Source organism: Sturnira hondurensis, unplaced genomic scaffold (genome assembly GCF_014824575.4).
Source record: "Sturnira hondurensis isolate 20B ecotype Veracruz unplaced genomic scaffold, ASM1482457v3 Scaffold0001509, whole genome shotgun sequence".
Lineage (NCBI taxonomy): Eukaryota > Metazoa > Chordata > Mammalia > Chiroptera > Phyllostomidae > Sturnira > Sturnira hondurensis.
Genome location: NW_028074140.1, coordinates 2,006,030 through 2,294,387, shown reverse-complemented (window position 1 = coordinate 2,294,387; position 288,358 = coordinate 2,006,030). Strand labels below are relative to the sequence as shown.

Below are 288,358 nucleotides of genomic sequence, written 5' to 3'. Positions count from 1 at the left end.
GTCAGTCAGCCTGGTAGACCCACCCAGCAGTCAGTCCTCTCTGCCAACTCACTGTTGGAGAACGCTGATTTTGTGCGGCCGGCAATGGACTCAGCTCTGGAGGATGAGACGGGATTGGCCCAAGCCAACCACAGTGAACTACACCTGCACCTGTGAGGGGTTCGGGGCTGACCAGGTGACCTGATTCTGGCCCATGAATCATAAGAGTAGTGGGGGTGGATGGGATTAGAGGGAAAGAAATAGTGCTTTCTAGAAAAGAAAGAACAGGAGATCTTTGTGCCACAGTTAGTCCTCGTGTCTCTGCCACTTTCCTTCCTGATTTTGAAGGGATGGGTGAGAAAACTGGTGTCTGGAGCTCAGCCGCTGGGGCAGGATCACCAGTAGAGAGCAGAGCCTGCGCTGTGCGTGGCAGAACAGAAGGATGGAGAGAGCGGGGTTTTTCCTGATGGTATGAGCCACCAAACACTCTGCTACCCCTGGATGTCTTTTTAAACAAGTAACAAATGTCATGGTTTAAGCCACTGTTAGCCAACTTTTCTGTATGTTACTGCTAGAAGTATTCCTAACAAGCATAGTCACTTAAGTTTACAGGCCTGGGAATTGTTCTCAGAGTTTTTTTTTTTTTTAATTCATAAAGTCTTACGTGCGTGTAGTAAAAAGGTGTTGAACAATATATAAAGGCATTAAATAAAAATTGAAAGTCTATTATTCCAGTTCCTGGTACCCTCCTCAGAGAAAACCACTTTTAATTGCTTCTGTTTTTAGTCCTTGGGTTATGACTATAATTTAAAATAATTTGCCTCTTCTTCCACTTCAAATATATTATTTAGACATTATATATTGCCTCTCCACTCTGGAAGATGAGAAATATATCTTCAACTTTTATTCTCTCCTTATATTCATTATATTTCCTCTATCACTATATTTATAGTTTTAAATCAATAAATGCCACTTTTTGTAGTTTCACTATATAAATATTAAGTGCAGAATCAAGTGAATTGGTTTAACCCCTAGAGGGAATGCAAATATTCCCTATATGATAGGGAAATATTCCCTTATAATAGGGAATCCTATATCACCAAACTATTCAAGGGAGCATGTTCTAGGCATTGGATTCTCTTTCTTCACACTCAAATTTTTCAAAATCATGCCATAATTTAGTTGTTCATATTTGCACACTGGTTTCTTGAACAGCTTTTTTTTTCATTGTAAGTTGCTAATTACCATACTTTTTTCTTGTGGATACTGAAAGCACAAATGTTTCCATCCTACCGCTAAGATAACTTTTTAATCGTACTCTTTGTTGAATGGAAAGTACTTTCTTAGAATGTTCTCTCTCAGGTGTGTCTGGCTTCCTATTCTAATTTGCCAATAAAATGCTCCTGAAGAACTATGAAAAAACATTGCTCATTGTCATCTGGCAGTATTGCAAACGAGAAGTTTGATGCCAATTTTATTTCAGTTTTTCCTATAAATATTTTTTTCTTGATGCTTTTTTTAGCCCCTCTCCTTTTCCTCTGGCATTCAATTCCCAAAGAGAGGATTTGAGAATGTGCACCTATACATATACTCTGTTCAATATTCAATCTTAAATCTTCTGAGTGTGTTTTTTTGAGTTCTGGAAATTTTTATTTTATTATTATTATTTTAAAATTAACATCCCATTCACCTATCTTAAAGTTCACTCTTTTAAAACAGTTTTTTGTATATGTACAAAGTTGTACGACTATAACCACTGTCTAGTTTTAGAACATTTACATCATCCTCAAAAGAAACCCTGTAACCATTATTAGTCGTGCCCTCTTTTCCTCTTTGCCAGCCCCTGGAAACCACTAATGTACTTGCTGTCTCTTTGGCTTTGTCTGTTCTGGATATTTTATATAAGTGGAACCATCCAATGTATGGCCTTTCGTCTGTGGCTTCTCTCACTGGGCATGATGTTTTCAAGGTTCGGCTATGTCGTAGCATACCTCATCAGCACTTCATCTTTTCTTATGGCTGGATAACATTTCATTTATGTATCAGGCACATTTCGTTCATCCACTCATCAACTACTATTTCTTTAATTATTTTCTCCTGTGCAGTTTTTCAGTCCTCTCTTCCTGGCAGTTTTGTTAGCTGGATGAAGGGCTTTTTCTATGATCCTCTATGGTTTTAATTTTTCTTTTATATCTTTGATTTATTTCTTTTTGTTCAACACTTTAGTAGATCTTTAATTTTATCTTTCAGCCCTTACGTGTTAAACTTCTTTAGTAACCATATTAATTTCTAGAAACCCTTTCTCGATTTCTGGTCATTCCTTTTTTTGTTTTTTAAATAAGAAGCCTCTTTTATATCTCTCCAGGTATTTATATACGCTGTGTGAATTAAATAAAATAAGGTCCCTCAGAATGTCTGGTACTTGGTGTGTACTCGGTTTACGTAGGACCTTCTTTGCCTTCCGTCTCTAAACTCCTCAGGCCATCTTAGTGCCTTTGCTACAACAGGGCCAGCCTTTTTCAGTGTTACTCCTCTGTGCTCTCAGGCAAGTGGACAGCTCTCGAGTTCCTGCGGAGTAAGTCACATGTCAACAACTTTAGCCTTCTTTCCTTTCATGATTTGTGCCTCCTTTTTTTTAAAGTTCAGGTTCATTGGGGCATAATTTACACTCAGTATAACTAACTCTTTAAAAATGTTGAGTTTGATGAGTTTTGATAAGTGGGTACAGCCATGTTCTCACCACCACAATCCGGGTAGAGAACGGTTTCGTCAGTCCTCAGAGTTCCCATGAGTCCCTTTTCAAATCTCTCATCTTGGCTGTGTTTTAAGTGTTACTGACCAATCCTATTCTATTATGGGTTTCCCCTCTTGCTGTGTGGGTCTTGTTCTCTTACAATCATCCTACTGACCATCAGAGCCCGTGGGTCCGACTGTGAACTCTGGGTGCCCCAGGCTGACAGGCAGGTTTCCCTCCCGGCATGTGGGCGTGGAGTAGGAAGGCAGCAGTTCTCAGCTCACATGCTGTCATCTCTAACTGCCTTGATTCAAGAGGATAGGAATGGTGTGGGAGGAACTACCTGCACCAGATGTTTCATAAATAGTCTTTTATTTAATTACGCTAATTACCACGTTGCATGCTTTTTCTGCTCTTGCTTCTTGTCATCTGCACATTTAGGGTCTCCTAGGGCTCTGTCAGACAGCGTGGCTCCACCTCTGCCGTAGCCATCTTCCAAACGTGTTCTGGGTCTCAGTGATTTTTACTCTGACTTATTCAGTAATACGGTCCCGTCCTCTTTCTTGTTGCCACTAAATCCAGCGAAATATATCTCTCGTTGTATTCTCTCTCTTAGTCACAATGGTGTCATGACCTTATCCATGCTATATTTCTTATTTCTTTGCTGTAAACGCCATGTGGTTGTTTTCTGAGTGCATGGAAGTAAACTCATGCTCCCTGTGCCATCTTTTCTTTTTTAAATTAAGGAATTTATTTTTTTTAAGATTTTATTTATTTATCTTTAGAGGGGAAAGCAAGGAGAGAGGGAAATAGCAATGTATGGTTGCCTCTCGTACGCCCCCTGCGTGGAACTGCATCCCCTGCTGGGAACTGGCCCACGACCCAGGCATGTGCCCTGACTGGGAATCAAACCGTGATCCTCTGGTTCGCAGGCCTGCGCTCAATCCGCTGAGCTACACCAGCCAGGGCAGGAATTTAGTTTTTATTTTTAACTAGTTTACATTCGATATTCTGTATTAGTTTCAAATGGACAGCATAGTGGTTAGACAATCATGTATTTTATTGAGTGGTCCTGATATTTCAAATACCCCCTCACCCCATATGTAGTTATTATGTTATTATTATCTATGTTCCCTCTGCTGTAATTTTCGGTGTGCCATCTGGAAGTGTAACTCTTCAAGGGGCCAATTCATAAGACTGTATGCTAAATCTGAGAGATCAGCCAGTAGTAGAATTGCTTGGTTGTATTCTAAAGGAAATTTCTTCAGGGGAAAGAAGGAATGTGGTCTCCACCTACGAACTCACTTCGTGACTCACATCACCATTCGCATGTACCTTGGCTCTCTGCATTGGTGTTACTCAGACTGTAAACTAATGGACTCTCATAAGCAGTTTTGGGGAGTGTCCCAAAGACATAGGCATTGACAGCTTAGAAAAGTAGGGTTTAGTTTGTAGCCAGGCTGTAAATATGGACTTGGAGTCAGTCATTTTATCAACACATATCTTTATGATGTAGAAGCTATAAATTAACTTTGACTAATGCAGAACTTGAAACAGTGCAGCTTGATCTGGGTCATAAAAAAGTTCAGAAGGGAGTCAGAACATTGTACTAAAAACACTAGAGTGGATATAAAATGCAGAATGTGCAATGCCTCACCTTGCCGCTCACTGATTTTTTTTCAAAGAAATGCTTCAGAAGAGGAAAATCAATTTAAAACCAAACACCCTTTTTTTCATTCTAAACCATAGACTACCACTAAGATATCTTTCATTTTTGGTTTTTTATTTCTCTTCCTTAAAATTGTCTGGAGGAATGGAAGGAGGCTACTAAAATGTTCTCTCTTTGTGTTACAAAGAAAAATGCTTCCTGTAGGCAAAAATCTCTGGTGAATGGGCGCCAGCCTCCTCACCGTGAACTCTACCAGTCACATTCTGGGGATAAGGATTGTCCCCTCCATGGGGAGGGAGAGGAAGAGAGTGAGCCCATGCCAACTCTCTAAGCTCATATCTTGCAGTGGAGAAGGTGTTGAAGTCCCCACATTGGATCCCCTTTTCTTCCCCTGGGCCTTAAGTGTGATCTCTCTCCTTATCCCTCCTGGGGAGCCCCTGGACATACTCAAGGGGCAAAGTGGGAGTCTAATGTATTTGGGATGGTAAGCAACTGTTGCCTTGCTAAGCTGCATCAAAGATGCTGTCCTACATACTAAGTTTGCTCCTGATACATGATTTTATATAGGTCTGTGACGTTTTGAGGAAAGCTCTCTCCCTGGTGGTGGAGTCCATCCCAACTCCATCACAAACGTCCATCTGATTGGAACAGAAGACTTCACTTTCTTATGGGCTCAGTTGTCTTGCCTGTAATGAGGGGATCTTAATACATACCAAGTAACACATATACCAGGCTCTTTATGCCTGAGTTTTGGAAATCACAAGCCTCTCTGCGAATACAAGACTGTGTTACTATAGCTTCTCTTACCCCTGTTCTAGTTCCTTCCCAGCCCTGCCCACAAAACCCAGCTGTTCTTGTTTCTTCTGTGGCTTGTGGTGCACCTTGGCCACCCATGCATTTGGGTCTGCCAGTTTGTGTCAGTAGTAATGGGGTCACTCACCAGTTATACCACCATCTGTGGGACTGGGCTGCCCTCTGGCCACTCTCCCTGGAATTAGGCTCTGCCCCATGGTCTGCCTTACTGCCCTACCAAGACATTGTAAGAGTCAGGGTCATGGGGCCTCGGGGGCCAGCACTGAGCTGGAGAGGAAGAAAGGCTTGTGAGTATGTTCGGGGAGGTGCTGGGTGAGTTTGTAGGTGAGATACAAGGGTGGGGCTGAGATGAGCTCACATTTAAAGAATTAGATGTAGGGAGAGAATGTAGAACAGGCTAAAGAAAGGTGAAGCAAGTGTTAGATGGGTGTGAAAGCAAGCTAAGGCTGCCCGAGGGAGGAGGAAGCAAGTAGACCAGGATAAGCTATCTGTGATCTTCATGTGGCTTGTTTATTTTCAAGTCACTCCCACCTCTGCTCCTTTGGTATGCGAGCATACTTCCCTCCATTGTGTTTCTTCCCTTCTGACCTTAGCTGGGAGGGGCATGGGAAGCCCTATGCGAGGCTACTGGAGGGTAGCGAGAGAATTGTACCGCCCTCTAGCTTCCATAGGAGAAACTACAGAGGTAACCTGGGTTACCGTCCTCATAGCAAGAAAGAAACCTTTAAAAAATATAGAGGTTTTTTTTGTTGTTGTTTTTTTGTTTTGGCCTGACACTTGGGGGATTCTGTTATTTGGGTTTTTTTCCCAAAAGGAAAAATGAGCAAATGAGGTAAGTAAAAAAAGAGGCATAAATATGTTAAAATAACAAGGGATCATTCATCAGGGAATTTTTATAATGGTGAAAATTTGAGTCTTTGGTAACTAAAAACTTGTGGGCAGCAGACAAGACCACCTTTCCCTTCTTGTAGTGTGCCCATCTCATTCACCAAGTGTCAGTATATGGTCGTCAGCAGCAAAAAGGCATATTGGTGGAGTTTTAGGGCGTGAGCTCTCTTTTAGCAGCCTGAAGCATTCCATCACATTTTCTTCTGACTCAGTTCTTGAAGCCTCATTTGTTGGGGAGAAGGTTGGAGATAGAAGGTAGGGAAAGAGAAATAAGTCAACATTAAGCTTGAGTGTTGAACCTCTTAAGTGTCGATAACTTGTGGTCCACGAACTTGGACCTGACAGCATTGCCCTCCCCCTTCAGTACTCAGTTTCCATATGCAAAGGCAGGCAAGTCCAGAGCTGAGTGACTGCCACAGGGAGAGACAGAGATAAAATTCTGTCCTGGGAATTCCTGATCTTGGAGTTAGTTCATTCTCAGAGGAAGAGAGAGAGAGAGAGAGAAACCCCTGAGTCAAGAGATTGACAAAATGAAGTGAATGAAAGAAGTGTTGAGTCTGTGAGGAAAGAAGAATGTGCAATTGACTGAGTGCTGTCATGTCCATGTTCCAGGTGTCTTATGTGATTATATCACTTATCCCTCCCAGAAACCCAATGAAGCAAGTCAGTTTCATGATACCATTTTCCAGACAAGAAGACTGAGGCATAGAGAGTCCATTTGCCAAAGGGACCTGGCTTTGTGGGGCTTCCAGGATGTTGTTCAAAAGCTTGTGTTAGTCTCCTAAAGGGAAGCAAGAAAAAAATATGCCCTAATTACCCAATAGAACTATGATATTTTAATGCTAAAGAAGTATCTGAAGCTATAATATCTCTTTCAATAGATTCATTTCCAAGGTAAAGAGACCCAACTGCCCAGGGCCAGGCAAGGCGGACTTGGAATGCTTTCCCATTTCAGGAAAGGGTACCACCGTCCATTCAAGTCTTCCAGCCCAAAACCCCGGTACCATCACCTTACACATGGGATCCAGTTCTAAGTTGCTCAGGGTCCAACTCTAAAGTATTGAATCCTTTCTCTTCTCTCTCTGAGATTCATACAGCAGACTCCTAATGAGTATTTCTAATTCCACTTTGCACTCTTTAGCCATAGTGATCTTTGAAAGATGGAGTCTGTCTCTCCTCTGCTTGAAGTGCGTCAATGAATGCCATACCCTTAGACTGACATCTAAACTCCTCATTGTGGCTACTAGACTCTCCATGAGCTAAGTCTTGTCTACCAACCTCACATAGGGCGCTGCTCCATCCTGCTGGCTCTCTCTTACCATAATGGCCTTCAGTCTATGCTTTGGACACGTTAAACTTTCTCATTTCAGAATGAGATGCTGGAAATGCTCTTCATTGGAATCTGGGCTAGCACCCTTCCATTTGTTACCTTTCTGCTTAAATATCAGAAAAACTTTCCCTGACGGCCTCAATCCAAGTATTCCCTATGGTTACTGTCTATCCCATTAACCCCATTTCTTTCTTTCAGACATTTATCACCAACTGTAATCTTCTTGATTATCTGTGTCCTTGTTTATTGTTTTTCTCCGTTAGAATGTAAGGTTTTGAGGGCAGAGACTTGACTATCTTGTTCATCATTGTTTTCCAAGACCAATTCTTTTGATCAATTTGCTTACACCAATTCCTGACACTTAGAAGACATTTAAAAATATTAGATGAATAAATGACCAAATAAGTTTAGGCTTTTGATTCCAAGCCAGTGTTCCTTCCTTTACTAGCTCACTATGACACAAGATTTGGGACGTACTTGGGAGACTGAAAGCAGAAAGTTTGCCCCCAGTGGCTAGTGGAGTGGGGAGAATGGAAATTGAAAGGAAGAGAGAGCCCAGGACACAGGAGGAGTGTGGGGAGGGGGGTTGGAGAGTGAGTTCTGGCTATCGTCTGCGTGAAGATCCCCAGTGACCACTTCTTGACTTACCCACAAACGTTTGTGATGGAGTCTTATTACACAGAACAACACGTTCCAAAGTGACAGCAGAAAGAAATGAAAGGCCGAGGAAGCAAGCCCTGAGTAAAGAAAGTAGTTTTGGACAATAGTTCTTTTATCTCAGCATTTTCCATGGATTTCAAATAAGGGATAATGTTTGTCTTTGCATAATTGACTTGAAAATAAAAGGGATCTTATGCATTTTTAAAATGGAAATGATTAAAGTACACTTTTAAGTTTTTCTTGCTATTTTATATTTTTAGTGGGTAAAATGTGCCCCCTGCCCTCAAATCTAGGTGGGATATTCTGAAATATGAGGAAGCTTGCTCCCAACAAAATTGTCTTTTCCATTTTTCTTAGATTTCCTATAAGTAGCTGAATGCAATTTTAAGATGCTAAAGATTAACATTAACAAATATAGAGACTTTATTATGTTCAAACCTGTGAGCCTTGACTATATACAATACACAGACCTCAAGGGCCTCCAGGATAGGCCCTGTGTATCCCAGGGGCCAGGACATAGTAGGACCTTATAAAATATTTGCTGGTAAATGAATATGTATATTCACTGTTCTCAGAGTGCATAGTAGGCGTCCAATAAAATTTTTGAAGGTTTATGTAGTAAAGGAGCAGATAGAAGCCTATAGCACAAGCCTATAGCCTGTAGTGTTGAGGCTCAGACTCCAGTAGAAGGAAGTGGTATTGGCAGTGAGAATAATTCTTGAATCACAAATGGAATGTGAAAAATATTCCTCTGAGCCTTTATCACACCTTCTGAAAGTAAATTCAGTCTATCACCTGGGAGTTCTCTTTCTCTATCTCAGAACCTCAGGGACTTGGTGGTTCCTTGACAAACAGAGAAATTTGCCCTTCATTTTTGACTCGGCATTGTATTCCTATCGTCAAAGCTGTCATAGGGCCTTCAGTGGCAGTGGCTCTGCTTCTGTGCCCTTTTTAGACTGTGTGAATCTTTCTTCCCATGGAAGCCCTATTGCCCAGCACAGCCTCCTTAGGTTCATTACACTGTCCTACCCCCTGGAGGTTCCATCTTTTCCCCCAGGTCCTATCAGGGGTGAGACATAGGCCCCTGCTGTTTGTGGGAACCACCACGCCTTCCCAGTATAGGGCAACCTTTCTCTCCTTTGCTACATCAGCTTCTGCCTCCCTCCTCCAGCACAATCTGCTTCAGGATAGTAGGGAGTTTGCCTTCAAGCTTCCACCACAAAGATCCCTGAAGTGAGGCAGCAATTAACCCGGCTACTTGCTTGGAATGGGAAGGAAACTGGCAAATAAAAAGTACAGGTTGATAGTTCAGTAAGTTATCCTACATATACTTGATTGGATGGGCAATGAGAAACCACTGGAGGTCAGTAATTAATGGTACTCATATTTATTGTTCACTTTTCTCCTACTAGGTTAAAAATGGAGGGGAAAATGCAAAGCAAAAAGGAAACCATGGTGGAGGATGCTAGAATTTGGGGGTTTGGCAGACACAGTCTAATAGGGAACCCATTTCACACAGCCAGATGATTTCCTGGCTATCCACCTCCATTTTTCCCAGTTTGTTCAGTCAAGGGCTGAGGCAGGTGGCCCTAGTCACAGGGTGGAGAAACTTCCTATTGTATCAAGGTGGGAAGAAACTCTTAATTTTTTCCTGGGCATTTTATTAATTTTGAAGGCTATCTATGGGGAAATTTTACCTAAGATGTTTTTCAAATCAGGCTTCTTATTTGATAGAAATTTCACTAGGCCTTAAAAAACAGAAGCCCCAAAACCAGTAGCTTAAAACATTAGAGGTTTTATTATTATTATTATTATTTCATATGGAAGTAGAAGGTCTAGAGCCAATACTGGGACCCCATGAAGCCTCCAAGACTCTCCTACATTTCACTATGTCCTCACTATGTCCTGGGGGCCTCACAGTCACAGGACAGTTGTTCCACCTCTAACATGTTTCCAGGCAGGAAGAAGGGTGAGGACAAAGGATCCACTCAGCTCCATGTTATGTTTTTGTTTTTTTTTCATCTTCATGCAAGGACACACCACTGATTTTTAGAGAGAGGAGAAGGAAGGGAGAGGGAAGGAGAGAAACATTAATCAGTAGCCTCCCGCATATGCCCCAACCAGGGACCAAATCCACAACCCAGGCATGCACCCTGATCAGGAATCAAACCCTTGACCCTTTGGTTTGCAGGATGATGCTCCAACCAACTGAGCCACGCCAGCCAGGGCTCAGCTCAGTCTTTTAAACAGCCTTCCCGGAAGTTCTTCTGACTTTCACCTATATTTCATTGGCTTGAACTGTGTCATGTGGCTATTACAGGTGCAAAGGAGTCTGGAAAATGCAGTTTTCTGCTGGACACATGACTCCCCTGAGAAAAATTAAGGTTTGTTAATAAAGACGGGGGAATGGATATTGAGTAGGCAACTAGCAATGGTTGCCACATTTCATATCATTTTCACCTTTTATTCAAGTTACTATGCTTTCTGGGAGAGCAAACCAAGTTTTAGCAAGCATAAGTAAATCTTCTGTAAACTCTTCCCTCCTCTGTGCATATAAGCAATTTTTGTATTCATATTTCTTATTATGCATAGTACCATTTACCTCCACTAGTGTAGATCATCCTGAATTGCGTGCGTTTGTGGATGCATATGTATAGTTACTTATATAGCTGCCCCTATAATGGCCGGTTCAAGGTGGCTTTTCTAAGCATCTTGTAGTGCTTTCCTCTTCTCGCACTTTCTATTTCTCTACATGGATCATCTCATCTACATAAATGCTTCAACGACCACTTACTTCCAGCTCCCAGATCTTTGTATCTGAGGGAGTCCTCACTCAGAACTGTTTAGTCTGATATACTCAACTTCATTAGGGATAAAGACTGTGTCTCCAGGGTGCCATCATTTGAAAATGTCGGAGGGCACTTACTGTCTTTCCCTGTCAGACTTTTACCTCTTCTGTGTTCATCACCCCAGTGAGGGCACATGCTCAGGCCAGAAACCTGGAAGTTGTTCACAAACCCACCCTCACATCCCTTCCTTCCTGCAAGCATTTGATGTCAGTGTTGCATCCAGATAGTGTAATGAGTGTCCTCTTATTGGTCCTCTCCTCTCTCATTCATTGCCACCTCTTGGGTTCACCTAGTTTGGATCAACTGCTTTTAACAAAGTATAGAAATGATGCCTGAAAGCATAGTCTTTGGATCAACTGCTTTAAATATCTGTGAGATTTCTTCAATAGCTATTTTATATAATCCAGGATATGTGGTTCTCTGTGATATTTTTCAAATCACTGTGGTTTCAGTTAGATGACATCTAAAAATATGAGCAATTGTGGATCACCTGAGTGGCTGCCTCAGAACTGAGTGCTGACAATTGATTTCAGCGCTTACATATCCATTTGTGTTTTTATTGTACCAAAGGGTATTACTATGTATAATTAACAAGAGCTTACACACAAAAAAGGGCAGAGAAACTTTGTACCCCAAATTGAGGCATTTGGGGCAAATAAAGTTAATTGAAGTCACTGTCTTTTATTATATTAACAAGAATCTTACCTTAGTTCAAATAAGTAAAACCATGGCCCCAGTGGTATAAATTGCTAAATTTGAAAGTACTGAATTCACCAGTACTGAAATAGTCTGATATTAGGAGCAGAAATCTGTTTCCAAACAAATGATAGCTCTCACACATTGAATGAATACCATTCACTGAATTTTATTATTTTCTGTTAGGTTATATTTAATATGCCAATTTTTATAGTTGCCTGAGAGCTCTAATCATAAGATGTTTATATCTAGTTTTAGGTTTGTACAAATCTAGGTAGCAATGGACTAAAAGTATCCATGTGGGACTTCAGGTCTGCGAGGACTTTTCCTTCTAAAGGGGGTGAGTATATTGCTTAAGTGGGATAGGGCAGGCTGAGCAAACATTTTATGGAAAGGACTGGGTAGTAAACATTCAGGCTTTGGCGGCCACACAGTCTCCGTCGAAGCGCCTGAACTTTGATGTTGTGTGTGAAAGCAGCCATAGGTAATGTGCAAACAGACGAACGCGGCTGTGCCAAATAAAACTCTGTCTACAAAACCAGGCGGCAGGCCGATCTGGACTTGCACACGTAGTTTGCGGACTCCTGACCTGGAGATTACAGTCCCCGTCCCTTGCCTTGACACGCAGTCTGTGCCCCTCTTTAGACTCACGTCCTGCCCACTTTTCCGAGCATTCCTGTGCTCTAGCCATGCAGACCTGCTTGCATTTTTCAAGCATGTCACATTGTCTTGTGCATTCCATGCCATTGAAAATGCCTCCTGAGACTTCCTTCTCCATTTTCTTAAACAGACTAACTCCTACTTACCCTTGAAGATAAAACTTAACAATCCCTGTCTCTCTGAAGCTTTCTCTGGCCCCTTGTGGCCGAGTTTATGTTTCCGTCTGCTCCCTTTGCACTCCTTTATTATTTCCTGTGCTACTATAACACTTTCAGGAAACTTGTCTGACTTGTGGACCAGGCATTACACGCCTATTTCACTATCTTCTCCTAAAGATGGAGTTTCCCCCTTCTTTGCAGCCTGTACTGTTCTCTGCTTGCCATTACCTACCTCCTACTCTCACATGTAGAGAATGTGATGCAAAGAGCAGGAGGAAATAAGAAAAAGTGTGAGTTTCATGTTCACTTTGTATTTACCCAAAGAAATGTTTAAAACATTCTAGAAATGGCTGAATTCTCCTTAAATTGGCAAACTTAAGTATTCTTTCATTATGGAAATGGAGGCTTGTGAGCAAAGTCAATTTTGAAGAAATAAAGGGAGTTTTCTATTTGTATATCTGGGATTTGTGACTGTAAAATTTATGTCTGTGATAGAAGTTATTTAACTTTAACAAATAGAAAAAATCAGTTGAGAAATAAAAGAAAAAGAAGAAAACATATAGTATATGTTTGGAATATGGGTGGGTACACTAAGTTGGATATGTAATAATTGAAGCTTGGATTTGGGGGCAAGAGAAAGTCCAGGGCGGGCTGTTTAGGAAAGCAGGCCCAAGAGCGGTGGAGAGAGTGAGGGTGGGGCAGTGACCTTGAGCCCTGTGCAGGGTTAGGTTTAGGGACTCAGGCCATCAGTGTTGGCCTCCCTCTCTCTCTGCCTCTCTGCCCTGCTCTGCTATTTCCATCTTCTCTAGGTGTTTCTGCTCTGCCTTGGCTTCTGAACCAACTGTAATGTGGTGCCCAAGTCAATATGCTGTTACTTATTTAAATTTTAGCTTCTTTACCCTAAAATTTTGATTACATCATTTGATCCTCTCTTCTTAAGCAGAATAATAACAATTCAAGTTGCTGTTAACTTTTAGAAATTAAAATGTTTTTCTATATTACTCATAAAAAGCCGATTTTTACTATGGCTACACATTTTAGGAAAAACTGAAATCATAAAAGTACAAAATTAAGAATTACTCTGTGTTCTATTTGATAGCATAATTATTTCACTCAAGGGAAAAATAGGAGTATATTAAAAATTGGGTAAAGCCATGAAGTTAAACAGTTAAACAGTTAAACAGTTAAACAGTTAAAACAGTTAACAGTTAAACAGTTAAACAGTTAAACAGTTAAACAGTTAAACTGAAGTTAAACAGTTAAAATCCTGTAGGGAAAAGAAAGTTCTGGATCCACAAAAGGGTAGTGGGATAGGATCAGAGAGAACTCCCAGGGCCAACATGTGACCACCTCACACACACACACACACACACAAGACAGTGGGGGAAGATACTATGGTGGGATTTCCTAATCACAAAAATACCTTTAAAATTTAAAACCAAGTTACAATTGTAAGGTTTAAACAGTGAGCCTATGATGACTAGATTCTTGACTAGATTTATGAGCAGGACTTTTGCTATCTGTGATTTAGATCTTTCTGTGGGAGTGTCAGTATTACACAGGCTAAAGCAAAAGTGGGTTTATGGTTGTGAACACATAAAACACAGAGTCTAATTTTGTATTATTACTTGTTAATTATTATACTGTTTTCCATATAAACAAGTGTAAACCTACTTTTGCCCCACTCTGTCTATCATTTCTATAACAGACACAGGTCATACATTTATTACTAATGAATAGGAGGTAATAAAATCCTCAATGGGAAATGACATTGGACGCATTTCATTGTTGAGATTATGATTTATTACTTGAGAAATGTCAACATTTGTCATCTGATTGTTAAAATCAAACTCCTCTGCCTGAAGTAGTTTTCATTAGATGATGTTGTTAGTGCTTTTATGCAAACATGTTGACATCTTGCCATATAATATTTCTAACAGGGTCTGAATTTCAGACAATATTTTTTTATAAAGGTCTAAGGTCTTCCTTTAACCAATGATGCAGACACTGGCCCACCCATAGTATCCACGGCGTTATGGATGAGACAAGATAAATTCATATGGACTACCGAGTCCTGTGGAGGAAAAGTGACGGTATGGCCACTCTCTCAAGAGGAGAGGCCCCAACCCTTGCCTCGATAGGCTTTTATTGGCTTTCTAGTAGTATACATCAAAGAAAGTTTTCATTCATTTTGCTTAGGTTTGCTTTAGGTAATTACTTTTTACAAATAGCAACAGAAGGGATGTTACTGATTACTTCTTGCAGACTAACATAGAAAAATATTGGAAATGCAAGGGAATGATAAGAGTAATTGGTCTGGTTATACTTCAGTCCTTGGGAAAATTAGCACAGACTTTAGGGAGTTATTTTAAAGATATGCAGCAAGCACTTTCTGCCTCAACTCAGGGTGAGGGAGTTTTAGCAAGAATAAGTCACAAAGCAGCCTAGGTATAATACAGGCCTGACTTCCCACAAGAGAACCAATCTGTGGGTTTGGCTCTTGTGTGCTACAATGCACCTATTGGGCTTTTCAGTAGGGCTGAGCTACAACTGCCATTGCCAGGCAGATCAGTTCCCTACAAACCAACACATGGAGCATGGTTGTCTTTCACTAGAAACACCACCATCATCACACCATTGAGAGCTGTGTGCCAGGCATTGTATGTGTAGCAACTCAGTGCTTATACTGACCATGTAAGACGAGCTCTATGATCTCCCATTTTACAGATGCAGAAGCAGATATGGCAAGGGTAAGTAACTTGCCCAATGTCACACAAGTGGCGAACAGCAAGGCCATGATGACACCCTGGACAGTCTGGCTTCTGAGGCCTTGTGCTTCACCTCCAGGCTTTACTCTTCTCAGGATTGAAATTCCCAGTCCGCCAATCTTCTCCAAACACGTCAGGATATTCCTCTCCCATCTGTGTCTATTTATTATCTGTATCTACCATTCCTGAATAAAACTAATAAAACTTTGTCTGTATAAATGGCCTGTATTAATGTTTCTTGGCATTAAGATGGCTCATGGGGAAATAGAAATTATATTTGCAGTCTTTGTCTGATTTCCTTTGTAATGGATTATGTCTACAGGATATGAATTCAACCAGTTGAAAAAAGTGAAAGAGTCATTATTAATAATGGTACAACTGACATCATATGACTCCTGATGTGACACACTGAGAAGAACACATCACCTATGTGAGAGCACTGCCAAAATGTTTCACCTGAATGTAATCATGAGGAAACAGACACACACTCATTGAAGGACATTCTGCAAAGTAGCTAGTTTGGGTTCTTCAAAGGCATCAGTGTCATGAAGGAAGAAAAGGCCAGGGAGCTCTGTAATACTGATGGAGGCAAATGAGAGAGGACAATGAAATGCAGTGTATGTTCTGGTTTGGATTGTATGTCAGGTGGAAAAACCAGCTATAGAGGACCTTGTGGGGACAAAGGAAATTTTGAATATGGGCTGTATATTACATAATGTTAAATATCCTGAGTGTGATAATTGTATGACGGCTGTAAAAAGCAGAGAAAAATGCCTTAGCTCTTAGGAGGTAGGTGATATCTGAGATGTGACTATAAGTATGTATGTATATATACATACACATACATATAGAGCAAGTTACAATGTTAACAATTAGTGAACCTAGATGAATGATAAATCAGTGTTATGATACTATTTTCACAACTTTTCTGAAGGTTTGAAATGTTCATAATTTTATAAAATATATATGGCAGTGGGGAAATGAATGCAGATACAGATTAAACAAGATTAGCCCACACTTGGACAGGGTTAAACCTGGGTGTTGAATGAATATTATTCTGTCTCCTTTTTTGATATGTTTAAAATTCTCTCTTACACAAAGTTTTTAAAAACAAAGATTCAGTCAGATTTCATGGTGCTGATTCTCAATAAACGATGAGCACAAACTGCCGTAAACATATGTTCCCCCTCTGTATCTCACCCTCATTCCAACTCCTTCTCAGACCCAGCCACCTCTGTATCTCACCCTCATTCCAACTCCTTCTCAGACCCAGCCACCGTTTTCCTTGCCTGGGTCCTGATTCCACCCCCCATTTTTATCTAGCCTGAAGCCAAAAATATTTTTTTCATGAAAAACTGATCTTACCAAGCTTCACTTAAAGCCNAAAACAAAGATTCAGTCAGATTTCATGGTGCTGATTCTCAATAAACGATGAGCACAAACTGCTGCCGTAAACATATGTTCCCCCTCTGTATCTCACCCTCATTCCAACTCCTTCTCAGACCCAGCCACCGTTTTCCTTGCCTGGGTCCTGATTCCACCCCCCATTTTTATCTAGCCTGAAGCCAAAAATATTTTTTTCATGAAAAACTGATCTTACCAAGCTTCACTTAAAGCCCTTCACGTTCTGATGAGCATTTTAGGAGAAAACTCACCACCCTGCACAGCCTGTCCCTCCTCACTCCCCACCTCCTCTCCCTGGGTTCTGGGCTCGCAGCCAGTGTAGGTCTCTGTGTCTCATCACACCCTTCTCTACATCCATGAAGAGGTTTGCCTCTCTCACTAGAATGCTCTTTTCCCTCTTGGCTTACTTGGTGCTTATTCAGTCTTCTTAGTGTTTATTAGTCATTTATTACATCCGTTCCTGGTCTATCTGCTTAGGGTAAAGCCCTAGTATGGGCTTCTATGGTAATGAACACATTTGTCTAGTGCCATTTAACCCAACCGGAATTATAATATCCTGTGATTAGACTAATACTTTCATCTCTCAGTAGGTTGTAAACTCACTATTTTGCTTACCATGTATACAAAGTAGGTGTTTGATAGTGATACATATTTTAAAAAATATTTTTCTTAAAAATATTTAGAATTTTTATCTTTTTGTAAAAGATTTTATTTATTTTCTTTTTATTTTTTTCTTTTTAATTTTTTAAAATATATTTTATTGATTATATCATTACAGTTGTTCTATTCCCCCCTTCATTCCCCTCCACCCGCACACTCCCTCCCCCACCATTCTCCCCCCCTTAGTTTATAACCATGTGTCTCAAGTTCTTTAGATTCTATATTTCCCCCACTATTCTTGCCCTCCCCCCTATCTATTTTCTACCTACTCTCTATGCTATTTTCTGTACCTTCTCCCCCTTTCTCCTCCTCCCACTCCCCTGTTTCTAACCCTCCATGTGTTCTTCATTTCTATGGTTCCACTCCTGATCTAGCTGTCCTCTTGGTTTGCTTTTGTTTTAGGTGTGGTTGTTAATAACTGTGAGTTTGCTGTCCTTTCACTGTTCATATTTTTCATCTTCTTTTTCTTATATAAGTCCCTTTAGCATTTCATATAATAAGGGCTTGGTGATGATGAACTCCTTGAACTTGACCTTATCTGAGAAGCACTTTATCTGTCCTTCCATTCTAAATGAAAGTTTTGCTGGATAAAGCAATCTTGGCTGTAGGTCTTTGGATTTCATGACTTGGAATACTTCTTTCCAGCCCCTTCTTGCCTGTAAGGTCTCTTTTGAGAAATCCGCTGACAGTCTGATGGGTACTCCTTTGTAGGTGACTGTCCCCTTATCCCTTGCTGCTTCTAGGATTCTCTCCTTCATTTTAGTCTTGGCTAATGTAATTATGATGTGCCTTGGTGTGTTCCTTCTTGGGTCCAACTTCTTTGGGACTCCCTGAGCTTCCTAGATTTCCTCGAAGTCTATGTTCTTTGCCAGACTGGGGAAGTTCTCCTTTATTATTTGTTCAAATAAGTTTTCCACTCGTGGCTGTTTCTTTCCCCCTCCTGGTACCCCTATAATCCAGATGTTGGAACGTTTAAAGATGTCCTGGAGGTTCCTAAGACTCTCCTCATTTTTTTGAATTCTCATTTCTTCATTCCTTTCTGGTTGGATGTTTGGTTCTTCCTTCTGGTCCATTCCATTGATTTGAGTCCCAGTTTCCTTTCCATCGCTATTGGTTTCCTGGACATCTCCCTTCATTTCAATTAGTTTAGCCTTCATATGTTCCTCTAATTTGTGACTATAATCAACCAGTTCTGTGAGCATCCTGATAAACCGTGTCTTAAATTGTGCTTCTGAGAGACTGGCAATTTCTCGGTCACTGAGAGTTATCAGCTCTGGGACTTTGAGTTCTTCTTGCACCATCTTTCGGGCTGTTCGTTCCTGTTCGGTAGCAGGATCGGAGCCCTAAGGTGTGCACTAGAGCAGGGCAACTCAGTTGCTGGGTTGTGACGTTGTATGTGGGGGCGGGGTCAACGAGGAACTATGGTGTCCTGTCTGCCGCCTCCCACCGGGGCCCCCACAGGTGCTGCAGCTGCCACTGTCACCGGGCCCACGAGTTTCGTCCCACTGCATGCGAGTGTGCCACCGACGTCAGCCCTCGCTGCCTGGGGCCTGCACGGTCCGTCTCACTGTGCGCGAATGTGTGACCGCGGTCAGTCTGCCCCACACCCCGACTGGTTCCGGGCTGCCTGCGCGCCTAGGTCTGGGGATCTTTCCTGCCCGACCCTGCTCGGCTGCTGGCTCTGCCCCTCTTACCGTCCCCATTGAATGGTTAGTGGTTGTCGGACTTCTGTATAATTCAATTTTCTGTTTTTTGGCTGTCTTTGTTCTCCAAACCTTTGTTGTATTCAAACTTGGTTGTGGGAGAAGGCACAATGTTTCCACCTATGCCTCCATCTTGGCAGAAGTCCCTTTATTTTCTTTTTAGAGAGAGGGGAAAGGAGGGAGAAAAAGAAGAGAAACATCATTGTGTGTTTGCCTCTCACATGCCACCTACTGGGGGCCTGGCCTGAAACCCAGGCATGTGCCCTGACTCAGAATCAAACCGATGACCCTTGGTTGGTAGGTCAGCAATCAATATGCTGAGCCACATCATCCAGGGCTAGAATTTTGATCTTTATAGAGTTTCACTGTAGTTATCTTTAAAAGGATAGGAGAATGTCTTCTGAAATTTAAGTTCTTTTTCTTTTTCTTTCCTTAACTGAGGCTAATTTCAGTTCTTAAGTTGATGTGATCTCCTTGGACAATATAAAAACAATACTGTCATAATGCTCCTTGAAAAATTGATGAAGTCACTTGGCTTGTGTGGTTTAAAATTTTTTTTCTATTACCATTTAGTCCCCTTATACCCGTCTCCTCCCAGCAATCACCCCACTGTTGTCCATGTTTATGAGTCATTTTTTCTTTTTCCTCAATCCCTCCTTCCCACACCATTCCCTGCCCCGCCCCCCCTCCACTTAGCTGTCATCCTGCTTTCTATCTATGAGTCTGTTTCTATTCTGTTACTTCAGTTTGTTCATTAGATTCCACATATGAGTTCAATCATATGCTATTTGTCTTTCTCTGACTGGCTTATTTCACTTAGCATAATATTCTCCAGGTCCATCCATCCATACTGTTGAAAGGATAAAATTTTCTTCTTCTTCTTCTTCTTCTTCTTCTTGTTTTACCACGAAGTAGTATTCCATTGTGTAAATATTCTATAGTTGCTTTATCCACTCATCTACTGATGGACACTTGGGCCACTTCTATATCTTCTTGATTATAAATAACTGCAATGAACATAGGGGTGTTTATATTCTTTTGAATAAGTGTCTTGGGTTCCTTTGGATATATTTCCAGAAGTGGGATCTCTGGGTCAAAAGGCAGATCCATTTTTAACTTTTTGAGGAAACTCCATACTGTTTCCCACAATGGTTGTACCAATCTGCATCCCCACCAACAGGGCAAAAGGGTTCCCCATTCTCCACATCCTCGCCAGCACTTGTTGTTTGTTGATTTAGTGGTGATGGCCATTCTGACAGGTGTGAGATGGTATCTCACGTGGTTTTAATTTTCATTTCTCTGATGATTAGTGACATTGGGCATCTCTTCATATGCCTATTGGCCATCTGTATGTCCTCTTTGGAGAAGTGTCTATTCAGGTCCTTTGCCCATTTTTAAATTGAGTCGTTTGGGGTTTTTTGGTGTTAAGCTTTGTAAGGTCTCTGTAAATTTTGATTATTAACCCCTTATCAGATGTATTGGTGAACATGGTCTCCCATTCTGTGGATTGTCTTAATTTTGTTGATGTTTTACTTGACTGTGAAAAAACTCTTTAGTTTGATATACTTCTGTTTGTTTATTTGTCTTTTGTTTCTTTTGCTTGGGGAGATATACCTGATAAAATATTGCTATGAGCAATGTCAGAGATTTTGCTGCCTATATTTTCTCCTAGAATTTTTATGGTTTCAGGTCTACATTTAAGTCATGAATCCATTTTGAATTTACTCTTGTGTGTGGTATAAGAAGGTGGTCTAGTGTCATTTTTCTGCACATGTCTGTCCAATTTTCCCAACACCATTTATTGAATAAACTGTCTCTAGCCCATTGTATGTACTTGCTTCCTCTGTTGAATATTAATTGACTAAAAAGTCATGAGTTTGTTTCTGGGATCTGTACTCTGTTCCATTCATCTATGTGTCTGTTTTTGCATCAGTACTATGCTGTTTTGATTACTATGGCCTTAGAGTATAGTTTGATATTAGGTAGTGTTGTTCCTCCAACTTTGTTCTTCTTTCTCAGGATCACTGTTCCTACGTGGATCCTTTTGTGGTTCCATACACATTTTNAACTGTCTCTAGCCCATTGTATGTGCTTGCTTCCTCTGTTGAATATTAATTGACTAAAAAGTCATGAGTTTGTTTCTGGGATCTGTACTCTGTTCCATTAATCTATGTGTCTGTTTTTGCATCAGTACTATGCTGTTTTGATTACTATGGCCTTAGAGTATAGTTTGATATTAGGTAGTGTTGTTCCTCCAACTTTGTTCTTCTTTCTCAGGATCACTGTTCCTACGTGGATCCTTTTGTGGTTCCATACACATTTTTGAAAAATTTGTTTTAGTTCTGTTAAATATGTTATTGGAATATTGATAAGAATTGCATTTAATTTATAGATTGTCTTGGGTAATATGGACATTTTAATGATGTTAATTTTTCCTATTGATGAACATGGTGTATGCTTCTACTCATTTGTATCTTCTTCATTTTCTTTCTTCAGTGTCTTATAATTTTCCATGTACAGGTCTTTTACATCCTTGGTTAGGTTAATTTCTAGATATTTTATTCCTTTTTGCAGCAATTGTGAATGGGATTATTTTCCTAATTTCCCTTTCTGTTAGTTTGTTTTTGGCATATAAAAATGCAACTGATTTTTAGATATTGATTTTGTATCCTGATACTTTGCTAAATTCACTTATCAGTTCTAGTAGTTTCTTGATGAAATCTTTGGGATTTTCTATGTACAGTATCATGTCATCTGCAAACAAAGACAATTTTACTTCTCCTTTCCAATTTGGATGCCTTTTAGTTCTTCTCTTCTCTGATTGCTATGGCTAGGTCTTCCAGTATGTTGAATAAGAGAGGTGAAAGTGGGCATCCCTGTCTTGTTCCTGATCTTCAGGGGTAAGTTTGTAGTTTTTGCCCATTGAGGATGATGATGGCAGTGGGATTGTCATATACGGTCTTTATCATATTTAGGTATGTTCCCTCCATTCCCATTTTGCTAAGAGTTTTTATCCTAAATGGGTATTGGATTTTATCAAATGCTTTTCCTGCATCTATTGATGAGATCATGTGGTTTTTATACTTCATTTTGTTTATGTTGTGAATCACATTTGTTGATTTGTGAATGTTGTACCAACCTTGCATTCCCAGAATAAATCCCACTTGTTCATGGTGTATGATCTCTTTGATGCATTGCTGTATTCAGTTTCCTAGTATTTTGTTCAGGATTTTAAAGTCTATCTATGTTCATCAGGCATATTGGCCTGTAATTTTCTTTCCTTGTAGTGTCTTTATCTGCTTTTGAAATTAAAATAATGCTGGCCTCATAAAATGAGTTTGGGAGTCTTCCCTCTTCTTGAATTTTGTAATACAGTTTGAGAAGGAGAGGTGTTATTTATTATCAGAATATCTGGTAAAATTCACTTGTGAAGCCATCTAGTCTGTGGCTTTTGTTTGTTGGGATTTTTAAATTACTGCTTCAGTTTCAGTGGGTGTAATCTCCCTATTCATATTCTCTGAGTCTTCTTGATTTAGTTTAAGAAGATCGTATGTTTCTAGGAATTTACCTATTTCTTCCAGGTTGTCCAGTTTTTTGGCGTATAGTTGCTCATAATATTTTCTTATAATTCTTTGTATTTCTTTGGTGTCAGTTGTTTTTTCCCCTCTTTTGTTTCTGATTTTATTTATCTGGGTACTCTCTCTTTTTTTCTTGATGAGTCTGGTTAAAGATTTTTCAATCTTATTTATCTTTTCAAAGAATCAGCTCTTGGATTCATTGATCTTTTGTATCCTTTTTTTAGACTGCATTTCATTCATTTTTGGTTTGATCTTTATTATTTCCTTCTTTCTACTCATTTTGGGCTTTGTTTGTTGTTCTCTTTCAAATTCCTTTAAGTGTAAAGTTGGAGTTTATTTGAGCTTTTTTCTGTTTTTTTTTTGAAATAGGCCTGTAATCCTATGAATTTCTCTCTTAGAATTGCTTTCCTAGTGTCCCACAGATTTTGGATTGTTGTGTCCTCATTTCATGTGTTTCAAGATATCATTTAATTTCTTCCTTGACCTCTTTGTCGGCCCACTCACTGTTTAATAACATGCTATTTAGCTCCATGTCTTTTTGTATTTTTCAGTGTTCTTCTTGTGGTCGATTTATAGTTTTATAGCATTATAACCAGAGAAGATACTTGATATGATTTCAATCTTCATAAATTTATTTAAATTTGTTTCGTGTCCTGACATGTGATCTACCGAAGAAGATGTTCCTTGTACATTTGGAAAGTATGTATATTCTGCTGCTTTGAGGTGACATGCTCTGAAGATTATCAATTAAATTCATTTGATCTAGCAAGTTGTTTAAGGCCACTGTCTCCTTGTTGATTTTCTTTCTGGAAGATATATCCATTAAAGTCAAAGGGTTTTAAAACCCCAACTATGACTGTATTTCTGTCAATCTCTTCCTTTATATACATCAAGAGAAGCTTCATATTTAGGTGCTCCTATGTTGGGTATGTAAATATTTACTACTTTTATACCCTCTTGCTGGATTCACCCCTTTATTGTTATATAGTGTCCTTCTTTGTTTCTTACTATAGCTTTGAATTTAAAGTCTATTTTGTCAGATGTAATTACTGCTACCCAGCTTTTTCCCCTTTCTTTCTGCAGGAGATAACCTTTTCCAACCTTTTACTTTTAGTCTCTGTGTATCGTTCAACCTGAGGTGGGTTGCTTGGAGGCAGCATACATATGGCTCTTGTTTTCTTATTCATTCAGCTACCCTGTGTCTTTTGATTGGAGCATTTAAGCTATTTACATGTAAAGCGATTGTTGACAGATATGTATTTAGTGCCATTTTATTGTTAAACTATTTTCATCTGTTGTCCTCTTCTTATTGTTCTTGCTGTTCTTGTTCTTCTTCAGGCAAGCCCTTTAATGTTTGTTGCAGTACTGCAACAAACTCTTTTCACTTTGTCTCGTCTAGGAAGCTCCTTATTTTTCCTTGTGTTTTAAATGCTTTGACTGTTGGTGGGATTGCAGACTGGTACAATCACTATGGAAAACAGTATGGAACTTTCTAAGAAAACTAAAAATGAATGTGCCTTTTGACCCAGCAATTCCACTATTGGGAGTATATCCTAAGAACCCTGAAACACCAATCCAAAAGAACCTATGCACCCCGATGTTCATAGCAGCACAATTCACGATAGCCAAAAGTTGGAAGCAACCTAGATGCCCATCAGTAAATGACTGGATCAAAAAGCTATGGTACATTTACACAATGGAATTCTATGCTGTAGAAAGGAAGAAGGAGCTCCTACCTTTTGCAACATCATGGATGGAACTGGAGAACATTATGTTGAGCGAAATAAGCCAGGCAGTGAAAGACAAATACCATATGATCTCACCTTTAACAGGAATCTAAACAGCAAAACAAACAAGTAAGCAAAATATGACCAATGACACTCAAATATGAAACAGGCTGACAGGGTCCAGAGAGGAGAGGGGAGAGAATCATAGGTGAAAAGGGGAGGGACTCACATGAATAAGTATAAAGGACACATGGACAATAATTAAGGTGGGGGGCGGAAATGGGAGGGAGGTGGGGAGCATGGGGGGGTGGGCAGGGCAGGGAATATAAAACAGAAAACTGTACTTGAATAATAAATAAATAAATAAATAAATAAATAAATAAATACTTTGTTGGGTAGCCTTGATTGTAGGTCCAGAGATCTGCCTCTGCCTGCAGGCTTCCTATAGGGTTAATTAATGAGAGTCCTCCTGCTGCACTCCTCAGCAGCAGGGCTCAAGCATCACAGGGTGGGGCAGAGTAATTCCTGTGGGTGGGGCTACTCCTTCCCCTCAGGCTAATGCCACTTAGAGAGGAGTCTGCCTGAGAATGATGGCTTCTGCAGTATGGGAAATGATTCAAGGGATCCTGGTGACTATTTCTTCTCCTCTCTCGCCAGAGCCCTGGATGCCAGATTCTTTTAACATGTCTCTAGTTCACTTCGCCTTTCTTTTGCCAGAGCCCAAGGTAAGTGGGTGCAAACAAAATTTTGTGTGTTAGCCATTTAAAAGTCTCTCTGTGTCTCTAGCTGTATCTCCCTGATAAACAGAAACCCTGTTGCTTTTCCAGTTGTATGTTATTTGAGTTCCTTCCCCAGTTCTGGTGCTATAGGCTGGGGAGTCTAGGCTGGGGAGTCTAGCCTGGGGTTTAGATCCCACATTTCTCAGGGGGAACCCCCCAGTAGCTGAAGTACCCCTCTGGCACTACAGCTGCCACCCGTGGGAGCCCAGCCAGCCCTCTCGTACCTCCTTCACACTCCACACCAGTCTTGTGGTGATCTGGCCTCTTTCATCTGTGGTTGATTATAAGGCTTCTCTACAGCTAGTGTCTAGTTGTTTATTTAGGTTGATTTTTCTATAATTTAGTTGAAATTCCAATTTGCTCCTGGGAATTAGGTTAGTGTAGCCTCCACTTGCTTTTCTGCCATCTTGTTCCTCCCCCGGACTGGTTTGTGTTTTCTTTCACAATCAACATTCTTCATGCAAAATGCTCTAGCAATTCACATCATTCTGCCAGTCCCCATCAAGGAAATACTATCTTCCAAAATTAAAATTATGAATCAACTCACAGGAGGATGTCATCAAGTAAACAAAGCATCATCACTTATATTACACTGCCAAGTTTTTGATACACTTAATTCCTCTAAATGCATTTAACTTTAATGAAGAGTAATACAATTTAATAACAACATAAAATGGAATCATTTATCTTCTAAGTCCTACATTGGCCAGATGAGATGTCTTCTCCTTAATACATTGTTTCCAATGCAAAAGACTTTTTCCCTTTTCCCTTATTCAGATTTGCTTCTCCTCATTTCTATGTGTATGGTTTGGGAAGTCATCTAGATATAGTGTTTAATTGACTCACTCATTGGGTTGTAGTTTTCACAGCTGGAAATCTCTGAGATTTGTTGTTTCACGTTCCCAAGGCAATGATATTTATTTGACCCAATAAAATTTGGTAATTGTTAGTACATTAGTCAAGGTTATTCCAGTTTCAAGTGACATAAAACCAAACTCAAACCGATTGAAGCAGAAAGGGGAATTTATGGACACACACAACTAAGAGATCAAAGGTAGATCCTGCTGTCAGGGGTTCAGGTGATGTGCACAGGGGCCTTTCCTCATCTCCTGGCTTGTTTTCCTCTGTTCCAGCTTTATCTCCAGGTAAGCATTCTCCATATGCATGGCAAAGGAATGTCTGTGAAGCAACATAGTAGGCTACTTGTTGACATAGGTTGACCTTTGGATATGTACAAATGGGGCAAGGGGCTCCAACTGAGCCCGAACTGGGATTTGGAGTCTGCCTGGGTATCTGTTTGTACGATTGGCATCATTGTGGGGTCAGGGTGCTCAAGGAGAGGTTTCATTATAAGGCCCAACTTCTCCTTGCAGTGGGGAAGTATCACTTGGGGCTATGTGTCCCACATAACCCAAGGAGTAGTTTTTGAGCTTCTCTGACCAGCAGAATTTTGATAGATGGTGAAATCAGTGCAGCACCAATATCAGAACACAGCACAGCATCTCACGGGGAAGGAATGATGAGCCCACAGGCTGCAGTTTCATTCCCAAACACCCTTAGAGACTTCCAGAGCTACTTGGGCTCTGGGGCACAGAGGCAGAGTAATATGGATTACAGTAACCATAGACTTGGCTCCTTGTTTTATGTGGGTGTTTCTAATTAGTTTCAAATGGATAGGTTACATGAATCCAAAAGGTTTCTTACAGAGAGGGGAATAATGCATTAGACACTGTCAGAGTTAAATCAGAATAAGTGAATGGAAAGAGAGTAAGAAATAAGGTATTGTGTGTTGAATATTTCAAGTTGATAACTCAGTAAAACATGCAACTTATGTAGAAAGCCAGTGGCATTATGTGTTTCATTTATTGCCTGTAAGAAAGTCAATCATGTTATTGTTCATATGGGCTTTTAAGGATAGAACCAGTATTAGAAGAACCACTTCAGACATGTTACAAATAACCATGCAACATTAAGATTCTTCATATTGAGAACACTCTTCTCATATAACTTCTTCTCTGGGTAAAAGCATTAAAAATTTTTAAGAAGCATATATAATGGAATTACAGGGATTTATACATTGAAATTAGTCACATGGTCTGCCAAAGTTAACTGTAAATTGTTACCTGGGTAAAAGCCTCTATTACTTTTATTGGTATAAGCTTGGACTGTAAACAAAACTGCTGTCAGCAGAATGTTCATTAAAGTGAATTTAAAATTCCAAATGAAAAGTTATTGATTTCACAGAGGATAAACACTACTAACGCACTAGAATCATGTGAAGTTATCAAATTACCAATTTAGTTGCTGTTATTATCTTTTTACTCTCTTGGTTGTTTATTAAGAGACCTATGTATAAAGTATGTTTGAAATGAAACTAAGAGACACCAGCCAATAGTTATTTTCCACGGACATTTAGAAATTAATGATCTGCTGAAAAATGGTGATGAGTTTTAGTCTCCCTTGCCCCAAATTCCTGGCCCTCATAACATATAGCCTACTTTGTGTCTATGGGAAGGAAAGATTAGAATGGGGGTCAGATGATAAATTTTTAGCCAGCAGCATCTAGCCAAAAGAGCCTGACTTAGCCCTATCACATTTCTAATGTATATTTATGTACTGTACCATTCGGGTATTATAATAAAAATTTTTATCTGTCCCTGGAGGCAAATTGAGTTATATATTAAATGGCTATTTTCTTTGTTTTCTGCTTAGGTATGCATGTAATGTAGTAGCATGATATATATTCCACACTTGTTTCATTCCTGCAGAGAGATAATATTTTTGCAGCTGACAGAGTAAAGACATCCTGTGCTTCCAGAATAAGAGAGAACATATTGACAGCATAAAATACAGATGTTCCCCATGTTTTTTTCTGCCTCATGGTTGTATTCAGCAGAGGTTAACTTTCATGGGCATATTTCTCTGTCCTTGTTTGGACAGTTGGACACAGAAGGCCACAGTAAATTCAAGATTGTAAGAGGTGGTTTCAAGTAAAGTATTAAAAAATGTTTTTAGTGATGGGAAAGTAACTTAAAAATTCACTCCCTCCCCCTACAAAAGGCTCTTTTCATTAAACTGTGGGAATCAAAATAACTTTTCTACTTGTCTATAGGGAAGAAGCTTGAAGTATAACAAATCTTTATCTTAAAGAATTTTATTTTTCTCAAGTAAGAAACAAATATAAAACCTCTCAAAATGGACTTCCAGCCAAGTTGGAGGCATAGGTAGATATACTTTTCCTCCTCACACAACCAAAAGAAGGACAACAACACATTTAAAAACAAAAAACAACCAGAACTGCCAGAAAATCAAACTGCATGGAAGCCCAACAACCAAAGAGTTAAAGAAGAAACATTCATTCAGACCAGTAGGAGCAGTGAAGATGGGCAGCTGGGTGGAGAGGACTTGCAGCAAGGTGGTGGCAGCTGGTGGAGCAGGCAGTTCCACACTGGCATGCAGATAAACCAGGAGGAACAACTGGGAAGCGAGACAGACTGCACAACCCAGGGTTCCACTGACTGACTGACTGAAAAAACCTGTGGGGGCTAAGGCAGCAGGAGAAACTGCCAACCTCATAGAACAGTTTGTTGGAGAGACCCATGGGGTCCTAGAATGTGCACAAACCCACCCATCCACCCAGGAATCAGCACCAAAAGAGTCCAATTTCCTTGTGGGTACTAGGGAAAGTGACTGAAAGCCAGTAGACAGCCAAGCAAGCAGCATCATTCCCTCTTGGACCCCTCTCCCATACACAGTGCCATAATGCAGTAATGTGAGTTGCCCTACTCTGGTGAATATCTAAGGCTCTGCTCCCTAAAACATAACAGCTATGCCAAAACAAAGAAATATGGCCCAAATGAAAGAACAGATCAAAACTCCAGAAAAAGAAGTAAGCAATGAAGAGATATCCAACTTATTAGATGCAGAGTTCAAAACACTGGTAGTCAGGATGCTCACAGAAATGACTGAGTCGTTATGGTCACAAAACAGAGGAAAAAGTGAAGGCTACGAAAAATGATATAAAGTAAAAGGTACAGGGGACCAACAGAGAAGGGAGAGAAACCAGGACTCAAATCAACAGTATGGACCAGAAGAAAGAAATAAACATTCACCCAGAACAGAATGAAGAAACAAGATCTCAAAAAAATGAAGAGAGGCTTAGGAACCTTCAAGACAACTTTAAACATTCCAACATCCAAATCACAGGGGTGCCGGAGGGAGAAGAAGAAGACCAAGAAATTGAAAACTTATTTGAAAACATAATGAAGGAGAATTTTTCTAATCTGGCAAAGGAAATAGACTTCCAGGAAGTCCAGGAAGCTCAGAGAGTTCCAAAGAATTGGACCTAAGGAAGGACACACCAAGACACATCATGATTACATTAGCCAAGATTAAAGACAAGGAGAGAATATTAAAAGACAAGGCAAGAGAAAACAAACAAACAAAGCAAGAGAAAAGGAGACAGCTACCTACAAAGGAGTTCCCATTAGACCATCAGCTGACTTCTCAAAAGAAACCTTGTGGGCAATAAGGGGCTGGAAAGAAGTATTCCAAGTCATGAAATCCAAAGACCTACAGCCAAGATTGCTTTATCCAGCAAAACTTTCATTTAGAATGGAAGGGCAGATAAAGTGCTTCTCAGATAAGGTCAAGTTCAAGGAGTTCATCATCACCAAGCCCTTATTATATGAAATGTTAAAGGGATTTATCTAAGAAAAAGAAGATCAAAACTATGAACAGTAAAATGACAACAAACTCACAACTATCAACAACCGAACCTAAAACAAAACCAAAAACAAATGAAGCAAACACTAAAACAGGAACAGAATCACAGAAATGAAGATCACATGCAGGTTATCAGTGGAGAGAGGAAGAGGTGAGAATGGGGGAAAACAGAGAGGAAATAAGAAGCATAAATGGTAGGTACAAAATAGAGAGGGGGAGGTAAACAATAGTATAGGAAGTAACGAAGCCAAGGAACTTATATGTATTATCTATGGGCATGAACTAAGGTGGGGGGGATGCTGGCGTGAGGGATGGGGCAGGGTAGAGGAGAATAAAGGGGAGAGAAAATGGGACAACTGGAACAGCATATTCAATAACATATACTTCAATAAAATAAAAAATAAAATTTGTCACAATCCAAAAAATATAAATAAAACATTCTGTGACAAAGATGATACCCTAATCATGCTTGATACCTTTCTTTCTCCCGTTTCAGAAAGAAACAATCCCAGCAGTGTAAAAGTAACATACCGTTTATCATCATCAGAAACTTGTCTCCTGTATCTAAGAAGCTGGGCTCTTTAACTGGTACAGGTGGCAGTGAATGAAGGGAACACTGATGAACCAGTACTTACATTTTGGCTGTTCCCCATGGAACAGCTAATTCCTCCCCTTTAAATACCAGAGACAAATTGCCAGATAAATTAGGAAAGTCAATAGTTCAATTGAGGAGGATCAAAAGTGAACATTTGGGTTAAAATTATCTAGTAAAACAGATGTACTGTAGAATAAAGGAAGAAATTGGTAGGGGGGGTAATTTTTTTAGATTCAAAAAGTCCTATATTAATTTTTTTAAGCACAGATGTCCACAAAAAAAGTAAAAATTGAGAAACAAAAAATAGGTCTTGGGAATAAAAAAAAGAGTAGTAACTATGGGATATTTTACCAAAATGCAGAGCATAAGCTTTCTAAGTTTTGGGAATTTGAGAGAAAAATTGAGAGGCAGAAAATATTGAAGCAGGAGAGGCAATATTGTTTTAGAAGTTCCGGAAGGAAAAAGTGGGATGGCTGAGTGAAAAGCAATAATCAAAGAAACAAAAGAAGACAGGTTTCAGTCTTCACATGGAGAAGACTCACCAAAAGACTGGGCAGGTGTAACAAAAAGTAACCACACTCAGGTGGTTTCCACGTCCTGGGTAAAGAACAGATGCTGGAAGCAGCCAACTAGGAAAAAAGTGTCACCATAGGAAAGATTTTGAATGGCATTAGACTTCTTATTTGCAACATTAATATGAGAAAACCTGAGAGAAAATGTAGAAACTTCAGGGAAAAATGTTATGTTACAAAAATTACATACCAAACCAAGCTATTATCTGAATGCAAGGGTAAATGAAAGCCTGGTTCAGATTCATAACAATTCAGAAATTATATGACTCATGCATGCTTTTTGAAAAACATAGCCTAAAGTAAACCTTCAAGCAAAAACTAATTAAAACAAAGAATTTAATAAAGATAAAGACACATTTTAAGAAAGAGCAGTGAGCAGTAAAAACTTATGTGTAAGTCTAAAGAATTGTTTGTAATGTTATGAAACTAAGTAAAATTTATAACAAAGGGTTTTTTTAAAAAGATTTTATTTATTTATCTTTAGAGGGGAAGGGAAGGAGAGAAGGAGAGAAATATCAATGTATGGTTGCCTCGTGTGAGTCCCCTGCTGGGAACTGGCCTGCAACCCAGGCATGTGCCCTGACTGGGAATTGAACCGCGATCCTGTGGTCCGCAGGCCCGCGCTCAATCCACTGAGCTACACCACAAAGGGTTTTAAAATAAAAATGTTTATTATTTAAAAATGTTCTGTAGAGACGTGGAGAGAGATGTAGAGAAAGATAGATTGCTTTTTACTGATGGGGAATAAATTAAAACTTATTTACATTTTTTAAAACAAAATCGGTTTGAAACTAGACCATTAGAGAAGAAAGAAAAGCATATTCAGTGTTATTACAGAGGATGACAAAGTGTGTGTGTGTGTGTGTGTGTGTGTGTGTGTGAGAGAGAGAGAGAGAGAGAGAGCAAGAGAAAGAGAGAGACAGAGAGAGAAAGAGATGGAGTGAGAAGAGGGAAAGTGACCAAAAAATATAATTAAAAGAATCCAGCCCTGTCCACGTGGCTCAGTTTGTTGGGCATCATCCCACAGAGAGAAAGGCTTCTGGTTTGATTCCCAGTCGGCGCACAGGCCTGTGTTGTGGGTTTGGTCGCTGCTCCAGTGGCATACAAGAAGCAAGCAATCAATGTTTCTCTCTTTCTTTTACTCCCTCCCTTCCTCTCTCTCTAAAAATAAATAAAAAAATATTTTTTAAAAATGGAATCCATGAAATAAGATGCAAAGAATCAAAAAAATATATTAGGTTTTTCTAGTAACTTCCAGGCCAGGCCAGCATAACTGCTGTGGAATTTATGCCCCCACCATAACCTGAGCAAAATGTGCGAGGTGACTAGTTTTAGGTGTTGGAAGATAAGCAGTGTAGGACTAGAGTCCTAGCGAGACAGGGAATAACGGAGTGAGCAGCACATTCCACCTGAGTTTATGTCAGGCCACTTCCCTGGATGTAGCACAGAGCAACGGAGCCCATTTGAAGAATGTAAGTCTGACTGAGCTGAGGAGGCTGGAATTGAAATAAAGGGGGTGAAATGGCAGCTGGAATCTGCAGGTTAGAATTCCAGAATGGAATGAGTTATACAGACGGGAGGTCCCAAAAGTCTGTGTGAAGATTTGCCTCAACTCTTTGGATAAGAGCTGCCCTGGGCTTTGCATGTGTAGGTTAAGATTTTGTAAAATCTCAAGATTTTGCAAGACAGCAGCTGCTGCAGAGTTTATAAATGAATGGAAATGCCAGAGGTCACATAGTGCTAAAATACATTGGATTTTGGGTCCGACCACGTGGAAAGACTTCACTGAGCATAACAGGCATTCAACCGAGACCCTAGAAAGGCCACTCTTTAGGAGTTAGATCATATCCTAGAATTAAGGTCAAAATCAATATTGACTTGTCCAAACAAAGCAAAAATGAAGCTTGAAGGATCTAGAGAATGAGCTGGTTATGCAGTTGCTGGTCAGAACCAAACACAACACCTTTAAAAGGGAGATAGCATAAACCAGATGTTCTACAATATATCATTCATAACATGCAGCATATAATAAATAAATTACTACATATGCAAAGAAGCAGAAAAATAGGATCTGTAATCAAGATTTTTAAAGGAGCAGGCAATAGAACAGATTCTGATAATGACTCAGATTTTGGAGTTAGGGTACAGTTTTAAAAATGATGATTATAAACATGTTCAAGAATTGAAAGAAAAACATGGACAGTGAAAGAATAGATGGAAAATCTTAAAAGAGAAATATAAGCGATAAAGCATCAGTTAAAAATACTAGAAATGACAGTTTCTATCAATAACTTCAGAGGAGATTGAACCCTGAAGAATAAAACATATGAGAACTTGAAAATAGATCAAATAGAAAAGTTAAAAACTGAAAAATAGAAAATAGATTTAAAAAAATGAACAGAGCCTCAGTATCTTGTGGACTAATTTCAATTGTTCCATGTATAATTAAAATCTCAGAAGGAAAGAAAAAAGAGAATGAGTCAGAGTTATTTGAGGAAATAACCCCAAATATTCAAAACTTGGTGGAAAAATATCAACCTGTAAATCTAAGCCCACAAAAGCCAAAGGCTTCTATCTTTCAAAATATTCTTTCAGAATGGGAGAGTAGCCACAGAACTAAAAGACATGCCAAAGAAAGTTCAATGGGCTGAGGGTAAATCTGTGAACTATAGGAAGGGATGAAGATTGCTAGAAATGGTAAATATGTGGGAAAATATAAATAAATCTTATTTTCTTTACATTTCCCCAAAAGATAATTGACTTGTTCAAGCCAGCAAAAATAATAACAATGTATTGTGGCATTTCTAATATATGATGGTAAAATGTGACAGCATTAAGAATTGGAAAGGATAAATGGAATTCTTTTATTGCAAAATTTTATATTGTACCTGAATGTTATAATATTAATTAGAAGTAGGCTGCCAAATTAAAGAGAGAGAGAAAATGTCAAAGAGGCCCTAAAATGGAGTACTGAAAAAATTTTATTCTCTGAAGGAGGCAGGAAAAAAAAAACCCAAAGAAACAAATAAAAAACAAATTGCACAAGATGGGATGAGATCCAACCATATTAATAATTATGTTCAATGTAAATGCACTAATTGTTACAATTAATATTGAATTTCATAATAAAAAGGGCCAGTTCATCAAAAGCATGCCATAATCTTTGGTGTGTGTTCATCTAATTACTACGTTTAAGGTAGTTCTGGCACATGCAACCATTATTAGTGCCAGGATCACTCAACACAAGGAAAGCCATTAATGTGACCCACTATAAAAATAGATGAAAGAAAGAAAAACTATGGGCAAAATGCATTTGTTTAAGTTTAATAATCACTGTTGATTAAAATTAACAAACAGTAAATCTTGGCAAGCTAACAATAGAAGGAAACTTCCTTAAGTGGATAAAGGTTAGCATAAACCAAGAGTAAATATCATATTTGATGGAAAGCATTACAAACGTTTCTACTTATGTCAGAGATAAGACAAATTTGGTCCCAGCATTGTTGCTATTTAATGTTATAGTGGAGTCTAACTCTAACTAATGCAATAAAACATAAAAATAATAAAATTCTTTATAAATATTATAAAGAAAAGACACAATATAGTTATTTTCAAACATAAGATTATCTTGAATATTTAAGAAAAATTATTAGAATCAATAAAAGGTTCAGTATAATGGTTGGTACAAAATTACCATAGAAAAATCAATGTTTTTCTATGTATTTTCAACAATGTAACAGAGAAAAGGGAACCCCTTCTCAACAACAATAAAAACTATAAAACAAATAACAAAAATATAGGATTCATATATTGAAAATTTCAAAACTATAGGAACAAGTTTCAAGAAGATCCGTTAAATATATATAGCCCCTTCCTAAATAGAAGACATTTTTGAGACATCAATCCTTCCCAAATGAATTTAGAAATGTTAGGCAATTCTAATCATTATTTATAAAACTCACAAGCTGATGCTATAGATCAACTGGTAGAGAAAATAACAAATGACTGCCTGGGAAATTCTGAAAAGAAAAAAAATAAGAGAAATTTCTCTTTCAGAAATATAAACAAATTTGAAAATACAGTTGTAAAAGTGTAGGGTTGATGCAGAGATATCAATTAATTTGCAGTGTATTTAAAAAGTATTAATATCACTGTGAATCAAAAGGAAAGAAAACAAACACTCCAGTAGAAAAAGGAGCAGTGGATAACAAAAGCAATCTATGAAAGAGAAATGCAAATGTTTAATAAACTCTACCAAAATGTACAACTTCATCGGTGATCAGAGTAATGTAAGTTAATATGATACCTTTTTAAATCAATTTTACTCATCAGATTAGCAAAAATATAAAGTCTTGGTAATCCTCTGGGTTGGTAGGGGTGTGGCAACTGGGCACAGTGATAGTCTTGGGTGGGAAGGTAAGATGACCAAGCATTTTTGGAGGTAATTTTTACCAAGATAAAAACTTTCCATTTTTGTTGAGTTAGCAATTCCATGTTTAGGAGTTTATTCCAAAGACTATTTCACACGCACATGGACCTACAGGTCTACGTGTTGTACAGGAACCATCACGGCAGGAATGTTAATTATAATGAAATATGAGAAACAGCCAAACACTCATTGCTAGAAGCTCAGTTAAATAAGTTATGGTAAAGGCATGATGTTGAATACCACACGTTATTAAAAGGGCTGAAGCACGTGTAGTTCAACTTTTTACAATATATATGGAGACTTTCCAAGGAAAGCAGGGAAAAGTAAGTTTCAGGAGAATTCCTTCATTCGTTATTTTACACATGCACATGCACACGTGTGTACAGATAAATGTGAGAGGGTGTAAGGAAAAGAGTGAAACGGAAATGCTAACCTGGGAACCCTGCTTAATGTGGGGGTGGGGAAGTAAAGCCTCACAGTTTTAGTCTTTACTCTTAAGTCTGATTTCAACGTTTTATCATGAAAGCTGCTCACACACAGCTTATGAAGCAAAGAACAGCCAAACACAATGGAAGAATGACGACGGAAGAAGTTAAAGAAGTACCAAAAGGAAGATTATTTGCTTGGCAAGTGCTCTTAACTTAGTAGCTAATTCATATAACTTTAAAACTGTTATGAAGAAAACACACAGAATGTTTTATTCATTTATTATGGTTAGTACACTCATAAGCAGAGAAGCAAACATTTAAAACAAAATACTGGGAAATTCAGTTAACAGGCTACAGTACAGTGATGCTTATTCTATAAATGCAGAAGTGGTTTGCACTATGATAAATATTAATGATTTTCATAGGTTAAAAGAGCTGAAGAACTTGTATAGAGGTGACCTGCCCGTCACTGATCCATCCATTCATTATTTCAACGAGTTTTTATTGAGCTGGGCATTATTTTCGATTCTGGCATGAAACCAAACACTGATTCACTCCACCAGGAATGGACAGTGAGGGGAGGAGAACAATGAAACGACTGCTTACTGAGGAACAACTGCCAGTGAGAAAGTGTGAAGGAGTGTTAGGTAAGGAAAATCCTAGCCATAGAAGAACTGGGTGATCCCATTGTTCTGAAATCAATAGACAATAGTGTTCACACGCAGGAAAACTATCAATATTTCCATTCAATCTGAGAGCAACACAACGCTCATTTCCACTACCGAAGTTGTATTCAGCAAGTTTGAACTAGTGCAATAGGGTGGGTTAAAGAAACGAGTCACATATATTAGAAAGGAAAATTATAACACATGACTGTAATTGTATATTTATGGGATTGTTTACCTAGAAAATTGAAGTCAGTTGAAAAATATTAGAAGGTAAGTGTTTAGTAGGGTGACACGTTACAAGAAATATCTAGGGCTTTCTTACACACTCACAACTGTCCGTTGTGATACTACAGAAAGGAAAGCGATGTCGTGGAAATAGCGAAGAATAGCGTGTTGTGCCGCAGCACAAACAGCAGTAGATGCACAGGACTGGTAACCGGAAACCGATGAGGCTCTATCTGAGGGAAAAAAGGCTGTCTCGTCCCTGTTTCTAGAGAGAAATACTCAGGATTACAAAGATATCAATTCTCCCTAAATTTTTTGTCTATAAACTCAATTCAAATATAATGGAAATAGTAATGTAACTTTTGGGAGGAGTTAAAAAGCCTTTCCCATTTAAATGTTTAGCCTTTATTTTTGTTGAAGTTATACATATTCACTTTTTTATTGCTTTAATTTTAAAATTAGAGTTAATATTATTTTACATTAGTTCAGGTGTACAGCATAGTTGTTTGACATTTATATAGTGTATGAAGTGATCCTCCTGGTAAGTCTAGTATCTACCTGGCACACTATATAATTATTACAATATTTTTTACTGTATTCCCTGTGCTGCACTTTACATCCCCATGACTATTTTGTAACTACCAGTTTGTACTTCTTAACCCCTCCACCCTTTTCACCCAACCCCTAAACACTCTTCTATCTGGCAATAATCAGTGAGCTTATTTTTGGTTTGTTTGTTTATTTATTCATTTTGTTTTTTAGGTTCCACATATAAGTGAAATCATATGGTGTAATATTTATCTTTCTCTGGATGATTTCACTTAGCATAATTTCTTCTTGGCCCACCCATACTGTCACAAATATTAAGATTTCATTTTTTATAGCCAAGGCATATCCCAGTGTATATACAAGATCTGTGTGAAAATATCCCAAAGTATATACAAAGTCTTATTGATATGACAAGAACAGTTTACTAGACATCGATGTAACCTGGCAGCCAAGGAGAATGGACATGCACATCTGTGAACAATGATGATTTCACTGTACTAGTCAGTGGGGGCAGTGGATGCCATTGAATGAGTGTGTGTACTGTGTGGCCATCACATTCAAAATGATTGAGTAGAGCAACAAATCTACATCAGATTTTGTGTGAAGCTTTAGTATTCCTCCACAGAGACTATTTGGATGATTCAGAAGGCTGCAGCTGTGGGAAACTGGTGATTGGCAGCCTCATCACAACTACATGCCCACTCATACATCATGTCTTGTGTAGAGGTTTTTGGCAAAACACCAAATCACCCAGGTGACTCAGTTCCCCTACAGCCCAGGTTTGACTTCTGGCTTTGCCCCAAACTAAAATTACCTTTGAAAGAAAAGGGATTTCAGACCGTTGATCAGACTCAGGAACATATGACAGGGCACCTGATGGCGACTGGGAGAACTGTGTGAGGCCCCAAGGTGCCTACTATGAAGGGGACTGAGGCATCACTGTCCTATGTACAATGTTTCTTGTGTTTTGTATCTTCTTCAATAAATGTCTTTATCTTTCATAGCATGTGGCTGGATACTTTCTGGACAGACCTTGTATATGGATCGCATCTTTATCCAACTGCCCTGAAATAAGACAAGTTCTGATGACTTGTCACAATAATCCTCAGCCTTACCATTTCTAGCTTCAGATTCCTACTCCCAGTCAACAGTCCAACACTGTGAACAATTTTTACTGGTACTTACATCCGTATTTTCAGATGTGAGAATTGTTCTGATACTTAAGTTTTACTCTATTGATCTCTTTGGAGATTATCAATTCACCTCCTATTGTGAAAAGTAAGATGCAGTTTTTTTACCTGCTCTGCCATCCCCAACCAGACCTCTCCCCCAAATACACAAAGGCACACACATTTCAGTCTTCTGCACTCTGCCACTGTTTTTGGTTTCGTCAATATCCAATGTTAAAAGTAGTATGTCTACATAAATATTATACACAGGTGAGTCTCACAGTGTCCTAAAATTGTCTTTCATATACAACTCATTTTTTCAGGAGTTAATAATTATCCACTTTTAAATTTGCTTTGTTATCAACATAACAGAGAGAAAGCTTGAGAGAGGAAAGGAGGGGAAAGTTCGGGGGAGAGGAGGGAAATTCAAAAGAAAAAAATTCAGTCAAACACCTAAAAAAAAATCTAAGAATTCCATTTTTTTTTCTTGAAAATAGGCATCCTGGACCATCTTTCCACTTCACTGTGGACTGGTTCCTCTCTGCCTTGCTGCCTTGCTTTTTCAGGGCCCGGCCTTCATTGTCGTCCTGGAAACATTCATCTTCCTCTTCCTGAGGCTGCAGCTCCCGCTTGCTGAGTTCTGTGTCTCTATCACAGTTTCTACTCTTGTTTGGGGGGAGCACTTCAGTCTAGTGGATTTCGGGGAACTGTGCCTTGGAACTGGCCCAGGGAGGAAATGCCATTGTCACTGCCCCATCAGACACTAGAGGGCACTCTACTGCTCTGCCCCAAACTAACCGCTGGCACTCTCGGGAAGTCTACACTGACTGCCCTCACAGATGACCAAGAACCTCTGCGGTCACTTGTGCCTGCCAGTTCAAAACTCTCCCTGGCATGTTTTTTTTTAAAATTCATGTTAGACCCTTTCCTGTAAATCCATCTTTACAAGCCATGTTTCTATATGTTAATGTTAATTGTATGTTTCCATATGTTAATGACAATGTTAAAAAACCTCCTTCATTCCTTTTACACAGGTCGAGCTTGAGGAGGTGGTGCCTGAATGAGTTCATTCTAACCAAGTTGGTGCTACCAACCTGTTTTGACAAATGTAGTCTATGATTTTAAGTAAACATATGTGGTTTTTTACAGGAAAAATTTCAGCAAACATAGTAACCCCATAAAGCATGATCTAACTACAAGGTTGTAAGTCAGCATTATGTAGAAATATGAAAAGTAACCTTTCAAGTATGATAAAAAATCTTTGTCCTTAGCAAAAAGACATGTGTAGAAACTCAACTTTTTGGTGATGAGATACAGAATAAGTTTAGTTTTCACTTAAATTTTTTGGGTAATAGGTATATACATATTTGGTAAATATTACTTATCTATACAGATGTAAGAGCTAGCACAAGGAGTAAAAAGACTTTTATTTTTTAAAAAATAAGGTCTGTTTCTACTACTACTCTAGCAGCATTTTTAAATCAAATGATTATAAAGAATATCTTCAGCATAGCAGTGGAGTATAAAGGTAAAATTACTTTCTGCAAGTCCACAAGTTTATTTTTTTAATAGAAAGATGATAACAGGAATCAGATAGAGATCCATCAATCTGATGTTTAACTTTACTTCTGCAATGGTGCTCAGTCTGGCTTTGCACAGTGCATTCTCTTCCCTCTGGAATGAAAATGGAAATTTTTCCTTAATTTGCGAATAGAGGTAAAATAACACCCACGTGAGCACCAGTGGTCCCTCCTTGGGGAGAGAAATGAGATGGTTTTATGGGATTGGAACAGAAGTGAGGAAGAAGAAATTTAAGAAATAAGAAATTAAGTGATGACAAAAGTTGTTTTTAAGCACTGTGCCACTTAATCAGAGAAAATTAATCAGAGAAAAGAGTTGTAAGTACTCTCACATTTCAAGTTAGATGAACTTTGAGTTACACATTACCTACCAGTAACTTAAAAACTTTTTTTGCTTATTGATTTTTGAGAGAGAGAGAGAGACAGACAGACATTGATTTGTTCTCCCACTTATTGATGCACTCGTTTGTTGATTCTTGCATGTGCTCTGACTAGGAATTGAACTCACGGCCTTGATATATTGAGATGATGCTCTAATCAACTGGACTACCCAGCCGCGGCCCCTACCAGTATGTATGTATATATGTATGTATGTATGTATGTATGTATTTATTTATTTATGCCTCAGATTTGGAATAACATGACTTTGGAAGACATGCAAGTGAAAAGGCATGGGGTTGCAGAACAGAATTTATAGGCATTTTGCTGAGTTTTCCTTACCTAATTCTATGTCTCTCTTTTTGTGTGTGTGAAGGAGACCGGGGTGCTAAGAGTCAGTGCAGAGTGGCTGATGGGCCACAGTTCTGTCCTAACCTCTCTGATCGGATCGTACCCAAGGGCCCACTGCAATATAGATTCCACTTGTGAGCTGACTGGAGCCTGAACAATTCCAGGTGAAGAAAGGTAGCAGAGGAGGCTGACGGTGACCTTCCCTGATGGCAAAATTGGTAAATATGGGTGGAGGTGAGAATCAAGATAATCATGTCACCCTGTCACCTGCTAGCCAGAGAATGAGTTCTGTTTAATTAGGATGTATACTCCTAGGGTTATGATTTCCTCCATCCATTACTTACTTCATTTTTTAATGAGCCAACCATCTTTATTTTGATATCTTATTCTTTTTGGTGGTAGAAAATAAACCCAGTAAGTTGATCATTCTCTTGATTTGAGGGATGAGGGAGAGGCCACAATTACATTGAAATGTCAAGTGGTTGTCCGTCCTGAGGGGCGTTTGCTGTGATGTAGAAACCCATCTGGGTCCTGGTTGTCCTTACTCTTCTGTTGTGATGTCCACCTGCCTACATCATCCCTGGTTTTGTGTGGGTCTCTCTCCATGTCTGCATCATGGCTACAAGGCCCCTCCAGGTCTACCACCTCACTCTAGGCTGAATTTCCCAGGCTTCAGTGGGAACTTTTGGACCACATCTCATGGCACTCTGGGACTGCATGAAACTGGAGAATTATCTCAAGCGCTCTCTGCATAGATAGGCTGCCACGTCAAGCTGGCTCAGGGTGTAAATTAAGATGTTTCCACCTGTAACAGGAAACTTATCTCAAACGGCCTTAAGGCAAGTTACTAGCCCATATAAGAAGCTCACCTGAACTGAGGTGAGCTTCAGGATGTGTTGATCCAACAGCTTAAAAATGCAGTTAAAGACTTAGACTTTCTCTGTCTCTCAGCCCTGCCTTTTGCCTGTTGTCTTCATTCCCAAGGGTGCTCCTGTCTTGGTTGTATGATAGCAGCCTACAGAAATTTGGGCTTTCTCTCTTATATTTAACTGGCTTCTCATGCTTCTTTGTTAAGAATGACGAAAAACATTCTGCGAAGTCTCTGGCAAACACTTTTTATCTCTAGTTGGCATAACTTGGTCACACACCAGTTCTTAGCAAGAGGAATAGGACTACCCTAGACCAAAATCAGGCTGAACCCTGAAGCTGAGGATGGAGTCACTGTCTCCTCAAGTGTTTAGTTGTGTGGTGGAGGGCTGAGTTCCCAGACAAAATATCAAATTTGTTAGCAAGAGAACAAGGAGGCAATACTACTATTAGTCAGGATTTAGTTAGGGAAACAAATTACTGTGGGAATTTCAAGCACAGCGAGATTGAACCACGGGAATTAAGCGTACCAAATCGTTGGAAGGGGTGAAAGAGGAAAAAGGCAGGGGAGTAAGGTGAGGTTAGTCCGTGTTTGGGACTCCAGGGAGCTGCTGCCCCCTAGTGGAGACCACACCCGTCCAAGCCTGGGCTGCTCTAGCCTGTGCTCTAGTGCCCTGCACATGCCCTCGCCACAGGGGCACCTGGCTGCCACAGCCAGAGCCAAAAGTCGGGGCTCTGCCTTCCTTCTTCCCTTCATTCTTATTTTTTAAAAACAGATTTACTGAGATATAATACATGCCATGTAATTCATTCATTGAAAGTATATCATTCACTGGCTTCACTATGTTCATAGAGCTGTGTGTCCATCACCACAATCAATTTCAGAACGTTTTCCTTACTCTGCGAAGAAACGACTCTCTCTTTAGCTCACACCCTTAATCCCAAGCTCCCTATTCACTTCTCCAGTCTAGGAAAACACTCATCTACTTTTTGTCTCTGTATGTTTGCCTATTCTGGATGTTCCATATAAATGGAATCTGATAAGACGTGGCCTTTTGTGATTGGATTCTTTCACTCAGCGTATTTTCTAGGTCCGTTCACGTTGTACCATGTGCTAGTACTTTGTTTCATTGCCGAATAATGCCCCATTGTATGACTATGCCACATTTTATTTATCCATTCATCAGTTTGTGAACATTTGGGTTGTGTCCACTTTTTCACTATTGTTAATAATGCTGTTATGAACTTACATATGCATTACATATGTGGGATATACACTGAGGAGTAGAATTTCTGGGTCATGTGGTAACTCTAAATATAAACTTTTAAAGAACCAATAAACTGTTTTCTGAAGTGGCTATGCCATTTTGCATGCCCACCAGCAGTGTATAAGGGCCCCAATTTCTATTTCTCCACATCTCTACTAACACTTGTTATTATTTATGTCTTTTTGTTTATAAATTTTCTAGTGGGTATGAGGTGGTATCTTATTATGGTTTTGATTTGCATTTCCCTGCTGGCTAATCATGTTGAGCATCTTCTGTTCTGCCTAATGGCCATTCGTATAGAGAGAAATATCTCTTCAGATCCTTTGCCCATTTTTTAAATTCGATAACTTGTGGTTTTAATTATTACTGACTTATACCACTTCTCTCTCTTTTAAGATTTTATTTATCCATTTCTAGATTGAGAAGAAGGGAGGGAGAAAGAGAGGGAGAGAAGCATCAATGTGTGGTTGCCTCTCAAGTGTCCTCACTGAGGACATGACCTGCAACCCAGGCATGTGCCCTGAGTGGGAATTGAAACTTTGGTTCACAGGCCGGCACTCAATCCACTGAGCCACACCAGCCCAGACAATTTATAATACTTATTAATATAATCTAGATACAAGTCCCTTATCAAATATATGATTTTCAAATATTCTCTTCCATATTGTGGTTTGTCTTTTTACTTTTTGATAATGTCTTTTGGTGCATAAGAGTTGTTGATTTCTTGATAAGTCCAGTTTATCTGTTTTTTTCTTTTGCTACCTGTGCTTTTGGTCTCATATCTAAGGATATATTGCAAAATATGAGATCATAGAAATGTACCCCTATTTTACTAAGACTTTTATAGTTTTAGTTCAAAGATTTAGGTCTCAGGTTCACTTTGAGCTGATTTTTGTACATAGTGTGTTAGGGGTGAAACTTTTTTTTGTCACAAGGCTTCTAATTGCTGTGGCATTTCATTTCAATCTTGTTCGAGTCCTTTTCACTAGGAGGTCCGGAACTGAAACCTGCCTAGCAATAGAGATTGGCATATACAGTTTCCAGGCTTCTAGCCCTGGTGAGTCAAGGGAGAGCTTAGAAGGGGGGAAGCCAGCCAGCAGCACCAGCAGCACCAGCAGCACCAGCAGCACCAGCAGCACCAGCAGCACCCAGCAAAGTAAACACTGTTCATCTGCAGGGGGGTTGCTGTGTTTTCCTTGGTGTCTAGATGGCAAGCCAGCTACAAATCCTCCTCTACTCGAAGATCCTAAACCTGTCTTGAGTAATTTTATCACCTTAAACCTTTCAAGGGGTTCAGGATATAGGGCCCAAACTCATTTTATTCTCTTTTTCTCCTTTCTGTACTTCTCTCCCTCCTGTCCAAAGAATTCTAACATTGATCTAAGAAAAACTCTGTCTTCTCTCTTTACAGATATTTTTGTTTTACATGCTTTTGCTCTCTAGCTCAATCTCTTTCCTCTTCTAGGTTGGGTCTTCGAGACCTAGAAAGGAGAGCCTTGGCAGAGATGGGGGGAATTTTGGATGAATTGAAGTTTGTCCTGCCACATGTGGTTGTGCTACTGATGGAGTGGAAATAGAAATGACCTGAGTGTGGGATGGAGCGGATTCTCACAGTATTTACTGAGACAAACAATATAAACCATGCTAAGACAAAGAGCAGCGAGAAGAAATCCTACTGCTTTAAGAAATAAATGTGGTACTAGGTGTCGCTTACCTTTAAGATATATTGCATTGCTTTTCTTAGTTTTGAAATAATTTGAAACATACCACGATAACCTTTTTTTAAAAAATGAGAGAAACTCTTAAAGGGATGAGAAATTATTTTAGTTAGACTGTTAGACAATATAAAAAGTGACATTTTGCCTGATAGACTGGAAATATGGTTTCGGGAATGTAATGCGATGCTCCAGAGAATCTGAGGAAAGGAAAAAAGGCTCTCAAGGGGGAGATGAATAATTATAGATAAGAAGCTAAAATTAATAGGTAAGCAGGATGTCGATGCCTTTGTTAGAGATTTCCAGTTGTGACTAGGTAGGTATTAGGGGTGACTTGGCAATGATTCTACAACTGTATTTTGTAATAAATCACATGAAATGAACTGTTGAATCATCTTGGAGACTTTAATTTATTCAGCTTAAGAGCTTAGTTGAGGGGGGAAAAATAAAGAAAAGTAAGCCGTAGAATCACTTTTCCTGAATTCTAAATTTAGCTCAAACATATTTCTAGTCCTCTATGCCAGGAGTATTTTCTTGAAAATGCATTTGAATTGTATAATCTGACCACCTTTATTAATGCAGGGATTTAGATGGGCATAAACACGCTTCCTGTATTTTACTGTGTCAGTTTTTAGCCTAGGTAATCCTGTAAATGATTAGCTAATTATATTCTCTCTGAATATCAAGCTACTTAATTTAAATCCAGTGTGATCATAAAAGGCGAGGAAACGTTCAGTGCCAATAGAAGAGATTCTACACGTTTATATTGGAGAAGGCAAAAGAAATGACACTCTGTGATCAGAGCCTGCACAAGATTAAATCCCCATTATATTGACGCCAGATACCAAAAAGGAATAAATAGACTGTGCGGAGAGCAACATGAATTCGTAGCCATCAATGGCTCTTTACAACATAAAGGCAAATATTGCTCCCTCAACTGATTCTTTTATGACACTACATGGGGACCGTTCCATTGCTGATTGTATGAAATGCCTCTCTCCGTGTTTAATTTAGGTCCAGATGACTTCATATTACACACAGGTATTGGTGAAGAACGGTTTAATGATCAGTAGGAAAGGAAAACAGCGTGTGAGTACTCGAGGGCATAACATCAATGCAGCTCCCAGGGAAATTCCGAAAAGGAGCTAGCATACTCGGAGTGCCTCTCATACACAGCAGTCCTCATGACAGGCCTAGGGGGCAGGCATCATTATCCTGGATGTGGAAACCGAATCAGAGATATAATAAGATCTAGTTTGTCTAATTCCAAATTCTATGCTCTTTTGGTTGTTTGTTACATTTTGACAGCACTTTTTCAGATACAAAAGATAGAGGGACACACAATTTAAATTAGGAAAAACAAGGAATGTATTGGCTTGTAAAACTAGAAAGGATAGACATGATCTTTTTCATTCAGCAGTCTGCTGCAGGCATGGTTGGATCCAGAGGCCAAGTGGAAGGAACTGTTTGTATGTTCCAGTCCTACTTTCTCAGTGTTGTATTCACTGTCAGGCAGGCTCTCAGGAGCTCTAGCTTCAGTCTTTCTAGCCTCAATGACATGGAAAAAGAGACCCTCTTTCTTGGTTGGAATAAAAATCCCAGTATTAAATGTCATTATTCTGGACTTAGGATCTAAGTAATCCTAACCACACTCTATAAGCAATCTCAAAGAAAAGTAAATGTGTAGGGCCAGACATTTCAGAGAATATGAATTCTAATCTTAAGCTTTGTGTGTACATTTAAAGTTGCAGACATAGACTGCAGAATGACCGAACTGTTTCTAAGATTTCCTTTTTTCATGTGGATCATGGGTATAACCAGGTAACTATAACAACTGGGGCTGTTTGTAAGATTCCTGAAGTAAACAAGTGACCTTTCATTCTCTGCTGTGGAAAGAACTTAATCACACTTTAACATTGAATATTCATCTTCATTTGAATCTATATGATAATATATTGCATAAAAGTGCATGCTTTAAAAATACAATATATTTGAAAGAGAAGAAAGCCAACATTTATTAAATACCTAGTATGTATAGGCAGAAAGTAGGCACTTTACATTTGTTTTCATGTTACACAAATGATACAGTAGGCACTAGCCACACGTGGCTATTCATTTTTTTCCCAAATACTGTTTCACTTGTAAATAGGCATATATAACATACATAAGCATCATAATAAAATACATTATTACCATTAGTATTTTGAACACACTGTTATGTGTTAGATCAAGTAAAAGAAAACTAAAAGTTTTTATTTGTCTTTCACTTAATTCTTCTTTGATATTCTCCCATTCTTAATTTAATTCAAAGTTTTTGACCTCTGTTACTTTTATTCTCTCTAAAGAACTTTTTATTCTTGTTTATTCTATTACAGTTGTCCCAGTTTTTCCCCCTTTGCCCTCCTCTGTCCAGCCCACCTCCTGCTCCCCCAGTCCATCCCCACACCACTGTCCATGTCTGTGGGTCACTCATGCATGTTCCTTGACTAGTCCCTTCCCCTTCTTTCCACCTTTCTCCCCTCCCCCCTTTTCTCAGGCACTTCTCAGTCTGTTTCCTCTTTCCATGTCTCTGGTTCTGTTCTGCTTGTTAGTTAATTTTGTTCATTAGATTCCCCTTATAAATGAGGCCATATGGTATTTGTCTTTTACTGACTGGCTTATTTTACTTAGCATAATAGTCTCCAGTTCCATCCATGCTGTTGCAAAGGGTAGGGATTCCCTCATATACCATGCTGCATAGTATTCTATTGTGTAAATTTATGACAGTCTCTTAATCCATTCATCTACTACTGGGTACTTGGCTATTGTAAAGAGCACTGCTATGAAAATAAGGGTGAATGAGTTCTTTCGAACTGGTGCTTTGGGAGTCTTTGGGTGTACTCCCAGCAGTGGAATCACTGGTCAGAAGGCAGTTCCAATTTTAATTTTTTGAGGAAACTCCATACTGTTTTCTACAGTGGGCGCCCCAGTCTGCATTCCCACCAACAGTGCACTAGGGTTCCCTTTTCTCCTCATCCTTGCCAGCATTGTTTATTGATTTATTGATGACAGCCATTCTGACAAGTATGAGATGATAACTCACTGTGGTTTTTAATTCACATCTTCTGATGGGTAGTGATTTTGAGCACATTTTCATATGTATATGGGCCATCTGTATGTCCTCTTTGGAGAAGTGTCTATGCAGGTCCTTTGCCTATTTTTTAATTGGATTGTTTGTCTTCTGGGAGTTGAGTTGTGTGTTTTTTATATATTTTGCAGATTAACCCTTGTCTGACGTACTATTAACAAATGTGTTCTCCCATACAGTTGGTTCCCTTCTCATTTTGATGATTGTTTCTATAGCCATGTGGAAACTTTCTAATTTGATGGAATCCCATCTGTTTAATTTTTCCTTTATTTCCCTTGCCCTAGGAGATATATTTGCAAAATTATTGCTATATGCAATATCTGAAATTTTACTGCTTGTGTTTTCCACTAGGACTTTTATAGTATCATGACTTATATTTAAGTTTTTTGCCCATTTTGAGTTTGTTCTGGTATATGGTGTAAATTGGTGGTCTAGTTTCATTTTTTCACATGTACCAGTCCAGTTATCCCCAAACCATGTAGTTTTAGAGGCTATTTCTACTCCATTGTATGCTTATGCCTCCTTTGTCAAATATTAATTGACCATAAAAACATGGGTTTATTTCTGGGCTCTCTGTTCTGTTCCATTGATCTATGGTCTGTTCTTATGCCAGTACCAAACTGTTTCGATTGCAGTGGTCTTGTGGTATAGTTTGAAATCAGGTATTGAGATTTTTCCAATTTTGTTCTTCTTTCTCAAGATTGCTGTGGCTATTCAGGGGCTTTTTTGGTTCCATCTAAATTTTTGAAGTATTTGTTCTAGATTTGGGAAATATGCCTTTGGTATTTTGATAGGAATTATGTTGAATCTAGAGATTGTTTTAGGTAGTACAGACGTTTTAATGATGTTAATTCTTCCAATCCATGAACAGGGTATATGCTTCCATTTACTTGCATCTTCCTCAATTTCTTTCTTCAGTGTTCTATAGTTTTCTACATATAGGTCTTTTACCTCCTTGGTTAAATTTTTTCCTAGGTACTATTTTTTTATTGCTATAATAAATGTTTTTTTCTTAGTTTCTCTTTCTGATAGTTCATTGTTGTTGTACAAAAATGCCATTGATTTCTGAATATTGACTTTTACCTACTGTTTTTCACTTATTAGGTGGAGTAGTTTTTTGTAGAGTCTATAGGGTTTTCTATGTACACTGTCTATGTCATCTGCAAATAATGAGTTTTACTTCTTCCTTTCCAATTTCTCCTTCTTCTCTGATTGCTGTGGCTAGGACTGCCAGTACTATGTTGAATAAGAGTGGTGCAAGTGGATATCCTTGTCTTGTTCTTGATCTTAAGGGAAACACTTTTAATTTTTGCCCATTGAGTATGATGTTGGCTGTAGGTTTTTCATATATCATCTTTACTATGTTGAGGTATAATCCCTGTATTCCTACTTTGCTGAGTGTTTTTTTTTATTATAAATGGTCCTGCATTTTATCAAATGCTTTTCCTGCATCTATTGATATGATCATGTAATTTTCATCTTTCATTTTGTTTATGTGATATATCACATTTTGATTTGCTGATATTGTACCATCCTTGCATCCCTGAAATAAATCCCACTTGATCATGGTGTATGATCTTTTTCATATTTGTTGGATTTGGTTTGCTAGTATTTTGTTGAGGATTTATGTTCAGGATTTATGTTTTAGCATTTATGTTCATCAGAGATATTGGCCTGTAATTTTCTTTCTTTGTTGTGTCTTTATCTGGTTTGGGGGTTAGGATAATTCTGGCCTCATAAAAAGTTTGGGAGTCTTCCCTCTTCTTGAGCTTTTTGGAATAGTTTGAGAAAAATAGGTGTTAGTTCTTTTTTGAATGTTTGGTAAAATTTGCCTATGAAGCTATCTGGTCCAGGGCTTTTGTGGGTTGGTAATTTTTTGATTATTGCTTCAATTTTACTAGCTGTTATCGGTCTATTCAAGTTTTCTGTTTCTTCCTGATTCAGTTTTGAAAGATTGTATGTTTCTACAAATTTACCCATTTTTGCTCAGGTTGTCCAATTTCTTGGCATATAGTTGTTCATATCAATTTCTTACAATCCTTTGTGTTTCTATGGTATCAGTTGTTAATTCCCTTTCATTTCTGATTTTATTTGAGTCCTGTCTCTTTTTTTCTTGATGAATTTGGTTAAATGTTTGTCAATTTTGTTTATCTTCTCAAAGAACCAGTTTCTGGATTCATCGACCCTTTGAACTGTTTTTTTACTCTCTATGTCATTTAATTCTGCTCTGATCTTGATTATTTCCTTCCTTCTCCTTGCTCTGGGCTTTTTTTGTTGTTGTTACTCTAGTTCTTGTAGATGTAGGGTTAGGTTTTTTATTTGACATTTTTCTGTCTTCTTTAGGTAGGCCTGTATTGCTATGAACTTCCCTCTCAGGATTGCCTTTCCTGTGTCCCACAGGTTTTGGGTTGTTGTGTGCTCATTTTCATTTGTTTCCAGATACTTTTTGATTTCTTCCTTGATCTCATTGTTAACCCATTCATTGTTTAATAAAATATTATTTAGCCCCCATGTTTTTGAGTTTTTTTCTTGAGGTTGTTTTCTAGTTTCAAGCCATTGTAATCCAAAAAGATACTTGATATGATTTCTATTTTCTTGAATTTGTTAAGGCTTTTTTTGTGTCCTACCATGTGTTCCATTTTTTAGAATGACCCATGTGCTTTGGAGAAGAATGTGCATTTTGCTTCTTTGGGGAGAAATGTTCTATAAATATCAATGAAATCCATTTAATCTACAGTGTCATTCAATTCTGCAATATTTTTGTTGATTTTTTTTGTTTGGAAGATTTATCCATTGTTGACAGTGGGGTGTTAAAAGCCTCTATAATGACTATACTGCTGTCTGTCTTTTTCTTAAAGTCCTCTAATATTTTCTTTATATATTTAGGTACACCTATATTGGTGCATACATGTTTATAAGAGTTATGTCCTCCTGTTGGACTCCCTTAAGAATTATATAGTAACCTTCTTTGACTCTTGGTATGGCCTTTGCTCTGAAGTCTATTTTGTCTGATATAAGTATTACTACTCCAGTTTTTTTTCATGTCTATCTGCATGGAATTTTTTTCATTCCTTCACTTTTAGCCAGTGAATATCGTTTGCTCTGAGGTGGTTCTCTTACAGACAGCATAAATGTAGATTGTATTTTCTTATCTATTCAGCTAGCCTATATCTTTTGATAGTACCATCTAATCCATTTACATTTAAGGTTCTTATTGATAAGTACTTATTCATTGCTATTCTTTCCCTTTGTACCTGTGTTCTCTCTTTCATTCATTTTCTTTTCTTTTTTTAAAAAATATTTTATTTATTTTTAGAGAGAGGGGAAAGAAAGGAGAAAGAGTGGGAGAGAAACATCAATGTGTGATTGCCTCTCATGTGTCCCCCACTGGGGACCTGGCCTGCAACCCAGGCACGTGCCCTGACTGGAAATGGAACTGGCAACCCTTTGCTTCACAGGCCCTCGCTCAATCCACTGAGCTACACCAACCATGGCTTCATTCACTTTCTTTAAGCAGTCCCTTTAGCATCTCTTGCTGTGCTGGATTGGTGTAGTAGCACTCTTTTAGCCTTCTTTTGTCTGGTAAGCTCTTTATTTCACTTTCCGTTTTAGATGAGAGTATTTCTGGGTAGAGTCAAATTGGTCGCAGTTCCTTGCTTTTCATTACTTGGAATATTTCACGCCAATCCTTTGTGGCTTGTAGTGTTTCTGTTGAGAAATCACCTGATAGTCTTCTTGGAGCTCCCTTGTATGTTACTGTTTCTCCCTGGCTGCCCTTAAGAGTCTCTCTTCGTCTATAAATTTTGCCATTTTGATTGCAATGTGTCTTTAGTGGGCCTCTTTGTGTTCATCTTGATTGGGGCCCCCTGTGCTTCCTCGACTTGTGTGACTTTTTCCCTCACCAAGTTAGGGAAGTTTTCTGTCATTATTTTTCCAAACAGGTTTTCTATCCCTTACTCCTTTTCTTCTTCTGGTATCCCTATAATACAAATATTGTTATGTTTCATGTTGTCCCCAAACTCCCTTTAACTATCCTCATTCTTTTTGAGTCTTTTTTCATTCTGTTGCTCTGATAAGGTGTTTTTTTCTACTTCGTTGTCCAACTCGCTGATTTAATACTCTGCTTCATCTAGCCTGCTTTTAATTTCTTTTGATGTGTTCTTCATTTCAGATATTGCATTCTTCATTTCCAACTGGTTCTTATTCAAGGTTTCTATGTCCTTTTTTATGCTAATGTAAGTCCCACTAAGCTCCTTGTTGTTCTCACTAAGTTCCTTGAACATCTTTATAACTGTTACTTTAAACTCTATGTCTGATAAATTGCTCGTCTCAATTTCACCTAGTTCTTTTTCTGGAGATTCCTCCTTTTCTTTCATTTGGGGGTTGTTTCTTTGTGTCCCCATTTTCACTGTCTCTCTTTGTTTCTATGTATTAGACCATTGTCTTATGGAGTGGTCTTGTGTGTTAGGAGTCCTGTGGGACCCAGTAGTGCAGACTCCTGGATCTGCTGATCTGGATGCTCTAGGAATGAGCTACGTGTGAGTTATGTGGACTCTTGTTGCATTTGGGTCCTGATTATTATTGGCCCATTCACTGATGGGAACTCTCCTCTGTCTGGCTGGCTAAGAGTCTCAACCCCCAACACATGTTGTAAGCTATTGTACAGGCACTGGAAGAACAAAGCAAAACAACACAAAACAAGCAACCCTCCTGACCACCACAGCAATATCAACCACAAAAGAGCAAAGAATAATGACAGTGGAAAGTGAAATGTAATACTAGAGAAAGGGGGAAAGAAAAAAGAATATGATATGACCAAAGGAAAGAAAAGTGATTCCGAAAGGAGGAAGGGGAAGAGAACTACTAATAAATTGAAAAAGGAAAAGGAATACAGAAAAGGTAACAAAAATAATGAAAGGAGAGAAGAAGGGAACAGTTGGGTAATCAAAGATAAAAGTAGAATAGGAGATCTGAAAGACAAATTAGAGCCCCCAAATAAAAGAAAATAGATAAAAGGGTAAATCAAAAGGCTATGGAAAAGATAATGAAAAAAGAACCTAGTGGATTTGTCTCAGCACAGTTTAGATCTTGCCTTCTGGTTTCTCCCTTTGGATACGGCTCTGATGTGTGAGTCTGGTGTAAGCACGTCCGGTGCTGACCATGTCTGGCCCTTGGCTGCTTTTTCAGAGCTATAGGCGATCCAGTTTGTGGCTGATTCCTCCAGGCTTGGCTGTTTCCAGGGTGGGCCAAGCTGCTCTGCAAAGCTGGCTTTTATCAGCCCTGGCTTGGGGGGTGGCAGCCAATGTCCCAAGTTACCACAAGATCAACCTCTGCCTGACTCTGCATGCTGGCCTGCTGTCAGTCTTAGACTAGTCACAGACCTAATAGGGCTTCTGGAAGAAACAGGGGGCTCTGATTCCTGGATCTCCCATAGCTGGTGCCTTTTCAGACTTCAGGGGAGATGGTGAGTGTGTTTTCCCTTCCCTGGGCCACTCAGACTGAGCCACAGTCTGAGTCTGTTTATCTCCCTGTACTTGGCAGGGTGAGGCCCTTAGTAGTCTTCCAGAGCCCACATTTGGGGTCTCCTGGACGCTGGGTGGATGTTTCTATGGCTCTCCCATGAAGGGGAGGCACCGGTGTATTTCCCAGGATAGTGTATGAGTTGGCTACACCCTACCTCCAGTCTCTGATGACCGCTGAATCTGTTTATACTGCTGTCTACTCAGAAAGGGTTAACATGCAGGATGGGAGAAAAGAAAGAAAAACAAACAAACAAACAAGCAAAACAACACCAAGAAAGAGAAAAACTGAAAAAAGAACAAACAAAGTTGCTGAGTGGAGCAATCAGGATTTCAGAGCTTGCGGCAAGGGGATTTCCAGAGGGTGGGGAGAGTGGTACCCCTCAGGGTCATTGATTTTCCCCCAGGAGGGGCTACCTCTTCTCAAGGAAGGGGGATGTTGTAGGAGCCCAGGTGTATCTGGCCTCGAAAACCCCACAGCTGCTCCCCAAAGACCCTCCCTAGTGCCTTTCACTTAGGACTCTGTTCAGGCGGCTCCACTCTGTGGCACCCTCCCTTCACGGGGGCCCAAGGTGGGTAGCCACAAACAGAAAGTCTGTGCTTTGCCCCTTTAAGGAAAACAAAGATAATGGGCTCGTCACCCGTGGGTTTTTCTCTCTCCCCAGAGCAGGGAACACCCATGGTGCACACTCCTTGATCTCCTGGTTTGGATGCTCTAAGAAATTTGGCTGGGGTACTGGGGGAGCAGTGGGAGGAAAATGGTGACAACTGAACCTGAACAACAGTAAAAAAATGCCATTTAAAAGATTAAATTAAATCCAGTTCCTCAGTGGCACTAGCTACACTTTGGGTGCTGGAAACCATGTGACTAGGAGCTACTGTAGTGAATGGCATAGACACAGAACGTTTCCATCACTGCACAGAGCTCTGATGGACGGCTCTGGAAGTCTGTCTCAATTCTTTCCTTTTATTTTGGAATGAAACCTAGTGATATTTTTCATTTTATTTTTTTTGAAATCTTGCAATCTTAAATCAAACATGTTAAATGACACCATAAAGAAAGAATCAGTCCATAATGTAGTATTTTCTACAATAAAACGTGTCTGAGCTCTTAGAAAAGTCAGTATCATCAGCAAAAAAAAGTGGGTGCAGAAGATTCTGTTCTAGATTTTAAAAGACTTAAGAGAAATAACAAGCAAATATAATGTTTGATACTGGTCTGAACAGAATCAGTGAAAATTATTTTTGTTTCAATGAGAAAATTTGATGGTGGACTAGATAATACATGATATTGTGGAATTATCATCAATTTTGTTGGGTGTTGTGGTTTTGTAAGAATATATTTCAACTTTGGGGGTATGTGTGTGGAAGTATTTAGAACTAAAATATCTTGACATTTTTCATTTTCTTAGGAATAATATTAACAATAGAGAGAGGGATGAAGCAACTATACCACAATGTAAATAATTGCTAAATCTAGGCGGTAGATACTATTGTTTCTAATTTTGATGTATTTTAAAACTCTCAAAATAAAAATATTTTAGAAAAACCTGTCTTTTTTTTAATGTTTTTTGACTTTGGTGACACACTTAGAGGATGTTTTCTTAAGCAAGAGTTTTAAAAGTCACTGAGATTATCCTCTAGTGTTTTAATGGGTCATTGTCCACTTTTTTTTTCTAGAAAGAGCCCCTGATTTTTATCGAGGGACCCACCTCCATTTCATTTTCCGGTCATGTGTTTGGGTGGCATGTCAGCAAAATATTACAAATCTGATACTCTTGGCTAGAAAATAGCTGGGAGAGACTATCATCTTTGTTAGTAGCTTGATAGGAAATGTAAAGAATGAGCCTGTTGAGACATGAGCAGACAAGCTCGGTGCTAACCATGCCATCCTATTAAATAGACAGGAAGAAAGTTTAGAGAGTATTACCATGTCTGTTACCATAAAATGAAAGTTTATGCTGTATATTCATCATATGTGTTACATTAACAAGTTTTCGTGTCTGTTTCCTATGAGAGCTCAGTCAGGCTCAGGCAAGGGTGTGAGCAGCACGATACCTGTTTCAGGCAGAGGCTTTGCCACGAGGGCTCGGTGCTCACATACCGAGGCTGGTGGTGGCAGGAGACTGCCACTCACTTCCAGGTGCACCTCCAGGCTGGAGAGCCTCTGCTCGCCAGAGTCAGGAATACACAGGAAACTCCTGTTCGTCTCCTGGTACTTTATGGCTCCAAGGTAGGAGGACTGGCAGGTGAACTAGAAGTCCCCCAGGAACTCACATTGGGGAGGCCTGTGCTATGCCTTCTACAGCTGCCAGCAAAAGAAGAAAATGGACGTCGGCCTCCCTCCCTGCTACCTCCCAAGGACCACAGGGGTTTATCTGTGAGATGGAGTCTGAAGATGCATCCGGAACTCTGCTGCCTGGGGCGGGGCAGAGAACCAGACTTCATCTTCCAGCCCCTGCGTGGTAAGGAAGAGATAGAAGGGGTTTCAAAGCTGCATGTCAACAGACACATCCAATAGAGGGGCGAGGAGCTTTCCTACAACAGTCAAATGTTTCTTTTAAAAATTCAAAGGATTGCTGACCTGAAAGGCTAAGAGTAGACTATGTAGGACAAAACATTTGTTTGAATATTTGTTGAAGAAAGCAATTTGAAGTTGTAAACCGAGTTTGTCATAGAGGGTTGGTTTTACCCACCAGTTGGTAAGACTTCACTTTCTGTGACATCGTCAGAGCTTCTCACCCAGGGTGGACCAGCCCTAACAGTGGCTGGGAGTGTCGGGGCAGACTGCTCGTCTCCAGGGAAGCCGTGCCCAGGGCTCTGATTCCCCCCTTTATCCCAGTGTGCCATATAAACAGAACTGTCCTCTAATGTGGTATGAAAAAAAAACTGCAAAACACTGCATTTTAGCAAAACAGGCTTCTGTTGTTTTCTTGTGAATTTTATTCCTGAATGTGAAGGCTCCAAAGTGAATTAACGTATGAGAAGTGTAAGGAAAAACTCTTTTAGGGCACTAAAGAGTCTTTGGCTAAAGTGAAGACTTATGTGAATACATCATGGCCATACAAAGCTGTATGTTAATCTCAGGGTGTAATATTAATATTCCAGGGAGTAATGTTAGGTAAATAATGAAGCAGGCTGATAAAGAGTCCCTGGGTTTTCAGAAAAGTTAAAGGCTTGATTAATTAATTCTTTATCTGCATCTCCTCCTCCCTTTCTTTACTTTTATAGCAGCATGAGACAATTATTCTAATCTGAGAGATAAGCCTGAATCTACTGAGAGTCGTATTTGTGCAAGTTGGTGATTTGGGCAAATGTTGAATGAATTTAAAAAAATTCATGTCTGGAAGCTTCTGCTCTTAAAATAATTTTCTACCTAGAAAAGATAATTTCCAAGTGTAAAATATAAAATTCTCTACTGAGTTATAAAACTTTCATTTATAATAACCCACTATTTTTGAGAAAGTACTGTGCACAAGGACACCCCTCGGTGTTTGAAATATATTAGTAAACAAGACAGACAAAGATCTCTGTCTGACCTTGAAAAGCTGATGTTCTACTGGAGGAAGACAGATACCAAACAATACACATAATGAATATGTAAATTATATGGGATATTAGAAGGTGAAAAGCAATGCTAACAAAAGAAAAAGTTAGAGCATTTTAAAGAGGATTAGGTTTGCTGGGGGAGCAGAGATGAGTTTCCATAGCTGATAGGAAGGCTCATTGAGGAGGCGAATTGGAGTTAGAATCAAAGACGAGGGTGTCAGCCACATACTCCAGGCAGAGGGACTAGCCAGGGCCCCACCGAGGAAACATGTAGGAAACATGCCCGGTGTGTCTGAAGGAATGAGACCAATGTGTCTGGAGTGGAGTGAGCAAGAGGATAGCAGGATATATAAAGATCTTAACAACAAAACAGCCTAATGAAAAAGAAAAAAGAAAAAGGCAAGGACTTGACATTTCTCCAAAGAAGATACACAAATGACCAACAACATTTGAAAAGGCGCTCAGTATCTCTCATCATTAGGGAAATGCAAATCTAAACCACACTGAGATACCACCTCACACCTATTAGGATGGCCACTCTAAACAAAGGAAGTTGAATGTTGGCAGGATGCGAAGAGATTGGAACCCTTGGGCACTGTTGGTAGGAATGTAAAGTGGTGCAGTCATGAAGAAAAAAGTATGATGGTTCTTGGAAAAATTAGAAGTAGAATGACCACGTTGGGGTATTTATCCCAAAGAATTGAAAGCAGAGTTCTAAGAGATATCTGTACACCCTTGGTCAGAGTAGCATTGTTCAGCAGACCCACAGGTGAAGTGGTTGACTAACGGGGCTGTATACATACAGTGCAGTATGACTCTGCCTTGAAAAGGAAGGAAATTCTGGCATATTCCACACCATGGATGAACCTTGAAGACAGTATGCTAAGGGAAATAAGTAAGTCACAAAAGGAAAAATACTGTATAATTCCACCTACAGACAGAGGTCCAATGGTGGTTACCAGGACCTGGGAAAGGGGAGGAGGGATTATCCTTTAGTGGGTGTAGAGTTTCAGTTTTGCAGACGGAGCTCTGGCAATGGGCGGTGGCCAAAATGGCGGGGAACTCCCGGAAATAGCGGGAGAGTGACAGTGAGCCTCTTTCCACCCACACGGGACGTCTACTAGGTGATTCCTGACAAGATGCAGAAACACAGTGACTCTTCCCTCCTCACAAAACCCTCCTTAGACCCTACATCCATTAATAATCACTGCCTCATTTTCCTACTGCAGTTTAGAGCAAAATTTGAGAGAATTGTAAACACTCTGTCGCATACCACGTTTCTATGCTTTGGGGGGCACGGTATATCAGGTACCCGATCCCCCAGGGAACTTTGCAAGGCCAAATACTTCCTGTTGTCCCAAGGCTGGCGAAAGGGAACACAAAACTCAAGTTCAGCCCAATGGATGCTCTCTCTGGTGACTTTGATCTTGAGAGCATGATAGGAAGATTAAGGGAAAGAAATGGTTCAAGTTCATTAATCTCAGTGCGGACAGCGTGACCAGGCTGTTTGTTCCCTGAGTCCTCAGCTTTGATTCCTCCTGCCCAGCCCCCTCCTTTCTTCCTTTCAGCTTTGGTCCCATAGCTTCCCTTCTCTGTGTGAAGTAGCCCCTCTCCTCCAGTTTTGTTTTCATTAAGTTGGTCATTGTTGACTTTTGTTACTTGAAAACAAAAACCCTGATGGACAACAGTAAGCACTGATGCTTGAGACAAAAGATCACACCACAGGAAATGATTTTTGTTTTATTGCCCCCGCCCCCAGTACTCATATCATTGCCATGGTTACTTTTGGTCATCTTCTGTAACTTTCTTTTCCACACAGTTATGAGAGCCCTTAATATGCAGAGCACTTAGATGTATTTATTTCAAATTGGAATAGATTTATTTATTGAGTCAAATGTTATAATTTAAATAAGCAATATCAGGAAGGTATCAGTCTCTTCACTTCTATCATTTTCTGATCTTGGCATACGGAAGGTGAAGGCTGTTTCCTATTGAACCATTTTCACAGGTAGTTGTTTATAAGAATATTCTAGATAGGCGTTATGGTTTCAAGAGCTTCTTCAAGCATAGTTTTACTCCAAGAAATATACCAGTAGTGCCTTTTTTTTTTTTCACAGGTAGTTGTTTATAAGAATATTCTAGATAGGCGTTATGGTTTCAAGAGCTTCTTCAAGCATAGTTTTACTCCAAGAAATATACCAGTAGTGCTTTTACATACTGACAGTCCAGACACAATTCGAAAGTCCTAAAAGTAATGCAGCACTTAAATAAGATGAAGTAGAAGACAACGTAGCTACTCAGGATGCAGTCTGAGAGACAGAAACATCCACTTAGGAGTTTGCTAAAATGTAGGCTCCCCACCCCAGATACTGAATCACATATTAACACAAATCCCTAGCTGTTTAACACGCACACTGAGGTTTGAGAAGCCCTAGGGCAGAAAATACTAGAGGACAGGACATATAAGTGTCATGTTTCATGAAACTTGTTGCAATTATATACCTATGAAGATACAGATTTGGTCGTGATGAAGAAATGTACTTCTTACCACGGTAAATTATCATCTCAGTAAAATGAAATTTGGAGAGAGTGGTGTGAGCAAGGCGGCCTAATAAAACGCCCCTTGTCACATCCTCGCTCTCTAACAACAGTCCTTCGGCATCAGTCCACGGACAAAAGTGACTTTGCGGGAGCTTTGGGGTCTGGCCCCAGATGACCAAAGGATCCAGGAGCAATCTCTCCCACCCCTCAAGTCAAGTAATAGTTGTAAACACCTTGGTCATGGCTTTGGGCCCTAGAGTGGCCTGTGAAGCAACACAGTCCCTCTGAGTGAAATCTGAGAGGCCCTGGAGAGCCCTGACTCTGACGATTGCTCACAGATGAGAAAGCCCTTGGGAAGTCCAGGAGTCTAGTGGCGACGTTTCAGCGCACCCAGGGAGCGAACAACTTCCACTGGACGCACCAGAGAATGTAAGAGGAACACTTAAACTTTAGGTGTGTTACTCGTCCCTCAAGGCGGCACAGCTCGCCGCCAAGGTAGCCCTTGTCCACCGAGATGCCTCACGGGGAAAGCAAGAGCATGGCAGTGAGCCCCGGTGTCCTGAGCTGTGCAGGATGCCACGGGAGATCCATTTCTCTGTTGCCTCATCCAGGGTACTGGGTCGTGAGCTGCACGCCTGAGGGGCAGCCCGTGGGCAGGAAAACGGTAGCTAGGGTTTGAAGCATGTCAAAGGGAATGTGGCACCTGCCCACTGTGCCACGGATTCCATCAGGAGGCCTGCCTGGCAGCCATGGGAGGCAATTCTGTGAGTTGTAGTCTGTTATTGGAACTATGCAAGCTTTTAAATAATCTGTTGAAAGGCTGACTGAGAGCACTAGAGAGCAGGAGGGAGCCATGGGTGCAAGAAGCCAGTCTTGTTTGCCGAGAGGGAGAGAACTGCTGGGTTGACTTGACTTCCTTTATTGGAAATACTTCCAGACAGGTAAATCGAAGACATTAGAATATTTCTGGATTTATAATGTAATTGAGAAAAAATCCCATGGAATCCTGTGGTTTGGATGCAGAAAGCGGGTTGAGTGTAATAGAGTTGTATTTATAAGTGGTTGAATGACCTTTTTACAGGATGTGGATAAATACAGATGGAAAATAAAGTCTTTGTTACAAGATGCCTTTGATTCTTACCTTCTTCCACATGTTTAATATGTATTTGCTCAAAAGCATTGTGGCTTGCTGGCCAAGTTTTACATATCTTGATTCTGAGCTGACTAATATGCTGGGACAGAATGAGCTCCACCAAGATCTGAAGAAGTCTAAAGGGACCACATATAGAAAAACGGAATTTCATGGGGTTAAGGGAATAGTCCTGTAAGATTACTACGACAATCCCAACTACTTGTATACATATTTTTAAAGGCCAGACTTAAGAGCAAGTATGAAAAATAAGTGGAGTATTAGTAGATTATAAATTCTGTGGTAACAGAATAGTGTACTTACTAACAATGAACAAGCCCATTAATTTCACGTGATATAAATAGTGTCTATAGTATTCAGAATAAAAGGTGTTGAACGCCTGACTCTAGTCCAGGTTTTTGGGCTTCATCTGAAATGCTTCATGTGTTCACTCTGGTGCTACATGTGTGTCATCCAGAGTGTTTTGGATGACAGCCACAAAACCCAAGCCTATCCAACTCAGTAAAAGTAAATAAAAACATAACAGGAATGTGGAGGAATCTAACAGGAGCTCCTAAATAATCAAAGGAAAACAACTGCCCCTTGTGGCCATCACGCAGTCACTAGACTGGACTTAGGCTCCTGCCCTAAACAACCAAAACTTGGACACAATACACGAAACCGCTCTTTTCAGACACTGGGCAAGAGGACTGGGATTCCTGAGACAAGGTAACAGATGAGGTGAACCCCAGGATCACTCTGGATTTCCGACTTGGAGGGACTCCGAGGGCAGGAGCGGCGCGTGTGGGAGCCACCCAGACAGCGTGGCCGAGGCCCAAGACTAGAAATGGGCCGGCAGGTCACATGAAAAGGCAGCGACCACAGGAATAGACCCGTTCTCACATGGCCAAGTGGTTTTCAGTAAAAGTGGCAGGGTTATCAATGGGGAAAAGATCATTTTGTCAACAAATTGTGCTGAAACAACTGGAAATCTATGTGACAAATAATAAACCTCTGCCCTTACCTCAGACCAGCCACAAAAATTAACTCCAAATGCATCACAGGCCTAAACATAACAGCTAAAAGTATAAAATTCTGGAAGAAGCCATAAGAGAAAATCTTCAAGACCTTGGGATAAATTTCTTAGATAAAACGTGAAAACCATAAACATAAAAGAAAAAAAATTAATAAATTAGACTTCATTTAAAAAAACTTCTGCTGCTTAAAATATATCAAGATATTGATAGGCAACAGATAGAGTGAAAGAGTATATTTCCTATAAGTATTTCTGACAAATGTCTGGTATTCAAAACTTATAAAAAACTCCTACAAACCAACAATAACACAAATGACCTGATTAAAAATTGGGCAAGAAAATGAGGACACCTTATCAAAAAACAAATGGCACGCAAGCACATGAAAATGTGGGAAATGTCTTTCATCCATCACTAGTCATTAGGGAAATGTAAATTAAGATGATGATGAAATAGCCACTGGAATGCCTAAAATAAAAAGACAGACAATACCAAGTGTTGATGAAAATGCGGACCGACTCTCGTACATTACTGGGGGAAATGTAGAGTTATGTATTCACTTTAGAAAACGATGAGTCTCCGTTAGATAGCTACACACACACATTTACTGCACAAACCAGTAATCCCTTGCTTATTAAATAAGAGAAATAACGTATATGCACAAAAGGACTTATACAAAAACGTCCCTAGAAGCTTTATTTATAATGAACCTAAATTGGAAACAAATCCAATGCCCATCAACATTTGGTGAATGTGCAAACTGTAGTGTATCCATCAACAGGAAAATTCTCATCAATAAGAAGAAACAAACTGCTTACCAACAACACTGACGAATCTCAAAAACATGCCAAGAGAAGAGAGCTGGACACAAAGAAATACATACTACATGATTCCATTCTAGAAACTTTAGAAAAGACAAATCTAATCTAGAGCTACAGAAAGCAGCCCAGTGGGCCAGGGATGGGACAAGATGAAGAACTAACTTCAAAGGGGTGGAGGGGAACTTTCTGAGGTGATGGAATTGTTCATTGTCTTGATTGTGGTAGTGGTTGTGTGGGTGTATGCACTTCCCAAACTAATCAGACTGTACACTCAATGTGAGTACAATACATTAAATGCAAGTCATACCTCAAAGTTGATTTAAAAAATTAAATGGAAGTGGAGCAACCAGATTTCATAAAGCAAAAGGAAGGGTAGCTTGGGGGAGTACGTGACATAAGCTAATGGCCACTTTCTAGAACACTGTCATATGGATCAATCATCCCTAGATTTATCTGTTCTTGGGCCACTGGGATCGAAGTTCAGATTCCTGGCAGAGAAGGTCCAAGGGGAGTAAATGACCTCCTGGACGGGGAAAAGCTGGGTGATCCGGACTGACCATCTCGTCCAGACCTTGCTAAGTGTGGCAGGGTGGGTCCCTGAAGAAAAATGTAGGTACTGTTGACAGAAGAGGAGGCAAGGATACCTGGTAAATGAACAAAGCACAAGACTGTTTGTTTCCAGCGTGACCAAGGAGAATGGTGAGACTTCAAACACATACATGTTCATTCCGTTCAAGCATAATTTTAGCAGGGAGTGTTTGCCAGGTGAAGTTATTGACTGCGTTTGAGGTCTCCGTAAAGAAAAAGAGATCATGTTAAGGTAAGAAAGAGAAACCTGGTAGGAAAGAAAGGATCATTCAGTGTGGGTGTGGAGCACAAGTTTTTTTGGGGGGCGGGGAGGGGCGGGAGGGTTGGTCGTGCAGGGAGGGAGTGGAGAGAATTCAGCTGAACATAGGAAAGAACTTCCGGGCAATTAGAAGTTTGTGTCTGCTTGGGTCGCCCAGAGGCAGGGAAATCCTTTAGTAAGGAAGAGGAAGGAGGACAGTCTGAGAAGTAGACTCCAGAATTTACCTCCCGTCCAACCCACAGATAAAAGACTTTTCGTGGTTTTCACTTTCTATGATTGGGTCTCCCGGGACCTCCTTGGCGAGTCGGCAGAGGGAGCCATTCCCCAAGTAATCTCCGCGAGAGGCCTCGCAGAGTCAGTCTTGAGGGTCTGGGGAGTTCTCCCTCCGCCCCGTCTCTGAAAAGCAACTCCCTCAGTTCTACCCATCCCCCAACTCCTCGCCTCATCTTCCCAACCGCTTCGCCGCTGCTTCGCACACTCTGGTACGGCTAGGTCACCATCCCTTCGCCCCACATTTGCACTCCCTTACTGGCGCTGCCGGGGCCGTCCCGTCCACTCCTGCTGTCCTCACTCCCCCAAACCCTCCTAGAGGGTCCGGAGCAGCTCCCGGACTTTGACCTGGGGGCGCTCGTGGGTCCGGACGCAGACCGGCACTCTCTCTGCCATCCAATGCGGTGACCCCCAAGGTTTGCCAACTCCGTGACCGGACTATTGGCGGGTCACTCTCGGACGGTGGGAACAGCTTAGAGCAGGTCGACCTGCGTTTGGGGCGCAAGAGTTGGGCCCGCAGATCCAGTGGGCTGCAGAAGGGACCGCGCGCGGCGCCAAGCGACGCCCCCCTCCAGCGGTCACTGCCCCGGAGGCAGCAGCTGCAGCAGCGGCAACTGCTCGCACCCCGCGCCGGGCCCCGGCTCGGGTTACTCCCTTCCTCCTCCCGCATCTCCGGCCAGACGGGAAAAACCTTACTCAAGTTTGTAGCGAGTACTTTCTCTGGTGCGCAAAACTGCGGGTCTGGAAACGCACCGAGACCGGCCTCCCTTCCGGCGCTTCCACCTTTGAATCCGAACTAAGACCGCCAAGTATCGCGTTCTTCTGGGTCACTGCTTGGAGGCCAAGTTCTCTGTTTGGGACAGGGTCTGCTTCTTGGCTGGCGTTCGGCGAAAACCGGGGAAAGGGGCTGCTCTGTGAATCTCAGGATCTCGGGATCTGGGTAAGATTTGGGTGAACTAAATTCTGGCAGCCACTGGGCCTTGGCCGGACGCTGGATGGTTTCTTACGGGCAGGGGCCGGGGGACGCATTTTCCTTCGCCAGGATACCCAAGTGCGGGGTGAGGTGGGGCGAGGCTGGCCCAGTCTGGGTTGTTTATGTCTCAAGGGTTTGTTGTTATTGTTTGCATTTGGTCTTGTTCCTTGGGGCTTGTAGGAACTTCTTGTAGTATTTTTCATGGGGAGACATCCCATCACGCATTTTATTTTGCAGAATTTCTGCCCTTGTAGTGCCCTGTCTGTTCCACGATGACAGGTGTCCTAATGGGCGTAGAGAGGTGTGCGGCAATCAGACTGGGAATGGAAATTGTTTCAGCAGTGCCTTCCTTTGAGATCAGTTTCACTTCTCCTCGGGGATCTTGACTTGTTTTCTAAACTTTTCTCTCTCCAGTACTTGATATTCCGATGGTGCAGCTAGACTCGGGACAGTCCCTCTTCTTGCGTTCTCAGCGTCCTGTAGGGGAGCCAGGATCAGAGGCTGGGTGACTTAGACCAGAGGGGTCTTCTCCTTCTGTGCATGCCTGGCTCCTCAAGGAATGGTGGGGTGGGACGCGATTTTTCAAGCCACAGTTGCTGTACAAAGATCTACCTCATGTTGGTCTTTTAAATTCCTTTGATCTAAGACTTTTTACCCCTTGTCTAGGGAAATATTTTGTCCTTTACTCTTTTTTTTCTGGAATTAAGAATGATCCCACTGAGCAAGTGAAGTATAATGATATCTTTGATGCTTCTTTAGAAAATATCCTCACATGAGGACCCAAATTCCTTAGTGGAAAGTTGAAGTTAGAGATCTAATCAGTCCAGAAGTTCTTAGGGAGTACTGTCCACGCTGTCAGCAAGGCAGAGGAAAATGACTTTTCTTCGTGGTTCTCCTTTCTCCTTTGTATCCTGGGCCTCACTTTGTGTAGCGTTTTCTCAACTGAGGCGGCTTCATTCCCTGTGGTTAAAAAGACTGGAACCCAGTCATAGTCACCAGAAATGCTGTCTTCCTGACATGACCGCTGCAAGAGGTCAGCTTGCAAGAGGTCCTGTTGGCTTTGCTGCCCTGAGGTCAGGGAGTTGAGTAGATCGTAAAGTCTGGGGCTTGGTAGCCTGGAGTCATCTCTCAACTCTGCACTTCCCAGGTGTGTGATTTTGAGTGTTACTTAACGTCATCTATAAAAATCAGGATAATAACAGGGCTTACATCAGAGGGGTGGTTAAAGGATTAAATGATTTAATATGTGTGTGTTAACAACCTTGGCGGATACTTGTAAAAAGCAAGTAAGTATTAACTATTACTAAGTTAATATTGGTAGCTATTGCTGTTTTAGGATGACATAGCCTTTCTTGGCTATCAGTGATTGTTAGCTGCTATTTCTCTTTGGATGGCCTTTGAATGACGCACTCATGTGGGCTTTATCCCCACCTAGGACAGACTGTGCTGTCAGACTTAGCTGAGATGTGGCCTTTGCATTGCTTTCTGTTGAGGCTCCGAAAGAGGAAAGAAAGTACGTGTGGCTGGGCTGGCATTTGTAGAGGAGGGGTCATGGTTGGGGACCAGAGGGCTGTTGGGTGAGGCCTGCAGGTGGAACATCTGCACTTAGTTTGCAGTGTGTGAACTGCACTGCCTTAGAGCTTCCTTGCATTAATATATCTCCTTTAACCTATTTTTTAAGAGGCCAATTTTTTATTCAATAGTATTTATTAAGCACCCGGTATATTTCAAGCACTATTCTAGGTTCTATGTCATTTAAGTTCATTGGCTTTATTTTAAAGATGGATATGCATGAGTATTTACTCTACCCACCCCCACACCCTATTTCAGGTATTTTAGGACTTCATGTAGTACTAGCAACTATAAATTAAATCCCAAATACTTTTTAGCTATATTTATTTTATTACCCGTTAACATGAAAGGCATGTGTCATTGAGGAGTTGAAAAAACATCCAGTGTAACTTATGGCAGAGTAGTTCTCCTGTCAGCTTCATCAAGAAAATTTGTGGGGGGTGGGGGGTGAGGAAAAAGCTGGATAGTCTAGTGTTCCTTCTGGCTGTAAAATCATTAAATGAGCAGCCTTACTTTATTGGTGGTTATTTTTAAGCCTCATTTTAAAAAAGCATTTGTTTGGGGTGCATAAATATGTCATTTCCATCGTTGCATGTTAATCAAAGTGAGTTGTGATAGTAATAATTAATAAACAGGAGAAGCATTCAGCTCAGCTTGGATGTCGTCAGCCGGTCTCAGACGTCGATGTGTATCAGAAGCAAGGAGGGGGGCTTGTTAAAAATGTTAGACTGAATCGTGAGAAATTTCCAAAATTTGACCATTTTGGCCTACACAAAATGGAAATTTCATATTGTTCAACCTGATACAAAATCCTAGCCCCGCTCTGCTTTGATTCAAATGCAGTAAGTCTTGAGGAAAGTGTGAAATCTGCCATTTCACAAACGTTCCCCAAGATGATTCTAATACAAACCCAAGTCACAGGCTCATTTAGCAGCAGTGGGTACCCCGTCCTCGTGATGATCTCCTTGGTCTAAAGGCATATTTATTTCTAAAACCCAAGCCTGATCACGTCATTCCCTTGTTTGAAAACCCACGGCAGCTCCCCAGATGGTGAGCATCGAGTCACCCAGGTGCTTATTGAAAATGCGGGTTCCAGGGCTGTATCGGGATGCAGGGGCCAGAAATCTGCACCTAGCAGGTTCCCTGCACTTGATTCTAGGTGAGTCTAGTGGAGGTGACCTCAAATCCCAGCTGGAGAAACACTTTTAGCACACAGCCTGACCCTCTAATGTGATCCACATGCCAGGTTTGACTGTCTTCTCTGGTTGTTTCCCTGCTTCCCTGTTCCCTGAGTGTCTAAGCCCCACTGATCTTGATCTTGTTGCTGTTCCTTGGAGAATACATTATCTGCTTTCACTACCCCCCTGACCTACCTGTCTATGCTCTTCCTTCTGCCAGAAATGTCTTTGCTCCTCTTTTCAGTCTAATCAACTTTTTGTGGCCCCTTTATCCTTCAAGATCTTTCTTCTGAGACACTTCCTAGTCCTCTCACGTAAAATTAGTGATACCTCTCATGATTCCTAGTCTACGTTGCAGGTGTCCCCCATCATGTTGGGGGACAACTGTGTCTGTTGCCTGGAGATTCCTCCAACTGATTGGTGAGATTATCATTTCTTATTTGAAGCGTTTATCCAAATGGCTGGCACATTGTAGTTACAAGATAAATGTCTAAGAAAAGTAAGGGGAGAAGGAATGAGCGAATGCCAATCAACACAGCCTCAGCACGCTGAGTGTTTGCGACAGTCACTGTGAATGGGCTAAGGGTTGTGGAGAAGACAGTCAGGAATTTGCAATTTGGCTAGACATAGTCTACAAAATGAATAATGTGGAGTGGAAAAGGGACAGAAAGGACAAGATAGAATATGCGAAGAAGACTTATGAAACACCAGAGGCCACCGAATTAATGTCCCATGTGCAACTCCAGGGCAGCACTCGGACACAAGACCCGAGCATGTCGAGCAACTAGGTGGTTTTGGCTGTGAATGACAGTGTCAGGGCGCAGAAATGGAGGTGGCAGGGCCAGCAAATATAAGCAGCTTGCACCCTGTGCTTTTCAGTGTCTAGATACCATGTGTTGGTTTTTGTATTGGATTGAAAACCTGGCGACTCGCTCTGTACTGTTTTTCCTACTTTCGTACAGAATGCACTTCTAAAAATGGGTCCAAAGGTTGACTGTGCAAAAGCCTGCATGTTATAAGGAACGCTGGCCTGTTATGAAGTTCCTAGTCATATCTTGCCATTTAGACAAAGCATTCGGTGGTCACGCCTCTCCTTGATGTTCCTGTCTTTAAACTTTCTAAAATTTTGGTTATTTCCAAAATTATTACCATTTGCACAATAGTTGCACAAATTTGATAAATGTCTGATTCTGAGTAAAGATGTTTTTGGCGTGACTAATAACTTCTCTCTTTGTCTAACTTATATTAAGGTTATGAGACAACACTTGTAATTACTATTTTTTAATGTAAAAAATTTCCCACTCATTTTTGGTAATAATGGTAATAACCTACAATAGCGCTGGAACAATGAACAAACACCCCCCCCCACAAGGTAATGACAGAGGTGGTGATGCTACAAAAATGGAATATTTAGCTCACAGGCAGCCCTACCATAAAATAAACAACATCAGAAAGTTAATTTCATTGGTGGGTGCATGAGAGTTCCAATGACATAACAGGGCAGGAAGGTAACAGTATTAATGTATGAAGTACAAATGACCAGATTGTTTGGATTCCAAACAAAGCAATTAACTGCCTGTGATCCCAATTTCTCAAGAATGTGTATCCAGCATTTCATTCTAAAAATTAGCTTAGTTTTAAGAATTAACCAAGGTTCATTTGGATCTTTTGATTTGTCTTCATTTTCAATTTGGTTTCCAAAATGAACTTTTTAAAACTTAATTTAAACTTGCATCTGGCTACACTTTTTCTAAGTTTCTTAGTCTCCTAATGTCTTCATTCATTCATTCATTCATTCAATCTGAATTTCCCCAGACTTTATATTTCTCATGCCTCTCTTTTCTTCCCAATTTAATATTATTTTTTCACTGTGGTCATTCTCTTTTTAGTTATCTCAGAGGATTAATTAACCAATAGAGGGATTGTCATAGTATGAAGATGAAAATAAAAATAAGATACAAACCAGTGTAGTTTTATTTTATACAACTTTATTTCTACAATTGAAAGTTGTCATGTGAATGTTATTTGATAATGCACCATTAGCCAGTCTGGAAAGTGCGAAAATGATAATATATCCTGTTACTAACAATGTTCATTTCTAATGATTTCCTCTATTGTTTCATTCCCAGTGATTTATACTCCTAGATAAAGAAACTATGTAAAGCATTTCAACCACCTCAATTTCCTCCTTGGAGGGCAATAAATTATACCCTTCCTCCTTCCTAAGACAAAGAAAACAATATTTCAGCATGGAAAGCCTCATCTTGATAGGTACATGTGCAGGATATTAGCATCTGTTAAACACATCTTATCTCGGGGAGCGAGGAGACCTCATCTTAGAGAGTGACTGAGTGCCTTGTCGTTAACATCCTGGCTGACCTGGGTGTGCTGCACCGGGTTGGTGAGTTCTAAAGCCTCGCCACAGGCGGCCATTCCCACAGTGGGTCTTTTAAATGCCTTCTGGTAAAGAATCAGATTCATCTTTAAAAAAATAATTTTTGACGGCAAATTGAAAATCAAAACACAAATTAAACTTGTTGCTCAGGGAACAAAATAGTAATATGAAATCTTTGTTTTGGACCCAAGAGATTATTTCTACAGTTAAAATGAAAACATTTTAAATATCCATCTTCACTGATATCTTCAGAAGGGCACTTTATTTTCAAGACAAGGAATTGAGGATACCATGTTCCTTTGTGTTCTTTCAAAAAGTAATTGGTTTGAGTTTTACTTTCGCTCCGTTAGTTATTTATTAGGTGTACAGGACATAGGGACAAATACTATGTGGAATTACCATGATACTTGCCTTAAAAAAACCCCAAACAAAAAAATACACCTGACTGTGTGAGGTTGGGAGTAAGGACCAAGTGGGCAGTTCTGACAGAGGGTCTGAGAGGGCTCAATCTGGAGAGAGGACCCCCTGTGCTCAGGGCTTTCCTGGCAGTGTGGGGTCTGGAAAGAGAGAGGATTGAGTAGAGGGGGCTATTTTGTGAACAGGGGAGTGAGCTGATCACACATGCAGCTGCAGGAATTCACAAGAACTCTTCAAGCAGTAGCGAGTAAAATGTATCGCGGGAGGGTACGTTAACATTTGAGAATTACTTTATAACAGCCACGCATGGGGCTGTAGGACTGGACTCTGCCTGTTCCCACAGCTCTGTGGGCATCAGAGGAGCCCCTCAGCCTACACTGCTACTGTTTTATTCACATGCCAGGTGTGGTTTGGGTCACCCTATGGAGATTCAAGTGAAAACCCGAGCTCCCTTTCCTTGCAAAGGTGTGAAATGAGAAAACATTTCTTTCAGCCACCTCAGGGCTCCTGGGTGTGGGAGTGGAGACAGGGCTCATGTTTCTGCTAGCATCAGCTAGCTCTGAATTTGTATCTTCCCTTAAGAAGTTTAATTTAAAGATGATCTTGCCACATCACTCTACTGTATCTTTTAGCATGAAGTGGTCCACCCCACCATGGATATCACCTCACCTCTCCTTTACTTCATAAAATACCACCAAACACTTGGCTCTGAATTGGCTGACTAAGGGGATTGGGACTGTGGAGCAAGTTCACCTCTTAAAACTGAATATTAAACATGCTTGTTTTTTNCCGAGCTCCCTTTCCTTGCAAAGGTGTGAAATGAGAAAACTTATTTCTTTCAGCCACCTCAGGGCTCCTGGGTGTGGGAGTGGAGACAGGGCTCATGTTTCTGCTAGCATTAGCTAGCTCTGAATTTGTATCTTCCCTTAAGAAGTTTAATTTAAAGATGATCTTGCCACATCACTCTACTGTATCTTTTAGCATGAAGTGGTCCACCCCACCATGGATATCACCTCACCTCTCCTTTACTTCATAAAATACCACCAAACACTTGGCTCTGAATTGGCTGACTAAGGGGATTGGGACTGTGGAGCAAGTTCACCTCTTAAAACTGAATATTAAACATGCTTGTTTTTTTTTAAGAGCTGTCTGTCCATCCCACCACTGGGACTTCTGAAGGAAATTCTCACCATCCATCCTTTTCTGAAGGCGCCAGCCTCCGCCAGGTTGCTTCAGCCGTCTCCTCTCCCTGCACCTCCTTCTTTCTGCTCATCGCTGACCAGACCCCACTGTCGTTGTCATTATTATCATTAGCTCATTTCCTGTCTCACTCCCCACGTTCTGTGGTGCCCTCATCTTTCCCACCTGCCTTCTCCCCAGGTGTTTTCCCCCCACGGTGAGATCTGATTACTGTGGTATAAAGGACTGGCCTTTTCAGAACTCCCCCACCTCCTGTACATCCCTTGAACAGAAAGATGTGCAAAATCAGTCCATTCGTGAGGATAGAAAGGTTTGAGGCCTCCGTTTAGCCTGTTTTCAAACTTCAGGGGCCTGATTATCACTGGCACATACCGGTTCCCATCTAACGATTTGGATTCGGAAGGAGTGCAGTGGAGTCCAAAGGTGTGTATTTTTGACACGGCATCCTGATGCGGGTGGTCCATGGGTGCACCACAGACCTTGTTAGGGCTCATCTGCTCTGCCCAGAAGGCACGACTTTTCTTTTTTCTCTTTTTTAGTATTTTAGTGACTTGGTGAGAGTAGGTCACAGAGAATAGCTGGTCTGTGAGAACCCGTGCCTTTCCGTCTCTGCTTGGAGGGACAATGGCTATAATGCAATGCTGTTCATGTGACAGTTGGAGAAAGGGGCCCATTGTTCTGGGGTTGGCTGATGCTCCATTCTGCTCCGGCCGGCCATCCAACTGAGCTGGGGAGCCCCGAGGAGACAGACACACTTGAATCAGAGAGACAAAGAAAGGAGGTCAAGGCCTTGCAGAGTTAAACTACTTGTGGCAATGGGTCAGAGGTAGAGGTGGGGAGGGAAAAAAGTAATTTTGTGGAAGCATCATTACCCTGCTGGTTTGGGAGCAGGCCGCACGGCGTTAGGGGAACAGACGTCTGTGAGAACTCCCTGCCGATCTTTGGCCAGGGAGGAATTGTTTCCTGTGAGGTCCAACGACTTACCTTATTGCAGAGTTTTGTTATTGTTTTTAAAATAAAAAAGGTCTTCCTCTGTCCGCAATAGGCAAAGGTACATTTCTTAGCCTCTTTCAACAGGTCCATCAAAGACAAGTATCTGCTCTGGAAACCCATGTAAACCAAGGCCTGTAACCTCAGGGAATGATTCTTTGTTGTTGGGTAGCCACCATGTAGACGATGTACTAATCATTTCATTTGGAATCTAGATTCAGATATCAGTTTGGAAAGTGACAGTTTTTTAAATTGAAATACAATTAGATTTATTAGAAAGTTACTGACCTAGCTGGACCATTGCGAGGCTGGGGGACGACCTAGATGTCATGGACACCACTTCTCACCCCGAACTCCAAACTGGACTCTAGGCCTGGAGGGCAAGGGGTTGCAAACTTCCTGTAAAGACATAATCCACAGCTTAACAATTAGCTACATTCTTCGTGTCAGAAGAAGATTCATATATTCAAGGTCATAGCCTCAGGGAAGGTCGCAGACTTTTTTTGCCCAGGATTGTTCTTTTAGCCTGATTATCCCCTTTATGAAGAAAAAAAAAGTCATTGATTCAGCCTTGGCCTCTGGGTTTCTTTCAAAGGGAAACTTAGTCAGTAGATCCTGTGAATATTTGTAAGTGGCTTTAAAAAAAAATGAAATGAAAAGTTAGGCACAGAATGCAGCCTTGAGTGGTGCAGAGTGGAGGAGGCCTTTTCTGGATGCGATGGGCTGTTGAGAGCCCGTTCAGCGGGCGCAGGCAGCTGGTGCTCGTTGCCGAAGGAATCCTTTTGTCTCAGATGAGAGGTTTGCCGACTGGGAGTGTTACAAGCCTTAACAGAGTTTGTACCCAGGAGAAGGCATCACGTGATTCGCTTGAGGTCACTTGGAGCTTCGTGTAATTAAGTCTATCACTGCACCTTGATTATAGACTTTCATTGCAAATCCATTAAAGAAGGAGAAGCAAGTGGACTGCCGAGAGGCAAGTGGCTTCATTTTCTTCATTATGTTTTCCACTCCCCCCTTTCCTTGCTGTTTGTTTATACTTCACTGGGAGGATATTTGGTTTTACTGATGATATAGATGCTTTTGAAGTGGAGAAGGCGAAAAGGAGACCGTTCTTTGCAGGTGGCAATTGGATTGTGTTAAACATGCTTCTGATTAGTTAATTTCCCATTCACTGTCATTAGGCCTATTCACTGGGCTCGTTCCAGTGATTTAGAGAGACTCTCCCCCCTGTGCTGTGAAGGACAAGGGCTCTGCTCTACTTGGAAAAGTAGAGAAGTGATGCGTTGTCTTTTCTTCCCAAGTAGCACAGTTAATACTAATGCTTTCTAGGCAGAGGCTGCTTGCTGGGACTAAGTGTTGTGTGGGAGTGGGAGTCCTGTCCCAGGAGGGGCTCCCGGGTGCTAACATTGTTCTGTTTAACCTGGGCGCTAGTTGTGTGGGCGTGTGCATTTTGTGAACCTGTAGCCATTACATTTTGATTTCTGTTCTTTCTTGGCATGTTTTTTACACTTCAGTAAAAGGTCAAGAATTTTTAAAGCCTCGTGCTGAATGTAGAATTAAAGCTCCAGCAATGATGGAAAATGATCAATTCTGGGAAACCCATCTGTCAGGTAATTTGGGGCTTAGAGGGGCTGGGAGGGCCTAGAGCTTTAGGTACCCACAGATGTGCCCTTACGTCCATAGTGGAAAGAGGGTTATGTCAGAAAGCATGGGCCCGCACTATCATAGCGGATTGTTATATTTTTTTTTAGACAGAAAATTCAGTGCCTAAGAGACCAACAGTGTTAGCAGAGACTTTAGACTTAACACAGGAGCACTCTTCCGAGTGGCCAACTAGCAACTCTCATTTCTACACTCTAGCCTCCCTCTGTTCATTGTCATCTGTCCAGGAAAATCAGAGAAAGGCTGGAGGATCCATGAATCATGGACGTTTCTCTGAACTTTTAGTCTTTGAATTTTCAGATGACATCTCCTGAAGTCTAAGGTTGGAAGGCTCTTACTTTTTCTCTCTCATTTTTCTGACGGGCTCATCTCGTTTCTCTGGCTCCTCTCTCTCACCTACTGCAGCCATCGCTGCTGGGGCGCCACAAAGGGGGTTGTGCCGTGAGGGTGGGGCAGCCCTGTCAGCAAAGCCGTGCTTCTTGCATGAGAGCGGCTGTGGTTCCTTTCTATCTGGGGGACCTCTGTCATCAGCAGTGTGGGTCACTGTGCTTAGAGAACATCCTGGCTTGCTGTTATAATACGGGGCAGGTAGTCTCGAATGAAGAAAAGAGGAGCAGTTTTTTTTTTTTTTTCCCTGAAGGAGAATCTGGCTTTGAAATTACGATAACACATCTGTTCGAGGTCTGAGTATCCGTTCTGTATACTCCCTTTGGTCTTAATGCTAACTGTTGATTTACATGAAACCGTGATTAAAGTGGTGAGTTGAGACAAGATTTGGGTGGTGTGAGCCATGGACTGTATGAAATGCAACAACCTAGACTAGGGCCCCTTTTCCACCGCTTCAAGCTTCATGGCCCTCAGCAGGCCACCTAGGCCCTGGAGGCCTCTTTTTGTTACCTGTGAAATGGTAACAGTATACACTTCAAAGAGTGTTACATTTAGCTTAGTGGTAAGCACATATGAAGGACTCAATAAATATCAGTTATTATTATAGCACCCAAAAATGTTAAAATAGTGAAGAAGATTAACACATCTAAGAATAAGACCTGCTTATGGTTTTTATGAAGGACTCATCCTAGTGCTTAAGTAAGATCCCAGAATTAAATATAGAAGTTGAAAGGGTAGTCTCTGATACAGAATGTTGGGTTGTCCTGAAAGTCCGTTTGTTTTTTTCCGTAAGATGGGTCTAATAGTGCTTAGCTACCTGTAACTTAGTTGTCTTCGAAACACTTTCGTTACATTGTATTTTGACAGCGGTCATATTAATGTGCTTTAAAAAAAAACTTACCAAAATTGGTGAATTTTTGTGTAGCTTTTTTAATATTGAAGATGAAAGAAAATGTGCAACATTTTTGGCATATTATGCTTTGTTACTTTAAGAAAGGTAAAAACACGACTGAAATGCAAGAAAAGATGTGTGCAGTGTATGGAGAAGGTGCTGTGACTGATCAAACATGTCCAAGTTGGTTTGTAAAGTTCTGTGCTAGAGATTTCTTGCTGGATGATGCTCCATGGTTGGGTAGACAAGTTCAAGTTGATAGGAATCAAATTAAAACATTAATTGAGAACAATCAACGTTACACCATGTGGAAGATAGCCAACATACTCAAATACACAAATCAATAAAGTTATCAGTGAAAATTAAAAAACGTGTCTTTCATTTTTATGGAAAAAAAAATTGAACAGACATTTTGGCCAACCCAATAGAAGCTCTAAGGAGTTTAAAATATTCTGTAATACAAGAATAGTTAAATTAACTCATGGGAATGACTATGTTGTAATGATAATAGTTTTTTATTTTAAAAAATTATTTATCTCAACTGTAGAATAAGAATGAAACTTCCAGTCAGTGAGTTTGTTCTTCCTCAGTAAATTGTCAGCAGAATGAAAAGCGTTCAGACTAAAACTTGTGCACACAAGTTCCGGGCAGCTTTATTCACGATAATCAAAGGTGGAAAAGACCCGGATCTCCACCGACTGACGACTGGAGCCTGGCCGCACAAAATGCCGTGTGTGCGTACAAGGGGATGTCCGTAGGAATGGGATCCCCAAAAAGGAACGCAGTGTGACACGTGCTAGGACATGGACGGAACTTCATGCTGAATAAGAGAAGCCAGACACAAGAGACGACATACTGTGCGATTGCATTTATGTAAAGTATCTGCTATCTGCAAATCTACAGCGACAGAAAGTAGTGGTTTGGAGGGCCTGAGGGGAGGGGCCGTGGGGAGTGACCACGCCCTGGGCACGGGTGTCCTTCGGGGGCCATGGAGATGTTCTGGAACTGGGTAGGAAACTAGGCAGTGGTAATGGTTGCACAATATGGTCAAAATGATGAATTTTTGTGTTATGTGGATTTTACTTCAATTATAATTTGTTACCTTTAGTTTCAAAACAGAAGCAGGTGTTTTACATTTAGATGAGCTGTAGCTGCCTCATCCATTCAATCTGCGTTCAAAACGTGTCTGCCGGGAGCCAGGCGTTTACTCTGTGTTGGCAAGAATGCCAAAAGTGAGAGGGCGGGGCTCCTGCCCTCAGCGTGTTGCCGGTCTCTCTATGAAGACAGGGACGGAGGAGGAAGCAGGTGATTTATTTCAGGTGAATCCGTCTTCTAACAGGGTGAGATCACTGTGGGTTTGGTGGGAAGGCTTCGTAGAAGAGAGGAGACTTTGAAAGATAAGTGAGCTCCGTGTAGCCAGAGAAGAGGGAGAGAGCGCTCCACGTGGTAGGCATGCAGGCGGCGGGGGTGAGGGTGGGTGAGGCAGGAGCAGGCGGAGGTGGTCAGGGTGGAATGTTTGTATAAGGGGATACCAAGAAACAAGGTTGGAAGGGTAGGCTGAAGCCAAGTTGGAAAACTCCTGAAAGCTGCTTAAATTCACCAGGCAGGGGAATGCAAAGGATTATCATTGATGATAAAAGTAGAAAATGAAATGAAAATGGAAATGACAAGAAGGAGACTATTGCAGTAATTTCACCCAACCTGCTATTGGTTTAGTCAGCAAGTATTTATTGAACATCTATTATGTTCCATATGATTTTCTATGCTAGGGGATAGGTAGGGCAATACCTAAGATACACAAGGTCCCCAACCTCTTGGATTTGCCTTGTGGTATACATTCTAAGCATTGGCTGCTCTGCCAGTGCACAGATGAAGTCAAGACAGAAGTGTGCTGTAGTGTAGTGATTTAGAATGCGAGTTCTAGAACCAGATTCCCTGCATTTGGATCTTGGTTTGCTCCATGTTTACTTGATGTATGACCTTACACCGGTTACTCCAGACTTCAGTTTCTGTATCAGGTATATGTCAGTATTAATGGTAGCTCTCTAAGAGAGTTGCTATGAGGTTTAATTGTCATAATAAATGAAAAGGACTTAGAACACCATCTGACATGGTAAATGCTCAGTAAGTTTTATTTACTTGTTTGTATCTGATTGATTAATTTCTACTCAAAGATTTGCGTAGGCCCTTCTGTTTTTAATTCGGTGAGCCTATTGCCAAATTCTGGTGCGTTGCATCTTAGGTCTGTGCTGTCTTTAATATGTCATACTATGTTGTATATTGAAGTTGGTGAATTAATTGGCATACAAGCTCTGCATTCATAATTCAGGGAAACAGCAAAGTTTCTCTGTCCAACTAGTCCTGATATTGGCTGAGCAAAGACTTCTAGATAATGCTCCTTCTGTATTCTGAGTCAAGAATCTTTTAAAACTTTTATCTGCCTTGGCTGGTTTGGCTCAGTTGATTGAGTGATGGCCTGCCAACCAAAGGGTTGCTGGTTCAATTCCCAGTCAGGGCACATGCCTGGGTTGTGGGCCAGGTTCCCCGGTAGGGGGTGTGCAAGAGGCAACCACACATTGATGTTTCTCTCCCTCTCTCCCTCCTTTCCCCTCTCTCTAAAAATAAATAAACAAATAAATATGTCAAATAAGAAACCTTCTCTGTGGATGGTACTTGTTGGTATCAGGAGTCTGGTGATGAAGAATGTGGCTGATGTCCCCGACCTGTGCATCTCTGGTCTTCCTCTGGAGACAGCCACACTTGGAATTTAATTTCTTTATGTTACCTCATCACAAGTGCCACAGGCCACCCAAACTCTGTGCCTCTGTGTCCCTTTCTGTGATTAGGGTGAATAGCCGACCACCTCATCAGGAGGTACATTCCTGGAGTGTGTCTAGAAGGAATCCCTGGAGCTTGTGGGGGAACTCCATCAATGTCGGGGACCCTTCTACTTGTAGAATAAATTGATTCTAGAATGTAAGGTCCTTGAGCACACAGGATCTGTCTTATTTACCTTTCTATCCCCAAATGGTCAAGCATAGTGTTATGGACTCAACTGTGTCTTACCCCCACCCCACCCTATCCCCCCATTCCTGTGTTGAAGCCCTATCCCCTAAATTGTCTGTATTTGGAGATAGGGCCTGTGAGGAGGCGGTGAAGGTCCAGTGGAGTCATAAGGGTGGGATCCTAATCCAATGAGGCTGATGCCCTTATTGGGAGAGGAAGAGACATCGGAGCTCTCCATCATATAAGGATGCAGAGAGAAGGGGGTCAGCTGCAAGCCAGCCAGAGGGCTCTCCCCAGAAACTGAGCCTTGTCCAGCACCTGGGTCTTGGACTCCCCAGCCTCCAGACCTGTGAGAAATGAGTCATCTGTGGTTTTTTGTTATAGCAGCCTGAGCAGACCAAGACGCATAGACTTTTTTCCTCTCTTTTTATTTATTTTTAAAGTATATTTTATCGACTATGCTATTATAGTTTTCCCAATTTTCTCCTTTATTCCCCCTTCTCCCTATACCCCTCAACCCTCCAGCATCCTCCCACTCTCCTTAGTTCATGTGCATGGCTTGTACGTAGAAATTCTTTGAATTCTCTGTTTCCTATACCATTCTCAACCTCTCCCCATCTATTTTATGCCTCACAATTATGTTTATTCCCTGTATCTTTCTCCTGCCATTCTTCCCCTCCCGCCTCCCCACTGAAAACCCTCCATGTGATGTCCACCCTCTGATTCTGTTCCTGTTCTAGTTGTTTGCTTAGTTTTTGTTTTCATTTTTTAGGTTCATTTGTTGATAGTTATGATTTTGTTGTCCTTTTATTGCTCATAGTTTTTGATCTTCTTCTATTTCTTAGATAAGTCCCTTTAACACTTCATATAATAAGGGCCTGGTGATGATGAACTTCTTTAACTTGACCTTACCTGGGAAGTACTTTATTTGCCCTTCCATTCTAAGTGATGGCTTTGCTGCATAAGTAGAACAGAAACTTAAATATCTGTGGATCTGACTAGTTTGGGGGACATAAGAATAATATGTAAAGGTGAATCGGACCCACAGTCCTAATCCTCACTTGGATAATCCTTGACCTTGTCTCCCACCACACAGCAGTGAGGCCACAGGCAGCCTTAGTGCTTGAGGAAAACTTTCCCAAGACTTTAGTACTCTTCCCTGCAGGGGAGGGGCCAGTGGGCGGTGCAACAGTCAGTGGCCAGTGAGAACCATTGTCAGAGCACATGAGGTAGGGAAGAGCCTGGGCCATTTATACGTTTGACTTTCAAGATTTGAACATGACCGTCCAGCTGCTCCTTCTTGGGATGCAGCATCAAAGTGTCTCGAGGGAATGGGATGTAAGGGAGGTCGCACCAGCGAGGGCGCACGTGACCTAGGCCCGGAGAGGTGAGGTGTTTCCTCGTTACAAGGGCGAGAGATCCTCCTTCTAGACGGGCGTCGCCTGTGCTGGAGCTCAGCCAGAGAAATTCAGGTACAGAGGCCCCTCCGCTCAGCTGGCCAGATGGCCTACTTTTATTTGGGGGAAGGCCAGCCTGCAGCCTTCTGACATTTCTTCCGAAGTTCAAAAACAACAACAAAAAGCGTATCATGGAGAGCCCTGCCCAACTAGGGCTGCAGAAGAAAAAAAAACCCTTGCCTTTCTTTCAAGGCGGTATGTAAATGATGCTTTGTAGTTGTGTTTGGGAAGCCACTGGGGGCCCTGGGAGGGCCTCTGCATCCCACCACTGCTGCGGAGTTTGATTTTTATGCGTTCCGTGAGCTAGCCCTCCTGGTCCAATAGTCACCTCGCAGCATAGCTGTCCTTGGTTGAAGATACTGTATTGTTAAGAAATCCAGAGATCTACTAAAAGTGATCTCTTGTCTTGCTTTAGAATTTCATGTGCTTATGTACATATAGCTCTCTCCCTAAAAGACAGAACTCTGGCCTGTCTGAATGTTTCCAGAGTTTAGGTGTGGCAGACACCTAACTCCCTCTATCTACGAAGCATTTCTTCAAGCGTGCTCTAAGGAAATGCCTGTCTAGCCAGGGACTTTGGAAGAATGTTTTTCATTTCTTGTGCTATTTGTGACAATCAGGCCATGTAATTAGGCTTCCAATGGCATATAGATTCACTTGCTGGCACATAAGGGAGACCACAGTGTTTCTGTGGTGTGTGCTGTGTATTTCCTTTGATGGTGAGTGAATGTGTCAGGCTCCACTGCTGAGAGGGATGGCAACCAAGGCCTGACAGGCAGATTTTCAGAACAGCGGGTAAAGGGAGGGCTGTGGAAGCCAGCCGAGTCTGGTCACTGGGTTCTAAGAACAAAAGCAGCTTCCCAGTCTGTGCCCAGGGATTGGTGCATCACTGGTGAGAGCCCAGGCCGGGCAGAGCCCCTCCAGTGTGTGCTGGGTGGCGGGGCACAGTGTGGTTCCCTCCACGGTGTCCTCCCTGAGACGTGAGGGGATGAGGGGGCCTCTGCCTGGCTCTGGCCATTGTGCCCGCAGAGACAAAGCTGCGTGCTCAGGCCAGCCCTCTCATTCTTTCTGGCCCCGGGCCCTTGGAAGCGGAGCAGCTTGGAAAGTGGACCTGCTTGCAGGCCGTCGGTGTCAGGCCTCAGGATTGTTGTTGGAGGCCCAATGGGGAGCCCGTGGTCAGAGAAAAGAAGTCTAGAGGAAGCAAACTTCCTTAAAGAGAGGTGGATTTTTAGAGAGCTTCACTTCATGAACTCCATTCAAGTTCTGCCTTCAACGTATTTTATGCTGAGGTGAGGGAGCAGGGGAATCACCCAAGTTTGAAGTTCCAGCATTGCTCATGAGTGTAGCTAGCTGCCCACTTGTAGAATTGCACCAATGTGAGGTACTTTTTTGTTTTCTAATCCTGAGGTCAATGAAAAGCACTAACAGTGATGCACATCTCAACGTCAGCATCGTTAATCCATCATTAGTGATCATCAAACATTATTATTTCGGCATGTTCTTGAGTGACACCAGCAAATGTTTCTAGAGCGAGGGAGCGCACGTCTCTCCCCAGCAGTCCATCGGGCAGCCCAGAATGGTAGAAAGGTCACTGCTTCTGGAGCTAGCAGATCTTGTCTTGAGATCTAATTCTGCCACGGTTCACTCTTAGGCCCCTAACCCAGCCCCCCAGAACTCTTTTGTGTATGTTTCCTTATTTATAAGATGAAGAGAGCATGAAGGCCCTTTCCAACTCCATGCACTTCCCTAAGGAAGCCTGGGTCCAGGTCTGAGTGCAGGGGCCCAGCTGAGTGGGTGGGTGACAGTGGAGTCAGCGAGGGCTCGCTGCTGGCAGCACCTGGAGCAGGGTCCCCGCTTTACCTGAGCTGCGTCTGGCCTGGCCACAGAGCCAGACACCCAATGGAAGAAGCACAACTGCGTGACGTACACAGCTCGCTCTCTCTGCTCCCTGCTGTGCCCTGGAGAAGTGGAGTGTGAGTCTGGGGACAGCCGTTTTCCTGGGGCTCTTCCTCTGTGTTGGCTCCTGGTTAGGCATGGCCTAGCACCCACTTGTGGAATTGTTTTTGAAAATTTTATTTTATTGATTTGAGAGAAAAAGACAGAGAGAGAGAGAGAGAGAGAGAGATTGATTTGTCGTTCCACCCATTTATGCATTCTTGGATTTGCCCTGACCAGGGTTCGAATTCACAATCTTGGCCTATCGGGACGATGCTCTAACCAACTGGGCTACCCTGCCAGGGCAGAAGTCTCTCCTCTTAATGCATAAATTTACCTAAGTGTCAACATTTAGCTGTCTTCAGACCAAATCCACACCTTTTTTCTATCCACGATAGATACATTTTCTTCTGCCCCTTGTGACAGATCTTTGGCAACATGTGTAAAAATAAATTGTTCTCTCTCTCTTACTCTCTTTATTAAACTTATAAAATATTTTAAAATAGAAAAGAAATTGTTGGCTTTTAAGAGGTTGTGAAGTCTGTCATCCCCTCTGTTTCTCAAGAGACCTTGAAAAGAATGGCAGGTGATGGCGGAGGCCAACTCCGGAGGGTGGTGCCGAAGCCCCGGTCCTTCCTCACTGGGAACAGAGAGCCGGGGCTTGCTCTAATCCACGCCACATGCCATGACCCGAGCAGACCCTGCAGGACAACAGAAGTCTCGCTGTCTCCTCTGAGCAGTTGCTCAGATGCCCTGGTACAGCTGTGGCCTGCTTTGTTGGGAAGTGCAGCAGGACTTGATCTTTTAATCTTTTTCTCTCCCTATAGGTATTTAAATAACAACTGGTCTGTAGGAGTACCTGCCAGAAGGGATTGAGATCTGCATTCTAGACTCAAAACAGCATTGTTTTGTGTAATCTTAACTTCATTAGCAATTAGAGGGGTGGAGGGAGAATAAAACCCCAAAGCAAAGCTACTTGGTGACCCAGAAAATCCAACTTGAAGGATTTAAATTGAAACGGAGGAAGACCAGGTCTTCTTAATCCTCAAATTCCTTAGAACTTTCTCTGAGAAAGTAAGAAGCGCACACAAGTCCAGATCCCTAAATTCGTTCATTCCAAGTTAAACAATCAAGTCAACAGTTTGAATTCAGGCGGCAGTGGAGAGCTGGCATTCCGACATTGCACAGTGGCTTCGAAACGCCTGCTGCCCTTCCGTTTCTGCTGGCTTCAAGTTGAGAGACAGTTAAATTGCTGTGTCTTGGTTTCTGTGTCAAGTTCTCAGCCATTGTCTTCTGTTTTACAGCTCTGGGGGAGGGCCGAGAGGGGGCATTCTGGCCAACTGTCCCACAGAGGAGGGCAGTGATGGGACTGGGGGGGGGGGGAAAGGATCACACTGTTACTGAATTTGCTGACATTTGCCTCTTTCCACCCTCACGTTCTAGTGACTAGATTTCAAGTCCACGGGTGATCCCTGGAACATGTGAATGCCTGTTTCGGAAAGCAGCAAACAGAAGTCCCTACCTCTTGGGCAGACATCTGTTACGCCTCAGGACTTGGCTTACTTCTGGCTATGGTTTATTGTGGTGAAATACACATAACATAAAATTTACTGTGATAACCATTTTTAAAAGTACAATTCTGTGGCATTAACTACATTCGTCGTGTTGCAGCCGTCACCACTGTCCACCTCCAAACTTTTTCATCTCCCGGGACTGAAACTCTGTCCCCATTTACCAGCAACTCCTCCTGTCCCTTTGCCCCCAGCACCTGACAGCCATCCCCGTCCTCTGTGCCACTACACATTTCACTACTCTAGATACCTCGCTTAATATGTATGTATACTACCATACAACATTTGCCCTGTTACTGAATTTGCTGACATTTGCCTCTTTCCACCCTCACGTTCTAGTGACTAGATTTCAAGTCCACGGGTGATCCCTGGAACATGTGAATGCCTGTTTCGGAAAGCAGCAAACAGAAGTCCCTACCTCTTGGGCAGACATCTGTTACGCCTCAGGACTTGGCTTACTTCTGGCTATGGTTTATTGTGGTGAAATACACATAACATAAAATTTACTGTGATAACCATTTTTAAAAGTACAGTTCTGTGGCATTTAACTACATTCGTCGTGTTGCAGCCATCACCACTGTCCACCTCCAAACTTTTTCATCTCCCGGGACTGAAACTCTGTCCCCATTTACCAGCAACTCCTCCTGTCCCTTTGCCCCCAGCACCTGACAGCCATCCCCGTCCTCTGTGCCACTACACATTTCACTACTCTAGATACCTCGCTTAATATGTATGTATACTACCATACAACATTTGCCCTTAGGGACCGCCTGTTTTCACTTAGCATGTCTTAAAGGTTGATCCGTGTGGTCGCATATGTCAGCGTGTCCTTCTCTTTTAGGCTGAATAATATTGTAGTGTATGGATAAGCCACACTTTGTTTATCTGGTCATTCATTAACAGACATTTGTGTTGTGTCCATTTTCAGGGCCTTGCGAGTGTGCTGTTCTGGTCATTGGTGTACAAATCTGGGGGGAGTCACTGCTTTACAGTACACACCCAGGGGTGGGATTGCTGCATCGTACGGTGGTTCCACGTTTAGTGTTTTGAGGCATCGCCACACTATTTTCCATGGGAGCTGCAGCACTTTGCATTTCCGGCAACAACGCACAGGGTCCAGTTTCTTCACATCCTCCCCAACACTTGTTATTTTCTGCTTTTTGTTTGTTTTGTGCTTTGATAATAGCCATCCTAATGGCTGTGCCCGGATATCTCCTTGTGGTTTTGGTGTGTATTTGCTAATGATTATGGATGTTGAACATCTTTTCCTGCGCCTATCAGCCATTAGTATATCTTCGTTAGAGAAATATCAGTTCAAGTTCTTTGCCCATTTTTCAGCTGGGTTGTTTGCTTTAATGTTGTTAGGTTGTAGGTTTTAGTTTTTGTTTTTTTATCCTGGATTTTGACCCCTTATCAGACATGTGATTTGCAAATATACTCTCATTGTGAGGGCTGCCTTTTCACCCTGTTGATAATGCCCTTTGATAACAGAAGTTTCTAATTTTTATGAAGTCCAGTTATCTGTGTTTTCTTTTGTTGCTTGTGCTTTTGGTGTCGTATCTAAGAAACCATTGCCAAGTTCCTTTTAGATATGTTAACATATAGCTCCTTTCTCTCTAATACCACAAAACCATTACTGTGGACATTTATTTATAAAGGAATTGGCTCCGAAACAGCCCTTTTCTTACTTGTTTGGAGAGTGGCTTTGTATGATTCCAGAATTGGTTCATTTTGATTTTTGCCGTGCTCTGCTCTCTCTCTTCTCAAGGGATTACAAAGGCTCATTTGTGGATAAAGAAGAAAGAGAGAGTGAGGGAAAGGCTTAGTTTGAAAAGAGCCGCAGTCATTTATATCATCAGGGCTGAGGAAAGAAAGGCCAGGTTTAAGGAGCCTGAGGNCCACAAAACCATTACTGTGGACATTTATTTATAAAGGAATTGGCTCCGAAACAGCCCTTTTTTTACTTGTTTGGAGAGTGGCTTTGTATGATTCCAGAATTGGTTAATTTTGATTTTTGCCGTGCTCTGCTCTCTCTCTTCTCAAGGGATCACAAAGGCTCATTTGTGGATAAAGAAGAAAGAGAGAGTGAGGGAAAGGCTTAGTTTGAAAAGAGCCGCAGTCATTTATATCATCAGGGCTGAGGAAAGAAAGGCCAGGTTTAAGGAGCCTGAGGAGTCTGTGAGGGCTCTTTAGCCATCACGACTTGCAGAGTGCGACACCACAGTGGGCTGCCGTTTGTCTGAGGAGGCTGAGACCTAGTTCCCAAACCCCCATTTTCCCCTCCAGCTGCAAAGATTGTCGAAAAGTGGTATAGGTCCTAAGGGCAAACCTCTAATAAATTGACTTCATCCCCAAAACAGAAAAAGTCGTTCCATATACACTTGTCCGAGCACATAGACAATGCCTTTTATAAATGTCCATTCCTTTTTAGAAAGCACCGAATATTCCTTTGACTTTCATTAAATGTTGGTAAGACTTTCTGATACCTTAGAAAATCCTTTTTCCTCCTTGCCAAATTCCCATACTTCATTTATTATTTCTGGGTGAATTTTGTACACAAATCTCCACTAATAGTAGCCATGCATCCAAAACACCATGGATGTTGCTTGGTCTAAAAAAGCAACAGAGTAGTGCATCATAAATTTCTAACACCTCATCCTCACCGAGGAAATTAAACACAGAGAGAGAATGCTTCAAGGACATTGTCCTTTATAATTGATTGTTCCAGAACATATTCACAAGGTATATATGTTTTAGTATTTTCTCATTACTTATGTTACAAGAGTAGGCCAGAATTTCTGTAGCTCTGGGCTATTGTTAGGCGAGTACTTGTGTGTTTCGCCACCCGGTGAGTGTTCGGAGATCAGATTACTTGCTGAGGCTTTCCTGCCTGTACATCCAGTCTGACGGGTGGTTTTCTGTGCCAGTAATTGTCGCTATTCTGTTTCCTGCGTAGTAGCTCATTCAAGAATGTGGGTAGCTATGGGTGTCTGGATTTTTGCACTTTAAAAAAGTTGAATGAGGTGGGGGGGTCAAGATAGCAGCATAGGTAAACACAGCTCACCTCCTTGCTCAACCACATCAAAATTACGACTAAAGCCCTGGCTGGTGTAGCTCAGTGGATTGAGTGTGGGCCTGCGAACCAGAGGATCATGGTTCGATTCCAAGTCAGGGCACATGCCTGGGTTGTAGGCCAGGTCCTGGAGGGGATACACGAGACACAACCATACATTGATATTTCTCTCCCTCTCTCCTTCTCTTCCCCTCTAAAGATAAATAAATAAAATCTTTTTAAGAATTACAACTAAAATATAGAACAACCGTCACTCAGAACAGATATTGAGTTGAATGGAAGTCTGACAACTACAGAACTAAAGAAACCACATCCATCCGGACTGGTTAAGAAGGGCAGAGATGTGGAATAAGCTGGTCCTTCATCCTGTGGAGTGGATAAAAAATCGGGAGGGATATCTTGGGAGCAAGGAGTCCCACCCCCACAACAGTGTTCCCCCACAGCCCAGGGTTCCAGTGCCAGGAAGATAAGTCCTCATAACTTCTGGCTGCAAAAATTAGCAGGGATTGAGTTGGTGGAAGAAACTTCTGGAGTCCCAAGCATTGCCCCTTAAAGAACCCACACACAGACTCACTCCCTCTGAGCTCTAGCAATGGGGAAGCAGCTTGAAAGGCACCAAGTGGCATATGAGGATGAACTGAAGTGTCTGGCATCAAGAGCTAGGAGACAGCTTTTTCCCAGACAGAAAGACAGACAGAGGTCATTGTCCTTTTTCTGAGCCCTCCCCACACAAAGCCACAGAGCCAGCAGGCAGGTGCCCTATCTGACACTTCACCAACCTAGCTAACATCATTTGCCTTGTCCTGGAGATCCCCTGAGATTCCCTCTCACCCAATTTACTGGCCTGCCCAAACTGTTAATCTTGGCTTTTCCATATGAATGGCAGGTATTGGCTCATTCTTCACAACTACCTAAATCCTATTAAACAAGCAGCAGCCAGGCTCATTGAGTCTCCAGTCCCCACACCTCTTGCTAAGTCGCCCCAGGCCCTGCACTAGCAGTAGCCAGTCCAGATTCACAGCTTGGTTTTGCCTGGGTGTCTCCAAACCCAGCACAAGTAGCGCTATCTCAGATTGCTTTATAGTTTATGCAGGGTCACCCCAGGAAAAACTCAGGTGGAGGCTGACCTTGCCCTGCACCAACCAAGGAACCCCAGAAATGTGAACCCAGCGGACAGCTACAGACCAAGTCAGAGCACCACCATCCTGCCTCTATACAGCTGATACTCCACAGAAGGTGGAGGTTAGTGTCCAGTGGTCACAGCTAGTCCTTGACTGGCCTGGATAAATTCCTCCCATTGACCATTCAACCACAATCAAGCCTCAGCTACAGAGGCGGGTGTACTCAGCCCAATACAAAGGGCATATCTTGAGTACCCAGCCTGGGTGATAGGGGAGGCTGTGCCATTGGACCTTATGGGACACCTACTATTTAAGCCATGATATCAAGACAGGAAGTCATAGCAGCTCTGCCTAATACATAGGCACAAACGCAGGGAGGCTGCCAAAATGAAGAGAAACAAAAACAAGAATTAAGTGAAAGAACAGACCAAAACTCCAGAAAAAGAACTAAACAAAATGGAGATAAGCAATCTGTCAGATACAGAGTTCAAAACACTGGTTATAAGAATGTTCAAAGAACTTAGTGTGGACCTCAACAGCATAAAAAAAGATCCAGTCAGAAATAAAAAAATACACTAATTGAAATAAAGAATTATTTAGAGGGAAAAAAACAGTGAAGTGGATGAAGCTGAGAATCAAATGAATTATTTGGAACATAAGGAAACAAAAAAACAACCAATCAGAACAAGAAGAAAAAATAATGGAAAAAGAAAACAAGGATAGTAGTGTAAGCAGCCTGTGGGACAACTTTAAGTTTTCCAATATTTGCATGATAAGGGTGCTGGAAGAAGAAGAGAAAGAGCAAGAAATGGGAAGTCTATTTGAAAAAATAAGGAAAGAAAACTTCCCTAATTTGGTGAAGGAAATAGACATGTAAGTCCAGGAAGCACACAGAGTCTTAAACAAGATGGATACAAAGAGGCCCACTCTGAGACACTTTTTATTTAAAATGCCAAAGGTTAAAGGTAGATAATCTTAAAAGCAGCAAGAGAAAAGCAGTTAGTTACCTGCAGGGGACTTCCTATAAGACCATCTGCTGGTATGTTAAAAGAAACTTTGCAGGCCAGAAGAGATTGGCAAAAAATATTCAAAGTCACGAAAAAGCAGGGACCTATAGCCGAGATTGCTCTACCCAGTAAAGCTATCATTTAGAATCCAAGGGCAGACAAAGAGCTTCCCAGAGAAGAAAATAACAAAGGATTTCACAGTCACCAAACTATTATTATAAGAAATGTTAAAGGGACTTACTTCAGAAAAAGAAGATCAAAACTATGAATAATAAAATGGCAAAAAATACACATCTATCAACAATTAAATTAGAAAAGCAAACTGATCAAACAAGAAGAACAGAGACAGAATCGTGGATTTGGATAGTGATTTGGTGGTTGCCAGGTAGGCAGGGGGTGTGGGGAATGGGCGAAGAGATGAGGGGATTAAGAAGTACAAATAAGCAGTTACAGAGCAGCCGTGGGGACGTAAAGTACAGTACAGGAAATGGAGTAGCCAAAGAACTTATTCGATGACCCATGGACATGAAAATATGGGGACTGCCATGAACAGTGGGGGGTGTTGGGTGGAGGGTGATAGAAGGAGAAAATTGGGGTAATTAATTAAGCATAATTAATCAAATATAATGTAAAAATAAAATAAAAAATAAAAAGGTTGAATTATGGCCTACTTTATGAAGGCAACCCTTTTTAAATGAACTGCAGTTTCATTAGTAGATCCCACTTGCAGACTTGCATACACAGACTTGCAGGAATCCACAAACAGCGTTACTGGGGTTAAGGAATGATGGCAATACGTTCCTCTAATTATGTATGTTACAGAATGAGACATTCAGTGCCTAAAATTCAAGTTGGTGGTTGGCTCATAGTACCCAACACATCCAAGGAACTAGGTCGCCTGAGAAACTGGCTTCTCTGTGTTGCATGTGAGCTGCCTTTTTTAAGTCATCATAACCTCAGGGGTCAGAAAATGCTTTTCACCTGCAGCATCCCATCATGCCCCCAGATTCTAATAACTGCAAGTAGGCATTAAAACAGAACCACAGCCCAGCCCGTCCTAGTCTCGCCTTGCTCCTTCCTGGCTCCTTCCTCACTTCACTGTGCCCCCATGTCATGGGCTGCAGGGGAGCAAAGTGGAGCCCGACCCAGAGAGAGAAGCAGACGGCAGAGCAAGCGGCCCAGGCCTTGCTCCCAGCTTAACTGGCACCGGGAGGAAGTGCCTTCATCTGGCATGGGAGCTTGTGCGTGCCCAGCTTTGCTTGTTTGCCATGGAAATCCTGGTTGTAACTGCGGCCAATGTCATTCAGGGAGCGAGCAGGAAGCTGCTTTTATGGGGAGGCTTTTTTGGCACTGTGTCCGACATACACTCCAGTCAATCACGGTAAAGTGCCTAATAACAGATGTGGTAATTAAGCCTGAAGAACTCTGTCTCTATTTTTTCATTTTTATTGCAGGGAATAACAAAGTGCCTCATTAAACCCCCGATCACGCTGATTTTTGAATCGGGCATACCGAGGGCCTCAAAAATGACATCTCTGCAAGGGCTTCCTTCCCAAGTCCATGTCAGCCTAGGGAGCTGTGGGGGGAAAGGTTGGGTCAGTTTGGGGGAGGACAGTTCTGTTCTTTCTGGGCTGCCATTGTCACTCCAATAAAAAGCATAGGCAGACTCCTGGGGAACAACCAGGTTTCCTTAAGGACCTTGGATATAAATAGTTTTAGCTTGGATGTGCTCGTGAGACTATAAAATGCTCCCTGATTCTCTTCAGTTCAAATTATACTGCTTATAGCAAGAAATTGACTCCAGTTTTCAATCTCAGGAAGGTTTCAGATAACCTGAAACCATAGTAAATTACCATATTTTAATAGGATACATTAGCTTGGAAAAAATTTAATTACATCTGAAAAGGTCTGTCTTTGATTGTGGCAGTTTCTAAGGCAAATGTCTTCATTAAGCTTGTTTTTCCTTCTTTCTTTTTCAATGATGAACATGAGTCTGGCTCATCATTAAAGAAAATGCATCTAAAAATTTAAGGACTTGGGACATGTAGAAGATACATGTCCTTAATAGTAGGAGAACATCCTCAAATGTCCTTCCGAGCTCTTCCTGGGTTGTTCAGTGCTGGTTGTCTGTGACCAGGTGTGGTGGGAAGGACAGCCAAGCGATCTGCCCATCTCTGACACCTGTCTATGTGGCTGCACTATTGGATGGTATGGATTTGGAAGCTGCATTTATATCATGGAGATGATTATTTGTTCCTAATCCAGTATGACCATAGGCATAGCGATGTGGGGACATTTCGAATTAAATATTTTGAAAAGGTCTTGGATCCCATTATGAAAAACTATTGATTTATTTCCTTGACCCCTAAATGCATAATTTGAGTTTTCAGGATATTTCCAAGAGAATTTGTGGGTGACTATATTCTTAAATTAAGTTGTTACTTGGACGCAATGAAGCAGATGATTCCTAAAGCATAATCAAAATTTAATTGAATTCTAAGTCTTGAATTAGTAAAGCATAAACTTGACCTGTTCATCTGGTTAGCCCTAACAAGTAATATGTGTGTATTTAACCTTTGTACACACATACAGGTAAGGCCTTACCAAACTTAATGGTACTCTACCTTAATGGTACTACATGTTTGTTTACTCATCTGATACCTAATATTTACAATTCACGTTTTACCACCTTTGTGCATTTAAGACAACATTTTATGCCATTGATCTCAATCATATTTCTTGCCATATATGGAAGAAAGCATGTGAGCACTCAGATTTTACCACATTGAAATTCATTTTAAGAAACCATCTCTATATACACTATACATCAAAAAGCAAGATCTTCTAGGTGCAGTAAGAAAAACCCGTGGTTCAAGCAAAGACACCATCACCAGAACTAGTCAGTTGTGTGAAGAGCAAAGCTATTCTTTAAATAAGATTCAGACTTGTTATTTTTAACATTTTCCCTAACAATAACAAGATCTTCTGGGGTTATACAGTTTATATTTCAGTTCCAATTCCATTGTTGGGGGAATAGTTCTATGAATTCATGGCAATGCCTTCTTAGGTAAGAGGAAACAGCCAATCAAGAGTGGCCCTAAGCTAGAGCACCACCTCTTGGAAGAGTAGATCACATCAGGAATCATTTCTCAAAGTTAACTCAGGTGTTAAGCTGAGGCGTTTGTTTTCCCCAGGTATGGATCTCATTCTCAGTTATGTATTAATCTCTTTCGGGACTCATACCAGTTGTCTTGACCCATGCCAGGGGTCAAAGATATGATCTGACTGCCTTTCAACCTTGAAGATGATGTGAATATTGCATGCTCCGTAGCCCCAAGGTTTTATCTAACTCAATCATTTATTGAGTATCTGTTATATTCTTACAGATGGGAGAGAAGTAGAAATCTCATGGAGGAGTGGAGTGTAAGACAAGACAAAGACACAGGCTCTGCTTTCAAGGAGCTTACAGTCTAGTTGAGGAGATAGGATTGGTTATGTCAAAAGATGACCAGCAGCCCAGGGTAGCACATCTGCATGACAGGAAAAACATAGAGAGTTGGTCCCATCAGAAATTACTATGTGTTTTTACTGAAAAGACTTAAAAATATGTTTACTTATGTCCTGAATGCATCAATATCTAGATATGGAATAGGAACATAAATTATTGCTAAGAAAGAAATAAGCTGACAGGAAGCTTATATAATGGTTAGAATTTCAAACAATTAGGGAGGCTTACATGTTGACCTGGATTCATAGAAATAAATCATAGACCATTTCAAATTACCAGGAAAAGTGTAATTTATGCAGGAAACCATTTTCATCCTCCATAGATTCTTCAATTGAGATAGTTTTCATGTATAGTTTAAACTCATTAGATTTTATTGTTCCTTTTTAAATTAAATGATTTGAAAGTTAAAAACCTTGAACAAGTGACAGTAATACAGTTTATAGGAATTGCTTCTTCATAAGAAGGACACTAATGTATTCAGTGTGATGGGGTCAAGTTAGTCTTGAATGTTTTCTGCTAACTGTGGTTTCCAATATTTATGATAAAGTGAAGATCTTGCCATTAGAGGTTTTGAAAATAAAAAGAGTCAAGGAAGAGAACTTATAGTAAAGGCAAAAGGGAAATGATATTTTAAAAGAAAAAATATGGAAGAAGGAGAGAGACTAAAGAAAATGTAAGTTGCAAAGTCGACGAATTCTGCAAAGCCCTGCAGAATTCAGACTCATGGCTTTAGTTCAGACACCTTTAGCTTCTTTGGTTGAAATTGTCCTTAAAGAGTTATCAGAATCTACTTACAAGTAAAGATGATATTTACCATGAAACCTCTAATTAGTTTAATGTTAATGTTATAGTTTATTTATTCATAACATTCTACTTGTTCTGTGTTTGTGCCCACCTGGGCTTTTCATTTCTTGCCTCATTTGGGTAATGTACAAGCATGGGTATGTTTGGGGTTCATTACAAGATTCTTTTTTTTAAAAGATTTTATTTGTTTATTTTTAGAGACAGGGGATGGGAAGGAGAAAGTGGGAGAGAAACATCAATGTGTGGTTGCCTCTCATGTATCCCCTACTGGGACCTGGCCTGCAACCCAGGCATGTGCCCTGACTGGGAATCGAACTGGCAACCCTTTGCTTCACAGGCCCGCGCTCAATCCACTGAGCTACACCAGCCAGGGCCCATTACAAGATTCTTTTACTTGTAATCACAATGTGACCTTCACTGAGAACCATCAAAATTACTTAGTTACTTCTCAAAATTAAGTCTTAAAATATATATGAATTCCTTTATTTCCTTTCCATCCATATTTCAAGCATATGTTTTAAGTCATTTTGTGATATAACCTTTCTCTTTTCTAAACTGTATTTGTATTACTGTCCATGAACATGTTGAAGCAGGGTGGTCTTCAGTTACCTTAGGCAGTAGTAATCTGCTAATTACTGAGGGTCCATTCTGGGTTTTTCCCAGACATTATTTTTCTAATGAAGGTCCTGAGATGGGTCTCTCTGCCAGCCTAGGGCCAGCAGGGCCTAGGAATTGTGCGTTTTATCCATGGGGATACTATTCTTCCAGAGTTCTTAGCACAGCCATTGAGAATTTGGTTCTGCTATTGCTCTTTTGCTCCTGACTCCTGTACCTTCCTTTGTGACTTCTGTTGCCTGACTCCCAGCACATCTTGGACCCTCCCTTTGCTGCTCCCAAATGTCTGCTCATGGTTCTCTCACTTTGCCCACAGCTGAGATGAATTCCAGCTCTACAACAACCATGACCCATGTTTAAGCAGGGTTCCTTACTGAGAGTAAAGGAATGCCAATGAGAAGAAAGCCTTCAGCTTTTAAATGAATTTGCAGAATAACTATTAGTTAAGCCCTTGAAAGTATCCATAAGTTCTCTTCAGAAACACCATAATTTTTTTCTCTAATTAAAAAAATATTTTTATAGCAAAGCTTTCATGGTTTTCCTGTATTTATAATCACTGGTATTGCAATCGTTTTGCACCTCTGGGATTTTCCTTTGCAAGTGCCTAGTTTAGAAATCCAATGGGATAATCTTGACCTTTTATTTCTTTTTTTTATATTGGGAAAATATTCCAAGACCCAGAACAACTGATTTACATAACCTGAGCTTTATTTTCCCTATAGGTTGTTAATTTATTCAGTTAGTTAATCAGTAGTCAAGAAGTTAAGCACAGCATATGTGGGGAGAACATGTAGAGAGGAATGGTGTACTATTGTGACTTGACAGAGTTCTCTACCTAGTGGAGAGACGAGCCAGGCAATGGTGAGTAAAATAGCATGTTACTACTCTGGCAAAGTCCATATCATCTACTCCCAGGATGCCTCGGGGGGTTACGGGTACAAAGAAGGATATCTGTACTGGCTTGGAAGCTTTTCTAAAAGGAAGAAACATTTGATTCATTTTGTTCACTTGTTTTCTTTTGTTTTAGAATTTATTATTGAATTCATTGGGGTGACATTGGTTAATAAAATTATATAAACTTCAAATATACAGTTCTTTAATACATCATCTGTATATTGCATTGTATGTTCACCACACAAAGTCAAGTCCCTTTCCATCACCATTTATCCCTTTACCCCTTTTATCTTCCCTATCCCCCCACTCCTTTCCTCTGGTGAGCACCATACTGTTGTCTGTGTCCATGAGATTTTTTCTGGTGGGGGCTTAATCCCTCCACGTGTTTCCCCCACCCCCACAACTCCCTCCCTCTGAAAGCTGTCTGTTTTTTGTGAGTCTGTTTCTATTTTGTGTGTTGGTTTATTTTGTTCATTAGATTCCACATGTAAGGGAAATCATATGGCCTTTGTATTGCTCTGACTGGCTATTTCACTTAGCGTTACACTGTCTAGGTCCATCCATTCTGTCAAAGAAGGTAAGATTTCCTTCTTTTTTATGGCCTTGTAGTGGTCCATGTATAAATGAACCACAGCTTTTTAAATGAACTATAGAAATGACCCCTGAAAGTATAGCCTTTGAACCACAGCTTTGTTATCCACTCACCTACTGATGGACATGGGCTGCTTCCAAATCTTGGCTGATGTAAGGAATAGTGCAATGAGCATAGGGGTGCATGCATTCTTTCGAATTTGTGTTTTGGGTTTCATCAGATATATTCCCAGAAGTGGAATCACTGGGGGTATAAGGCAGTTCCATTTTTAATGTTTTGAGGAAACTCCGTACTATTTTCCGCAGTGAATGCACCAATCTGCATTTCCACCAACAGTGCTCTCCTCACCAACACATTTGTTGATTTATTGATGATAGCCGGTACTATTGGTTCTGGCAGGTTTGAGGTGATATCTCTGTGTTTTTAATTTACATTTCTCTGATGATTATTGGTGTTCAGCATCTTTTCATATGGCTGTGGTCCATCTCTATGTTTTCTTTGGAGAAGTGTCTATTCAGTTACTTTGCCTGTTTTTTAATTGGATTGTTTGGGGGGGTTTTTGGTGTTAAGTTGTGTAAGTTCTTTATAAATTTTGGATATTAACCCCTTATAAGATGTATCATTGACTAATATGTTCTCCCATTCAGTGGATTGTTTTTTCATTTTGTCAATGGTTTCCTTTGCTGTGCAAAAACTTTATAGTTTAATGTAATCCCATTTGTTTATTTTTTCTTTTGTCTACCTTGCCTGAGGAAATATATCAGAAGAAAAATTGCAATGAGAAATGTATGAGGTTTTACTGCCTCTTTTTTTTTCTTCTAGCATTTTTATGGTTTTGAGTCTTACATTTAAGTGTTTAATTTGTTTCGAGTTTGTTTTTGTGTATGGTATAAGAAAGTGGTCTAGTTTCGTTGTTTTGCAAGTATCTGTTCAATTTCCCCACCCAATTTATTTAAGGCTGTTTTTACCTCATTGTATGTTCTTGTCTCTTTGTCAAGTTGACCATAATGGCATGGGTTTATTTCTGGGCTCTCTATTCTGTTCCATTGATCTATATGTCTTTTTTATATCAGTGCCATGCTGTCTTGATTACTATGGCCTTATAGTATACTTTGATATCAGGTACTGTGATTCCTCCAAATTTGTTCTTCGTTGTCAGGGTTCCTGTGGCCATTTGGGCCCTTTTGTGGTTTTATATAAATTTTTGGAGTATTTGTTCTAGTTCTGTGAAATATGCCATTGGTGTCTTGATAGAAATTGCATTGAACCTGTAGATGGCTTTGGGTACTACAGACATTTTAATGATGTCCTATCCATGAAAATGGTGTGTGCTTCCATTTGTTTGTATCTTCTTCAGTGTATTCCAATTTTCCAAGTACAGGTCTTTTACATCATTGGTTAAATTTATTCTTAGGTATTTTTAAATGCACATGAGATTGTGTTCTTATTTTCCCTTTCTGATAGTTCAGTGTTGCTGTATAAGAATGTAACTGATTTCTGGATATTTATTTTGTATCTTGCTACTTGACTGAGTTTTAAAATCAGTTCCAGTAGTTTTTTAATGGAATATTTAGGGTTCTCTATATACAGTGTCATATCATCTGTAAACAAGGTAGTTCTACTTCTTCCTTTCTAATTTAGATGCTTTTTATTCTTCTTGTCTGATTTCTGTGGCTAGGATTTCCATCACTGTGTTGAATGAGAGAGGTGAAAGCAGATATCTCTGTCTTGTTCCTGATCTTAAGGGAAGTGATTTTAGCTTTTGCCCATTGAGTACAACACTGGTAGTGGGTTTGTTATATATGGTCTTTATTACGCTTAGGTACGTTTCCTCTATTTTCACTTGGCCGAGAGTTTTTATCATAAATTGGTGCTAAATTTTATCATATGTTTTTTCTGCATCTATTGATATGATCCTATGGTTTTTATCATTCATTTTGTTTATGTGATGTATCATATTTATGGATTTGTGGATATTGTTACCAATCTTGCATCTCTGGAATAAGTTCTCCTTTATCATGGTGTATGATCTCTTTAATGTATTGCTGGATTTGGTTTGCTAACATTTTGGTGTTTTAGCATTTATGTTCACCAGGGATATTGGCCTATAATTTTATTTCTTTGTAGTGTCTTTACCTGTTTTGGAATTAGCATAATGCTGGCCTCGTAAAATGAGCTTAAGAGTCTTCTCTCTTCTTGAATATTTCTGAATAGTTTAAGAGGGAAAGGTGTTAGATCTTTTCTGAATGTTTGGTATGGGAAAATTCACCTGTGACTGTCCAGTTCAGGACTTTTGTTTGTTGGGAGTTTTTAAATTACATCTCAATTTCATTAGTTGTAATTGGTCTATTCAGATTCGTCTATTCCTTCTGATTCAGCTTGGAAGATTGTATGTTTCTAGGAATTTATCTGTTTTGTCTAGATTGCCCAGTTTGTTGTTACATAGTTGTTTGTAATATTTTCTTACAATTCTTTTTTATTTCTGTGGCATCAGTTGTTACTTCTCTTTTATTTCTGAATTTATTTATTTGGGTCTTTTTTTTTTTATTATTGCTGAGTCTGGTTAAAGCTTTGTCAATCTTATTTATCTTTTCAAAGAACCAGTTCTCGGTTTCACTGATCTTTTTGTATTGTGTCGTTAGACTCTATTTCACCTATTTCTGCTCTGATCTTTATTATTCCCTTTATTCTACTCACTTTGATATTTGTTTGTTGTTCTTTTTGTAGTTTCTTTAGGTGTGAGATTAGATTATTTATTTGATTTTTTTTTTTTTTTGCTTTTTTTTATGTAGGCTTGTAATGCTATGAATTTTCCTGTTAGGACTGATTCCACTGTGTCCATAGGTTTGGGGTTGTTGTGTTCTCATTTTCATTTGTTTCAAGGTAGTTTTGATTTTTTCCTTGGTATCATAGTTAACCCACTCATTGATTAGTAACATGTTATTTAGTTTCCATGTATTTGTGTGTTTCAGATACTTTTTCTTGCAATTGATTTCTAATTTCATACCATTATGGTTGGAGAAAATACTTGACATGCTTTCAGTCTTCTGAAATTCACTGAGACTTGTTTTGTGTCCTAGCATGTGGTCTCTCCTAGATAACATTCCGTGTTCACGTGAAAAGAATGTATATTCTGCTGCTTTGGAATGAAATGCTCTGAAGATCTTAATCAAATCCATCTGATGTAGTGCATCATTTAAGACCACTGTTGCCTTGTTCATTTTCTGTCTGGAACATCTACCCATTAATGTCAGTGGGGTGTTAAAATTTCCTGCTATGAATGTGTTTCTGTTGATACCTTTTTGCTTTATCTATTTAGGTGCTCCTATATTGGGTACATAAATGTTTCTAAGCATTTTATTTTGTTGTTGGATTGCTCCCCTTATTATTATTGTAGTGTCCTTCTTTGTCTCATATTATAGCCTTTGTTCAGAAGTCAATTTTTTTCTGATATAGATATTACCATCCCAGCTGTTTCTTTCATTTTCATTTGCATGAAATATATTTTCTATTCCTTTCATTTTAGTCTAGGTGTATCTTTCATTCTCAGGTGGTTGTCTGGAGGCAGCATGTATATATGGGTCTTGTTCTCTTATTCATTAGCTACCCTATATCTTTTGATTGGAGTATTTAAAAAATATATTTATCGATTATGCTATTACATAATCAATAAATATATTTTATTTTCCCTTTTATTCTCCTCTGCCAGTACCCCCTCCCCCCCACCAGCATTCCTCCACCTTAGTTCATGTCCGTGGGTCATACATATAAGTTCTTTGGCTTCTCTGTTTCCCATATTATTCTTAACACCCCCTTCTCACAGTCTATTTTGTACCTGCCATTCATGCTTATTTCCTATACCTTTTTCCCCATTCTTCCTCATCCCTGCTGATAACTCTCCATGTGATCTCTATTTCTGTGAATCTGTTCCTGTTCTAGTTGTTTGCTTAGTTCTTTTTTTTTTTTAGGTTTAGTTATTGATATTTGTGAATTTGTTCTCATTTTACTGTTTGTATTTTTTATCTTCTTTTTCTTAAATAAGTCCCTTTAACATTTCATATAATAAGGGCTTGGTGATGATGAACTCCTTTAACTTGACCTTATCTGGGAAGCACTTGATCTGCTCTTCCATTCTAAATGGAAGCTTTGGTGAATAGAGTCATCTTGAATGTAGGTCCTTGCCTTTCATGACTCTGAATACCTCTTTCCAGCCCATTATTTCCTGTAAGGTTTCTTTTGAGGAATCAGCTGATAGTCTTATGGGAACTCCTTTGTAGGTAACTGTCTCCTTTTCTCTTGCTGCTTTTAAGATTCTCTCCTTGTCTTTAATCTTGGGTAATGTAATTATGATGTGCCTTGGTGTGTGCTTTCTTGGGTCCAACTTCTTTGGGACTCTCTGAGCTTCCTAAACTTCCTGGAAGTCTTTTCCTTTGCCAGATTGGGGAAGTTCTCCTTTATTACCTTTTCAAATAAGTTTTCAATTTCTCTCCTTTTCTTCTGACGCCTCTATGATTCAAATGTTGGAACGTTTAAAGTTGTCCTGGAGGCTATTAAGCCTCTCTTCATTTTTTTGAATTCTTGTTTTTTCATTCTGTTCTAGTTGAATATTTATTTCCTTCTTCTGGTCCAAACTATTGATTTGAGTCCTGGTTTCCTTCCTGTGACTGTTGATTCCCTGTATATTTTCCTTTATTTCACTTTGCATAGGCTTCAGTTCTTTCTCTATTTTGTGACCATGCTCAACAATTTCTGTGAGCATCCTGATCACCAGTATTTTAAACCCTGCATTTGATAGGTTGGCTATCTCTTCATCACTTAGTTGTATTTTTTCTAGATCTTTGATTGGAGTATTTAAGCCATTTACATTTAATCTGATTACTGATAGCCCCAACCAATGTGGCTCAGTTGGTTGTGCATTGTCTCATAAAATGAAGGGTCCCTGATTTGATTCCTGGTCAGGACACATGCCCAGATTGTGGGTTTGTTCTGTGGTTGGGGTGCTTATGAGAGTCAACCAATTGATTTTTCTCTCTTGCATTGATGTTTCTCTCCCTCTCTTTCTCCCTCTTTTCCCCTCTCTCTACAAATAAATGAATAAAATAAAAAAGTAATTATTGATAGGTATATATTAATTGTCATTTTATTCTTTATAAGAATAAATATTCTTTATAAGAATATTCTTTATATTCCTCTATTCCTTTCTCCTTCTCCTCCTCCTTCATCTTGTTCAAGATGACCATATAATATTTCTTATTAGGTGGTAATGAACTCCCTTAGCTTTTCTTCTCTGGGAAGCTTTTTATTTCTTTTTTAATTTTACATGATAGGTCTGCTGGCTAAAGTAGTTTTGGTTGTAGGTTCTTATTGTTCCTCACTTATTGTTCCTCACTGAATATTTCTTGCCAGTCCCTTGTTGCCTGACATATTCCTGTTTCGAAATCAGCTGGCTACAGTCTAATGGGTGCTCCCTTGTAGGTAACCATCTTTCTTTTGTTGCTTTCAAGATTCTTTCTTTGTCTTTATCCTTTGCCATTTTAATTATGATGTTTCTTAGTGTGGGCCTCTTTGGGTTCATGTTCTTTGGGAGTCTCTGTGCTTCCTGAATTTGTATGTTTTTTTCCTTCACCACATTAGGGAAGTTCATTATTTCTTCAAATAGGTTCTTGATTCCTTGCTCTCTCACTTCTTCTGGTACCCCTATGATATAGATGTTGTCATGCTTAATGTTTTCTCAAATGACCCTTAAACTATCCTTATTTTTAAAAATTCTTTTTTTCTTTTTGCTGCTCTGATTGAGTGTTTTCTGCTACCTTGTCTCCCAGATTGCTGATTCAATCTAACCTATTGTTTATTCTTTTTAGTGTATTCTTTATTTCAGGTATAAGAAAAAATAATGGTGGTAGAAGGAGACTTGGGGTTGTGAACACACAATACAATATATGAATGACGTATTATAACATTGTACTGTGATAACTACATAATTTTATTAACCAGTGTCACCCCTATAATTCAATAATAAATAAATAAATAAATAAATAGGCCCTGGCTGGTGTAGCTCAGTGGATTGAGCGCGGGCCTGTGAACCAGATGATCACGGTTCGATTCCCAGTCAGGGCACATGCCTGGGTTGCAGGCCAGTTCCCGGCAGGGGTCAGTTCCCAGCAGGGGATGCATGAGAAGCAACCATACATTGATGTTTCTCTTCCTCTCTTCTTCCTTTCCCCTGTACAGATAAATAAATAAAATATTAATAAATAAATAAATAAATAAAACTTTCTATCAGCAAACCTATTTATTTATCTTTACCATAAGAAGTCAAACTTAAGAACTAATACTACTTAACTGCTATTGCTGTAGTTAGAATGAGGAGTAAAACTAAATTAGTGATAAATGATAGATGCATATATTTCTCAACTATTTATTTAATTTTCCAATGTTACAATAAAATGTAAAAAGTTTACTCTTTTAGGACTAACCAACCGAAAATTGGCTATTTCTATTTTCTGATAGAAGGTTTTCTTAAAATATAAAAGTGCTAAACAATTTAAAATGATAGGACCATAATAAGTAGGTACAGTTGGTATCACCAGCTGAAATGAATTTAAAGGTACTTTGAGAAGCAGATAAAAATGGCAAATGATATATTTTTTAAAAAGTTGTAAATGCATCCTAGATTATACAAAACTTACATGAGATGGGAGATGACTATTCTTGCAGCAATCTTGCCACTGAGAAATTGACTTTTCAGAAGTCTGAAAAGTAATGAAGAATAAATAAAAAAACATTTTCAATAAGCAGATCAAGCATAATTGGCTAATTATGAGAGATAAATAACTGTAGTGTTCATAAAACTTGTAAAACTGTACCCTCCCTATTTTAAACTAATAAGTGAAAGTCATCCCCAAAGCTTTTAAAAAGTAAAAGAAATATTTTAAGGGCATATAGGAATGCACAACTGCCTCATAGCTCATGAAAAGTATTAAATCTTGATAATACTGTGACTTGAGATATACATTTTTCAACAGGATTTTTCAATGGGATTTTTATTTGTCCCATTTACCAATTTTAAACTTGCTGGAGAAGTTTTGTCAGACTTCAATCTTTTTCTTCTTCAAATGAGTTTTTCTTTTCTAAAATTCTCTGTTAAAGTTCACATTCCTGCCTATGCTTTTTATTTTCTGAATTCCTTCCTTCCTTCCCTCCTTCTTTCCTTCCTTCCTTCCCTCCTTCCTTCCTTCCCTCATTTATCTATTTACCCTTCTCTTTGTCAGGTACCGATGATACCACAGAGAACTGGAAATGCACCATGGCGCTGAAGAAATTGGGGGATGACCATTTATCTTTCATTAGCTCTTTTACCACAGTTATTAAAAAACTTTTATGAGGCCTGTGTCTAATCTGCTCTTTTGATATAGAGGTTGAGTAAATGTAACTCACTTCGAGCACCTTCTCCTTGGAATGAAAAGGAGCATTCACAAATTGCCTTATTAAAATATTGGCCATTTCACCACTATTTTACTGTTGAACTTTTATTAAAAACCCTAGGGTCTATAATTTGTATATTTGTACTCTATGTAGAGTGGCATCAGCCCCAGAAAACAAATATGAATTCATCTTTATTATTTTTTATGTGTAGCAGTTTATAATATGGCAAAAGACAAACTGATAGTGTCTTGAATTTTGGCCCAATATTATCCTAAGGAGAAGCTATTGATGGAATCACTCTATGACCTCGAACATGCACTTAATTTTTCTGGACCACAGCATCATCACCTGTAAAATTAGACATTGGCCCATCTTCCTGCTAATGGCTGTATTCACACAAAAGTTAGTGAATCTTAGGCATTTCGAAGGTTTCTAAGGAAGGAAAATGGAAAACACAACTCTCCTTATAAGTATGTGTCAATGCGTCTGCTTTTCTGGCTGATATTTCTGAAAGGGACACAGAGCAGAGTGACTCATGGCGGTGATCAAAATTTGACACGGAGCCAGACTAGACTTTACCTGTCTCTATTTCTTTCTGTCCCCATGGCATCCAGGTCCCAGATTTCCCTGTAAAAGGCAAAGAATAACAAGTAAGGAAGTGCACAGAAGAAGAAGAGAGAATTATGAATAATGCGAGTGAAGGAAGTAGTATGGAGAATGGCTCTTAATTTTCCTATCAATGTGAGATTGTTCTTGAACTGTTATTTAGGGTCAGACAGGGTCACTTCCTGAATAAAAGAGCTGTCTAGCCACCACAGGAAGTGGTATTGCTACTTCAGCATGTGGCACTTTATCTACTAAAACAAAGCCCTATTTTAAGAGTCATGAAGTTGGGGTTTGGGTTGTGGCTTCTTACATTCGCATGTATATGTGATTGCTGAGGAAGCGGAGGTGGAAGGGAAGGCTGCCCAAGAATTTTCTCCTGCGTGTCCTGGCCAAATGCAACTTTGAATAATTACCTTCTTCCACCTACTTGTACTTCCTCAGCAGTTTCCTCACATTTTGCCTCAAATCTTCAAAGCTTTTAACCATGTGGACTTAAAACCACAAGGATAAATGTGTCCACATTCCTCTGTGGCGATGCCCACTGATGTCTGTGGTCACTCTGCATCCTGGCATGGATTTGTGGTTCAGAACTGCGTAACCTTGGGAAGAGTGGCAGTTGGGTCCTGATGTCACTGATTATTGGAAACAACTGTGTGGTGTAAATGTGGAATTACCTTAGGGGCTCTCTCATTCAGATTATCCGTTTGACCAGGAAATAGTTTAGTCACTTGCAGAATCTAACTTTTAGTGAATTTACATTTCAGGAAGCATTTGTTGCTTCAACACACAGGTGGAATACTGTTTTAGAAAGACTGTGTTACCTGACTGGGAGGTGATCTGACTGTAGGTAAGAGACCTGAGTTCTGGCGCTCGTGTTTGACCGCCACATACTAGCTCTGTGATCATGGTCAAGTCACTGTAACCTGGGACAATTGCTTTGTCTGTAAAATGAAAGATTTTGATTGGATTCCATAATGTCTTACACTGTAACTTTCTGTTCTATTTTTGAGCACAAAAGCTGCATTAAACCTAGGATGTATGGGGTATTTTAGAAATGAGTAGAAGCCAAATAAATGCTAAAAACCTTAATTATATGATCTGTTTTGAAGTATGGAAGAACAGAGGAATGCTGTGTGTGTTTTCATAGAATGTGGATAGATGCAGTTGATAAGAAAATTTTCTAAAATCTTGGTTCCATAGAAATTCTTTTCCTCATAGGGTCTTAGCTCCTCTGTGTTTTCATCTCAAAGAAATGGCCTCTGATAAAAAGGGTGACTTGATTTGGATTGCTCAGCTGTGTCCTAACAGTCAGTATCTCAGAAACTGAAGGTTAGCATAATGACCCGAAGTTAGGAAAACAGGTGACTGTGTAGGTGTCCCTTGTCATGCCAGTGGTGGGGGCAGAATGAGTGCTGTTATCTTTCCTACCATATCAGCACCCACCACTGAAAAGGACCTTCCCAAGAGAGGGACTGTGCAAATTCTTAGGCTTCTCATTATTGTCCCACTCCCATGCAACAAGAGATCGAAGGGTCTGATGACACTCAGCATCCTGCTAGCTGCATGTCACAGATTTATATTTTTCTCTTTTTATTACAGTTGATTTTCTCTTTCTAAAAGACATTGCCTTTTTTGTCATTTATTGGACTTTTTCCTGCTTATTTTATCAAGGGATTGGTTAAACCTGAAATGTTCAGCTTCTTTAATCAGTATTGTTGATTGAAAAAAAATTAATAGGTCCCCCTTTGTTCCTGGGCTGATGAAGTTCTATTTTCTTGTTCATTTTTCTCAAACCTGTTCACTCTTAGACTGCCTGAGCTCTCATGAAGTATTTGGATATTTTACCCTCCACCATGATGTTCAACATTATTTCTGACCTGGCTCCCAAATTCCTCTTCCACACTTGTGTTTCAGAAGACCTTGTCCATTTGCCATTCCCTCTGTGACATTCTTCTCTCTTGCCTTTGCTCTGACTACTTCTTCTGGGTGCAACCTCTCCAGCTTCATGTACTCAGAAAAATCTTCTTCAGTCATGTTATCACGTATGCTCACCACTTGGAAATACTTTCCAAATGCCCATGCTTATTTTGTAACTTTCTTTTGGCCTTGATCGTTTGCTAAATTGTCTTGTCATTATCATCCACATAATACTACTTTCACATTACATTGTCAAATCTTTGAGGGCAAAGATGGTTTTCACCACCATCTGGTGATTGGCAGAATAAATGTTTGTTCTTAAGCAAAGGCTTCAAAAAAATTCTGCATGAAATATTGTTAAAATGCACAGTTGGTGAAAATAAAATTAGGTCTGTAGATTTGATAGTAGTATTGTACCAGTGTTAAATTTTCCCATGCAGGTAATCGTGTTAGAATTTTTTAAAAATATTTTATTTATTTATTTTCAGAAAGAGGGGAAAGAAAGGAGAGAGGGAGAGAAATATCAATTGCCTCTCATGTGTCCCTTACTGGGAACTGGCCTGCAACCCAGGCGTGTGCCCTGAGTGGGAATCGAACTGTGATCCTTTGCTTCACAGGCCCGTGCTCAATTCACTGAGCTGCACCAGCCAGGGCTGTATTAGAATTTTATAGGTGAATGGCCTTATTCTCAGGAAATGCACATTGAAGTATTTAGAGGAATGGGGGCATGATATGCACAAATTACTCTCAACTGGTTAAAATATGCATCTGCCCCACTAGATTACATTTATGTGTGTATGTAGATAGAGACTGATAAAGTAAATGTTGCAAAATGTGAGCAACTCATGAGTCTGGCTGGAGAGCATTCTATCTTTCATTTTTGTATCTCTCAAATAAATTTGAAATTCTTTTAAAGTAATAAAGTTAAAAAAAGAATTAAATGTTATACACACCACCTAACCAGAAATAATCACAGAAAACTAGTTCAACTGCAGGAAAATTAACAAAGAAAATGTTTATTTGTAGGTGAAAAGGTGACCCGGATAGGAGTCTAGAACCCACTTGCACAACGCTCGGTGCACGCGCTGTGCCGCAGAACACACGGTGCACACACAGTGAACTCTCCGGGGTTTTGTGAGGCAGGTCACTTCTCTGGAGAGTCAAACGCTGAATGGTTGAGGATAGATGGCGGGATAATCTGGGGCAGCGCTGTGTGTGGAGAAGCAGCAGATGCACCTCCAAACACAGGCGTCATGAGGATCATGCCTCTGGGAACAAAATAACTCAAACTGTAATTAGAAGGTGATGGGCTCTTGCCAGGAGTTATAATGTAGGGAAACAATTTTGGAGTCACTGCAGGTGGTTTCTTCTGTGGGCTAGTGCCAGTGAAGATGCAGCAAAATAGTGGGCATTATTGGGATCTGTTTTGGAAGTCAAACAAAGTATTTTTGGTATAGACATATTGAAATACAGGCATATTGGTTATCTATTACTGTGTAACAAATTACCTAAAAACTCAGTGGTTTAAGCCCACAAACATTCATTACCTCACCGTTTCTGTAGGTCAGGAATTTGGGAGAAGCTTGGCTGTGGTTCTGGCTCAGGTTCTCACAGGGTTGGAGTCACCGTGTCAGCGGGTGCTAAGGTGCTATGGTCACTGGAAGGCTTGGCAGGAGCTGGAGGATCCACTCACACGGCTGGCGGCTGGTGGCCTCAGTTCCTCACGCTGTGCATATCTTCCTATGGCCACTTTAGTGTCCTGATGACATGGAAGCTGAGTGGGGATCCATGAGGCAAGATGCAAAGTGCAGTGCCTTGGGTGGACTAAGTTTGGAAGTTCACTCTGTCATTTTTGCCACGTCCCATTGGTTACATAAGTTCACCGTATTCATTGGAAAAGGGGCTCAGAGAAGACAGGGATCATTAGACACTGTCCTGTTGTCTGGCTATACCCATAGGTTAGGGCTGCCAGAGCACAGTTGTTGGAAAAAGAAAGGAGTACATTTCATAAATGGGATAAAAAGGGCTTTTCAAAGAAATTTTTGGTGAAAGGGCCCCCCCCCAAATACTTCAGGTTGAGAAGAATGAATGGATAGGTTATTGTGGAATATTAAATCATGAGAAGTTTAGGGAAATTTGACTTTACCCAGCAAATTCTGGAGTGAGAAGTAGTGTTTGAAGTTTTTTTTTCTCTATTAAAAAAAGAGAGAGATTGTTTTCCCAGTTGGAGATAGAATGAACCGAGAAAATAGAACTGGGATTCAGAACGGTTTAAATCCCAAACAGCTGTCACTAATGTCAACCATATTTTGTACTGTTTTTCCCAGTCCTGCTGATTCTTCCTTTACTTGGTGTCTCACATACTTCTCATTCCTTCAGCTACTACCCTGGGACGGGCAGTTCCACCCCACACCTGAATGCGCTAATCTCCATCCACTTTCTTGGCCCCCAGTCTGTGTTCCCTGGATTGAATTTTACACACCTTCTCTGTGTTAATCTCCAAAACACCTCTTTTATCGAAAATGCACCCTGCTCAAAGACTTAAGGGTATTTTACTGCAGATAAGAAAAAAACATCTGAACTCCTAGTCTGGTGCTCCAGAACCCTCACCACCAAGTCTACCTGCCTTTCCAACACTGCTTCTCAAGATTCTGCACTCTCAGGGCCCGGCTCACACCGTTCTCTGCATCGTGGCCATGGTTTCACTTACACAACTGCTTTTTTTTCGTCCACATGTGATGCTGAGGGCAGATTTTGGACACTGGTCATCAGCCAAACTCATGCAAATCTCTGCTCTAATTGTCTGATTCCAGGTGAAATATTTAATCTTAGCCAATGAGATGACATATGTAAGATGAGAGGCATGCAGTAGGTAACCCAGTGATTTCTGGCTTTCTTTTGTGAGCTTTTGTTCAAGTTTGAACTCTTTCATGAGCCCTTGCTGCTCATGTTGACTTTTTTCCCTCCTCTTAAAACTCTAGCAGTTTATTGCCACATTGGCTCATTGGACAGATATCACATTTTATTTATAATTCTTCTCCCTAGTAAATTTTTAACTGTTGAGGGCAGCAACCCTGCCTTTTAAGTCCCAATAGTCCTCACAGTTGCCTGCACTGTAGACCCTTAGTGAGTCTTGTTTGGGGATTTTTTTCCCACATGTGTGGGTGATGGATTCAGAGGGACATGTAGAGTACTTCCCAAAGTTGGTGACAAGAGGGAACTGGGCCCTCCCCAGATGACCTCTGTGGGGTTGGCTGGGTAAGCTGCACCTCTGTATTCCCACAGCATCCTCTTCTGGTCTTACTCTTGACCACATTACATGTGTTGAAATAGCCCGTTTGTGGTCCTTCTCCATGTAGGGTGGTGAGCTCCCTCGGGGTAGCTCAGTGCCGGGCATCCTCGGGGCTGTGCCCAGGTTTGCTTGGTGTGAAGTGCCAGAACTACTACTAAACACTCACTTCATGCTGATATCTAGGGAATTTTTTGGTTGTTTATGGAACCATTATAAATTTATAAAATAGGATTTGAGAATTTTTTAAATTAATGTTAATAGCTGCACTCATCCAACTTATATTCTTAGAATGGAAATGGTACCTATCATTCTTCAGTTTGTATCACAGGGCTGTAGTATAAACCGAATACGACTGTGTGGGGCAAAAGCATATTTGCATGAGGCTATTATTTCAAATAATAACTAGATAACTTGTTTAAATAATTGCAGTTGTATTTTCAGGACACAAAGTTCCTAAAATGAGGCCTGAGACCACCTGATATTCTAGAGTTGTGAATCAAGGGCTGGTTCAATTTATTATAATATACAAAAATTATTTTTGCTTATTTTTATACTAGAGAATATGAATATTACAATTCATTTTTTCAAACAGTTTATGACATAGATATTCCAAGGGAACAATCTCCATAAAATAGTAAGAAAATAATGTAAGAAGATAAAAATACAATAATACTTGTATAGCAGTAACTAATTTGAAACCAAACATCTTGATGGTCCAATCTCTTCTTGAAACTTCAGGACAATCAATACCAGTGTGGCAAATAAGAATAATTAAAAAGCATGTCAAAGCTTTATTAAAAGTCCCTGCAGAATGTCACAGGGGATCCAATCAGTAAACCTTAGCAAAAGTTCTAACAATCTTTCATTGCCTATCTTTTTCTCAGTTTTCCACAAACCTCCTAATCTTTCTTCTTCACTCACAAATTTGGAAACTTCTGTCTCTGATGTAAAGCACAAAGAGTTTTCTTCTGGCTGGCTGAGGTAGGAGGTAGGCTGAGGGACTGCCATTACAACAGGATTTAACTTTCCTTAGAAGAATATCTTTGCTGTGATATGTGATGCCTGCATAATGACATGAGCCCCCTCCCTTTCCCTGACACAAAGTATATATAACCCTTGTGCTGCTTCAGATGAAGTTATGCTTGGGAAAAGTAACATGCTGTTGGAATAACTAGCTTTGGATGGTGAAAGTAGAAATCATGACAGTGCCTCAGGGATTTCTTCTTATCAGCAAAGTAGTATTTCCAGGGGAGTCCCCAGCTGGGCTTTCCTCAGGGCAAGCAGCAGGCGTTACTCTTTTGACATCTTTAGTACTTTATTAATATTGTTACCTAATACTCTATTCCCAGGCTCAAAGTTGCAGGAAGAACGCAACACACCAGGTTCTGCCCCACCTGGGCCGCCTTTCTGAGTAGGTCGGAGAAAAGCTAGTACGTCCTTTGCAGATAACATGAGCACGGTGAAATAGGTGGCTCTTGGTACCCCGGGGTAGGGCTGGGTTAGTTTTGGAAATATGGCTATTCTTAATCAAGAGATTAGTGTTCATTTAGAGAACTGTGAGAGGGTTTTAAGGAAACAAGCTTGACAAAAACCTGGATGAGGTCGCCCAAGTTATTTCTACGTGTGCCCTTAATGATTCTAGGAAGGAAATCTATGTTAGAGCCAGGATGCATCATTTGGAATCGTTTACCCCTCTGTTGCTGCGAGAATAAATTAGCTGGTCAACACCCATTATCCATTTCTCCCTAATGCCCTGATAGAGAAATGACTCCCTGCCATCAGAACCAGGACTCATGCGTTGTCTAAGGGTGCTATTCAATCTGATTATTTACTGAGGTTGTTGCGGCAGCAGAAGCAAAGCCTGGCTTCCTCATAGGCGGCAAGAGTTAACTCTGCCTGCTGTTCCCTCTCTCTAATAGGAGCACTTTAGCGATGCTAATCAGTTGTACTGATTTTCTGTTTTGATTTTTCCATAATAATTAAGTGAATGATATAGAATGCAATCAAGTTTGGCAGTAGGGGGTTCATGCAAATGACTTTATTTTATTTTTTTTACATTTTAAATTTGGTTAAATGGAACCATAAAGAAAGTTATCTGAAGACCAAAGACTGCATGGGTGGAGTAGATTAACACCCAATTTAGAGTTTTGAATATTTTCAAAACGTCTGTTTTAACAAAGTAAATCACCACGGCGTTACCTTTATTTTTCAATAGAAATAGTGCATTTTTCTAAATACAGTATGTCATTTTCAGTTGCACTCCACAGTGGAAGATTGTAGCGTGAGACAGGATGAGCTTAACCGAGAGAAACGAGGAAGAAAAATGTATCGAACTTTCTTCCTTCAAAGTTGACATGAAGAGAAAAAGATACTCACATTTAGTCATGGAAACCTGTAGAAGGAAACGAATAAGATGGGGAATGAATATATGTAATGCCCTATCTACTTATTATTTGGATTATTTGTCAGTGCCTTTATTAAACTAGCTGGAACAAAAGAAAAAGACCATCCATGTTCCCGAACCCAGTGCAATGCTGCGTGTCTGTAGTTCTCTACGGGCAGTGGCCTTGTGATGGATTGTCTGCTCCTCCCACCACATGTGTAACATTTGAATTATTTTCTCGACTTGTTTTTGAGTTTGCCTGATGTGAGCCTCTTGGTCTAGCAATTCCTTTTGCTTTTGACATTTTATACTTTAATGTACATTACTCTAGAACTCAGTTGATTTCTGATTTCGATTTGGAAAATGCTTCAGGAATAAGAAAATGAATGGAGCATATATACATTTTTTAAATGTCCTGATATTTTCCTTTTCATGAGCTCAACCAGTCCCTTTGCAATGCAGTTTGATTTTTCTGTATGCTGAACTACAAAAGTAATGAGGTGACTAAATTCTGCTTCCCCGCCCTCCCCCACCTCATCATTGCCTTAGAAAAGTTCAAGCCCTCAGACAGTCCCACATCAAGTGGGAAACCAAAGATCAGTATTACAGTTTTTACATGAAAAGGGAACGAGCAGCCCTGTTTTTTTCCTCCTTGGCAGTTTGATTCATTGCTTGCAGCAATTTCTAACTTTACAGACTAAACACTTCTAATTGGGAAATGGATGGTTTGAATCTGAGATGGTGACTCAGGGTATAAACTTTTCAATTTGGGGCAATTATTTGTGAGTGGATGGCTGATTGCTGCTGACCAGCCCCGGTTTTGTCTTTGAGGAAAGAAGGAAAGTTAATATACACATTTCACACTTCACTGAAACAAAACACTTATCCTGACAAAGATAAAGCCATAAGGCAGAGAGGTATTTGCCAAACTTATTTGTTAAAATCAAATGTATTAAAGATTTTTTTATTTTGATGGATGAGGAAAACACAAGCAGTATATTTACGTGTCTTCAACTATGAAATGAGGAAATAAAAATACCTACTTCTTAGGTACATTACTGTGACGATTAAACAGATAAATCACATAAAAGGTTTAGCACTGTGTCTGGAACTCAGTGATCAGTCAGGAAACGTTAGCTGTGTATTGTCATAGTTACTTTTTATTCATTGCTATTAAGTGGAATAGCTTTAGTTATATAACATTAAGCCTCAGATTTTACAGTTTCATGATGGTTAGCCTGTGAGAAAGCGTCAATAGCTTGAATTAAGTTACAAGCCATATTTTGGCTACCCACTTATGATTTGCATGTTGGAATTATTTCATGGTGATTGAAACCCCCTCTAAAAATTTCCTAACCTCTCACAGTGGTTTATACCATCTTTTAATTATTCTACAAATTAGTGGTATGTTTTTTTCTTTTCCAATTAGACATTTTCTGTGGGTTTAGCCTTTGTGGGGTTAGATAGAGATAATTTGTCATAATATACTTAAATGTACTTGTTCCTGTAAGCAATCTGGATTTTGAAGAATTTAATACTTTTTCGTTTCATCTATTTTCTTGAATTTGAAGGATAAACTATCTCCTAAGGTTAGGTTTCTGTTGGCTTGTTGTTTATGTGTTTGTTTTTAGATAAACTTACCTTTTTTAAACCACAAGGTTATTATTCAATAAATTTGGTTCCAAGATACTACAGGCTGATAACTTCTTGGTGTGGAATGCTCGGGTAACATCTAAAAATGCAGCTATCACCCCCAAAATAAGTGCTTTGGTCACATAAGCAGGCCTGTTGTGGCTGGTTCCACTGGTGTACCAACCGTCAGGTTAATTTTAATTATTTACTCAGCTTTAGTTATTGCATATTTTCTTTTTAATTAGTAAATGGATCATCTGTTTGTAATTGCAAGTCCATGTGTGTAATGATTATATGACATCATTTTACATAGTTTGACAAACTTCTCCTTCTTCCTGAATGCTGAGTCCCTGGCAGTGAAGAGACGGGTGTGATCTCCAGGCACACACCATCACAGCCATGACACGCTGGGGGTGACCTGGCACATGGTGGGTTTTGATAAGTGCCTGCAGTGACTCCATTCGAATATCTCACAGGAACTTCAAGCTTGACATACCTAACACTGAACTAAAGCTGATCCCCCAGAGGAGGAGTGCTTCTGGGCTGCCCCTCTCAATGGGGCCCACCTCTATCCAAAGGACTATACCAGAAGTCCCTTCTCTCTCTCTTTCACTCCCACATTCAGTCACCAAGTCCTACTGATTCTACTTTGTGAAGATGTCCCAGATTCATTCAGTTCCCTGCAATCCCAACGTTACTTCCTTAGTTCCCCCTGCAGTCCCATTTTTCCCGGTCGCCCTCTACTAGTCTCCTCCTCCAGGCCACTCTCCCCTGCAGCCAGAGTGACCTTTCTGATGTCCCTCGGCACCTTTCACTAGCTCCCCTCTATCAGTGGATGCAGTTCATCTCCTTTGCGCTGGTACAGAAAACTCGTGATATGCCCACTGTCTCTTTCTCCTAGTGAAGCAAGGTGGCTCCCTAAGTGTGCCTGACCCTCCTGGTCGTCAGCTCCCTTTCTGTGGAATGTTCTCCTCCCTCTTCCGTCTCCTTCACTGGTTTGGTTTGCAAATACACCATGTTGCTGTTTGTTTTTCTATTATGGTCTCTCTCCCTTTAAGTCATCCCAAGCTCATTTTCTCCAACACTGACCTCCAAACAGCTTTATGCTTTTTTTTCTGTGCACTGATATAGAAACCTCTGTGAAATAGCTGATTCTGTTTCTATTCAGCAGATGGGAAAATTGAAGCGCTAAACATGAGAAATATATATTGTGATGATTAAATTATAAACCTCTTAAAGGGTAGGGACAGGAACTAGATCTGTATTTTGTGTCCGGTGTGTGCACGGTGCTGAGGATAGGGTGGGTATTCAGTGTGCATCGACTGAATTATTGAATGAATCTCTGTTTGAGCCTGAGGTGCTTCTCTCCTGAGTCAATGGAGCTTCTGTTTCATCACTGATGCTCTGGGACAAATGAGGCCAGATTCTTCTCTGAGCCCTCTTCTTCCAGAAGGGAAATATGCCTGGCGAGAGAATCTGGAAGCCTGCGTTGCTTTCAGTTGTCCGGGTAGAGTCCTTTCATGTTAGCTGGCGTGGATGAGAAGGGCTTTGGTTGGGGTGGCAATTAATGACGATGTGCACATTTTAGTAATTTACAAAACGGTGGCCACCCTGCGCAACATAAGAAATACCTCTCTCTCCTGGACCATGAAATCTGGTGCCGCGTCTGCTTGAATACATGGCTTGTTACGCGTGTTTCAGCCCTGGTGACCACTCGTCCCGAAGGGTTGCTCTACTGAAAGGAATTCTGTTTGGGTCGTTTGAATGAATTTCTAATTTGGATCTTTTTTCTTGTAGGTTGTTCTTCAGGAAGAAAAATGGTTATTTCTTTGAACACATGCCTGGGCTTTGTCTGTTTGTTATTATGCCACTGGGTAAGGACAGCGTCACCTCTGAATCTCGAAGACCCCAATGTGTGCAGCCACTGGGAAAGGTAATGGTTCTGAAAGCAATCAAAGAACTAATTTCTGATAAACTCCTTTATATATTGTCCTCATCAGTTTGATATGTAAATCAGAATTTGACAAGAGATTGTAAAATTCCTTTTATTAAAAATCATTAGTTATACCTAATAAATCAGACAGTATTATTCACCTTGGTCTTATAGAATATATATTATGTAAATAATATATATTCAACTTGATATATTGATTCATACACAGGTGCAATGGTAAGATTTGGGGAAAACATAAACAGCTCAAGTAAAATAAGCTCCCTCAGGGCCTCTCCCTGCTCTGAATCTGTTTACAATAATTTGGGGAAGTTGAACTTCTGTATGGGAACCAGTGAGTTAGCAGTGGAAGGGAGTATGTAATAATGTACTTGAAACGTATGGTGTAAAAAAAAAATTGTGCCGTAGGTGGCCTGCATAGGAGACGTGATGTCTGGAAGCATTGGCAAAGCTCCATGGAGGCAGTGTCGCCCAGATGTTCTTGAAGAACTGAGAATGAGTGGTGGCAGAAATGGGGAGGGGTTCTGCGAATGGGAGGTGGCTTGAAGCCAGAGCTATGTAGACCCCCAGGGACTGTGCCTGGCAAGACTAGAGCCAGTGCAGTACTGGAGGGTGGCAAGATTATATGAGAGCAGATGAGGTCATATCCAGATCGGGGCCACCTGCAGGAGGAAACATAGAGGAAGTACAAAACACTAAGCCATTTTCCAGATCTTACAGTCCCTTCTGGAACACAAAAATAGCACAAACCCCATGATACTGCAGTGCAGTCATACGTAGTCTACTCTGCTCCAATGTGCTGCTTGCATTGCTAAGAAGGTGTCTTTATTTGAAAACATGGAAAATGCAAGTTTTTCAAGCAAATAGGAGGCGTCAAGTACTAGGGAGTAATATATGTTTTTAATATGTATAAGCATAATGACATCAAACTTTTGGTCTCTTTTTCCTGTCACTGTCAGCACCATGATCACTACCCCCCAGAGCACGCATTCTCATCACTCTTGTCACTCACCGGTAGGATACCCAAAGCTCAGAGTCTTTCTTCCAAGCTCAGCAGCTCTGTTGTTCTACGGGCACCCTGTCTCCGCACAGCGTTGCTTTTCAGTGAGGGCTTGTTCCCATCTCCACTGGGAGTATTACAACCAGGATAACAAAAATATATTTCCCTGAGCTATCAATGGAGTTATATATCACTATGGAACTTAAAGCTGTAGAAGAGGCATGTATATGCAAAACAGTTCTATATATTTGCGGTATTGATTATATTATATAGAATTTTAGAGGAGGGACCTTGTTTTTATTATCTTTACAATCGCCATTGCACCTGTCATAAAACATTTCACCAACAAAGTACATATTTATTAAAGTAATAAAAATGAATCAATTAATACATGAATACTAACATAGTAAATTTAGAAAAGGGAGCGTCCATTGGTGGTTGAACTTCTTGAAGGATAATAGCTTTGGAATGGGAGGAAAAATCAATTTGTAAGATACAATGAAATAGAAATCAATAGGTCTTGGTGAGCTGTTGACTCTAGGATGTGAAAGAGGCAGAAGGGGCTGAGATTTAGAACCTGCTGGGTGAGAGAGTGGAGGTGCCACTGCACATTTGGGAAAATAAAAGGAGGAGGGTTGCTTTGAGAGGGAAGGGATGGGTGTGGTTTGCCCTGCTGCATCTGTAAGATTAGTCTGAAACATGGGCCTGGAAGGGTTTGAGAACGTAGATTTGGCGTCATGATAAGATGTGAACAGACGAACTCTCTGAGGGAAAGGCTGTGAAGACAAGAGAATCTAAGACTTCAAATAATCTAGCACCCACTCCAATGTATACATTTTGTCCTGATTCCTTGCTCAGCATTTGACCAAACTTGCCAACACTTGCATTGCTTCGTTCACCACTGATAATTCTGCATGTCTAAAACACTGCCTTGCATATGGCATGCACTCAATAGATAATTGTTGAGTGAGTTCACTTCCTAATAGGAAATAGAATGACTAATATGAACATTGGTTGGGAAGGGCAAAGAGAGATAGACAAGGGGCACATTCATTTTTTAATGTAATATAATTCCACTGTTTCACAAGTAATTAGAGTAACCTCTAAAAGGTTCACTAATGAGGCAGGAAATTGACCATGAAAAAAGGGGAAATGATAGATTTTTTTCCCAACTATATTTTTTTCTATAATATATGGACTGCTAGAAAGAAGGATAGACAACTACAATCTTCTTATTGATAGATTTCTGTCACCAGGTTAGATAATGATTCTTTGAAGAAAGGTAAAACAAAGTGGAATTACTTTGACCAGCATGGAGAACAGAGCATGAATGAAAATGATCAAATAAGGGTGCAGACGGCAGGTTGCTGTGTCTTTTCAAAAACTAAAATGGGCTTGAAATGAAATGGGGAGAGGGTGATTAGCTTCAGGGACAAAAGCCTTGTGGGAGGGCTGAAGAGGGCTGGCTCAGTGTGTGCTTCCCTCATACTGAACCCCACCTGTTCCCAATGGTTCTGGGTCGCAGGGTCACCTGGAGACTTGCTTTCCCTCCTGCGGTCTGTGGGATTGTGGTGTGAGCATCACGTGAGAGCTTGCGCGAAATTCGGGTCTCGGGCCCCCCCTCCAACCTACTCAGTGATTTATGTTCATGTGAAAGTATGCCTCATTTGAATGCTGCAATTCCGATTCTCAGAAGTTGCGTGTAAAATGAAATTAAGGAAAATTAATTCATTTAAAGTACACAGGGGTGCCTGTTATTAAAGGAATTCCGCACAGCAACCTTTTGGAAAGTGAATAATTTCATGAATCAGCTGCCTCTTCCCTCCATCCTCTTTCCTCATTTTGTGGTCTTCAGTTCTTTCATCTCCTGGGGTTTCTTTTAAAGAAGACACAGAGGAAGAGAAGCCATTCTTTGCCCACCCAGCCCCTTGGGGGTGGAGCACAGACCTGGTAGTAATGGAAGCAGCAGTTCTGCAGCAAGCAGAGCTAAAAAATGATGATCATTACCATATCTGATTAAAGTAACAGGATAATTTAAGCAGATAAAATGTAATTAACTACTTTGGAACCTGTCCAAGTGATGATGGCTGATTTCCCCCTGTTCTTTGACCTTAAATTATCTTGCTGGGGCTTCTCCCCGGATGATACTTAACAGGTTAAAATCACAGTGATGAAATGTTTTCAGTGGGTTGAGAAGATTAAACAAACAAGGAGATAAAGGATTTTGCATCTGGATGGTTAAAACACTGCAGAATTGAGATCAGATTCCTTCTATACCGCAGTTTGCCACTCACTCTCTGCTTTAGAAGCTTCAGATGTTCTGGTGACTTTAGAAAGGAGACAGAGGGCAGGGGAGTGTCTGGGGGGTGACATTAGTGCCATCTCTAGACTGCCCTAGTCCTGGGGACTCAGTGTTTGTGGTGACAATGGGATTAGAATAGATCAGCAATTTTCAACCTTTTTCATCTCATGGCACACATAAACTACTAAAATTCTGGGACGCACCAAAAAATATCTTATTTTTGGCTGATCTGGTTAAAAAAATAGGTATAGTGTTGATTTATTCATGCCAGATGGCTATTGTTTTGTTGGTCCTTGTCATTTTTTAATTTGACAATTTAAGGGGAAAGAGATCGGGGCCCTTGACTAAATAGTCAGGCATCCCATGTTTCTAAAAACTCTTGCCAGTTGAAAATCCCTGGACTAGACAATCCCCCTCTGACTTTTGGAGCAGCTGCTGATGAACGTGAAGACGTGGACTGTTAGCAGGAGGTGCTATTTAAGTTCAACCAACAGCCCAGACATTGGCCAGAGCAGCCGCGATAAAGACTGGAGGGGGCGGGCCAAATATTGAGGATGGTTCTCTTCATGGTATGAGCACACAGCTTCCAGAAAGTGGCCACTGGAAAAGTGACAACCTAATTGCATAACACAGTTGGTGGGTACTGAGTAAACTAGGTGTCGTCATTTAGGGAGTATTTGGAAGTCAGAATTTGAAGACTGTTTACTAACATAGAAAAATGTTTATGAAATATGTACTCTTAAGTTTAAAAAGTAGGTTTCAAACTCAGGTATACAGTGTGATTATAAGAATATGAAAAGAAAAAAGCTAAACTAAAATAAAAGAAATATAGTAAAATGTTGATGGTGATGTAAGGAGTTCAGAATTCTCTCATCTCCCTTTTTTAAAATTTATTTTTGAAATTTTGTAGTGTCAATACCACTAAAATGAAAAAAAGAGAGATTGTATAGAAAAAAATAATTTAAAAAAGAAGGAATAATAAGAAATTTGGGTCAGCAGAGCTTAAAACTCTTCTCCCGTAAACTTAAGTGGAAGCCTCAGCTTCTGATCAAGTGAAAAGTAATTCAGATTCAGTCAGTTCTGAATTGAGTTTGAGCCTCTGAATAATTTTAATGTGAAGAGTCAAGACGGAAGAGAAATGCTGGAGACATAGTGAGTTTTATACTCCTGTTTCCCCCAAACTGCCTATATGTCTCCATTCATGCTGTACCCACATTATTTTTAGTATTTACAGGCTAGCTTTTCTTGAGAACTCTTTGAGGGCAGGAATTGCATAGAATTTGTTCAATAAGTGTTTATTGAATTGGAATCCTAAATGGTTTGTTTATCCTTTTATAGGAAAGAGCTTTTTATATTCTCAAACCAGAGAAGCGTCATGCAAATGTACACTATTGGCGAGCAGCAACTGGCAAGAAGAGGAAATTCCCGTACCTTACAATGTACTCTTATTTAAGCCCTCTTCAAAGCTGCTAGAAGTCAGTGAACATATTTTTCATGTTTGCTTATGGAATCAGTTCCCCATCCACATCAGACGAGATGTGCTTGGCTAGGATTGTTTGCCGATGATCACTTTTGCTCTAAGGCATTCAGACCTTAATAACATACCACACCCCTTGAAAATTTAGGAAAACTGCATCAGGCCTAGTTCCAATGAACTAATTCAGTTAAGCTAAATCGGTACCGTAGAGCCCCCTAGAGTGCATTTTCCCCCCAACTGGCATTAATTTAGAGTGGTTTCTCATTCCAGTAGCACATGTGGAAAGTTGTACTGTTTGCTCATGGGTAACGCAGGACTGCACTTACCTCTGCAACAGTCCGTGCACAGAGGGTGTTCGTTGGCTGTGTTCTTCACCTGAAGTGGAATGGAGAAATAATGAGGTGGGCCTCAAAATTGAGAAAGGACAAAAATTTGGCAAGGAAGTCTCAGAGTTTATATCAACCAAACCTGAGGACACTTCTAGGGGTCTGAGGAACATGTTAGTAGCTTAGTGTGAAATTTCATTTCAAGAACATTTATATTTTAATGGAGACCTCTCGCTTTACCCAAAAGGAGTTATATTGTAGGTGTAGGCAATTGCATATATACTCCATGCTTTTCTGGACCTGTTCTTGCAGGTAACAGCAGGTGTCATTGACTAGAGTAGAGGGGAACATTCATCAAAAATGTGTGCTAGAAATTCAGAAAGCGGAGTGGGAAGGGATCTTCCAGATCGCCTTGGACCCCCTGGTTTTAAGATGTGAGCACAAAACTCAGGGAAGTGAGGTTACCTTCTGAAGGTCATCCAGTTTCTCAGTGTCCGATCATAAATACAACACGGGCTGCTTCTGATCCAGTGATCTTTTCAATAGGGCCTATTACATCTGCCAAAGATCTGGAGAGGATTCCTAAATTTACCTGGAAATCAAGTTGCAGTGCCCCAAAGGGTGAACTCAAAAGTGACCCAGAGGTGCCCAACCTTTAGATGTCTCTGGGCCACACTGGAAGAAGAATTGTCTTGGGCCACACGTTGAATACATTGTGACACATAATCACAGGAAAATCTCATGGTGTTTTAAGTAAATTTACGATCTTGTGTTAGGTCACATTATAACCATCCGGAGCTGCATGAGGCCCACGGGTCGCAGGCTGGACACCACTGACAGTATGATTACTTAATGGATTATGTCCTGTTGAAGCCTAAGTATGTAGTGACTAACAGACCAGTGGGGAAAGAAGGCCTGCTCTTCTTGAGGCCTGTACCACATAGCTTTTCAGATGAGAAGGTTCTGCCCTATATCTAACCCGAATTCTTCGTGCTGAAATTTTGACCTCATTATTTCCATACTTTCTCTAGTTGATAGTTCCTTTTAATAAACTTGGGCTGTTGATTTGTAGTCAGTGAATTTGTGACTGTGGCTCATTTTATTAGTTAGCATGAACTAAAGATTTTACTGGAAATCTTTAAAAGAATGTTAAAGAAAAGAAAAACTGTTTGGAAAGGAGGATTCTTTAGATTTGCCTGTAGGTAGGAATTCAAAGCTTTGAGCATGTAATGACTGCTTTAAAACAAAGAAGGATGGCATGGAACATTGAAAGTTCTTTATATTTTATGGATGTTTTTCACCCACATTCTTATGCCCATAGGAGTGCATGCTTTTACTTTAATAAGAAGCTGCCAGAGGGGAGATGGAAGGAGATAATGGGGTGAGGGGAACAGGGAAGGGTGGTCAAAAAAACATGTATAAAGACACATAGACAAAGCCAAAGGGGGGAGGATCAATGGTGGGAGGTGGGGTGGTTGGGGTTGGGGGGAAGGGATGGGGGAAAATGGAGACAACTGTACTTGAACAACAATAAAAAAGAGAAAAAGAAGCTGTTAGTGAAAATGTATGAGAAAACAAGTTGATATTGATGGTATATAATTAATGTAAGAAAGAGAAATACTGATTCCTTGTCTTCCCTCTTCTTTTCAGCTACTCAGTAACTGTGCAAGAGTCGTACCCGCATCCCTTTGATCAAATTTACTACACCAGCTGCACTGACATTCTGAACTGGTTTAAATGCACCCGGCACAGGTAATGAGAGCACAGATAGGTGTACGAGTCTGGCTAACTGGGAAGGACTTGATAACAGAGTCATCAGATACTTCAGCAGGTGTATTCATCTCTCTAGTGAGTACTCACTGAGTGCTTGCTGTTGTCCTGGCCTTGGTTCGGATCACAGGAGATACAGAAAAGCAAAAAGGTTGTCTGTGCCCTTAAGAAGCATACAGAGAAAATGGCTACTGGTTACCATTGTTTGTTAAGAATTCATCCACCTTTTGCATTGTGCATAATGGGGGAGACGATCTTAAATGTGGACATCACCAGGTCTCAAGAAACTCATATCCCAGCGTATATTGCTATCTGAACATCCGACTCAATTTAGACTAAGTTAAATTTGACCTCGACTTAGTAAAATAAGCCATATATATTTCCCATAAATGTGAAAACAGAAAACAAAACACAAAACAATGTATTAAGTATTAAGGTTGATGTCGTGACCTGTGTTACCTTAATTTCACTTGTAAAATCCTTACAATAGCATGAGTCATGGGGCTAGTGCGGCACCTGCCGACTGACGCTACCCTAAGTGATGTTATGCTCAGTGTCATTCTTCAGACAAGCTTTCCTTGACCACTCTGTCTAAACCAGCACTCCTTTCTATTCCTCTACTTGGGCTTTATTTACCTTCCCATTTAGTCATTACCAATCATTATATGTTAGATTTATTTGTTTAATGTGTATCTTTATTAAATTCCACAGGTCTGTGTTTCCTAGTAGAATTAAGTTCCTTGAGGGTGGGCTTTATGTTTTTTCTTTTCTTGTCTTTTCTTTTTCTCACTGTGAGGTATTTCTCTGATGGCTAAAACAGTGCCTGGAATATAGTAAGTGCTTATTAAACATGTTTTATATAAGTGAGTCAGTGAGTGAATGGGGCTTTAGTTAAATTTAAGGGGTTTTCTCTATATGTCTTCTACAAGGTGGGGCAAAAGGAAGTTTACAGTTGTAAGTGCACGAAGTACGGACTTTGTTCTTGTATTACATTTATTAATTATTCTATCATTTTCCATATGAACAACTGTAAACCTACTTTTGCCCCTCCCATAAAATTCTGGTGGGATGAGATTGCATGGCATAGAGCTTTGAAGGACTTCTCTGAATTCTTCCTTTAAGACATATGCTAAGGGAATGATGATTAGATATCTTGTTTAATCAGTACTTTTCAGGATATCCCAAAATTAGTGAAACAGGGAAGCCATAAAACTTTGGAACTCTTGAAATCAAGTATAGGTTGGCTTAAATGGGCAATCCTAATATATTCTTAGCAAATGGAGTAAGAGCTAGCCTAATATTGGTCAAGAAAGGTAGTCTGTTTCTTCTTGATTATTTTGGAGTACTTTGCTTTTGATACCTTTATTATATTCAGTAGCTCTTTGCACTACAATGCAAACTCTTTGTTTCTAATCAAATCGCAGGTCAAAAGAGGTAACAGTGTGCTTTCCCCTCTGCAGAATCAGTTACCGCACAGCCTATCGGCACGGGGAGAAGACCATGTACAGGCGCAAGTCCCAGTGTTGTCCTGGATTTTATGAAAGCAGGGAAACGTGTGTCCGTAAGTCAGACCCTCACCCCTTCCAGGCTCACTCACTTGCAGAGATGGAGGCCCCCGGGGGGGGGGGGGGGGGGGGATGGGGCATCGCACATCTTTCCGTTTCACTCTCTGCTGCTGCTTTCTTGCTCTGTGTAGGGAGGGAAGCATTAACTCTGTTCCTCTGCCCTATTTAAAACTCTCCAAAAGAATGTCACTTTAGGGGAAAACAGATGTTGTAGAAGACTAGTTCAAGGCCGGATGCAGTAATGTTAATCACAGTTCCTCAATAAATGTCTCTGGAAATTGGTCAAGGAGTCATTAGATTTAGTTCGCAGAGGAGAACAGAGAGGATTTTCTCAGAGTGGCTGAGCAGAGTTCTGAGTCAGCTTCTGAGGCCAACATGTTCTTTGCTGGTGAATAGAATCCTGAGGCTTATTAAAAGTAAGGGAGCTTTCACAATGAGAATGACTATAAATCTGGGTCACAAAGTAGATCTTTTTTGTTGCCATGTTCTCTCTTCCTTCCCCTCCTAATGTCACAAATTCGTTCTGAGCTGTCTTGAGAGACGTTTGATATTTTGTCATATGCTTTAGAAAATCCCAGACTATCATGTGGAATGCAGTGTGCAATTGAGGTTTCTTACCATTGTGCATAGGACACATAGAAGAGAGATCTTAAAAACGATTTCATTCAAATGTCTTGGCTCAATCAATACGCAGCTAGAGGGGCACCTTTGCTTCTGAGCTGAGACACTTGTGCTTAGTAGCACAGAGAGAGATGAGGCTCTGCTCTAATTTGAAGGCACTGGAAATGACTGGACACATCTGGGTTTAAGAATCTGCAGAGCTGGGCAATGGTACCACTCAGCTGGGTGACCTCAGATAAGCTGTTAATACCTGTCTGGGGTTCTTTTGAAAGAGAAGACAGCAGGAAAAGAGGAAAACCAAATATGAGATGAATTGACTCCAAAAAAGACATCATAGGCATGAATCTACAGGAGCTGAGCAGGGCTGCTGAGAACCAGATATGGACATCACTCCTTCATAGGGTCGCCAGGAGTTGGAGCTAACTTAATAGCTCATAGCACGTGTGTGCGCGCGCGCACACACACGCACACACACACCGCTTGGACCAGTGTATGTGTTTCCTTCCTTCCAACCCCTGGATTCTATTCAGAGCAAGGGCTATACGTGATAATAAATGTTCACTGAAAAAGGTTACAAAATGTAACTAAACAAAAAGAAGAAAATAAAAATGCATTGGGACTGTCTGTCCTGGTCAGTAACTACTTCTGCACATATTACAAATGTCAGTGTTATTGCTCTGTAGATATTTATTTAACCAGTTTTACCTATTGAATATTTGTGATTTCCAAGTTTTGCCTCTTATGAACTGACTGGTCTGGAAGATATTACTGTAGTTAAATTTTTGCTCATATCCTTAATGGGTAAGGATTAATTCCTAGAAGTCATATTGCTGGGTTAAAGGCATACACAACTTTCTAAGATGTGTGGTATGCTTCCAATTTATACTCCCACCACCAAGATGTGAGAATGCTTTTCTGTTTATCCCCGTGCCAGTTTTTTTCTTTGCTATTTTTTTGCTTCATTTGCATGTCTTTGATTAAAATGATACTGAGTAAGAAAAACTCCATGTTTATAACGAACACCTTTGAGGATAATCATGAGTTGGTTTCTGTGGCCCCAGCTGATGGGACATTTTCAAAGGAAAGGTCTCAGTGCACACAGAGTGGGGAGTGAGGAGGCCGGGCTGGCCGGGCGGCCACTCAGAGGCTTCAGGGTAACATTATGTTGGTGTCTTTGCAGGTGTTCAAACTGACAAGCACAATGGTCAGCATACTGGGAAGGTCGTTCTCTCTCCCAGGGTTTATTTCTGTTCACCCAGGTCCTGGAAATACATATATAGCCAGATGCTTGGGTTTGCCTTCAGGCAGATCTGGCACGTGGGAAGCTAGATTTTACCGGCAAGCTGGTGTGGGGAGCGTGGCTCCAGCAAGGCCAGTGACAGAGAGAGTCTCAGTGCCGCCACAGCCCAGCATCTCGTTCTTCAGCAGTGCCGCCCATCTCAGAATGCCGGGCGGTTCCATGTGCACTGTCCTACCTGAAGATTACAATGGGAAAAATAACTTTTCTTTATCTTACCCTAGACAGGTTGCAAGGTGTTCTCCTTCCTGCTTGGAGGGATATCGCTGGCATTTGGCCCTAAAGCTCTCCTTTTTCTAAGATTTCTTGGCTGGAGACTGAAACATTTTTCTCTTGTTAATATTGGCAATAAAATATGTTAATATATTTGATCAGGGTACTGTCTCATCTCAAAGGCCTGGGAGCTCTTCCGTCTCTTTAAGGGTGTTTTGCATCTTCCCTCTGATGTCTTGATTTCATAGCTTAACCAGAGAAGAGTCAAGCTTCTCTTCCTTCCTAGTTCTTGGGATTGCCTCCAGTCAATCTGTACGCTTAACAGCTGGTGCTGGTGAGGCACCCTTGTGGGTAGAGAAGGAAGAAGAGAACATACAATTCTTGGTTCTGCTTTCATAATCTCTTTTTCAACGAGGTTTTGCTGCCAGGCATACAGCACAGTTACTGTTTTTAACTGTTTCTTGTTACCAATAGGAATTTAGACACAAGAACCAGTTATGTGTTTAGTTTAATTTTTAGTAGTCAGTTTACCTAGAAGGTAATAAAGGATGCTTTCATGGAAACACTTGGACTTGAACAAAGTTTCCCTTTGGTAGAATTAGTAGCTCCTTCCAGCGACTGAGTCCCGTCTTCCCATACCTCTCCACCCCCACTGCGTTCTTCCCAAGACGATACATTTCTGCCAAACTCTTGGGCTGTAAGAGCTCCTGGTGTACAGAACACACCCAAGTCATATGGCTCTGTGTCCAGAACACGAACATATGTCATCAGGCAAGAAGGACCAGAAAGGAGAGTGGAGGGAATAGCCTTTCTTGGGAATGTGGCTGAAAAAAAAGGATGGGTTAAAATGGTTTCCATCAAGAAAATATTACTAGGCATGAAGATGCCTATAATTTCTTGATGAGGTTTTACCCTGTTCATAAAATTAAACTTTTAAGTTTACTCATCCTTCATGGTTGCTATTCTTACCTAACCTTGTATTTCATTACTTTTGATTTGGAGAAATTCAAGTACTAATAAAGAAATGCCCAGAGGAACGAAATGTTTTTAATGTGTGTGTATATGTACATTTGTATGTGCATATAGTGTGGACATATCTGTGTATATGTTTGTGTGTGTACATGTCTTATAATTGAGATGTAATTGACATATAATATTTCATTAGTTTCAGGTATAGAACATAATGATTCAATATTTGTACATACTGCAAAATGACCACCACCAGAGACCTAGTGAATGTCCATTGCCACACATAGTTACGTTTTTTTCCCTTGTGATGAGAATTGTTAAGATTACTGACTCTCTTAGCAACTTTCAAATATACAATACAGTATTGTTAACTATAATAAAGATGGTGTATGTTACACTCCCAGGACTTACTTATTTTACAACCAGAATATTGTACCTTTTGACCAATTCTACCCTTTTCACCTGCCCCCATCTGGTAACCTGAAACCTTTTCTCAGTATCTATGAGTTTGGCTGTTTATTTGTTTGTTCATTTGTTTATTTTCAATTCCACATATAAGTGAGATTATATGGTATCTGTCTTTCCCTGTTTGAATTATTTCACTTAACATAATGTCCTTATGGTCCATCCATATTGTCACAAATGGCAAAATTTCATTCTTTTTTCATGGTCAAATAGTATTCCATTGTGTGTGTTGTGTGTGTATCTCACTTATTATTTACCCATTTATCCCTTGATGGATGCTAATGTTGTTTCTATGTCTTGGCTGTTTTGTAAATAATGCTGCAGTGAACATGGGGTGCTGGATATATATATTTTTTAATTTTTAATATATGTTATTGATTATGCCATTACAGTTGTCCTATTTCCCCCCTTCATTCCCCTCTACCCTGCACACCCCTCCCCCACCATTCCCCCCCTTTAGTTTATGTCCACATGTCACAAGTTCTTTAGATTCTATATTTCCCATACTATTCTTGTCCTCCCCCCTGTCTATTTTCTACCTACCGTCTATGCTGCTTATTCTCTGTACCTTATCCCCCCTTCTCTTCCTCCCACCCCCCTGTTTCTAACCCTCCATGTGATCTTCATTTCTATGGTTCCACTCCTGATCTAGCTGTCCTCTTAGTTTGCTTTTGTTTTAGGTGTGGTTGTTAATAACTGTGAGTTTGCTGTCCTTTCACTGTTCATATTTTTTATCTTTTTTTTCTTAGATAAGTCCCTTTAACATTTCATATAATAAGGGCTTGGTGAAGATGAACTCCTTGAATTTGATCTTATCTGAGAAACACTTTATCTGCCCTTCCATTCTAAGTGAAAGCTTTGGTGGATGGAGCAATCTTGGATGTAGGTCTTTGGATTTCATGACTTGGAATACTTCTTTCCAGCCCCTTCTTGCCTGTAAGGTCTCTTTTGAGAAATCAGCTGACAGTCTGATGGGAACTCCTTTTTAGGTGACTGTCCCCTTATCTCTTGCTGTTTCTAGGATTCTCTCCTTCATTTTAATCTTGGCTAATGTAATTATGATGTTCCTTGGTGTGTTCCTTCTTGGGTCCAACTTCTTTGGGACTCTCTGAGCTTCCTGGATTTCCTGGAAGCCTATTTCTTTTGCCAGATTGGGGAAGTTCTCCTTTATTATTTGTTCAAATAAGTTTTCCACTTGTCACTCTTCCTCTTCCCCTTCTGGTACCCCTATAATTTGGATGTTGGAACATTTAAAGATGTCCTGGAGGTTCCTAAGCCTTTCCTCATTTTTTTTGAATTCTTGTTTCTTCATTGTTTTCCGTTTGGTCATTTATTTTTTCCTCCTGGTCCACTCCCTTGATTTGAGTTCCAGTTTCCTTTCCGTCACTATTGGTTTCCTGTGCATTTCCCTTCATTTCAATTAGTTTAGCCTTCATTTGTTCCTCTAATTTGTGACTAAAATCAACCAATTCTGTGAGCATCCAGATCACCAGTATTTTGAACTGTGCATCTGATAGTTTGGCTATCTCTTGGTTGCTTAGAAGTTTTGGCTCTGGGGCTTTGTGTTATTCTGGAGTCATAATGTTTTGGTCTGTTTGTGCCTGTTATGTATGAGGGGTGGGGCCTTAGGTGTTCACCAGGGCGGGGAAACCCTGGTCACTGGATTGTGACACTGTATGTGGGGGTGGGGTTAGAGAGGGGCAATGGTGGTCTCCCCTGCTGCTTCCCACTGCTGGGGCCTGCATGGTCTGTCTCACTGCTCGCTCCTTTGCCTGGTTTATCTGCGCGTGAATGTGTGTCCGTGGTCAGCCAGCCTCCCTGCACCCTCACTGGGTCCGCCCATTGCCACCCCACACCTAGGATCTGCCAACCGCCACCTGAATGCCCAGGTCATTCTGGCTGCTCTTTCGTGCACAACCCCGCTCAGCCAGCTGCTGACTCTGCCCCTCTTACTGGTCTGGCTAGATGGTTCGTTGTTGTCAGACTTCTGTACAGTTCAATTTTCTGTGTTTTGGTTGCATTTTTTTACTAAAACTTTGTTGTCTTTAAACTTGGTTTTGCGAGGAGGCACAGTGTTTCCACCTACACCTCCATCTTGGCCGGAAGTCTGGGTATATTTTTTCAAATTAGTGTTTTTCTTTCCTTCAGATAAATATCCAGAGGTGAAATTGCTGGATCATATTGTAATTATGTTTCTAATGTTTTGAGGAACTTCTGTACTATTTTCCATAGTGGCCACACCAATTTATATTCTGAGAAACAGTGAACGAAGACTCCAACTAACGTGAGGTTGGAGATAACGTGAGATATCTCTCATCATGGTTTTGATTTGCGTTCTCCTGATGACTAGTGACAATGTGTGCCTTTTCATGTACCTGTTGGTCATTTGTATGTATGCTTTGGAAAAATGTTTATTCAAATTTTCTGCCCATTCTTAATTGGATTATTTTTTACTATCAAGTTGTATTTATATGTATTTTATATATAAGTATAAATTTTGGAAATTTATATGTTTTGGATATTAACCCTTTATCAGATATATGATTTGCAAATATTTTTTATTTTTAGGAGGCAGCCTTTTCATTTTGTTGGTGATTTCCTTTGCTGTACAGGAAAGCTTTTTAGTTTGATGGAGTCCCACTTGTTTAGTTTTTTGCTTTTGTTGCCTTTTATCTTTGTTTTAAATCCAAAAAATTATTGCCAAGACTGATGTCAAGGAGCTTACCACATATGTTTTTTTTCTAGAAGATTTATGATTTCTGGTCTTACATTCAAGTTGTTAATGCATTTTGAGTGGATTTTTGTGTATGGTGTAAGATAGGGGTCAAGTTTTATTCTCTTGAATGTAGCTGTGCAGTTTTCACAACACCATTTCTTGTGGGAACCATATATGTGTTGGTTTGTTTCTGGGCTCTTTATTCTGGTCCATTGATCTATGTATGTGTCTGCTTGTATGCCAGTATCATTCTGCTTGGATTACTATAGCTTTGCAATGTAGTTTGAAATCAGGAAGCATGATGCCTCTGTTGTTGTTCTCTTTTCTCAAGATTGCTTTGACTAAGGGGGATCTTTTGTGATTCCACACAAATTTTGGAGCTGTGTGTTCTATTTCTGTGAATAATACCATTGGAATTTTTATGGCAATTGCACTGAATCTGCAGATAGCTTTGGGTAATATGGACATTTTAACAATGTTAATTCTTTCAATTCATGGCCTGAAATATTTTTTCATTTATTTGTGTCTTCTTTCATCCATGTCTTATGGTTTTCAGTGTACAGGCCTTTCATATCCTTGGCTCAGTTTATTTTTAGGTATTTTTGATGCAATTATAAATGAATTTTTTCCTAATTTTTCTTTCTGATAACTTTTCAGTAGTGCTAATAATTAATTTTTGACTTATTAAAGTTATAAATCCAAAACCTCATTGTTTCTTAAGCTAAATTTAGCTTATAGGTGTTTCATTTATTAGTCTCACAAATTTTTAAAAACACACTAAGAGGCCTGTGACTAATGTTTTAGAAATATAAACACCATCAAGTTTTAAAAATGGGATGTGTATATTTAATAACTTCAATGTTCAATTTTAAGTAACCCAGCTTCCAGACTGACAGACTGTGCTATGTGCTTAAATACTTCTTGTAAATGTAATAAGTTCAACTTATCAATAAGGTAAAATATTAAGTTCTTTTAAATGTTGTAATACTGTATTTGTAAGATTTTACCTTAAAAATTCCAATCAGTAACTTCACTGCATATTTAAAAAATGAAATTAGAAGACTAACCTTTTATTCTAATAAGTTACATTCTTTTAAATATTACAAATATCTTTTTAATTGAAAATTATAAACACAATCTATTTTAATTCTTACACATTTCTACATTAAATTAAAATATTCACAAGACTAAAAGATAGTTTATTTCTAAGCAATTATTTTTGTCATCTCATGCTTTTCAGTTCACTTTTAAATAAAATTTTGGTGGTCTCTTCTGTTTGTGAGGTGATTTCTTTATTTTTAGATTTTAGTAAAAAATACATAACATTAAATTTACCATCTTACTCATTTTTAAATGTACAGTTTAGTTGTGTTAAGCACACTCATGTTGTTGTGCAACAGAGCTGTAGAACTTTTCCGTCTCTCAAACCTGAAACTGTGGATACACAAGATTCCCCTGCTGCCCTCCCCTCAGCCCTTGGCAACCACCTTTTACTTCTACTTTCTGTGTCTAGGATTTTGACTACTTTAGAAATCGTATGGTATTTGGCCTTTTATGATGGACTTAATGTAATATCCTCCACCTCATCCATGTTGCAGCCTGTGACAGGATTTCTTTTTTAGGGCTACATAATATTTCTTTGCAGTTTTTTGAAGTTTTTTTTTTAATACCAGAAAACATGGTCCTTGAGCATTGCCTTGATGGAACATACAGAACCCATTGTCTTAATTTAGATGCTGTATCCTGTATCACTTTGATTTAAGACATATTATTTTCTAGTGCCATTTGTGTTTTAGCTTCAGTGACAGGAACAGGCTGGGAATGAAGTGAGACTGATTAGTTTCTCAAAGAGCCACAGGAATGCTGATTAGAAACAACAGGTGGCACTGGAGAGAGAAACTGTCTGATTTTGGGGCTGGTAAAGGAGACAGTTGGAGACTGAGACTTGAATAACAAAGGCAGGGGAAAATCAGAGAAAGGCCCAGCCCTTTGGAGCTCCTTACCCTCACCAAGTTTGCAGGGGTCCATTGTTTCCTCACCTCAGAGTTCCACGGGTCCTCTCTCCCAAGATCTCAACTTTTTGCAACTCCAAGGGTGATTTTGGGCCAAAGCTGCCTCTTGTCTTCTCCCATGACCCCCAGCATGAGTGCTGAGGTGAGAGGACTAAGCTCTGATCCTGTGGCAGCAAGGAGAGCTCCAGGCAGCCCCAGCTGAAGTGTGAATGCTCTGGTGCATGGGACGGAGTAGAGGCCCACTCTCGTGATGTTCACAGCAATTGTGAATGTCCACAGCTCTGTAAATCAGCAATTCTCAACCCTCTTCATCTTACATCACACGTAAACTAATTACTAAAATCCTGCTGCACTCCAAAATTATATTGTTTGCCAATCTAACGAAAAATATAGGTATAATTTTGATTCATTCACACCGACGGCTGTTGTTGTGTTGGCTCTTGTCATTTTTTTTTGTTTGACAACCCAAGAGAAAAGAGGTCAGTGCTCCTGACTAAATAGTCAGGTACTACATGTTTAAAAATTCTCATAGCAGTGCACGTGCTGTGTCATACCAGTTGAAAATTGCTGTGGTAAATTATGGAATAAATGCACATTTGAGGCCACCCTGGGCACCTAACCATTATTTACAACATTAGAACTCTAGGAAAATACCTAGAATTTTAACCCAATACCTTTGGGTTAAAAATGTGTTTGGAGGTACACACAACTAATTTCCAAACACATCTTTGGGACCAAACCTATTAGCAAGTAGAGATCACCTATAGCTTTGGTTTCATGGGACCAGGGAAAGGTCACGGGAAAAGCAGCAGCAGAGTGGGAAGTTGGCATCTCTCCCTCTCTGGGAAGGATCTGTTGATTCCGACACAGGTCCAACCATACGTTCTCACTCCAATGTCCTTGGCTTCACCTTGGCTGATGGGAGAGAAAGTAAATTATTTTGAGCAGGGCTGTTTGCAGCAGAACTGTGAATGGACAAAAAGCATGGCCGGGGAGGAGTCTCTTCTCCAGTTCAGCTTCCATCTTTTGCCAAGACACCCAGTCTTCTCCTGCTGGATGCTACTGCAAGGGAAGGGGATGTTCTGATGAAAGTTCCCTTTGTGGTATACAGCTCTGTTACCCTGTTTTTGTTAGATGGAGGAGGTCAAATGCTAACTTCACATTACAGCTGTGATGAGGGCACTTCAGCCAGCGTGGCTTGCAAGGAAGACCCAGGGGAGGTCTGGGACGGGGGCACCCACTCGATTGCCTGTAGGCCAAGCTCTGGTGGTAGAAGATCAGTTCCCATGGATGTGCCCTGTGTGTCTTTGGCACTTGTTAAGAGAACTTTGGAACCGTAAATAAGAAGCCTTAACTCCCACACATCGAACTGTGTATGATTTCCTCTTCTTAGCAGAGATGAGTGTGACAATTGATTACCATGCAGTGAATGGATATTCACAGCTGATTTTTAACTTGGCCAACTTTATGAAAAACATGAATTGGCTGTGGGCAAATAAGGAGCAGGAACTGTGGTTGGTGTTTATATAAAAATAATTCGTATAGAAGAATTTTTGTTTGAATGTCATGCTTTGGTAAGCAATGTAGCTTAAACCCAAATTTTGGGTTAAAAGCTTAGAGACATCTGCAGCTTACTTAACCAGGACTATTTTTCCTCCAGGTCACAGATATACCACACAGGTGGCACTTTAGGGGACCACATTAAGCTATTTGCCATATAATCTATATGTTCCCCTATTTATTCTTTTTTTACTTTGGGATATTGTTCGACTGAAATTAACAAAAAGCTCCCCCTGGGGAGAGAGGGTACCATCTCTTGGAAGTGGTTACCTGAGCATTGTGTTTAGAAGGATTCTGAGGCTATGTCTGAGCTAAGAGAGAGAACAGAGTGACTCATAGGTGATTTCTGTCACGGTCTTCGGTTGGCCTGAGAGCCCCATGTTTCTCATCCCTGCATTAGACTCTGTCTGACATCCTATGGCATTTTGGACTTCTTGAGTCATGGAGATAGTTGAGGTTCCTGAGTCATGAACTTGGCCATAGGCTCCTGTTGCACCCAGCTTCCCCATTCAATTGGCAAGTCCTATGCACTTGTTCTTGTTGTCCCCAGGAAAATGAGCTTCCTTTTTGTGAACTGGAATATTTGCCAAGTTCATTCAGGATTATATTGTCAGAAATTTTGTTTTGGAATAAAAAAAGATATCTAATAGCTACATTTTGCCTCGGTGTCAGCCATAGAAGGGTGTGATGGGAAGGATATTTCAGACTTGGGCAAATTGACTAAAATAGGTTGCCCTTTTGGGAAGAGCTGGGCAGCAGGTACTTGTTTCTCTGACACGGAGATCATGGAAGAGTACATTTAATTTTTTAAGTGTTTTATTTTATTTTATTTTATTTTATTCTTTTTATCTTAATTGTTGTTCAAGTACAGTTTTCTGCCTTTTACCCCCATCCCAGCCCACCCCCCAGCCCTCCCCACCTCCCTCTTGTTTCCATCCCCGCCCTTGTTATTGTCCATGTGTCCTTTATACTTGTTCCCGCAAACCCTTCCCCTTTTCCCCTGAAATTCCCTCCCCTTTCCCCTCTGCTCACTGTCAGCCTGTTCTCAATTTCAGTGTCTTTGGTTATATTTTGCTTGTTTCTTTGTTTTGTTGATTAGGTTCCTGTTAAAGGTGAGATCATATGGTATTTGTCTTTACTGTTGGTGGGATTGCAGACTGGTACAACAACTATAGAAAACAGTATGGAATTTTCTAAGAAAACTAAAAATGGAGCTGCCTTTTGACCCAGCAATTCCACTGCTAGGATTATATCCTAAGAACCCTGAAACACCAATCCCAAAGAACCTATGCACCCCAATGTTCATAGCAGCACAATTTACAATAGCCAAGTGCTGGAAGCAACCTAGGTGCCCATCAGTAAATGAATGGATCCCAAAACTATGGTGTATTTACACGATGGAATTCTATGCAGCAGGCAGTGAAAAACATATAATTCTTTATCCAGGCATCATGTCACTTTGGTCTTTGGCTGCTGAAAAGGTTGGGGCTCAGAGTTTTTAGGCTGAGAAGAGCTGGAATGCAGGGCGGGATGCGTGTTCCGGGTTGTGAACATTCAACCCTCGGGGAGGGCTGCGGATGGGCGAGCTGGGCTTCTCTGGGGACTTAAAGGAGCGTGGGCAAGGCTTAAGGAGAGGCTGAAGGCAATCTTAACTCTTTGCTCTGAGTTCACTTGACTCTCATAGGCTTGTTTAACAATGAAGTTGTGATCTTGTTAAATATTTTCAAACAGCATAGGGTGTGGACTCTTTTAAGCAGACCCTTTTGAGTACAGCTGAAAGTGAGATAATCCTGTTAGGCTAGCCAGAGAGACCCTGAACTGACAGCGATCAGAGGGTATGTTCTCAAGTATATGTGCTCCTGATGCCCTTTCTGTCAGAGGCAGTGGATTTTTTCATGTTTCCATAGGGACCCTGTATTCTGTTGCTATGGAGCCTGACTTGGTTCAGAGGGACCTTCCAGTAAATATTGGGAAAGGTCCTTTGTCTACAAACTGCACTAGCAGGAAGTCCAATGTCCCCACTCATCTACTGGAACCTAAACTTCTGTTTTACCATTTTGGTCCTTGGTCTCTGCCAGTAGTGAAGATGGGACGTGTGGTAAACCATGCAGAAAACCTTTGTGGCCTTGTTAACTGCCAGTGCTCATTAGTTAGGATTTTATAAATAGAAGCCATGAATTTAATAATAATTTAAAATGCTAGAAATTGAAGATATTCTCAGTCTCAACAGAGAGAAATCAGGGCTCAGCGGACGGAAATTGTGACTGCTACTCTTGTTTGCTTAGGGAAGCCTGACTTTAGAGTCCCATGGAGAGAAGGCTGAGGGAAACAGTGAAAATTCCTTGCCTTTTCACTAGAAAATGAGTTCCTGCAATTGCAGCCTTTGCAGGACAGGTAGAATTTTTACAAGCCTAATAATTTACACAGTCCCCTTAGAGGGATAAATAATAGCTAATATAAAATCTCAGAACTGGCAAGCAATGTTTATTGTACAATCATTCAAACCTTTTTAGAGCAAAGCAATTTGAAAGTAATGGAAAAAACACATGTTGATCTAAGTGACAAGCTGCAAAAGACTCACATCATCAGGTAGTGTCAGAACTTGAGTTTTTTAGTTTGCGATAGCAACTGTTCATTCTTTTACAGATAACCCAGTGGTACACCTAGTACACCCCGTGGGTGACACACAGGGATACCCACAGGAGACAGACCCAAGCAGAGGGGCACTGAGACTATTCTCTGCGTTCATAGCCCAAATTCTAATCTTTTCTCTTGAAAGAAATCACTAGAGCTCCAAGAGAACCACCCTGCAGAAAAGGAAGCGTCTCGGTTAGTTCTCAAAGGGCAGCTTGCTCTGAAGGTGGGCCTCCCTGGACAACCGGGCTGGCTGAAGGGGCAGAGGCTGTTACGGGGAGTCTGAAGACATGGCAACCAGCCTGATGTTTAAGCCTAAAAAAGAACTCAGTTAGTCTGCTGTGTTTAGCCTGTAATTGAGGGACAGAAAAGGAAATGTGCCACTTTAAATGAGATCTGTCTTTCGATAGAGAGGAGACCAGGTTTCCAGAAACCTGGACTTGGTAGTTGCATGCCCCTGTTGTGAGCTACTGAGTCCTCGCCCTACAGAATTTGCTGTCGCATTGCCCAGGAAGGTCGGGAAATGCCTTCTGCTAGATCCCCCTTTTCAAAGATCTGTGTATTCTGTTAGCGTCTCTGAGCATGCTTGGAGTTAGGGTGTGTCTCAAATTTACTTGACCGTGGAATTCCCTGTCCTTCCCTGCTCCCCATGTTTTTCAAGAACATGATGGAACTCACAGTCCTAAGAGTGTGCTTATTGGAAAAAATGCTTTAAGGGATTTACTTTGCTTTTTGTATAACTTCGGACTGGTAATTGTAAATATTTAACGTGATCAGAGATTCTTTGGATCTTTGAATTTTTTTAGTTTTATGGAGAGATGATGGACGTATACCATTGTATAAGTTTAACATGTATAAATGGCACAACATGATGATTTGGTACACTTATATATTACAAAATGAGTCCCACAGTAGGGTGAGTGACACATCCATCATCGGGCATATTGTGGTCACCATTTCCTTCCTGTGGTGAGAACATGTAGGATCAACTCTCTTAGCAACTTCCAGTCTATCATACAGCATTACTGAATTACCATGCTGTACATCAGATTCCCCAGAACCTCCTCACCTTATAAGTGGAACTTTGTACTCCTTGACAAACATCCCTCATTTGTCCCCCCCCCAGCTTTGTTAACCACCATTCTACCCTCTGCTGTTAGAAGTTCATTTTCTGTTATTCCATATAAAATGATAGCATATATGGTATTTGTTTTTCTCTGTCTGACTTATTACACTTAGGATAATATCCTCAGGGCCATCTGTATTGTCACTAATGGTAGGATTTCCTTCTTTGACATGGATGAATAATATTCCATTATATGTATATTATTGTATTTTCATCAACATTGAGGCAAGTCTCCCCACCAGCAAAATGGTTGGGACTTGCTGAAAGCTCAGATGATTAGCACTTTTTTAGCAATAAAGCATTTTTTAATTAAGGTGTGCATAGTGTTTTTTTTTTAAGATGCAACACTATTTTGCATCCTTAATAGAGTCCAGTGTAGTGTAAACATTCTGGGACACCAGAAAGTTCACAGGACTCGCTTGATGGCAGTGGTTGGTCTGGAACCGAAGCCACAGCATCTCTGGGGTGTGTGTGCCTGTCAACCACCTTGTCTGTACACACTCATCCGGCAAAGGGCACTTAGGTTGTTTTCACATCGTGGCTGTTGCAACTAACAGTTCACTACAATGAACATGGCAGTGCAGATATCTGTTTAAGATCCTGATTTCTTTTTCTTCGGATTGTACCCGGCAGTGGAATTGCCGGTAGTTCTGTTTTTAACCTTTTGAGAAGTTTCCACACCGTTTTCCACAGTAGTTGTGTCAACTACAATCCCTTCCACCAACAGTGTACAAGGGTTTTCCTTTTCTCTACGTCCTCGCCAACACTTGTTACCTCTTGATCGCTGCGCTGACAGGTATGATGTGATAACACCCTGTGATTTTGATTAGCATGTCCCTGATGATTAGTGATATCAGGAACCTTAAGTATCCATTCAGGTCCTCTGCCCATTTTTAAATTGTTGGGGGGGAGGTTGGTTTGTTTTTTGCTACTGGAGTGTATGAGTTCTTTATATATTTTGTTTAGATGGTTAGAAAATATTAAAATATTTTCTCCCATTCAGCAGGTTGACATTTCATTTTGTTGATTGTTTCTTTTGCTGTGCAGAAGTTTCTCAGTTTGATGTAGTCCTGCTTTTGTTTTGTTTTGTTTTTGCTTTTGCTGCTTGTGACTTTGGTGTCGTATCAAAAAAAATCACTGCCAAGATCGATGTCCATGTGTTCTTCCCCTATGTTTTCTTCTAATAGTTTTATGATTTTAGGTTTTATATTTAAGTTTTAAATCCATATTGAGTTAATTTTTGTGAATAGCTTATGATAGGGGTCCAATTTCATTCTTCTGCAGGTAATTGTTCAGTTTTCCCAGTACCATTCGTTGAAGAGATTACCCCTTCCCCACTGAGTATTCTTAACTCTCTCATCAAATATTAGTCGGCCATATATGCAAGCGTTTATTTCTGGGCTCTCCGTTCTGCTCCATTGGTCTATATGTCTATTCTTATGCCAATGCCATACAGTTTTGATTAGGAGAGCTATTTCATACAGTCAGAAACAAGGAAGTCTGATGCCTCCAGCTTTGTTCTTCTTTCTCAAGACCACTTTGACTCTTTGGGGTCTTTTGTGGTTTCATACAAATATTAGGGTTCCTTACTCTATTTCCGTAAAAATGCCATCGTCATTTTGATAGGAATTGCAATGAAGCTGTAGATGGCTTTGGGGAGTATGGATCTTTTAACAATATTAGTACTTCTGATTCATGAACATGGGATATCTTTTTGTTTATTTTCTTTCATTTCTTTCATCAAAGTCTTACAGTTTTCAGTAGGACCTTCACCTCCTTGGTTAAATTTATTCTTAAGTATTTGATATTTTTGATACCATTGGGACTGGAACAATTTTTCTTATTGTTTTTAGAGATTTCATTGTTAACATATAGAAATGCAACTAGTTTTCATGTGTTGATTTTGTATCCTGCAACTTTACTGAATTCATTGACTAGTTCTAGCAGCTTTTGGTGGAATCTTCAGGATTTCTTGTGTATAAAATCATATTCTCTGCAAACAGAGACAATTTTCTATCTTCTTTTCTGATTTTAATGGCTTTTGTTTTTTTCTCTTTACCTGAGTTTGTTTGGAGACTTACAAGCTTTATGAACTTAAATATCTAAATCTTCTCCCAGATTTGGGAAGTGATACCCCATTATTTCTTTAAATAAACTTCCTTCCCCCTTCCCCGTCTCTTTTCTTTCAGGGATTCCAATAATTCACAAATTGCTCTTTTGATGGTGTCCTATAGCTTATGTAGCTTTCTTCACTCTTTTTCATTGTTCTCCCGCAACTGGATAATATCAAAACATGTGTCTTCTACCTGCCGGTTTCTTTTCTTGCTTGATGCATTCTTCTGGCGATGGTTTCCTTTGCATTTCTTAAATTTCACTCATTATAATCGTCAGGTGTGATTCTTTCTAAAAAATGATTTCTATTTTTTGTTAAAGTCCTCATTTTGTTTATGCATTGTTTTCCTGGTCTTGTTGAATGTCTTCTGTGTTTTCTTATAACACAGTGAGCTTTCTTAAAACAGCTATTTTGAATTCTTACTCGGGTACATTATAGATCACGTGCTTGAGGTCGGTTGGTTCCCAGAAGAATATTGTGTCTTCAGTGGTGTCATGTTTCCTTGATATTTAATATTCCCGCACATCTTGCGTCGCCGTGTTCACATTTCCAGTGGCAGCCACCACCTTCAGCCTCTCCTGAAAAAACTGGGACAAGTATCTTTTGTCAGCTGTGCTGGGGTTTGTGAGGCTTTCTGGGACCTATTGATACGTCTGCTCCACGTTTTTTGCTCCCTCTTGTGGCAGAATTCTTAAGCTCATGTACCTTCTGGGAATCTCGCCACACACCAGGCCAGGTGCCGACAGCCTCCCTTTTGTGCTTTCCCAAGGGTGGAGCTAAGCTCAAGTTTGTGATCTCTTCCTGACCCACAGATATGAGCTGGCTTTCTTCTGTGCTCAGTAGACATCTGACAAAACTCGCCCTCACCAGTGCTGGGAGCGTTGACAGAGAAGTGGATGGCGTGGGGGTTTCTGTATGTGCAGAGAGCTTTGAGAATACCCATGGGCCAGCTGGAGGTATCCATGAGCTAGGTATTCCCAGTGTCTCATTGGTGGACTTCTTGATGAACTCTGCTACATGGCTAATGGGATCCACGTTCCTTTAATGCCCTCTGGGATCCCTACCTGCTGCTTTCCCAGCTACTTTCCCATCCCCAGTCGTGTGGCTCATACCTCCATGTTCTGGATGTGGTGAGATAGAAATGGGCCTCTTTGACAAACTCAGCACAGCCAGGGAAGCTCTTGCTCACACGCTCTCACTTTCCCCTACCTGAGAAATCACAGGTCGAGAAGGCATTGAGCTGTGTCGCCTTGGGGGAGGGATGATGTGGGTAAAGTCTAACTGTTCCTCTTTCCTTCTCCAGTGTGTCCAGACTTGCATTTTTTTCCCCAGTGATGTGCTGGAGCTTCTCTGCTGGAAACCTAGACTTCCACAAAGGCTCTTTCATCCATGAGCGATTGTCTTAAGACAGTGTTCTCCTGAACCATGGCCAAAATGGACTGGAGACAGTTCACGGCCCCTGCAGGGTCCATGGCTAAGACTGAGGCCTGTGTCACTATTACCTGATGCATGGGTGGGCGAGGCTCCTTCTGGGCCCCTTCCTGGCAGACGCTTCCTTCCCTTCACCACGGTGTAGAAGATGTACGCATTTACTGGCTTTACCAATTGGGTTCAGCATTGCTGGGCATCCCCTCCAAGTGCTGAACTATGATTAAACAGAGGTTTGCATGGCAAACAGTTGTTCATTGCAAGTAAAATTGTCAATGAGTGTGCTTATGAAACATATCAATATTAAGTTCAAAACAGCTTTATAAATGATAGATTTGCAGTTGATTTACAGGGGAAAAAACTAAAAATTAGAAAAAAGGGCAGTTAAGTTTAAAATGCAACCTGTCAAAGATCTTAAAAGCTTTATTCTGAACATTTTAGGATCTTCACTGATTTTTTTTTAATTTTTAAAAAAGATTTTATTTATTTACTTTTAGAAAGGGGCAGGGAGGGAGAAAGGGACAGAAACATGGATGTGTGGTTGCCTCTTGTGTTCCGCCCCCCTATTGAGGACCTGGCCTGCAACCCAGGCATGTGCCCTGACTGGGAATCCAACCAGTGATCTTTTGGTTTGCAGGCCGCCACTCAATCCTCTGAGCCACACAAGCCAGGGTGATGTTTTTAATAAAGCAGGCCAACAGTCTGTGCCAGCTATGGCAGACTAGCAGGCTAGATGAGTTGATGTATAACCATATTTTGCTTGGTCCACATAATGTTTTGTATTTTTAAAAAATTTAACATAAAACTTAGAAGTTTCATTTTCCATGGAAAAACAAGTGATTGGTGACAGTAGCTTGACATTCTTTTCTCTGGAATATTTTTTAAATTTTTCAGTTACAGTTGGTGCAATATTATATTAGCTTCAGGGTAATGACCCAGTGATTAGACATTTATATAACTTATGAAGTGATCACCCTGATAATCTAGTACCTGTCTGACTGTATTCCATATGTTATACTTTACATCCCCATGACTCTTCTGTGACAACCAATCTGTATTTCTTAATCCCTTCAGATTTTTCACCCATCACCAAGTCCCCTCCCATCTGGCAACTGTCATAATGTCCTCTGTATCTATGAGTCTGTTTCTGTTCTGCTTATTTATTTATTTTGTTTTTGAGATACCACATATAAGTGAAATCATATGACATTTGTCTTTGTTTGTCTGGGTTATTTCACTCAACATGATACCCTCTAGGTCCATCCATGTTATTGCAATAGAAGATGGTGCGATTTCATTCTTGTCTACGGCTGAGTTGTATTCCATTGTATATCTGCACTGCTTCCTTATTCATTCATCTATCAGTGGACTCAGACGTTGCTTCCATATGTTGGCTGTTGTAAATAATGCTGCGATGAACATAAGGATACATGTATTTTTTTCATTTAGTGCTTGGGTTTCTTTGGATAAGTACCCAGAAGTGGAATTGCTGGGTCCTTTTTTGTCTTTTGGTACAGCCTTTGTTTTGAAGTCTACTTTGTCTGGAATAAGTATTGCAACCCCAGCTTTTTTTCTTTGTTTTTATTTTCAGGAAATATCTTTTTCCATCCCTTGCTGTCAGTTTGTGTGTGTCTTTTGATATCAAGTGAGTCTCTTGTAGGCAGCGTGTTGTGAGGGTCTTGTTTTCCTATCCATTCAGCCACCCCATGTCTTTTGATCAGAACATTTAATCCATTTGTATTTAAAGTATACTTACTAATAGATATGTACTTCTTGCCATGTTGTTATTTGTATTTTTATCTTTTGTCATCGTCTTCTTCTTCTTCAAGAAGCCCCTTTAATGTTCCCTGTAACACTGGTTTGGTGATGATGAGTCCCTTTAGCCTTTTCTCATCTGGGAAGCTCGCTATCGGTCCTTTGATTCTAAATCACAGCTTTGCTGGGCGGAGCAATAGGCCTTTGCTATTCATCACTTTGATGATTGCCAATCCCTCTGGCCTGCAACTTCTGTAGAAAAATCAGCTGATTTTTTTATGGGAGCTTTCCTGTAGGTACCTGGCTGCTTTGATCTCGTGGCTTACAGAATTCTCTCTTTCCCCTAATCTTTGGCATTTTACTCATGATGTGTCTGGGCATGGGCCTCTGTGGGTTCATGGCCTGACATTCTTATGTGCCAATAGACAGGAGACAATGAAAGGGGGCCGTCCTTTCCTTTATTTATTTTTATTGAGCTATAATTGACACAGTATATTAGTTTCAGGTGTACAACATAATGATTCAATATATGTGTATACTGTGAAATGATTACTACAGTAAGTCTCGGTAACATATCACCATACAAAGTTAGCATTTTTTCTATGATGAGAACTTTTAAGATTTATTCTTAGAAACTTTCAAATATGCAGTACAGTATGATTAACTATCGTCACCATGCTGCATATGACATCCTCATGACATTATTTATCACTGAAGTTTATACCTTTCAACCCCTGAGAGCTGTACTGTCAGATCCACAAGTTCTCTCTGAGTTTCCCCAGGCCTTACCTGCCCTGCCTCCTCCTCTCTGATCCTACCTGGTTTCTGGACAGATTTGAGTTTGTGGTCCTTGGTTTTTGGTGGAGTGTTCTGATAATGAAGGTCCTGCTATCAGCATTCTCTCACACCCTTCATCCTGCCCTTTTTGAAGAAATTTGACCACCTAATTTACAGATTTGGTGTAAGGCTATGACACTGAAAGGCCGCCGTCCCTGACAAGGGAAACAAGCCCAGCTGTCATTATTCATCACTGACCACTGAGCAAGACAAGTCCATTTCTTCTGAAGCTGGTGTAGGGAGGAAAGGAGAGCGGAAGGAACCCAAGGGCACCAGAACCGAAAGGAAATGTCCAGGGACCAGCACCAAGGGGGGAGGAGGGGCGGGACAGTGAAGGAGAAAGTGAAGACACTGGTGTCCCCCCCTCACTTCTCCTCAGGCTGGCCTCTCCTGTTAACGTGTGATTCTGAGGTAGCGGAGGACCGACCAGAAGGAAAGTGTTGGAAACCAGTGTCAGCAAGATGAGACAGGACAGACTGGGGGAAATGCTGTGTGGTGGGAAACGTGCTGTGGGGCAGAATATTTGTGAGCGGATTCTGTGACGCCATAGACAGTGGCTGGACCAAGAGGAATGCCATTCTGAAAACAGAAGAGGCTGGTGCGGTGCTTCCCGTAGAATCGCCATTCTTTCCTCACAGGCATAACCATAACAGTTCCAGGAGGGACGTAATTTATTTCAAATGAAGGTGCCTTCCATCTGGTTTCTTCTCTACATTGTATGCTGAGGATTTTGAAATCTTTTCCCAGTTGAATCAGTTCACTGGTCTGAATCATCAGACCAGTGACAGGCTCAGTTGCTAGGAAGTTGTGCTTAGGAAAGTTCAGCGCTTGTTGATTTTTAGAAACTACGGCCCATTAGGATCGTATTGCTTATTACTCAAATCTGATTTAACCCAAAGAGACAATGCAAGAGTCATGGCCAAAATAGATAATGCCTGTATACGGGTGGAATTAAACTAAAACCTCTTTCCATTTTCAAATAAATGAATAGGATTATGTGCTCCACAGATGGTATTTCAATCCCTTGTGTGGAATCTGTTATGATAGTCTATTTCAACACGGACTTTTTTTCCTGTGTAAGTCATTCACTTTGCAAAGGAAAAGCTTAGTAGGGTATTGCATTGTGAATTTTAGTGTTAGCATTTCCCCAAATAAATATTTCCTGGGAAAGTCTAAAGCCAGTACCTTCATAAGCATTGGGAGAGCTCATCCTTCAGTGACCATAGACTCTTACTGGAACTGCAAAGTGTGTGCAGTATTTCAATATTAGCTCAGATCTTTATATTAAAAAAAAATCTGCCCTCATTTGTGTATAGAGAGTTCTCTCTGTCCCTCCCTGGAAGCTCTCCTCACACCGTAGCTTTTATTTGGAAAAGCTTTACTAAATGAACATTTACATAAAATAACTATACAAATTAAGCATACAATTTGATAGGGATGGCATGTACACTCATGTACAACCAGGACACTTTCACCTCAGTTATGCTGGTTAAACTATTCATAACGTGTAAATATTTTTCACACCCCTTGGTAATTCCTCCCGTCCACTCCTACCTGCCCCCCGCACCTTGCTGCAGGTGACCACTGATTTGCTTTCTGTCACTCAAAGTTAGTTTGTATTTTCTAGAGCTTTATATAAATGGAGTTAGACAGTCTGTTTTTTTCTTTTAATGTCTGATGCCTTTTACTCAGAGTAGTCATGTTGAGATTCATCCATTTTGTCTGGATTATTAGTTCACTTCTTCTTTTATTGTTGAGTACTGTTCTGTTGCATGGATAGCTCACAATTTCTTTCTCTTTCACCTGTTTATGGACATTTGGATTGTAGCCAGTTCTTGGCAATCACAAATAAAGCTGCTCTGACAATTCCTGCCCAGGTCTTCATACGGAAGTCTGCTTCCGTTTCCCTGTGTGATGCCTAGGAGTGGCGTGTTCGTATCATTTGGTGCTAGTACACACATGTTTAGAGATGCTTTACTTGAAATAGCCAAACTGGAAACCATCTAAATGTCCATGAATATTTCCTTTGAGATTTTATTTTTAGAGAGAGGTGAAGGTAGGGAGAAAGAGAGGGAGAGAAACATCCATATGAAGGAGAAACATCGATCAGGTGCCTCTGACCCACACACCAACCTGGGACTGGACCCACAACCCAAGAATTTGCCCTGATGGGAGTCGAACTGGCAGCCCTTCACTTTGTGGGACGACACTCCAACCAAGTAACTGAGCCACACCAGTCAGGGCTGTGAATGTTTTTTAGAAATGACCAAACTTTTCCAAAGTGGTTATTATTTTATAATCTCACTAGTAATGTATGAGAGCTGCACTTATTTCAGATTAACCTTTGCCAACACCTGACCCAGTTGTTCTTTAACTTTCAGTCTCTTGACTATACATGCAGCGTTATCTTGTCATCGTTTTAGTTTGCACTGTTTAGTGACCGATGACAGAGAGCGTCTCTTTGTGAGCTTGTTTGCCCTTAGTACATCTTCTTCGGTGATGTGTCCAAATCTTTTGCTCATTTGTTCGAAACGGAGCTGTTTGTTTTTTATTTAGTGTTCTTTATATATTCTGAATACAAGTTATCAGATAATATTTTTTGAAACCATTTCTTTCAGTCTGTGATTTATCTTTTCATTCTCTCAACAATGGTGATTTTTAAAGAGCAGAAATTTTTTAATTTTGATGGACACATTCATTAATTTGTTCTTTTGTAGGTTGTACTTTGGCGCTATACATAAGAAACCTTTGCCTAACTCAAGGCCGCCGAGGTTTTCTCCTATGTTTTCTCCTGGAGGTTTTATACTTNAGCGTTACCTTGTCATCGTTTTAGTTTGCACTGTTTAGTGACCAATGACAGCGAGCATCTCTTTGTGAGCTCATTTGCCCTCAGTACATCTTCTTCAGTGATGTGTCCAAATCTTTTGCTCATTTGTTCGAAACGGAGCTGTTTGTTTTTTATTTAGTGTTCTTTATATATTCTGAATACAAGTTATCAGATAGTATTTTTTGAAACCATTTCTTTCAGTCTGTGATTTATCTTTTCATTCTCTCGACAATGGTGATTTTTAAAGAGCAGAAATTTTTTAATTTTGATGGACACATTCATTAATTTGTTCTTTTGTAGGTTGTACTTTGGCGCTATACATAAGAAACCTTTGCCTAACTCAAGGCCGCCGAGGTTTTCTCCTATGTTTTCTCCTGGAGGTTTTATACTTTTTAGGTTTTACATTTAGGTCTATGATTCATTTTGAGTTATTTTTTTGTGCATGGTATGAAATTATATATCCATGTTTATTTGCATATGGATATCTGATTTTTCCAGCATTGTTGAAAAGACTTTTTTTCTTCACTGAATTGCCTTTATGCCTCCATCAAAAGATAATTATCCATGTATGTGTAGATTTATTTCTGAGCTCTATTTAGTTTCATTGATCTATTTGTGTACATTTACACCAACATCACACTTTCTTGGTTCTCATACTTTCTAAGTCATTAAGTCAAGTAGCATTAGTCTTCCAACCTTGTATTTCTTTTTCAAAGTTGTTTTGGCTATTGCAGGTACTTTACATTTACATATGAATTTTAAAATCAGTTTGCGAATTTCCACAACAAATGCTGCTGGGGTTTTGGTTGGTATTATATTGAATGTATAGATCGGTTTGGGGAAGAACTGATATCCTAACAACATTGAGTCATCTGACTCATGGACAAGGTCTGTCTCTCTGGAGAGAATACGCATATTCTGTTGTTAAGTGGAATATTCTATAAACATGAAGTAGGTCAGATTGGTTGATAGTTCTGTTCATTTCTTTCATTTCTCTCAGTGGTGTTGTTAGTTCTTAGTGTATAGTACTTTCACCTTTTGGGGCATATTTATCTCTATGTGTTTCATATTTTTGATGCTATTGTAAATGGCTTTAAAAATTTCAATTTCTGATTGTTCCTTGCTAGTGTATAGGGTTATAATTAAATTTTGGGCATTGGTTTTTATCTGCAACCTTGTTAAACTCTCTTATTTTAGTAGCTTCTTCTGTAGATTCCATCAGATTTTCTACATACATATATTTACATAATCTGTAAATAAAGGCAGTTTTACTTCTTCATTTTCAATCTGGATGTCCTTTAATTTTTTCTTGTCTCATTACACTTGCTGCAAACCTCCAGCACAATATGGGATAGAAATTATGAGGCTAGACATCCTTGTCATGTCCTTAACCTCAGGGGGAAAGCATTCATTCTCTACTACTGAGTGTAGTGTCAGCAGTAGGTTTTTCGTATTTGTCCTTTATCAGTGTAAGGAAGCTCCTTTCTGGTCCTAGTTTGCAGAGAATTTACTTATTTTTATCAGGAATGGGTACTGGATTTTGTCAAATGCTTTTTTTCTGGCATTTCTGGAGATAGTTTTCTGCTATTGTGGATTTTTTTTCTTTTTTAATTAGGAACTGACTCACCTGAAATGTATCCCAAAGAGGCAGTGTATTAGTTAGGAATCAAGTTTGCCTGCAATAAATAGATATCTGAAAAATGGGAACATATACACACTTGGGGTTCATTATCTTTATGTTCTGGCAAGCCTGAAACTGGGTGTTTGTGATGCTTATTCACCTGTGTAAGGAATTCAGAGCAAAGGTTTCCACGATTCTCTGGGCCCTTCCCTCAGATTTGCCTGATTTTGGCAAATTCAGTCATGCCGTCCACATATCAGGCATATAAAGGAGAAAGAAAAGGGACATTACACTGACAAATTAAGTCTGTCCCCCGGCACTGTTTTCCACATGGACACCTCAAGCCAGGATGAGGGCTGGGAAATGACCTGTATTGCCAGCAATGTTATTCTCCCAGTGAAAGTGGCATTCTGGAATAAGGGTGGAGGGAAGAATGCATATTTGGTATGTGATTAGCAATGTCTGCCAAAGACACTGCTAGTCATTGCTCTTAGTACTTGTATTTAGGAGTCATAAAGGCCCTATCAGGAGTGGAGGAAAAGGAATTTCAGATGTGGATGCTTTTTCGGTACACTTAGTAGGTGCAAACTGGTGGGCCCCCAGTGCTGTCTCACTCTCGGCGACTGATCAGCCACATATGCAGGCTGTGGACGTGAACCACCAGTGGTGGGAGGCCAGAGCCCTTGACCCCACATGGCGGGTTATGCAACCTTGGGGATGGAATGGAAGGAGAGTGGGGTCTGAGGCAGCTGTTGTTGCCATTCTCCCTGCAACTTGCTTACAAAGGCGTCTACTTTCTCTGTTCAGATGTCCTCTCTTTCACGAGACCCACCTTGACCTCACTCGAGTTGGAACTAATGGCTTCCTTCCTGCAGCACCACGGGGTTCTTTATGATAGCTTTATTGGGGCAGAACTTACATGCCATATAATTCAACCATGTACAGTATGCCGTTCAGTGACTTTACTTATATTCACTGAGTTAGACAACCATCACACCATTTTAGAACATTTCATCACCACAAAAAACAAACACAAAAACAAATAAACAAAAACCCCTATACCCACTAGCTACCACCCCACCTTCACTCCTGATCCCTCCTAGCCCTAGGTAACCAGTAATACACTTTCTCTCTCTATAGCTTTAACTACATGGATATTTCATATAAACGGAATTATTAAAAGTGCTTTCATAGCATTGTGCTCACAGCTCTGTTATTACCCAGCATTCTGCTCTCTGTTTTTTCAGTGTAAGGGGCCTGTAGGTGACTAACTCTGTGAACTGCATTCCTCATCTGCTGTCTTTATATCCACAACAGCAATTTGTCTGCTATATCAGTAAATACGAAACAGGGGAGGGCAGACTGCAATGTAACATTTGGAAATATGGAAACAAAATGATTCCTCTCTGTACGTCAACATTATTTGTTGACGTAACTCAACATTAATTGAGGCAATTACATTTTGTAGACACTGCATGTAGTTGGCCTCTAACAAAAGTATGGAATGGATACAGTTTATTTTGGAGGTCGACTCTGCTTTTTCTGTCTTCCTCATTCGAATCTTCTGACTCCTAGCCATGTAGTACATCTGCCCTGGTTTCTGGCTTAGCACAACCTCTCCCATCTTTTTCACCCCTGCCAGTCCCCCACTCTTGAAAACGTATCAGCACTTTTGTTCCTGTGGGAGTCAGGCACCAGGGTTTGACCCTATGTGTGCTTCTCACACCAGCTGTAGATATTGGGACAATCATTCCATGCCCTGAGCTTCAGTTTCCTCGTTGGAAAAGTATGGTAATGATATTCAGTAAAGGCACCCTTCACTCTAAACATCTGTGTTCCTCAATACCAACTCAGAATAAATGAGCAAGAATAAGTTTTGTGACTTATGTTTTTCATTCATTAGACCAGAGTAGAAGGGATTTCTGAGGAAAGATGGATTAGGTGGAAGGGTTATGGGGCAGTTATTTTTGAAGAATACTTGGACATAGAAACATTTTTCAAATTAATTTAAATGAATTGATTATATTATATCCTTTTGGACCATAGTAGGCGCCCGTGTTTAGAGAGATAATTGGTTTACAGAGGAGTATTTTGTCTGCCTACTCTCTCTTTCCCCTCTTTGTCGTGCCCTAGGTGTAAATACTAAGGCAAATGCACACGGCAGAAGAGAAAGCTATTGAGCATAGTTAGTGGCTCTCAGTATTACAGTGAAATATTTGCAAATGAAAGGAATGAGGTCCGTAGCACTGATAATGGGATTTAAATGGATTTAGGAACTAAGGCTGAAACAGGAGCATAATTAGAAAAGATTCCAGGGTCATCCTGTCAATCCTCACCTGTTCATCAGGCAGACAGGCTGTCCACAGCTTTCACTGCAAACACGTGGCGGATTCTTCTCCTTGGTGTCTCTTGCCTTCCAGTTCTTAAGGGAAAGGAGGGGTTGGCTGCCCCTTGCAACTTGATGGGTCCGCAGCAGTGTACTTACTGTGGGTCCAGAGCTTCCGCTTCCATCCGACCTCTAACAGAGACCACTGAAAACCCAGAATATGCTATTTCATGATTTTCTTGAGGGGAGATGTGAGAAATCAGTTATCTAGGTCATATCACCTTTGAGAACTTTTCCTGGTTTAAATCGCTCTTTAGGAAAAAGAGAAAGAAGAGATGTGAACGAGAACTAAAATGACTGTTTCCATTGATGCCCAAGCCACATTTATGATGCCTCTTTTGCATCTCTCCTTGAAATCTAAGCTGTTGAACTAAGGGACCTCCATTCCCTTTCTCCGTTCTAGCTCACTTCGGGATTTTCTCCAAGAGAAATTCATGGGCTTACCCTACCTTGGTTTCTTTTTTTTAAAAAATATATTTTATTGATTATACCATTACAGTTGTTCTATTCCCCCCTTCATTCCCCTCCACCCGCACACTCCCTCCCCCACCATTCTCCCCCCCCCTTAGTTTATAACCACGTGTCTCAAGTTCTTTAGATTCTATATTTCCCCTACTATTCTTGCCCTCCCCCCTATCTATTTTCTACCTACCATCTATGCTATTCTCTGTGCCTTCTCCCCCCTTCTCCTCCTCCCACTCCCCTGTTGCTAACCTCCATGTGTTCTTCATTTCTATGGTTCCACTCCTGATCTAGCTGTCCTCTTGGTTTGCTTTTGTTTTAGGTGTGGTTGTTAATAACTGTGAGTTTGCTGTCCTTTCACTGTTCATATTTTTCATCTTTTTCTTATATAAGTCCCTTTAGCATTTCATATAATAAGGGCTTGGTGATGATGAACTCCTTGAACTTGACCTTATCTGAGAAGCACTTTATCTGTCCTTCCATTCTAAATGAAAGTTTTGCTGGATAAAGCAATCTTGGCTGTAGGTCTTTGGATTTCATGACTTGGAATACTTCTTTCCAGCCCCTTCTTGCCTGTAAGGTCTCTTTTGAGAAATCCGCTGACAGTCTGATGGGTACTCCTTTGTAGGTGACTGTCCCCTTATCCCTTGATGCTTCTAGGATTCTCTCCTTCATTTTGGTCTTGGCTAATGTAATTATGATGTGCCTTGGTGTGTTCCTTCTTGGGTCCAACTTCTTTGGCACTCTCTGAGCTTCCTGGATTTCCTGGAAGTCTATTTCCTTTGCCAGACTGGGGAAGTTCTCCTTTATTATTTGTTCAAATACGTTTTCCACTCGTGGCTGTTTCTTTCCCCCTTCTGGTACCCCTATAATTCGGATGTTGGAACGTTTAAAGATGTCCTGGAGGTTCCTAAGCCTCTCCTCATTTTTTTGAATTCTCATTTCTTCATTCCTTTCTGGTGGGATGTTTTGTTCTTCCTTCTGGTCCATTCCATTGATTTGAGTCCCCGTTTCCTTTCCATCACTATTGGTTTCCTGTGCATCTCCCTTCATTTCAATTAGTTTAGCCTTCATATATTCCTCTAATTTGTGACTTTGTTCCTCTAATTTGTGACTATAATCTACCAGTTCTGTGAGCATCCTGATAAATAGTGTCTTGAATTGTGCTTCTGAGAGGCTGGCAATTTCTTGGTCGCTGAGAGTTATTGGCTCTTGGACTTTGAGTTCTTCTTGTGCCATCTTTCGGGTTGTTCGTGCCTGTTCCATAGCAGGATCAGAGCCCTAAAGTGTTCACTAGAACAGGGCAACTAAGTCGCTGGGTTGTGATGTTGTATGTGGGGGTGGGGTCAAAGAGGGACAATGGCTCTCACTGGTATTGCAGGGCAACTAAGTCGCTGGGTTGTGATGCTGTATGTGGGGGCGGGATCAAACAGGGACTCTGGCGTCCTGTCTGCCGCCTGCCGCCATAGCCCTCACCGGTGCTGCAGTTGCTGCCATCACCGGGCCCACGCGTTTCGTCTCACTGCACGTGAGTGTGCCACTGCCGTCAGCCCTCGCCCCCTGGGGCCTGTGTGGTCTGTCTCACTGTGTGCGAATATGCACCCGCGGTCTGCCCCGCACCCCAACTGGTTCTCGTCTGCCTGCGCGCCTGGGTCGGGGGCCCTGTCCAGCCCGACCCTGCTCGCTGCTGGCTCCGCCCCTCTTACCATCCCGTTGAACAGTTAGATGTAGTGGGACTTCCGTATAATTCAATTTTCTGTCCTTTGGTTGTGTCTTTGTTTCTCCAAACCTTTGTTGTATTCAAACTTGGTTGTGGGAGAAGGCACAGTGTTTCCACCTATGCCTCCATCTCGGCGAAGTCCTACCTTGGTTTCTCATGCCGTGTTTTCATCATGAAGCTCAACATCAGGAGTAGGTGGCATTTAAAGCTGACAGAGAGGATGAAGCTTGGGTAGGGATCCAGCACAGCTGGACTCCTGGAGGGGACAGGCTGTGTTTGCCACCACTCGTGCCCCAGTCAGTGTTCCTGCCGCTGGGTGAGTCGGGGCATCAGACAACACAGAGAGTGTTGCAGCTCCCTCTGTTCACCTCTGTTAGCTCCAGTCACCTATGCTGGTCTCGGAGGGACTGGGTGAAGGCTGCCAGTGGGTGCGCGGAGCCAGGAGCTGGTGGGCTAAGGACCTGGGGCAGAGATGGCACTTGGGTAATAGAGTCTAATGCCGTGTGTAGTTTCTGCACCATGGATGTAGAATCTGGTGCTCTTTCCATTTAGAATCCCTACCCACAGTAATGCGCATCATTTAGATCATTATTTGACTTTAGGCTTCAATGCTCAGAAGTAATTCCATTGGCTTTAAACTTTAATTAAGAAAATTACTAGGAAAGCTGATTCCCCCTTCCAATTCCTAATTAACTAACAGACCAATTTGTTTTCTGCTGGTTATTNGGCTAAGGACCTGGGGCAGAGGTGGCACTTGGGTAATAGAGTCTAATGCCATGTGTAGATTCTGCACCATGGATGTAGAATCTGGTGCTCTTTCCATTTAGAATCCCTACCCACAGTAATGCGCATCATTTAGATCATTATTTGACTTTAGGCTTCAATGCTCAGAAGTAATTCCATTGGCTTTAAACTTTAATTAAGAAAATTACTAGGAAAGCTGATTCCCCCTTCCAATTCCTAATTAACTAACAGACCAATTTGTTTTCTGCTGGTTATTCACATTTTGCTGTAGACTTTGGTCACATGTTAGTTTGTTAGTTCCAGATTCTCGTAATTATAACCTGGAATTTCAAATGACTGCATGGGATTTTTTTCTTCTATTCTAATTAAACTTCTTGATGTTCATGTCATAACACACAAACATTGTATCACCAGGAATCAAACATGGGAGCATTCATAGGATTATGCAGCCATCTGAAAGCATTCTGAAGCAGATCTTTGATTCTTACATGTAGAAATTTGCTTATTATCCCCTCTTTTGGAATTAACAAAACGAGCAACAAGAAAGAATTGATTGGAATCCTAGCACATGCAATCCTGAGTGTTTACCCTTTGGGGCGCATGTTTAACATGCATTTCTTTACCCATTATGATATTGGAAGAAAGATTCTAGAGCTGCTTGCTCAGTCTTACCTTTCTTCCTACTTAGATTCAGGTAGATACTGTGGAATATTTGGGGTCACACCAGGGTTAAGAGCCCACACAACTACAAATCAACCCAAAGTTTAATATGCAGTCTCTGTGGTAACTATGCACATCAAAGCACTGGTTTGTGGGGAGAGAAAGATGAGTGGTCAAAGGATGTAAAAGGAAGAAAAGGGATGGAAAAAATGAAAGGATAGAGAAGATGGGCAGAGCAAATAACTGAGACCCCCACATTCTCCTCTCGTGGCCTCCCCTCCCAGGTAGAGAGGAAACGCTGGGTTGTTTTCACCCAACCCGGGGTCTCGGATTTCAAATTTTCAAGAAGTGAAACTGATTCTTTTGTCCAATGAAATCTTATACAGATGCCCAAAATATAAAGATAAGTGAAGTAATAGTTTTTAAAATTCAGTTCATTTAAACTAGAAATAAAATAGCTTACGCATTTCTCCTACTCCACACCCCGTGCCTCTCATCATCACCAATCTCTTCTCTGTACCTAGGAACTTGGGTTTGTTTTTTTAAGATTACACATATAAGAGAGATCATACGGTATTTGTCTTCCAATGCCTAACTGATTTCATTTATCATAATGCCCTTGCGTCCCATCTGTGTTGTGACAAATGGGAGGATTTTATTACTTTTTTTATGGCTGAATGATATTTCCTTGCATGTATTCACCACAGTTTCATTATCCATTCACCCATGGATACTTAGATTGCTTTCGTATCTGGGCCGCTCTTAAGTGATGCGGCGATGTGCATGGTGGTACATTGTATCTGTTCGAATGTATTCTCATTTTCTTCAGCTAGATACCCAGAAGTGGAATGGCTGGGTCATATGGTATTCTATTTTTAATTTTTTGGAACTTCCAGACTGGTTATATTGATTGACATGCCCACCAACGGCACAGCAGTGGTCCCTGTTCCCACATCCTCGCCAGCACTTGTTGGGTCTCATCTTTTTCATAATGACCGCCCCTACAGCTCTGAGGTGATACCTAGATCATTGTGGTTTTGGTTTGCACTTTCCTGATTGTTAATGATGTCGTGTCTTTTCACGTGCCTGTTGGCCATCTGTGTGTCTTCTAAGTTAGTGTTTTATTGATATAAACGTATAAGTTAACATTCGTAACATTTCCTTCGCACAAAATTAGTTGGGAAGAACAACAAGCCTCTTAAATAAATATAAGAATTTGAAATTCGAGAAAATGGGTAGCACTTCTTTTTTGTCAACCACTATCCCCAATTTTTGTTTTCTTTTAAATGCAGTGTATTAGAAAACTCTAGTTTCATATTAAAAGCAAATAGCATCTGACTGTTAAAACTTCTCAAGATGTACACAGAGAATTTTAAATAGTTTTAGATTTTTGAAGGAGGAGAAATTGGTAGATTTGGGTCTGAAAGCGGATCGCTGTACGTTGCAAACAGCGACGTCATCGTCATCGGTAGGTACAAGTGAGTGCTCCCCCATTTGCATGTTTCCAGTGGGTGTGAGCTCTCTCTGTGAGCCAGTGTCCTGTGCGCACTCCACCGCAGGAGCAGTGAGATAGTGTCCAGAGCATGCCCTAGACCTGAGCCTTGTGCACCATTTAATCGATCCTTCCCTATCTAAATTTTAAAGATAGAGCACTGCAGAGCTATGTCCTTACGAAAGAACAGCACATCTATAATCAAACACATGCATAAATATGTAATTGTCTGAATCAAATATTGGAAGGTTCCTATGCATCGCCTTCAAACTCGAGTGTCAGAATTCCTGCTCTGCGCCAACATCTCAGGCTCAGCTGGCCTGGCACCCCTCACCAAACTGCCTGGGCGCTAAAAAATTATTCTGGGAATGTGAGTGAGTGAGCTTGTGTTTTCCTGAAATGTATGGTCCCTTTATCCTTCTGTGGTGCCCTCTACCTGATGGATTTTTGTAATAAATTTATATTTTTCATTAGCATATTCCCAGCTAATTCCCAGAATAAAGCCCCAACACCTTAGTTTTGTTTCCAAGGTCCCTCTCTCCCTTTTTAAAGCTATTGCTCCAAACAGTGTGCCCGAACAGGCCCCATTTTCATTTGTTTTTCTTTCTGCATTTTGCTTCTGCTTTCTCTTTACCTAAAATGACTTTCCCTTATGTCTAAATCTTTTTGATAAAAAGCTTAGAAGTGATCACCATTTTCATTTTTGGTGCAGCAATATATATATATATATATATATATATATATATATATATATATACCCAATATAGAAAGCTCATAAAAATTTTAATAACATGGAAATATTTTCCCATTATATTAAGTGGGAAGGCAAATTGAAAACATTATGATTCTGTTTTTCTTTTCCTTGAGAAGAAAAATATATAGGAAAACATTGCTGAAAGTTTCTACATACATAAAAATGTTACTGGTTGGTGGATCTGGAGATGAGGTTTATTTTGCTTATGGTATATTTTGACAGTAGACCTGTTTTAGTTTTGGTTTTGTAATAAGGCATGCATTCAAAAATTTCTCTCTAAACCATGTGGTACCTTATCTCATCCTCACCTAGCATTTTAGAATATCTTAGCCTAAAACTCTTCCAAATTGTTCTCAAAATTACTCTTATATTCTGGTATTTTCAAAAACGTTTTGTCAGTATTAAGGGTACTAAGATCGAAAGGAATGCTCATTAACGTTCAGCACAGAATAGTATTTTCAATGTCCCTTCCTGTTGGTCCCCTGAGCTTTGCTTTGGAAGTGATCAAGCTGCCCATCTGCTCATAGTTCAATGACACCCCTAACCTCTATGGGTTGGGTCACGCCTAGGATGGCCACTGATGAAAGAGGAATTGAGATTGACTGTTTCCTAAGACCTGGGTGACACTTTTCAAATATTCTCCTCCAATAGGAACAGGGCATGTGGTTCTGCTGTGTCGTGATTGTGAACAGCATGTGCCCAAAGAAATATGACTGTTGTTTCTGGTGAAGGTGACTGGGGATGCCTCCCGGCCTCCTTGGTCTCCCCGGAGTCCTAATACCTTGCTTTGTGATTTGTTTCTGCATTCACAGCCCAGATGCCTCCTCCAAAACAAAGAAGACTGCCAATGTATTTGGTGGTCACTGATAAATTTTTAAGTGGATTAGGCAGTTTTCCTGGAAACTTCTTTCCTAACTGAGCATGAAGTAGAATTAAATAGGAGAAATGAAGGAATTTATCTGGAGATATCAAAATAGGAAGGAGAATTGTTTGGTTACACCGCAGACTGTAGGAGGGCTGAGGAATGGATTGAAGAAAATTATCAAGCATGCATGTTGTTTTTAAGAGATACTTGAGACCGGGATGTAAAACAGCTGTGTTGTTGGTGGGGGTGGGGGGCAGCTTCTCGTGCCAACTTTCCTTATTTGATTGATTTTTCTTTCTGACAGCCCACTGTGCTGATAAATGTGTCCATGGTCGCTGCATTGCTCCAAACACCTGTCAGTGTGAGCCCGGCTGGGGGGGCACCAACTGCTCCAGTGGTGAGTTTCCACCTGCTGTTGTCTGTCTCGGGATGTTTGTGCTGGGAGGGCCCCCTTGTCTGCAGATTACCCTGAGCCATGGTTTCCCTCTTCGTCCCTCAGCAGAATGTGGTGTGGATTCCCGGGCCCAACTCAGTGATACAGTTTCCTTTCAATCTGTGCATGCGTTGTACACAGAACTGAGTTTAGAGAAAGGTACTTGGGACGAAGGACATTTCACTAATCTGATGTGGGTACTTTTGTAAACACGGATGCATTTTCCAGCGGTGGTAACATAGTTACTGTCTTCTAGCTTCTGTTTCCACTTGTTGATTTATCTATGATATTTTCTTGGTGATTAAAATTTATCACTTGTTGGTTTTAACTTAGAAGTAAAATTGATATCTTCAGTGCTGATGCTATTTTTCTGTACACTCTGAGATGCAAGTAATGAGCACTTGCTGAGATAACTTTGGGGAGAAATACTGGTAATGAAAATTCATGAACAGTTTGGTATTTAATTAAACATAGTATTGTATATAACCTGTCTCTGTTATGTTAGAATTACAGTTCTACAGTGTGGTATTTTGCATTACAAGCAGGTTGCACTTCAAGTCTCATCTTCTGTATTATGAGTGTTAAATGATGGGATGTCATGGAACACAGCTGCTTTACTAAATTTCACAGTTAAAACGTTAGTGTTCCGGCTCACTTGTTGCTGTGTGTAGGACTGTGAACACTTCCTGCTCCTTCATACTTTGTTTCCCCTTGAAAATATGAGAAGGAATCAAAGGGCAACTAACCGGTAACGTACAAATCATTATGTTTAGAGAAAGGATACAGTAGTTTTAAAAATTGGCAGGCCCTCACGACAGCACGAATGTGCCCTCATTGCTACAAAACATCGTTCTGAAACTAGTCTGAAAGGACTTCCTGGTGTGTAGGTAAGCTGGTTTGGAGAACTTTCACTGGCGCGCACTTGGAATCGAGGTCTTATGATCTTGGTAGAGCTGCTTGCTTCGGCTGTGTCATCGCTTGGCCATCCCTTCCGCTGTCTGCACACAAAACATTCTGCGTGAAAGAGCCCTTTATTGTGTCTTAGACAGGCGGTGTGTGTGTGTGTTTCTGCCCCTGACAGGCTTCCAGTTCCAATGGATAACTGTCTCGCAGGGTTTTGTTTTGCTTCTGCTGGAGATCGGGAGGAGAGGGCGCATTTTGTTCACATGCCGTGGAGGCGGAGTGTCTGGGATGTGGGCTTTGGCTCCTGTCCATTTTTCTGGCCGGCTGACCTCCAATGTGATGTGGCTTTCAGGAACTTTTCCAGCTTAAAAATCAGTTGTGCCTACACATTTTGAGGAAAAATAACATAAACCGGCAGGAGAGGGAAGAGTGGATGTATTTGTCACTGAAAAAGTGAGGTCTGTTGCTGATTCCAAGGCCAGTGTGCGTGCATGCGTGGGAGAGTTCCAGCCGAGTCCGTGCGCCATGTCCCGAGCACTGCGCCCGCACGGGCTCAGACGTCAGGCTGACCCATGTCTGTGAAGACAAAGCAGGAGCCCACAGGGGTCTCAGACTCTCAAGAACTGGTTCAGGCCGTCTCTAAAATAAACGGGTGCTTTGTTTTCAGGGTAGGCCTTCTCGAAAATGAACTGCTTTATTTGGGAGTTGACTTGTTTTTGAAGGAAGCCTCTAGAACTCTGCGAACACGGGTTCTTTCAATCCTGGAAGATGGTAGTGCCTCGACTTTTAGTTTATTCTCTACAACTCATGTTTTGGCTTATTAAAAACGAACAGAAGCATAAATAAACATGGACAGATGTCTGACATCTTCAAAGGCATTCAGAGAAAAACTTCTCTGGCATCTTTTCAAAGCACGTAAGAAAATGCTCTTCTGAGCCAGAGCGCTGGGTCTGGTTGCCTGGGTTGTATCCGCAGAGGTTGCTTTACTAGCATCACTCATTGGGGTGGTAGAATTTGTTTATTCTTGGCCAGATAATTCTTGAAATGAAATGCGTGTTCTAGTAATCTACTGAGTAGCAGAGCTAGAATGGCCTCATTTCCAAAGATCTTGTTTTTCTCGTTAGTCGTATATTTGATAGTACATATTAGATCCATAAAGTGATTGTATTGATAATAAGAGTGGTTCCTTGTATCAGTCAGTGTCCAATCAGGAGACAGAAATCACCATATTTTTTGAGTAAAGCTTTTATTTTGGAACAATTTTAAATTTACAGAAAAGTTGCAGACATAGTAGACAGTTCCCATATATTTGCAGCCAGTTCCCCCTCTTGTTAACATCTTACCATTGGCTTGTCCAACTGAGAAACTGACCTTAGTGCATTACTGAACTCGCTAGAAATTTGCCTTCTAGAACTTGCTAGAAATCTACCCTAGGGGACACTTGGGAAAGCTCTTAATGGCAAAGCATCTTACTAGAAGCTCTCTGCTACAAAATAGCCCCAGGGGGATGCTCAGGGAAGTTGTTGGCTGATGGGGACTGCTAGCCTCCGTGTTTGGCGGGAGCTGAATGCTAGAGAAGCTGCTGCAGGAAGCTAGAGCCTCTTTTGCAGAAACCTGGCACTGTGAAAGCTGCAGGCGCCACAGAGTTGGGTGCTGGAGAAGCCAGTCCACCCGCTGTGCTCACAGGGCGGGACCTGGGTGCTGGCGTGGCCACATGCACCTCAGGAGTCAGTTGGGCTAACACACTAGATCCACCATGGACAACTTTCCTCCTGGAAGGTCTCTCCAGTGCCCTCTAAAGAAAATGCTTAAGATTTGGCCAGCTGGGAAAAGAAAACTATTTAAAGGGCCCATATTCATTTTTGCAGAGCAGGCAAGGAAGAATGAATTTAACACTGAGCAGCAATAAAGTAACAACTGTCACAATCTATGCCTCTGGTTCCATAGCTCCTCTACACACATTCCTACACACACTTGAATTCTTACCGATCAACAGAGCAACTCTACGTTTCCCTCTAATAAGGTACAGCTACCCGTGTCCTGTGTAAAGACCTTCTCACCTGCTTCCTCAAATGACGAGATCAAGTCCCAGTAGTTGTGTACCCACTGCCGGTTACATTAAAGTTTTCTCAAATTCGGTCAGTCACAGCTCCACTGAATGTTGTTCTCTAGATACTAAAGTTAATAGCCAACAACCTGTTTATAAAGTGAAATAAAAATGGAAAGAGAGGAAAAAAGAAAGTAGCACCTATAAATGAATGCACCTGCAGAGCAAGCCAGCAGAAAGTGTTAAAGCCACTGCAGGCCCCTTGCTGTCCTTAGCCACGAGGCTGTGCTGGTGTGTGCGGCTTCCTTCCTCCGCTCAGCAGGGCAGATGCGCCCTTTTGCAGCCCACACCCCACCCGCTTGGGGTTCTTTCCCTTAGTGAGCGACTAAAGCTTCATTCCTGAAGGGCCCGAAATCTCAGTCGTCCTGCCTTTTCAAAAAAAATTGCTGATGTTCTCTATTACCCTTTACTAGTGGGCATGGAGGTATGAAGAGGTGCCCCCCAGGGCCCCTCGGTTTTCGGGCGTGGTTTTCCTTCCTCCCGCTGTGTAGTGGCACCCCAGTTTCCTCTGGGTCATCAGGATTGATCATTTCATCTAGAAGAGTGAGAAATTTTATTTATATTGAGAGGTTAAAATGACCAGATGGCAATAAATTAGTGACTGTCATATGGAACTATCTCTCTCTGTTTTTTCTTCTGAATATACTTGGGAGATTAAGGAACTAACAGACACCTTTGCATGTACAGGTTAAGAAAGGCTTCCCTTGGAGACTGAGTCTGTTCCCCTGGTCAGTGGAGGGAGTCCCCGTCTGTGACGTGTAGTCCGTGTTCCTGGGTCTCAGTGTGTTCTCTGTGTAAACAGCCAGTGTGTCAGAGAACTGCATGGAGTTTGTTCCCCAGAGTGAAAGCAAGATTTATTTGACTAGACTTGGACATATTGCTTCGTTTTAGATTTGATTAAATGATTTTTTAGAAAAGCACATACATATTTTACTTTTATTGGCACCCTAATGTATACCCCAGCCTATATGACATTAATCTGCCTTACCTCCCTCTCTCTCCTCACTCCTCTCTTTCCTGCTCTCTGATCATCCTCCTCCCCCATCCATCTCCCTGTCCCATCATCAATCCTCCACCGCCTTCCTCCGTCACTGATGACAAACCACTCCTGAAGGCAAGGGCTGGGTGTTATTAATCTTTTTAGCCTCCATTGTGCCTGGTATGTGGTTGGAGCACAGTACGTGTTTGTCCCATTTAATTAGATTCAATGAACCATATGATTCTGTATGATTCTGAGACGGTCATTTGTGTATTCATGATGCAAACTTCCATTGAAAGATCACCGTGCACAAGGCCCTGTACTGGATGCTGGGGTAGGAAAGAAACATGGAACAAAGCTCCTGCTTGGAGAAAAGCAGTTGGAGATGTGAGTGTCTCATGGCGAGGAAGAGGGCAGCCTCAGCCAGAGCCGTGGCTTGAGGAAGCATACAGTGGGGTTAGGGAAGGGAGTGCGAGGTCTCCTGGGTGGACTAGGGCAAGAAGGGCCTGATGTATGGCTGTGGGGGAGGGGGAGTGAAACGAAGATGATGAAGTCTTAGACTGCCCTTCCAGAAACTTAGCTGAGACTCCAGCAAGGAGGAGCAAAGAGGGAGTTAGGAAAAAGGCAAATGCAGGCTCAAGGAAAGTTTGGGGTGTGTTTGCTTTTGTTTATGTTTTAAGGTGAGGAAGTCTTAGAGGCTGAGAGAGAGGCGAAAGAAAAAAGAGAGAAGCTAGAGGTTCAGGTGAGAGAGAAGCTCATTTAATTGTGGGAACAAGGCTTGTGAGAAGACAGTCGCAGGACGGGCTGGGACGCCAGGAACCGATGAGCGGGAAGGAGTACTTCCCACTCCCAACAGAATGAGGAGGACTGAGTGGTGTGGTGGGCGGGGACGCCCACAGGTGTCTAGTATCAAGGGGGCTCATATCTGATGACCTTTCTTCTCTTGGTGACCTTGGAGGAGAGGTAATCTGCTGATCCTAAGGGGAGCAGAAGTGGGGGCACACTGATGATGACAATGACAGATAGTTCTTTTTCGCTTCACGCTCGGTATGTGCTAAGCATCATTACAAGGGCTTTACAAGAGTGGCATTTAATGTTCACAGCAGTGAAACAGTAACCGTTCTTGTTCCTATGTTACAGACGAACAAACAATGGTGCAGAAAAATTAAATGACTTCCCTAGGTGTATACATTCGTAAAGGGTGGAGACAGACTCACATCTCATTCAGAGCCAGAACTTGAACCACAAGGGTCTGTGCCTCCTGCAGTCGGGATGGAGGTTTGGTGAAAGTGACCAGGGGTGAGGGGAGGAATGACAGCGGGAGGTGGGCAGAGGCACACCAGATCCTAAAAGGAGTTTCTTGAGAGGTGCTGAGGGCACACGAACATTAAAGGTGAGGAATTTCAAACGACACCAGTTTGGTTGGCCTCATTTGTCATTTTTAATTTCCTAAGAATGTTGGGCCAGAGTACATTTACGATCCCTTTCAAGTCTGTGATTCTCTGAGTGATTTACTTCGATAAGCACAGGTATGAAATCCCCGAGACCTGTCTTTGTGTTTAAAGGAAACCCTTTAAAACTTTTATATGAGTAGCAGAAACACATTTGTCCTCTCAAACCATGTAATCCTATTTATGATTTTCTCAATGTCTGTAGAGAAGTTTATTTCTCCTCTGGCTGTAGGACACATCCAAAACTCATGGGAAAGTCCTAAACCAATAGCAACCCACAAAATGTTCTCAAACGCTTGGTCCCCAGGCTTTTGACATTAGGACCAAATAGAGGCAACAGTGGAAATTCGCTTTGGTTTAGAAGATGCAAACTGGATCTTTTAGTCACCAATAGCGTTTCTGGTTGAATGCACTTGGAAGTAGTGAAAATATGCCTAGGAGGCAGCACTAGCTCAAACATTTTCAGGCCCAGGTTTGGAACACTGATAAGCTATCACATAAAGCAGGCCTGCTGTGGAGCCCTGAGTAAGTAATAAGACTTCCCCTGCAGCATATTCCAATCGGGGAATTCATTTGAAGGATATTGCAAGCCAGAAACCATAAGGCAGAAAAAGCTGACTTATTCCCCAGCAAGATTTGTTGTAAAGGTCTATCGACTGGACACAATGGTCCGATCGATGTTGTCTGGGGAAAGAAGGCACTCTGAGCCCGGCCCTGGAGGCAAGTCATTAACATGCCCGTCTCTCTGTCAGAAGTACTTTAGAAGTCAGGTTGATGGAGCAGGGAGAATGAGAGTAGATCTTTTGGGTTCACTGGCACAGGGCATTGATGATGGGTGGGAAGGACTGAGTTCGGAATGGTAGAGCGGAACTGCCCAAAAGCAATTTCACTGATGGACTGCCCAAATATTTCGATAGAGGTTACAGACAGAAACTGCTGATTTGGTTACTCTCTGGAGGGTAAGGGGGCCTCCTCCCTGCTCCTTCCAACCCCCATGTTGGAACCGAAGTGCAGTGGTCCTGGCTGCTCACCCTTCTGTGCTGTTTCTGGGCCTTACTTTCCTCATGCTTCAGATAAGAAGAGCACCTACTTTACTGGCTTGTGAGGATTAAATGACACAATACCTGTTCAGTGCTCAGCACTGTGCCTGGCAGCATGCTAACGGCTAAGTGGTGCTTGCACTGTCTAGGGTGACAAGCGGGCTTCCACCAGGCTTCTCAACGTCAGTCTAGTCTTTAGACTGGACGATGGATGGGGTGGCCCTTTGTGCATTTCGTCCTGCAGGTGACACCCTTTGTTAGCACAAGCCTCTCTCGGCCCAGAGTCACTTGCCAGGACTCCCCAGACAGCCGTGGTGCAGCTCCTTCTGTGTGAGTTCCAGCCTCTGACCATGGTGTCCTCCTTACCAGACGAGCGTGTGTGTGGTCCACGTTGCTCTGGGTGCAGTGAGAACGCCAGACGTTTCCATGACTCGTGAGGCCAGTTCACTTGACGTGGGTGTAAAGAGCAGGCTGGGCTGTCATGTTATGTAACTCCATTGCACATCATTTATTGATTTTTTTTTGCTTTGTGTAATATTCTTCCACATGTATTTATCAGAATTCTTTGTTCAACCTCAAAATGTAACAAATTCTAACCTTTTCTCACTGTCTCTACTGCTGCCAAATCCAAGCCGGCATCTTTTCTTTTAGAGGCAAAATTGGTTTTTATTAAGACCTAAATCCTTCCTTTTTGTTCCACAGACAGCAATTTAAAATACCTACTAAATGTTGGTTAATTGGGAAGTTCTAGATATTCAAATTGTTTAGTAATGAAATATATTTATTCATTTAAAATAGTTTTTCAATTACAGTTGAGGTACAATATTACATAGCTCAGGTGTACAACTTAATGATTAGATGTTTATGTAACTTACAAGTGATTGCCCCAATAAATTTAGTACCCATCTGATACCATGCATATTTTTGACAATATTATTGACTAAAACCCATGTGCTGTAGTTCACATTCTCCTAACTATTCTGTCACTGCCAATCTGTGCTTCTTATTCCCTTGGGTTTTTCACCCACCTCCTCCAGCTATGCTCCTATCTGGCAACTGTCGAAATGTTCTCTGTATCCATGGATCTGTTTCTGATCTGCTTGTTTGTTTATTTCGGTGTTTAGTTTTCACGTAGAAGTGAACTCATGTGACATTTGTCTTTCTCTGACTTATTTCGCTGATCACGATACCATCCAGGTCTATCCATGTTACTGCAGATGGCAAGATTGATTGATTGATTTCTCTCTCTCTCTCTGTGGCTGAGTCGTATTCTGTTGTGTACATGCACTACTTCCTCATTTACTCATGTATGGGTAGGCCCTTAGGTTGCCTCTGTATCTTGGCTGTCGTAAATAATGTTGCAGTGAACATATGGGTGACCATGTCTTGTTGATTGAGTGTTTGTGTTTCTTCTGATTAATACCCCAAAGTGGAGCTGCTCTTTCAACTGGCGGTCACAATAATCTCCTTGCTGCTGTCTCTACTTGGGCCCCCCTACAGTCAGTTCTCCCTAGTGAGACCAGGCGACCTGTAAAAATGTTCTTCAGAGGGTGTTGCTCCCCTTCTCAAAACTCCCCAGCATTTCCCATTATGGTCAGAGTAAACTACAGTGTAGCCTTGACCTTGATCCACTAAGCCCCGTTGGATCTGTCCCACACCCTTTCCCTGAACCCCTGTCACCGCACTGCTGCTCTGGGTATCACGCTGCTTGGCCTCCGCCCTCCTTTCTTGGGACACACCAGTCTCACCCCTGCCTCTGTGCGTGGGGTTGCTCTGCTCGGAGAACTCTGCTCCCTGGATCTGCACGTGACCGGCCTCTCTAGGTCAAGTAGGTCTCAGCCCAGGTGCCGCCACCGCGAGAGGCTTTCCCTGACCTCCGCCTACAAGGAGTGCTCCCCCGTTACTCTCTATTGCATCTCCTTTTTAGATTTTTTAAATGGCACTATTTGAAATTATTTTTTTGGTCCGTCTTCCCCTCCAGAATGCAAGCCTTATGAAAACATGGGTTTTGTCTGATTCGTTCACTGCTTCTTAGCTCATTTATTCACCTAACGTCCAGCACAGTGCTGGGTACACAGGGATGTACAATACATATTTGTGGAAGGAAGGAATAAAGACATAATCCTTCCAGGAGCAGCAATGACATAACAATGACAAATGAGAAATGAGTAATACTTTGTTTGCCTCTTCTTTTGAGGGACTTTCGGTTTAACGGAGGAACTGGAAGTACATGCACAGCTGCAAGAGCAAAGTATTTGGAGAAGTTGAGAAATGATCAGAGGGCTTCCAGAGAAAGTCTTTCCTCCAGTGGAATTAGGGTAGCTCAGGCCTGTTTGGCCTCAGGGTTCATTGTGGCTTTGTACCTTGCGGGCTCACTCACTTCTGGTGACTAAGTGAAGATCCCTTCCATGCCCATCCACTGGCCACCGCTCTGACACGGTAGATGACAGGAGACATGCACCAGGTGTGTTTCCATGAATGGCGAGGAGGAGGTGGGTGTGGGAGCTTCACACCCTCAGCAGGGGGAGGTTGTACTATAAGCATCAAGGTTCTAACCTTTGTGGGGGAGTGACTCTTGAAAAAGTGGTCTCATGACTATGAACGGCATTTAAAGTCAGGCCTTATTTGAAAGGAGAGTGTTTAACAATGTGCCGTCTCAACTTTCACATATTGCTTCTCAAGGCAGACATTTGGTATGACAGTATGGAACTTAGCTGTGAACTTTTACCAACATGGTATATGGACAGTAAGAAATAAGGCAAAGAAATTCAAACTACAAGTTATTCCAAATCATATTATCAGCCATTTTCTGGTGGAGGCGATAATGTGCTTCCTGGCCATTCTGCTTAGAGGGAAGTAATGATACTGTATGTATCATTATTTGTTACCATACCTGTAAAATGGGATAGGCTGATACCTGATTTTAGTAGAGATGCATACCTCCCCTCTCATAGGGTTATGTTGTTAATTGGCTGGAATTAAGTGCTCTGGTTTATTATGTAAGCTGGTTCACCTGAAATATGTTGGAGGAGAGCTGTAGCAACACCCTGGACGGCCAGAATCATCAACAAGTGGGTCCTAGAGCAATTAAGCCAGAATCACTGCTGGAGGCCAACATGACAAAACTGAAGCTGTCCTGCCTCAGGCACATCCGCAGAAGGCAGGGTTCTTTAGAAAACACAGTAATGCTAGGAAAGGCAGCAGGGGAAAAGGAAGACCAGCGATGAGGTGGACTGACGTCATGAAAGAGCCACAGGCACGAGTCTGCAGGAGCTGAGTGGGCTGCTGAGGACGGGGCATTGTGGACAGCGCTCCTTCCTGGGTCTCCGGGGGTCGGAGCTGACTCAGTGCACACACATATACACCTTTCAGGACTGCGTCTGGTTTTTTGTTGTTTGTAATTGTGTCACAGAATTTTTTTTAAATGCTTGAAATAAAAATACTTCAATGGAAATGAGAAAAAAAACACTAACCATATTTTTTCCTTTTTTGGTCAATGTATCTTTTAATTCATTGAAAACCTTGTTGGTTTTTTAAACTTTGAGTGTTTGTATCTGTGTGCTGGAGCAAATGAATCGCGGTTGATATGTATAAAACTAATGAGGGTGAGGAAGCAATAAAGCAATGAAAACTATTCTAATAGAGTGAACAGTAGAGGTTACAAGATCCTTGTTCTTGGACCATGAATGAATGGTGTCAACTTAAAATTTTGTGGAAACCTAGTGTTTTTACTACTCACTACTGTTCTACAGAAGTAGCAAAATAACTTCCAAAGAAAGTTGAAATGTTAATGGGATTTATTTGAACTTGATATCGAAGTTAAAAAAATTCTTTAAGACAGAATATACTACAAGCAAAGCAAAATGAGAAGCAAGAGAGTGGAGAAAAAATTTGTAATGTCTAAAACAAATGATTCATATATAAACAATGAAAATAACTTCTATAAATCAATAAGAAAAGACTCCCAACTTTAGAATAAGCTAAGGATACAATAAATTAATTCAGAGACAAGAGAACCTAATTGACTAATAAGCACATGAAAGTATGATTATCTTTGTAAAAACCAATGAAATGCATAAAAAAGAAGGAGGTGTCATTTTTGCTATCAGAGGGACAAAAGAAAAGAAGTGTGACAATATCAAGTGTTGACAAGGACGTGAAAAAAAAACTTCTGCACACCTCTCTCATGAGGGTAAATTGGCAGAGTAATTTTAGAGAGCAATTTGGCTACCTCTAGAGTAAAATTTTAATTTGTAAACACCATATGATTCATTAATTTTATTTCTACTTCTTTATAATTTATCTATATACTTTAGAGAAGCCCTTGCATACATATACTACATGATATATTTTTTCCATCTTTGTAGTAGTGAAAATTTAGAAAAAACCAAGTGGCCATGAATATGGGAAAAGATCAATTTATTGGAGGCTGTTAACATAGTGGAATGTGCACAGTCATTAATTCCTGTAAAATGCTGTGTAATATTACACTATATTACCGGATGTGTCAATATTAGTAGATCGCAGTATCGTAATATTGGGTAAAAAAGTAAGATGCACGGTGACATATGCATTTTACATAAAACTAGCAAATATATACAATAACATAGTATGTGTTATTGTAGACACACACACAGACTCAAAGGATCGTGTTAAAACCATGACAGGGGCTCCCTCTGGGGAAGGAGGAGAGAGGAACTGAGAACTAGCGATGGAAACCGAGGAGACTTTGACTTCATCTGCCATGTTTTGTTTCTTCCGTCAAATGGTGAGGCAGATGTGACGGGACCTTCACTTACAACAGGTTAATTCTAGATTGCAGGTTCACGGGCCTTTGTTTAAGTGTTGCTTGTAGTTTTCTGTGGTTAAAATGTTTTTCTCAGGGAAATGATGTTAAATTTCTCAGACCATCCAGTTAGCACTGAGGGTTTGAGGACAGGCTTCTCACTATGGGATTTTCAACCGAACGTTTCAGACCTCTGCGCTCTGGTCTCCCACAGCCAAATGAAGATGCTATGGACTTTCACCGTGGTGGTTCTCAGTGCTCGCCCTTCCGTGCTCAGCCCGTGCCCACCTCCGCTGGAAGCCGGCTCTCCCTTCCCACAGGGACAGTGTGCAGAGCCCTCTGTGTTCCCCCAGCATCCTGTGCATGCAACACTCACACGGTCTTTTGTGACAAACCTCACTGTGGGCCAGTCTCTCCTGATAGATCCAGAAACCTTAGAGGTAGAACGTGTCTTAGGCAGGAGGAGCAAGGAGTAAGTGATCCATAAGGAGAAGGTGCTCGATACATTTGTAGTAAAAGAGTAAATGAGCAAAAAATGAAAATATGGCAAAACTTTAGAAAGCAAGACATCCTGGGATGGCTCCTGCAGTGGTTATTCCTTGGGGTTCAGTGAACAAATGGGATCCCCTCAAATCCCTCACTTAATCCCAGCCTGCAGTGTATATACCCTTGAGATCCTCCTGCACTGTGAATAGGGTCATTGCTATGCTCTCCCAGGGAGACGTGAGAATTTATATTGAGTCACATTAAGGAATAAACATCTCATGCTGGCCTATAATATGAGATAAGCATACACGGAATTTATAACCTGGCAGGGTTGCTTTGAAAATTTATTCAGCTACCATTTTTTAAAAGAAGAAGATAGGTCCTCCCTCGGCCGCTGAATACAATTAATAGGCACAGCCCTGGGTGGTTTGTCCGCGGTGACGGTTGGTGCCATGTCAGCTCTCCAGCAGGGTTTTTGACATGTGAAGGACATGAGGTTTTAATGCCTTCAGAGGATCTGGAAGGCGCATTTTTATTGTCCTTCTTCATGGATGTAGAAGCTTTACAGAGCTGTTTTATTTTCGAAGCACTTGATGTTTTGAATGAGGATCTTTTCTTCTATGTTAACAAAGGGAATGATACACCATAGCCTGGGTAGCCCGCAGCACCGGGGACCAAATCGCAGGGAGATAAAAGCCCCTGAGGGAACCTGACTTAGGAAGAAAGGGTGCATATTTCAGGAAGAATTCTGCTTTTCTGTCCTTTGAGACAACAGAGAATTGTTTTGGTCTCTTCTAAAAGATACTCGCTCTGTAGAGATGTTTTTTTAAAAAGTGATTTATTTGTGTTTTATCCATGTATTAGAATATGAAGGGTTAGATTTTCTTCCCTACTAATTTTTCTCAGTCACAAACTTTCCTACGTTTAAAGTCAACGGAGAACGTCATGGCAAGATGCCATGTGAAAATATATTTTCAAGTTAGCACAGCTGATGGATGTGTCCTAGTAGGTACTTGACATTTATATGTTAAGATCACTGATAGTCTTCCTTGCTTCAAACAGCAACCCGGTGAGGGTAGTTGTGTAGTATTAGCTGGTGTCACTTTCCCTGTGATGAACTTGTTTCTAGAATTCAGTGCATTATCCTGCTGCGTCTGATAGAGATGTATCCACAAGGTTCTCAAACCTGGTATGGTTCTACAGTTTGATTTCTTAGATCCCAGAAATATTAAATCAATACAAAAAGAAAAAAAAACAGAAACAAAACCAAACAACAACAACAAAAACAATAAAAGATGGACTGCTGTTCATCTAAAGTTTGTTTACACCCAACACAAGTACATAGAATTGGGCACTTTCGCCGTTCTCTCTAATTCAGAACCAAGCACTTTTAAAAAGCATCTCATATTTCAAAACGTGTTTCAGGGCTGGCCACTGTGTTGTCTTAGTGGGCCCAGATTACCTGAGGCAAAGTTAGGTCATTGGGATTGGTGCCTGCGAAAACGACAAGATTATCCAGTTTTTATTAATGACTGTCTATTTTTTATGCTAAGGGGGGATGACTAAGAAGTTCATGTGTTTGTTTGTAAGTTTCCCCTTTTCCATTTCTGAGCCCCATTGCTTGCCTCTGCCTCTGGACACATTAGTCTACAGCAAGTGGGAAATTATTAAGTCCAGTTTGAACTGGCAATTAAAGCCATAATATAAAATGCAGGGTTTCATTGCAGGCCCGAGTCTTGTCCCACTGGCTTCGTGAACACGATGAAAAGGGTGATACCAGGGCTCTTTTTCACTTCATGGAGTTACTGGAAAATTTGTTTTTGAAATTCACATTGTGAGAACCAAGTTGTCCTTTGGGGCATGAATGATTCATGCAAGACAAACAAATACCACAAACCACCGACAGGCCTGTTACTCCACCTTCATATACAGCTGAAGGATGTTTTTCTTGTATTTTCTTTTTCCTGGGTGGATGGTCCGATGTGCCAACTATGGAATAAAATTTCTGCTCCTGTTAGGTCTGTGCTGTGTCACACACAACAAGAAGTGCTTTTTGTGTAATTAGGATGTTCCGCCATCCCCATTTTATAAAAAAATAATGAAGTAGAATAAAGGTCGGGCACTTGCTCAAGGTTCTATAGCTATGAAGTGAGGGTGGCCCACCTTGAGTCCAGGTGTGTCTGATGCTAAATCATGGTTCTTCCTCACTTCCTCCTTGAGCCAGCTGGTGATTGATGAATTTTGTAACAAGGTGAACTTGGTGGTAAACATGACTCAATCACTCCTTTCTCAAAGAGAAAAATGACTTCATCCTCTCCCTTCCTTTTTTTTTTTTTACTGGAGTCCTTGAATGAAACAATGTATTAACATGCCCTTGTTTCTTCTCCCCAGCATCTATCAGTTTGGACTTTCTGTTTATCTCTAATTATATTCCTTTCTTTTTTTAAAATAGGCATTCTTATTTTCTTAAAGATTTTATTTATTTCTTTTTAGAGGGAAAGGGAGAGAGGGAAAGAAACATTAATATGTGGTTGCCTCTCATGCACCCCCTACTGGGGACCTGGCCCACAACGTAAGCATGTGCCTTGATTGGGAATGGAACTGGTGACCCTTTGGTTTGCAGACTGGTACTCAATCCACTGAGCCACACCAGGAAGGGCTAACTGTGCTTCTTTCCTTATTCTTTGTCTACACAAAGGCAAGATATTTACTAACCTGTCTTCCTTTTATTCAAGGATGTTTCCTAATGCCTTGTTTTTGTTAATACTTTATGTGGCTATGGACACGTTGGGACATTCCTTATCAACACCATTCCGATGAACCTGCTACTAATGATGCCTGGGAACTGTCATTTGGGGCAAACAACTATTCTTTCCCCAACACAGAGGAGACTTTTGTCCTAGAATGTTCTCTTCTGGAAACCAGGCAGAAGCAGTTAATATGCATTGAGACTAGTTTTATAATTGACGAGCATCCCTTGTTGGGGGTGGTCTGTGTGGTGGGGGGAGGTCCCAGCTTTGGAGGCTGTGGAAGATGGGGGTCTCTCCCTTGCTTTTGCCCCTTGAGCACTGAGTGACAGTGAGCAAAATATCATGACTCCATTCTGCACGTGAAACAGGAATAATTATACCTGATAACATTGAATGTTATTGTGAGGTTTAAGCAAAATAGCTGCATAAAGCTGACAATGTGTGAAACTCGGTTTGTCATAGAGCTGCTTCTTTCTCCCCATCCTTTGCATGGCAAATTAGGCTGAGGGTTTGCAGTGTGTCAGGAGAGGAGAATGTGCCTAGAATTGTTATGGTGGTTTTCCTGCCTTGTGCTGTGAGAGTTCCAGTGCCCTACATTCACAGGCACACTCATTTATTCACCGAATACATCTCACACCAGCCATGTGCCTGGTGACACAGGGCCTTGTTTTCAGATCTGTGTACTCCAGAAGCTAATGACACCAATACTGTTTTCACAGTGAGCTTATTGGCTTTTTGTTTGCATACAGTCATTATCAGCTTACAAAAGCTCTTCACATCTGTCCATCTCCTTATTTTTTTTTTCTTTCTGAGAAATTCCCTGTGTTCCTACTACTGAGGTAATTTCTTCCTTTCATTGTCCCTAAATATCGAGTCATTGGCTGACCCCCCATAGGCTTGCTCATGAAAGGTCTTATCATTTGTGGCTCTGCCTTAATAGATCACATTAGGTGAAAAACAATTGTGGGATATTATGTTTAACCAAAATATATGATTTTACTACTTCAGCAGCAGAATGGTCTCCTGAAAAGTTCTTGGACTTTTGTTTGCAGGAAGTCTTAGATCCGAACACTAATGCCACCACTTACTAATCGGGTGTCTTAGGACATTTTACCGAAATGTTCTCGTCCTGAATACCCTCCGGGCGCTAAACGTGATCATGATGCCCACCGTGTTATAACTGCTGTGAGGACTGGAAAGAGGTGTGCAAAGCACGGAGCACAGACCTTGCACAATGTAAATGCTCAGCCTATTGAACTGCTTACACCTAACTTTTTGCTTGCTTTTCTCGTAGTGCCAAAAGGACACACGTTGATTGCAGAAAATGTAGAACATTTAGTTAGTCCATGAATACAAAAAATCAGAAATTCAGAAATACTTTTAAGACCCAGAGCTACCCAACGGGACCATTTGACAATAGAACTCTTCACCAGCCGTCTCTCCATTTCTGCCTTTCTTGTTACCTGCTTCTCCTTCCCTCCCCAGGTATTAGGTCTAGCTGTATATGAGTGCTGGTATTTGGCCATTTTTGACCTAAATTATTAATGACAGTTAAAAATTAATGTTAATGACAGTTAAATTAATGATGGTTTCATCTGGTTCATTCTAATATAATGGTAAAATTGAACCATGTGGTACATATCATTTTTAATCTACTTTTTATCATGATGATATTGCTAATATCTCTCAAGTTCATTAAATATCCTTCTATAATATCACTTTAAACTGATACATATTCAATTATATGACTATTCCTAATGAATAGTCTTCTATTGCTAGAAAATGAAGTTTTAATATTTTTTGTTGTTACAAACAGTGCTTGGATAAATAATATCCTTATAGCTTTGGAAGGAGTAAAATATAAAATACATGGGTGGACAAAAGTAGTTTTACAGTTGTTTGTATGGAAGTAAGACAAGTACATAATACAGTCATTAATTAAATAATAATACAAGAACAAAACTCTGTTTTGTGTACTCACGACTGTAACCCTACTTTTCCCACCCCTGTATAGTGGTTTAAAATACAGACGCACAAGACGGAAGGCCTTGTGCCTCACTGCCTACCACCTGTGCAGCTTTAAGCAAGTCACCTGCATCACAGTTTTTAATCTATAAAACAGAAACAGCAATGCCTCATAGGGGCCCTGCGAGAGTTCCTCTATCTCAAGTGCTTCAGAATGGTGGCCATGGGTGCACGGTAAGTGTTATTAATTAGTTAGTTATTCTACATTGTCTTTACACACGTAAGTTATTGCTTTTGGAAAAATCCCAAAGGAGGAATTTGTGAATGAAGAGCTTTTGATCCACTTCTCCAGATTCATCTCTAAAATGGATGTGGTAATCTGTTCACCCTTAGTAGTGCTTAAGAGCGCTGGCTTTCATGGAAGGGAGAGGTTATCATCACCACTGTGTCGGGCTCATCACTGTGGTTACCCTACTTCCTGACTCAGGGCGCACAGTTTCCCACAGTTCGGGGTCCCTGAGGTCAGGTGGCTTCCAACCACTACAGCCAGCCAGGTGACTGATGAGCCATGGTGGCATGGAACCTTCTGTTGCCAACTGCCAAGATCAAGAAAGGGTGTCTGTGGGTCTAAACACCTAGGAAATGCAGGCCTATTTGAGAGGTATGAGGAGATACAAGTGGGTGTCCTGGAACATATATGATGCTGTTTTCAGAGAGCATCTCAGATTGGGGCTGAGAAATGCACCTGAAAAACAGAGGCTTTTGGGCTGACTGTAAAAGACTAAGGAGGACAGATGGAGGGAGAGGACACATCTGGTATCTCTCCATCTCTACTTATTTTCTATACTTCTTCTTGCTGTGCACGTGTCTGAGAGAGATGATGATGGCCATGACACCATAGCATAGAGGTCCAAGAAGGCGTTCATAGATTGCTATTTAAAAGCTTCTTGGTGGTTGCATGTATCATTCACTCTGAATGTAATACCTCCCTCCCCTTCCGGTCCCCCCTCTTTGTATGTACAAATCCTCTACCCTCTACCTGAACATGGCACACTCTGCTTTTAAGTCCAAGTGGAGACATCATTTTAGCTGGGCAGCATTTCCTGACTCACCAACACTGGTTGTCATTTCTGTGTTTTCAGTTGCACTGAGTCCATATCCTTATCTTACTGCTTATCCAGGCTATTTTATTGCTACTAAACTCTAAGGTTCTAGGAGCACACCCTTTTTTTCTTCTTTCAGCTCTAGGCCTGGTACCATGGCTGACACAGGGCAGGTACTTAAGTGTTATCACTTTGAGTGAATTTCTATGCGCAGCCCATGAATGCAACCTGGGGTTCCTGGCATCACTGGAAGCTACAGTCAGCAGGGCTCCAGGGTGAGAGGGTTCGGTGCTCTACCAGGTGTCATCAAGGGCTGTAGCATGGACTGTATACTTCGATATTGATCACTAGTATAAGTCCCTTTTATTTCCAACTGATTAGTAGAGCCTAATAGAGCGAACTGGCCATGCTGCTTCGGGCTCTCATTAAGCTGTCTCCTGAAACGCCTGCAGGAATCTGGGTGCCTTGGGTCGGAGAGCCCATTTCTAACTATACTAACAGAAAATGACAGGGATGCTGAAAATGAGTCATCACTCCCTTACAAACATTTGGGTTTTTTTCAACTTAATCTGAAACAAAATTTTGTTCATTTACCTCTTCCTATTAGGTATTAGGATATTCAAGCTATTTCAATGTTAACTACATAAGAAAAAAGTGGTCAGTGTGAGCAAACAAAGCAGTTACTTTTTCTCATGCAGTGGAACACTCGCTCCTTGACATGCGAGTGAAGCGTTAAGTAAAAGATGTCAGATGATTTGAGTTCAGAGTCTCCTGAAACTGTCTTTCCAAACCCAGCACTTAAATTCAGGATAATCGGTTAGCTTGGCACTAAACATAAGGAACACATTCTGTCTCTTGTCTACACAGTCTACAGACCCTTGTATTTGGAGTAACCAGGGAGGAAAGCTGGCTTTCATGTGGGGAACTGTGCATTTCACTGGGATACACTGAAAAACGGGTGTGTTGTAGTGGTTGAACATGACAACTGAAGAAAGGAAAGGAAGTCACAGTGATGCTAAATTTGTAAGCCAGGCTTCTGTGTCCTTCTCCTTGCACTTCCTGCCTGTTTGTCTGTAAACTTCTGTATGTGGATTCCCCCCCAGCATAGCCCGTGTTGGTGCCCAGTGAGCACATTTCCAGGCCCATGTATCAGGGGCCTTTGAGGGAAACCCAGCCCCGAGGGGAGAAACTGTCACTTCAAAGCATGCCACAGTGCTTAGTGATAGCCAGGACATTAACTGCATGAACATGACTTCTTTCAAAGCCTGGAACCCTTTCTTTGATGCTGATAGTTATCAATTCCTGCTATAAACTTGCTTCTATTATGAGATACATTTAGAGTTTTTCCTTTTTATTTTTTTTAACTGAATCCCAAGAAAATAGAACTGGTTTCTGCCTGATTGCTCCGCTGGGAGGAAGTTGTCGAATGGGATGTGGCAACGGGTCAGAGGAGAGGAGGGACCGGCTCTGCCCTCTCAGCACCTCTCCCTCCCACTGGCCTGTTGTCATATTCCCTAAAATTTGTGGGATCTGGTTCACTCTTACCACAGTGCATTGTGAAGAAAAAGGATAAGCGATCATGTTTGAATGCTTTTGACTTAATCTTGATGCTCTTATCAAGGTAATTTTATTAGCTTAAATTGTTTTTTATGTCAATCAATTATTCCTTCATTTATATACATAAGGGAAAAAATACATATTTACTATCTGAGGCTCCTGGAAGTTAAGAGGGATTTGGAAACTTTGGAGAAGGTTTGGCGAATAAAATGAGTGAAGCTGAATAAACTGTTAAAAAATTAGCAGAAGTATCTGGGATGTAGTATTTAGTCTAACAAAGAGCGAGGTCAAGAATACATCCATCTTCCAGGAATGAGGTCATTTATATATAGTATAGAGAACAGTGGTGAACCAACTATCCTGTAAGGAGAAGAGGAGGGAAAAGGATCAAATTATAGAATATCAGATTTGGCTTACCATGGAATGTAGCTTATTCCATATTCTTAAGGTCAATGAACCAGGGAACAAGTTATAAAGGACTATGGGGTTTATTCTGGTGGACCTTAAAAACAGGCTAGATATTTCTCTAACTGGGATAGCTGAGAGGATATAAAGGAACAGAAGAAGTAATTTAAAATAATACATTCTAGATGGAAAAAGTTAAAATTGGAAAAAATTTTTATCCATATCAATAGGTAATGAAAGAAACAACTCCTATGAATAACAATTAGGCTTAAATCTCATCTTGAAACTACCTCCTGATCTTATTTTGCGAAAGAAGACTGTTGAGTTCTTAGGTAATTACTTTCTTAATCTGCTTTAGGTTCAATAATTTTCTCTCATTGTTTTTAATTGTGTTAAAGTATATTTATTAAAGTACTAATGAGACGAAAGCCATACTGATTAAAGACAGAATTATTCATTTAAACCTTTTGATATTATGAAATGAAAGGTAGGGGCTCATATTTGAAGATGAATCCTATATGTCTATTACGTTGTTTGCTGTATACCTTGTTTTTAAATAGTTTATCCAGATCTGTTTAAGTTACAAAATCTTTATGAAATCACACATTTTTTAATCATAAAAGCAATTTATCCTGAAGGATAAATTCTATCCCTAGGTAGGGTGCATCTTCCCTAGTGATTTTTATAGCATCTAATTAATAAATAAATGCATGGCTGACTAGGCAATGCATATCAGAATAGGTTTTGCTTATTGTCGCCCTTTATAATTTTTAGACTGCTGGGGATTGAGTTTCTCTTCACCTGCCTTGCTCCCCTTTTCCCACTCACTGACATGGATTACAGTTACTCCTCCTGTTCCTTGAAACTGTACTTTTAGATTTATCTTTCAAATGCTGATTTCTGCCTTTGTCTTCCTTGGTTTTGTGGACCTATTATTTCTTTATTTGCTCTTCATTTTCTGTGTCAGGGTTGTCTTATTTTTCAAATAAGTCAGTGAATTTAAACATTTCAGTCATTTTTTCCCCTAGCCTTTTCTACTGACCTCCCAATTGATTGGTACCTGGAAAGTAGAGCAGTTGTTTGCGTAGAGAGAGCTCAGCCCAGCCCCACGGTAGGGGCTGCGTGCTCCTCGCACTCCTCGGGAGCTCTGCCCAGGGTCCCCTCTGGGTCTTCATGATCCCGGCCTGAGGTCAGCCCCTCACGGAGCTCCTGATCTATGCTCTTCTCTCAGTGGCAGCTCCTTCCTCACACTGTAGCCAGCCAACCTTGCCATGAAGCAAATCTAGTGTTCCTCATTGCCTAAGATCCTTTACTACCAACTCCTTGTCCAAAAGATACAGTACAAACTTCTTAGTGCCCATTAAAGCCCCTGCAGGAACTGACCATCCCAATCTGCCTAGCCAGCCTCCTCTCTACCCACAAGCGCTCATGCCCTCCCCTGGCCAGTCACTCTGGTCACACCAGTCACATCAGACTCCACACTGCAGGGAACAGGCAGAGTGAAGGCGGCTGGAAAGTGTAGCCACGCTGAAGCAGTGGCGAGATGGGAAGTGGCTCACCTAGTGCTGAGTCTTGGTGTGTGAGGCACTGCCCTGTGTCGGTCCTGGGGCCCTGATGCTCAGTTAAGGAGTGGTGATGAAGGGGTCATCAAGCCATTTTCTCCGAGGGAGAGGAAGGCTGATTCTGAAGAGCTTGCCCTTACCCATCCCACACTCTGACGCCACGTTTTCTTCCCCAACCTCAGCCTGCGACGGTGATCACTGGGGACCGCACTGCAGCAGCCGCTGCCAGTGCAAAAACAAGGCCCTGTGCAACCCCATCACAGGGGCTTGCCACTGCGCTGCAGGCTTCCGGGGCTGGCGCTGCGAGGACCGATGCGAGCAGGGCACCTATGGTAACGACTGCCACCAGAAATGCCAATGCCAGAACGGAGCCACCTGTGATCACGTCACAGGGGAATGCCGCTGCTCGCCCGGATACACTGGAGCCTTGTAAGTGACATACTGCTGAGCCGCACGGCAGAGCTCATCCCCCATCCCCGCGCTGCCGTCTTATTCCTGGGCTCCCGTTTCCATTGCTGCCTGGGTCCAGGCCCAGACGTGGAGGTCAGCAGTGATCACTGAGGTGATCCTGCTGTTGGACCCTGGGGCATCAGAGCCCAGCAGAGTCTAAGGGCCAGCTTCCCTGCTTGGCTTTGGCAGGGTGCTGTATTGGATGGGGATATTTAGGGGTCATTCGGGGCAGATGTGAAGTTCTGCTTTGATTCTCCCACAACCACATTCCTTTTACACTCCTGGTGTTAATGGTCTGTGTTGCTCTCTTGTCTGTGGATGGGTTCAGTGCCTTGGAAAAGAGGAAAGGGAGAAGATGTTAGAGATAGCCCAGGATGAAATGTTAACTGGGCCATTTAATGCCCACAGATACGAATGTTGCTGTGTGAATACAAAGTATGTACTTGACATCTCTGTAGAGTATGTGCACATGGATCTTTCAACTTCTCTGGAGAACCGTGAAGCAACTCCTTGACCCCCTTTACTTTCCTTTGTGGGAAGGACCGTCTTTGGTTTGCTTGTACAGATGGCCCCCAACTTAACAATGGTTCAATTTGATAATTTTTCAACTTGTAGGATAGTGTGAAGCAATACATACTCAGTAGAAACCATACTTCAAGTTTTGAGTTTTGACCTTATCCCAGACTATCGATACGTGCTATAATACTCCCTGGCGATGCTGGGCAGTAACACTGAGCCACAGCTCCCCAATCCCCTCTCAGAAACATCTGATTCTCTGTGGTATATTTATTGTATTAGATGATTTTGCCCAACTGTAGGCTAATGGAAGTGTTTTGACCATGTTTAAGGCAGGCTACGTAAGCTCTGATGTTCAGTGGTTGCGTATACTAAATGCATTTTGCTGTAATGACGTTTTCAATGTACGATGGGTTTATCTGGATGTAACCCCATTGCAAGCTGAGGAGCATCTGTACTAGCAAATGGAGTAAGAGACAGATTTTGCAAAAAAAAAAAAGGAGATAGAAAAATTTCGTTTCCTTGTGGAGAAAATTACACTTGTAAATCACAGAACTTAAACTTGGGGGGGGGTGTGGAAATGGGGCTGATTAGGTAAGTACTTCCTGCTGAGAGTGTTAGGACTGTAAAGCAGAGCTAAAGAAAAAAGGGCATTAGCCTAGAAAACTCTGGTTTTCAGAAGAATGAATGATCATCCCAAACTACTTAATGGTTAATATTCCTTCTCTGGGTTTTTATCAAGGCTGCAATTGAATAGGGCTTTGGGAAACTTGGAGCGATTTCACAGGAGAGCAAAAACAGACAAAAGCCTAAAGAAGAAGGTTTGTCCACACAATATGGGGCAGGGGGTTGAAGGCATGGAAACTGGTCGGTCTGAGGGAGAGAATGCTGGAAACTGATTACCAAGAATGTATGCACAAAGCAGGGATGTGCAAACGTTTCAATCTTTTCTGAGATCAGAACAAATGCACAGACAAAAGTAGACTTCAAACATAGCGTGTGGGCTTTATCAGAGTTACGTGGAAAGCTCTTGACACTGAGGAGTGTTTTTCCAGCTGAGAGTCATCCTCGGTGCTCTCAGGACAGATTCTCCTCAGACTGAAATGGTCCCCAGAGCTAATGCCCCAAAACAAAGAGCATTGGCTCTGGAAGGACTGAGTGACCCCTCAAAGGCCCTACCGGCCAATATGATTAATGCTCTTGAAATTGATGAAAAGGACAATATTGAACAGAGAAAGCGTGTCTGTGTTAGGGCCCTGGGTGCTGTTGTATCTGTGAACCTAAGGGTTGTGTGGTTGGAGACATAATAGTGCTCTTTATGGCCTGTTAATCCCCTCAGCTGCGAGGATCTCTGTCCCCCTGGCAAGCACGGTCCACAGTGTGAGCAGAGATGCCCCTGCCAAAATGGAGGAGTGTGTCATCACGTCACAGGGGAGTGCTCTTGCCCTCCTGGCTGGCTGGTAAGCTCCCCTCCTCCCTCCCAAAGTCACCTGTTTCAGGAAACTGAAGTGAAAATGCATGTGGAGGATTTTAACACAAAATAAAGTTATAACTGATGGCTGGAGATACGAACCAATTCAAAGCTGGAACACTTCAGTCCAGAGAAGGCAGAAGAGGATTCAGTCCTGAACTTGAAGTGCATGCAGGGTTCTCATGGAAAAGATAGTAGTAGGCCATCTGTTCTGCTTTCCCCTCAGCATATAAACTCCTCTTACACCTGGCAGCCAGAGCTGTCAACCCTGCATATATTTAAATAATTGTTTTCATAACTATGTTCTATGGACCACTATTGTTCTTTGAGAGCGTTATTCTCAACAGACTATGTTATATGAAAATGTTATCTGCTCATATAAATCTGGAGATATTGTCAGGTACACCAGGTTTCCCAAGTGCTGTTGAACTCTTCAGCCTTTAGAATCATAAGGCAAGGGGAAGCTACAAGTCAGCATACTTCCCTGACCTTGACCATGCTACTTTTTCTTTATGTAGCATCACAGAAGCTTAATGTTCTGTGGAATGCACAATGTCAGAACTGGTTTACTAACTAGATTTCTCTGAAATTAGGAAGTAATATGGGTTCGTATTCCTCTCAGCTGGTTTGTGCATAAGTCTGTGAAGGCAGAAGAATGAATGGCCAATGTCTGTTTCCTTCATTAACAAACAAAAAATAAAAGAGCAGTTGACTTCATGGTCATTTTCTACCGCCGAGAGTGCTGGGGAGCTGCTCTTGCTTGGTTCCAGTGAAATGACTTCGTAATTGCCAAATCCATCCTCATTCCACTCTTCCTTTCTCATTAGCTTCACTTCTCCAAAGTTTTGAGCTAGTCACTTCTCCCGCTCTGTTTCCTAATCTCTTTTCCTCCCACTTCTCTGATAATCCTCTCTCCTACCTCTCACTAGAGATCTTCTTTCCTAATCTTCCTCCTCCTGCAAATTACTTGATTGCAGTATTATCTAGGTTTCAGTCTTGTCCTTCTCTGTTCTTGCTATAAATCTCTGGAAATCTCACCCAGACTGGAGGCTTTAACAATCATATGCTGATTTTTCCAAGATCTTAACTTGCCTAGACCTGTATCTCTCATTATCCTGTTAGACACGCCCACCTAGATTACCTGTGGGTGAAGCCGCTGTCTGTCTGGGAGATTCCAAAGCTAGAGCCTTAGGAGCCAGACAGGGGATGGAATTGGTCTGGTATCGCCCTTGTTAGGCAGGGAGCAAAGAAGAACAGGAGTCCACTTCTCTGTGGCAATCATGGGAAGTAAGGGAGAGGTCAGGATGGTCAGACCAATGGGACAAGCGAAAAAAAACCAAAAAACATCAGACCCAACATGGGAGTTAGGAATGGTAAACAGGTAAGACACGGCATGGTTCTAGAGGAAGGGCCTGGAGAAACTCAGTGAAGCAGCAAAGTTGGAGCAAGCGGACCTTTGGTTGAGTGCCACTGATGAGGCGAACAAGGGAAGGAGCCCTGAGGGGGTTCAGGCAGGCCCCCAAAGTCAGTGTTGATAAAAACCAAACTGGTACACCCAAGGCTTTCTTCAGGCTACTCCTCTTCCACCTTAAAAAAACCCAAAAAACCAATCTGTTAAAACCAACATTTTTCTCTTAGTGGACCACGGTAGAAATGTTGAATTATCTTTTACTCTCTCTTCTTTCATTTCTTATATTCAGCCTTTTGTCAACACTGGTCCTTGCTTTGTCCCTGGAAGGGGAAGGATTTTGCTGGGGAGAACTGTGTGTTCTTTGAATAAGAAGCTGTAGGCTTTTGTATGCTCCTAGGACTTTTGTGTAGACGTTAAGTTCGTGTTGCCTCATCTTCATGCTGAAGCTGTCTTTTTCTTGATTAAGGTCAAGATGTGGCACAGTGGCAATCACAGGCTTAAACTGTGAGCCACAGTTGGTGGGAGAGTGGCCGTCTCTGCCAGCCCAGGGGGGCGTCGCCTCTGCTCTGGGCCCCCTTCCTCGGTTGATGTTTCTCACTGGCTGCTTCAGGTCATTGCTCCCGGTGCAGCTGAGCTTCCATCTTATACTCTACTTTAAGCATTTTATTTGTGCTATCATCATAGGTGCTTTTCAAAGAAAAGCACACCATCTTATTATACTTACACACGCATATGTATTTCAACTAGCAGAAATAATGCCCTCTTTGAAGTTGTTTGCTCACATTAATCCTTATGCATAAACAACATTTCAACAGCATCTCTGCTGCATAGGTGGGACTGTTACCAACTGAGCAGTTAAAGTAAATCCCTGAGAGAGTAGAATTTTCACCAGAACCCCTGCTTCCCACAGATGGATCCTTAGTGTATTATTCTTTCAGTCATGTTTCTGTGTTGGGCTCATGGAGGGGTTAGAGTTATTTTTGCATCTGTCCCACTCACCACATTGTCAGCTAATAAGGGTTGTGACCTTATCTTTGATTCTCAGAGTGGAAGCGCTCTGCCCAGCACACAGATGATTCTCAGTGAGACGTTGATTTGAATCATCTCTCCAAGGCTTTTTCGGTTCCAAGCGTCTGTGGAAGAACTTTCCCTGTTTGCAGATAGATAGAAACCACCAGAGGAGACTTAATTAGCACACCAACTGCCTTTGTGGGTAGCCAGGAGTTAGAGGAAATGTATTTTCTTATGCTCTCCAGAATAAACATTTACAAAACCATCTGGTGCTCACTAGCCTCCAATTTCAGAGTGCCCACAGTCTGCCTTTTTTTAGAGAGAAGGAGGACAAAGCAACAGCTTCCAACAGTTAAAAACACTTTTAAAATTCCTATTATTTGAGACATGTTGTTTACTCTAAGGACACCCCCGATCAATAGATAAGCTATAAGGCCAAGTTATGTGGCCAAGTGAAGTAGAAAAGAGCAGTGTATTTCTTAGATTTATGGGTAGAGTATCTTATTCTCTTCCGCATGGGATTGGAATAAATACGACAAGATGGACAGCCTCTAGGGTGAGGAGATGTGTCCAAGTTACTCTTGATTTTCCTCACTGGGAAATAAGCCTTCCTATTGACCTTGGCCCAGCGATGTTTGTTGAACCTGCTGAAAATGGGAGTGTTTTGCTTCTGAAATAAAATGCCCAGGTTCATTCCTTTGGAAGTATTTATCAGGCACTTCTGTTGTTAATTTGGGCACACAAAATTTCAATCTTAGGTTATGCTACAGTACAAGAAATAAAGCCAAGGATGATGCGTCTTTTCTCTAGAACATATGGGAAAGCATCTGGATATTCCATTTGGACCAGATGTTGCTGTTTCTGTAGTGGCTGCTGAGTCCGCATTGTTGACTTATTGTATGTGTAAGGCTCAAGGAATAACACTTAGAAGGATTTGTACATTCCTTAGGTTACCATAATAATTTGATGTAACTCTGTCTTAAGGTTTAGTTTTTTTATATGGGTTGCCATTTCTTAAAATTACTATTCTGCCAACTTTTTAAAAAAGATTTTATTTATTAATTTTTAGAGAGAGGGGAAAGGAGGGAGAAAGAGAGAGAGAGAAACGTCAATGTGTGGGTTGCCTTTTGTGTGCTCCCCACTGGGGACCTGGCCCCAGACAACCCAGGCATGTGCCCTGACTGGGAATCGAACCAGCGACCCTCTGGTTCTCAGGCCAGCCATCAGTCCACTGAGCTACACCAGCCAGGACTGTTCTACCACCTTAGAGTGTGTCTTGAGATTTAGACTTACCAAGTAAATAAGTCAATTTAAAATTTCTAATATTTTTCAAGACAATGAGCAGAGTTTCTCTGTTCTAAAATCCCCTTCATCTAATGTTCTTGCAACTCTGTTCCCATATTTCTCCTTCCCTTTTTGTTTCCTCTCTTCTCCCTCCTCCTTTGGCCCTTCCCTGGCTGGATGCCCATCTAATTTTCCAAGTCTCTTTGAATGCAGGGCACAGTGTGTGGTCAGCCTTGCCCTGAGGGTCGCTTTGGAAAGAACTGTTCACAAGAATGTCAGTGCCATAATGGAGGGTCATGTGATGCCACCACCGGCCAATGTCACTGCAGTCCAGGATACACGGGGGAACGGTAAGGGACGGTCTTGTATTTCTGTCTGTAATGGCGTGAAAGGGAAATGCTTGAAAGGTCTGGCCAACACCCCTGCTACCGTGTGTCTGTGACTGTTCTATAATATTCCCCAGCACCCACGAGGTGACCGAGTAATTGGCAGATTCTTTCCCAACTCAGTGCACGGAAACCGAATCATAGACAGCGATGGTGGATTGAAGATACAGAGAAAGCATTAAAAATAACAACAACAAAAATGTCAACCACTCAAAACCTGTGACGAATATGTCATTGTGAACAGCTGCATGTTCAGGACAGCCACTTTAAGCACCAGACTTTTTAGCTTATAAACATTTTCAGAGAGATTTATTTTTCAACGAGATGTGTGCTTAGGTATCTTTAAAAAGTATGTGGGACATAATGTTGCCTTCTTATAAGCCAGAATTATGACATTCTACTAAGAATGTCAGTCATTGTATTGTGCTCTAGTGAGAGGTGAGCTGGGACTCACAGGGCTTTCTGGTCCCTCGTGAAACAGGAGCAAATGACTGAGCTCACGTGGTTCTTTGTTGCTGTTGTTGCTTGTTTGTTTTAATCGAATTTGTTGGGGTGACCCTGGTTAACCAAATTATACAGGTCCCAGGTGCACGATTCTACATCACATCATCTGCACACTGTACTCTGTTCACGTGGTTCTTACAGTCACTGTTGGTCAGTTTTTGTATTAGGTGATAAGCTGTTAACCCAGAGAGCTTTGTTCACAACGTGTCCTCTGATTTGCTCTCTAATCTGTTACATTCTGGAAGACAAGGTAATCAAGCTCATTGGATGTGTGTGTAAAATTAAAGAAAAGAGACTTGAGAGGCAGAAGAGTATAATGGCTAAAAACAAAGATTTTGAAACCTGTGTCCTCACCTTTAATATTCAAATACTAATTGTACTTTCCTCTGAGATTATTCTAAGGATTAAATAAATACATTGGAGTATTTAGAACAATGCTGAAACATTAGTATCAGCTGTTGAGTGATTTCTATGAACTGTATAAATCCTAGTGATCTCAATTTGCAGTATATCTAGGACTGTATAAACATTAGATATCATTATTTTTGATATCTATGAATTAATAATTCCTTCAACATTCTTCCTTCATTTTCTTCTTTCTGAAATTCTGGTCTAATTTTATGACATTTAATAAGATACTGCAGGGTGTTTTTCCCCTCAGTTAGACTCTGCACTTCTTTGTTAAATTTATTTGTAAGCATCTTATAATTTTTGAAAAATCCCACTTCAGTTTCTAACTGGGTATTTTTATATACAGGAAAACTTACTTTTGTGGAGCAAAGGAAGTTTACAGTTGTGAGTGCATGAAACACAGAGTGCACTCTTGCATTATTATTCATTAATTATTGTATTGTTTTCCACACCAATGACTGTAGACCTACTTTTGCCCCACCCTATACTCACTTGCTAATTTAGTCACTCTACAAATTTTTTAGTTAACTCAAATGTTATTTCTTGGAAAATGCTAAAGTTAGTTCATCCTCTGCAAATAAAGAGAAATTAGTCTCTTGTTTTTAATATATACAGTGACTATTTCATTCTCTTGAATTTGCATTGATTAAAACCTTTAGCTCAATGTTGACAAAAAGAGGTAAAAGTGGGAATTCCTGTCTTGTTCCTCATTTTGTTGGAAATGACTTCAGTATAGTTTCATGTCTGTTATTGGTTTTTAGTAAACTGTCTTTCATGCACACGTGGGTTTTTACAATTATTTAAATTAAATTTATTGGGCATGATATTGGTTAATAGAATCATATAGATTTCAAGTGGTCTATGATATAAGATCTATATATTGCACTGTGTTTTTGTTAGTAGTATACATTTTAATCTCATTAAAGGCTTTTTCATCTTTTGGTTAATATAGTTATGCATTTTTCCTTCAATTCTTTGATGTTATGGATTATTGACACAGTTACTACATGGTTTTTATGCTGCGCATTTAGGCCACTCAGGAGGTTATTGTGGCCTGCGTCCTGGTTTATGGTTGTTTTCAGATAGAGGAGGCCGTTAGATGAGTTCCCTGTGTCATTGACATGTTGTTGTAGAAAGACGAGTCAGGAAAGGAGGGCACGAGATCAGGCAGGATCCTAAATGATGGTTTGTGTAATATTTTAGAGCACTGAAAATTTAAAGGCAGTTTTTTTTTGCCTTCTAGGGATTTCAGTTTCAAATTCAAGGTGACACAAAAATAACAAACATACAAGGCAAGCTTATACTCACTTTATTTAGAATACAAGGAAAGGGAATAACAGCTCATTTTCAGGTGAATTTTAGATCTGGGGCAAGGAAGGCGAAGAGCCAGAGAGAGGGAAGGAAAATGAAGAGGGAACTTGCTTCTTGAGTTGTTGGGGTTTTTTTATTTAATATTTTATTTATTTATCTTTAGAGGGGAAGGGAAGGAGAGAGGGAGAGAAACATCAATGTATGGTTGCTTCTCGTGCATCCCCTGCTGGGAACTGGCCCCTGCCAGGAACTGGTCTGCAACCCAGGCATGTGCCCTGACTGGGAATAGAACCACGATCGTCTGGTTCGCAGGCCTGTGCTCAATCCACTGAGCTACACCAGCCAGGGCTTGAGTTGTTGTTTTTGTAACTGTTATTTTTCTGATGAACTGGTGGCCTGATCTCTGTTTCAGTTGGGCTACACCCATCTGGGTTCTAGAGCGCACACACACACACACACACACACACATGTACACGGTGAGGACAAGCATGGCTGTCACTGTGAAAGGAACACAGATGTGTGCCTCTGGGGCAGTTTGTGGCAGCAAGTGTGGGGACAGGGCCTAGGCTCTCAGCTTACTATTTCCCCTGTGTTGAGAAGTCAGAGTGTAACTCGATGACTGATGTGAGGCCAGGGCTGCTGCCTGGAGGAGCGGGTACTGCCACCGGTGGCTCCAGCAATGGAGGAGCAGGATGTGGAAAGAGCTTTCCCAGCCAGAGGGCAAATAGAGAAAACCAAGCGTGCACTGTGTGGACAGGCAGGCAGAGCAGCTCATGGGATGCCGAAATAATAGGCCTTGGGGTTTGTGGAAAGGTTGAGAGGATACTGTGCTAGGGAAATGTATAGTGTCACAGCCGAGCAAGAGTAAGGAGAAGATGGTTTCCGGATCCTCCCAAAAATCCTTCTAAAGGGGTTAAAAGAGTGTTTTTAATGCTAATGGGCTATCATGGAAGCATGGCCTCTGATGCACAGCTGGGGTCCCTGCACTCAACTGGTGCCCCGTCAGTGACGGCTGGGTTCACAGACTTCTGCGTCTGTTGTGGACTCTGTGAAGGTGAAACCCAAGGCCGTCCTGTCGCACCTGTGTCCATATCACCCTCAAAGAGAAGGAGAATGTGTGTGACACGAGGTAACGTCAGAAATCACAGACAGAAGTTGCGGGGTGCAGCGCTGGTCTCCAGTGGAGGACCTCTTTCTTGTATCGGGACTGGGGGAAAGTTGGCTCTTGTCCAGTGTTGGGTTTTTTTTCTTTTCTTATCAATTTGTAAGAGCCCTTTTGTATATAAAAATATTGGTCCTGTATTAAATGTACTACAAATAATTTTTAAGTCTCACTATGCTTTAAATTTATAGATGGGGGTTGTAATATAATTTTTTTAAATTTAAATAGTGAAAATTATGTATTTTTTATTTTTTAGAAATTTTGCCACTCTTAGGCTCTTCACAACCCAATTATAAAAATAATACTACAGATTTACTTCTAGTAATCTATATTTCTATACATAAAACTTTCATTCATCGGAAGTTTATTTTTGTTAAAGATAGCAAGGGTAGCACTTTATATTTAAGGCACAAATTACACTCACTTATACAAAAGCCACTTACTAACTTTTGTGGAGGATTTTAAGGGAAAAATTTTTAAGTGCAAATTATGATTTGTACACTTGCTCCTTCCTAGACTCTTTTATTCTTTTTCATGCACTGATTGGTCTGTTCTTGCCCCACTGCTTTTTATATTTTTCTCCTGAGCAGTAGTTGCAGAAATTTCAAAGGCAGGGGTCTGATTCATCAATCCAGGTTTAATGAGGGATGTGATTCTTTCACACTGTATCACTGTTTGGCCCAATTAGTGATTCTAGGCACCCAGGGAAGGTTCATGTTCAAAAGGACAAGGGGACAGTGGAAGCTGCCATCCCTTCCGTGCAAACTCACCTCCTTTTCCACAAGTTCACAATGAGATGCAGTGTAATTATCGAAATGCTGTTAAAACAATCCCATGACCCTCATTGGTTTGGGAATTGGTGTCATGTTTTATTAGTTCATCTCTATTTGTTGCTTATCTATTTTCTCTAATTCCAGAGCATTATTCAAAATCTTTAAAAAATACACAGAAACTGTATATCTCCATAGTTCTACTGTGGCCAATATTTATTGCAATATCTTTATCTGCCTCCACCATCTCTCACAAGGAAGTATATTTCCTCTTCTCCTGATTCCTAAGATAGTGCTTCTTGTTCCACTTGGTATCACAAAAGCGACAGGAAGGGCATTAACTGAAATGATGCCTCTTTTCCATAAAGGGGCCAAAGAGAGAGAGAGAGAGAGAGAGAAGCCAGCTTGACAAAGACTTTTCATGCAGCCAGTCAAAAAAGTAGAAGCTGCTCTGTGGCTGTGTTTATTTTCAAGATGGAAAATGTCTACTTCAAGAAAGATACCGTACCCTTTTGGTTTGGTAGATGGAAATAGACATCACTGTTATCAACAGGACTCTCTTACAAGTACAACATTGACAAAAAAGAAGCAGGAATATGAAGCAAGCTTTATATCATGGCTACTTTTTAGTAAGTAAAATTCAAATGGCTTTTTGCCATTTATAACACAAATGAGTAGTATACTTAATTATAGGTTAGAAAGATAAATATGGGCCAGGACCAACTATTATGAATTGTTTTCCCAGAGGAAAGGAAGTCTCTGCCAAGATATGATAAAATATGCACACTGGTTCCCTGTCATTTGGTAGTTGATGCTTTTCCAGTCTTCCGATCTATACTGGGTGCACCCAGAAAGAGCTGTGCTTTGTACTAAGTTACAATCATGCAGTCCACTGCTTAGCATTTGGGTTTGTTTTAAATCCATACAAGAGGGAGAAACCTTTGTACTTTTTCTCTCTCTGTCTCTCTCTTTTTTTTTTTGGTACTGACTTGCAAAAAAATCTGTACAGATACGTTGTCTTGCTAGCATTTAGCAGAGCCATGATGAGGCCAAATTATTGTACCTCAGCATTTCTTTCTCTGAAGTTTACATCTTTAAGGAATAAATTAAGTGATGTCACTTAAGAAAGCTTCTTACAAGCTAAAAATAGAGTACCTTTTACAAATACCCTGGTCTAAAAATAGGCAGACTCATGTAACTTAAAAGCACACGTATGATTTCATGCTAAATGTTAGAGCAATTACTGAAGAACTTATCTAATAATTTGTTGAACAGTTGATTTGAAGGCTTTGCCTACTAACGAACACATCTAAACATGTCCAGAGTCTGTGAAACCCAATTTGCAGAGGGTTCTTTTTCTTGTCTTTATCACATTAAATATATGAGAGGACCAGAGTTTACCAGAAAAATATCAAAGGATTCTCAAGATATGTCCTTCTTAAATAGAATTCCCATCCAGCCCTGGTATTGTTAGTAATCACATCCTATCATTAACATTATGCAAAGTCATGTGGAAAAAATGTTGGCTTTTTGGCCACTTGGCAGTTGCTTTGAAGTGTGCTTGAGTTTGTTTTGCACTTGCTGCTTGCACCATATCGATCTGAAACAGTGCAGTGCTGACCTACATTTCAGACGCGGGGCCTGGCATGACGAGAGCCAGTGGGAAGTGGCTGCTGAGACTCACAATGTTACCCTACTTGTGGCGAGGGATGGGCTAGCTGAGACCCCATCTCCCTCTCCTTTGGCAGAAAGCACTCCTGCTGCTGCAGGAAGCTCCATCAAGTCACCTTGCCTGGTTGAAAAGAGGCTTGGCTGGCCCAGAACGAGTCCTGCTTTCTCTGGAGCAATGAACGTGTTCCCTTCCCTGCCCTGATTCCCTCCAACAACTCCACTTCCCACCCGACCCGGCTTATCCAGAGCAGTCTCTCCTCTGGGACGGAGCTCTAACGTTATTTTTAAAAGACAATAAAGTGAAGTTTTTGAGGTTTGATATTTTTTTTCCTTGCCTTTTGGCAGCCCTTCCTCCCAACAGAGGACAATACCCTGTTTAATAAAAATTCTGTGTTAGGGAACTCCGCGCCTTCCTGCAACCCACCAGCACCCTGCTCCCAGGTTGGAATCCAGGACACCTGATTTCAATAGCTCAGGGCTCCCCTGATCTAAATCTCATGGCTGAGATTAAAAATTACTGTCAGCATGAAAGCCAACAGAATTAAAATGTAGTTTTGAATTTGCTATAACGTTTTCTCTTTGGAACTGGGAAACACACTCTTTAATTTTCCGATTTGGACTGGGACTAACATTTGGACAACGTCTTTTTCCCCTTTCCTGATATCTACTAAAATGTTATATATGCCTTTGGCAAGAACTAGATATGAATCGTGCTTCATGTCCCAAGCCCATAATTCTATTTTGTGTATGTTATTTCTTTGATAAATTCATATTGTTGTTACTAGTATCTGTAGTCAGAGGAGTTCATCTTTAATGCCCTTCATACCTGTAAAGGGGTAATCGCTAAATAAATAATCAAGTTCAAAAAGTAGTTTCAGTTTATACGTAAAACTGTCTGAATTGGCTGTTTCCACAAGGTACTAACCACCCTCTCTCCTGCTTGGCAGGTGCCAGGACCAGTGCCCCGTGGGGTCCTACGGAGCTCGCTGTGCCGAGACCTGCCAGTGTGTCAATGGAGGGAAATGCTATCACGTGAGTGGCTCCTGCCTTTGCGAAGCAGGCTTTTCTGGTGAGCACTGCGAGGCACGCCTGTGTCCGGAAGGGCTCTACGGCATCAAGTGTGACAAGCGGTGCCCCTGCCACCTGGACAACACTCATAGGTGAGGGTCCGTTGCCCCTGGAAGGACATGCCCACTATTTGAAAGGAGAGATTCCCACCCCGAGACCTTCATTGCCTCTGAGTCACCCTGGGCAGGAGCCACTGAGGGAACAGAAAACTTTTGTCCTGAGTGGGGGATGGTGGAAATCAAAGGTTCTAAAACTGTTAGGTGCCGGTCAGTGGATGTTAAATTCTGTTCTTTTTTCACGGTTACTAGCAAAAATTAAGTTTGCTGAGGTTGATAGAATGTTTCCCTAAGAGAGGGATTCTATGACGTCCCTCCCTTAGAAGCAAAGATGTGGTGAGAGAGATGGGTTAAGTCCAGCTTAGTATGTAGAAATCTCACAAAATGGTTCTCACAGCAGCATCTTGTGCCTGACAGAAAGAACATCTGTGTGGGGAGGAAGCGCACCAGTGGAAGTTTTGTGAAAGTGTTTCGCATGTGGCTGTCACATGTGAAATATGGTTTCAGAATTGATTACCCTGACATAGAACTCACAGGGGTGTTTTAGCTCAAAACTCTCTCGAAGAATTTAAGAACAGGAAACCATGGTCCCACCCACCCTACTGTACTTTGTCTGCCCCTGAAAATATCTTTCCACCCCCTTACTTCCTCTCCATCCCCCCAAGGACCAGATCCATATCACTTAGAATTCTGGGTTTCAATTGTAAACTGCTGGGAAAGTTGAGTTTGACAAAAATGTTGTGCATTATACAGCAGCTCAGACGTTACAACAATTACTTTCATTTGCATTCAGCACAGCTGTTACTTCATTCATGGTTCTGAAAGACAACTTGTGGCCACATCAAATCTCAAATGCACAGAAGTTAAGAGTAAACAGAAGCCTGTGGTTGGTCTCTTCTTTAAACCATTGTTAGGAACAAAAAAATGCACCTTGTGCTATGTGTGTGTGTGTGTGTGCACGTACCCACATGCTGGCGTACGTTTTAGTGGGACGTATGGAAGAAGCGCAGCCTGAAATGAAATAGACTACTATCCCCTACAGAGGAGCTCTGCTCCAGGAAGAATTGGAGGTGCAGATAAAATGTTGGTATTGTTGTTGCTCCCATGTTAGCAGTGGCAGGTGCACACGGACAGTTATCTGATTGACATCAATACCATGATAATTTTGGCATAGCTCATGTGGACCTTTAACGGACCTCACGTGTGTGCTTTAACAAGGAAGTGTAGTTACCACTTGGTATCTTTGGAGAATTGGTTCTAGTCCCACACCCTGCCCTATACTATGTCAACAGACGCTCAAGTTCCTTATATAAAATAGGGTTGTATTTGCATATAATCAATATTTGCATGTAAGCCGCAGCAGGGTATATCTACACATCACTTTTTCAGGTGGATTCAGTGTAGTACTCAACATATGGCAAATTCAAGTTTTGCTTTTTGGGACTTTCTGGATATTTTCCCCCCTGAATATTTTTGATCTGCATTTGGTTGAATCCTGAATGCAAAGCCCCTGGACAAAGAGGGCCGACTGTACCTGAAATTATTTGACAATCACATAGATCAAAAGAACTCTAAAACCTGTCTCCCACTGTATGACAATCAGAAGATTAAAAAACCAATAGTTTCTGCAGTGCTTCGCTAATAATAAAAGCTACTTTTAAAAGTTAGCTTTTACAAATTTATATTAAAACCATTTGAATGTTGATTACATGACTGTATCTTGCTGAAGTCACAGTTGGTGCCATCCATCTGATTTTTTATATCTTGAAATTCCTGGAAACATACTGTTCCTTTGAGCTAAAAGGCATAGAATCTTTGTGTTAATTGAAAATCTAGCTTGTTCATTTTGTCATTTAATCAAGCAAGTGGAGCTCGCTGTTTCATAATTCATGATGTATATTTATCCTAAACCCTTTCATTATGATTAATGAGATAACCACTACAATGCAAACTATTAGTTAACCTTATCTTTAGGTACATTGTGAGTCATGTGGACACACACATTGACATATATTGCAGCCACATATGTGGGTAGAGGTTTGTATCAGTTAGCATTTGCTGCATTAAAAATAAAACCCTTTCCCAAGTTTAGTGATGTAAAACAACTATTTATTAACTGGTGATTTCTCACGTGGCTATTTGGGCGGGGCTCAGTCTGGTGGTTCTCTTGCCCGTCTCCCTATGTTCAGACGGCAGATCCACTGGAGCCTGCGTGGGCCTGAAATTCCTCACCCGCATGTCTGGGTGATAAAGGGTGACTGCGCCCTATGCCTCCAAGCATCCAGCAGGTTAGCCTGGCCTTCTTGGTATGGTACTGGCTTCCAAAAGCATCAAGCAACAGGGCGAACACCACTCTGCAGACACGTTGCAAACATTGGTTATGGCGTGTTTGCTGATGTTCCTTTAGACCAAGCAGGTCACACCACCAAGTCCAGATGCAATATACTCAACCTCATGACGGGAGGAGTTAAACCCCTTTTTTATTTCGGCATCTGTTACAGGGTTCACGTGAATTAAATACAGTTATAGGTGATAGTAGTATTTAAAGTGTTAGCACTGTTTCAGAGCCTAAAGACAGTCACTGTAACCTGGACTTTTCCAATGAAAACTATTATGGTAGAAATGATTTTGATCTCTTGATAACAATCACATTGGATAAAAATCAAATAAATGATTTTATTTGAAAATGAAATGTGAGATTTGGTAAGATTCCACATGAGATATTTACATTAGCTCTCATTAATAAGGACATTTAATAGCTGTGGGCAATCAGGATGTGCCTATTTGCAAATGCTGCTTAATTGCCATTACATTTGAATATTAATAACATCTAAGGAAATGAATAAAAGGAATTTCAACAACTCATCCTATTTAGCCAATACTCTATTGTACTTATAGTCATTTAACTCTTAAACTGAAAATTTTATTAGAAGATGGATATCTTGTTATATATGTGTATAAAATGATCGGTATTCCTGCATGTGTATAATCCTATTTTCACATACACAAAGCCACCTGTTCTATAGGAAGGAATGAAGTAGGAGTATATTTATTACCTTCAGCCTCTAATCTGCTGCGCTAACATCAGCACGCAAAGCTCATTACCAATTAAGCTGCCTGCGTGAGAACACATCAAATGCCTCCAAAGTGCTCTGGCTTCCTATACCTAATTACAAATTGCAGAATACTAATTTTGGTGTCAATCAATCAGAGAACCAGTGTGCTGCACTAATACCCACTGGGGGGCATTGAATGTCAATTTCTCCGTCTGCCTCTAGCTTCATTCAATTCCCCGTCTCCAAATTGTCTATTTTATTTAACATTTATGTTTATACCCTGAAAGTTCTTCTCTTACTTTTAGAAAAAGTAATATTTTATATTAAAATATGCCCTTTTTTTATAGCATGCTTTTACATAACCAATCCATTACCTGAAACCTTTCCTTTTCTCAAATGCGTAGGGCCTTACTAAAGTAAATTTAAATTGTCCCTACTTTTTGCACAATACAGGCTTATATTGGTCCTGCTAACCTTTTGTGTAGGCTATTTCCTAAATAATAGCAATTCTTTTTCATATCTAGTCTTGCTAGCAGGCTGCTTTTAAACTTCCTTTTTCTTTGGTATAAAACATAATAAAGTTGGGTTTCAGTTTGATCTGCCAGCACCTGTGTGAGACTTTGAGTGAATTACTTACTCTCTCTAGGTCTCTGTTCGCTCATTTATAAAATGGAATCGTACCTAATACTTAGGCCGACTGTGGCAATGCAGTGAAGTGATGTACACGGGTTGCTAGGCCTGGTGTTAGCACACACTCAGCGCTCAGCACACGCTAGCTGCCGGTCTGTGCCCTCACTTGCAATGTCATCATAAATGTCACATAAGTGACTGTTCCATAGTGATTCTTTTTAAGCCAGGACTTTGACAATTTAAAATCTACTTTTAGGGGAGATCTTGCCTTTGTATGCAGATAGACAGATTATAATTTGACATTGCCAGATGACTCAGAAATTAGGGAGAAGCAGATTAGTTCAGGAATATAAGATCCCTGGATTCAGACGCCCATGTCACATCAACTGTGACATTTTCACTTATTCACTCAACCATTATGTACTGTGGGCCTCCTGGGCACCAGGGATGTGTAACAAAACACACTTAGCTCTTGCCCTCACCCATGACGGGTGTCTGGAGGGGAAGGAAGACATTAGAAGGTGGTCAAAGGGAACTGGATTATAGAGCATGCTGAGCGAGAGGAGGAGAGAGAACAGCGTGCTATGAAAGAGCGGGACAGGAGAGGCCCGTTGTAAATACGAGCAGTCAGGGAAGGCCTCTCGGAGGAAGGGACTGTTTGAGCTTGGACTGGAAGGGGAGGGTGGAGGGAGCTAGGCAGAGTGGGAAACGGCATTCCAGGCATATGGAATAAGCCGTGTGAGGCCCCCAAATTGAAAAATCTCACCACTTCATTTTTTTGTAAATTAAACCACATCCATTACAGTGGAGCACAGTAACAAGGAGAGAGAAATGAAAGAAGAGGCTGGACAGATGGTGAGGGCCTTTGGACTCTGTGCAGGACGGCCCCAAGTCTGGTGTCCCAGGGACCATCTGGTTTAGGACTGTTGTCCTAATGTAATTACTAGTAACTTTTTTTCACTCTTAAAAATGTCCTGGTTTCTGTAATTATATGATCACTCTAGCTATATTAAACAGCATGGATTTTTTTTTACTCTAAGTGTGGTGGGGAGCCTCTGAGAGTTTTAGGGAGAATGATGTGATATGACCTGCTTGCAGGTTCTGAGGCCTGAGTGGATGCAGGGAGGGAAGTTAGAGAAGGCGGTTCAGGGGACAGATGGTGTTGGCTTGGAGCAGGATGGTGACAGTGAGGACGAAGAGCTCTCGCTGGATCCAAGGCGGTCAGGTCCTCATGATGAAGTGGCTATGGGAGGAGGTGTTATCACGAAAAACTCCAAGCTGTAGTTTAAACATCTGAGAGACTGGAGGTGCCATTATTTCGGTGGGGACAGTTGGGAGTAGCCACCAGGTGAGGAATGAAGACAGGGAAGAACAAAGGCATCGTGTTCGATGGGCCAAGTTGGAGATGCCAGGAGTTTGCCCATGGATAAAAAGCACATAACAAAATATGCATAAATGTAAGGAGATCTGAGACTCAGATCCTCGTCTCCTGAATTCAAATTTTTTATATCTAAGTGACCATCTGAAATGTAGAGCGGTGCTTAGATATTTCTTCATGCCATGGTTTCTGAGTCAAGCTTTGGATAGATGCCTAGGCCTTTGCTTGTGGAAATTTCGTTGCAATAGGGGCCTCAAAGTATATTTATATAAACTTCTGAAGTGGGGAACAAACTGTCTCAGTGGTAAGGGTGTGGCTGAGACCCTCACTTGACAGATGGACACACCAGGCCCAGAGGTTGTGTGCCTTCATTCTGGCGACCCCAGCGGTGGGACAGCTGGATTTAAACCCTCGGCCTTCATCCACCCCGGAGAGAGAAGTATTCTCTCCAAGTTTAGAAAATACAGGAATGGTCCTCCAGTGAGAGGTTCTCCAGCAACTGTCTGGATGCAACCACAGATTTTGTTGTTGCCCCTACATAAGGGGAGGGTTTAATCTCTGGAGAGGAAGCTCGTCTCTAACAGTCTTCCAATTGTGCACAGAGCGAGTTTGGTTGTGAACATTTTCCTCGGTGGGAAGCACATGTGTTTGGAGTGCCACAGAGTGCCCTATTGTGTCAACCTCAGTAACCGGTGCATCTCAGTGCAGCTGACGTGTCCATTTGCTGTGGGGTGACAGCCGGCTGCCTGGCCCATCAGGGTGGCTGCTGTTTCAGGTGGGGACAGCTGCACTGCCACCAGGTAGGGGGAGCTGAGAGAAGAAACAGGCTGAAAAGGTTGCAGCTTTTGGAGCTCTTTGGATATCACCCTGGTGAACTGACTTGGTGGCGCTCATTGGATGGAGCCCCTTAGACCTTCTCTTCCTGTCACCCTTTTATTGCATCAGGGCTTTTGATTTATGAAAATTAAAATGAATTTCAGACAAAAGGACACTGAGTGACAGCCATCGCCTTAGAGCATGACGCTGATTTCATGCAACATTGCTATAGTGCCCGTCGGGTTTCAGCCAATTAATTAAATCACGCCAAGCCTGGGAATGAAGTTTGAATGATTGTGCATGGAATTACCCACACATTTGGTGGTCATGACTAACCACCACTAGGCCACATTTGCATGGGCCTTGGGTGTCATGTTTACCCCAGAGTGACTTGCTCCTTTCATCCACGCTCTCAGCTGTCACCCCATGTCTGGGGAGTGTGCCTGCAAGCCTGGCTGGTCGGGGCTCTACTGTGATGAGACATGCTCTCCTGGGTTCTACGGGGAAGCTTGCCAGCAGATCTGCAGCTGCCAGAACGGGGCTGACTGTGACAGTGTAACGGGAAAGTGCACCTGTGCCCCGGGATTTAAAGTAAGTGATGAGGGCTCAGGAGGAAGGAGACAGGGTGTGGTGTGGAGTATATTGATACCATGACTTATATGACCTTTGCTGCAGTGCAATGAATATGCTAAAATCAATCCCGCCATTAACAAGAAGAGGAAAGAGAAAACTAGTGATAAGTGATATAAGTAATTATCTGAGAATGATGAGTGAGAAATCTGGTAAAACAGTAAATGTGCCAGTAATAGTTAATTATTAATATTTGTCATAAAGAATGATATATCGTAATTATTTTTATATAATTATTTTACTGTTTTATATGCAACAAAGAAATTACTTTTCCAAGTAGGATGTATTTTTTTGTCAACAGTTTCCGTCTTAATTCCATATAATTTGAAAGCACATAACATATCAAGTTAGCATGTATTACATATTGTGCAATGGTTAGTAATACATAAGTTTTTTGGTCTCTTTGAGAATCTAGAACTTAACAAAAATGCCCATATATGCCGATAGAACCGAATTTTGGCTAGATTCCAGGCTGTCTTAGCTACGGGCCAGGAATCTTTGTTTTAAAGGAAAATGGATTGTTCTTGAATAATTTTCTCCCAGTTTAAAGAGGAGGACGCTAAACGGTGAAGGGCATTGATGATCATTCCAGAGCACATCGTGCAGAATAAGGAGACCATAAAGTCTCTGAGCTGAGGGGATCTTTACAGGGTTTCCTTTTTTAAAAAAGATGTTATTTATTTCTTTTTAGACAGGGAGGGGGAAAGAGAGGGAGAGGAATATCCACGTGTGGTTGTCTCTCTCATTCCCCTCCACCCCCAGGGACCTGGCCCGCCACCCAGGCATGTGCTCTGACTGGGAATCAAACCAGTGACCCTTTGGTTCACAGCCTGGCACTCAATCCACTGAGCCACACCACCCAGGGCAGGGGTTTCTAATCTATGTCACAGTCCTTTGGTTGAGCCCTGGAATCTGCCTTGTCTTAAAGAGTCCCTTGTGTTTTTAAAGTAAGAGACCTCCGGTCACCTTTGGTAGCCAACTTCTACCTTTCAGATAATACGCTGTCGAATAATAAATTGATCAGGTGGGCCATTCCTCTGTTGGACCCACTGATCAGATCATGTACTTATTATGCAAGGGAGTCTAGGAAGCATTGCAATGTAATGTGCAGTTCATATTTATGTTCATTTATTGACAGTAACTTTACAGCTACAGTTTATTGTTATATATCTACTTGCCTGAGCAAGGACAAAAGGTTTTATATTTGCTACAAAGGAAAACTAATGAAGGCAGCAGGCATTTTTGGATATTACTCAATACTACGTCATAAACATGGGCCAGCCAGCATTGCCCTTGAATCTCTAAATTTGTGTAGTGGTGGCATTACAACAAGTCTTTAATTGTAACACATTATACAATGTGTTACAATTGGAGAGGGAGTATAATCAGCATCACCAAGATGTATTTTTGTTTATTGGTGTGGGCCTTATATCATTTGGTAGAACTGCGTGCACTTTCCTGTTTGCCTCCCTCTAGGGAACTGACTGCTCTGCCCCATGCCCTCTGGGGACCTATGGGGTGAACTGTTCCTCTCTCTGTGGCTGTAAGAACGATGCCATCTGCTCTCCTGTGGATGGGTCGTGTTCTTGTAAGGCAGGTGAGTGAGTACTTGAGTCTTTTATCTGATCTTGACCCTGCCATCTCCTGGAGTCACAGGGAAGAAAACTTGACTGGGATTCTAGGTGCAGCTGTGCCAAAATTCAGTGCCTGGCCTCAGCAAGCCCTTCAGCCAGGGTGGGTTCTCCTGCGCTCCTGAGTCAAGGGAAGAGGCTCATTCTTAGGAGCTAATCTCTGAAGTTGCTGCCCACTTCAACAGTCTGTGCATCTCTGCACTTTGGGGATGAGTAAGCTGAGCAGGCAAGTTTCCGTGCCCCTGAATGCACGGACCTGGAGTCATGACGAGCAATGCAGCCAAGCACCCATTTCACATGAGCACCAGAATGGTCTGTCTGGAGTTCCTACAGTGGCCAGGATCCTAGATACCCAGTGTTCATGATTAACAGGGTCCTGCTTTAAAGGCAGATAAATATTTCACTTTCCCAACCTGAACAAAACTCAGCATCACTGTGCATTAAAGGGACCCCCACTCCATGCCTCTTTACTCAGTGGCGCTTCCCATATTGGCATCTGCGTGACAGATCAACGGCGCACATCTCTGTGCTGGAGCTGCAGGACACCACTGTGCATCTCGAAGATGCTTCAAAAGGGGGAGGGACGTGGGAGGGCTCAGCAAAACTCCCTGCTGCCTCGGTTCCCTCTCACGCTCTGCGTCCTTGTCGTGGCAGGCTGGCACGGCGTGGACTGTTCCATCAGCTGCCCCAGCGGCACCTGGGGCTTTGGCTGTAACTTAACATGCCAATGCCTCAACGGCGGAGCCTGCAACACCCTGGATGGGACATGCACCTGTGCACCCGGATGGCGTGGGGCGAAATGCGAGCTGCCCTGCCAGGTACCACCAAACCAGTACCCAAGCTGGGAATGCCTGGGAGCCTATGCCAGAGGGTTCGCCTCTTCTTGCAGTTTTCCTGATTTGATTTAAAGTGTCTGAGTGCAAACCAAACCTCAGGAATTATTAGAAGAACTAAGGTAAAGGGGTAGACATGGAAATTGGTTAGGTAGCTTTGTGAGAATCACTTCTTTTTTTTCCTTCGTATCTATTCAGGTTCCCCCCAATGCCACGCCCACCCCTGTCTATATTTTCTGTTCTTACACACCCATCTCTTCCTGGCAGCCCGTCAGCAGCGCCTGCCCATCACCCAGCGTGTGCCTCCCTACTCTCCAGAGAGTGCGTTTCCATTGTGATGGAGCTCCTCCAGCCTTTGGGCTGGACCGTACCGGGGAGCAGAAGGGGTGGTGAAGGTGTCACAGACATGCTGGTGGAGGTAGTGAGAGTGAGAGAAGGTTTGGAAACAGACGTCTTTTAATGCAAATGTCTCTGGAGTCACAGAGTCTGCAGAGATTTCCAATGCTGAGTCTAGTCCCTTAACCTGCTTTGGAGATTTTCGTCATTAGAAATCCCACACTGTGTCACCTGCAGGCTGGCTGACGAAGGGTGCACCTGGAAAGTGCCTTCTGTAGTCACGTGATTTATCTTTCTTCTGGAATGAAGCACGTGGCCGTTTCTTTCCTTCTTTTTCATCATTCTTTCTTTCTGTTACATTTCTTTTCTCCTGAGCCCATATGCGCTCTCCCTTTTGTGTGTTCTATGCCTCCTGGAGAAGGTCGTATAGCCAAGAGGACACTGTGACCCCCTGAGCAGAGCCCCTCACGAAAGGCCATCCACAGAGGTTCTTTTCTCCCTGGGCTTCCTCCTCACTAAGTACAAGCCATTTCCCAAAGCAGAGAGGGCCTGCCCTGGCCTATTTCATGCCCTGCGAACCCTTAAAGGGGACAAAATGAAGTTAGCCATGCTGCCTCTCACCCACCAGTGAACCCAGTATCCATGCCCTTAGAAGGGCTTGAAGATCTCCTTTCACACCCAGCCTGGCTGTGGACAGAGCAAAGCCTCTGGCACAGTTTTGACCTTTTATTTATTTTTTTCACATATTAGGTACGTTATTAAATCAGATAAACCAGTGGTTTGGTGGCTGAAATAGTAGCAAAGCTACATCCCATGCAACCCCATCAAACATTAGTGGGCCTAAAAAGTAGTTTATTTACTTTATTTTAGTAAGTTTAATAATCTGGACAATGATTTGCCACCTAACCTCCATGGCTGTTCCGTGCCAGTGCATAGGTCCCTCCCCTTGGGCCCCCCTGGTGCGTGTGCCCCCCTGTTTTCCTCAGTGCTGGGTGGCGCTGGAGGTCTCTAGCACTCGCCCTCGGCCCCTCAGGATGTGGCAGGGAAGAGCAGGGCTTGTCAAGGCACAGCTTTCCATTCCTCGCCCACAGGCTAAGTGACCACGTCCACAAAGAGTCTCATCTCTGGTGGACCGCCCACACTGGTGTGCGTGTGAGAACACAGATGTCTGTGGGGACGGATTAGGGGGAGGGTGAGCCTGCTTCGTNTGAACAATGATTTGCCACCTAACTTCCATGGCTGTTCCGTGCCAGTGCATAGGTCCCTCCCCTTGGGCCCCCCTGGTTCGTGTGCCCCCCTGTTTTCCTCAGTGCTGGGCGGTGCTGGAGGTCTCTAGCACTCGCCCTCGGCCCCTCAGGATGTGGCAGGAAAGAGCAGGGCTTGTCAGGGCACAGCTTTCCATTCCTCGCCCACAGGCTAAGTGACCACGTCCACAAAGAGTCTCATCTCTGGTGGACCGCCCACACTGGTGTGCGTGTGAGAACACAGATGTCTGTGGGGACGGAGAGGAGGGAGGGTGAGCCTGCTTCATGCTCTCGGAATCCTCAATCAGATCACCCCATTTTGTCTAGACGTCTGCCTCAAAAGGAGGGTGTCACCTAGGAAAAGAAACAGAAGACTTTCATCTCCCTTACAGTTCCACATACCCCACTGGCAGCTTACGGAAACACACTTAACTCAGTCAGAGCTATAACACTTTTTTTAAATTTTGGAGCTTCTCTATGTGGGTCAGGCTGTTCCCGTTGCACTAAAGAATAGAAAGCCTTGTAGGGAACACGGAACTGTTTTACAGAAATATTTAGGAGCAAAGAAAATATGTTAACAAGTTGTGGCTTACAGTAAGATAAAAAAGATGATTTGAATGAGTTGGCATATTTGCATATCTCTGCATTATGCATATCAGCATATGAGTGTCATTGACGTCACCAGTCGTGTGTCCCAACCGGACGTCAGAGCTAAACTAAGGTCTGAGGGACTTTAAAATACTGGCCTCCTGGAGCCCATAGTTTGGGGGCCCCGGAGATGTGGAAGGAGGTGGTTAGAAGGCAGGATGTTGCTGCAAGGTGTTCGGGAGCAGAGGAGGGTGCTGCACCGGAAACAGCTGACCGAGGCCCCTTGGGTCTCCCGATGTCAGATTCCCTGTGTCCTCACTGCTGTCTTCCACGCAGGACGGCACGTACGGGCTGAACTGCGCCGAGCGCTGTGATTGCAGCCACGCGGATGGCTGCCACCCCACCACGGGCCACTGCCGCTGCCTCCCCGGATGGTCAGGTGAGCCCAGGAAATGGGAGCGGCGCCCTCTATGCCTACCACTGCGCCTTGCTCTTCCAAAGAAACACACACAGGTCAGCTGTACAGAAAAAATGAAAATGCAGCTGTCTCTGGTAAGCTGACAGATTTTTGCCCAAGAAATATTACTATTGGGCCTAATTCATCTGTAATCTAGGAGTGACTTTTTGTTGAATGGTACAAGGGCAGTTCTCCTGAGCCTTCATGGAAGGTCCAACTGTCAGAATTCAGGCCAGCAAGAGAGGAAAACGTGAATCCTTCGAAGAGTGGAGCAGGATCTCTGGGGTATTTTTGAGCACTAAAGAAAGAATTGTTGAACCATAAAAATATAATTAAGCTCACCTTACTGAGACAGAAATATTGAATATTAATATGGTCAATGTGCAAATATTAAAATAGTCATCGCTAGAAATGAAAGTTGTCAAATTTGCCTTTTCTTATAATAATGTTTGTCAAAAAATTCATAATATGGTTGAACACCAATGTTCTAACCAAGTCTTTCCTGATTTACATTACTCCGTGGTTTCAGCAGGAAGTTTAACAAATTAATCGGGATCTTCAAGAAGAAGAATAGCTTTTCCCATCATGTATAGACCTGGAAGAATGGCACCAAGTGCCCAAGCAAATTGGAATCTTGTTCTTTTTTATACATCAAATCAAGCCTACCCTTTAAAAAAAAAGCCAATACTTTTGGCTTTTTAAAATCCTTTTTAGGAAAAGCTATAAATGGCAATGCAGTAGGACAGTTATTGAATACTGGGATGACTGAACTAAATATATTGATGACCATTTCTGCTGGAAGTAAAATAAAATACTGACTGCTGATTTGCCAGTTTAAAGTGAGACCTTGTTATGCTATGGACTGGATTAGAGCTACATAAATCAACCAGAACTTCCTTCTATGATTACCTTCTCTCAAAAGTCACTTGTGTGTGCTTATATGTATTTGTATATATACTACATTCGTATCTAAATATATAAATTTGGAGAGGAGAGGAAATTTGTAAGAGCACACTTCCCATATTGATGCTTCAGTGTCCTCCAAACATTTTCAACTTGTCCTCTAAAAGAAATTGGTAATAACGAGCTAAATATCCTTTGAGTGATGGTTTGTACTTTCAGAAGGTGGATCTTTCAGGAGAGACTCTTAGGCCTCCCTACCAGCTATGTCACATTGAGGACATTGTGGCATCAGGATGGTCTTACTTTTTAGCAAAAACACATACAAAGAAGACTCTAGAGAGGTGATAATAAGTGAGGCTTACTGCATGCTTACGGCAGGCACACAACTCTGTGAGGTAGGAAATATTTGTTTTCTCCTGTCTACAGATCAGGAAGCTGAAGCAGAGAAATGTTAGGTGCCCGAACCAAGGTTCCAGAGTCGATGAATGTGAGAGGGTTTGCACTGATGCACCCCCTGCGTAGGCAGCTCTTTCAACAACTGCACCCACCTGCCACATGCAGACTTATTCCAGGAGGTGCTAGGGCGGAGGGCAATTATGTTGAGATTCATTTTCACTTTGGATGAAGACTTCTAGGAGTTACATGAGAGGACCATGGAGATCAGTGTGATTGATCTACCGATCAATCAATCAATTCCTCTCTATACATGTATATATGTATAATAGCTTTATTGAGATATAATTATATACCATAGATTCACCTATGTAAAGTGTACAACTCAGTAGTTTTTAGTGTATTCAAATAATAGTACATCATGGTCAGTTTTAGAAGACTTTTATCACCTTCAAAAGCTAGCGCGCAGTAGCATTAATTCCCCATTTACCCCTAGTCCTTTCTACTGCCTCCCCCCTCCCCAAGCCACCACTAATCTTCCTCCTGTCTCTGTAGATTTGCCTGTTCTGGATACCATATGGACTCACATAGGATGTGGTGTTTTGTGACTGGTTTCCTCTATTCAGCATTTGTTTTTTAGTTACATCTATATTGGAGCCTATGTCAGTACTTCATTTCTTTTGACTTGCAAATAATATTCCATTATATGGGTAGACCACATTTTATTTATCCATTCATCACTGATAGATATTTGGGGTGTTTCCACTTTGGGGCCATTTATATATACTGAATTTTGCAGATAGTAAGATGCACCAGACTATAACACACACCTAGGTTTTAGAGGAGGAAAATAGAAAAAAGATTTTTGAAGCAAAAAATGTGGTAAAATATTTAATAACATAAATAACATAGGCCGCTGCCCCTCCCCCACAGTGAGCCAAATATGTACATTTGGACTATAAGAGGCACCCCCCCATTTCCTCCCAAATTTGGGAGGAGAACATGTATCTTATAGTCCAAAAATATGGTAAGTTTTTGTGTGGATGTATATAGGTTGGATATATATTTAGAACTGGAATTTCTGAGTCATATGATAATTTTAACCTTTAAAAAAATTAAAAATTAGGAAGAATTGCTAAAAATTTTTCCAAAGTGGCTGCACCATTTTACATTCCCACTATCAGTGTATGAGGGTTCTGAGTTTTTCATATGTACACTATCATTTGCCTTTTTCATTATAACCATTCTGTTATAGTTGGTAGGAAATAGTATCTCATTGGTTTTGATTTGTACTTCCCCAATGAGTAATGATGTTTAGAATATTTTTATGTGGTTATTGGCCATCTGTATATCTTCTTGTTGAAATATCTATATGTATTTTTGTTTATTTTTAATTGGGATGTTTGTCTTTTTATTACTGAGTGGTAGTAGTTCTTATATAATGCTGGATATAGGTCCTTTATCAGGTACATGACTTGCAAATACTTTCTCTCATTGTATGACTTATTTTGCTCACCTGTTGATAGTACCTTTTGCAGCAGAAAATTTTTTATTTTGATGAGGTTCAGTTTGTGTATTTTTTCCTTTTGTTGCTTATGCTTTTGTCAGCAAATCTGAGAAACCATTGACTAATCCAAGGCCACAGAGATTATGCTTCTATAGTCTTCTAAGAATTTCATAGTTTTAGCTTTCATGCTTTTGGCTCTATGTGTCAATATTTGATCCACTTTGAGTTCACTTTTTTACATATGGTAGAAGTAAGTGTTCAACTTCATTCTTTTGCATGTGGATATCTTGTTCTGGTACTGTTTGTTGAAAAGGCTGTTCTCCAGTTAGTTGTCTTGACATTCTAGTCAAAAATCAATTGGCCATGAATGTGTTAAAGTTTATTTCTAGACTCTCACTTATATTCCATATATATATTCCATATATAAATTCCATATATATATTCCATATATAAATTCCATATATAAATTCCATGTATATATTCCATATATATATTCCATATATATATTCCATATATATATATTCCATATATATATATATATATATATATATATATATATATATATAAAACCATCCTTAGGCCAGTACCATACTGTTTTGACTGTTTCAGCTTGGTAGAAAACTTTAAAATTGGGAAGTATGAGTTCTCTAACTTTGGTCTTCGTTTTCAAAATTGTTTTCACTATTCTGAGTCCCCTGAATTTGCACATCAGCATGTCAATTCCTGCAAAGAAATAAGGTGGAAATTTAATGAGGATTGGATCTATAGATCGATGGAGGGAGTATTGCCAACTTAACACCATTAGGTCTTCAGATCCTTGAACGTAGGATGTCATTATTCACCTCTTCTGCGGTGTCTCTCAGCCCCTTGAAATCTGTTGAGAGCTGCTTTGGCTTCTGACAGGAATGAACTAAGACGAACTGTCACTCCTTGAATTCCAGTGTCTGAGAGCTACCTTGGGAAACAGGCCACGGCTGGTGTAATGGCCTGTCTTTCTGTTAATAGGAGCTGCCCACGGACGCATTGATTCGCTGGCCTTCTAGTTCCTCCTTGATTTATAAAAGCTGAGATAACTCAGACTTCACACTATGAAGTTCCCTCTTTTCACGCCTCTGTTTGGTTTTCAGTGACTAAATGTTAAAACCATTACTTCAGGGACTAGAGCAGATTTTGTGACACAAGAGTCCTTGAACTTCTCAATTGGAGTGACCAACACCAAGTTCTCAATGACCACCTTGAAGCTACCTAAGTAGTATTTTTAATCCCCAGTGAATTCAGAAATTTCTTTAAACATATCATTTGTTTTGGTCAAAACTCCACCAAATCTACTCTTAAATTTTGAGTATATAGGAAATGTGAGGTGTTCCTGAACACACCAGTATCCACCTGCTTCGATGATTTAGGACCAGCCTGTGAAAGGCGTACTCTCGTGTACATGAGAAAATCAGGAGCTGTGATTTGGCCTGAAGCCAGTCCCAAAATGTGCCCGTTGCATTCCACAGTCTGGGTCATGGGGTAAGACAAATTATCGCATCTGGCCTTAGACCCTGGGAGCTCCTGCGGGAATGCAGTGGCTTTGTCACACAACATAATCTTGTAATCCTTTGTCCATCTGTGACTGGTCTGCTTCCCAAAGAGGGGGAAGCTTGCCGCTTTGTGTTGCTCTATCACGTGTTGCCCATCATTTCTTTGCTCATAGCCCCAGAGACTTGTTCACCTGGGGCTCCCGTGTCGGTGCTGGGTCTGCATGTATCAAAGGCTGCTGTGAAATGGTTTTTTTTCAAGAGGTCACCCCCCTCCTCACAGAACACACATGGTATAAGCAAATGTCTGTCAAGGAAAGAGAGTTCCTGAAGTTCCAGAAGGCACCCTACAATTGGGTCTAGGATTGGCTTATTTTTCTAAAAGAAAAAAGAGCAGAAACATAGCCTCCGTGTGTTTACACAGAACATCATCACATTGCCAGTGCTGGGTAGGCTCGTGATTTTTCCTCACAAACTTGTGTCGAGTTAGTACCTTGAAAGGACCTTCTCCAGTATAAAGAATGGTTTGCTTTCCACTTAAACACCAGTTTCAGGGACAAATCAATAGCATCAGCTCAGGGAAACAAGTGTTTCTGTTTCCTCTGCTCCCCATTGCTGAGATTGCTGGAGGTAAAACGTTAAGAATTGCTGGAGAGGGTAGCGACGTGTGGGATAGCAGTGAGGCTTTTGTGAAGGCATCAGTGAAATCTAACCCGGGGACCTGGGCTCTTCCCCTGACCAAGCCGACAAGGTGGCGGAGGGCCACCGGTGGTGCTTGGTCATTGGCTGAGGGAGGCTGATCAGACCTCTGAGGTTGGAACCAGAAACAGGGGTCAGGAGAGTTGTGTCCCTCTTTCCAACGAAATGGATATGCCTACATTGAGCAAGTCATGTGCTAGCCTGATACACTAAGGAATTCGCCTTGCTTTCTTACCGTTGGGCTCATCCTGCACTCCTCATAACTTCACCCTCTGTCCTAATGTTCGACTGTCGTTTTGTCTTAAAGGAACCAAGACTCTTGTTTATTTCTACTATACCTGAGAGCCCCATTTTATGTAGTCATAAAAAATCTTCATAATGTCCTACCACATAGGTTAAGCAAAACATAAGTTGCGTCTGACATCCCAGATACCATTTCCAAAAGAAATGTCCCATTGTTCAAAGCAAAATATGTGCACTTCTATTATATGTGGTTATTTAAAACCCCAGTTTATTGACATTTTTAACCAGTAGACTGCTTTATCAAAAAGGGGCAGATTTCAGTAAAAAAACTTGGGGGAAAATGAAACACCTGTCAGGATGTTGGCTATGGCCTGGGCTCCTTCTCCCACACCTCTGCCACACACACACACACACACACACACACACACACACACACACACAGCTATAAAATGAGACTGGCTTCTCAAAATGAGCATTCTGAAATTCCAGATGTCAACGAAATATAATTTGAGGCGTGTGTGTGTATTCCCAAAGCAATGGAGTGGTATGCTTCACAAAGTATTTTTCAAACCCAGTAGCAACACACTGACATTTCTTTTCTTCCTTTCTGCTCTGACTCCAGTCAGCCAGGATTTCGAGGTCTCACTCCAGCACTCTGGAACCCATGCAGTCCCCAGCCTGTTTCTCAACCCTGGCTAAGCTCACCATGACCTAGGAACTCTTTTACATGTTCCCAGTCCCCACCGCACATCTACTGCCTATTGAATGGCGGTGTGCAGGGTGGGTGAGGAGGAGGACGGTGCCATTGCCAGCTCAGAAGCACGTTCTGTACAAATTCGGAAAAGGTTTGGAAGTTCCTAAGGGTGTACTTCTTGGGGGGTAGATCGTGGGCTGGATTTTTGCCCTGACTTGGCGCTGGCCGAGGTTCTTCTTGGATGGTGGGCCACCTGCACAGCCTTCCCTGGCGGACCTGTTGGCCTTTCAGCAGTTGTCCTGGCGGTCCGGGCAGTGGCAGTTCCCAGTCTGTAGACGGGCCTCTGCTCTGCCTTGCTACTCTTGTTATTGACGGGGAGCATTTCTGTGACAGAGCCTTACAAGCAGTTGCAAAAGACTACAGGAGGCTGAGGGATGAATTCATGTCAGGAAAAAAAACCCCATTAATTGGTAAAGTTAGAGAAAAGAGATTAGGATGCCACATCAACCTCCAGGAGTCTTGGGAAAGAGGAAGGGGCTGGCAGGGCGAGGTATTATGGAGAGAAGTGCAAAGGAGAGGAGGAGGGGAAGTGGCCTCTCCTCTGAGCCCAGCCGAGAAGGGGGGCATGGGAAGGAGGGAAACCTGGAGGCAAGTTTATGATTAGAGGCTGGCTTCTCTACTCTGCTTGGCAAGCAGAACCAGGCCCATAGTGGTCCTAGCCCCTGTCCAGAAGGACACCTTCTGGGGCAGACGTCCCATTTCTTGTCCAGTGACATGTAAGTGCAAATTCAAGTGCAAGTGAGTTTTAAAGAGTATACCTAATCATCCACAAGTGCAAGTGACACACTGTCTGACTCTTTAAGGTGTTGAGGGGTGGAGAATGTGTATGCCGGAGCATAGGTCTCTCTGTCTATATGGCTTTAGGGTGAAGGGGGCCATGTAAAAGCAGGATGTGGGGTCCCTGAAGGGGTGGTGGTGGAGGAAAGGGCTCACCTTCCCAAAAGAAAGGCTGCAGAAAAAAACGAAGTTCCCAGGTCTCCCAGTCTGCTAGTAGTCTGTTCTCTGCTTTTATCTGGGTCCACTCTAAGGATTGCCATGCTTTCTGATGTTTTTGTCTTATAGATGCAAATGCAAACATATCTGATTTAGATGACTTTTCAGTTTTTTTTTTTCAACTTGGCTCTTTGTATAAAGCAGATTCTTTTCTCATGGATCTTTGAAATTCACAGTCTCCAAATACTTGACAAATTTAACAACCATCTATTGGGTGTCTCCAAGTTGTATGAGCCACGATGCTTAGGGGCTGGGCACAGGAAGCTAAGTGCCACTCGCTCCCAGGATGCAGAAAGACGTTCCCAGTCTCTCAGGCAGGCACTGCACAGGCAGGGGTAGGCACGCCAGCGAATAACTTCCCACACTACAATGTGCCGCCCCTTCATTGGCTGGGGGATTAGAAAAAGCAGAAAAGTATTATGACTAGGTACTGTAATCCCTTTCTTCTATAATCACCAGGCCCAATTATTAGGAACAAATCTCTCTCTTGGTTCTACTATATGTTTAACATCTTGTTGCTCAGGAACGAGACAGCGACTTGAAATCATTTCCTTCATTCGCTAACACCCCAAATATTGCAATGCTGGCACAAGGAATATCAACAATGAAGCAGGACAAGGAGTTTGGGTGTTACCCCTGAGCAGGGGAAATAATGACACCCCAGATGATTCATTTACCACATTCAGGGAATCACAAGTGCCTAGTGAATGCTGACTTCACATTGAGGCCGCTGGCATTCGGCATCAGGCATTAAAGGCACGAACATTTCTTTAGAGCTGCTTAGCTGAAGTTTATCACGATCATTCAGCCATTGCCTAGCAACTTGTGAGGGCTATCAAAGAGCTCTTTGTCCTCAGGCCTGGCAAAAACAGACCCTCACACATCTCCTTATCAGCATCAGAACATTTATCAGGGGAAAACGGCTTCCTTTGAGCCAGAGAGTCCTGCGAATTTAAAGATACCCTCTTCTTATTTTGTTTCATCAGCCAAATAGTTTAGGAACTTGTTTCCTGAAGTAACTCATATTAGAGCCTTAATCTGTACTTTGGGAAGCATTCCACAAGAATTTCCTCAAGAGGTCCCATAATTCTTCTATTGCTTTATAATCTGGGCTAGCATTAAAGAACACGGACGTGAGCTCATGAAAGTGTATCTTCTCAGAAATGAGCAAGGCAGACATTTCCTCTCCGTTTGAGGGAATGTTCACCTTTTTAGGTGTACAAAATGTAAACATGCTGGTTTCCTGGTTTCAGTGCTCTCTCGGCATTTCTTCAGGGAGAAAAGCGTGGCCTGGGTCCTCCATCCAGTTGGAAAATGGTCCTAAACACCACATCAAAAAAAGGGACTGGGCTTATGAATTCATTCAACAAATATTTGACACCTTCCATGTGCCAGGCACTGTAGTGAACTAAAACAGGCACCACCTCCCTTCGCAGAACTGCCAGTTAGTTAGTTACCCTGGTGGGGTGGGGGGCGGGGGCTGCCCTTTCATCTGCATTCGCTCCTATTTTTCTCTGGAATTCATCTCCCCCTGCATCCCAATTGCCATTATTTTTATTATATATTTTTTCCCATTACTGACAGGTCTTTCTTCCAGGTTCACCATCAAAGCATCTTCTGCTCTTCTACAAAACATAGGTTTAATTACACACATCCCCTACTTAATTGTCCATTTGGTCCCTATTAACACTGTTACCAAACTAAAGGGATTTGCTCACCTGTGCGCATCAAAGCCCAATCAGATGTGAACAAGAGTTTGCAGCAAAGAAAGTAGTTTATTATTTTAAAAGATGGCACCAAACTGGAGTCAAAGGTGAGCCATTGTTCCAAGACCTGGCTCCCCGATGGCTTCCAGGGGGAAAACCATGAATTATGGTGGAGTTAGGGTCATGCTGTCTACTGATTGGTCAGCACTAGGGTAGGCATAGTTAGTTGATTGAGGCATCTCTGGTCCTGGGGTCAGCCACAGCGTCTCAGCCTGGTTTCACAAGGGTGTGGGATGGTGGGGTCATTCTGCTTCTCTGGGTCTGGACCTGAAGCACAACTGAAAATTAGATGTTATCTTTAGTTTGAGTAAAACTCTGTCTCTTTGATCAACAGACCTGAGGTTTTGTTCCTAAGATTTTTTGATGCTGATTGAAACTTCATTGTCCTGAGGGCTTTTTGATTGAGGGGGTGGACATGCAAGGAACGGGGAGGTGGCTGAGCCAGGGTACTGAATGAGGCCAGTTTTAATCAAAAAGACAGAAAGAAGAAAAGATCAATTAAAGATATGAAGTTTCGGTGGGGTCCCAACACCAGGAGGAAGCTCACAGTCCACAGTGTGGTGTTCCTGGCTCTGCTCTACGTGACCACTGCCCGGCTGCCCTGCCTACCCCCCACTCTCCACAGCCTCCGTTTCAGTGATCCCCAACTTGGGATTCCCGAAGGATGAGGCACATAACTTCTTTGGGACTCTGAGTCTCACGCCCAACTTTCCTTTCGCTTGGAACCTTCACAAGCTACCTTCGTCTCCTACGGTGATCCCCAGCAGGGTTGGTGTGCCTGTTCTGGGGCCATTAGCAGTCTAGACTTAGAGGTAGTTTCTGAAAGGACCTCTCGCCAACAAGCCAGCAGCCATCAGCCCCCATGAACGTTAATTGAGTTGAAGTCTCTCTTCTGTCTTTGACAAGCAAGGAAATAAAAAGGTGTCTTGTAGGACTCTAGCAAAGTTGGCAAACGTGAGGATGAGATCAGTGGAAATAATTCAGGAATAAAACACACATAGACACAGAGCCAAAAATAATGGTTAAAGCAAACTTATAGTTCTCTCTCCCGGAGAAAATGTCCCTGTATGCCTGCATAGAAGTCACATCGGTAGCATGTACTCTGGTATCCTCTCTGTGAGTCTCATTGCTTAAAACCTCACACTTAGAGATTTATTTCTAAAGCTCTTAATTTGTATTTTCTGAGACTACTAATATTTTCTAGAGAAGGTAATACCTCAGCAATAATAAATTTGTCCTATCCTTTCCTGGCTATAAGATGAAGGGAAAGATAGCAAGAGGATACGAGAGGCCTGAAAAGGGAAATACAGTAATAGGAGAAAATGGTGCTTCAAGAGCACAAAAAAGACAGCTTCCCACTTTTCCCTGGAGCTGCCCCCTGATGGCTATATACTTTATGTTTGCCTTCAAGCAGATGAGGCACTAATATCTGCAAAATGACGACTTCTTCCTACTGATGATAGAGAAAAAGAAAAAAGGATGGAATGTTTAGGGGAAGTTGGTAATAGAATTATTATAATGCACTTTCCAAGGAAAGACTTCATTGTAATCATAAAATAAAAGTTATGTCAAAGGAAGCTTGGTTCTGTTGAAATGTGTGTATAGGGTACATGATGAGAGACAGAAAATTTCATGGATGATCTCTAGAATTTCTTGTGATTGTCTGCAAATGAAAGGATGTGTAGGAGCTTATATTTGCAATGGATCTCCTTGCTATACCATGGGCCTTGTTACATGTATGATAATTATCTCAATAAAGTTGATTATGACATGCTCATGCTAATCAGCTGAACCAACCTATTAGGGAAGAAGAATCAGGTATGAAATAAAAGATCACTTACTCACATTTGTCAGTCTGCCCACGAGTCATTTTTCTTAAGGTGCTCTCTGATTGGGAACGTGCTAAGTCATGGATAAATCATGACGATCTATAATGGCAAGAAGCAGCATATACTTTTTGACCTAAAGGGTGCTCCATTCCATCTTAACAACATTGATTAAGTGTAATATGAAGGAAAGGTATGGCAGGCTGCTGATAAACTAAATCACTTTCAGTAACTAAATCTCCCTTTTCCCCAAGTTCCAACCCCACACAAAAAATGTGCCAAACATGAGGATGAATTTTCATGATGATTTTCAGAGTGGCAAAGTCATTACTCAGCTTCTGCGTCAAAGTCCTAACTGGGAGTTGCCTGGGTGGCTCCAGGCGAAAAGGACCAGGGTGTCGTCTGGATCTCTATGGAGGGGGAGTCCCTATTTTAGCTGTTGATAAACAGGAGTCCTGGTTCACAGGCAGAGCTCAGGACCTGAACTTGAATAGAGTGAAGCCTGTAGCAGATTAGCTTTGTTGGTACTTCCTTCACTTTCACAAAGGGGAGTTTAGGTTTGCAGCCTCCTTAGAAATGGTTCACTATTCTACACATTTGATTCTTTTGCCTTGTACGGGTGTCAGTCAAAACACCAGACAGGATTCGATGGCTGGTGAATCACATGTGGGAGGCATAGAGTTTTTGCAATTCCATCTCAGCTTTTCAAAAGAGATATGAATTTTTTTTAAAAGATGATATATTTGTGAACTCAAAAAATAATTGTAGTAGGCCAAAATTCCCTATCTCAGTCTATGGGGAACTCTTACACTCTAATCATCTTATAACATGCCTGATCTCCTTTCTCCAGCCAGCAGTCCAAGCTTAAATAATTGTCTATTGTTGGTTCAAGATAGACACAGTGAGGCCTGTGTGCTTTCATGCCTGCTTTACCATGTGGGAGACTTTCTGAAGGGAAAAAACAGAACAGTCAGAAGTGCAATATGTGGTTCAGCAGATACGTCTGTGTATGAATTAGCAATGTTCACATTCCGGTTTGGGGCTACTTATGTTCTAAGGCTTGGGCATTGCTAACTTTTCTCCTAATCAACATAGAAGCAAAATCTGTAATACAAACATTGCTTTCTCAGCTTCCTGGGTGCCGGGTTGTATTAGTGTTTTTGAATCCTCGAGTGTGTGCATGTTTGTTCTTACTGTGTTTTTTTTGGTCTAGGGCCAGCAGGCACCAGTTCACTACTAATTATAACTCATTCTTATTGCCTATCAATGCAAAGAGCATTCCTTTGAGTTGTGAAGAATTCGGACTTACAAGAAAGGAGTTCCCTGTTGTATTGCAAATGCAGACTTACAAAAGACACTTCCATTTACCTCCAGCAAAACCTAGTTGTATTTTGTGTTTTTGCAACTTGGGTTTTTCTTTATGTTATCTCTAGGCATTTTGATCATTCATGACTGACTGAAATTTCTCTATTTCCAGAGTGAGAATTAAACACCTACATAGTTTCATAGTGATCAATAACTTAGACAACAGCTGTCAAACACATCAGTTGTGGTATTGTTAGAGAACAGAGCCAAGGGGAGTACAATATACTATTACCAAAAGGACTCCCCACTAGGTTCACTATGCCTGCTGCCAGAGGAAAGACATCTCTCAATGCCAGAGATTTGCAAAAAGGAAAGGAAATGTTTATTTAAAGTTATACACTCATAAAGTAGTGACCCAATGTCCTCATTAAAATATTAAAGTCTTTTAGGGTACCCAGAGATGCACACAGTCCTTCCTTCTCCCTCTGCCCTGATCTGGCGTACCGTATCTCAGAAAAAGAAGAAGAAGTGCATGATTCGGGCTCTGGCACCATCAGCTGTGTTGTCGCCACAATCACCAGTTAATCCAAAGCCATGTGGCACCTTCCCATGGCCCACCAGCAAGAGTCCTTTCATCCCTTTTCTGCCAGGCAAGGTCTCTCCTGCTTCCTAAGCCACATGGCAAAAGGGAGCACCCCAAAGCCACGTGACCCTCACTCTCACCAAGGCTGTGGAGTCCCCACTCTGCCAAAGCTGCATGGTTCTCTCCTGCATGGCTGCCGAGTCTGGGTTTAAATCCCCGTGCCAATCTTCCTCTGCAGCCCTATTTTCAACTCCTCCTAAAATCTGTTACACCTGCCAGTGTTCTGGTGTCCTTCTAGCTTTACTGGGCTGTCATAGTAGTCTGGGCAGGTGTGACCCCATGGCATGGAGCCAATCATCTCCAAGCTTTCACACAAGCACTGTAACGAGGGGGAGTTGCCTCCCTGTTACATCTTGGGTGGAAGTCACTCCCATCCTCCTAGTTCAACGCATGGCCACAGCTATTTAACATATCTATGAAACCAGTTAAAGGTGATAGGTATGTTAAATGACCATGCCAGAAGGTAGCTGCAAAGCTGTTGCTGTACAAAATAGCTCTGCATGTTCCTGCTCCATGTGTCCCTTCCCCAACTCAAACCTGTAGGTGGGGAGGGAAGAGGACATCCTATATATTTTTCTAATATTTCCTGGACACCCTGAGTTCTGGACCCCATTCCAAATCCCTATTTTGAGCCCCTCTCTTAGCTGCGCCCTGTTAAAATATTGTCTGTAGCTGCCAGAAGCAGAGCAAATTTTTAAAGGGGAATTGGTGGCACAGACTTCCATGCTGCACAATGTATCATCAGAATACTTTAAGAGTGTGTTTATTGCTTTGCGCCAGGGGGACTTTTTAGAAATGTAAAGCAATTTAAACACCTTTTATACTGCCTTATATTTTTATAAAAAGATTTTATTTATTATTTTTAGAGCAAGGGGAAGGGAGGGAGAAAGAGTGGGAGAAAAACAATGTGAGTGAGAAAGACCTCACTTTTCTCATGCACCCCAATGGGACACCAGCCCGCAACCCAGGCATGTGCCCTGACCAGGAATCGAAAGAGCAACTTTCTACTTTGCAAGATGATGCTCATCCAACTGAGCCACAGAGGTCAGGGCAATTTCTCCTGATCTTTTTTACATTTTCCCCATTTCTTTGTAAAAATAAAGAATGGAGTGGAAGATAGGAAGTCACTATGAGCTAAGTGATAGAATATTTTTGAGAAGGTTTGCTTTTAATAGAGCCATTGGGCTTCCCCTTTGTTCTCTCCTCCTAAAGAAGAAAAATCAGTGTAGCAAAGGTGTTTTATTTCTCCTTTTTTATGACTTTATCAAAAATAGTCTTGGGATTACTTTCATGTTAGGATGATCCACGATCGCACCCTATGTGGTGGCATGTTGCTGTGTATAAGCGGATTTTAAACCTCATGCTACCTCAGCTCGTTGTCTGGGACGACCCAGCTTTGACACCATGACCTTAGGCCTCATCTCCGACTTCACATTGCAGAGGTGCCCACCTGCCCAGCCTCTCGCTCAGCCTTGCCCATGTGCGTTGTTCCAGGTATCCACTGTGACAGCGTGTGCGCTGAGGGACGCTGGGGCCCCAACTGCTCGCTGCCCTGCTACTGTAAAAACGGGGCCTCGTGCTCCCCTGACGACGGCATCTGCGAGTGCGCGCCGGGGTTCCGAGGCACCACCTGTCAGAGAAGTAAGTGCACCCAAGGCGGCAGCTCCCAGTTCTCCTCAGGGCACCACGTGTGCAGTGTCCTCTCTGCCCCACTTCTCAGTTCGCAGTGACGTGCTGTTGCAGTCGAGGGCGGAAGGCAGTGTAACGGGTCATCTTGTCCTCTGCAGAGCTGTCCTCGGTAGCACATCCCAAGTTTTATTCCTTCCAGCCTTCAGGACTAGCCGAACAGATGGTGGCTCTAGCCATTTTTTTCCCAGTAGTGGTTTCATTGCCTCATTGGCATCATTGACAGGATATCTTTCTTGATCCTGCCTTAAATCTTGCCAATGGTGTTCCAGAAATCCAGTGACCTGTAAATATTTTATTCAGCAGTTTTGGCATTGGCCCTATTTCAATTACTAGATGTCAACATCAGCCAAACCTTGAGGCAAATCATGCATCCTGCTAGCAGTCTTAAAGTTAGTCCTGTGGGGGAAATAGAATTGCTCAGTTACAAATGGGGGCTGTTGACATTGGTCAGTTGAAATTTTAGGTTAGAAAATATGCCATAAGATATTACTACATCTTCTTGTAAATGTTCTCAGGAAAGGAATATATGACTAACTACAAGATACGCTATTCTAAATTTTTAATCACCTTTCACATTAAGAGTTCTATGCAATTGTCCTATATTTAAATTCAGATACTGCCTTGGGAAGAACCTAATTATGAAGCATTTTGCTTATTCACTTTTCATCCACAATCATTAACTTGGACGGTGCTGAGGAGGAGCCATCTTTTAATTCTGACTATAAATCTATTTATTGCCAGTAATGACTCAAAGAATAAAGGATCAACACATGGATTGAGAGCATTTATTTGGGCCTTGTTAGAATGTAGAATGTTATTTCCTTCCTTTATTTATTTCTTAAAGCCTCTAGCTCTATGCCAAACCTCAAGCTAATTGGGGCTGTAAATGGAAAAATAAAGACTAAATTATTTGTCTACTCTTGGGCAATTCAGAATTTAATGGCTTTTTTTTTCAGTATTAAAGAATACTCGTGTTTCTTTGGTGGCTGTTATTTTACACTTGGAAAAGTTTCACTATAATTACAAAAAAATTTTTACCCCCAATTTGAAGTAGATCTCGATGTGGCGCATGAAAGAAACACACCTGCGGTAAGATGAACTGTCCGTTTCCGTTCTCTTTCAGTCTGTTCCCCTGGTTTCTACGGGCATCGCTGCAGCCAGACGTGCCCACAGTGTGTGCACAGCAGTGGGCCCTGCCACCACATCACTGGCCTGTGCGACTGCCTGCCTGGCTTCACGGGCGCCCTCTGTAATGAAGGTGAGGCGCAGTTTCGGGGAGACACCTCCCAGGGGCAAGCCCCACACAGCCTGTCCTCAGGGAAGTCCTTGGCATCCCAAGGACTTCCCCAGGGACACATCTGCAGCTACCAGCTACCGATGCCTCTGCTATGCTGTGTTTGCAGCTTCTGGAAATACAATGTTGAGCTTTGGAAAAGCTGGCTTGCCACTCCTGCAAAACCTCTTCATTCTCTGAGCTGTGCTCCTCTTCAGTCTTAATTGGAAACCGCCTCCCATGAAAAATCAATCTGAGGAAGGATTTGGGCTTTCTGAGTGAAAAGTCATGAAGTCAGATTTCTAGAAATGTGAGGATGTCTCCTGGCTTGTGATGCCTTAATAAGGGTGTTTGGCTTCACGTGTTTGTAGAAATGAGTCCATTGAGGATGAAGGATGCTGTGAAGTGGAGGCAGCTACTAAATGCGCACCTGGGTGGATGACCTTTAGGGCTGTTTCCCGACCCAAGAGTCCAGGGTTCTGTTGGATTAGATGCAGTGATGAGCCACTGACGTATAACTTATTCACAGTGTGTCCCAGTGGCCGATTTGGGAAAAACTGCGCGGGAATTTGTACCTGCACCAACAATGGAACCTGCAACCCCATTGACAGATCGTGCCAGTGTTACCCGGGATGGATCGGCAGTGACTGCTCTCAGCGTGAGTCTTGCTTAAGAATAACTCATCAACCATTTTATTTGTTTGTTTTCAGGTTCTTTAGGGTTGAAGTATGAGTGGTTACACAATCAAGCAAAATATATGAGTAATTATAAGATACATTATTCTAGTTTTTAAATGGCTTTCTTTCCCCATTAAGAACTCTGTGCAATGATCCTACAGTTAAATCTAAATGGTGTCTTGAAAAGAACCTAAATAAATAGTATTTTTGCTTATTTACATCTCAATGATTTTTCACCTGTAAAATTAGGGTCATGTTCTGGGACAATCTATTCTGAGATTCATTCTAGACCTCAAGTGTCAGAGACGATTTTTCCCTTGCTCCTAGGGGAAAAAATGGTCACATGGAAGATGCCTGTGTGACCATAGAAGACGTTTTTTTCATTTAAAAAAATACTTCAGATTTATTCCTTGTCTGTATTGGGCCATACTCCCTACTGGGTGACCAAAGAGAAATTAAAGGTGATCCTCCTTTTAAGTGGTTATGTTCTTGGAGCATTAGTATGAAGGGAAGAGATTTTATTTCTATTTTTTGTAAATGAAATTATTTTACCCCATAACCTTACATTATGATTTCACAGGTGCTTTAGCTGATGTTATGATGGCCCTTCAATGGCCTGTGACTCTCTTCTAAGAGTTAGTTTACCTTTTTTCAAATGTAAGGTTTTAAAACTCTATCTCAGAGTGACTCTAAGGTAACTGAAGATTTAGTATGGTTTTCTGCTTTTTCCAATTAAGAAGTACAAGTAAACCAATTCTTACATACAACTGGGAACCCTAACATTTAAAACAAGCCTCTAGTGACAACTCTAGTCTGACAAGTGCTAGTTTTCGAGATCAAAGACATGAATGACATGACCTTGAGCCCCTTACCCTCTCTCAAGTCACATCATTTTTTTCTGTCTGATCTCTGCTTAAACAGCCTCTCCTTAGAGAGGCATTAAGAAGCAATTTCATCACTCTTTTCCCTCCAAGCCTATTTTATTTTTTTTCCATAGTATTTATTGCCATTGGTTTTTCTGTTGGCTGGTTGGTTTTCCTACCTTCACTACTAAATTATAATCTTCTAGAGGGTAGCCTGGACTTTGTCTTGTCCCCCACTATCTCCTTTGTCCCCTGAACAGTGCTGGGCACAGAGGTGCTGAATGTGCCTTTGGTAAATGACCAAATCTGTACACTGGTGATGGTTTTGGCCTCACTCTGCAGTCTGTGGATGAATGCATGTGTCAGGGATGAGGGTTACGTTGCAGTCAGCATTGCCATCTGGGTCTGAATCAGATTTGGAACAGCTAGCTTTCCCAGTTCCGATGCACACAGCGCACCTCTCACACGCAAGGTGTGGAAGGGTGCATGGAATTTTCCCTGCCAGGTGCTGGCCTCAGAATTCTAACCGATCCCTCTGTGTATGTTGTGGTTTCAGCGTGTCCGCCCGCCCACTGGGGCCCGAACTGCATCCACACCTGCAACTGCCACAACGGGGCCTTCTGCAGCGCCTACGACGGGGAATGTAAATGCACTCCCGGCTGGACGGGGCTCTACTGCACTCAGAGTAAGCGGCCAGCCTTCCAAACCCACCAGGAGAACCACACCCCCGGAGGACACAGCCTCACCCTTTGCACACATGAGCGGGGCTCAGCAAGCATTCCTGGCATTGGAGTGTTTTGCCTACCCATGACCTCGAGGCATCTAATTCTCTCTAAGAGGTTAAGAGCTGCCATGTTCCAAGTTTTCTGTCTCCATGCCCTATGAGGGCGCTGATGTGGATTAGGGCTGTGTGTTACGGTGGGCAGTTTCTTTCTCCCCTCTTCCGTAACCAGACCCTATTTATGTGGCTCAAACTCCCTACCATGTAGTCCATCAGCACGAAAGTTAGGATAAGTGATGGTGATTAGAAAGGTAGTGAAGACAAGAAGCCTGGCTGCCCGCCTTAACGTGTGCGCTCAGAGAAGGTTGGGCTCAGTGGTCCTCGAACTCCAGCGAGCTTCCCAATCACCTGATGGCTCGCTTGGCTGGCCCCACTCCCAGACTGTCTGATTCTGTAGGTCTGGGGTGGGGCCTGAGAATTCACATTCCTTACAGTTCTCCAGGTGGTGATGCCAGTGTGGAACCATGCTTTAAGGATCAGTAGGGTGTTTTTTTCCATTTTATATTCCATTGCGTCCTAACCATTTACTCTTCAATGAGGTTATTCGTGTCATGGGTCATAATGTGCAAAGTACGTCACAGCTTGCCACCACTGGCGATAAAAGACTGTTCTCTTCCCCCTTGCCTTTAATTGAATAAATGAGAAAAGACAGGAAAGCATGTATTATGATTATCATTAATACTAACATATAATTTTAAATTGTAGAAATGAGCAGAGGAGGAAAGATGAGTTAGAAATTAGGCAATTCTTGCTTAATACTAATTGGAGCGCGTAAAGAATAGGCTGAACAGGTCTTTTGAAACTTTCTGGAAAAAAAGTAAGGGCCTTGAGCCATGATTTGGAAGGGAGAATTGGCAAGGAGGAAGGTTGTCCCAGGCATTTTCTGCTGAGATGGTGTGTGTGTGTATGCACACATATTTATTTGGATGTGTACATATAAATATAGATAAATAAATATATTTACTTATATATGTACACACAGGTTTTTGAGCTCCTTAGAGAAAAGCACTTATGTTATTACTTATAATTCCCGAATTAGGACCTGCCTGTCAGAGGCAGTTCCGACGGGATGCACCACAACACAGGGGGAGGAGCAGCGGCCGGAGCCAGGCCTCCCTGCATGTGGGTCGTCACCCTGCCATTTGCTGGCTGGGTGACAGGGCACGCGGGGCTCAGTCCCCACGTGCAGGGTGGGCTCACCCACCGCTGCATTTCTGGGCTCCTGTGAAGCTACAATGAGAGCATGTGCGAGAATCTGGCAGAAGTTGGTGCTAAATAAGTGCAATGGCAATGGTGGCCGTTGTCACATTCTGGCATCGGTGTCTGCCTCTGTTTCTGAGAGCTGAGCTCTCAAATATTAAAAAACAAGAGCAAAAACAGAAACCACTCTCTCCAAGAAACGCTGAAAATAAAAGTCATACGTGATGCTTGGGGACAGCCATGAACCAGCAGGTGTGGGAGATTCTTCGTGCCACGGGGCCCTGAAACTCTCTTGCCGGGGGGACGGCTGCAGGCCTGTGAGCGCCAGCAGGGCTTGTGCAGGTCCTCAACCCAAGGGTCCCAGTGGTCTGCGTCTTGAAAACTCCGCAGCAGTGGGGAGCTTGACTGCTTATTTATAAACGTCCTGTGAAGTGCAGGGTTTTTAAAATTCCGCACTCTACCACATATCGCTGGTGCAGGAGATCATATCACCGAAGTTAATACCAGATACAGCGGGCAGGGCAAGTAGCAGAATTGGAGACATTCGGCACCAACCATAAAAGCATATATGGGTCATGTGGATATAAAGTACTCATTTCAATCCATGGAATTTGAGTCCAGGATTCTAGTAGCGGAACAACAGAGTGAAAGGAAGGGCCCCAGACATCTGCAGGGTCGAGGATGCCTTGAAGACACTAGCTTTGCCTCCAGGATACCAGTGATGGTTAAAGTGCCATCTGCACTTTAGCCAGGTAGGAAACTCGGCTGCCTCCTGCTGACGAATGACAACCTCCTCACAAGAACCCCTTCTTGGGACTTCAAGGAAGGCTTTGTGACAAGCTGACATATGTATTACTGTCTTCATCCACTCTCTCGTGGCTCAAGATTTTTTAAAACATTGGAAGAGCTGTGTGTCTTCTCAGCCTGTTGACCCCTGCTGTCCTTCTTCCCCCACACAGGGTGTCCCCTGGGGTTTTATGGAAAGGACTGTGCATTGGTGTGCCAGTGTCGAAACGGAGCGGACTGTGACCACATCTCTGGGCAGTGTACTTGCCGCACGGGGTTCATGGGGAAGCACTGTGAACAGAGTGAGTATGAGAGCGTGACATCTCTCGATGGTCTTCTTTCTGTTCAGAATCACTTTTCCTAGATGCCTGAAGATAATAAGGCAGCACTCGCAACTTTGAAGTTGTCTGAGCTGCTGGCTGGTCACCAGCACAGCCGACTTCCCCTTTGAAGGCCTGACTGCCTTCGGATCTTTGCTGGCTGTCTTTTGCCTCCAAATTGTTCTTCTGAGTAACCACTACTCAGCGCTCTGGGTGGAGGGGGTGCGGCTACATGACTGAAGACGGAATTCAAGTTTTCCATCTGTTCATCCTGGCTCCCTCTTCCTCTCCGTATTTTTGGAACATGGATGCTCAGAGCTTAAAAAGAGCCAGTAGAGCTTTCTTCATGGCAAAGGCAGAGCCCAAGTCTCTCACGGGGGGTGGGTGCTCTTGGAGGGCCAGGCTGGGTGTGCAGGAGGGAAGGGCGGGGTACCCAGGGCCAGCCCCACCAAGGGTGAGCAAGCCAGGACATTCAAGCGCGGCCACACTCTTCTTAACCACCTCATTTAGAAAGTACTTCTCTACATCTCTACTAATAGCTTCTCATTGGAATCTTAATGACCTCCTTCAAGAGAATACATTGCCTTAAAATTTCATTCTAAAAGTCTCATCCTGGGAAAATGTGCTCTGTTGGAATTACCCATCCTTGGATTCCTGTTTCTGTCCCGCCAGCTGTGCCTCTGCTCACAGTGTTATGGGAACCTTTAGTCTTACACTAAGTATTTCAGATTAGATTGTTCTTTTCCTCTGTGACTTGTGGTGTTCAGGGGAATAAAGAAATGCTTAGAGCTGTGTGGGACTCACTTTCTAATCCTAATGGCAGGAGGAGGAGCAAGAGATTACCTCCTCACCAGAGGGCATGGTCTTGGGAAGGATGATGCAAAGATTACCTGGGTGTGGGAGCCACGTGGCCCACAGAGATGGATCAGCTGTGCAGGACTTTGGCAGTAAAGCATCACCCTCCCGCCACCCCACCAGCACCTCACAGCACCACTGGACTGCCCAATGACGTGTGCTAAACCCTAGAATATTTGTGCGTATCAAATATTTGTGCGTATCATAACTCCCGCCTGGCAGTTATGAAAGAGTGACATCCAGAAAGCTGCCTGGATGGAGAGGGCCCAGTTTTGGTTTTGCTCTGCTAGTTCATGTAATCATGAGAGAGGCACCGAGTCACAGAGTTACTTGCACACCGCTATGTATATGTAAATATTGTGTGCATGTGTACAAATGTCTAAACACATGTGCACATGCATACAGAGGTGGGCAAAGGTAGCTTTACAGTTGTAAGTAGGTGAAACAATTTATTGTATTATTATTTATTCATCATGGCATTATTTTTCTTGCAAACAACTGTAGAGCTACTTTTGCCCACCTCAGTGTATGTATAGGAACCAGAACAAGGTCTAAAATGACTTTTGCTTGAATAGTGGACTGTAACCAGTCTTATCACATAAAAGGCTGGTAAGTGCTTCTGTGATTATTCTGAACATCACGTTAGACCATCCCAGTGCTGGTTCCAGACGAAAACCCCGTGGTGGACAGAGAACTCTGAGAGTAATGGCACATCGCCCCCTGCTGCTCACTTTACAAAAACATCACTATTTTGTCATGATTTTTAGATTTCATATGCCTATGCTGTTCTTTGAAATTCGTGCCCACATTTACTAGGACTACATTGTCAAAATCTCACTCTATCGGTCTGTCAGCCTCCCACCTGCAAATCCTCTTTTTGAGCCAATCTACGGTGAGTGAAGTTCTTACCTAGAAAATTAACAAAGCTGGCCCCTCCCTCTTTCCCCTCTGTTAGCTAACCTGAGTCAGAATATGCCGCTGGGAGGGTCTGAGTCTGTAGTAAGATGTGCTTGTTCTCAAGGAAGCAACTCTACCTTATACTTTTCAGTCTGGCCCCCTTCCATTCCACAGTTTTGTCTGGTGGAGTCATCTCAGGTCACCCTTGGTGACCATCTTTATCAATCCCATTGGGATGCCACAGACTCTGTACCCACCCATCCTCAAGGTGGGGACATAAAGGCTGGAAATACCAGGAGCTATAACAAGGGACACTGTCTCCAGCTGTGTGTCACCTAGCCTGTGAGTCCCACTGTGATTCAGGGGTACCAGCCTTCCTGAGCAGGGATCACAGGAGAGCTGGCCCTCGGACACACAGGGTCATACCGTATGAGGCAGCCTTACCCCAGGTTCCCAGGGCTGACAAGCTGTCCGGGACTTTCATTTCCTTCCCAGAGTGCCCTGCAGGCACGTATGGCTACGGCTGCCGCCAGATATGCGACTGTCTGAACAACTCCACCTGCGACCACATCACTGGGACCTGTTACTGCAGCCCAGGATGGAAGGGGGCACGGTGTGATCAAGGTAAGGATGCTAGTAAATAATAACCAGCACCACGTAGTGACCGCCACCTGCCACTGGGCACTGAGGGTTTTCACCTGCGTTCTCTGACGTTCTCACCAAGGACTCTGCAAGGCACAGCTGGTTATTTATTTGGTTGCCAGGTGGATGCCTTATTGTTGCTCTCCTACAGATGAAAACACTAAAGCTTAGAGAGGTTGAGTAATTGGCCCAAGTTCATACAGCTACTATAGCATATGTCAGGACTTTGATGTCAAATTTTCCAAAGTTCATGAACTTTCCACGGTGCCTACAATTGTTTACAGACTTACTGAGGTATAATTAACCTATAAAAAGCAGTACACATATAATTATACTGTATAAAGATACACAATATATATACCTGTATACAACATATATGTACAGTAACACAGAGTATGCAATTTGATAAAATCTGACATGTACACATTCATGAAACCATCACCACAATAAAAGTAATTAATATATATATATCACTCTTAAAAGTCTTATCTTGTCCCTCCCTGCCACCACTACAGAGCCCTGGGTCCCAAGCAATCACTGATCTTTCTGTCACTATAGATGAGTGCAGTTTTTAGAATTTTATATAAATGGAATCATACCGTACTTTTTTGTCTGATTTTGTTTACTTGGTGTAATCATTCCAAAATGGAACTGCGTTGTGGTGTATGTCAGTGGTTCAACTGTTTTTCATTGTTGAGTGATATTCCACTGCATGGACAATATCATAATTTGTGCGCCCGTTCACCTGTTGATGGACATTTGGATTGTCTCCAGCCTTTGGCTGTTACAGATAAGACTGCTATCTACAATAGTGCAACACATTTTTATATGGACACATGCCTACATTTCTTGAGTAAATTAGCAGGAATGGAATGATCAGCCTATGTGATAGTTCTGTGTCTATCTTATTAAGAAACGTGTACCCATAGTTTCTGACTAGGCTGTGTGTCACAATCACCTGGGGACACTTCTCCTCGTCATCGTTCCACTTTGTCTGCTTCTGGGTCAGTGGGGCCTTTGAGAAAGTGCTTCTCACGGTTCTGAGCATGACCCCCAAGAGTGCCTACTGCGTGTGGTGCCCTTCGGTAGGTAGTAAGTGTAATAAGCTCACGGGGTGTCCAGGCTTTAGCGTTCACCTGGTGTTGTAGGCAGAGTCATTCCGTACTGCAGAATGTGTAGGGACTCACTTCCTCTCCTCTCATGCAGTGACTTTTACATGCTATGGTTTATTTTTGATGTCACAGCAGCAGGGTGTTATGTTCCACAATCACACCGTCATCACATGTGCCTTGTCGTCACACTGCGCTGGCGTAGGCACTCTGTTTTCGGGGCAGGCTGTTGTACAATAAGGTCTAGCATGGAGAGTCATTAGGTTGTAGGGACACTGAGCCAGAAGCACCTTCCTGGAGGCCAGTGCCCCATTTTCAGGTGATAAAGTTGCAGCTCAAGAACTTAGGGGAAAGTTCAGAATATCTGGATCAATTTTTATCGACTCTCAATCCATACCTTTTGTATCCTTGCTTGATGAAACAAGAGGAAGAGCTGTGGACAACTGAATTTTGACTTTCAATGAGTAAGATTGTAGGGTGATGTTACCAGGTATTATTGGGACAGACCTTTATCATGGAAAATAAGTGCATAGGGCAGTATCTTCTGGAGTAAAAACCCATTGAAATCGCAAAAATCCTGATCTTAGGCTAGATTTAAAGTGGAGATATTCTTTGTTGGAAGGGAAATTACTATTAAAAATGCTAAAGATAGACACAAAATTAAGTTAGTTGAGACACGTAGGAGCTAGCCCTTTATAACCTCAATACTGTGTAGTAAATAAAGCACAATAAAAATTAGATGAGATATTAATCCCAATTGATGGTCAAGGTGTTTAATCTGAAACACATGAGAAGTTCCCAAGTCCTACTGTTGAATCTTGGGGTTCAGGAACTCCTGTCTCTTCTGTGAGGCTTATAGCAGCCTTTCTCTGGGCGCAGACAAGCCAGCAACACCTGGAAAGGGGGAAGGTTTGTGTCTCCTTCCGGCTTTGTTTCCAAATTAGCATTTCATGAACTGAAAACATCCAGGCCTTAGCACAGTGGGAGATCTTTACAACTAGAGATCAAACATTTATCCAGCGCATTGTCACCCATACTGCAACCTGTTTTTCTCCTTTGTTAGCTGGTGTTATAATAGTTGGAAATCTGAACAGCTTAACCAGAACCAGTACGGCCCTTCCTGCTGACTCCTACCAGATCGGGGCCATTGCGGGCATCGTCATTCTTGTCCTGGTTGTCCTCTTCCTGCTGGCGCTGTTCATTATTTATCGACACAAGCAGAAGGGAAAGGAGTCAAGCATGCCAGCGGTGACCTACACCCCTGCCCTGAGGGTTATGAATGCGGACTATGCCATCTCAGGTAAGACTGCAGTCCTCAGAGGCATGTCCCTCCTTGAAAAGTAAGGTTTTCTTACCTGGTCCTCTGAACCTGAGGGTTTGACGGTGCTGTCCACTGGTACAGTCAGTTAGCCTTGAGAAAATTTTATGTTTGGAAAAGGTACATTGTTAGAGATGTGGTTTGGATGTTAACAGTAGTGACATCATTACTGTTGCCTTCTGGGAGGAGGGTTTTTAAGGTAGATTCATTATGTGATTGCTTAGACTTTGGGAATTTTAACCTGGAAGAAGCTTCACCGGTGCCTAGTCCCAAGCTTTTGTCATATGGGGGAACAGGAAAGGGAGAAGAGGGGGTGGCCATAACTTCACCGAGGCCATGGAGCAGACCAGCAAGAGGGCCAGGTCTTCTGTCTCTGGCCCTGGGTTCTTCCCACATTCCTTCCAGCCTGTCCCTGAGCCCACATGCATCATTAATTACAAAACAACCAAGATACATAAGAAACAGTGTTTTGGGGCCTGGCTGGTGTAGATCAGTGGATTGAGGGTGGGCCTGCAAACCAAGGATTGTTGGTTCGATTCCCAGTCAGGGCACATGCCTGGGTTGCAGGCCAGGTCCCAGTAGGGGACCTGCAAGAGGCAACCGTATATTATTTCTCTCCCTCTCTCCTTCCCTTACCCTCTAAAGCTAAATAAATAAAATCTTAAAAACCAAACCAAACAAAATTGTTTTGGTTTTAGCAAGAACTAGGGCATTTCTTTAAGAAAATTATTAAATCTTCCTTTTTGTCACAAGTCTCCATAAAAGTACATTTTTTAAGTGACATGGTCAGTCATCAGAAGTAGCCACATAAAATGAAGAATTTAGAAACTTAAAATATTTATTAATTTGGGGGCACTTACTGAAGGAGTTTAAGGGTTTCACACGTTTACACGTGCACCGATTGTGGGAGTGCACGAAGTAGCTGTACAGAATATTGTAGTGCAGAATACTGTGTCAAGGACTCAGTGCTTAAAAGAGAGGGAAAAAAGAGGAAATTACACTAGAAGTGGCTTCGAAGTGGTGCATCCCCAGCTTGTACCAGCCCCACAGCAAAGAGCAGGTTGTTATCTCTGGATATTTTCACACTTTTCAAGGAGACAGGTAGGTGGTCAGACTCCTGCTGCTTCTAGAAGTTCCGCTGAGTGTACTGGGCAGGAGGGTACTCTGCCCAGCTTGGGCTGTGGAAGCGGCCCAAACGCTTGTTCTCAGTGTTTCGCTTCTCCTTTCTCCTACCCGGGTGTAGGGAGCCTGCCACCCTAACCGTCTCCTTCTCTGCTTGCAGAGACTCTTCCTCACAGCAACGGCGGACATGCTAACAGCCATTACTTCACCAACCCCAGCTACCACACCCTCACCCAGTGTGCCACATCCCCTCATGTCGACAACAGGGACAGGATGACCATCGCAAAGGTGAGAGGGAACGGCCCGGGTGGGGGCGGGTGGGCAGAGAAAGGAATGGCAGGTATGGAGGGCTGCTGTCTGCCACAGGCTCTTCCAGACACTTTCTCTCTATTATCTCATTTATTCCTCTGGACAATCCTGAAAGTAAGTGTATGTTAGGCTCTGAAGTTTAACAACAAAAATCCTGCGTAAGGGAGGGTGTAAGTCACTCCCAAACATAGCTCCCCAGGGAGCGGGCGAGGCAGCTGCTCTGTGAGTCCAGGTCTCCGGGACTCGACAGTGGGTACTGTTTCCATTGCCCCTCTTTGGAAAAATGTTTCCAATATTGCATGAGGTTTTAAAAGAATGTCCCACATGGCTCAATCCTGGGTAAAGTTGCCAAGTTTGCCTTTTCCAACCACCCGTCTCCTGGTGCCCTTTCCTGGCCAGTTGTACTTCTATGACAACAACAATAATGTGCGTTTGTTTAGGCTGAACCCCATGGCATTGCATTTTAGTAGCTAAAAAATGATCAAATAGGAACAAAACTCCAAGCATTTCTAATTGTTTTACAAAAGAAACTCACTTAATTTTCACATCAATCCCCTGAATCAAAAGTGTTACCCCCATTTTGCAGATGCACAGAGGGTGGGACCCAGGGCTGGTGGGGACCCAGGGCTGGCTGGGACCCGAGCTGTTTCTGCAGAGCCACCCAGTGCACCTCAGGTCCCTTCCACAACTCTCCGAGATCCCAAACATGTCTCCTTTCCAGTTGCACCTGGATTATATTTCCAATCTCCGAGGTTGAATTCCAGCTCTCTCTTAGAAGAAAACCAAACTAATAAGATGAATTCACTTGCAATTAAGTTAATGCAGCTGAATTTTAATTATAGTGCCTCAGAGTTACATAGCACTCCACGTTCCCTGAAGATTTTCATATGTATCATTTCATTTGTTCTCATTCACATTCAGGGAGGGAGGCAAAGTAGATAATCTTATATTTATAGCTAAGAAAATTGCTAAGAGTCACTTGTGACTCATACAAGATCATACAGTGTTTGATGCAAGAGATCCGACCAGGAGTTTGTTTTTTCCATTTAAAGTTTCATGTGTGTAAACCCAAATAAGCTCTAGTTGGTGCAGAGTAGCAATGTGAAATGAAGAAGCTAAGGCAGCAGAGGAAACAGTCGGGGACATGGGACATCCACTCCGGCTGCCCTCGATGTCCCTGCAGGTCAGGTCACGGTCACCTCTGGCCCTTGGTCCAGCCTCATGTAAGAACCACTCCTGACACCTGCCATGCACTGGCTTCCCCCAGATCAGCAGTGCTGTGCTGTGACACACTGTGGTCTCTTCTTACACCTTTTGTTGTTTATATTTTTAACAGTCAAAAAATAACCAGCTGTTTGTGAATCTGAAAAATGTAAATCCTGGAAAGCGAGGCCCCGTGGTGGACTGCACGGGGACGCTGCCCGCAGACTGGAAACACGGTGGCTACCTCAACGAGCTGGGTGAGTTCTCCACCTCTTTGCTCACTGCACACCGCCCTCTCTCAGCCACCTCACAGAGCCATAGCGTTATGTCTGTGCCAAAGTGGTCTCTTAAAAACATGCATGAAACAAACAAAGCAACAGACTTATACCTAGCCCCCTTATAGGGCTTATTACTGTCCTAAGTGCCTTATTTATTCAACATTAATTGAGTTTCTACTATGTACCAGGAATGCTAAAATGAAATAAGGACCTCTGCCTGCCTGTAGCTTACATTTGAACTCTCTAAGTTACTTAATTTTCCTAAGTACTCTAATAGTGAGGTGCTATTATTAGCATCCTCATCTGCACATTACAGTTAAGAAACTGAATCTTAAAGAGGTTAAGTAACTTGTGCAAAGTCTCAAATCCTGCTGAATGGTAGACCTGGGAGTTAAACCTAATTAGCTGGGTTCCAGGTTGTGGGCTCTTCTTGGCTCTCCTTTAATGTGGGCGCCCGCACTTGAGGCCCCTTCCCCTGTTAGGTGAGGAAATGGAGATACCGACAGGAACATAGGAAGTTGGTGGTTCTCAAGCATTTGGGAATCAAAACCTTTTCACACACTCTTAAAAGTTATCAAGGACCCCAAAGAACTTCTGTTGATATGGGGAATAGCTGTTGATATTAGCCATATTACAAGTTAAAACTGAGAGCATTTAAAATAGTTATTTACTAATTTGTTTCTAAGAATCATCTCATAGGATGATAAGATGCATTTTTAAAAAATTACTTCATTTTCCAAAAAATAGTGAGAAGACGGGCACTCTCCAACACCTTTGTAAATCTCTTTAACGTGTGACTTAGTAGAGGATAGCTAGACTTTCATTCTGCTTCTGCATTTAGCAGTAGTGACCTCACACTTGGTACGGCTCCTAGAAAGCTCCACCATGTACTCGAGAGAGAAGGAGAGTGAAAAAGGCACACGGTGTTGTTACCTTATTACGAGAGAAGCTTCGATCACACGGCCCTATGCAAAGGGGCTGAGAATCTTGGACCACACGCAAAGAGCTGCTGTGATACCCCAACGAGTTGGGGGGGGTGCCACTTCCAAGCACGTGCACCTCATTTTCAAGGAGGAGCTTGGTGATGTAGTAACTAACGTGTGTGTGTGGTGCCTCATGGTTAACAGACCCTTTCACGTGTATTTATTTAGTGGTAAGGTTGCCACACAGCCCAGTTAAATCTGAATTTCAAATAAGCCTGGGGCATACTTATACGAAAGACTATTTTTGTGTCTCTAAAATTTAATTTAACTGCCCCCCCCCTGTGCTTTTATTTGCTAAGTCTGGCACCCCTTGGAGGAGCCCTTCCGTGAATGTTGTTTTATGGAGGGAAAGGCTGGGAAGCACAGGCAGGTTAACACATGACACCATATGTGTTCAGTCGCCTGAGCCAGATGTGGGAACCGACCCCATGGGCTCTGACATCCCCTCCTGCAACAGAAATACAAATGTTTAAGAAGGAAATGAGTATAAATTGTCAATTTTTATTTGTATTCTGTGCCAATATTATCAATGGAAGGAATATTTCTACACACTTACAGTAAAATTGTAAGATACGTATATTCAGCCCTGGCTGGTGTGGCTTAGTTGGTTGGGCATTGTCCCACAAAGCAAAGAGTCATGGGAATTTCAAAGCAATTCCCAGTCAGGGCGCATGCCTGGGTTGTGGGTTTGGTCCCCAGTTGGGGTGCATATAAGAGGCCAACAATTGATGTTTCTCTCTCACATCAATGTTTCTCTCCCTCCCTTCCTCTCTCTCAAAAAAAGAGATACACTTATTCACAGTATACTGATTTACAACACATTTTCATGAGATTATTTAACATGAAGGAGGCTTTGAAAAATTCCAAATTACATTAATAATTTAGCTCAAAGAAGTACCTACATTGATAGTCAGTAAAATACAACAAAATACAACTCCTCGGGGAAAAGTATTTTTTCCACCTTCATCTAGTATAATTTGTTCTGACTCCAGAACACACTGTCATTGCAGTTGTCACAAATAAACCCATGATTTCTGTCTCAGTGAGATGCAGGGGTCTTAACACCTTCATTGGACACTCTACATCTCCTTGATTTATTCTATTCTGAGAACAATCCTGCATTGAATATCCTTTTAAAATTGCTGCACAGAAAAAGTCTTCTCTTACAAAGGGCAGAGTAAGGCACGTGGTAGATGATGGAGTGTGTAGATGTTTTAAATGACGGGAAGGATGCGGTGATGTTGTTGAAAGAGCCCTGAACTTGACAGAAAAGCCCAGAGATCAATTCCTGGTCCTTTGATATGACACTGGGTCAAGCTCCCTCTCAAGACTGATTTGCTCATTTGTAAACTCAGGGTAATGATGGTGTTCTGGCTCATTGTAGATTAAACTGAGCATTTGAAAGCACCTGTCCAGGGATTTGGACAGATGGGAGTTTATGGGGAAAGCTACCTGATCCCTCGTTAAAACAGGACCCTGATTATCAAAGGCAGTGAAGAGAATCCAGCAGGGATGTTTGGTCTCACAGCCCCTACTCTTGTTCCCTAATTTACTCTCCACCCCATGCTGCTCTCTGTAACCCTTTGGGGAAGGCCCATTGCAAGCTAAAGCCAAGATGTACATTTAACAAGACTTTGGCACCATTTGGAAATGGCTAAGGGAATCTGGCAAAGGGTAACATAGAGTTCTTTGACAGGAAACTCTCAGGGGCCACAGCCCCTGTCCAGCTTTGTTGGGTCCCGTTACAAAGTCTGGGAATCATCAAGACCACCCTCAGGAGCAATAACTTGCTGGAAAGACTCACAGGACTCCCCAAACGCTGTTATCCCCATGGTCACAGTGTGTCACAACGAACGAATCCCAATTAAACTCAGCCAGGGAAAGAGATATGGGACAGAGTCAAGGAAAGGTCAAAGCATGAAACTTCCAGTCATCCTTTCCCAATGGAATTATGGAAAGTGCTGACTCTTTCTGGCAACAGTGTGTGGCAATACACATAAAGTGTTGCCAAGCAGGGAAGCTCACCCCAGCCTTGGTGTCTGGAGTTTTTACGGGGGCTTGGTCACGTAGACATGGTTTACTGCCCATGGGGTTGACCTTTAGTCTCCAGCCCCTCTGGAGGTTGAGCTGATACCAGGTGGCCCAACCCCTCCCCCACCAGTCACTTTGTTGGACTGTCCAGTGTAGCCCTATGCCCCCAGGTGAACAAAAACACTCTTACTGGGCAGGACATTCCAAGGACTTAGAGATCCCCTCCCAGGAACCAAGGGCAAAGGCCAGACCACTCTTAGGTAAGGTTAAATCTTCCCTACATGTCCTTTTGTTCTGCCTCCCTGTGTAACTCAGTGCCTTTCCCACCAGCTGAAAGTTGAGCTAGACTTTACACCCCAAACCAAAGAAAGGGAGCTTGAGAAAGGAAAACATTCCCATTTCCTGTCCCACAAAGATTGACCCTCACTTTGTCTACAGATGTGTGCCCTTAATAGGGAATGGGCACCAGAACTTGAGTTGACCATCACTCTGAGAAACACACACACAGTTGATAGAGACTCATCTCTTCCCCATTCTCATACTTAATTGAACATTCATTACAAGATATTACTTACTGTTTTTAACCCAAACTCATAAGATTCTCTTTGAAGATAATTAAAGAGGCCATGGAAGGCTTGCAGATAGACTGAAGCTGAGAGGCAGCACATGTCACAGTAACTGAAACACCATTCGCTTCTGTGGTGCGTCAGAGTTCACCAAGCCTGCCCTCATTTCTGTGTGATGACCGAGACAGCCCTGGAAGGCCTGGGAAGCAGGTTTTGTTTTTCTTCATCTTAAGATAAGAAAATTGACACTCAGGAAGTCGATCATCTTGCCCAAAGTCACGTGGCTAACAAGTGATGAAATTCAAGTTTTTCATCTCAGTTCCAGTCCTGAGATGTACTTTCTACTGGGCAACTTGAAGTCAAGTGTACCGATTCGTCTGACCCTCAGTTTCTACCCTGTATTGATCAGCCTTTCCCAAAGTCACAGTAACTGAGCAGGAGAGAATGATACATGTGTATTTTTAAATTCTGAACACTGGGGCTAGTGGCACAAGAAATTTGGTGTCATGGTTTGAAAAGTGGCAGCCTCGGTGGTCGCCCGCAGTGGGAAGGAAGTGGGCACCCAACCATCTTCCTCTAATACGACCCTGGAATGTTAAGTGGGCTTTCTCTTGCTTTCAGTTCTCACTGGGTATTTTTTAAAGATTTTATTTGCTTATTTTTAGAGAGAGGGGAGGGGAGGGGGAAAGAGAGGGAGAGAAACATCAATGTGTGGTTGCCTCTTGCGCAACCCCAATTGGGGGCCTGGCCTGCAACCCAGGAATGTTCCCTGACTGGGAATTGAACCCTTTGGTTCACAGACTGGCACTTAGTCCACTGAGCCACACCAGCTGGGGCTCACTGGATATTTTTTTTTCCTTCCTTTAACACAGGTGCTTTTGGACTGGACAGAGGTTATATGGGAAAATCCTTGAAAGGTATGGTGTGAATTTGAGGAAGAAATACATTGATCAAAATACAGTTTAAAAATATATTTCAGAGACTGAAATAATTTGCTAAATGAACAAGAGTGACAATGTAGAAAAATGTAGAATTGTTCGTGTGGTTGTTCCAACAAACACATAAACACATCTGACTGACAGCAAGACAGTGGCCACAGGTGGATCTAGTTAGCTTAAGTCTATGAAATCTCTATGAGACAGAGGTTTCAGTGTGCTGGGGAAACACTCCTATTTCCTTCAAAAGAAATATGGCTGATGGGGAAGAAAAAGAAATAGCAGGGAAAGTAGGAAGAGATCAGCATGACTGCATGTTCACCTGCTCTTCAGGAAGAATTTGAGTAATAACTTCAGGCGCCCAGGATGAACCCCTCACAGCACAGATGCCTTCCTTACCTTGATAACAGAACCTTCTTGGGCTCCTGGGTCCATCAATAGGCGGTTTCTTGATTGAAGGCTTTCAGAATTTGGAGGCTATTAGTAAAATAGAGTGGAATTCATTTTATTTGAGTGTGATAATCAAAATAAAATCAAATCCATGATTTTTTACATTGGTACTCACCTTAGAGGAGAGCTAAAATTACTTTGGAGCTTCTTAATATATTTTATACTGATCTTATAGCAAATATGCTCCAAAATAAGTGAAAAACATTTCATATTATATTCAGTGTATCTAATTTAGAAAACTAGCTATAAAGAAAAACTGCCCAAGTAATTATCACCAAGAAAAAAATAATGTTTTTCAGTACACCTGAAACTAATACAAAATAATTTGAATGTAAATTGTAATTGCAAAATAAAATTTAAAAAATAACATTCATGAAATACCATTTCATTTTTTCCACCATCTCTCTTTACAGAGTTGGGAAAGAATTCCGAGTATAATTCAAGTAACTGCTCCCTAAGCAGTTCTGAAAACCCATATGCCACAATTAAAGACCCACCTGTGCTTATCCCCAAGAACTCAGAGTGCGGCTACGTGGAGATGAAGTCCCCGGCACGGCGAGACTCCCCGTATGCAGAGATCAATAGCTCCACTTCAGCCAACAAGAATGTCTATGAAGTTGGTAAGTTCTCCTAGCCAAAGGAAGAACCTCTAGACGTCTGTATAAAAAAAAAAAACAGCTTCAAAGTCTTTGAAAATAAAATAGCATTTCACATAAATCTTATGACCAATAATGGCCCATATTTTTAATGTAAGCTGTGTTTACTGTGGTCATAGTAATTGGTGTGAAATGAATTATTCAGAACAACACCATTTAGAACATTTAAAGGAAGTTTTCTTATTTCCCATGGCTACCCTGCCTTTTTTTCCCACCGTAGTGAGTGTTTTAGCCTGCGTGTGGGCTAGCATGTGCACTGTATTAGCTAATAGGTCGACTTGGCCAAAACAAATGGTGCCACAGCTTAAACAGGTGTTTCCAATTCCTGGCTGCATTCGTTATACTCATATAATGCTTTTAGCAGGATTGAAGCAATTTACTTTTAAATTTGTCTAATATATTGGTAAGAGTCTAAAATGTGAATCTGATACAACTGAATAAGAATCCAATTTAAAATTAGAGATATTTTGATTGCTCCTTGCCAGGACAATTTGGGGAAAGTTGAAATATATCGGAGCTATCAGTGACTGGATAATAGGGCTATATATTTTAACTTTTGTTACTGTCTATCTCTGTATCAGTATTTATGATTTAAATTTTAAAAAATTCTCTACTACTTGTAAATGAAGTGGCTAATTTAACTCTAGTAGCTAGTAATTCATTTTATGCTATAGACATGTCACTGAAGACATGTAAGTATTTTAAAACTTTTAAGACAGCTTTTTAAAATAGGAGGCATAGGGAGCTAAATGTTATAGAAAAGTCAGTCACAAGTCCCCTTTGAACTGTCCCATAAACTCACCACAGTAAGTATGGAACTGGACCGAGAGTCTGAGTTTTAATATTATAAATTTGTGTTTCCTGAATTGAGATAACCTCTAAGGATCTCAGTCTTTTTATATGTAGAGTAAGAGGTTTGCACTAGATTATTTCCAGGGTTTTTCAGATAGTGGTTCATATCCAGGGTTTCTGGGCATTCCTTTGATGTCTTCACCCCAGCCATACCCAATGGTATTTGTATCCCAACCAATGGTGTTTGTTCTGAACACCATTTGTGGGCATCAGTGAGTCTGCTCACAACAGAGCAGTGATTACTTTAAAAAATATTTTCTTATATTTTTGTAAGAAACTCCTGTACGTTTGATATTTGCAAGCAATGCCGTATTCTATCTATTAAGTGTTTTTAATTGCTGATAAATTAATGTGTCCCTGGTTGTCACAGAACCTACTGTGAGTGTTGTCCAAGGAATATTCAGCAATAATGGGCATCTCATCCAGGACCCATATGATCTTCCAAAGAACAGTCACATCCCTTGCCATTACGACCTGCTGCCAGTCCGAGACAGTTCATCCTCCCCCATGCAAGAGGATGCAGGCGGCAGCAGCAGCAGCAGCAGCAGCAGCAGCAGCAGCAGCAGCAGCAGGGAATGACACCAAAGGACCACTCGGTAGCCACTGGAACTATTTCCAGAACTGCAGTTCAGTTCTTCTCCATCCTCAAGTTTGCCACCTTACGTGGATGTTAATCCACTTGGTAGGCAATTGCTGGACATAAACCAGAAAGCTCAAAACCGAGGCTAACCGATTACAGGGCCTTTTGTACAGGTGGCTTGGAAGGAGATGTCGGTGTGATTTTTTCCATTCTTGTTAGTTTAGAACTGCACCCATGAAGTATGACTTACTATAAAATCTTGGCTATGAGCATGAATTTGCAGAACTCCTTCAAAGACGTGGGTTGCAGTGGACATTGGTATTATTGCTTGAATGCTAAAGTTAAAATGTTTTCGTTCTCATTTGCATTGTAGATCTGTACCTAGGATTGTGCAGTTTACCACAAAATTTACTATGAATCACTAAACATATAGGAGAAATGGGGCATATTATCGATATGCCCCATTTATTCATTTATTTCTTTTCAGCTGGACTCAGAGTTGTAGGGATAATACGAACCCAGGAGGAAAAATTCTCTCAAGTGGCATACCTGCATAGACCGAATGAACTCTAGAAATGGATAGAAAATTTAAATATGGACACCTTAGACTTTTTTTTAGAATGAAGAATATACAATTAGATTATTTTAGAAATACTGGAATTTTTATAGGCATCAATATGTGCCAGACAGAGGCCACTTTTCTCTCTGTTTGACCATTGGCCCACTTTAGACCCATGCCATTGTTCTGATCACTGTCCTCATCGTACACGCCACTTGAGATCCATAGCATATCAGTAATCATGTCATAAATATGGAAATGAGATAATTTTATTTTTGACGGGCTGGATTGAATGAGTGTATAATGATTGGGAAAAGTTGTACATTTTAAGTGTAAGGAGACACCTGAGTTTTATAAGCCATTAGTAATACGTGCTGTAATATAGAATTAGCAGAAAGTTTTTATTAATTTTTCCCCTAGAAGTGACTGAAATATTTTTATGCATATTTGAGAAAAGGGCACTTTTCTTTTATTAATGGTTGATTTAGAGAAAGTATGCTTAAGCTGGTCTTTTGCATTGCTAATATGTCATGTACCCCATTTTTCTTTAATTTGTATTTTCATTTTTAAGTTGTATATTCTATGTTTTGTAGTGTTTGATTTGTTAATGAAAAATATTATATGTTTGTTGTTTCTTTTATTATTGCCACTTTCTGCTTGATAAAAATGCATTTTTTTTCTTTTGGAGGGAGGAGATGGACATATATAAATCAAATATATTATAATTGGTCCTTACTAAAATAGTACAGAAACCACAGGTGAATGACACAATTGAAATAGAAAAGCTGTTTGGTATTCTANCCATTTTTCTTTAATTTGTATTTTCATTTTTAAGTTGTATATTCTATGTTTTGTAGTGTTTGACTTGTTAATGAAAAATATTATATGTTTGTTGTTTCTTTTATTATTGCTACTTTCTGCTTGATAAAGAAAATGCATTTTTTTTTCTTTTGGAGGGAGGAGATGGACATATATAAATCAAATATATTATAATTGGTCCTTACTAAAATAGTACAGAAACCACAGGTGAATGACACAATTGAAATAGAAAAGCTGTTTGGTATTCTAAAATGGAGTTCTTTGATCTGTGGGGTTTGAGTCTTGGTTAAACCCAGGAGGAGGGGAGTAGGAAGCTATTGTTACTGAGTACCGCAAACTGAGTGCCTCAAACTGAAAATATGATCACCTTCATTAGGGTCATCGTGCAATTGGTCATCCAGACTGGGACACTTTTGAGAGTAAATGAGGGCACTATAATAATTATCCTGCAGTGGGCTTTAATCTGGACTGCTCCAGGAAGACCAGAGCAAATGCTCATCTCGTGCATACTTACCAGGCGCTAAGGTTTTCACTGCAGGTCAGCCGTCTCATGAGAACGACGGTGGGAGGGCTGAAAGACGAAGCAACATCATAAGAAAACAGGTGTCCTCGATCTTTTAAAGACACCCTGTGCGGTGTCCTGTCTCAGTAAGTCGATTAAAAATATATATTGTACCACCATTCTGCAGGTAGTATGGCATTGTCCCTGCCAGCTACCAAGCGGGGATGTCCAGTGGCTTCATGTCGCACACGTGCACTTGCGGTGGTGGCTTGGTCAGGTGGGTGACAGAACAAACACCGAGAGCATCCACTCCTTTGATGTCTATTTCCCTTAGGGAGCCCCAAAGTTAACTCAAGAAAATATGGAATTGCCTGGAACACACCTTAGAAACAGTCAATTTATTCCAACAGTTAGCCACTGCCTGACTCTTCCTCTTGGAAGAGTCACTTGTTAGTCAATAGCCATAAACAGTCCTGTTTGGTAAGAAAAAATGACATTTTCCCCTTCTTTTTTAAGGATCATCTCTTCAGCTCTCCGTGGTAAATTTGTTTTCCCATTACTCCCTAGAGACAAGTAAAAGAAAAAAAACACCTATTTCTTTTTTCATTCTACTATAAAGAGGAAGAAAGGGAGGGAGGGAGGGAAGGACAGGCAACAGCAAGTTAAGTAAAAAACCTGGGCAGCAGATACAGACTCCCAAATGGCACCACCGCCCCTTCCTGAGCGTTCTTGCTGATAAGTCAATTGCTCAGGATGGCTGCTGTCCCGAGCAACGGGTTCTTACCGATCGGGGCTCACTCAGGACCTTTCAAACATCAGAACACAGCATTTTAGATATTGTAAAACTACACGTTATGTTTGGAGAGATCTAGTTGAGAAGTCACAATTTTCTAGATATTCTGATATACTACTAGGTCTGTCCGGAAAAAGTCCAGCCACGGTTAATACGATGAGGATGGTTTGCACAACATTGATTTAACCTGGCAGCCAAGGAGAGTGGACTGGAATGCACATGTGTGAACAATGATGACTTCACTCTACTAGTCAGTGAGGGTGGTAGACGCTGCGGAGTGAGCTTGTGTACTGTGTGGCCATCGCATTTAAAATGACTGAGTGAATAGAGTGACAAATCTGCATCAATTTTTGCACTAAGCTAGAACATTCCTCCACGGAAACTGTTTAGATGACTCAGAAGGCTTTCAGGGACAATGCAAGGAGTGCAGCACAGATAAAACTGTGGCACAAATCTTTCAAAGATGGTCAAGGAATCTGTTGAAAGTGATCCATGTACTGAAAGGCCTACAACAGGACACCTGAGAATGTTGAACGTGTGTGGGCTGCAATCAACAAAGATCGGTGACTGACAGTGCGAGAACTAGAAGCTGATCTGGGGATTCCCAAAACTACTGTGTCTGAGATTTTGGCACAAGATCTTGGCAAGAGGTGAGTTGCGGCAAAATTCATTCCATGGCTTCTGCTATCAGAGCAAAAGAACATCATGCTGCAGTTGTTAATGACTAGATGCAGATCACTACCAATGGACCAGATTTCCTCAAGAAGGTCATAACTGGAGATGAATTGTGGGTCTACAGCTATGATGAGGAAACCAAGGCCCAGTTGTTTCAATGCAAATCACCTGGTTCTCCAGTTCCAAAGAAGACACAACAAAGTCGCAGCAAGATCAAGACCAGGTTAACTGTGTTTTTTGACTGGGAGGGTGTTGTCCACCATGAGTATACCCCTCCAGGCCAAACAATTAGTAAGGAGTACTACCTCCATGTTCTTTGTTGGTTAAGAGATGTAATAAGACAAAAAACAGCTGTAGCTATGGGCAACTGGTGATTGGCAGCTTCATCACGACAGCATACCCAGCAGAGTTTTTTGGTGAAGCGTCAAATCACCCAGGTGACTCAGCCCCACTACAGCCTAGATTTGGTGCCCTGTGACTTCTGGCTTTCTCCCAAGGTAAAATTGAAAGGGAAGAGATTTCAGACTGTCAATGAGATTCAAGAAAATACAACAGGGCAGCTGATGGTGATTGGGCAAACTGTGTGAAGTCCCACGTGCCTAGTTTGAAAGGGACTAAGGCGTCATTGTCCTGTGTGTGATGTTTCTTGTGTCTTGTATCTTCCTCAATAAATGTCTCTATTTTTCATATTCCATGGCTGGATACCTTCCAGACAGACCTTGTAGAGTTGGTTAAGGAAAGAAATACTTTGGTGAGAATGAGAATTAAAGAATAGTAAAAAGGACCTGGCAAGTTTCCTCCCTGAAATTAGGATCTCTAGGAATGGTTCCAAATACACCAAGCGTACCTTGATGACAATATAGTTCTTCATACGCAGTGAGTCTATTCTCATGATTTTTTGAACCCTGTTAACTTGGGATCTTAAAAATAGTTTTCTGTGTCCTACAGTGCTCAAAGCAGTGAGTGGTCTTGGTGTTGCATGGCCTAAGCCATCTGTGTAGGAGTGTTTACAAAATCACCGTTCTTCCCCTAGTGGTTGATGTTTCAGAAAACATGTTAAACTAGTTTTTGCATTTATATATAAACACATCAGAACTGGCCCAAATGATAGCTCACAGGTTTGCTCTAATTGGAGAATGTTGTTTTTAGTTAGTTATATGATAATGAATATTTCATAATTATTTACCATGCTTGATATAAATTCCTCTTCCGTGGTATAAGAGTAATGTTAACAGAGAGTTTAAAGTGCTTAGTTAGCACTATCTCTATGAAAAATTATGTTCACAAATTTTAGGAAAACCAGAATAGAATTTTATAATGCACTGTTATAACCTGTTCCAAACAAATCTGTTAACACAATGATTCTGTGTTGTGAGAAATGCAGGCAACTTTATGAAGATATGATCAACTTGACTCCAAAAAGCCACAGTAGTAGTTAAATTATTGGGATTTTAAGACCATAAATATTGCAAAAATCTCACAGAAGTGTCACTATCATTTAGAATTCATGTTGGTATTAGACGTATGCTTATCCTGAAAATAAGATTAAGTAATAAAAATGAGTTTTAAGGTTATGTTTTTAAGTCAATAAATGAACTATTTATTTACAAATTATTTTAAATTATTTACTTATGAAATAAGTGTACTTTTGCTGAAGTGATATTGAAATTATTTACAAAACAGTGCCCAAAACTTAACATAGGGGTTGATATATTTCATAGTTAGTTATAATTTTTAGTTTTTAAAGAAATGATCACCAAAAATTAGAAATTTAAGGGCTATTATTTATATTAGTGCTGGCTTACATTTGGAGCTATATAATATATTTACTGTAGATTTTTATAATTTAAAAACTACTTTGATTACTTCATAAGAATAGTCCTATTCTTTTAAATAATGCTTTCAAAACATTAAATGGTACTGCATAAATTGTTAATTAAACCCAACATGATATAGTGATTTAAGATCTGCACACTAATAATTGACAAATATTAGCTATAAAATAAACATATTTACAAACCAGATACATTTTGATTGCAATTTTAAATATAATTTCTTGAAAACTGACAGTAAAATCTTAGATAAATGAGTTTTGTTTAATCATTTAAAAATTCTTTCTTAAAAGCTCTTTCTGTAAATGTGAAAACTATTTTATACCTTGTAGCAGGCACTAGTATCTTTAATCTTGAGATATCTTTAAATAAAAATCCAGCTCAACTCCAGATCAACTCATCGCTTCCTGAAGTCCATGGAGGGTGAATCTCTCCTTTGATTTCTCCTCTATTGCAAGCCCCAGTTCTGATAATACAGGTTCACCACCGTATTGCTTATTGCCATCAGCAAAATAAGCACAAAAATCGTCTGTGTGCTCATCAGAGTCTATTTCTACATCGTCTGGAATTCATGCAACTTTCAGAACTTCAAGGGGCTGTGACTTTCCTTCCATCTCATAACGCACTCCCAATACGGGGCTGGTAGAATAGACTTTGGGAAGTGGATCGATTTCCTCAACTAATGCTTGTAGTTTTTCCACATGGTCTATTTTAAAGTGAAGAACATATCCTCCACTGTGCTGAGAGCTTTCGGTGACAAGAGCTAAACCAAGCTTTGAATCTCTAAACTTTACTGGAGGAATTTGCAGCTATGGTATACTGCATTAAAACTCCGTCATATTTGCATGCCACATAATCCTCACATTGGTAATAAAAAGGGCTCATAAATTTCCCTGATTACTGAGTAAATTCCATATGCCACTGACTTTATAATATACATGTTCTTCTGGTATTAATTTTAGTTGCTTATTTTGAATTAGTGCACTTCTATATTTAAAATCACAATACATGTTAGTAGTTTCACATGCTCTGTGTACCACAGTCGCAGACGTCTAGAATTTCCAGGAATCAAATTTGTAAACATAAATTCAAAACAAGTGCTATTTCACTTGGTTAATATATAAAGAGCTTCAGTTTGTCCTTGTAATTTTGAGTTATCAGCCCAGGTTGCAATATTCGATATAAGGTTGTAACCAATAGAAAGATTGACTCTGGGTAATGCCAAAGAGTGCCAACGAATTCTTAAATTGGTTACTTAAATTCTTAAATTCCTTTGGTTCTTCAATTGAATCTAAACAATAAGGCCTTGTTGTCATTTGTGGCGTGGACATGTCACAGTGGACATTCTGGTTCCCCCAGAGCACTCCCAGCACCGATGTGGGCACTGAGGTCTGCGCTGCCCCTCTCCACAGAGGGGAAACTGAGGTCGCGTTGTTTTAAATAATGAATTTTCTATCTCTGGGTCATGCCTTTATCATTCAAAATAAGTGCAAAGGCTTTATGTCGTGGAAGCGTGCATAGATAGGCAAGTGTGAATCACACACTGTGGAGGGGCATCAGCTGAAGACGGACAGCAAGCCGCCCGTGAGGGTCCACTTGAAATTGGTGTTCCAACACTGGGTCTGCTTATTCAGGTTTAGTATTTAGTCCAGGCTTCATTTTGATATGAAAAAATCATAATGTATTTTTAAAAGGAACAAAAATTAAAATACATTAAGTTTTCTTGATTATAGCAAAGAAAAAATGCTTTTGGTATTCAAATATCTCATTTCCAAAGATGAGAAATTTTCATCAGTATTAGCCTACATTGTCATTTATATCATCAGTTGTAGATTAATGCAATAATTTTTTAATAAAAATTTTTAAATAGTATTTATTCCCATGTTTCATTCTATTATTTTTTAAATTTAAGCTCCTTTTAAAAAAATTTATTTATTTATCTTCAGAGGGGAATGGACGGAGAGAAGGAGAGAAATATCAATGTATGGTTGCCTCTCGTGAGTCCCCTGCTGGGAACTGGCCTGCAACCCAGGCATGTGCCCTGACTGGGAATCGAACCGTGATCGTGTGGTTCACAGGCCCGTGCTCAATCCACTGAGCTATACCAGCCAGGGCTCATTCTATTATTAATTAAATGGAAGAAATAACTTATGATCCTACTGAAAAAAATGTTTTTTCCTTATGTGTGACCCCATGGCACTTTATATATACATTAGAGAGCAATTATATTTTATTACATTTAATTGCTTGTGTATTTGCTTTCCCTTCAGACTTCTTGTTCTTTAAGGACAGAGGCAACATTTTATTCATATTTGGATCCCTGGAGCCCAGGTTAGTGGCTGATAGTTAGGTCTTCTGTACACAGTTTTGGGTTATCTTATGTGTATTTGCTTTTTAAATCTCAGTGGCCTAGGAATGTTTTCTTTTATAATTGAAACATTTTTGAAACATTCACTTTATAGAACAGTGTTCTAGGTATGAAACATGGATAAAACATTGCCTCTTCTCTCAGCAGCTGTTTATTGACTGAGAGCCTGAGTGGCAAGCACAGCTGAAGAGGCAGAGAAATAGAAGACATGGGCTATTTTCAAGTAGATCACCATTATTATTTCTTAGAGAAATAAAGCATCTTACTAGCTGTGTGAGTTTCATTAGTTACTTGACTTCTCAGGGCCTTGCTTTCTGTATTGTATTATGCTGGAAATAACAGCACCTATTTCAAGGGGTTTTGTGAGAATTCAATGACTCGATACACACAAAACACATCGGTGCCTGATGCAGATAGCTGGTAAATGTTAGCTATGTAACTCTTATGAAAAATTAGCTAATAATATGACCCATTTTGCAATAACCAGATGAGTTGTGAGGTTGGTAAATCAGAAGTGAGCATTAAATAAATATTATAAAACCTACGTGTTCATGTGACTATATCATAATCTATTTTTGTGCTATAAAAATTCCATACATATTTTATTTCTGGAGTAGTGATTTAGAAAAACAATAATAATAATATGATTTCATCTTCCAGTAATATGTTATTTTCCTAAGAATCATGAATGCTTTTAAAATGTTGGGACGTGGGACTCTGGGAAGAGGGGGGGCCTGGCCTTGCATTCCCATCTGGGCAAATACAGCTCCCCAGAAAATGTCAAAGACTGACCTTGGCGACCTGGAGAGGTTCCCCACACAGACAGCAAGCCCTTGAAAGAAGGCACAGGTAGGGGCGAAATGTAAAAGGGGTTTGCCGGGGGCACTGTGGGGAGGGTGTATGGGGAGAGCCAGCTGACTTGGGAGGGGCGTAGAGTCAGAGAAAGGGAAGAACGTCTCTGCTGTTTGCTTGTGCAGTGATGAGAGAGGCTGACTGTCCCTTGCTGGATGGCATGTCAGAGGGGGCAGTTTCCATGTTGGGCTACGATCAGACTTTCCCTGCTTGGACGTGTTTACTGAGAGACCTCTGCCACTTACATGAGCAAAGGGGCGACGGGGACCACCGGCTGCCCACTTTGCTAGGAAAAATCCCTACTCTCACTATGAATACGTAAGGAAGAACCAGAGAGGTCCACGGAAGTTTTGAAAACCGGCATGAGTTGGCAGAGAAAGATCACACACCGCTGAGGGTAACAGCAGCTCAGGTAGAAGGAAAAGCTGAATTGGAAAACTACAATAAACCTCTATCATGGAGTTGGAAGAGGAAGAAAACCTAGATAAAATATGGTTAGAACTCTTTGAGGGATATAGTTAGGGCCAGGGAAAGTTTCCTGGAACTGAAAAACAGTGATTTCCCAACTTGAAAAACACTGATAGAGGAAAGTAGAAACAAAATGAGTCAGGTAACTGCTGAGACTGAATTGTTGTATTGAAAGGTGAAATGCAATCAAAAGTAAAATCCCAAAAGTAGTAATTATGGGTGAGAAAAACAGGAAAGGCTGATCCAGAAGGTGAACAAAAGAAACTAGGGAGACAGAGTGATCAAATAAGTAATAGAAAATTCTCCTAAACCATGCCCCTCCCTAACGTGAGTCCTTCAGATACTCTAGTCATTCAGACAGGGAGGGGTCTCCTGGGTACATTATCCAGAAGTGATGAAACGGTATGGACAGACGCAGCCTGGTGAAAATGCTGAACTCTAAGGGTAGAAAAATAAACTTAAAATGATACAGGCAGAATTAACAGACTGTTCCAAACCTTAGACAATTAGATTGAATAGAAGAAGTACAGGGTGGGTAAGGGCAAGACCACCTGACAAATCAGTTGTGTGGCTGCCCGCTGGGCTCCTGCTGCAGCAGCTGCCCCTCTGCCCAGGACAGCCGGCTACCGGACAGCGATCGGCAACTAGCCCCCATTCTGTGCTGCCTGAAATCTCTGACCCAACCAGCACAACCAGGAGGCATCAGGGGCAACAGGAGGAAGAGAAGAAGCCCATGCGAAAGACAGGCATAGGATAAGCTACGGATCCCAAAGCACCAATGTATCTTTTTTAAATTATTAATTGAATTGCTATCAAGGAATCAACAAAAGTATGATCAAAATGAGAAGCCTTGAAGAGCAGCCAAGATTAGACTATAATCTGACTCCATATTAGCTGATGGCCTGCACTTCTTTACTGATGATAAAGCAAAAGAAAAACCCGCCTATGCCACAGAGTGGCTGTTCTGCCGTGGTATACGTGATGATTGACATATGATAGAGTAATGAAACAAGAGATCTTATAAATACCTAAAAGTGGAACTTGAAGTCCATTAATTACTTGTAAGCTCTACTAAAGACTCCACAAAACATTATATGCACTGAACAAATGCTTGAGTCTCTCTATTTTCTAGGCTTCTACCTAAGTATGCAGGTTAGTTTCACTCTAGCCGCATCTTGGACATTAGGACAATTAGGGGAACAGCCAGGAACACTGTCCTCCCTGAAGGTCCAGTCTTCATCAGGGACTCAAGATACTGCTTCCCAAGTGTTTAGAATAGAATTTTATTTATTTTTATTTTTTATTGATTCTACTATTACAGTTGTTCTATTCCCTCCATTCATTCCCCTCCACCCGCAAACTCCCTCCCCCACCATTCTCCCCCCCCCTTAGTTTATAACCATGTGTCTCAAGTTCTTTAGATTCTATATTTCCCCTGCTATTCTTGCCCTCCCCCCATCTATTTTCTACCTACTGTCTATGCTATTTTCTGTACCTTCTCCCCCCTTCTCCTCCTCCCACTCCCCTGTTGCTAACCCTCCATGTGTTCTTCATTTCTATGGTTCCACTCCTGATCTAGCTGTCCTCTTGGTTTGCTTTTGTTTTAGGTGTGGTTGTTAATAACTGTGAGTTTGCTGTCCTTTCACTGTTCATATTTTTCATCTTCTTTTTCTTATATAAGTCCCTTTAGCATTTCATATAATAAGGGCTTGGTGATGATGAACTCCTTGAACTTGACCTTATCTGAGAAGCACTTTATCTGTCCTTCCATTCTAAATGAAAGTTTTGCTGGATAAAGCAATCTTGGCTGTAGGTCTTTGGATTTCATGACTTGGAATACTTCTTTCCAGCCCCTTCTTGCCTGTAAGGTCTCTTTTGAGAAATCCGCTGACAGTCTGATGGGTACTCCTTTGTAGGTGACTGTCCCCTTATCCCTTGCTGCTTCTAGGATTCTCTCCTTCATTTTAATCTTGGCTAATGTAATTATGATGTGCCTTGGTGTGTTCCTTCTTGGGTCCAACTTCTTTGGCACTCTCTGAGCTTCCTGGATTTCCTGGAAGTCTATTTCCTTTGCCAGACTGGAGAAGTTCTCCTTTCTTATTTGTTCAAATAAGTTTTCCACTTGTGGCTGTTTCTTTCCCTATTCTGGTACCCCTATAATCAGGATGTTGGAATGTTTAAAGTTGTCCTAGGGTTCCTAAGCCTCTCCTCATTTTTTTGAATTCTCATTTCTTCATTCCTTTCTGGTTGGATATTTTGTTCTTCCTTCTGGTCCATTCCATTGATTTGAGTCCCCGTTTCCTTTCCATCACTATTGGTTTCCTGTGCATCTCCCTTCATTTCAATTAGTTTAGCCTTCATATGTTCCTCTAATTTGTGACTATAATCAACCAGTTCTGTGAGCATCCTGATAAACAGTGTCTTGAACTGTGCATCTGAGAGGCTGGCAATCTCTTGGTCACTTAGAGTTATCGGCTCTGGGACTTTGAGTTCTTCTTGCGCCATCTTTTGGGCTGTTTGTGCCTGTTACGTAGCAGGATCCAAGCCCTAGGTGTTCACCAGAGCAGGGCGATGCTGGGTTGTGACGCCGTATGTGGGGGCGGGGCCAAAGAGGAGCAATGGCGTCTCGTCTGCCGCCTCCCGCCGCCGCCACCACCACAGGTGCTGGAGCTGCCACCTTCTCCGGGGCCCACACATTTCGTCCCACTGCACTCGAGTGTGCCACTGCTGTCAGCCCTCCACCACTGGGTTCACCCACTGGGGCCTGCGCGGTCCGTCTCACTGTGCGCGAATGTGCGACCCGGTCAGTCTGCCCCACACCCTGACTGGGTCCTGGCTACCTGTGCGCCTAAGTCGGGGGATCTTTCCTGCCCGACCCTGCTCTGCTGCTGGCTCCGCCCCTCTTACTGTCCCAGTTGAATGGTTCGTTGTTGTCGAATTTACGTATCATTCAATTTTCTGTTCTTTGCCTGTGTCTTTGTTCTCCAAACCTTTGTTGTATTCAAACTTGGTTGTGGGAGAAAGCAGTGTTTCCACCTATGCCTCCATCTTGGCGGAAGTCCCTAGAATAGAATTTTAGATGCCATACTGAACTAAGGTAAAGAACTCAGTGTAAACGAAAGCCACATTTTATTGACACAGTAGTTATTACATATTGTGTGCAGGTTTGGGGGCTTAATGGTGGCTTCCATTCTTGAGTTCTACCAACCATTCCACAGCACAAAGGATTGTGAAGAAAGCAGAGCTAGTATTTGTTGTCACAGTCCAATGTTTGGAGTCCCGTTGTAAGTCTCATTTTATAGTTATTACCTATTTCACAGGAAATGCTGGTAAACCTGGTTTGACAATAATATATTTCCACACTATATAATAATTTAATCTGTATATCAACATGCAAATGTAGAAAAGCCTAAATGATTAATTATTTTGCTTCAGATTAAATATCTAAATCTTATGTGTAACAATAAAGAAGAGGGAGGTGGGGATGGCTGGGGTGGGAGGGATTGGCGGGGGATAAATGCAGACAACTACTTGAACAACAATAAGATATTGTTTTTTAAAAAAGAAGAGAGTTTAAGTTTTTTATGTGCTCTGATGTTTTGAACATTAAAAATTATCTAAAATTGGATGAAATTTAATAATTCAAGATACTGCTTGAGTCATACACATCTAAATATACAAAACCTTTTTATTTTTCACACTTATTACACTTTGAGAAGACGTACAAAAGGGACACTGTTGTTTTTAGAGAAAAAATTTTAAAATGTAAATATCCCTATAGTCTTGACACATTCATGGAAATCTAGTTATTATCATTCTTAAAAATTGGCTATCACTCAAAAATTTGGGTGATTTTTTAAAATAAATAGTTCTGGAACTGGTACAGTTAATTCAGGTAATGCTACTTTCAATGTGTTCATCTGGGACATCTATTGGCTCTTGAGCTGGTGGTAAATGGAAATGAAGTCAATATAAAGTGGCGGCTGTATTAGTTTGCATGCAGTTTTTCTGAGTCAAGGGGAGCTGGGATAGTGGGAGTTCAAGTACTGCCATAGAGTTCAAAAGTAAAAGATGAAGGTCTAATCTTGGCTGATGCTCAATCACCACTTCTTGAGGAAGGCCTTTCCTGACCAACTAACTCTACAGGATAGAATTACCATCCCATATGCTGTCACCCTGCTTGTCTTCTTCAGGCATAGTATCTGGCCATATCGTATTTAACCTTTTTGTTTATTTATTGTTTGCTTGTCTTTCCAAATAGAATGTAAGCTCCATGAAGGTAAAATTTTGTGTGTGTTTATGGTTCACTGCTGTGTTACCAGAAACACTCAATAGTATCTGGCACATGCCAGGGTTTCAATAAATATTGATTGATTATTTGTTGAATGAATAAATAAATGAACGAATGACTAATGGCTTCTGCCAACTTTGGCAATGCCAGTCTGGCTTTGTTCCTCCTTAGCATTCTTCTTAGGTGACTTGGAAGTGTTGCTCCTTCTGTCCCATCTTACAATTGCAATAATTCATGATGAGAGCTACAAGTTCAGGAAACTGGCAACCTAAGGGAATATAGGATAACAAAAGCTTGTCTGTCTGGCAAAATATTTTCTTCTTTCACTTCAAAGCTCATGTGAGTTTTCTGATACTTTAACAACAAAGCAGGGAGCCCTGGCTCCAAAGGTGTTGAATGTTGAGTATTTCCATTGCATTTTTTAATAGATATTGCTAGGGAATGCATTTTAACTAGAAACACTACACTCACCATCACTCACTCTTCGCTCCTGTGAGCCCTACATTACAGCCAAGCTGTACTAGTTGCTGGTCTTCATTCTCCTTCCAGTCCCCACCATCTCCTTCCCTGTGCTGCCCCCCTCTCTGCCTTTGTCCCTGCTTTCCATGTTATTCCCGTAACATGTGCACCAAGGTTATGCTTTCACCAGGCTGCTCTCAGTCAGTGATTGAGTGCTAGGGGGAAACTAAGGAAAACCCTTTTCTGCAAAATGAGGGACTCCTTTGACAGGTGTCTTTGGCTCAAAGACTCCTATGGGCCTGACCTAGACTTCCTTAGCACGGCACTTGCAGTTGAAGACTCTGCTCTTTTTTTCCTCACAGGACCAGACTGGCATCAGGCTACAGAGAACATATGACCCAGGTGCACTGAGGTAAAAATGTACCTTGTGGAATCAGCCCTGTGGAAGCACCTGTGTGGCCAGCTTTAAGGTGGCACTCTGGTTCCCTCACGGAAGTCCAAGGCCCTGTCCTTTGGTTAGTTTCAGCCTGGTGACCCCAGCAGCGTGCGGGGTCAATGTTTAACAATCAGCTCCCTGAAAAACATCGAACGGCACTGATCTGTAGCATTTTCCCATTTCCACAATGTACATACTCCTACCAGGGCCGATTTGAAGCCACGAACATGGCATCACTGGGTGTGGATTAGGAACAGATGCCCAGTAGCACACCATTACAGAGCATCTCCCCAATGCAGACACAGTAAATGTAAAAGCACCAAGGGCGTAGCTAATAGAAAAAGGTAGTAACATCATTAAAACTGCTGAATTTTAAGTATTACACTGTAAGCTGCAACTTACTGAATTATTTTATATACCTTAATTTTAATATGGCTATGCCTAACAAGACTCCTAGCTCGCAAGACTCCTGAAAAGTTAACAGTTGGCTGGTTCCCAACGAGCCCCTACCTTCAGCACATCACTGAGTTACCACAGCACAGTGGTCCGACTGTCCCAGCAGGGGGCCAGAGCACCAAACCTCAACGTTAATTCACACAAGGAGAGCAGAGTACATTTTCTCCTATCTTTTAGTTTTACATACCAAAAAACTGAGAGCCATTAAGTGTATACATTCAAACAAGCATTTATTTACTGAAAATACCATGAGGTGCATCTTTTCAAATGCAAAGATTTCCAATATACTCATTTTACCAGAAAAAATTATAGGAACTAGATTCCTTCTTTCTTAAAATCTTCTCAGACTAATTTGGCCATGGAGGAGGTGCAAAGCATTTAATTGAAGGGTGACTTTATTCAAGGGTCCTGGGCTTCTTATAATATATATAAACTCTTAGCATGGCAATTTATTAATGTATTGACATCAGAAAAAAAACACATGTGCACAAAGCTATTTAATGGTGCTGTTGTTTATACATATACCCAGAGTTCCTTAACTTTGCCACAGAACCCACTGGACGTTTTTTCCAGAGTGGATGACCAACTGTCAGAGACCATTAAAAATGGATGACTCTGTTATAAGAACTGCATTGACTGTTTTCTTCATAGTGCACTAGTTTTAAAGAGATTCACTTTAATATTTCTATTCACTAAATAGCTGTCCTTTGGGCTTGAATAATGGCAGCAAATTTATTTTTTAAAAGTCCTGAATATTTTATTTGTATTGCAGGTAGATTTTACTTCTGACAGAAAGTAAACTAGTGTTGAGTCCCCACACAAATATAATTTTAAAACACCAGGATGTAAGGCAGGAGTTTTCTTATATGTTCGAGATGTTAAAAGAAGATCTTGACAGCTTAAGCTGAAATGTTGATCTCTAGAAAGAATGTATTATTTAAAAAGTGGATAAAAGGAAGGAAAAAAGCTTGGAAAAATAAGCAGAGGCTCAAAACGTTGCTATTTGCCTTTGTAAAGAAAAGTATAAGGTGGTTACCAATGAATAACCTTAAACTTGGAATGAGGAACCATGTGGCCATGTTGATTATAAGAAAATGCCATTTGGTTATTAAAAGAGTGTCATTTCCCTTATTAGGGTGACTGATTGTTCTATGAACTCAGTACCTGATATATATAAAATAGATTTCCATTAAGTGATTTTGATTAAGTAAACAAATATAACATTATGTACTTCATTAAGTGTTTTTGATACTTTAAAATCAGAAGTCACTATGAACATAAATGAATAGTAAAAAGTAGCAGTGCCATTAAACAAAACCTTAAAGACTGAGCACAATCTATGAAAACATCATCATATAATACTATATATTGTATAATACAAGACAAATTTCCTTTTTTCACTGTTACTGGTTCTGAAGGCAGACTGATTCAGACCAAAACAGCCTGTCTTAGGCTAATTTTGTCACCACCTAACATAATGACTTCAAAGAAAACATTTCCTTGAGTGTTTGCATCCCGAATTTTCACTTTTAGAAAACTAGACTCCAGGCTTTACAGTCAGAGCCTTTACATTGTTAGAAATCAGCTCAGAGGCGAAGGGAAAACAAGTTCTCCAAGGACAGCCGCAGAGGAATCGGAGAAAACCAGCAACTGCTCTGAGAAGCGGCGGCCCTTTGTCTAATGACCAATCTGGCTGGTCATTTCAGCTCTTATGGGTGTGATCAGCCTGAACCCAAATCCTCTGGTCGCGGTGGATTCCTTCTTGACATTTTTACTCACAGCTGTTCTCAGCATCTTGTTACTCCAAGCATGCAAAACTGGAGAATGTTGCTTGTACATAGAAATTACTTTGCTGGTTAGAACAGGAGTCTCACAGCATTCCTAAGTAGAACTTAAAGATAGATGTTGATTTGACTTCTCTCTGCTAGTCTAGGGAGGGTCGTTTCACCCTTCCTTGAACTCCTTCCCACTTTCCTCTCATCCCGCCACACACAGACCACGCCATTGCTTCCAAGCATTGTTTCACCATGCAAAGAATGTTTTGCTATTGTACTTAAAGAATTCTGATCTCATTTTATGGTTAGTCACAGTCATTATTTAACTCTCCATATTTATTTATTTTGCCCTCTCGCTCTATACCTTACTATACTCATTGTCTATTTTTGCGGTGCTATAGATGAGGCTTTTGTTGTGAACTGCAAATTCGTTCTAGGATTGAGAGGAATATCCTTGAAATGACATCTAAATTGATATCACTTGAGAATTATGGAAACAAGAGGGAATGTGTAGTCGTTCAGATTGGCAACAGATTTCCGGTTTTGACACCTCATGTGGTCTTGATCAAGGTAATTCATCTCACTTGACTCTAGTTATGATTCACCTGAAAAATATTGACACTGTTTTCCTCATGGAAGTGGCGTAATATATTTTAAAATTTCAACTAGAAAATGATGTAAATTAGCCTTAACAGTTACTGAAAGGTTTTGTTGAAACTCAAATTTACCAAAATCATTATTGTAGAAGGATCAAGAAGAAAGAGACAATAAGTGTGATTTTTCTGAAATTAGCATAATGGCATAAAATACATTACTGGGCTGACTCCTCACTCAATAGATTCTTATAGGATGGGGTCATGGAAAGAGAAAATTAGTAGGCCCAAACACTGATCTAATCAGTTCAGTTCTAAAATAAACTTTCTAGGTATATCTGTTACAATCACTTTACCTTCCAGCATACCAGTGACATCTGGCATTTCCAGTGGCTGACCACATCAGATTTTAAAAGAATGGGGAAAAAATGTCCATGAGATAATTTCTGAAAAAGTCTTAACCTTTTTGGAATAATGCTGCCATAAAAACAATAAATATAATTTTTAGTACAAGGATAATCTCATGTAAGTAAAACACAATTTTAAAAATAAATTAATGGACCTTATTTTTTAGAACAGATTTAGGTTTACAGCAAAATTCAAGAAAGGTACAGTGAACCCACAGGCCTCCTCCCCTCACGTACCTTCCCCAGTGGTGGCTTCCTGCACCTGAGCTGCAACTGGGGAACTTATATGGACACAGCATAATGGCCCAAAGTTCATAGTTTACATTGGAGTTCACTCTTGGTGTTGGACATTGTATGGGTTTTGACAAATGGCATGTGTCCACTATTGTGGTATTCTACAGAACAGTTTCACTGCTCTAAAACTCCTCTGTGCTCTGTCTATTGATCCCTTTTCCCCTGCTAACTGGGGCAACCTCTTGTCCTTTTACTGACTCCATAGTTTTGCCCTTTTCAGAATGTCACAGAGTTGGAACTGTGTAGCCTTCTCAGATTGGCTCCTTTCACATGGCCCTATGCATTCATCGTTCCTCCATGTGTTTTCATAGCTTCATAGCTCGTTTCTTCTTAGTGCTGAGTATTGTCTGGATGTACCACAGTCTGCCTCTTCACCTGTTGAAGGACATCTCGGGTGCTTCCAGGTTTGGGCAATTGTGAATGAAGCTGCTGTAAACATCTATGTGCAGGTTTTTATGTGGATAGAAGTTTTCAGTTCACTTGGGTAAATGCCAAGGAGTACAATTGCTGGGTCATATGGCAACTATGCTTAGTTTGTAAGAAACTGCCAAATTGTCTTCTGATGTGGCTGTGCCATGCTGTGTTGTCACCAGCAGTGAAGGAAGGCTTCTGTTAATCCACATCCTCGCCAGCCTTGGTGCTGTCAGTGGTCCAGATTTAGGACATTCTGATAGGTGTTTAGTGGTATGTGTTTTTATTTTGAATTTCCACAATGACACATGATGTGGATCATCATTTCATATGTTTATTTGCCACCTGTGTATCTTCTTCGATGAGCTGTCTGCTATGATCTTTGGTTCATTTTTTAATTGCTTGTTTATTTTCTTGTTCACTTTAAAAAATTCCTTGTATATTTTGGATAATAGTCTTTTATCAGATGTCTCTTGGAAATCTTTTCTCCCTGCCTCTGCCTGTCTGCTTAGTCTCTTGACATTGTCTTTCACAGAGCAGAAGTTTTTAATGAACTCCAGTTTACTAATTTATTTTTACAGATTATACCTTGATGATGTATTAACAGTCATCATCATATCCAAAATCATCTAGTTTTCCCCCGTGTTATCTTCTAGGAGTTCTGTAGTTTTGCATTTTACATTGATGTCTGTTATCCATTTGAGGTAATTTTTGTGAAGGGTGTAAGGTTTTTGTCTAGATTCATTTTTGCATGTGGATGTCCACTACTTTCAGCACTTTTTTTTTTAAAGATTTTATTTATTTATCTTCAGAGGGGAATGGAAGGAGAGAGGGAGAGAAGTATCAATGTCTGGTTGCCTCTTGTGCATCCTCTGCTGGGAACTGGCCTGCAGCCCAGGCATATGCCCTGACTGGGAATTGAACCGTGATCGTCTGGTTCGCAGGCCCGTGCTCATTCCACTGAGCTACACCAGCCAGGGCTCAGCGTTGTTTGTTAAAAAATACTATCTTAGCTCCATTATATTGCCTTGCTCTTTTGTCAAAGATCAGTAAACTGTATCTATGTGGGTCATTTCTGGGCTCTTGATTCTGTTCTACTAACCTGTTAGTCTACTCTTTCACCAACTATCTCCATTTCCTCTGAGTGACTGAGGGTCTGAATAACTTGGGGGAAGTTCTCTGACATTATTGGTTAAATATGATTTCTCTTCCTGTCTCTCTCTTTTCTCCTTCTGCTATTCCCATCGTATGTCATACCTTTTGTAGTGACCCCACAGGTCTTTGAAATTCTGTTCTGTTTTCTTCTATCTTCTTTCTCTTTGCTTTTCAGTTTGAGAAGCTTCCATTGTCCTATCCTCGGGCTCAGAGGTGCTTTCTTCAGCTGTGTCCAGTCAGAGCCTATCAAATGCAATCTTTACTTCTGCTAGTGTTTTTTTGACCTCTGGCATTTTTTTATTCTCCCTTGAAATTTTCAGGTCTGCTTACATTATCCACCTGTTCTTGCAAGTTGTGTACTTTTCCGTTAAATCCCTTAGCATATTAATCATAGCCTTGCAAAATTCCTGGTCTGATACTTTCAACATTTGTGCTATATCTGACTTTGGTCTGATGCTTGCTCAGTCTCTTCGAACTTTGTTTTTGACTTTTACTGTGTAGGATGGCTTTTTGTTGCACAATGAACATAATCTATCAGGTAAACAGGAGCTGTACTGTAGTGGTAAGGTGGGGGCAGAGGTAAGGTGGGGGCAGCTGTACTATAGTGGTAGGGGCCGGGGCAGTCTTCTATGTACAGTCCTATGATGGCTCTCAGTCTTTTCCTGAGCCTGTGTCCCTGAGCTCTGAACCTCACAGGGGTTCCCCAGTTCCCTCCCTGCTCCTGTTAGGGCGGACAGGCTAGACATGGCTGGAGTGGGTGCCTGGAGATGAGCCCAGGTGAGTTAGGCTCGGGTTAAATAGTTCCACCTGAGGTCGGGCCTCATTAAGAACAGCATGTTTTGGTACATTTCAAAATGGCTCCTTTTCCCCTGACAGAGGTGCCAGGCGGGTTGTCTCCACTGTTCTCTGTGAGAACCTGCTCTGAGGTCATGGCAGAGAAACGTAAAAAGAAGCATAGGTGTCCCCGGTGATGGGGTCCCCCTGGGGTCTCTCCTCTCCAAGACTTGTTCATCCTGAGCCTCCAGCAGCAGGTTCTCTGCAGTTTGGTCCCTCCTACTGGCTCTGGTCCTGGCACAGGCCCCTGCTTGGGTGAGTTGTGACTCTTTATCCACCTGTCTGTCTTCACATTTGGAAGTAGTGGTTTGCCCTGTGACCTCACTTCACTGATGGAGCTACAACCAAGAAAAGTTGTTGGTTTTCAGTTTGTTTGGCTTTATACTGGTTGTAAAATGGCGGGGTGGCTTCTAAGATCTTTATATGGAGAGCTGGAAAATGGAAGTCCGAGATATCATTTTTATGTCAAGGAAACGAATACATCCTAAAATGAATATGAAATTGCAATGCAGAATAAATGTTAATTTTTCTTCTTGAATACGCAAGAGGCCCTTAGCCCTTGGATCGGTGCTACACTTAGAAGGGACTACTGTGCGTTACTAGCAATTTTCAACGATTGACATTTCAGCTGTTTCTCCTTTTAGTGATAGAAGAAATGTGCATTTTGAACATTTCATTTTTATCGTTTCATGTGATGGTTTTTATATAGCGTGGTGTGGAATTGTGCCTTAAAAATTATCCTTACCTTTTGGGAGCTTGTAGTCTACTTTAGATTCTCTTCCTCTTATGTAGCAACCATTCTTTCTGGTGTCCGACAGAACAGCCAAGGGAAAAATATCAATGCCTTTTCCTCAGTACCTCTAGTCTTAGATTCCGTTAAAAGTCCTCAAATGTTAAAGTGCAACAATGCAGCTTCTCTAAGAATAGAGGATCACAATATGTATTAAAACAGTCATTAACATAACTGTAAGCTGATTTGATTTCTCTGCCTGAGTCAGACTACTGTTTATTCTCTTAAAAGAGTGTAAAATTCATTCAAACTGCCCAACTCTACACTTATTTCCTTCGGTTTTGTTCATCCAAACATGTATGAAATAATGGCTGAATCCTTTCCTGCCAGGACACTGCTAGGCAATAAATCACTTTCTATTTCAAGCAGTAAGTTACTTCATTTATCTCTGATCAAGGCATCCAAACAGTTGTGTAAATTGGTAAGACATACCCAAGAGAAATAGGGGTTGAGTATCACTGTAAACCTTTTATTTCTTCGCAATTATTTTCAGATATCTTGTTCAATGGTCTCATTCCTTTTCAGTACTTGCTATCATTTGTGCTCCTGCTATCGGAGAATGTTTTGCCCAGATTCAGAATCATGTGTGCTCAATCTCAAGTTTTTTTAAGGTATTATCATGACTTAAATGAAAATGGTATGTGGTCATTTATCACTTTTGAAAGCTAGTGAGTTTTTCATAGTCCTTCAACGTATCCGTGAGGTGGGGCTTGGCTTTCCATGGCTGATCCACAGCTCAAACCTTACAGAGGAGTGTAGTGTATTATTATGTCCACAGAGGTATAATGCCCCACAGCTTTGCTACTTGTGTTTTCTGTGAGGCAGCCAATATTAAATAAAGTCCAAGCTCATGATAACCTGGCAGTTTTGCTTGTAGAGCTTTGAATTCTCTTAGCTCAGAGCTTTAGTCAGAAACCACAGAGGGTAGGCAGGAAGTGGAATTCTGCCTCAGTGCAAACTCAGGAAGGACCCAAATCCTTTCAGATTTGGAATGAAGAATCTGTGCTGTCATAGATTTGTATCCAATCAGAGGAGAAACTCAGCACAGACTAACAACCCAGTTTGCAAAGGCATCCCATAAGCATCTGATGAGTGCTCCCTTACCTGGCGAACATGCCTACGTGTGGACATCCAGGTCAAGCAAGACTTGTGGAGGTGAACAGTTTGCCTTGAGCCTTAGCTCACTTCAATTCTGGCTCAGCATCTGTGCCTGAACTGAGATGGGCTGTGAAGATATGACTGGGTGTAAAGAGTTTCTTAGATGTCTGGCCTTGAGATAGTTGCACATTTTTAATAAAAGGCAACTAATGAGAAAGGTTCTAACACTTTTTAGAACAAAGGTTGGAGCTTGGATTTTACAGCAACTGCCTTGTAATATGCCGTTGGGAATATGAGTTAATATTCATCTCTAAACCTAATCTGTTCTCATCCTGAGGGAGATAACCTGATAGTCCTCAATGGAGATTCTCTAAAAGGGACCAGAGATACTCATTCATGGACTTGACAAGAATTTAACTCAACTGTCAAGAAAGCAATTATCTAAAACTGACTCTGTGTTTCCATGACATATATGACTGAGGATGTCTCATAGGAGTTTTAGATTATATATATACACACACATACACACACACAAAGAGTGTATATATAAAACCTCAAACCCGTTGTCATAAGATTGGTAACCATATATTGGGGATGATAAACTGGTAAAAAAAAGTTAGAAAATAATTTACCTGGCTTTACAATATGTTTTAAACCCAAATTCTTCATCTTATTTGTTATTTTTATGACTATTTTAGTTACTTTATTTTTACGTATTCACTTAGTACTTGCTCATTGTGAATTGTTTTAGTCCAGAAAAATATAAAAGAAAGTCACCTTCCAGAGATAGCTGTAAGAACATTTGGTTCTTCAACACACAGCACAGAGAATTATACTGTATGTACTCTTTTACAATCTTTTTCCACTGTGCCTTTTTATCATTAAATATTCTTCTATAGCACATTTGTGGTAGTTTTACTAGTACATTCTATTTATCCATATGATTTACCTGAGTATTTATCTCTGGATATTTACATTTCTAAAATCCCAGTGCATGGGACGGGGCAGCCCTGTGACATAGACCCCATTAGCCTTAATCATCTACTTAAGAAAAGTGTTTAAATGTGGAAGTTCTGGCTCAAAGGCACACATGAAAAAATAGTCCAATCTTCTGATGCCTGTTGCCCTATCTTTCTCTATACTATGTTTTAGTATCCATATATCTATACTATGTTTTAACCTTTTAGAAAGGGCTGGGGAACAGTGGCTAGTAAATTCCCATTCCACAGCGAGCAAGTGACTAGTTTTCTTATTTGAAAATTTCAGAGGCTGGTACAAGATTGAGTAGAGTTTAGATTCCTTTCTGGTGATACACGTCAACCTGTAGGCTATGCATTTAATGCAAAGCATCAGTTCCTCTCCCTTCTCTTCTCTGACCCCCTTTTCAGAGTGAGCCCAGTTTCCTTGATTAGAAGGACAAACACCTGAAGCAAAATCACCTGCAAAGCCTTTTGCTGGTGCCTCCAACCATAAGAAGTTAATGGGAAGGGGCTACTTAGCAGCAAAATGGGTAATGATAGAAGCACTTCGCAGAGGTTTGGGGAAGGAAGACTAGGGTGGTGGCGTGTTTGTTCAGAGGGCATAGCGAGAGGCAGCCCTCTGATCCAGACGAATGGTCACCATTTGACAAGAAGACTTAGAAGAAGGCTACTTTCCTTCCCTTTGATTTCTCTGATCATTAAACAGGCGGTGAAAACTACTGGAAAAAGCCAACAAGGCCAGATTTCCAAGGGGCTCTTCACACCTAAAAGCCTCTGCTAGTCCACTTTTGTCAAGACCACATGCATGGAAGGGCTGGCTGCGTTAAGGGAAGGAGTGACTGGAGGAAAGTGAGGGAGCGGGGGAGTGGGTTCTGGATGACAGGCGTGTGAAGTGTGAAAATTGGGGATTTAAATTGCAAAAACAAGCAAGAGAGCAAATGAAACAATATTTTTTAATGAGGTCTTCACTGGATTATGGCAATTTTCTAGGTGAATATTTTTAACAATTATTAATGTGATCCCATAAATTCCACTATCAGTTAATGACTGAAGTCAGATGTGAAAGATGATTTATGTTTTTAAAATTTAATTTTCTTACATTTAGTCCTTTCTTCCATAACCAAGGAGAAGGCATCTCCTTTACCAAATCCATGTTATTTCATGTCATGAATGTTGACTCTGACCTTAAAGATACAGGAAAATACACAATTTCAGAAACACCATCATGACCCACAGAGACAAGGTAATTGACATTAAGGTAATAACAGCAAGTGTGGTGTTAAAAAACAAACTTCCCCCAAATAAATTTGAAGATCTGACTGGCTTTATTAAGTGATTCATGAATCAGGCACCACCCCCCTAGCAGCTAGAAGGGTGCTCTGAGGGATGGTGTAAAGTGCAAGGTTTTGTAGGAAGCAGGGTAAGCCAAGGGAGCTGTCAGTGAAAGGGGGGAAAAAAAAGATTGGTTTTGGTTTGGGGGCCAGGACATCTTTTCTTCAGGGGCAGGAAGGGGAAGGATTTGTATCATGCAGGTTGCCTCTTCTTTCTATGGCAGATGGAGAGGGCCTGTGTGACAGGTTACCTTTCTGGTGTGTGACCAGAAAGCTCCAAACTGATTAATTAAGATTATATGTGTCTGGAAGAGGGTGAGACTGCAATTAGATCAGGTGTTCAATCTAGGTTTGGTATCATGGGCTTTTAGTAGGAGTGATGCCATTTTAGGTCTGTGTTGTTGTTCTTGTTTTTCCTTTAACAGTTCATCTCACTTATTTGCAAATTATACATTAACTGTAGATATGCCCCAGAAATGTTACACATCCTTTGCCTTTAATCTAACAAATGTTGACCAAGAATTAGATTTTGTGCCAGGCATTGTGCTGGGTATCAAGAACAAAAAATAAATAGACTTCAGTTAAAATATGGCATGACAAGCTATTTCTGCCCCCTGTGCTCTTATTTCTTCCATGACCTTTGGCAGCAGCCCTGCCCAGAGCCTCCATCTATGGAGGAATGTTGGTAAGAGCTGTGAAAATTGGTGCGATCAAATGAGAAAGCCACAGGAGGATGCGTTTTGTTTTGATCATCCCAGGCAGTAGCTTTCCAAAAAATAGTTTGAACCAACCTCTTGTTTAGAAAAGTATAATTAATTGTACTGTGTGGGAGCTGCCCAAGACTCCTGGATCCCATACACACCCCTGAAGGGCAGGCAAGGTGGCCACAGTCAGAGATGCTCTCTTTGCAAGGGCAGATGACTGTCCAGCTCTGAAGATGATGGTTAGGTCACCTAATCACGTGGAAAGCTGAACACACGGAGCTCTGCTGCCCAAGCTTCTCCGTCCCCCACAGGAGAGTCAGAGTCTCGGGAAAGCGAGATAATGAAAGACATGTTCAAGTACTCAGTAAACTAGGGGGATACTAAGGAGACATTTTCCAATATTTAAAAACTCTTTTTAAAAAATCAACTTAAGAAAGAAATATGCTTAATCAATGTCAACAAAGGAAAGAATACTTGACTATTATTTAAAGTCACTTTAGAACAAAATATAGGCTAAATGTTGGATTTAAAAAAAATTAAGTTTTAAAATAAAATGTAAGTATTATAAACGATCACAACATAGAAGTAGCAAGCAATGTGATAACACAACCAGATTGGTGGAATGAGAGAGAAAAGGTGAGATACAATGAACTTAAATATATTGTTGACACATTTTTCACAGTGGGGAACATTAAAAATATATTGTCTTTAGGTGACAGCTCAGGAAAGGTATATTATAATGTGTTAATTAAATAAAAACTGAGAGGAACTAGAAGGAATCTAAGCAAAAAAATCGATGGTGCAGTGGGGAGAGTGGCCCATCTCAGTGCGAGGGGATAGCATGTTCCTCATTTTGGGGGTGGAAATATAATAGGTGCTGTATAAAGATCGTAAATCAAGGAATAAGGCTGTAAGTGAATTACGTCAAAAATAAAAGTTACAATTCACTGAAAGAAAAAGAAAATGAGCAAATTTTTAGAGGGAAAACATAAATAAAGTAAACAAAACTAAATCAATAAACTATATTTAAAAAAAACTTATTAGAGCAAAAGACTAAAATTTAAAGAAATATTTAAAATAGGTATAAAGCAAAATGGCAAAAAAGGATTGAAAAGAGATGTCATATACAAATGTAAATAGTATAAAATGCTTGTTAAATAAGAGATTTTAGCAATAAATAAAAAGTAAAATACAACCATATTGGATATACAAAATACGTATTGACAAAAAGAAGTCCAAAATGTTACAAGTGATAAGCAAAATATACCAGGAAAAGATTACAAAAAATCAGAAATTTGATGTTAATATCAGACTGTGCTCAATTCGGCGTAGAAAGCATTAAATAAAACAAGAAAGCCAAGTTATGTCAATCCATGATTCAGTAAACTATCAAAACAAATACCATCAGAATTCATAAATCAAAATGATATGAAATATAAGCTACAGAAGGAGAAACACAATAGATATGGGAGACTTTGATTTTTCCAGTCAGTCCAAGACAGACCAAATAGACAAGTAGGTAAGGATAGCAGGGACCTAATGGACATATAATGACTAAGAAGAGGCAAAGCCAAAGGTGGGCAGGATTGAGGGTGGGAGGTGGGGTGGGTGGGGCGGCAGGAAGTGGTGGCAGGAAAACAGAGACAACTGTACTGGAACAACAATTAAAAAATTTAAAAAAAACAAGATACATTGAACTCTATACTCTAAAGGCACAGAAAAGACATTAAATTCTGCCCTGTTGTATTTTATGAAACTATTCACAATTATGCTACAAAATATCTTATAAAATACAAGTGGCACATATACATACACTATGCACTGAATGTCTATGCCTCCCCTGTCATATATTGAAGCTTTAATCTCCAAAATGATGGTATTTGGAGGTGGGGCCTTTGGGAAGGTAATTAGATCATGCAGGTGGAGTCCTTGTAAATATAATTAGTGCCCTGGTAAAAAGAGACACGAGAGATGGTCTTTCTCTCTCATCTACATAAAGACACAGCAAGAGTGGCTATCTGCAAACCAGGCAGAGGGCTCTCACCAGGAACCTAATCAGCTTTCGCCTTGATTTGAACTTCCTGGCCTCTAGAACCGTGCTCCTATTGTCTAGGCCACCCTATTCTATGGCACTTCTGCTACCGTGGCCCAAACTGACCAAGGCATGTTTTTAGCGTTCACATTATCCTTAAGTTTTAAAAACACAGATTTAGACACGATGCCATTTAGCAGATCGGAAAAGATCATTGTGTTTAGTAATATACAGTATTGTCAAAGATATGGAAAAAGAGAATATCATACACTGTTGATGGAAGTGAAATGCAATAATCTACCTTTAAGAATTCTATTGTAGAAATTCAGTATGTGCTCATAGACATAGAGGATGTTAGCGAGGCATGTTTATGACAAAAGCAACTGGAAACCATCCAAATGCCCCTTTATAAGAGACCACATCCATAAAAAGAAATGCCGTGCTCTTATTCAGAAAGAAGAGGTTGGTCACAGATAGGCTTATGTGAAACACTTTGTAAAAATACTGTTAGAACAAAGAATGTTCAGCATAGATTCTGTAAATATGAGACAGAGGAGCAAGAAAAAATAACCAAATTTAATTACATACATATATGTTGGAACCCCACCCAAATGAGAGAGTCAGAGACCCCACAAACATGAAAGGTTCAGGGACAGAAAGGGAAAATGAGGTCTATGTGACATTCTGAGCCAGGGGCTCCAGAAGGTAATATCAGGAAGAGCACATGATCAGCAATTATTAATTGGCTTTGCTGTATAGAGAGGTAAGAAGTCATTGCTGGTGATAACTCTTATCATGGGCCAGAACCCTTATGTAAGTTCTTCCTGATAGTTAAGGGAGAGGGGGCAGAAGTTTCCCTTGAGCTCACGGGGTCTTGGTTGCTTTTAGTTCAAAAGAGTGTGCACAACTGAGTCATATCTTGGGTGGCTCATTCTAAACCCTACCTCATCACGTTTCAAACATTTGATGCCCACATAAAACTCCTTGAAGGACATGCCCACAAATCCCAGTGGTGGTTGCTTCTGGTGAAAAGATAGTCATTATGAAGTGAAAAAGTTATTTTTCATTAAATATACCCTTGTACTGAGTTTTGATGTCTAAATATTAGTTTCACAATTTTTCAAAAAGACTGGAAAACAAGGAATAAGACAGACGTCCTCCATGCCCCCGAGGAGCCAGTAGGCTAATGGAGCAGACATGCACATCAAAATACAATGCAGGGTGAGAGATGGTAAAATGGAGTCGTGCAGATGGGGCCTGGAGAAAGCACCTATCTGCAGCCGCAATTTTCTTACAAAAGTAGGAGAAAGTTTTGGCTGATGGTACCTTCCCCTCTTCTTCTCTTCTTACACTGTTAGCACCTAACTCTTTGGGAAAATTGGCCTCATTTGCCAATTTGAAACATGAAATTCTGTTCTACCCATGAACAAAGGGAGCAAAAACCCAAAAGAAATTGTGTCTAAATAGAAGGTGCCATTCTCACTGTGGGGGAGAATCGTTCTTTCACGTGGTGGTCTCTGATTATGTTTCTCCATTGTCTTCTTTTCTTTCTAGTCATCTTTTGGGCAGCGTTGAGAATCATGTTCACAGTTTGCTGCTACCAATAAGTAAAGTAAAATATGCCCCACGAATGGTCACATCTGTGTTTGTGTGTTAAGTGAATTCTTCTATTTGGAGGGACGGCCTTAGCCCAATGGCTCCGTGTCCTCTGGGGCACTCGCTCTGCCCGCATGTGACGCAATGTTGACAGGGCCATTGCAGTCATGCTGAAGGCCCTTTGCACAGTGTGACATGCTCCCTGCTTTGTGCACATCCCGGGACTTTGATGCTGCGGTTCATTGTTAGAAACAAGAGGCCACTTCATCTTGGCATGCGTTCCTTCAAGGGGTGCGTTCCTGAAACGCCTGAAGGAGTTAGGGTTCTCACAACAAACAGTCTGGGAAGCATCGGCCGCAACATAATCCTTTAGAAACATTGACCTTTGGGTCTGCTCATTGTCTGCTAGAGTTCAGAATCCCATGCTTCTAAAGGAAAAAAACAATGGAATGTTTAAATGTGGGAAACATACTAGTTTATTATATGGGCAAAGGCACTGTTTGTCAGGCCCTCGTGTGACAGTTTCCCCTTGCACGTTTCAGAATCTCATGTTGAATTTTGATTCCTTTAATTCTAAAATGTGCTTCAACTTCAAAGTTACTGCATTTCTGCACTATCATAAAAAGATGCTTCATTGGTTTTTATGTCTCTACATGTTTTGTTGCTCTATTTTTCCTCTTGCAGTATAAAAAAATCATTGAAAGTGAATTTATTTCCTATATGTAGAGTTTATCTCAGCTGTTATTGAGGAAAATAATTTCATTAGTTAATATGGTCAAAATTAATAGGAAAAATATCCAGCTGAATATTCAGTGTGATCTCTCATGACCCCCTTAAGCTTTCTAGTTGGTAAAAGCAGAAAATACCTACACTGAGGAAATTGTATACTGTTCCACTGTTATTTAACAGCCAGTCGGCAACAAAAGACAAAGCAACGTGGGAAATGAAGTCAATAGGAATTTACAAATCTTCTGAATGGAGATCAGTATTAAATCAACATTGCATTCTACACTTCCAAAAAGATTTTTCACTCAAAATGAAGATTATAAAAATGACAAACACAACTTAGAATTATTCCTTATTCATCATTGATCTTTTACATGACTATTTCTAATACTAGAAATCTTCCCTTTCAGTGTGAAGCTGCAGCTCTTTTTGAATTTCATGACAGATAGAGTTTAAATGATGTTGGAAACCAAGTTATTGTAACATTATTTGATTATCCTTGTAAGGATGAAGAGCACATGAAATAACAGCACAAAGAATGTAACCTAGCCTGTGTTAAATAAACATAAATTTTAATTGCATCGGCATTGAGAGTTTAGTTTAATACAGTGATAGAACAGGTTCTTAGATTTTAACCCCTCTCTTTATAAAAATGATTTTACGCTGGGGTTGAGAGGGTTTGACGGTGCTGATTTTCCTCTGCCAGAGTTGTGTGCTTTACGAAGGCTCCGCGGTTAATTCCTGATTCAGACTGGCTTCCCCTTGCCAAGCTACACACTGACTCCTTCTGTGATGGACTGTTGTCTTCATAAAGTGAAAAATCACTTTAAATTGACGTCAGTAAGGCACACTAAGACAAACTGACCCCTAATGATAACCTCATGCTCTTCAAAGTCAAAGAAAATGAATTTCAGATCCTCTTCTGTTGGCAATTACTGGCACCACTGCTCCTGCTCTTCTGTTGCCGCGGGTGTGAGAGCTAAACACACTTCCCCCTAAATGCATCAAAGGTAGTTCGATGGTGGACATCAGGATTTTTGCCAAGTTCCTTTCATTTCTGTTTCCACCCAACCATTGATCTGTGGTCTCTGACAAATATTTAGCTCAAGATCAGTTTCCTATCTTCTTATTGTAAGAATTCTGTTCAACTTTGTATTCCCAATACTTACCCCAGTGGCTGGCCGGTAGTAGATCTCATCACTGTACCCACCGGTGTACATGCCAGATGTTGTTGCAAGCTCTACATGCACTCATTTAATATAACAAGGAGTATTAATGGTGCTTACTCAGTTAACACTTAGAACAAGGAGTATTAGTGGTAAGAACTATTATTCTCCCCATTTTACAGATAACAAAACAGAGAGGTGAAATTACTCGTCCCAGTCATATAACTGGAAAGTGGAGGAGCCAGACTTAAAACTGAGGTAGTCTGTCTCCCAGTCCCGTGTTCTTAACCAGGCAGATTGGCCACAAACTGATGTCAGCAAACTGACTGATTCTGCCGCATACTTTCACAGGTTTTAGGACCAAACGGCTGAAAGGGTGATGAGGAAAGTTGCTCGGGTGTTGAGATCTGATAACTCCACAGGTGTGGCATCTAGATTATAGTCTCACAAACCTAATTTATTCTGTGCTACTCTAAATTAAATAGCAAGGCAACATTTCTTTTGTATGTGGTGAAAAACTCTCCATTTATAAGTTCTCTTAGAACATCACATGCAATTTAAGTTTGCTGTTTTCATCATTAACTTTATTTCACTTTAAATGAAATAATTCGTATTAATTAACATGCAAGTCAATTCCTCATCAAATTGTTCTTCACTGCATTTCATAAACAATGAAATCATAAAAGCATAACTTTTCACATATTTTCCGTGGATTCAATAAACATTGATATAAAAATATCTCCGATTAATATAACTCACTGAAATTAATAAGGCTCCTCTAGGTACCCAGTTTTTTTATCTCCCTACAACGCTGCAAGGTAAGGGTGGGTATGATAATTCACTTTATAGATAATTAAAGTGGAAAGGTGTTAAGGCACTTCACAAGTATGTAACAATTAAGTAGTCTTTCCTCTACACTGTGCGTATATAGACAATACAGGGTTGGGTGCTTGGCTGTGGATACATGATTTTTCTTCAAAATTCTAAGTAGTCCACTAGCTATGATCAAAGGAGGCCATGCTGGGCTGTCAGGCAGATATTAAATAATGTAGCACTGTTGCTCTGAGAAGGGAGTAATCGTTTCTGACCAATGGAGTAGGGTGTAGAAAGAACGACAGACCCAGAAGAGTATCTCATGAGATAGATCCTAAAGGACGACTTACAAAAAAAGATGCAGACGTCCATGTCAGGTGGAAGGGGTAATCAAAGTGGTCAGGACTTCTCTGGTTCCCAAAACACGGTACACTTGGCTAACACGGAACCTTTCATACTATAAACACCTGAGCATTCTAAACAAATATGTAAGAAAAATAATGTAAATGCATGGCTGATGTTGCAAGAGGAATAAGAAAGAATTTGAATCCTCCTGATATCAGGGGGAAAAGAGTCTCCTGAAAGCTAGAACAGTAGAAGTAGAGGCTGATGTGCTGTGATTAGCGGTGGGATATTAGACTTACATTAGGTCTTACAGTCCTAGAAGCCAAAGACTCAGCATCTACATAGAAACAAGAGTCAAAACTTTTGTTCCTTATGAAAATAGGAGCTGGAACCATAAAGGTAGGACAGTCTACTTGCTTCATGAAAAAGTACATATTCAGGAGCATGGATGGGAAAGAATGTCCAGAGCAATGCATAGAAAAATATCCAGAAAAAATTGTATGTAATTCATTTGGTAAAACAATCATCCAGATTCAGATTTGACACAGAAATCATTCAGAAACTAGTGAGAGTCCAGGGGTGCCAGATATTGTAACAATCTATACTATCCTGGAGTATCACCTCCATAAGCCAAGCCACAGAGGATTATCAAAGATAAAATAATTCCTACTAACAATGAGCTCACAAGAAACATTGCAAAACTTATAAGGAAATGATAAACATGAGTGGAAATCAGCAAACACAGTGAACAGAGGAGTAACACCTCCAGGAATTTGAGATAATAAAGCAATCTGTATGAGAAAAGCAAATAATTATGCTTGTACTAAACACAGGACTAAGAGAAGGAATGAAATCCATGAGGAAAATAAAGACAATACAAAAGAACAAGCAGATTTGAAAAAGAATAAAATGATATCTCTAGAAACGAAATGCATAATCATTGAAACTGTCAGGGTTAAACAGCAGATGCCAGAGCAGAGGAAGGAGTCTGTATCAGCCATGAAATTGTGTCCCTTAGATCTGCTGTGGGGACCAGAGTAGACGGATGGCCCAGGTGCTTCGCTCTGAAGCTAGAACCACGTCTGTGCTGCGCCCCTGCTTCCAACCACCAGATCCCAGCCAACAGCCGAGTGCACTGGGGACACTAAGGCAGACCTAGTCCTGCGAGACTCGGGGCTCTTCCCACGGGTGACTTTCTCCCCAGACTTCCCCTCGGCTCAGCTGAAACTTTCTCAGGCAGTTCAAGGCCCTGCTTATTCAACACTCCTCCCAACCCTCATTCCTTCCCAGGAGTCAGAACTGCTTCCGACTCCATCTCCCTCCCTTTTTTCTTCAGCACCATTCCCCTCAGTAAACCTCTTCCAGTCTAATCTCCTCTTGATGTCTGCTTCTCAAACAATGTAAAACAAGATCTGAAATGCAGATCTGAGAGAAATTATCCAGAATGCGAAAGCATGTTATAAACTGTATTCATCTACAAGTGAGGACAAAAAGAAAACGTTTTAGCTTTCAAAAAGAGAGAGAGTGAGAGAAACAAAACAGTTTGTGCATAGACCCTTGCTAATGTAGTTCAGGAATAAGAACACTGAGCCCAAAATAAAGAAATTCATCCTAGAATCAATAATAATAAAGATAAGGATATTTTTAAATGAGGATTAAATATGAAACGGGTACAAAAATGATTATTTTAACGACCCAAGACATTAGGTTATAGAAAGATGGGAGAGTACATAGAATGACTTCACTCTGTGGGCTTTTTCTTACTCAGGAAAACAGTAGGTATATTTGAATAAATATGTCTTTATAAGTCAAGTAGGCAAGTCAGATTGAACATATGTGTTTATCACCACTTATTGTCCAAATCCCATTAAACTGGCAGTAAATGAATAAGAAGAAACAAGCCTACAAGGAAAAATAAAACAGAAGCAGACAGCAGGTTTTTTTAAAAAATGGCTACTTGAAATGTGTGAACTAGAGACTATCTTAAAGCAGAGAAGAAGGAAGTGAAAGAGTCTTTAATGGACACAGCCAATAAGAAACAATTTCATTCACTCTACAGAATGAGGAAAAACTAACAAATTGGAGGCAACGGGTGTTGCTAAACTGTTTGTTGGAGGGCGGGGAAAATAAAATAGGATTGATGGAAAGGCAGCTTAAAAAAAAAACAGTGTGAACCTCAGATCACCTTCACGATGCAAACAAGGTGACTGTTTTTCCCTCATCACACCAAAAAATAGAAATTTTATTCTCTGAAAGAACTGAACCACAGAAGTTCTCGTGTGATGGATGCCGGACGGAACTGGGAGCAGAGGGGAGGTGCACAACTGCAGAGAGGGAGTTCAGCTCTGCAAGCTCTCTTCTCAGCTGTCCCGTCTCCAGGCTCTTGGCATGCTGGAAACCGGGCTGATAGTCTCAGGTGGAAGGTACGAAATCTCTTTTATGACGAAGCTGACCCGCTCAAGAGAACAAAGTGAACACCAAAACCACAACTATGGATCCTCTAAAATTTTGGTGTTGACAAGAGAGTTACAAATTCTAGTGAGCTTATAAGGGTCTTGTTCTTAAATATGAATAGACAGCCAGCCAATGATCACTAGAAATTAAAGCACTTACAACATGAAACAATAAAAATAATGGAATACACATAAAAGAGGAACTTGGAAAAGTAAGCAAAAATTTTTAATATAATTATGATTACTATTCTATGAAAGATAAAACTTACTATACATTGGAAATAATATCAGCGGTTTTCATCAATAAATTAAAGAATTGAGCCCTGGCTGGTGTAGCTCAGTGGATTAAGCGCGGGCCTGCGAACCAAAGAATTGCGGTTCGATTCCCAGTCAGGGCACATATGTGGGTTGCAGGCCAGTTCCCAGCAGGGGACACATGATAGGCAACCATACATTGATATTTCTCTGCCTCTCCTTCCCTTCCTCTCTAAAGATAAATAAATAAAATCTTTTTAATAAATTAGAGAATTGGAGTACAAAGTTCAAAACAGGTTCCAGAAAGTGGAACAAAATACAGATCAGCAATAGGAGAGAACTTATAAGAAAATTAGATGACCATTGCAAAAGCTGTAACACCTGCATAATGGGAGTTCCATAAAAAGGGAATGGGAGACCTAGGAAAGGGAAGTATCAAAGACGTAACACAGAACAATCTGAGGACCAAAGGACCTGAGACTCCAGACCACAGGCGCCCCACTGTGCACACAGCAGAACAGGGAGACAAAAACAGAAACACCTCTCTGACCAAAGCATGTCACTGTGAAATACCAGAACATGAATCATTAAGACAAAAAATTGAAAGTTTCCAGGAAAGTAATCACAGAATCCGATAGCGTATGACTTTGCACTCATCAACAGAAATACTGGATGGTATAAGGCAGGGGTGTCACACTCATTTTCACCGGGGGCCTCATCAGCCTTGTGGTTGCCTTCAAAGGGCCGAATGTAATTTTCAGACTGTATAAATGTAACTACTCCTTAAATAGGGGCAAGGAGCTGCTGGGCCAGACAAAACAAGGTGGAGGGCCGGGTTCTGCCTGTGGGCCTTGTGTTTGCCACCTGCGGTATAAGGCAAAAAGAAAATGCTTTAGAGATTCTAAGGGAAATTATTTTCAATTTAGAATTTTATGACTGCATCCCCAGCCAAATAATCAAGTGTGAAAGGACAGACAATATACATACACAGAGTGGTGCAGAAGTAGGGTTCACTGTTGTTCACATGAAAAATAAAACAATAATTAATAATACAAGAATAAATTCTGTTTCATGTACTCACAACTGTACACTTATTTAGACTACTCTATATTTTTAGATATGCAAGTTGTGAGAAAAATATGCCTCCCAAGCACCCCGTCTTTAGTAATCTATAGAAGGGTGCATTCTTGCAAAACAAGCCGGTGAGGTAAGAAACCAGGAATCACTGGGTCTGGTAGGCAGGCAAGCCAACCTAGAAATAACGGTGGGATAATGGTAAAGCAGAAAACCCAGGAACATGGGCACAGTAGTAAGTCAATAGGCAGTGTCTAACAGTCAGAGTAGTGAGTCAGCAGTGTCTAAAAATATTTGAAAGTGGCATAACAATGTTATTTAGAAATACAAAGATAATTATTAGAAGAAAGAGCTACAAGTGTTTGAGGAGGCTGCTTCTCAGAAGTGGGATTAAAGAAGAGGGAAGCTTTTTATCATAAGCCTAAACACAAAAGCTTTGACTTTTTTAACTTCTTGTATTATTTTTTAAAAATAACTTTTTTGATTGAGTATACCTACAAAGTATGGAAATAAAGTCAGTGAGGCAACAGTCAGTGAAGTGGAAAAAAGGAAATATGGAAATTTTGATGAACTGAAAACAAGAAAAGAGGATAAAAGCATAGAAAATAAAAGCAAAACTATGTATCAAAAGCACAAAAATGTGGATAGAAATAAATCTAAAATAAAAATAAATGGATCAAAGTTGTCAGATAAAAGTCAAAGTCTCGTAGAAAATAACAAAATTCAATTCTGTGCTATTTAAAAGGGGCATACAGTACTTTAAAGACAATGATAAGGGAAGATAGAGATTTCGAAGATGGCAAAAGGCATGCGAGCAAACATAACCAAAAGAAAGTTGTTACTATATGAATGTCAAACCAAATAGATTGTAAGGCAAAAGCCTTAGGGGTGACTAATTCTTACATATGGTTAACATAATTTACCCAGAAGTGATAATTCTGAATTCATGTAAGTCTAACAATGCAGCCTCAGACTATATAAAGAAAAATTGAAAGAATTTCAAGTAAGAGAGGAATTTCAATGTCAAACATTTTGGAAAAGCATAACATGTATTTAAAATCTAATTGGCTATCTTGGGCTAATACATGTGTGAGTGTATGTATGTGTATATAATATATAGGTATATGTATGTGTGAAGATGTAGGTATATATTTTGTGTCTTTATATCTGATTTATTGAACTCTCAAGGTGGCTATTGTAAAATGCAAGGAGAAACCCGTTAATCTTCCCACTTCTAAGGACTTTGCTCCTGAATATAATCTTGACAAGTTCAGCTCTTCCAGTGACTTTTTGGTAATAAAAATCGAGTCCAGATATATAGACAGGTATTCTATCTATCTATCTATCTATCTATCTGTATCTGTCTATCTATATCCATCCATCTAAGCACACACACACAGAATTTTAGCAGTTAAATTTAATTTATACATGTACGTATCACTGTTCTAAAGCTTTGCTTTGTGTGCCAGACCAATTTCTGGCCCTGTCTTTAAAGAGACAGTCCTGTGAAAATTTTTAAGAGACCCCCTTTTCATTGGCAGTCTCTCAGTCCCTAGCTTGGCCGCTAGCTTCTGGCATCCACCCTTCTGTTGCAGTCTCCCAGCCCCTCTAAGTCGTGGTCTTGGGGTGACTCGCTCCCAACCAACCATAAAATCTTAGAAAACAATGCATCCACATTTGCCTATGAAAGTGAAGTCCATTTCCAGGAAGACCGCATTAGCCAGGGTCTTACCTTTAGAATATTTATTCCTGAGTCAGGTACCAACTGTGGTGACCCAAGTGCTAGGGAGCACTGTCTAGCTCTCCGATTGGTTCTTTTGAAATGGGCTCCTTGATTAGAATGAGAGCAGCAGTAGCACCACATCTGAATGGAGAGGAGAAACACTGAGGCTCTCAAACTTTGTAAAGGGACGTTTCCTTTCCGAGTTCTCATCATCACACAACCAATCCCCTAGGCTGGCCTCACCCCACCTTGAAGTGAGTGAGGACCTAAGGGTTGTAAAACCCGCCTCACATATTCTTAGAACAGCCAGCAAAGGTGTGCATTGACACGCTTTCCCACTTCAGCTGAAACACCGTGGCAACAAAAACTCAGAGTTAACATCTTGTTTCACACACACATGCCACCCTACACACACAATTTAACCCATAAAAGAAAAAAGGCCCAGTGCAAGCTCCACACATATTGAAGAGCTGGCGTGATATAGACCACGTTCTTTTTAATTTTATCTTGCAATAAAATTAGAAATCAATCAATAAGAAGACAGAAATCTTCACATATTGAAAAATTTAAAATAATTCGAAGTGAGTCATGGGTCAGAGATGCATGAAATTAGAAAAATAATTAGAATTACAAAGAAAATCCGTACGTGCCAAAACATGTTTATCTAAAATCTAATTTAAATGTTTATACTAGGAAAATATTTACCTGTATAGAGTAAAACTGTTTACTCGATGCCAATAGGATGTTGCTTATAGATTTTACATTGTATTAGACCTTGTACAGCCTTTGTGCCTTTTTAGAAAAGTGGTTCATTATTTTTCCAGTTTAATTTTTGAGGATCTCTAAAGTAATTTCTTATCTTTTGCATGGTTAAAAGGAAAACAGCAAATTATTCTCTAAATACTGTTTGTTAACACAATATTTTCATATTATTACAATAAATAATTCATTAAAAGCAATTTATTTTCTCTCACTAAGTAGACACATGAAGGCAAATTTCCTGCATTTCAATTGATCTAAAAAAATTCTAGGAAAATTCAAGGTCTTAAAGATAAAAAGTCAGCAGCTGCAATTCAGCTCTAAAAGCTCTGAGAGAGAAAAAAAAATTAAGCTTTGTGCTCCCTCTACTGGCCCAAAGAGAAATTCTCAGAAACAATTCCCAGAAACAAGATAACTTCAGTTAAGTAATAAATGTCACACAAAGACATTTAAAAATCCTTGGAACAATTCCGAATCTGCTTCACTTTTAAGTGGAGCCTCCTTGGTGAGGAAGACGTTGCCTCGGTAATAGTCTGTCCTTCTCACCCAGTAACTGATGAGGGATACATTGTCTTGCCCCTTAGTGGGTACTTGCAAAAATGACACAAAGATACTTTCAAACTAGGAAATCAAATTCGATTTTCATTTAATAAAAAAATCTTCAATTACAGTTGGCATACAATATTACATTAGTTTTGGGTATAAAACATATTGATTAGGCATTTAAATAACTTACAAAGTGATCACCCCAATAAGTCTGGTACCCATACAACACAATGCATATTGACTATATTCCCTATGCTGTGCTTTACATCCCTGTGACTATTTTTTAATTTATTTTAATTATTGTTCAAGTACAGTTTTATGTCTTTTATTCCCATCCCAGCCCACCCCTCCAGTGCTCCCCACCTCCCTCCCATTTCCACCCCCCTTAGTTGTTGTCCATGTGTTCTTTATACCAGTTCTTGTAAATCCTTTTTCCCCTGAAATTCCCTCTCCCCTCCCCTCTGGTCTCTATCCCCCTGTTCTCTATTTCAGTGTCTTTGGTTATATTTTGCTTGCTTGTTTGTTTTGTTGTTTAGCTTCCTGTTAAAGGTGAGATCATATGGTATTTGTCCTTCAACACCTGGCTTATTTCACTCAGCATAATGCTTTCCAGTTCCATCCATGCTGTTGCAAAAGGTAGGAGCTCCTTCTTTCTCTCTGCTGCATAGAATTCCATTGTGTATATGTACCATAGTTTTTTGATCCATTCATTTACTGATGGGCACCTAGGTTGCTTCCAACTCTTGGCTATTGTAAATTGTGCAGCTATGAACATTGGGGTGTATAGGTTCTTTTGGATTGGTGTTTCAGGGTTCTTAGCATATACTTCTAGCAGTGGAATTGCTGGGTCAAAAGGCAGATCCATTTTTAGTTTTCTTAGAAAATTCCACACTGTTTTCCATAGTGTGTCTATTTTTAAAACTGGCAATTTGTGCTTGTTAAACCATTTGCCTTTTTCTCACTCCCCAACTCCCTCCTCCTCCTCTGGCAAACATCAGTTTGTTCTCTATAACTATGTGTTTGTTTCTGTTTTGTTTATTTTGTATTTTAGATTCCATATGTAAGTGAAATCATATGACATTTGTCTTCCTCTATCTGACTTATTTCACTTAGCACAATACTCCCTAGGTCCATTTGTGTCACAAATGGTAAGATTTCATTCTTTTTATGGTTAGGTGATGCTTGTATTCCATTGTAGATATGAAGCACATCTTCTTTATCCACTCATCTGTTGATGGGCCCTTAGGTTCCTTCCATACCTTGGCTACTGTAACTAATGCTGCAATAAACATAGGCATGCACATGTCTTTTCAAATTAGAGTTTGGGATTTCTCCAGATAAATATCCAGATGTGGTATTGCTGGGACAAGTGGTAGTTCTATTTTTAATTTTTCGAGGAAATTGCACTTTTTCCATAGTGGCTACACTATTTACCCACCAATAGTGCACAAGGGTTCCTTTTACTTCACATCCTCACCAACATTTGTTTTTTGTCGATTTACTGGTGATAACAATTCTGACAGATGCGAGGCAATATCTTATTGTAGTTTTGATGAGCATTTCCCTGATGAGTAGTGATATTGATCATCTTTTTATATATCTATTGGCCATCTGTACATCCACTTTGGAGAAATGTCTATTCAGGCCTCCTGCCCAATTTCTAATTGAAATTTTTGGGGTGTTAAGTTGTATGAATTCCTTATATATGTTGGATATTAACTCCTTATTAGATGTATCATTGGCAAATATCCTCTCTCATTAGTAGTTTGTCTTTCTGTTTTGTTGATGGTTTCCTTTGCTGTGCAAGAATTTTTAAAAGATTTTATTATTAGAGAGGGGAAGGGAGGGAAAAAGGGAGAGAAACATCAATGTATGGTTGTCTCTTGAGTACCACCTGCTGGGGACCTGGCCCACAACCCAGGCATGTGCCCTGACTGTGAATCAAACCAGTGACCCTTTGGTTCATAGGCTGGCCTTCAATCCACTGAACCATACCAGCCAGGGTGGTGCAAGAACTTTTTAGTTTGATGTTGTCCCATTTATTTATTAATTTTTGTTTCCCTTGCCTGAGAAGACAGATAAAAAAATGCTAAGACTAATATCAAAAAGTTTATTGCCTATGTTTTCTTCTAGAAGATTTATGGTTTTATTGCTAGAGTTTAGATAGCACTGGATGAGAATCTAGATATTATTTAATCCAATCTGTCATTTTGTGTTTGAGAAAATGTAACAAACCTACTTACGAAAAGAGATGAAAGCTTTCTCATGTGTATATGTTGATGAATATTTATTTTTAAACAACACTTTTATATTTTTAATTCTTTTAGATTATTTTATACTTTATTAACAAATGAGTTCAATTTTTCTTTTAATGTTCTTATAAAGTGTGTAATTATTGGTGAAGTGTCATATCTCATTTATTTCAAGCCAACATATATTTACTGAGTACCCAGACCCTTGAGCTGCAACAATAAATAAAGCAAAGCCCTGGGCTTATGGAGATTACAGTCTAGTAGAGAGAGATGTCAACTTTAATAAATTCCATGTAACCAAGAGGCAGTTGAAAAATGGTATTTTATAATGGGTAAACTAGTGGCCAGCAATGCTTCTTTCATCAGCAATTTGGTCATGCCAAGTGTTGATGAGAGCCCTCTGGGTTCAGAGGGCTCAGGCAGAGGGCTCGGGTGAAACCTGGTGCCAGCAATACATGCTCTGTAACCTCACCTACTGGTGAGCTCTGTAAGCTCACCTACTCTCACTGTGTCGCAGGTACCCCCACTGTAAAATCGGGACAATAATAACACCTACCTACCTCAGAGGGTTGCTGTGACGAGAATATGGTCTAGGTGAAATGCTTGGATTGGCGCTTAGGAAATACTGTGTACCACAAATATAACTGATGCTTATGTTCAAATTGTGAAATAGAATGTTCATGAGATAATGTTAGCTCATAAAATATTTATTATCAGTAGGAATCAACACAGAAAAAATAAGAACTGCACATATTCAAGATAACCTGATGACGTGTAAAAACAGACTGGTGTGAAATAGTTAAAGCATTAAATGAAAACACCTGCCAATGTAGAATCCTGTACCCAGAAAAATTGTTCTTCAGATGTGAAGGAGAAATACAAACTTTCCCAGGAAGCAAAAACCAAGGGAATTTGCTACCAGTAGACTTACTTCATAAGAAATGTTTAAAGAAGTTCTTCAGAAAGAAAGAAATAATATAAGTTAGAAACTCTGATCTACATAAAGAGCATTAGAGAAGAAATAAATGAAGGTAAAATAAAATATTTTTCTTATTCTTAATTTATCTAATAGGTCAAAATAATAACAACAATGTGACTATAACCAATGGATAAGTGAAATGAATAAGAATAGTGTTATAAGAGATGGGAAAATTGAGAATACTTTGTTATTTTGAAGTGCTATAGTGTTATTTGAATATGAACTTGAATTAGTTATACATGTATATTGCTAACTCTAGGGGAAGCATTACAAAAACATTTTTTATTGCTGTTCTATCACAGCTGTCCCAATTTTCCCCTGTTGCTCTCCCTTGCCCCACCCACCACCGCTCCCACAGTCAATCCCCACCTTGTTGTCCATGTCCATGGGTCATTTATACCCATTTGTTGACTAGGCCCTTTTCTTTCTTTCCTTCTTTATCCCCCCACCTCCTCTGGTCATTGTCAGTCTGTTCCTTGTTTCCACACCTCTAGTTCTATTTTGCTCGCTTGTTTGTTTTATTCATTAGGTTCCTCCTATGGGTGAGAACATATGGTATTTGTCTTTCACCACCTGGCTTATTTTGGTACAAAAATATTTTAAGTGTAAGTTATATACTAAGAGTGGAAAGAAAATGGAATCATATAGATGGTCAATTAAAATCACCGAAGTCAGAAAAATAATGGGAGACAAAAAAGAGACAAACAACAGGGCAATAAATAGAAAGCAGTAAAAAATATATGGTAGATGTTAATCCACCTATCTTAATAATCATTTTACACATCAGTGGTCCAAATTCACCACTGAAAAGACAATCAGAGTGGATAAAAAACAAGACACAGCTCTACATTGTCTACATGAAATCTATACATATAAAGACACATATAGACTAAAAGTAAATGGGTGAACAAAGATATACTATGCTAACAGTAATCAAAAGAAAGTGGGAGTAACTTTAATAATGTCATTGAGATTAGACTTCAGAGCCAGGACAACTATCAGAGCTATTGTGGGACATGACATAACGATAAATGAGTCATTTCTCCAAGAAGACGTAACGGTCCTTATTGCACATGCCACTAACAACAGAGCATCAAAAGAAGTGAGGCAAAAACTGATAGCACTGCAAGGAGAAAGAAATGAATCTATTATTATAATCAGCAACATCAATGTCCCTCCATCAGTAATTGGCAGATGCAGCAGGCAGAAAATCAATACAGACCTCGTTGCACTGAACAGCACCATCAATCAGCTGAATCTAGTTGACATTTATAGACTACTTCAACAACAGCAGAATATACACTTTTCCCAAGTTCACCTGGTGTGTTTAATAAGATAGACCACATCGTGGACCATAAAACACACCTTAACAAATTTAAAAGAATACAAATCACAAAAGTATGTTCTCAGATCACAGTGAAATTGAAGTAGCAATCAATAACAGAAAGAAAACTGGAAAATCCCAAATGCCTGAGGTTAATCAACACACTTCTAGGTAACACAAGGGCCAAAGAAATCTTAAGAGATAATTTAAAATATTTTTAGTTAAATGAAAATGGAAATAATAGAAATCAGAACAGAAATCAATGAAATTGAAAAGAACAAATTAAGAGAGAAAATCAATGACACCAAAAGTGATTCTTTAATGATAAAATTCTACGAAGGCCAACTAAGGATAAAAGGGAGAAAACACAAATTACTAATAGCAGAAATAAAATAGAAACATCACCATAATTTCATAAATAGTAAAAGGATGATAGAGGAATACTAGGAACAACTCTATGCCCACAACCTTGATAATCCAGATGAATGGAATAATTCTTTGAAAGATACAATCTATATCTTCAAAATTTAGCTCCTAAAGTTCAAGAATGAGAAAGCAACCTGATTTTTGAAAAAATGCCAAAAGATTCAAACAGACACATCACTGAAGGAGACACACAGATGGGCAATAAGCATATAGAAAGATGCTCACCATCATGTTGTTAGGGAATTGAAAATTAAAACCACAGTTATATATCCACCTATTAGTTATTACCAAAAACATATGATCAACTAAAAGGGGATGGGAGCAGTTAGGAAAGGCTGGGAGCATACACTGGTTTTGTCTTCACTCACAGCAGGGAGTCAAGAGGGTATATAGAGGGTGAAATATAATCATAATGTAATGATTATAAAGGTAAATGTTAGAACAAGGCCATAAACTGCAGACCATCAGACAATACACACATACAAAACTTCATAGACAATGCAATAAAATATTATTAAAAAGAAAAAAATCAATATAACAGAAAATATAATATGAAATATATCAGATGAAAACTAAACATACATGTCATGTAAATAAAAGCTGAGAACTCAGTGGAAGAAAAATATCTCAAATTTAGTCATAAAGCAAAATTTAATTATATTTTCAAATTCAATAGGTACATCTAAGATTAAATCATAAAAATTAATAACTGAAGGATGAGCAAGCATGTCAGACAAATGTGAAGACAATGATAAAGGGTAGAATCCTCTTTGATGATCTCATCATTTTGGATTCCTGTGAATCAGATAACCTTGTATCTGCATAACTGAAGCAAAATTTACAGGAAACACAAGGGGAGATAACACATTAGTTATAGGATATTTTAATTCTCATATCTCAGTTCATGACATAGCAAGTAAATAAGAAATATCTGTCAATGGAATTCACAAATAACATAAGTATTAGGTAGGTACAGTTGCTTTGCATGGAATTATGTTCCATGACTTGACATTCATTTCATGCACCCATGAAACATTGGAGTTTACTGGCTGTATTTTAGGACACAAATGAAAACTTAGTCAATTTAAGAAAATTATAAGATAAATAAATGTAAATATTGTAAATGATGAGTAAATAAAAACAAGTCAATTCATTGGCTATAGGCGACAAGCCTATTCAGTAAGGTGACCAATTATAGAATGTTACAATAAAGAGCTTTCATATATACAAGCAATAATACATGACAAAATGCAATAGAAGAAAAGACTCTATTGACCTAAGAAAAATTTATGAATAAATATTTAAACTCTATCTTTTAAGATAATTAAATGCTATCAGGGCACATAAAAAGAGTTTTGGATAAGAAGGCATAGTATTATAAAGATGTCAGTTCTCTCTAATGTATTCTGTTTAATAGGATCTCAAAAATGTCAGCTGAGTTTTACTTTAATACAGAAGAAATGATTGTAAAGATCTAATAAGTTTGCCTCTAGAAGGATTAAAATTTCTGCATGGAAAATCACACACACTCAGGCAAGATCCAAATCATCAAGAAGGCAAAATATTTGCAATATGTACTACATGAATAGGTCTCTTTTCTTTATTGCATAGAGGCCTTCTATAAACTCTTTAAAAATCAATAATATAATGTAAGACGTCCCATTAAAAGAAATACAAGTGGATTTTACACAAAATGCTCAATCTCAATCTTCCAAACATAAATGCAAAGGTATCTTTTCAACCTGTAAACCAGCAAAGATTCAAATATTTGGTAAGAAACTGTAGTTGGAAAAGAAGTCGAGAAGCAGGCCTCATACTTCATTGTTGAGAGTACAGCCTGATACATCCTCATTAGAGAGCAATTTTCCATTATCTATTAAAATTCCAAAGACACATACCATTTGATCAAATAAATCTACTTTAGGGGATTTATTCTACAGATATGTTTATCTATGTGTAAAATGGCATCTATCTTAGTGGAATCAATATAGCATTGTTGGTATTAGCAAAAGGTTGGAATGAACTATGGCAAGTGTTCAGGAATTGGCACAAGTTAAAGAAATCCATTCGATGGAAGCGAATGTAGCTCTTTCTAAGTGAAGTGGCATAAATGCAGTGATATGGGATGAGCTCCCGTGTGTGTGTGTGTGTGTGTGTACATGCAGCATTTTACACATACACTAAGCACTAAGGTATAATATAGTATATTTGGTGTATATTCTAGTTATGAAAAAGGCACATGAAAAGAACATGTGTATATACTTGTGAGATACAGAGCTGCAGTTGTCTCTGGTAAGGAGAACAGCCTTATGAAAGAAAGTCATCACTACACACTTTTCTGTACCTTTGCGTTTTGTTCATACATTACTTTTGGCAAAACAACATCAAATCAAACTTTTAAAAAGTATAGCATCCGAAATAAAAATCTGAGCTTACGCTTGCTAAGCAGGAGAGGGCTGTGCTTGTAGAGTACAGCCTCTGAAAAGAGCAAACCGCTGACTTATACATGGTCCAGATTTTACCAGGTCTCCTCTATAAATTCTTCCTCTTGTCCCTAAGTAGGGTTGTACAAGTGGGATTGGCAGCCTTTAAAAGTAATATGCCAAGAGTCTGAACCCTTTCCATCTGAGGTAGTGGGGCAGGGGGAGCAATGGCACGTGATACACATGACTTACAAGCCAGAGAAGGAAGATTTCTTGGCTATATGCTGGTTGCTGACGTCCTCACTTGGAGGAATGTGACGTGAGGCCCAGTGTTGGCTCTCACAGTGTGTCTGGGGACAGCAGGAACAAAATCTGACCGGGCCAGTTAAACTCTTGTTAAATGACTCCAGTGCATGTGAAATAGGTGTTTCTCAAATAAGAAGACAGGGGGACCTAAAATAAATAGTAATAAACTTTGTAAGACAGAAGCAGTGGTCAGAAAGGAGTAAAAGATTAGTTCAGTAACACGGATTCGAGGGAAGAGAGAATCTCAAAGGGGGACAGCCTGTTCCACAAAAGCAATGGTGCATTGCACAGACATACCCACAGGTCCACTTCCTGATCACCAGCTGCAGTTACACCCATGCCGAAAGCTGTACAAAAAAGTAAACTGTTTTTATATAGTTCTCTGTAGTTATATTACATAGTTTGGGTTCTCCCCTATCATTTTGTGTGCACTTGCCAAAAGATCTCATATTTTCTTTCTTGGATTTCTGTGCTTTGGGTACATAGCTTTCCTACTGACTGTGATCATTTTTAGGGCAGGAATTCATTCATGTTCTTTCTGGTCCATGGCTTCTAGCACAGTGTATTGGTTAATGAGCATTGGTTGAGTGAATATGTCAAAGTGTTTGGGGGAATTGTGACATTTAGGAATTTAAGACGTGGACAATGGCACATGTGTATATTTACAAATTATATAAGGAGTCTTCCATTTCAGATCACATTTCTGAGGCCAAGTCAAATTGACCCACACTGAGTAAAATACATTTGATATATATGAAGGAAATGAACCAAAATGTCTTCGCAAAAAATATTTTGGATTGGATGGAATTGAAATGATGAGTTTTGTGAAAAGAATGATAAGAGCACTCTGCAGCATGATGATCCTCAATGCGTTCATTTAGTGAGTAAGTGAATGGTTGGTTGAGTGCCTACAAAGTACTTGGGATCAATAGGGGTACGATGTTGAACAAAACAACAAGTTGTCCTTGAGTTCACGGACACTTACATTCCCAGTGAGATGACCAGTAAACAAATACATGTATGGGAATGTTAAGAAGTGCTAAGTGTTATGGAGAAACATAAAAAATTGTAGTTAAAAAAAGGAAACACAAACTGGANTGAAATGATGAGTTTTGTGAAAAGAATGATAAGAGCACTCTGCAGCATGATGATCCTCAATGCGTTCATTTATTAAGTGAATGGTTGGTTGAGTGCCTACGAAGAACTTGGGATCAATAGGGGTACGATGTTGAACAAAACAACAAGTTGTCCTTGAGTTCACGGACACTTACATTCCCAGTGAGATGACCAGTAAACAAATACATGTATGAGAATGTTAAGAAGTGCTAAGTGTTATGAAGAAACATAAAAAATTGTAGTTAAAAAAAGGAAACATAAACCGGATGTCTAGGGAAGGCCCCTCTAGGACTGAAATGTCATAAGGAAGCAAACCAGTGCTCAGGAAGAGGGAGCAAGTCCAAAGTGTGAGGAAGCTGAGTGCACCTGAGAAGCAGCAAGGGAGCCCACACGGTGGAATAGAGTGAGTGGGGGTAGGATGGTGGGAAATACGGGTGGAGAGGTTCCAGGGGCAGGGTCCTGGGCGCCTCGTAGGCCACAGTACAGCTCTGTGACAAAGTATGTTGCAGGCAGGAACGGAAGCAGGGTGGGCCCTCAGGAAGCGAGTGAAGACTTCCGAGTCTTCGCCAAATGCAGGTGATGGTGAGGGCTCTGACTAAATAGCCTTTTCTCATTCCCAGTCTGGTGGTCTTTATTTCCGCACCACATTACATTTAGTTGCCATGGTCACCCTTGGCTCCCCTGGGCTGAGACAGTTTCTCGGGCCTTCCTGACTTTTGACTGTTTTGACCAGTATTGAGAAATACCGGTCAGATATGTTATAGAAATCTCTGTCCTCATGATTACCTCAGGATAGTGGACTCGGGGGAAAAAGACCACAGAGGTAAGGTGCTATCTTTATCACATCCTACCAAGGGCAGAGCTGAGCAACAGGAGGACATCACTGTGGATGTTGACTTTGCTCCAAGGTGTTTTTCACCTGAGCAAATGGAAAAGCAGAGTTGCCATTTACTGAGTGGTAACAGTGAAAGTGGAGCATGAATTTTTTTTGAAACATCAAGAGTTTTAATTAGTCTCCTAATTAGACACCAAAGTAAAGCTATTGAATAGTTGTAGAATTTAGGAGAGAAATGTAATTGGGCATATAAATGTGGGACTCACTAGGATGTAGATGTTGTTTAAAGTCACAGACTCGGGGAGATTACTAGACACTTGGGAAAAAAGATGCAAGGACTATGTATGGGAGATTTAAACAGTAATTTTTACTGCACATAAGAATAGTTTTGCTTCTCCTTTCAATGTAAAAACTTTGATTTCTTTTTACATTGTGATAACTTTAAGTGAAATGCTTCTAATTTCTCATAATTATATCTGCTATGTTATTTCATAGATGTCCTTTATCATGTTAAAGTTTCTATTTCTAATTTACCAAGAGTTATCAGAAATAAGAGTAGAACTTTATCAGATGCCTTTTCCTGCATCTATTGATTGGTATTATCAGATTTCTTTTCTTTTGAAATGTATTAAGTCATGAGCAGATTGTTCTGAAATAGAACCATCCTTAAGAAAACCTCACTATGTGACTCATAAATCACAATGAATATTGTCATCATCATCACAAACTCCTCAATTCCATTTTCTACCATTTCATCTGTGTTGGCAATGACTTCTCAGCTTCTTTTCTTGTCTTGTCCGGAAGCTAATCATAATTAACACTCATGGCGGAAATCACTTAGCTTGACTATACTTGTCCAGAAAAGAAAGTGAAGCTCAGAGAAGGTAACCGTAGTGTTGTTAATTAGGGACTGTAGTTCTCTGTCCCTAACCCCGTGTGCTGCCCACCTTACCCTGAGGATCTGCTCAGAAGTAGTTCTCAGAAGTGACAAGTGGGAGAACACCAAACGGGTATTTACATGCAGTGAGGCTGGTAGGCGGACATGTGATTATGTGAATTGGATCCATCGATCTTCTAGGCTGTTTTCCCAAATTTTCCTTCCGAGCCTTAGAGAAATGCTGAATTGCCAAAAGAATAAACACAACAGCTTTAAACATTGCTTGAAAATGAAGATGCTTGTAAGAACAATTGTATCATGTTTCTTTTTCTCTTCTAAACTATGATGTAAAATCTGAAGGGGAAAAGTGTAGTAGTCTGTGAATTCAAAATGTTAAAAAACACTACCACAGATATAACTATTTAGGATTTATGATGCATTGAGAGCTACTAGTGGAAGTCATGCAAACTTTTAACTTTGTAAAAACACAAAAGCTTAGAAAAATTTAGAATCCTTTATAATTTTTTATTGCATATTAACAGTATTTCCTTGGCCTCAGAACTAATGTTAGTTGCATGGTTCCTTATTCAAAGTAAAATTTCAAATTTTCCAAAAGAAACATATTTGTTCTGTCTTCTACAAAATTATTGCTAGTAAAGCCATATGTATCAGGGAAAAGGATGATTTTGAGAACTTTTTGTGATGTATGTACGACACATGAATCTTAGGAAATTCAAATCAATTCAAAATTTTTCTCAGAGAAATCATATGTAAAAATTTGAATGTACTGGGATTCAGAAAACAGAGCATTACTATCAAGGAGTCATAAACAAATATAGACTCTAGATATGTACAATCAACAGAAATGCAATGTGAAAGGTTTTGTGATGAATGAAAACTTTGATCTGGTCCTTGAGAAATGAGGAGCACCTGTCAGCAGAGAAAGAAAGGGACAAAGCAGATGGCTTCATCCTTGCAGCTGAATGTGGAGGAAAATGCAGGAAGAGAAGAGTCTAGAAAGTAAGAGTAAGTTGAGTTTTTAAGATTTTACAGTGTAAGCAATGAGGAGTCATTGAATGTTTTTATAACTAAATGTTTTAGAAAGATAGTTCACTAGTGACTTTAAAGCAAATTGAAATGGACTCTGGTAACAATGGTTATGCGCATGCGGGTAGGCACAGATACTGACATTTTCCCGCTGTAGCTCACATGTGCAAAAAGAATAACTTGTTAATATCTCTGTAACTAAGATGACCTTACAATTTATTGCCCAAACTGGAACACTTTTGGGAATAAACGGTGGGTACTCTTAATAATTACGCTGGGACAGCATCCCTAAATTGGGAGTGTCTTACGCAAATTAGGAGGTAGAGTCACTTATTTCTAATTAAATTAAACTTCCTTTAGTTGTTTAAAAAACAGTAAATAAAATCGTCATTCAGAAATTAGAATTCAGACTGACTAAATAAAATCTTTTTGGTTTATATCAGTTAATGCCAGATGAATGTTGAGATAAAAGTCAAAGAATAAGAGCTAACACATGCCAAATATGTTAGGCACCGTTGCAAGCACTACACACATATTAAGTCATTTAATCCTCAAATAAAAAACTGTGAGGTACATATTAATATAAGCTCTCATTTCATAAGTAAAGAAATCAAGACACAGTGAATTTAAAAGTCAAGCCCAAGGCAAGCTGTGGACTTAGCAGATACTAAAGCCACAATTCAAATCCAGGTTGTCTGGTACCAATATTGCCTTCCCAATCATTTAGCCATACATTGCCTCTCAGACTCTAAGTCACTGGCTTGTTGACTCCTAAATTGGGATTCCAGATAAACAATGAGTAACTTTTTAGTACAAGTATGTCCCAAGCAATGTGTGGGGCAACCTTCCACCCCCTTCCTAGTTGCTGAATTAACTATCTTCTTTGCATGGGTTGGGCGTAGGGATGGGCCTGATTTCTGTCTTGGCCCACACCCTCGACACCTCTGCTGGAGTGTCCTCTGTGGTGGTACAACTCACTGGCTGTTCTTTTAGCAGAGCCGTCATCTCTCAGACCAGATTCAACTTTGCCTCTCTTCCTGGTTATACTGTAGATGCTCAGCCCCAGCCTCGCTTCTCTCCACCTGAAAATAGACACTTCACTATTCACACAAATATTTCAAATGTTGAGAACCGTTTTAGGGATATTTAAGAACAGATCTATTAACTCTGAATTGAGCTAGAAAAAAATCCCTCAAGTGGAAAATAGTTTTATTTGCCTGTGCGCAGTGACAGAAAAGTTCAGTCATTACACTGTCTTGCACTACAGCTCAAAATGAACTCT

The 288,358-nt window shown here is 41.0% G+C and overlaps 1 protein-coding gene and 1 pseudogene across 2 annotated transcripts; one reads left to right on the top strand and one right to left on the bottom strand.

Moving 5' to 3' along the window:
* Positions 1 to 113,471: 113,471 nt before the first annotated feature.
* MEGF10 (multiple EGF like domains 10) lies at positions 113,472 to 238,089 on the top strand. 2 transcript variants are annotated; one of them, XM_037028503.1, is made up of 24 exons: positions 113,473 to 113,848; positions 120,622 to 120,723; positions 122,202 to 122,302; positions 155,888 to 155,980; positions 177,293 to 177,539; positions 179,416 to 179,536; positions 183,467 to 183,603; positions 190,416 to 190,628; positions 196,889 to 197,063; positions 198,579 to 198,699; positions 199,388 to 199,551; positions 202,071 to 202,173; positions 216,241 to 216,387; positions 217,559 to 217,693; positions 218,238 to 218,366; positions 219,805 to 219,933; positions 222,189 to 222,317; positions 224,583 to 224,711; positions 226,902 to 227,138; positions 228,439 to 228,566; positions 229,924 to 230,047; positions 234,521 to 234,565; positions 235,447 to 235,653; positions 236,912 to 238,089. In XM_037028503.1, exons 1-24 carry the CDS (start codon positions 113,733 to 113,735, stop codon positions 237,118 to 237,120), a joined length of 3,441 nt encoding a protein of 1,146 aa, XP_036884398.1. In that variant the 5' UTR covers positions 113,473 to 113,732; the 3' UTR covers positions 237,121 to 238,089. The 2 variants fall into 2 exon arrangements, with proteins under 2 accessions (XP_036884408.1, XP_036884398.1); XM_037028513.1 differs by lacking the exon at positions 234,521 to 234,565 and having other exon boundaries at positions 113,472 to 113,848.
* Positions 238,090 to 242,622: 4,533 nt separating this feature from the next.
* Positions 242,623 to 243,737, bottom strand: LOC118975287 (Bardet-Biedl syndrome 5 protein homolog; annotated as a pseudogene).
* Between the last annotated feature and the right edge of the window lie 44,621 nt (positions 243,738 to 288,358).

What these genes read in the sequence shown, in the direction of transcription:
- MEGF10 (XM_037028503.1), top strand. Translation starts at nt 113,733, where the DNA reads ATGGTTATTTCTTTGAACACATGCCTGGGCTTTGTCTGTTTGTTATTA. An exon ending in CTTGCCCTCCTGGCTGGCTG is followed by an intron (nt 179,537 to 183,466) that starts GTAAGCTCCCCT and finishes CTTTGAATGCAG; the next exon opens with GGCACAGTGTGTGGTCAGCC. An exon ending in GGGGGCACGGTGTGATCAAG is followed by an intron (nt 224,712 to 226,901) that starts GTAAGGATGCTA and finishes CTCCTTTGTTAG; the next exon opens with CTGGTGTTATAATAGTTGGA.